This window comes from Topomyia yanbarensis, unplaced genomic scaffold (genome assembly GCF_030247195.1).
Source record: "Topomyia yanbarensis strain Yona2022 unplaced genomic scaffold, ASM3024719v1 HiC_scaffold_13, whole genome shotgun sequence".
In the NCBI taxonomy this organism is placed as follows: Eukaryota; Metazoa; Arthropoda; class Insecta; order Diptera; family Culicidae; genus Topomyia; species Topomyia yanbarensis.
Window position 1 is genome coordinate 83,983 of NW_026683305.1, and position 288,358 is coordinate 372,340.

A 288,358-nucleotide genomic window follows, 5' to 3' on the forward strand; every position below is an offset into this window, starting at 1 on the left:
TAATATTGAACTGAAAAACGCTTTTAATCCACCTAACAGTGTGATGAGACATTTCTTATAACTCTTATCACTCTCTTCGGATATTATATCGTTTGAGAACATTTAGAACTTGATGTTTCGCGATGTTTTTGATAACACATACTACATGGGATAGTGGCAGGACTCAGAGAATCGCTCAAATCAGCATAGGACAACATCAGTGCTAGAAATCTCAAACCAAATCAATGGGAAAGCGAAAAAATGGCCCATAAAATAGACATTCCAACGAATTATTGTTAATGCTCTGTTAATAAAATATCCAAATTGTGGTGGGAAAACTGAATTTTCCTAAAGGGGTTATTTATTTATCATTCGCATGTATGAAAAAAGCCTTATGTTTACATTTGTGAGTATCGCCCTTTTCACAAAAAAAGCGTTGAAATGAAATCGCAGCTCCTGATATCACGTTATCTCTGAAGTGCATGCGTGCATAGTTCCAAATTTTACTTCGACATCGACTTTTTCTAAAGGTGACTTCCCAGTAGTATCCTTGATTTGAATTATTACCGCTAATCCTAATGCCAAAGAACAAATAAAAACCTCTCGAAAACGAACCGTTTGGGAAAATCATCATCATTACTGGAATTTTCATTTTCACGAAACTTTTCGATAGCCTTCCGTCACATGCGTTAATGCACTTGGTGCACAGTGCTCCGAAAATCTAGCGAAATCGTCTTAGGGCTTAGGTCTAATTCAGAGCTATCTGCGCGGTGAGTTAAATCTGTAAAGAACACTAAAAATTATTTTCCATTCCATAATTTTCAGTTCAGCAATTCGAGAGATCGTACTCACCGCAAGCCATGAAAAATAGACTACGTTGTGAAGCGATGGTCACTATTTATTAAAAAATCACGGTTAAATAAAAAAATAAACTATTAAAAAATTTCAAATAGTTTATAATTTTCACAAACTTATTAGGAAAAATTTGTTTAATAAGCTTTCGTAATATTGTGTAGGAAAAAAGCTGAAAATTTCAGCATTTTCTCTATCTGCAACATATAAACCCTTAAGTATACCAATTAATTGGTATACGAATTGGAATAGGTTCGCCAAATTTTGGAAGAAGTCTATAAAATAACCTCTTGAAAGCTACCTAAAAATTGTTGTAGTTCGATGCAATAAAAAATCATATTTGGCAATTCATATTTGGCTGATACAATTGGGGTGTCAATGTATTATAATAGATATTCAGCATTCGAAGAAGTTTCTTGTGAACGAGTGTAGAACGACTTTGTTTCTACTTACTTGAAGTCAGCGGCGTAGCCAGAAATTCGGTTTGGCGGGGGTTTGGTGAAAATCGATCTTACTGTCTAAACGGCATAATTCCGAAACCATAATTTTTGAAGTTTTAAAATTATGCAGAATTATTTTCCAGAAAATAGTAACAAGGGTCGTGTCTTTAGCGAATTTGTTGCGACTTTATTGTAGTCATGAATATTAACCTGAGAAAATTCACAATAAATACTTCTTGGACGATATACCGTCAAAATTGTTTTATCAAATGATGCGCTGTTTAACGTTTGTAAAACTCATCGAAGTTATTAAACCTCCGAAATTGGCGGTTTCAAAATGATGTTATCTTGACCTTAAATTACTGTTTTTAAACATTTGACCTATACATACAATTGGTCATACAACAAAAATCAAATGCTCATCAAAATCGATCAGAACCTGCGAGAGTCGAATGGAAATCGTCATTTTTCATAAATTTCTCTCTACATTCGGATAGTGTTATCCTCGTTATTAATCATATTACGTTTTCGTTTCAACTCGACGCATTCCCAAAATAAAAACCTGTTTTAATCCACCTAGTGGTGCAATTGTGCTTGTCTCATTTGTCCAGACTACGATTCCATGGCTGGTTATGTTCAATACAATAGTGGGAATGAATATTACATGTTCAGTACGATTTGAACATACATACAACGGATCGACAGCCACGATCTTGAGATACTATGTGATACTGAAACACGCTTGAAACCAGCGGCGGATCATGGAGAAAGATCCGAGAGGTCTAGGTCCTGCCGAAAATTTTCAACTTGTTAAGAAATTTTAAGCTAGTTTTAATTTTAAAGTAGCAACCCCTCACTGCATACTCCCTCCGGGCCGGTATGATTGACGATTTTTAGAGTGATAGCATAACCTTTCTATATGAGAAAGGCAAAAATGTACCAAAGTCCAAAGAAGTCAATTTTTGTCAAACATCTCAATGTTTCATGCATTTTAAAGTCATTTGGCATCAAAAATACAAATTTGATTTTGAAAATTTTTCATTTCAGTTTATATGAGAATTTGCTGTGTGATTGCACTCTTCAACTCGTAACTCCGGAACCGGAAGTCCAATCAATAAAAAAATTCAATAGCAGCCGATGGGAAGGTTGTACTTTTCATTTGAGACTAACTTTGTGTAAATCGGTCCAGCCATCTCTGAGAAACTGAGGTCACATTTTTTTCCACATACACACATACATACACACACAGACATTTTCCGATCTCGACGAACTCAGTCGATTGGCATATGACACTCGGTCCTCCGGGTCGGGATTAGATTGACGAATTTTAGAGTGAATGAGAAAGGCAAAAACATTTTTGGCAAATGTTGAAAGTTATGCATTTTTTTGGTGAGCAGTTCTATGTTTCATAGACATCAAATCAATTTTAACTTCGCTTCCTATTAAATAAAGACCCTTATTACAATACATTTCTACAAAAACGAGATCAATTTGAAAATAAATCTGAGGATTATGATTGATTACAGAACTCTGGAATTTTCTATTGGAATGTTTTCAGGCAGGAATTTGATATTGATGCAATTAGACAACTGTGAAATCAAAACCAATAGATCAGTTACATATCAGGACCCCATTCCGACAATTTATCAAAAGTCCTAATGATGTTAACAACAACAGGTTATCAATCCACGGATCAGATAATTGTTATTGTAATATTGAATTAAATCAGTCTGCATCAATAAATTTTCAACTTCAATCCAATATTTTTTTTTGGTGTTGTGGGGGGGGGTGTTGTACGGTGTTAAACCCCAAAACCTTCTCTTGGCTACGCCGTTGCTTGGAGTTATTTTTTTCGCTTTTCATTTTCCGATATGTTTCAGATCGATCCGATGGTTATAAGTTAGAAAAATTGCAGTGAGAAGATTCGCACAAATGAACATTTTTGTACTGATAAGGTATCAAGTTCCTTCCAGACAACTTGGAAGTGTTCGGTGATTATTTCTAGCGGTTGTAGATAGTAAAATGAAATACAAAAGTCGTTTTATCGAAATAATGTTTAGCCTATTTCAATGGATTATTACTGTATTGAACAATAAATGGGCGACAAAGAGTAATCAACAAACAATAAGCCATAACTTTTAAAGTATTCAAAATAGATATTTAAAGTCTTTAGTAAAGTTATTCGCAAAAGTAAGAGCTACAAATTTGCTGAAGACATCATTTCGAAATAATCACTTCCAAGAAAATTTGTAAAAATATCTCACTCATAGGGGGATTAATCAGCAAAAGCACAATTCCAGAAGAAAGGCCATATTACCTCCATTAAATTTTCCGAAGATACTATTGACCTAAAATAAGCCGTTTTGGCGTTAATAATAGATTATATGTTTTTGGTCATATTTCTGGCAATGGGAAATGATAAAAATCTTTCGTCCGCATTTAATGTTAAATATCTCTTTTGATAATAGTCCGATTTCTACAATCTATAGCTTGTTCGAAAGGTATTCGTTGAAGCTGTCTAAAAATATATAAATTGTTAATCTATATTGTCAATTTCGGCAGATAATTTAAAAAAACTGCGAAAAACGCCATTTTTACGCATTCAAACATTCATATCTTGGAAACTAAACATCAGAATCAAAAACAAATTAATAGCGTTCATACTGTTTTTTAGTTATTTCATTTAAAATTGGTTTGGATAAGATCGGCTCAGCCATTGCTGAGAAACACGAATGAGAATTTGTCCGTTACATACACACACACACAGACACACACACACAGACATTGTGCCAAATCGTCGAGCTGAGTCGATTGGTATATAAGACTCGGCCCTCCGGGCCTCGGAAAAAATCTTGAAAGTTTGAGCGAATTCTATACATTTCTTTTATAAGAAATGTAAAACGGTGCGAAATCGGCAGTCCCAAAAAGTCGATTTTTACAAAAAAAATTTTTTTTCGAGATAACACAAAATCTCGACGTTTCATGCATTTTAAAGATGTATACGAATTCGATTTCTGAAATTTCATGGGGTCCCCCCTTTGAAAAAAAAATTTGAGTTCTGGCTTATATGGGAATTTCATATGTGACCGGACGATTTAGTCTATATTTCCGGACCCATATAAGCGATCCGTACGAAATTTTATAGACATCTGTGGGGATATTATAGCTATCATTTGGAACTAAGTTTGTGAAAATCGGCCCAACCATTTCAGGGAAACTGATGTGAGTTCGTAAATTTTGAAAGATGGCCGCTTTTCCCGGGCACTTCCGGAACCGTCTATGGTGGTCAATGTAGTCAACGAAAGTTTGGTTGGCCGTCGGTGACCTAGAACAGCAAATTTAAGTTGTTTGAGAGACATTTTAGCGAAATTTTTACCTTTTTTGCTTTCATCGGAGTATCGGTTTGAATCACAATTTGCTATGTGATCGCACGCCACAACCTGTAACTCCGGAACCGGAAGTCGGATCGGGATGAAATTAAATAGCCATTTACGGGGACGCAATACCTTTCATTTGAGGCCAAGTTTAGTCGAATCGGTCTAGCCATCTCCGAGAAACCGATGTGACTGTTATTCTGAATTTAGATTCTTCCGCCGGGGCTTCCGGAACCGAGGATGGTGGCCAATGTGGCCAAATAGACTTTGAATGGATGTTAGTGACCTAATACTACAAATCGAAGCAGTTGTGGTCATATTTTGGAAAATTTTTCACCTTTATACATTCATTGCAGAATTTATTAAAATCGACATTTTCTGCGTGTTCGTACTTATCACCCTGTAATTCCGGAACCGAAAGTCGGATCCATTAGAAATTCAATAGCAGCCTATGGGAACGTTGCACCTTTCATTTGAGACTAAGTTTGTCAAAATCGGTTCAGCAATCTCTGAGAAAAATGAGTGACATTTTTGGTCACATACACACATACATACACACACATACATACATACACACATACATACACACACAGACATTTGCCGAACTCGACGAACTGAATCGAATGGTATATGTCACTCGGCCCTCCGGGCCTCCGTTAAAAAGTCGGTTTTCAGAGCAATTGTAATACCTTTCTATTGAGAAAGGCAAAAAGGTGCGAAATCGGCAGTCCCAAAAAGCCGATTTTAAAAAAAAAAAAAATTTTTCGAGATAACATAAAATCTCGACGTTTCATGCATTTTAAAGATGTTTGGCATCAAAAATACGAATTCGATTTCTGAAATTTCATGGGGTCCCCCCTTTGAAAAAAAAATTTGAGTTCTGGCTTATATGGGAATTTCATATGTGACCGGACGATTTAGTCTATATTTCCGGACCCATATAAGCGATCCGTACGAAATTTTATAGACATCTGTGGGGATATTATAGCTATCATTTGGAACTAAGTTTGTGAAAATCGGCCCAACCATTTCAGGGAAACTGATGTGAGTTCGTAAATTTTGAAAGATGGCCGCTTTTCCCGGGCACTTCCGGAACCGTCTATGGTGGTCAATGTAGTCAACGAAAGTTTGGTTGGCCGTCGGTGACCTAGAACAGCAAATTTAAGTTGTTTGAGAGACATTTTAGCGAAATTTTTACCTTTTTTGCTTTCATCGGAGTATCGGTTTGAATCACAATTTGCTATGTGATCGCACGCCACAACCTGTAACTCCGGAACCGGAAGTCGGATCGGGATGAAATTAAATAGCCATTTACGGGGACGCAATACCTTTCATTTGAGGCCAAGTTTAGTCGAATCGGTCTAGCCATCTCCGAGAAACCGATGTGACTGTTATTCTGAATTTAGATACTTCCGCCGGGGCTTCCGGAACCGAGGATGGTGGCCAATGTGGCCAAATAGACTTTGAATGGATGTTAGTGACCTAATACTACAAATCGAAGCAGTTGTGGTCATATTTTGGAAAATTTTTCACCTTTATACATTCATTGCAGAATTTATTAAAATCGACATTTTCTGCGTGTTCGTACTTATCACCCTGTAATTCCGGAACCGAAAGTCGGATCCATTAGAAATTCAATAGCAGCCTATGGGAACGTTGCACCTTTCATTTGAGACTAAGTTTGTCAAAATCGGTTCAGCAATCTCTGAGAAAAATGAGTGACATTTTTGGTCACATACACACATACATACACACACATACATACATACACACATACATACACACACAGACATTTGCCGAACTCGACGAACTGAATCGAATGGTATATGTCACTCGGCCCTCCGGGCCTCCGTTAAAAAGTCGGTTTTCAGAGCAATTGCAATACCTTTCTATTGAGAAAGGCAAAAAAAGATTCTCGTAGACTATAGACTGTGCTCGTAATGTGTTCCTATATAACCAGTGTGGAAATGTTTTACCTCTTCACCATGTCATCGGAATTGTACACAGGGAACTATTGGTAGAGGTGCAAATAAATAGCTGAATTACATATTTGATTTTAGCAATGAATTTGACAGCTTCGTACAATTATGATAGCATACTGCGGCTATCATATTTCTTTTTCAAATTTTCTTAAATTCGCAGAGTTCAGACGAAAATAATGAATCTACTAATAACAGCTTATTGAAACTGGTTGCAATGAAAAATGTTATTTGGTAGTACGTTCATCTCTATAATATTTTTGTTGCAAATTTGATTCTGATGAATAGGCTGTTATGCTGGCCAAATTTGCTAGAAACATGTAGTATGTGATAAAAATGTTGGATTGATTAGTACCAGATAAATGCGAAATGTGTGTCAATAAAACGGTCATTATTATGTGTATTATAGAAACATATCTAAATATGACAAAGAAATTGGCTGCACTGCCAACCTCGCTAGCTGCATACACTCATCTGTCATCTGGCACAAGAAAGGCATGATAACCAAAAATACGAAGCCAGTTGTCTCTTTTTGTCTTAGGTTTACCCGGATCTCATTTGACTGGTGCTCACTGGGGAAATTGAAAGCTGATCTATTCATTTGAGAGGATCAAACGAAGGAGGTTGAATATGAATTGCGACTCATTTGAAAGCAGCGGTGAGTGAAGTGCCATGAACCCAGCTTCAGATTAACAACAACTGATGCGTTAAATGAATGTGAATGCTACTGCAGACGACTGATTGACTGCGTTCATTCAGTTTCGATTGAATGAAATGAAATTTTACTGCACTGCTCTTGACCATGACGGGCCGCCGTACCTGAGGATAGATACGGCAACGCCTGCCAGTAACCTACGTCTACTGGCGCACACCTTTGAGCTGTTGGACATCATTCTCGATAGTGCCGCAACAGCAGTCGACGCTCTCTTGCACGTATAGTCGACATGGCTGCCGAAGGTCAGCTTGTCGTCTATAATGACTCCGAGAGACTTCAGACTTCGCTGTGAAGTGATCGCGACTTCTCCCACATGGATAACTGCATGTTGTGCCGACTTGCGGTTGTTGACGATAACTACCTCCGTCTTATGATGAGCGAGCTCCAGGCCTCTCGCGCTCATCCATTCCTCCACCGTGCCAATCGCGTGTTCTGCGGTTAGTTCTACCTCAGGAATTGACTCCCCGTAGACCTCCAAGGTTACGTCGTCGGCAAAGCCGACGATCTTGACCCCAGGAGGGAACTTCAGTCTCAGAACCCCGTCATACATGAGGTTCCATAGCACCGGGCCTAGGATCGAGCCCTGCGGGACTCCGGCGGTAATCGGAACCCTTTTCTGACCGGCATCGGTCTCGTATAGCAGTTTTGGAAGTAACTTACCTTTCATTTGAGGCCAAGTTTAGTCGAATCGGTCTAGCCATCTCCGAGAAACCGATGTGACTGTTATTCTGAATTTAGATACTTCCGCCGGGGCTTCCGGAACCGAGGATGGTGGCCAATGTGGCCAAATAGACTTTGAATGGATGTTAGTGACCTAATACTACAAATCGAAGCAGTTGTGGTCATATTTTGGAAAATTTTTCACCTTTATACATTCATTGCAGAATTTATTAAAATCGACATTTTCTGCGTGTTCGTACTTATCACCCTGTAATTCCGGAACCGGAAGTCGGATCCATTAGAAATTTAATAGCAGCCTATGGGAACGTTGCACCTTTCATTTGAGACTAAGTTTGTCAAAATCGGTTCAGCCATCTCTGAGAAAAATGAGTGACATTTTTGGTCACATACACACACACATACACACACACACATACATACATACATACACACATACATACACACACACAGACATTTGCCGAACTCGACGAACTGAATCGAATGGTATATGTCACTCGGCCCTCCGGGCCTCCGTTAAAAAGTCGGTTTTCAGAGCAATTGTAATACCTTTCTATTGAGAAAGGCAAAAAGGTGCGAAATCGGCAGTCCCAAAAAGCCGATTTTAAAAAAAAAAAAAATTTTTCGAGATAACATAAAATCTCGACGTTTCATGCATTTTAAAGATGTTTGGCATCAAAAATACGAATTCGATTTCTGAAATTTCATGGGGTCCCCCCTTTGAAAAAAAAATTTGAGTTCTGGCTTATATGGGAATTTCATATGTGACCGGACGATTTAGTCTATATTTCCGGACCCATATAAGCGATCCGTACGAAATTTTATAGACATCTGTGGGGATATTATAGCTATCATTTGGAACTAAGTTTGTGAAAATCGGCCCAACCATTTCAGGGAAACTGATGTGAGTTCGTAAATTTTGAAAGATGGCCGCTTTTCCCGGGCACTTCCGGAACCGTCTATGGTGGTCAATGTAGTCAACGAAAGTTTGGTTGGCCGTCGGTGACCTAGAACAGCAAATTTAAGTTGTTTGAGAGACATTTTAGCGAAATTTTTACCTTTTTTGCTTTCATCGGAGTATCGGTTTGAATCACAATTTGCTATGTGATCGCACGCCACAACCTGTAACTCCGGAACCGGAAGTCGGATCGGGATGAAATTAAATAGCCATTTACGGGGACGCAATACCTTTCATTTGAGGCCAAGTTTAGTCGAATCGGTCTAGCCATCTCCGAGAAACCGATGTGACTGTTATTCTGAATTTAGATACTTCCGCCGGGGCTTCCGGAACCGAGGATGGTGGCCAATGTGGCCAAATAGACTTTGAATGGATGTTAGTGACCTAATACTACAAATCGAAGCAGTTGTGGTCATATTTTGGAAAATTTTTCACCTTTATACATTCATTGCAGAATTTATTAAAATCGACATTTTCTGCGTGTTCGTACTTATCACCCTGTAATTCCGGAACCGAAAGTCGGATCCATTAGAAATTCAATAGCAGCCTATGGGAACGTTGCACCTTTCATTTGAGACTAAGTTTGTCAAAATCGGTTCAGCAATCTCTGAGAAAAATGAGTGACATTTTTGGTCACATACACACATACACACACACACATACATACATACACACATACATACACACACAGACATTTGCCGAACTCGACGAACTGAATCGAATGGTATATGTCACTCGGCCCTCCGGGCCTCCGTTAAAAAGTCGGTTTTCAGAGCAATTGCAATACCTTTCTATTGAGAAAGGCAAAAAAAGATTCTCGTAGACTATAGACTGTGCTCGTAATGTGTTCCTATATAACCAGTGTGGAAATGTTTTACCTCTTCACCATGTCATCGGAATTGTACACAGGGAACTATTGGTAGAGGTGCAAATAAATAGCTGAATTACATATTTGATTTTAGCAATGAATTTGACAGCTTCGTACAATTATGATAGCATACTGCGGCTATCATATTTCTTTTTCAAATTTTCTTAAATTCGCAGAGTTCAGACGAAAATAATGAATCTACTAATAACAGCTTATTGAAACTGGTTGCAATGAAAAATGTTATTTGGTAGTACGTTCATCTCTATAATATTTTTGTTGCAAATTTGATTCTGATGAATAGGCTGTTATGCTGGCCAAATTTGCTAGAAACATGTAGTATGTGATAAAAATGTTGGATTGATTAGTACCAGATAAATGCGAAATGTGTGTCAATAAAACGGTCATTATTATGTGTATTATAGAAACATATCTAAATATGACAAAGAAATTGGCTGCACTGCCAACCTCGCTAGCTGCATACACTCATCTGTCATCTGGCACAAGAAAGGCATGATAACCAAAAATACGAAGCCAGTTGTCTCTTTTTGTCTTAGGTTTACCCGGATCTCATTTGACTGGTGCTCACTGGGGAAATTGAAAGCTGATCTATTCATTTGAGAGGATCAAACGAAGGAGGTTGAATATGAATTGCGACTCATTTGAAAGCAGCGGTGAGTGAAGTGCCATGAACCCAGCTTCAGATTAACAACAACTGATGCGTTAAATGAATGTGAATGCTACTGCAGACGACTGATTGACTGCGTTCATTCAGTTTCGATTGAATGAAATGAAATTTTACTGCACTGCTCTTGACCATGACGGGCCGCCGTACCTGAGGATAGATACGGCAACGCCTGCCAGTAACCTACGTCTACTGGCGCACACCTTTGAGCTGTTGGACATCATTCTCGATAGTGCCGCAACAGCAGTCGACGCTCTCTTGCACGTATAGTCGACATGGCTGCCGAAGGTCAGCTTGTCGTCTATAATGACTCCGAGAGACTTCAGACTTCGCTGTGAAGTGATCGCGACTTCTCCCACATGGATAACTGCATGTCGTGCCGACTTGCGGTTGTTGACGATAACTACCTCCGTCTTATGATGAGCGAGCTCCAGGCCTCTCGCGCTCATCCATTCCTCCACCGTGCTAATCGCGTGTTCTGCGGTTAGTTCTACCTCAGGAATTGACTCCCCGTAGACCTCCAAGGTTACGTCGTCGGCAAAGCCGACGATCTTGACCCCAGGAGGGAACTTCAGTCTCAGAACCCCGTCATACATGAGGTTCCATAGCACCGGGCCTAGGATCGAGCCCTGCGGGACTCCGGCGGTAATCGGAACCCTTTTCTGACCAGCATCGGTCTCGTATAGCAGTTTTGGAAGTAACTTACCTTTCATTTGAGGCCAAGTTTAGTCGAATCGGTCTAGCCATCTCCGAGAAACCGATGTGACTGTTATTCTGAATTTAGATACTTCCGCCGGGGCTTCCGGAACCGAGGATGGTGGCCAATGTGGCCAAATAGACTTTGAATGGATGTTAGTGACCTAATACTACAAATCGAAGCAGTTGTGGTCATATTTTGGAAAATTTTTCACCTTTATACATTCATTGCAGAATTTATTAAAATCGACATTTTCTGCGTGTTCGTACTTATCACCCTGTAATTCCGGAACCGAAAGTCGGATCCATTAGAAATTCAATAGCAGCCTATGGGAACGTTGCACCTTTCATTTGAGACTAAGTTTGTCAAAATCGGTTCAGCAATCTCTGAGAAAAATGAGTGACATTTTTGGTCACATACACACATACATACACACACACACATACATACATACACACATACATACACACACAGACATTTGCCGAACTCGACGAACTGAATCGAATGGTATATGTCACTCGGCCCTCCGGGCCTCCGTTAAAAAGTCGGTTTTCAGAGCAATTGCAATACCTTTCTATTGAGAAAGGCAAAAAAAGATTCTCGTAGACTATAGACTGTGCTCGTAATGTGTTCCTATATAACCAGTGTGGAAATGTTTTACCTCTTCACCATGTCATCGGAATTGTACACAGGGAACTATTGGTAGAGGTGCAAATAAATAGCTGAATTACATATTTGATTTTAGCAATGAATTTGACAGCTTCGTACAATTATGATAGCATACTGCGGCTATCATATTTCTTTTTCAAATTTTCTTAAATTCGCAGAGTTCAGACGAAAATAATGAATCTACTAATAACAGCTTATTGAAACTGGTTGCAATGAAAAATGTTATTTGGTAGTACGTTCATCTCTATAATATTTTTGTTGCAAATTTGATTCTGATGAATAGGCTGTTATGCTGGCCAAATTTGCTAGAAACATGTAGTATGTGATAAAAATGTTGGATTGATTAGTACCAGATAAATGCGAAATGTGTGTCAATAAAACGGTCATTATTATGTGTATTATAGAAACATATCTAAATATGACAAAGAAATTGGCTGCACTGCCAACCTCGCTAGCTGCATACACTCATCTGTCATCTGGCACAAGAAAGGCATGATAACCAAAAATACGAAGCCAGTTGTCTCTTTTTGTCTTAGGTTTACCCGGATCTCATTTGACTGGTGCTCACTGGGGAAATTGAAAGCTGATCTATTCATTTGAGAGGATCAAACGAAGGAGGTTGAATATGAATTGCGACTCATTTGAAAGCAGCGGTGAGTGAAGTGCCATGAACCCAGCTTCAGATTAACAACAACTGATGCGTTAAATGAATGTGAATGCTACTGCAGACGACTGATTGACTGCGTTCATTCAGTTTCGATTGAATGAAATGAAATTTTACTGCACTGCTCTTGACCATGACGGGCCGCCGTACCTGAGGATAGATACGGCAACGCCTGCCAGTAACCTACGTCTACTGGCGCACACCTTTGAGCTGTTGGACATCATTCTCGATAGTGCCGCAACAGCAGTCGACGCTCTCTTGCACGTATAGTCGACATGGCTGCCGAAGGTCAGCTTGTCGTCTATAATGACTCCGAGAGACTTCAGACTTCGCTGTGAAGTGATCGCGACTTCTCCCACATGGATAACTGCATGTTGTGCCGACTTGCGGTTGTTGACGATAACTACCTCCGTCTTATGATGAGCGAGCTCCAGGCCTCTCGCGCTCATCCATTCCTCCACCGTGCTAATCGCGTGTTCTGCGGTTAGTTCTACCTCAGGAATTGACTCCCCGTAGACCTCCAAGGTTACGTCGTCGGCAAAGCCGACGATCTTGACCCCAGGAGGGAACTTCAGTCTCAGAACCCCGTCATACATGAGGTTCCATAGCACCGGGCCTAGGATCGAGCCCTGCGGGACTCCGGCGGTAATCGGAACCCTTTTCTGACCGGCATCGGTCTCGTATAGCAGTTTTGGAAGTAACTTTCCAGGATCCGGTACAGACCCACCGGTAGGCTAAGCCGGTGTAACGAGAGCGCGATGGCATCCCAGCTTGCGCTGTTAAATGCGTTCTTCACGTCAAGTGTCACTAACGCACAGTATCGAATACCTCGCCTTTTTCGTTGGATCGCTATCTCGGCAGCATTTATCACTGAGTTGAGAGCGTCCACTGTGGACTTACCCTTCCGAAAGCCAAACTGGTTGCTTGACAGACCGTCCGTAACTTCCGCGTACGGGGTGAGCCTGTTGAGGATGATCCTCTCAAGCAGTTTGCCAGTCGTGTCTATCAGACAGATTGGTCTGTACGCCGATGGGTCGCCTGGCGGCTTCCCGGGCTTCGGCAACAGCACCAGTTTCTGCCTTTTCCATCTATCGGGGAAACGGCACTCGTCAAGGCATCTCTGCATAGCTAGCCTGAACATGTTCGGGTTCGCTATGATCGCTGCCTTGAGAGCGTTGTTTGGAACTCCATCCGGCCCTGGAGCTTTGTTCATTGCTAGGGATTTAGCCACTGCGAGTAGTTCTTCATTCGTCACTGGAGCCACCATTTCGACCGTGCCCGCACTGTCTAGTAGTGCAGGTGGCCAGGGGCTTGTGGCTCGAGACGGGAAGAGTACTTCGATAATCGTTGCCAACCGGTCCGGAGACCGTTCTGGGGGTGAGGAGCCCCCTTTGGTCTTAGCCATCACAATCCGGTAGGCGTCACCCCACGGATTCACGTTGGCACTCTCACACAGGTTGTCGAAACACGCTCTCTTGCTGCTCTTAATGGCCTTGTTAAGGGCCAATTTCGCAGCTCGAAACACTTCACGGCGGTTCTCTCTTGCATCCTCGGTGCGAGCTCTTTGCATCCTACGTCTAGCTCTGAGACAGGCTGACCGTAGAGCTGCAATCTCGGCACTCCACCAGTATACCGGGCATCTACCGTTTCTTGGCAGTGTTTTTCTCGGCATAGTGGTGTCGCACGCGCGTGATAGAACAGCTACCAGCGCATCCCCGCTTAGACTGTCGGTGTTGGCCTCCAGTCCCAGGGCCGCGGTGAAAGCTTCGCTGTCGAAGTGATTGGACTTCCACCCGCGTACCTGACAGGGATCTCCCGCCCTCGGATGCTGCACACCATAGTTGATCTTAAAGCGGATTGCTAAATGATCGCTATGGGTGTAGCCTTCGTCTACCCTCCATTCCATGCCTGGAGCCAGACTCGGGCTGGCAAAGGTCAAATCAATCCACGCCTCCACTCCGTTTCTACGGAATGTACTAGCGGAGCCATCATTAGCTAGCACAGTATCGAGTTTCGCAAACGCTTCCATTAGCGCTTGACCCCTGCTATTTGTACAGCGGCTGCCCCACTCCACTGCCCAAGCGTTAAAGTCTCCCGCTATTACTACCGGTTTCCGGCCCACGAGGTCCGACGAGAGCCTGTCGATCATCTGGTAGAACTGTTCTATTGGCCACCTTGGTGGGGCGTAGCAGCTGCAATAGAACACACCATTGATCTTGGCAATCGCCACACCCTCGGCGGAGGGGTGTATTACCTCTTAAACCGGGAACCTTCCCGTTGTACAGATTGCCACCATTCCAGACCCGTCCGAAACCCAATTGCCGTTGCCGGCAGGGATACTGTACGGGTCTGATAAGATGTGTGTATGTATGTATGTATGTATGTATGTATGTATGTATGTATGTATGCATGTATGTATGTATGTATGTATGTATGTATGTATGTATGTGTGTATGTATGTATGTATGTGTGTATGTGCGGATTTGTTAACAAAATGTCCACATCGGTTTCTTGGAGATGGCTGAACCGATTTTTACAAACTAAAATTCAAATGAAAGGTATAATATTCCCATAGGTTGCTATTGAATTTCATTTTCAACCGACATCTTGTTCCGGATTACGAGTTGAAGAGTATGGTTACAAAACAAAATTTGTTGATTTGTCCACATCGGTTTCTCGGAATTTTCTGAACCGATTTTGACAAACTTGATTTTAAATGAAAGGTCAATCAGCTGCTGTTGAATTTTGTGTGGATCCGAGCTCTGGTTCCTGAATTACAGGGTGATACGTACGATCACGCAGCAAATCCCGATTCTAACGAATTCTGCGATGAATTGGTGAGGTGATTTTTTTCCAAAATATAAACACAACTGTTGAATTTGTAGATCTAGGTCACCAACAGTCATTCAAAGTCTCTTTGGCCACACTGGCCACCATCGACGGATCCGGAAGCATCCAAATTCAGAATAACGGTTATATTGGTTTTTCGAAAATGGCTAGAACGATTTGATCAACTTAGTCTCAAATGAAAGGTGTTGCGTCCCCGGAAACTGATATTAAATTCCATCTCCATCCGACTTCCAGCTCCGGAGTTACGGGTTGTGGAGTGCGATCACATAGAAAACTCCGATTCAAACCGATACCTCGATGAATGCAAAAAGGTGCTCTTATATATACTTACCAAGTGTAATAAGAATGAAAGACATTTCCATAATGTTATATTGTACGAACCAGTTATTAAATCATAGTTTGCAAAAATGAGAAAGGCGCAATTGCACCTATAGGTGGATTAAAACAGGTTTTTTTTTAGAAATCGACTTTTTGGGACTTTGCCAATTTTGCACCTTTTTGCCTTTCTCAACAGAAAGGTATTGCAATTGCTCTGAAAACCGACTTTTTAACGGAGGCCCGGAGGGCCGAGTGACATATACCATTCGATTCAGTTCGTCGAGTTCGGCAAATGTCTGTGTGTGTATGTATGTGTGTGTGTATGTATGTGTGTGTGTATGTGCGTCTGTGTGTGTACGCGAACACAATCTCACTCACTTTTCTCAGAGATGGCTGAACCGATTTTTACAAACTTAGTCCCAAATGAAAGGTGCAACGTTCCCATAGGCTGCTATTGAATTTCTAATGGATCTGACTTCCGGTTCCGGAATTACAGGGTGATGAGTACGATCACGCAGAAAATGTCGATTTTAAGAAATTCTGCAATGAATGTATAATGGTGAAAATTTTTCCAAAATGTGACCACAACTGCTTCGATTTGTAGTACTAGGTCATTAACAGCCATTCAAAGTCTCTTTGGTCACATTGGCCACCATCATCGGTTCCGGAAGCCCCGGCGGAAGTATCCAAATTCAGACTAACAGTCACATCGGTTTCTCGGAGGTGGCTAGACCGAGTCAACCAAACTTAGTCTCAAATGAAAGATGTTGCGTCCCCGTAAATGGCTATTAAATTTTATCCCCAACCGACTTCCGGTTCCGGAGTTACGGGTTGTGGCGTGCGATCACATAGCAAATTGTGATTCAAACCGATACTCCGATGGAAGCAAAAAAGGTAAAAATTTCGCTAAAATGTCTCTCAAATAACTTAACTTTGCAGTTCTAGGTCACCGACGGCCAACCAAACTTTCGTTGACTACATTGACCACCATAGACGGTTCCGGAAGTGCCCGGGAAAAGCGGCCATCTTTCATAACTAGCAAACTCATATCAGTTTCTCGGAAATGGTTGGGCCGATTTTCACAAACTTAGTCCCAAATGATAGCTATATTATCCCCACAGATGTCTGTAAAATTTCGCACGGAACGCTTGTATGGTTCCGGAAATATAGACTGAACGGTCCGGTCACACATGAAATTCCCATATAAGCCGGAACTCAAAATTTTTTTCAAAGGGGGGACCCCATGAAATTTCAGAAATCGAATTCGTATTTTTGATGCCAAACATCTTTAAAATGCATGAAACGTCGAGATTTTATGTTATCACGAAATTTTTTTTTTTTAGAAATCGACTTTTTGGGACTGCCGATTTTGCACCTTTTTGCCTTTCTCAATAGAAAGATATTGCAATTGCTCTGAAAACCGACTTTTTAACGGAGGCCCGGAGGGCCGAGTGACATATACCATTCGATTCAGTTCGTCGAGTTCGGCAAATGTCTGTGTGTATGTATGTGTGTGTATGTATGTGTGTGTATGTGCGTCTGTGTGTGTGTACGCGAACACAATCTCACTCACTTTTATCAGAGATGGATGAACCGATTTTTACAAACTTAGTCCCAAATGAAAGGTGCAACGTTCCCATAGACTGCTATTGAATTTCTAATGGATCCGACTTCCGGTTCCGGAATTACAGGGTGATGAGTACGATCACGCAGAAAATGTCGATTTTAAGAAATTCTGCAATGAATGTATAATGGTGAAAATTTTTCCAAAATGTGACCACAACTGCTTCGATTTGTAGTACTAGGTCATTAACAGCCATTCAAAGTCTCTTTGGTCACATTGGCCACCATCATCGGTTCCGGAAGCCCCGGCGGAAGTATCCAAATTCAGACTAACAGTCACATCGGTTTCTCGGAGGTGGCTAGACCGAGTCAACCAAACTTAGTCTCAAATGAAAGATGTTGCGTCCCCGTAAATGGCTATTAAATTTTATCCCCAACCGACTTCCGGTTCCGGAGTTACGGGTTGTGGCGTGCGATCGCATAGCAAATTGTGATTCAAACCGATACTCCGATGGAAGCAAAAAAGGTAAAAATTTCGCTAAAATGTCTCTCAAATAACTTAACTTTGCAGTTCTAGGTCACCGACGGCCAAACAAACTTTCGTTGACTACATTGACCACCATAGACGGTTCCGGAAGTGCCCGGGAAAAGCGGCCATCTTTCAAAATTTACGAACTCACATCAGTTTCCCGAAATGGTTGGGCCGATTTTCACAAACTTAGTCCCAAATGATAGCTATAACATCCCCATAGATGTATATAAAATTTCGCACGGATCGCTTATATGGGTCCGGAAATATAGACTAAATCGTTCGGTCACATATGAAATTCCCATATAAGTCGGAACTCTAATTTTTTTCAAAAAATTTCAGAAATCGAATTCGTATTTTTGATGCCAAACATCTTTAAAATGCATGAAACGTCGAGAGTTTATGTTATCTCGAAAAAATTTTATTTATGAAAATCGACTTTTTGGGACTTTGCCGCTGTTTTTGCCGAACAGTGGTAGGTCCTGTGATACTTTGCGAAGGAAACTATAGTGCGTGACCTGGTACACTTTTGCTGGTGGACTGTATTTGTTCTGACCGAATTTGGAATATAAAGTGAGCCGGCCGTCTCGTGACAGCTGAACTGCGCGAAAACGAATGTAAAACTGACCCTGTTTGTTTGGCCTATACTGCTTTTAACCGTTCTGTTTCTATCTTCTTTCTATAATGGACTCGACGATATGCAGTGATACATTTTATAATGAACACAGTTTTGTGTAGTGCGCATATGGCTCACACTGTATGTGTATGCAACTCGAATGAGTGACCGAGAAACTATCTATCTGTATATAGAGATTATACTGACGGTAAAGATAGAGATGTACAAAACTGGATAATTTCAGTGGTACGCAAATCTGCTTATGTAGGAGACGGTTCTGATCTGGAAATGTACATTGAGCGTAAACAGCCGCTTTCGCACCTTTTTGCCTTTCTCAATAGAAAGGTATTGCAATTGCTCTGAAAACCGACTTTTTAACGGAGGCCCGGAGGGCCGAGTGACATATACCATTCGATTCAGTTCGTCGAGTTCGGCAAATGTCTGTGTGTGTATGTATGTGTGTGTGTATGTATGTGTGTGTATGTGCGTCTGTGTGTGTGTACGCGAACACAATCTCACTCACTTTTCTCAGAGATGGATGAACCGATTTTTACAAACTTAGTCCCAAATGAAAGGTGCAACGTTCCCATAGTCACCCGTTCAGAAGTTATACCTTGTTGAAAACTGTATATCTGACCCTCTTGAGATCGCGCGTATGGCTCACTGAACAAGTAGGCGCTGGTGCTCAAAGACGCTTTCGCTTGTTTTTCTGAGTGGCGCGCACTCTATGTACTAGTGCGTTTGCTGGAAGTTTAGCACCGATATTGAATGGTTTTCTAACAGGTGATGTATATTTCATCTCGGTCCGGTAAATCGAATGAATTTTAGTTTCAGGATATTGAAGAAGAGGTAAAAGATACACGTTTTCCATACAATTGCTACCTTATCCGGCTGAATATTTTCAAATATTTCATACTGTAGCGCGCACGACGTTGCTACGGATTGAATCTGCCCAATCGTCCCACCTTTCCGAACAAATGGCTTAAGCGCCACCTCTTTCGAGGACAACTTGTCGTGCTTTAGGGTTGCCCGACCAGAAACCCAGCCTCAGGTAGGGTCGATATAGTGAAGGTTTAGAGGAACGACCTAGCAGACGCAATTGAATCGAGAGGTACTCAGTTTCATGCATCAAATTGCCCGAATAAACCCAGAGAAGTTCGCTTTCCTATCCCAAAATACCTAAGAAGAACACCACTCGTATTGTCTCATCACTGGAAGAATGCCTCAAAAACCAAATAACTAAACCGTACAAGAGACTCGAGTGGTGGGGCTAAGATTCTCAAGTAGCCCAACTTGGAGTAAATATCACCAAAAAACTACAAAACTACACGACGCGAAACATTAGTTGTATTGATAATCATCATTCACTGTTCAAAGATGTTTGAACTTTTTTTAAACTGTTCGGAAAGATTTTTTGTAGTGCATGCTTGCTTGAAATAAATATCTTGTTCTGTCCCTTTCTGCATCACGGTATAAAGAAGGCGAGTCAAAAGAAGTCGCATGGAAGGGTAACCACCCTGGTTTATACCCTACATATTTTGGACGCTTTTCATATAGTTGCTCTCTTTACTATAAAATTCCTTCAAATTTGCAATGTAGTTGCTTGATACAGCAATTACATCGGACTCGTACGAAGTGATGCATGTAAAATTTGAATTTAAACGTTTTCTATTGATCCAATCAGGGCTGTAGCGAGAAATTACGGGCCGGGGGATCTAGTGCAAGGGCCCCTTCATCATTGTAGATTTCTCGAACATAGAAACGATTAGGCTCGAAATCTATTGGAAAAAAATAGTTCTCTGCTATTATATAAAGAAATTTTTGGGGAGAAATATAGCAGAATGCACTGAGTGGTGTCAATTCAAATGATTTTTTTCATTTCAAAGGGTGTTACGGTCAACTTTTTTCGTTTATTTTCTGTTAGTCTCTGTCCGCATCTATGCCTATCTTCAGTGGTGACTCCACAACCAGATATCGGTTCATCAACACATGGACCATGACCAACAGTTCTACTTCCCTTGTGACGGAAGACGTGATAAAAATCACAAAATGTTAACGACCACGACTGTGATTGAACCCAGATTCACTGGGCTGAGTGGCGGTTACGCTTACCACTCAACCACAGGTGCCGTCTTTGATATCAAAATTTGGTCAATCAAGAATTTTTTATCACAATTTGTTTTTACATAGCGTCAATTAATATAAAATACAGAAAATATTCAGCTAAGCTTTCATTGAAAGTCTATTAACTACTGCCATCAAATTCTGTACAGCCACCTCGTCCACTTTGTTCGCCACAGCCAGTTTATTTAAACAGCTTTGGTCTTCTTCAGGTTCCGCTTGACGATGCACAGTGGCTCTTAATTCATTGCAGTCAAAACTGTTCATATTAGCGATTTTACTTATTCTACAATGTTTGTGTGTGTTAAAAGTGCCATCTTTTGGCAACATTATTGCCTTAAAAAATGATCACAATAGCCTATAGCAAATTTAACTTTTGAACCGAAAGAGATAGCGCTTGGTCGTCTTAGACAAAGTTGTAGATGTTTTTTATGTCCTTCAATTTTTATTTTTACTTATAACTTTTTTGTTTCTGATTTTTCGCGTTAACAATGTTCGAAGGTATTTTTATTATTATAAAACACACAACTTTTTCGAAGAGACTAGAATGCTGTGAACGCTGTGTAAAGTGACTTATGGCTGATTTTGATTTTATTTTAGCCCCATTCCGAACCCGCGTAACATTCCTATCGGCAAAAATTTTAATTATGCTATCAATTAATCTAATAGGATTGGGTTTCACCTACAAAACGGTAAAACGGTAAACGGTAAAACCGTTTGTCCATAGTCACCCGTTCAGAAGTTATACCTTGTTGAAAACTGTATATCTGACCCTCTTGAGATCGCGCGTATGGCTCACTGAACAAGTAGGCGCTGGTGCTCAAAGACGCTTTCGCTTGTTTTTCTGAGTGGCGCGCACTCTGTGTACTAGTGCGTTTGCTGGAAGCTTAGCACCGATATTGAATGGTTTTCTAACAGGTGATGTATATTTCATCTCGGTCCGGTAAATCGAGTGAATTTTAGTTTCAGGATATTGAAGAAGAGGTAAAAGATACACGTTTTCCATACAATTGCTACCTTATCCGGCTGAATATTTTCAAATATTTCATACTGTAGCGCGCACGACGTTGCTACGGATTCAATCTGCCCAATCGTCCCACCTTTCCGAACAAATGGCTTAAGCGCCACCTCTTTCGAGGACCACTTGTCGTGCTTTAGGGTTGCCCGACCAGAAACCCAGCCTCAGGTAGGGTCGATATAGTGAAGGTTTAGAGGAACGACCTAGCAGACGCAATTGAATCGAGAGGTACTCAGTTTCATGCATCAAATTACCCGAATAAACCTAGAGAAGTTCGCTTTCCTATCCCAAAATACCTAAGAAGAACACCACTCGTATTGTCTCATCACTGGAAGAATGCCTCAAAAACCAAATAACTAAACCGTACAAGAGACTCGAGTGGTGGGGCTAAGATTCTCAAGTAGCCCAACTTGGAGTAAATATCACCAAAAAACTACAAAACTACACGACGCGAAACATGAGATACCTCTTCAAACTCGTAATTACTTGGGGAACATGGCTAATACTATTTCTTTAACACCAACACATTATTTAACAAACTACAATCAACATTTTAATTTATTCACTTAACCGGCATTTTCAAAAATTAACCTAGGATTTTTCTACGGTGTTGCCTATATTCTTTCTGTTCCCTACTGTGTGCGGGTGAGCGATCGCTATTTCCTGCCGGGCTAACGTGCCATAATGCGGCCGAACTTTAGTTTGCCGGGTGCGTGTATCGGCTAAACTTTAACGAACCATGCGCATGGATTTTATAGTGCTACTTACAGTCTTTTTCTCGTTGTTTGCCCATTCACATTCGCACTACTGCGATGACTGTCCTGATGCGGCGATGCGGTGGCGGCGATTAATCAGTACCGTCGGCGATGAATCTGCGCAGGCGATTAAGGCGATTAAGGATGTACCGGACGATTACAGATGTTCCTCTGCGTACAGGATGGATAACTGCTGACAATGTCGGAACGCCGGACAAGCTGCCAGCAACAAATTACGTGCACACCGGATGGTCGTGACGTTCAACTGCGCTGTGCAAACGTTTGATGAATCGTCGCACTTCTGGCTTTTCGGTTGCAGCGCCAGAATATCCCAAACTAGCGCGTGGGTCTAGAGCGCGTCGGCTGGCGAAGGGCGGTGTGGCGGGCCGATGAATAGTGCCGCTCTAAACGGTAGAATAAAAGCCGTCGCACGGCTATTGGATGCCGTGAACTCATTGTCTCTTTTTATAGAGTACAATTGTATGTTACCTTTATAATTTTCAGCTAACGCACACGAAAATTCCGCACTTCCTACTACTTGACTTGACGCAACACCTAATAACAAACTAATTACTGAATTTTAAAGACATCTCATATTTAAATTTGACAAACCTTCGACACACCGCGGGAAAAATTCAAACAACACGCACTCTAACCCCTTTCACGGTCCAGATTGAAATGGATGAGAAGCTATTCATAAAACCCTCAGATAAACGATTTTTGGTTCTAGATACCCGGAAGTACGTAATTTTACCGAAGTAAAACTCGTATTTCGAAAAACGAACTTCTTGGACAATTGATTCTGAATCGCTATCTCATTCCCTCTCGAAACATTTGCATCATACCATTACGCGCCAATACCCTCACTTGCGTTCACATAGTTTTTACTGGTCGGGCGGTTGATAAGACAACGACAACGAGGTCCGTTCGGCGACCGAAACTCAACCACTTGCTCTAGTTTGTGCAATCGTGAGACAGATTGGGAAAGAGAAAAACGTGCGTGCGCGAGCGGATAGTACGTTTTAGCCGCCTAGTGTTCATTCTTCCTCCTACGGAATGGAAGAAGTGAACACATATTTGCAACAGGGAGCTTGGGTTACCGAATTTGGAAGTTATTTTGACTTCTGATACACGTGATCGCTACAATACCGTGGTGAATGCAGCAATTTTCTGTATCTTCTTTATCCTAAAGCTAACATTCACACGGTAATTCGGACGGAAATGAACTTGTACATTACCCGTTAGAAAATCATTCAATATCGATGTTAACCTTCGAGTAGACGCGCTAGTGCACAGAGTGCACGCCACTCAGAAAGCGTCTTTGAACACCAGCGCCTACTCGTTCAGTGAGCCATACGCGCGATTTCAAGAGGGCCAGCTTTCAACAGGGTGTAACTTCTGAACGGGTGATTATGGTTTTACCTTCATTTTGTAGATGAAACCCAGTCCTATCAGAATAATGGATGGCATAATTACAATTTTTGCCGATCAAAAAGTTACATGGGTTCGAAAACAGGCTAAAATAAAATCAAAATCAGCCATAAGTTTATATACAGCATTCACAGTTGTTTAGTCTCTTCGAAAAAGTTGTGTGTTTTATAATCATTAAAAATACCTTCGAACATCGTTAACGCGAAAAATCAGAAACAAAAAGCTTATAAGTACAAATAAGAATTGCAGGACGTAGAAAACTTTTTATGACTCGATTACTGTGAGTGACAGAGACAACATGTCTTCTGAAAATTTATAAAAATACTTTCCTCTACAACTTTGTCGAAAACGACCAAACGCTATCTCTTTCGGTTCAAAAGTAAAATTTGCTATAGGCTACTGTGATCATTTTTTAAAGCAATAATGTTGCCAAAAGATGGTATTTTTTACACACACAAACATTGTAGAATATGTAAAATTGCTAATATCAACAGTTTTAATTCCAATGCATTAAGTACCTCAAAACCCTGTTTTGAGCCACTGTGCGGTGGACAAATATTCCTAGATGGGGGATGAGCTCTAGTGTCTTGGGAAGGTTCTTGCCCTTGGGCACCACCAAAACATGGACATGTGTTTTTTTCCGGAATGGCAGGATTCAAAATCCGGCCAAAATAGCAGGGAACAATCGTGTTGCTTATTTTCACGTGAATTTCCTTGTTGATGGTCTCGGCTGCATTTAAAATGTAGCTTTTCAAACCACAGGTACAGAAAGCCTGCCAAACCAGATATTTCTGTGTGAACCTCGACAGCTTCAGATGCGTCAAAATATCAGCCACTTTTCCCTTACGGTTGCCATTACGCTGGTGGCAATTGATTTGGCCACTTTTAACGGTTCCGCTAAATAGGTGTGCAGGTAGTTCGGATTCAGGCGATACGCGAGCAAAATTTCGCTGTGTTGGCAGCTTTCAGGCAAGTGAGGGTTTTGAAGACTTGAAGATGGCGTGTAAAGAAATGTGTCAAATAGGCCAAATTTTAAAACGAAAGCTATAAAAAAATTCTTTTAAGAAAAAGAGCGAAACCAGTAAATGAAAAATATGGAAAAGGAGCGGATAGAGAAAATACTAAAATAGATTTATTGAAAAAAAAAGAAAAAAATTAAAGGGTTGTGTACAGGACACGACCACGGTGACATTAAAAATGTAGCTTTTTTCAAGAGCGTACAAATGAATTTTATCTATCACATATATCGACTCACGTTCTTGTTCACTCGCCTGTTTTCATATGTTACAATTTGCTATATACCCTCCCCATCAAAACATAATTTATTGAAGGTCTTTAATTAATCAAGTATCTCACTAGGTGATTGGCATTATTTGGCTGATCCATCTAGTAAAAATAGGCTGGTCTGTCCAGAAAATATATTCAAAAGAAAAGTTCCATATTGAGCCCACGCCCGCCAACGGAAATATACAGATTCTCCATGAAATATGAAATTTCATTTTCCATTTAAATTTTCAATAATGTACTAATGAACTTAAGTAAACAATCTTAAGGTTAAGTATTTCTTGATCGATTAGTGGTTGAACAAATGAAATTATTTGATAAATTACATTGTTATACAACGTTCGCACTACCAGTTAAAACGGGTTTTTATGTTATCTTGGTGACATTTTTCTTGTTGCTAATTATTGAAACGTGTTATAACTCTGTAGTGTAAACATTGTATTATTAAACCAATTCTGCAGCGTTTTATGTTATATAGGTGTTTTATGTGGTAATAGGACTGACATAATTATATCTTCAGTACAGCGGTTTGTTTCATAATTTAAAACAGATTTATTTTAAAATTTAAATTAGTATACCCAACCGTTCTATTTGTTGTATACTTTAAAACGCAATTAGAACTGTGTTTTAAATACATAGGGTAGGAAGATATTCTGACTGGATAAACAGGGAAAACAATTTTAAGTCCAGTAACGCTTAAGACATGGCTTGAATTTGAATCGAAAAAGAACACCCGCTTAAACTGCTGCTGGGACGGTAAGTTCTGTTTTAAAATTTTCCGTTGTGTGCAGTACGAAACAAAAGTGTTTGAAGTTAGAAAACAAAAAGTTCTGCTGGGAATGTGATTGTTTCCGATGCAATTACACTCAGATTTTTCACGCAGGGGATACAGGCCGTGTAAATGAAAACTGCGTAAATTTCAAAATCCGCGTAAAAAAACCTGAGTGTACTCTCCTATATAAAATACTACGCTGCTGAACAGTGCAATAACTACAGAAGCACGTTGTTAGATTCCTTACTCATAAAAAACATATAACCGAAATATGAAACATGAAAACCAATAGGATCTTTACCCTACGCAGCTACAAAGCGCCGTAAACATGGATTAACAAGTTACAACGCACACGCATGCATAAAATAAATATATTTTTTTCAAACGCAACACTCTAAGCATCACACACCGTATTAAATTAAATCCAAACCACCCCACCCACCCACTTTGCAAATCATTCTGTGACACCGTGCTGGTACCCGAAAAATCCGCACACGGCCACCGCTGCCGAAAATGCATAGCGTCTACCGCTTAGGGACCGTTCATAAACCACGTAGACCGAAATTTGAGAATTTTTAACCCCCCCTCCCCCCTAGTAGACCTTAGTAGACTTTTACCAACTCCCCCCCTCCACCACAAGTCTACGTAGACTTTTAATTTTTTTTATTCGCGGGAAATGTGTAATTAGCAAGAAGCACATTATAATGTTCAATTAAAAATTAGCGTTCAGATTTATTTCAAGCTTTTTAAATATTAAAGAAAGGTGTTTCACATTGGTTTTTTGTCTATGATTGATCAAATCAATTAGTACTAATTCAAGGTGCTTTCCAACGTTTGTGTACTTCTTTCGTTCAACGTTCGGAATAGTTCTTTTCAAGGTTAGTCACTCAAATATATGTAAAAAGATATATTGCCATAACTAGCTTAAATTTTGGCCGAAGTGTGCGAACAATGCAGAATTGCTAGACACTTGTTGAGCCTTACTGGTGCATTCAAAATTGTTAAATTATAAGAAACATTTACGAAATAATACTGTCGATGTGTACTATCATCTAGACTAAAATAATAAACCAAACATGCACACAAATTTCACTTTTCGTGAACAAATTTCGATATATAGACGTAAAATTTAACGGGTGTTTAAAGATTTTGAAATCAGTGTAAATGATTGCAAGAGAAACTGATTAACTTGAGTAAACACTTTGTTGAAGAAGTTTAACTACACTACGGCTTTAACCACCAAAATCAATAAATAAAAAATAAAATTAATCCACTTATTGTTAAAAATCGAGTGTTTTGTTGTTACAATGCTTAACTTTGACCATTTTTTACGTTTTTAAGATTCATGCATTTAATGGTCCATGCATGTCTGCTAACTAGTGATGTCTCAGATGATTTCACAGTCAAAATCTTCCGACGAGAGGAATTTTGGGCGATCGTCTTTCTGTATTATTCCTAGATCAAAACTATATCGAAATATACGCAAGAAACAACACTGTGTGAGGTTGTCCAAAAAAAAAATCGTGGGTTCTGGGTTGAGTGGTCGCTTAACGAGTAGTTACCTCAACAGTGTACTAGCTTTGAAGTGTCTGGATAAATACTGAATAGACCGATATTTTGAATACAACTCTCTTTAAATCCCATTTATAATTAGTAATACGAGAATAACAAAAAATAAAAGTCTACGTAGACTTTTTCAAAGACCCCTCCTCCCCCCTCGTAGACAAACGTAGACTTTTGCCAGACCCCCCCGTCCCCCTTATGAGTCTACGTGGTTTATGAACGGCCCCTTAGTGTAGTGCCTAGACGCTGCAGCCATGGTCTTACCCGTTCGACATAAGAACAAAAACTGATTCAAAAATCAAACGGGTACGCGTCACTTCTATTTATAAACTAACCGTATATGGTTTAGTCACTTAGGTGCGAGTGTGTGCGAATGCCAACGTTGCCGAAAATCGATAGCGCTTATTGCATCGCCCGGAGACGATGTTGCTCGTATGGGATAAGAGCAACAACTGATTTAAACGGACATGCGTTGCTTCTATTTATGACTTTTCGTGTGTGATTGAGCCACTAACCTACCCTCTAATGACGGCTGTGTCTGAGAAATCTGCCTCACGAATGGTAATTTCCCCGTTTTTCGTGAACTTTTTAATTTTACCAATTTCCAAAAGTCTACTTTTATTGGGGAGATATTAAATTATTACCAATATTTAAGTTAGGTGTTGCTGAATCGGTTGGTGTATGAATGATTAAAATCCATCTAGTAATATCGGACTTATAAGCGTGCAAACCTTACATAGTTTCGTTACATGGGAGATAGTTTAGATTTTAGAATGACACCTAGCCCCAGATAGTGGAGTAAGACATTTTTAATGTCAAAAGAAAATAAAAGATTAGTGAAATCAACTCAGCAAAAGATGCAAATGCAAAAGAAACCAATCAAACGATAAATAAAATGAAAAACACGAAAAGATTAAACGATTTGAAAAAATGGGATAAATTTAAAAAAAAAGGCAAAAATGGGTAAAATAGAAAATATGGAGCAAAATATAGGGGAACCCGGAGTTTTTCGCCTTTTAAGGTAGGTAAAAAACCTCAGCTACATTTTGGAACCACAAAAATTAAGTTGCCTTTGATAATATTTGTTTTCCAACATGTTGCTTAGAAGGCGAATACTACGATGATTGTGGGATTTTTGGGTCGAAAATCTGTCATTACGTAGCACTAGTAGAGTTATTAAGTTTTACCTTATTAACTTGCCTAATTTCGACTGTCTAACGCTCTACAAAGGTTGTGTCTTCAGCAAAGTTGTCCATCAGGTCGTGACTACATGCATGACAATCATTTTAATTTTAAACTGTATCATTCCGTGGCGCTAATGTATATGTGAAATACTGCATTTCAGAAATAAAATTATGTTACATCGATACAGTCCACTCATGTTACGGACAGACCACCTGTATCGCAATGGAACATATGGCTAGACTCGCTGCACACCCTCGCATTACGATTTATTTGTTTCCTTGCGCTAACCTCTATCGCTCGCTCAATTCGAACCCACCCATGGGAGCTGTGTTTTCGGGATGCTCAGACCTCCGGTATACCCGCATACACTGTGGTAGTCAGAAATACAGATGGGCGAGTAAATCGCGAATCGATCAAAGGAATTGATTCTTGAAAAAAAAGTGAGTGAGCCACGATTATTTTTTACGAAGTTGCGTTTTTTTTTAATTACTTACCTGTTAAGCGACATCGGGAAATGTAGTATATTTATAACATTTAGAACGGATTTTTTTTGTAAAGGTTGCCTATTTGTGCGTGCATTTACCGAAGCCAGCATTCAGTTTCAACGCCTCCGTCATTTATACACTTCCAATCTTATTAAAGGTTCACAAAACAATCGAATGTCTTCAGTTTAGAGGAAATATAAAACAAAAGCATTTATTTGTTCTATGTGAAGGCAGATTGTGACACATTTAAAATTGTAGAGCACAAGTGAACTGCGTGATCTTGTCTGATACATTTTTGCTCGTTAATCCCACTCAGAGATAGCGCAAAATAAAGTTCAGTTTGAAATTGAAATTAAAAATAAACCAAAAAATAACTGAATGAAAACAGCAAAAATGAACGCCCACGTTAAGGCCGAAGTGGCCTGTGCCGTATACAAAAGATTCCTCCATTCCACTCGGTCCATGGCCGCGCGTCGCCAGCCACGCAGTCTGCGAAGGGTCCGCAAATCGTCTTTCACCTGGTCGATCCATCGTGCTTGCTGCGCGCCACGTCTTCTTGTACCGGTCGGATTGCAATTGAGAACCGTTTTCACCGGGCTATTGTCCGACATTCTGGCTATGTGCCCGGCCCACCGTAGTCATCCGATTTTCGCGGTATGACAGATAGGCGGTTCCCCCAACAGCTGATGCAACTCATGGTTCATTCGCCGTCTCCATGTGCCGTCTTCCATCTGCACTCCACCGTAGATGGTACGTAGCACTTTCCGTTCGAAGACACCAAGTGCGCGTTGGTCCTCCACGAGCATGGTCCAGGTCTCGTGCCCGTAGAGAACTACCGGTCTAATCAGCGTCTTGTAGATGGTCAACTTCGTACGACGGCGAACTCTGTTCGACCGAAGTGTCTTGCGGAGGCCAAAGTAAGCACGATTTCCTGCCACGATGTGTCTACGAATCTCTCTACTGGTATCATTGTCGGCGGTCACCAGTGAGCCCAAGTACACGAACTCTTCAACCACCTCGATTTCGTCGCCACCGATGCAAACTCGAAGCGGGCGGTTCTCATTCTCTTCTCGTGAACCTCTTCCTATCATGTACTTTGTCTTCGACGTGTTGATGGCAAGTCCGACGCGCTTGGCTTCTCTTTTCAGTCTGATGTAGGCTTCCTCCATCTTCTCAAAGTTTCGTGCAATAATATCAACGTCATCGGCGAAGCCAAGTAGCTGAACGGACTTTGTGAAAATCGTACCACTCGTGTCGATCCCTGCTCTTCTTATTACACCTTCCAGCGCGATGTTGAATAACAGACACGAGAGGCCATCACATTGCCGTAACCCTCTGCGTGATTCGAAGGGACTCGAGAGCGTCCCTGAGACACGTACTACGCACATCACCCGATGCATCGTCGCCTTCACTAATCGCGTCAGTTTGTCCGGGAATCCGTACTCGTGCATAATCTGCCATAGCTGATCTCGATCGATAGTGTCGTATGCGGCTTTGAAGTCGATGAACAAATGATGTGTGGGCACATTGTACTCGCGGCATTTCTGCAGTACTTGACGAAGAGCGAACACCTGGTCCGTGATAGATCTTTCGCGCATGAAACCCGCCTGGTACTGCCCCACGAACTCTCTTGCAATTGGTGATAGTCGACGGCATAGTATTTGGGAGAGTACCTTGTAGGCGGCGTTCAGCAGGGTGATTGCTCGGTAATTACAGCAATCCAGCTTGTCGCCCTTTTTGTAGATAGGACACACGACACCTTCCATCCACTCCTCCGGTAAAATCTCCTCCTCCCAAATCTTGGTAATCACCCAGTGCAGCGCTTTAGCCAGTGGCTCGCCACCGTGCTTTAGTAGCTCGCTTGGTATTTGGTCAACCCCAGCGGCTTTATTATTTTTGAGCCGGCTGATCTCCTCCTGAATTTCTTGGAGATCCGGAGCCGGTAGTGTAATGTCGTCCGCGCGTGCTCCCAGGTGCGTTACCGTGCCATCCTCGTCGTCTGCTGCATCGCCGTTCAGGTGTTCTTCGTAGTGCTGCCGCCACCTCTGGATCACCTCACACTGGTCCGTCCCGTTTGTATCTCTGCACATGTCGGCCTGTGGTACGTGGCCCCGGCGCGAGCGGCTCAACTTCTCGTAGAATTTCCGTGTGTCTTTAGCGCGGTACAGCTGCTCCATCGCTTCGCGATCTCGGTCTTCCTGCTGGCGCTTTTTGGTCCGGAAAACCGAGTTCTGCCTGTTCCGTGCCTGTTTATATCGCGCCTCGTTCGCCCTCGTGCGGTGTTGCAGCATTCTCGCCCATGCTGCATTCTTCTCTTCGACTAGCTGCTCGCATTCGCCGTCGTACCAGTCGCTTCTTCGGTCCGGGCCCACCGTACCTAGTGCAGTGGCTGCGGTGCTACCTATGGCGGATCGGATATCTCTCCAGCCATCTTCAAGGGCAACTGCGCCTAGCTGCTCTTCCGTTGGTAGTGCCACTTCCAGCTGCTGCGCGTATTCTTGAGCCACTCTGCCATCTTGTAGCCGCTCGATGTTTAGCCGCGGCGTTCGGCTTCGACGAGAGCTATGCACTGTCGAAAGTTTTGAGCGTAAGCATACTGCAACCAGGTGGTGGTCCGAATCTATATTCGCACTGCGATAAGTGCGGACGTTTGTGATGTCCGAGAAGAATCTACCGTCGATTAGAACGTGGTCGATTTGATTTTTTGTTACTTGGTCCGGTGATCTCCAGGTGACTTTGTGGATATCTTTGCGAGGGAAGAAGGTGCATCGGATTACCATTCCACGGGAGGCTGCGAAGTTCACACATCGTTGGCCGTTGTCATTTGATACGGGATACAGGCTGTTAGGCCCGATCACCGGTCTGTACATTGCCTCCCTTCCTACCTGTGCGTTCATGTCGCCGATGACAATTTTCACGTCTCGCAGAGGGCAACCGTCGTATGTCTGCTCCAGCTGCATGTAGAACGCTTCTTTCTCGTCGTCGGGTCTCCCTTCGTGTGGGCAGTGCACGTTGATGATGCTGTAGTTGAAGAAACGGCCTTTGATCCTCAACTTGCACATCCTTGCGTTGATCGACTGCCACCCGATCACACGTTGGCGCATCTTGCCCAGCACTATGAAGCCGGTTCCCAGCTCGTTGGTTGTACCACAGCTCTGGTAGAAGGTAGCCGCTCGATGCCCGCTTTTCTACACCTTCTGTCCCGTCCAGCAAAGTTCCTGCAGCGCCACGATATCGAAGTTGCGGAAGTGTAGCTCGTCGTAGATTATCCTGTCACATCCTGCGAAGCCGAGCGATCTGCAGTTCCATGTTCCGAGTTTCCAATCGTGATCCCATTTCGTATTAGGCGACTTAAAACTGGAGTCAAATCAACTTGTTTCTGCATTCCGAGGACTGAATGGCAGGCAGGACTAAAATATGCCAGTCGCGCACGGAGTGTCGTGGGTAAGGGTAAGCTGTGTTAAGCGAATCTTTGGCACAGTGGACGTTTGTTTCTTTGGAAATTGTGGTGACGTCCCTAATACCCATTTCGGGGTTCGCTATAGGTGATTAGAAGCCAACGTGTTTGGTATCTTCTAGCTGCTGTACAACAAATTCTGATAATGAAATGTGTAGTTCTGTCCTCGAGTATGGTAGAGCAGCACAAATTAATCTTCAGTATAAACGTACAGCAACTATGTATTCATCTTACCTTATGCAGATAGGAAAAGCTTCTATAGTTTTGGTTCAAGAACTGAATTTCCATGAAAGAAAATTCTATGTTGGAAAACTATTTAAACCCGTCTTCGTAGCTTTCAACAAAAATGGCATAACAAATCCATGTGAAATGCCTCGTGCATGTATTCTTGCAAATAGTGCTGTTGACGCATGTCTTATATTGCGATGTTTGTGCTGTCGCAGTCAACATGACTGTTGATAACATAAACAGAAAATACGTATATTATTCGGCATATTTGCCGAATAACGAACCATCACGTACTGATGATTTTAAAAAGGTTGTATCATACTGTGGAAGAAATGGGTTTCCCCTCATAATCGGCAGTGATGCAAATACCCACCACATAATTTGGGGCAGCTGAGATATCAATTTGAGGGGCACCAAATTGATGGAATATTTAAACAGTACAAATCTGTCCATACTTAATGTAGGAAATCGCCCAACATTTGCACGAGTTGGCAGAGAAGAGGTATTAGATGTAAATGTCTGCTCTGGCAGTATTACGCATGAGTTGGTAAACTGGCTCGTGCCGAACGAGTTGGAACCGTCATTATCTGATCATAAGTACATAGTTCTTGATCATTTAAGCGTCTCGCTAGATATTGTCACATATCGTAATCCTATATCCACGTACAGGTTACGATGAAGGCTTGGCAACTAAGTTTCAGGGGTATCTTCCGACGATTGAATCTCCACGTGACTTGAATGAGGTTGTGCATAAAACAAACACACTCAAAGTAGCAGCATACCAAGCGGCTTGCCCGCTTCGAGTTATGCACACTTAATTTTTTTTTGCTGAATGTCAGCATTTTTTGGCAATTTTTGCCGAGATTTGAACAGTGAAGAGATTTGAGACTTCAGTGAAAGCTCTAATTGTTTGCTGAGATTCTAAAAATAATTTACTGACAATCAGCAAACAAATCACACTTTTCAAAGATATAAGTAAAAACATTACTGATTACCCGGCTGTGCGGGAAATTTCCGAGCTCAACTAAGTGTGTGCTTCTAGAGCAACACCTTGGTAGATTACCAAACTTGTTCGACTCAAATTAGTAATCGCATGTCGAATTCAAGCCGACTACCTTCTATGAGTACCTGTTCATTCCGGTATTACTGGAAATGAATGGGTGGACGAATTGGCAAGAGCGGGCACTGTGACTGACTTCGTTGGTCCAGAACCAGTTTTACCACTTTCGATAAATTGGATAAAGCATAAGATTCGCTCTTGGGCTGCATCCGAACATGCCAACAATTGGCGTAGCTTGCAAACTTGCGTTCAAACAAATACTTTTCTGCCGGACGTGAGTCCGAAAATGTCAAAAAATTGCTGCATTTTTCTAAGCACAACTACAATATTCTAATCAGGGCAGTGACTGGACAATGCAAACTCAATTATCACATGGCTACTATTAAGCGTGCTGAGTATTATTCCTGTGATCTTTGTGAATCCGATTACGGAATTTCATTTCATTTGATATGTAACTGCCAGGTATTAATGCAATTCCATATCCGGATTTTTGGTTTCTCCACATGTAGATGAGCCTATGTACAGAGAGCTGAAACTCGAGGATATGCTATTATTCCTAACCCAGTGTGGCAAAGAGCTATAGTTTAAGCCATAGTTCTGTTATGTCAATATCTATCCGTGACCTGAGAGTATTGTTTGTCAGTAAACTTCCGACCATATCACTGCGACAACGGCTAAGGTTTTTGCAACATTGGGTTTTTCGAAACGAAATACTGCTGATTTCGAGGATTTCTACACTCTGAAATCTATATCCGAACCGGTCGGAGCATTTTGGAGTAGTAGCTCTATAAGTATGGGCGTCATACAACACCGTTCAAAGTAATCGATTGGAGCGTGTTCAGAGAAGCTTTGTACTGTTTGCTGTAACCCGGAAGTCGCGCTTGTGGCCCACTGAACGAGCAGTCGCTGGTGCCCTAAGACGATTTTGCTAGATTTTCATAGCAGCGTGTACTAAGTGCACTAGCATGACTGCCGAAAGGTTAAGAAAACTGCCGTGGGACGATGCTATCCGTCTACCACAGTACAATAATAGATGTATGCTGCTAAATTTACCAACGCTTGGGTCACGTCGTATCTTCTTGCAAAGAATGTTCATCTTCGATGTGTTGTCGAGCAAAATTGACTGTCTCGATATTCTTTTAAGGATTAATTTATTTGTTCCTCCTCGTGTTATAAGAAATCAAACACTTTTATGGATTCGTAGGCACCGTGCAGCATACGACCAGAATAATCTGGTAGATGGATGTTGTCGTAAATTTAACGAAACGTCCAAGCTCTTTGACTATCATATTACTAAATCTATATATAAGTCAGCGATTATAAACTTTTAACACTATAACAATATGTCATTTAACCCTCCAGCAGTCGCGCAAATGACTCACTGTCCGAGCAGCCGCAGCTGCTCTAAGACGATTTCGCTAGATTTTCAGAGGAGCGTGCACTCGTGCACTAGCGCGACCGCCGGAAGGTTAAACTCAGTACGGTATCTGCCGAAGATCGAATATATAAATAAATAAATAAACTTGGTGGGCATAGTGAGGAAATCTCAGAAATAATAAGCAATTGGGTCACTTGCCCCGGAATTATCCCAGATGGCAGATTTGATTAGAAATTTTGTAATCCATTATTTCCCATACTCATATTAGAATTTTCAATAAGATTGAATGCAATTTTATATATTTTTTTGTAAGTTGTAAATTTTGGTTCTTCCACACGGGATGTCAGATGGCTAATGCGTCCACAGACTTTTTTGATTTTCACTTGCATACTAGAGCTACCAATCCAACAATTTCTAAAATCATATTACTAATTCCTGTAACTTCTAATTCAATTTTATAAATATTTAGTTGCTTATAAATTTTTGCTACTCGCTCGAATTCCGGTTCATCCCAAATTGCCAATATGGCCAAAGGATCAATTTTTGGTTACTAATCTAGTAGCAATTGAAGTTTTATAGCACGCTACAAGTGTAATCTGTAATCTGAGCGGCTATAAAACTATCTATAGTAACTTAGGTTTGTCAATCCCAAAACTTGATAACTAACATTAGTCACGTTTAGTTGATAATAAATTTCGCCACTTTACCCGCAGATTCAAGACGGCTAATGTAACCACATAATCAATAAAATAACTAACATAATGAAAGTAATATAAACAATTTGTGAATCTAAAATGTTTTTATTAGTTTCATTTCGCTAGCAAAATTTTGCCAAAAGCAAAATTTTGCCAAAAAGTAAACCTTTTGTAACAATTATTTCGCTACTTTCCTCGTGGATTCCCGTGCTATACCGGATAGCTAATGTAGCTATAATTGTTATTCGGCCAACAGTAACCATCATTTGTATTTCTTTGTAATTTACATTAGTTTCATTCTTCGTTATCTTTCCTGGAATTCCAAATGGCCAACAAATCGATATTGAGATACCTAGAACCCTCCCCCCTCCCCCCCAGGGTTCATCGAACTCAACCAGTAACTTGTGTTTGTGAACCCTAAAACATGTATTAGTCTCGTTTAGTTGATGATAAATTTTTCCACTCACTCGCAGCTTCCCGATCCATCGCGGATATCCTATATGACCTATGAATGCATGGCTGACTCATTTCATTTGACTTTTGTTAGTGTTTATGAATTGTTCAGGAAGGTAAACATTAATCAGCTGAAGCTCAAAATAAGATAAGGGTTCTAAGATGTAAAGTTGCTCAGTTTTCTGTTTTTGAGCAACTTGTTGATTTTTTCGGGCAGCAATGAAACTGCCACATTAAGAGTGTTGCGTTTGAAAAAAATATATTTCTCGACAAACATATGATTACGGCCTAATCGCCAACTGTCAAAATCCAATTTTAATGGAAATTCCGGACAAACCGTTACTAGCTTAGAACAGTTCACAACAGTTTATGAAAGAGAAAACTTTTCTCTTTCGTTTACTACCAACATCTGAGATTGGCATGTAACGGTTTGTCCGGAATTTCCATTCAAAGTGGATTTTGACAGTTGGCTTTTAGGCCGTAATCATATGTTTGTCGAGAATTTATTTTTATGCATGTGTGTGCGTTGTAACTTGTTAATCCATGTTTACGGCGCTTTGTAGCTGCGTAGGGTAAAGAGCCTATTGGTTTTCATGTTTCATATTTCGGTTATGTGTTTTTTATCAGTAAGGCATCTGACAACATGCTTCTGTAGTTATTGCACTGCTCAGCAGCAGTTTATATAGGAGAGTACACTCAGGTTTTTTTACGCGGATTTTGAAATTTACGCGGTTTTCATTTATGCGTTTTTTTTTTTAAATTTACGTGGTTTTCATTTACACGGCCTGTATCCCCTGCGTAAAAAAACCTGAGTGTAATTGCATCGGAAACAATCACATTCCCAGCAGAACTTTTTGTTTTCTAATTTCAAACACTTTTGTTTCGTACTGCACACAACGGAAAATTTTAAAACAGAACTTACCGTCCCAGCAGCAGTTGAACCGGGTGTTCTTTTTCGATTCAAATTCAAGCCATGTCTTAAGCGTTACTGGACTTAAATTTTTTTTTTCCCAGTTCATCCAGTCAGAATATCTGTCCTACCCTATGTATTTAAAACACAGTTCTAATTGCGTTTTAAAGTATACAACAAATAGAACGGTTGGGTGTACTAATTTAAATTTTAAAATAAATCTGTTTTAAATTATGAAACAAACCGCTGTACTGAAGATATAATTATGTCAGTCCTATTACCACATAAAACACCTATATAACATAAAACGCTGCAGAATTGGTTTAATAATACAATGTTTACACTACAGAGTTATAACACGTTTTAATAATTAGCAATAAGAAAAATGTCACCAAGATAGCATAAAAACCCGTTTTAACTGGTAGTGCGAAGGTTGCATAACAATGTAATTTATCAAATAATTTCATTTTTTCCACCACTAATCGATCAAGAAATACTTAACCTTAAGATTGTTTACTTAAGTTCATTAGTACATTATTGAAAATTTAAATAGAAAATGAAATTTCATGTTTCATGGAGAATCTGTATATTTCCGTTGGCGGGCGTGGGCTTCCTCATCACAGCTCTCAATATGGAACTTTTCTTTTGAATATATTTTCTGGACAGACCAGTCTATTTTTACTAGATGGATCAGCCAAATAATGCCAATCACCTAGTGAGATACTTGATTAATTAAAGACCTTCAATAAATTATGTTTTGATGGGGAGGGTATATAGCAAATTGTAACATATGAAAACAGGCGAGTGAACAAGAACGTGAGTCGATATGTGTGATAGATAAAATTCATTTGTACGCTCTTGAAAAAAGCTACATTTTTAATGTCACCGTGGTCGTGTCCTGTACACAACCCTTTATTTTTTTTCTTTTGCAAAATTTTAGAACTCGAATAATGATTTCTTTTTTTATATACAGTTGTGAAGTCATGTATAATAAAATTGTAATGTATACATTTGAAAGCCTTTAATATCAGCTACTAAAAAATTCTCGTGTCATTATTGAGAAAGGCACAATTACACCGCTAGGTGGATTAAAACAGGTTTTTCCTATTTTAATTTCTTGGAATCTATTGTATGTTTTATCGTGAAACCATTTAATTAAAGTAATCCATTGTATAATAGAACAACTAAGGTCAGTTTAATGCATAATCTAACTTTAGACGCAAATCAAGATCGCACATGTAATGTAACAGTTTTTTAGTGTAACGTAACAGTCCGAACATTTTTGCTTTTACACAAGTCAAATAGAAATTTTTCAGGATTATCGACATTTTGTTTTAAGCTTTCATCCCAAGGCTTAAAAAATATGTAACATTTGTTAAAAATAGTTCACTAGGAGAGTAGACTTTTTGGACAATGTAAAGCAACTTTAAAAGCTGCTTAAAAAATTCGGTAACGTAACAGTCCATGCTTAGACGTTCTTAACTCACAAATAACAAAGCATACAAAAAATTGTATATTTAAAGAACATTTTACCAAATTAGCATACTTTCAGGTGGTTGTATAATTAATAACAGAAAGATGTATTATCAGGGAAATTCATGTCGAAATATCCATCTGAATGTAACGTAACCGTCTGCGATTTGGTCCACATATGAAATAAAGTGGGAAATAATCGAACTCTTTTGATACGATCGCATTAAACTTTCTGTCCCGAGCGGCAATAAACCTCGTGCCGCCACTGCGGTTCTAACGCTCTCATAAGCTGCTATTGTCTCGTTAAATCCCACGGTTGCAGTGTAATTTGAGATTGTCAAATAATAGTTGAACCTCTTTCCACACTCACATGTGATCCAACTATTTGATGGAAGGAAATAAAATTAGTTTACCCAACTCTTTTCGAAATTATGCTGAAACGCCTAGACATTCTCTAATAATATTCGAGAAACATAAAATTAATTGAGTCCATTACTTCCAATATGTGTAACACGAAAGCGTTTCTTAAAGCCTTGGATTTTTTCTCGTTTTATCTCAAACAATATTTTTTCAATGCACTTGTCACCGAATCGATCAAAAGAGTCGATTCATTTTAGTGAGTGAGTCGCATACGGTTCACTTTCCAAACTGAATCGGTTTGCCTATCTCTATTTGCATCAGGAATTTTCCTCCAATCGTAATATGTGCTATTAGTTCAAGAGGATCAGAAATTCTGGCGATCTGTGAGAGGATTTCTCTTTTTGATAGTGTATCGCTGGTTTGAAGAACTTTCTCTGATGTTGCAGTTTTGTCGTGACTAACGACTTGCCTTTCAATATAGGGGCCCGTTTTCAAAATGTCAAAAGAAAAAATCTGTAAGGTTCGGAACTTTTATATCTTTTGCTATACTACATAGATCTAATCAATTTCTTCGCCATTTTGTAGAAAATATGTTCAGTAAGATAACGAAAAGCTGTTTTGAAATATCATTCGATAACTACTTGAAATTGATGAAAATTTTCAGCTCATCTCATTTGCATGAATCCTTACGAAAAGTTCTGTACAAATTCCATTTCAGAACCATCCATAAAATTTTAATTTGCGTATATTTATCAAAAAAGATGAATTCTACAACGAGAAAAGTAAAATATCACTTCAGGATGAATTGATTCGAACAATTTTTCTTTCAGAACCCTCTAGAATTTTAAATAAATTATAAGTGTTTTGTTGAACATAATAACTTCAAAATAGTTTTGATCAGGTTTGGTGTATTGAACTGTACACATAAAAAGTTCAATTTCTTGAAAAACTTGACGCAATAAATTGTCAAATTTATATTGAACTTAACAAGTCATAAAATGATAGTTTGGATAAATAAGAAAGACACAATTGCTTCACTAGGTGGATTTTCTACGACTCACTGAAATAGTGATCTCGAAGCGAATTTGTTCTAAATGTTTAAAACTGATTTGGAGTCCCAAATGGAAGGTTCTAGTTCTAGGTTCTAGTTTAAATTATTTCTACGGTTACGACATAACAATATCAATAACCATCACGATGAACACACTCGTTAGTCTTTGTATATAGAAAAGAAAAAACTCTACGGTCAAAGAGATATATTTCAACCTTTCCAAATGAGTAACTGAACCGATTCAAAAAAGTTTATGAGTGAATTAGATTCGATTCTCAAGCAGAAATGAAAATGTTACTTTTGGGACTTACCCATACTTATGGTCATACAAACTTTATACGAGAAGCGCAGAACCACTTTCTATATTTTCAGTCATTTGAGACCGCAAGAGGAACCTAAAAAGCATTGTGCTGGAAAATGCATACATGAAGCAACCCTATTGCGTTCCTTAATCACCGAATTCATTAAAAGTTTATGTTCATCATCAGTATACTAACAGATAACAATCCTTTTTTCGTCTTCTCCACTAAACTATTTCGTCTTGCTGGCGGTTCATCTGATTTGGCTTTCAAAACAAAACCACCCCGTGCGTCGTCTATCCTATGGCTACGCTTTTCGGTTGGATCTGGTGTGGAAGTCTGATTGGTGAAGCCATCATTACTTCTAAGTGAAGTCATAGAAGCTCTGATATTTTTCGTTCGGAATCGGGCCGCCATCCCAAACGGTGCTGACGTTCGCACACCATACCCGTGCCGCATACCTCGTAGCCATTGGCCTTGGTAACTTCCTAGAAATAAATGAAATACTGAATATCATAAGAACAAGCTGTTAGAAGTTTATAATACCTCCATCCGCATACGTTTCAGATCCATATCCGTCCTGCAGGCCATTTGCCCAAGTACCTTCATATTTAGCAGTAGATGACACACTTTGCCTGACGCCATACCGTCCTTTGAAACCCTGCGTCCATTCTCCTCTATAGATCCATCTGCCTCTGGTTTCGACACCAAGACCATGTCTTTTTCCATTCTGCCAGTGCCCTTCGTACGAAGATCCGCTGGAATAAATTAAATGAGCATAAGAATGGTTGCAACTTTAAAAGCTTAGCTACAAGTACAACACTTCACGGAAAGCTTAAGCATGCGAACCTCCATGCGTTGCGTTTACATTGTGGGGAATGGTGTGATAAAACAACGCTAGGTTTAGCAGAATATGTATGCAGGGTGTTTGTATCATTATTAAGAACCTCTCGATGGGTGATAGAGGATCATATTTGAGGAAAAATCGTTCTGCACATGCCCTCAAATCGTTATAGAGTTATTGAACACCATGCGCCTCCATATCCAGGGCCGGCGGATAGCGTGTGTAGTATGGGTAGTACTACCCACTCGAAAATAACCGAGTGGGTAACTACCCACTCGAAATTTTGCACGTTTTCATAAATTTGAAATCCACCACGTATGTATCTCAGGCACTCATTTGAAAATTTCGATGCACGACAACTTCATTTGCACAATTACACTGCAATGTAATGCAAGCGTGTGTTTTGCGAAAATGAGACAAATCCCTATTCCATTACCCTCACCCAATGCTTACTACCCACTCGTGCTAAAAGTGTAACGCCGGCCCTGTCCATATCAGCAACAAAGCTTCAAAATCTCCTTAAACCTTTTTACGCACCTAGGCGCAGAACGAGATCATGATATTCGAAAAGTAGAGGGTATTTCCCACAGAATGTATACTATGTGATCGTTCCAAAATGATTCCGAAATTTGTACAGAATACATTAGTGAAAAAAGTATTTTTTGATCTGACCACCTCAAACATATTTAAACAAAAAAGTCATAGTTCCGAACAAATTTACCGAATGTATTTTAATCGCTGGGTCGTATTCTCTTCTGTATTGTTCGTTATGTGGGTTTTTTAAGGGGCGGCTTATAGGGCCTACGCCAACCACCTGTCTCGCCGGTGGGCCATCGTGCCAGGACTGCTTAAGGTCCCACCTGGACACCAGGACAGGTTTACACCTTCCGAAGAAGGGTAACCCCCCCCTTCCCTGCCAGCATACGACCAAAGTTCCCACCGGGGTTGGTTACCCGATCTTCACTAAGGTTACTCGTATCCCAGTCGACGCCACGAGGAGGCCAGGGCTAGGAGTTACTGGGCAGGAAGCTAAGGACCGCAAGTGGGGTCTATTTTATGCCTTCAGGTACAAGAGGCTTACGCACTGCCCAGTCATTGTCGACCACTTCGAGTTTGCATCGGTGGCGACGAAATCGAGGTGGTTGAAAAGTTCGTGTACTTGGGCTCACTGGTGACCGCCGACAATGATACCAGCAGAGAGATTCGTAGACGCATCGTGGCTGGAAATCGTGCTTACTATGGCCTCCGCAAGACACTTCGGCCGAACAGAGTTCGCCGTCGTACGAAGCTGACCATCTACAAGACGCTGATTAGACCGGTAGTTCTCTACGGGCACGAGACCTGGACCATGCTCGTGGAGGACCAACGCGCACTTGGTGTCTTCGAACGGAAAGTGCTGCGTACCATCTACGGTGGAGTGCAGATGGAAGATGGCACATGGAGACGGCGAATGAACCATGAGTTGCATCAGCTGTTGGGGAAACCGCCCATCTGTCATACCGCGAAAATCGGACGACTACCCGGTGAAAACGGTTCTCAATTGCAATCCGACCGGTACAAGAAGACGTGGCGCGCAGCGAGCACGATGGATCGACCAGGTGGAAGACGATTTGCGGACCCTTCGCAGGCTGCGTGGCTGGCGACGCGCGGCCATGGACCGAGTGGAATGGAGGAATCTTTTGTATACGGCACAGGCCACTTCGGCCTTAATCTGTTAATAAATAAATAAAATTTTAATCGCTAACCAAGTTCATTCGTTTCTCTACACAATGAAACAAGTTTTGCTAAAATCGGACCAAAATCAAAGGATCAATATGCATTTGAAGTGAACAGAGCAATTATGGTTTCGGAAATGAAAATCATTAAAAAGTCCGGACTTTGCTAAGTTTAAACTGATGCTAAAAATCGCGTTTTTATCCAATGATCATAAAATTTTGAATATACATCATTCAATACATGAGAAATTTAGGGAAAATGTAAAATATCAATATTTTAAAAATAAATTTTTGAGGTTTTGGCCAGCCTCCAGCATCTGTAAAGTCGGTAAAAACTTCTTTTTTATTCGCTTAATTGTTAGTATTGAATCTCTAGAATAGTCTCCCGAAATCTCGGTGACTGCTGAACTTCTTCTTAAAGAACGTTTAAAGTCATGCTTTCCTCTCGCGTGTTTGCTGTAACACACGCACATTTCAATCTATCGGCAGCTTTAATAGCGTTTTTCTCAAAACCGCTTTTTTTTCAAATTGATGTATACGATAACCCAAACACTATTCAACGGTTTGATTTGATTTTTTTAAGAGAATGCATAATATGGGTAGTCAGTATATGTGCCCCAAAAATTTATATTTTTTTCTCCCCATTATTTTGAAGAAAAGTGAGCAAGTTTTACATTAAAATATGAGATTGTTTGGTTTTTATTATGCCATTTTCGGAAATTAAAACTATTTCTTTTTTTTTTGTTCATCTAGTAAGAATAAGTCTAGGCTTTATTAATCTTACTGAATTTCTCAGACAAGTCTATCAAGAGTTATCATGTCCGCCGTGGCAGGCATGGGAAAAATCATTTCACGAAACGATCAATTTGAAATCATCCACCAACATGCTTTTACTGAAACCCGATCTCGACAACCCTTCTTGTGTAGAGTTACGCGTTCATGCGAAAGCGAGAAGCAAAACACTGAACTGAAAAAGTGACAGCGCACGGCAATGTTAGTGTTCACCCAATGATTCATTCTCCGTCACATATATAGTGTTTTGAATGAAAGCAGAAAGGATCGCAAATGAATGCATTCTTTCATTCACAAAGATTCATTTCAAAACATTCACATTTGAAAACATTATAAAAAAAACTTGTCGTTCTTGTTTATAGACCTATAAATTTTTTTGATCTCTTATTGTTAAGTAAGTAGTTTGCAATGTGCTGGTGAAAAAAAAACATTTTTAGAATGAAACGACGCTGTACTCAAAAAACCTGTTTTAATCCACCTAGCGGTGCAATTGTGCCTTTCTCATTTCTCTAAACTATGGCACGGAGACTTTTTATGTTCAACATAATTGTGGAAATGTCCATTACATTCTTAGTACACTTTGCACTTATACACAATGGCATGCCAGCCACGAACTTGATGAGCTACGTGTCGACGGTGAAACACTTGAAACAAAAAAATATCATACTCCATTAGCCTAATTAGCATTAGATCAATGTTATCTGCTTGCTAACTCATTTTGTCATGCGGGGGTGGGTGTGTAAGGAGGGCGAAAGTCCCATGAACGAACGACTCCCCAGCTTAAATTGGTATGCTTTATGATATAGTGGTGGTTTAAAGATGATGGGGTTGAAAGGGAGGGGTATGAGGGCTGGATGGGGTGGTGGTCTGAGGGGTGATTTAAGGAGATTTTTAAAGGGGGTGTAACCCCTCTCCGCAAACCATCAACTACGCCTCTGTTAAAATCCAGAAACATTATGCGAGTCGAAAATAAAATTTGGCCGTTTTTCAGAGTGATTGCATAACCTTTCTATATGAGAAAGGCAAAAATGTGCCAAAATCCAAAAAAGTGAATTGTCGTCAAATTCGAGTTTGCATCAAATCTCGACGTTTCATGCACCTTGAACACATTTAGCATCAAAAATAAAAATTCTATTTTTAATTTTTCCTATAGTTTATATGAGAAATTTCTGTGTGGCCGCACTCTGAAACCCGTAATTCCGGAACCAGAATTCCGATCGATCCAAAATTCAATAGCAGCCGATGGGAAGGTTGCACCTTTCATTTGAGACTAAGTTTGGGCAAATCGGTCCAGCCATCTCTGAGAAAAATGAGTGACATTATTTGACACATACGCACATACATACACACACATACACACACATATACATACACACATACACACACACACATACAGACTTTTTCCGATCTCGACGAACTGAGTCGAACGGAATATGACACTCGGCCCTCCGGGCCGGGATTAGGTTGACGTTTTTCAGAGTGATTGCATAACCTTTATATGAGAAAGGCAAAAAGGTGCAAAATCGGCAAAGTCCCAAAAAGTCGATTTTTACAAAAAAAAAAAAATTTCGAGATAACATAAAATCTCGACGTTAAAGATGTGTGGCATCAAAAATACGAATTCGATTTCTAAAATATCATGGGGTCCCCCCTTTAAAAAAAAATTTGAGTTCCGGCTTATATGGGAATTTCATATGTGACCGGACGATTTAGTCTATATTTCCGGAACAATATAAGCGATCCGTACGAAATTTTATAGACATCTATGGGGATATTATAACTATCATTTGGGACTAAGTTTGTGAAAATCGGCCCAACCATTTCCGGGAAACTGATGTGAGTTCGTAAATTTTGAAAGATGGCCGCTTTTCCCGGGCACTTTCGGAACCATCTATGGTGGTCAATGTAGTCAACGAAAGTTTGGTTGGCCGTGGGTGACCTAGAACAGCAAATTTAAGTTGTTTGAGAGACATTTTAGCGAAATTTTTACCTTTTTTGCTTTCATCGGAGTATCGGTTTGAATCACAATTTGCTATGTGATCGCACGCCACAACCTGTAACTCCGGAACCGGAAGTCGGATCGGGATGAAATTAAATAGCCAGTTACGGGGACGCAATACCTTTCATTTGAAGCCAAGTTTAGTCGAATCGGTCTAGCCATCTCCGAGAAACCGATGTAACTGTTAAGCTGAATTTAGATACTTCCGCCGGGGCTTCCGGAACCGAGGATGGTGGCCAATGTGGCCAAATAGACTTTGAATGGATGTTAGTGACCTAATACTACAAATCGAAGCAGTTGTGGTCATATTTTGGAAAAATTTTCACCTTTATGCATTCATTGCAGAATTTATTAAAATCGACATTTTCTGCGTGTTCGTACTTATCACCCTGTAATTCCGGAACCGGAAGTCGGATCCATTAGAAATTCAATAGCAGCCTATGGGAACGTTGCACCTTTCATTTGAGACTAAGTTTGTCAAAATCGGTTCAGCCATCTCTGAGAAAAATGAGTGACATTTTTGGTCACATACACACACACATACACACACATACATACATACACACATACATACACACATACATACACACACAGACATTTGCCGAACTCGACGAACTGAATCGAATGGTATATGTCACTCGGCCCTCCGGACCTCCTTTGAAAAGTCGCTTTTCAGAGCAATTGCAATACCTTTCTATTGAGAAAGGCAAAAACATCCCGTTGCAAGTTATCCATGAGGAGGGAGGAGGAGGAGGAGGGCAGAAAATTCCACTTCAAAGCAGATGAGAATTGCAAATATAAGCAAGCACCGCTGATGCTCGAAAATTTCAAAAGAAACATTTTTAAAATGCACCCTACTGTCTATGCAGTAATGAATTTACTTGCACCGCCAAACGGGAAAACCGAACCGCGGAGCTGTAACATGGATTGTTTGAAAAATACGGAATTGTTAATTGAACAATTTTCATGTATGCCAAATGCATGTGTACAAGCATGCATTTGCCCGGAAATAACTTCTTAAAACGATTCCGTGCATATCACAATATCAATTTCACGTGGATTCTAGTGCAATCTACTTTCCAATATTGATTATAGTGTACATTTGCACTATAAAGTTTACCTAACCCAACCGGAGAATACAATTTCACATTCATTTGTGAACTAAAAGTTGATTCACTTGTGAATGTTTACAGTACAATCTGCCGATTCAATCCGTCAATAAAGAACACCATCTTCTTCATTCAACATTGTATGTGTCATTCTTTTACCTGGCTCACATCTTCGGAAGTTCATGTCTACCTACGTTCAGTTGTGTTTATTTGGAGAGTTTTAGTCGGATCGTGAATGAACGACTGGCTGCTGTCAAAGCAATGAACGGATTCGCCAAGAATCATGCGAATGAATGATAATTCCAATCCCTGCGCCGTGGTGCTCTTTGACGTGGAAATGGTTCGACGTCTATCCTTGAAACGCTCGTGAATGTGGCTCTACGTGACTAAAAAATATTTTAGCATTGCAAATGCTTTACTCTACTATATGGGGCTGGGGCTAGGTGTAAAACCAAAATCTGGTTTCGAACTGCGTCACGAAAATGTGGCATAATTTTAAACGACTGTAGCGCTGTTAATTGGGTCATTAAATGAGAAAAAAACCTGTTTTAATCCACCTAGTGGTGCAATTGTGCCTTTCTCATTTCTTTAAACTATGAGTCTATGGCTGGTTATGTTCGTTTCAATTATGGAAACATCTACTACATTCTATACCTACACACAATAGTTTTCCAGCCACGAACCTGATGAACTATGTGTCGACGGTGAAACACTTGAAACAAAAAAAACATCATACTTTATTAGCCTAATCAGCATTAGTTCAATGTTGTCTTCCTGCTAACTACGAACGAACCACTCCCCAGCTTAATTCGGAATGCCTTGTGCTATAGCGGTAGTATAGAGATGATGGGGTTGAGAGGGGGAGGGGTATGAGTGATGGATGGGGTGGTGGCCGGAGGGGGGGGGGGTGCAATGAGGGGTGATATAAGGGGAATTTAAATTGGAGGTGACCGGTGAGGGAGAGGGGTGTGTAAATCTATCCCAGAAACCTTATGTCAATGCCGGATTCATGTTGACGATTTTTAGAGTGATTGCATATCCTTTCTATATGAGAAAGGCAAAAAGCTACGTTATTTGTGCATGACCTCCTAGCTGACAATTAGCTAACATATATATTTTCGAAATCTGGACGGATCTGATTTTTTCAGATTTGGATGAACCTGAAGCTGACAAGTCCATACAAGTTACAAATAGTGTTATAACTAGTGTATTAGGAAAAGATTGCAGATTTAAAATAACTCATTTGCTCCTTTTGTAAACTGGCTGTCCAGAAATGGACGAAAACAAACAGAACAAAATCTAATATGATTTTTAATTATTCGAATTGTTTGAAACACCCAAAGAACATCAATTTGAAAGAACAATGTGAACAATGGACTAGTTCGCTATGGACGTGTGGGACAAAGGACTATTTTGCGGAGAGTACAGTCGCAATGAGACGAGAATGTATTTATGGAACATTGTTGTCATGTTGTTGTACCATTACATTGTACGATTGATAGATTATAGTGAAGACCCGATTTTATCAGCTCATGATTTTGTCAGCCTCATATGAAAATTGATAGTTGGTAGTTTGATGAGCTCTAACAGACGAACCAAGTCCAATTCGAGTAAATTTTTTCTTAAGCATATTTTTCTTATCTTAGAGATCCTTAATATAAAAAAAATTTAATTTTATTTTCAATTTTGCGCTGTCTGACCCGAAATTTAAACTAAATGATCGGAAAGGATTATGAAGCTATATCTAGGGACTAAAGAAGAATATTTTAAGAACTTCGGTTGTTAAAAAGAGAGAAAAATATATGTCCCGATTTTGCAAATATCCCCATTTTAACAGCCTAAAACTCACCAAAGGAGGGGTGAGCGTAGCGTAGTTGGTAAATCGATTGCCTTTGTACGCAGCGCACCTGGGTTCGAGTCCCAACCCCGCACATAGGGTTAGAAATTTTTCATAAGAGATTTTTCTAACCCGAAGAGGCGAATGACCTTAAGGTTAAAACCTCTATAATCGAAATAAAAAAAAACACCAAAGGGCTGTTAAAAACGGATCTTCACTGTATTAAAATTGTCTAAAATTGATGCATGTTTTTATGAAAATTCTGCTAGTTAACTTGAGTGCTTATGCTACAGAATTTGCGAATTTGAAGGCTGATGAAGTACTATCTTTGATAGTCGACACTAAGCTAACGAGGCATCAATACTTATTAATTTGCGCATAAGTAGTAGAAAGGCGCCTTTTAATATTTGGCTAGATTATAACAGAAGCGCTTTTTCTAAAGATACTTGGAGTTTTCCGATCTGTATACTTCACATCCTTGCTCTCATTTGAGTACTATGGCTCTAAATTTTCATAACTTTTCCTACCCAAACCAGTAAACTTAAGCTAATTAAATGTCGCTAAAATGTAAAAAAGGGTTATACCTAAATCGAAAATACAGCTAAGAAATCAACCGAATTGAGGCTAGCCTAAACATACAATTAATAAAATTGTCGATTAAAACCAACAAACGATACCGAGTTGATAGCTGAAAGTCATAGTAAGAATGTCGATAGATTCTATCATCTTATATAAAATTTGTAGTAAAAAAAAGTTACAGTTCACTAAAGTACGTTGAAATCTAATCTGCAAGGACCGAATTGACGATAATGAAATCAGATAGTTTATTTATGTTCTCTTTCGTATTCATTACCAACTATTGGCAAAACTTATATCATAAAATGTGTGACAAAATCAATTTATCACTATAAGATGAATTGATCTGATCTTTTCGATATCAAATTTGAGCTGAGCGACTCCAAATTCACTTATAATATATGGCTATGGAACGAAATTCTCTAAAAAGGTATATGGCGGATGAAGAGAATGTAGGTCAAAGGGGAGGGAGGGGGGGGGGTGATGTAGAAATAGATGGTGTGAGGGGAAGCTGAGAGGGGGCTGATGGAATATGCAACACCCAACCGCATATTATACCCACCATTTGATATTTGGTTTATGAAAATCGGTTCAGTCATCACCGAGTAATCGATGTGACTAATTCTGGAATATGTCCAGAACCCGAAAATTCCGGAACTGACAATAGTGGACATTATATTCAAAGAATCATTGATTGGCCATCACTGTTATAGACCTGCAAATAGAAATGATGTAATCTAGACTTGCAAATAGAAATGGATTTTTATCCTTTGAAGTATTACGATTTTACCGGCTTATATGGGAAATTCCTTCGTGGTCGCAATAAACAACCTGTAACTCCGGAACCAAATGCCAGATACGAATGAAATTCAATAACAGTCCATCGGAGTATTGTATCTTTAATTTTTCCCTGAGAAAAAGGTGTGAGGTTAACTTACGAACTTGGAAAGTACTGGTGGAATCAAGAACCGCCATAGATGGCCAATGTGGTCAAAGCTGCTTAGAATGATCATTAGTGATCTAGACCCGCAGATTCAAGTTATTTTGCACCCTTTTTAATATGTATTACACCATTTGAACATCATGGTGTTACCATTTTATATGGGAATTTGCTAGGTGACCGCACTCTTCAACTCGTAACTCCGGAACCGGAAGTCCGATCGACAAAAAATCAATAGCAGCTTATTGGAGCGTTATACCTTTCATTTGAAATTAAGTTTGAGCGATTCGGTTCAGCCATCTCTGAGAAAAGTGAGTGAGTTTTGAATCACTCTGAAAACCGACTTTTTAACCGAAACCCGGAGGGCCGAGTCTCATATACCGACTCAGTTCGTCGAAATTGACAAATGTCTGTGTGTGTATGTATGTGTGTGTCATTTAAACTCACACAATTTTCTCAGAGATGGCTGAACCGATTTTCGCAAACTTAGTTTCATCTGAAAGGTATAACGTTCCCATAAGCTGCTATTGAATTTTTAGTTGATCCGACTTCCGGTTCCGGAGTTACGGTTTGAAGAGTGCGATCACACAGAAAATTCCCATATAAACTGGTACCACCATGATGTTCAAATGATCTAAAACATATTAAAATAGATGTAACATTACTCTAGTTTGCGGGTCTGGATCACTAATGATCAATCAAAGCGGCTTTGACCACATTGGCCACCTATGACGGTTCATGACGCCCCGGGGAACCCGCCAAGTTCTTAAGCTAATATCACACCCATTCCCCAACGATTTTTACAAACTTGATTTCAAATGAAAGATACAGTAATACCATTGACTGCTGCTGAATTTCATTCGGTTCTGACTCTTGCTTCCGGAGTTACAGGGGTGTTAGGATACACTGGAATTTCCCATATAAATCGGTACAATCGTAATACCTCAGAGGCTAAAAACTATTTAAATGGTTACCAAATTACTTTTAATCGCAGATCTAGATCACTGATTGCCAATCAAACATTCTTTGAATACATTGTCCACTACTTAAAGTCACATCGGTTCTTAGGAGATGACTGAACCGATTTTCTCAAACCAAATCTCAAATGGAAGGCAAAATATGCAGTTGAGCATTGCGTCGCCGCCCCTCCCCCCGCCTTGCCCTTACACCTTTCTCCTTCATCTCTAACCCCCTTCCCTTGGACCACCGTCACACCCGCGTTTCCTTCATCCACCCCGTATACCGAAATAAGATGAAGGATTTCTGACGCATCCTCCACTCCCACTCTACTAACCCCCCATTCCCTCCACTTTCAAACCCATGCCACCAACATTTCAAAATATAATCACATGAAGATAACATTGAACTCATGCTGATTAAGCTAATTAAACCTTTCTCATATAGAAAGGTTATGCAATTGCTCCAAAAACCGACTTTCTAACCGAGGCCCGGAAGGCCGAGTCTCATATAACATTCGACTCAGTTCGCCGAGATCGCAAAATATCAGTGTATGCATGTGTGTATGTATGTGTGTATGTATGTTTGTATGTATGTATGTTTTTTTTATAGTAAGGTTAAAAAAGCTTCAAAAGCCTGGCCTGTAGTGTATTGGCACTGTGTGGGACTCACGACTCACGTTTGTGCCTAACAACTAAAAACATTCCTTACTTTTTACGCCCTTCTTCCCCACGGAACTACGTCATCGTATTACTTCGAATTCTCCGGCGGCAGAGCGCTCCCGACACCGATGTACGTTTCTGTCTCACAGAAATGTATGTATGTATGTATGTATGTATGTGTGAATGTGTGGATTTGTTAACAAAATTTCCACATCGGTTTCCCGGAGATGGCTGAACCGATTTTTACAAACTAAGATTCAAATGAAAGGTATAATATTCCCATAGGTTGCTATTGAATTTCATTTTCAACCGACATCTTGTTCCGAATTACGAGTTGAAGAGTATGGTTACAAAACAAAATTGGTTGATTTGTCCACATCGGTATCTCAGAATTTTCTGAACCGATTTTGACAAACTTGATTTTAAATGAAAGGTCCATCAGCTGCTGTTGAATTTTGTGTGGATCCGAGTTCTGGTTCCTGAATTACAGGGTGATACGTACGATCACGCAGCAAATTCCGATTCTAACGAATTCTGCGACGAATGTAAAAAAGTGATTTTTTTTCCAAAATGTAAACACAATTGTTGAATGTGTAGATCTAGGTCACCAACAGTCATTCAAAGTCTCTTTGGCCACACTGGTTTGGTTTCTCGAAAATGGCTAGATCGATTTGATCAACTTAGTCTCAAATGAAAGGTGTTGCGTCCTCGGAAACTGATATTAAATTCCATCTCCATCCGACTTCCGGCTCCGGAGTTACGCGTTGTGGAGTGCGATCACATAGAAAACTCCGATTCAAACCGATACCGCGATTAATGCAGAAAGGTGCTCTTATATATACTTACCAAGTGTAATAAGAATGAAAGACATTTCCATTATGTTATATTGTACGAACCAGCTATTAAATCATAGTTTGTAGAAATGAGAAAGGCACAATTGCACCTCTAAGTGGATTAAAACAGGTTTTTTATTACTTACATCGATAAAGCTGATTTTCGTGATTGCAACAATGTTTTTTTCCAACTCAGGAAACGTGAAAATAAAATTAAAATTTAAAATAAAGAAATATGTTGACAGTCTGGAAACATCTACTACATTCTATACCTACACACAATAGTTTTCCAGCCACGAACCTGATGAACTATGTGTCGACGGTGAAACACTTGAAACAAAAAAAACATCATACTTTATTAGCCTAATCAGCATTAGTTCAATGTTGTCTTCCTGCTAACTACGAACGAACCACTCCCCAGCTTAATTCGGAATGCCTTGTGCTATAGCGGTAGTATAGAGATGATGGGGTTGAGAGGGGGAGGGGTATGAGTGATGGATGGGGTGGTGGCCGGAGGGGGGGGGGTGCAATGAGGGGTGATATAAGGGGAATTTAAATTGGAGGTGACCGGTGAGGGAGAGGGGTGTGTAAATCTATCCCAGAAACCTTATGTCAATGCCGGATTCATGTTGACGATTTTTAGAGTGATTGCATATCCTTTCTATATGAGAAAGGCAAAAAGCTACGTTATTTGTGCATGACCTCCTAGCTGACAATTAGCTAACATATATATTTTCGAAATCTGGACGGATCTGATTTTTTCAGATTTGGATGAACCTGAAGCTGACAAGTCCATACAAGTTACAAATAGTGTTATAACTAGTGTATTAGGAAAAGATTGCAGATTTAAAATAACTCATTTGCTCCTTTTGTAAACTGGCTGTCCAGAAATGGACGAAAACAAACAGAACAAAATCTAATATGATTTTTAATTATTCGAATTGTTTGAAACACCCAAAGAACATCAATTTGAAAGAACAATGTGAACAATGGACTAGTTCGCTATGGACGTGTGGGACAAAGGACTATTTTGCGGAGAGTACAGTCGCAATGAGACGAGAATGTATTTATGGAACATTGTTGTCATGTTGTTGTACCATTACATTGTACGATTGATAGATTATAGTGAAGACCCGATTTTATCAGCTCATGATTTTGTCAGCCTCATATGAAAATTGATAGTTGGTAGTTTGATGAGCTCTAACAGACGAACCAAGTCCAATTCGAGTAAATTTTTTCTTAAGCATATTTTTCTTATCTTAGAGATCCTTAATATAAAAAAAATTTAATTTTATTTTCAATTTTGCGCTGTCTGACCCGAAATTTAAACTAAATGATCGGAAAGGATTATGAAGCTATATCTAGGGACTAAAGAAGAATATTTTAAGAACTTCGGTTGTTAAAAAGAGAGAAAAATATATGTCCCGATTTTGCAAATATCCCCATTTTAACAGCCTAAAACTCACCAAAGGAGGGGTGAGCGTAGCGTAGTTGGTAAATCGATTGCCTTTGTACGCAGCGCACCTGGGTTCGAGTCCCAACCCCGCACATAGGGTTAGAAATTTTTCATAAGAGATTTTTCTAACCCGAAGAGGCGAATGACCTTAAGGTTAAAACCTCTATAATCGAAATAAAAAAAAACACCAAAGGGCTGTTAAAAACGGATCTTCACTGTATTAAAATTGTCTAAAATTGATGCATGTTTTTATGAAAATTCTGCTAGTTAACTTGAGTGCTTATGCTACAGAATTTGCGAATTTGAAGGCTGATGAAGTACTATCTTTGATAGTCGACACTAAGCTAACGAGGCATCAATACTTATTAATTTGCGCATAAGTAGTAGAAAGGCGCCTTTTAATATTTGGCTAGATTATAACAGAAGCGCTTTTTCTAAAGATACTTGGAGTTTTCCGATCTGTATACTTCACATCCTTGCTCTCATTTGAGTACTATGGCTCTAAATTTTCATAACTTTTCCTACCCAAACCAGTAAACTTAAGCTAATTAAATGTCGCTAAAATGTAAAAAAGGGTTATACCTAAATCGAAAATACAGCTAAGAAATCAACCGAATTGAGGCTAGCCTAAACATACAATTAATAAAATTGTCGATTAAAACCAACAAACGATACCGAGTTGATAGCTGAAAGTCATAGTAAGAATGTCGATAGATTCTATCATCTTATATAAAATTTGTAGTAAAAAAAAGTTACAGTTCACTAAAGTACGTTGAAATCTAATCTGCAAGGACCGAATTGACGATAATGAAATCAGATAGTTTATTTATGTTCTCTTTCGTATTCATTACCAACTATTGGCAAAACTTATATCATAAAATGTGTGACAAAATCAATTTATCACTATAAGATGAATTGATCTGATCTTTTCGATATCAAATTTGAGCTGAGCGACTCCAAATTCACTTATAATATATGGCTATGGAACGAAATTCTCTAAAAAGGTATATGGCGGATGAAGAGAATGTAGGTCAAAGGGGAGGGAGGGGGGGGGGGGGTGATGTAGAAATAGATGGTGTGAGGGGAAGCTGAGAGGGGGCTGATGGAATATGCAACACCCAACCGCATATTATACCCACCATTTGATATTTGGTTTATGAAAATCGGTTCAGTCATCACCGAGTAATCGATGTGACTAATTCTGGAATATGTCCAGAACCCGAAAATTCCGGAACTGACAATAGTGGACATTATATTCAAAGAATCATTGATTGGCCATCACTGTTATAGACCTGCAAATAGAAATGATGTAATCTAGACTTGCAAATAGAAATGGATTTTTATCCTTTGAAGTATTACGATTTTACCGGCTTATATGGGAAATTCCTTCGTGGTCGCAATAAACAACCTGTAACTCCGGAACCAAATGCCAGATACGAATGAAATTCAATAACAGTCCATCGGAGTATTGTATCTTTAATTTTTCCCTGAGAAAAAGGTGTGAGGTTAACTTACGAACTTGGAAAGTACTGGTGGAATCAAGAACCGCCATAGATGGCCAATGTGGTCAAAGCTGCTTAGAATGATCATTAGTGATCTAGACCCGCAGATTCAAGTTATTTTGCACCCTTTTTAATATGTATTACACCATTTGAACATCATGGTGTTACCATTTTATATGGGAATTTGCTAGGTGACCGCACTCTTCAACTCGTAACTCCGGAACCGGAAGTCCGATCGACAAAAAATCAATAGCAGCTTATTGGAGCGTTATACCTTTCATTTGAAATTAAGTTTGAGCGATTCGGTTCAGCCATCTCTGAGAAAAGTGAGTGAGTTTTGAATCACTCTGAAAACCGACTTTTTAACCGAAACCCGGAGGGCCGAGTCTCATATACCGACTCAGTTCGTCGAAATTGACAAATGTCTGTGTGTGTATGTATGTGTGTGTCATTTAAACTCACACAATTTTCTCAGAGATGGCTGAACCGATTTTCGCAAACTTAGTTTCATCTGAAAGGTATAACGCTCCCATAAGCTGCTATTGAATTTTTAGTTGATCCGACTTCCGGTTCCGGAGTTACGGTTTGAAGAGTGCGATCACACAGAAAATTCCCATATAAACTGGTACCACCATGATGTTCAAATGATCTAAAACATATTAAAATAGATGTAACATTACTCTAGTTTGCGGGTCTGGATCACTAATGATCAATCAAAGCGGCTTTGACCACATTGGCCACCTATGACGGTTCATGACGCCCCGGGGAACCCGCCAAGTTCTTAAGCTAATATCACACCCATTCCCCAACGATTTTTACAAACTTGATTTCAAATGAAAGATACAGTAATACCATTGACTGCTGCTGAATTTCATTCGGTTCTGACTCTTGCTTCCGGAGTTACAGGGGTGTTAGGATACACTGGAATTTCCCATATAAATCGGTACAATCGTAATACCTCAGAGGCTAAAAACTATTTAAATGGTTACCAAATTACTTTTAATCGCAGATCTAGATCACTGATTGCCAATCAAACATTCTTTGAATACATTGTCCACTACTTAAAGTCACATCGGTTCTTAGGAGATGACTGAACCGATTTTCTCAAACCAAATCTCAAATGGAAGGCAAAATATGCAGTTGAGCATTGCGTCGCCGCCCCTCCCCCCGCCTTGCCCTTACACCTTTCTCCTTCATCTCTAACCCCCTTCCCTTGGACCACCGTCACACCCGCGTTTCCTTCATCCACCCCGTATACCGAAATAAGATGAAGGATTTCTGACGCATCCTCCACTCCCACTCTACTAACCCCCCATTCCCTCCACTTTCAAACCCATGCCACCAACATTTCAAAATATAATCACATGAAGATAACATTGAACTCATGCTGATTAAGCTAATTAAACCTTTCTCATATAGAAAGGTTATGCAATTGCTCCAAAAACCGACTTTCTAACCGAGGCCCGGAAGGCCGAGTCTCATATAACATTCGACTCAGTTCGCCGAGATCGCAAAATATCAGTGTATGCATGTGTGTATGTATGTGTGTATGTATGTTTGTATGTATGTATGTTTTTTTTATAGTAAGGTTAAAAAAGCTTCAAAAGCCTGGCCTGTAGTGTATTGGCACTGTGTGGGACTCACGACTCACGTTTGTGCCTAACAACTAAAAACATTCCTTACTTTTTACGCCCTTCTTCCCCACGGAACTACGTCATCGTATTACTTCGAATTCTCCGGCGGCAGAGCGCTCCCGACACCGATGTACGTTTCTGTCTCACAGAAATGTATGTATGTATGTATGTATGTATGTGTGAATGTGTGGATTTGTTAACAAAATTTCCACATCGGTTTCCCGGAGATGGCTGAACCGATTTTTACAAACTAAGATTCAAATGAAAGGTATAATATTCCCATAGGTTGCTATTGAATTTCATTTTCAACCGACATCTTGTTCCGAATTACGAGTTGAAGAGTATGGTTACAAAACAAAATTGGTTGATTTGTCCACATCGGTATCTCAGAATTTTCTGAACCGATTTTGACAAACTTGATTTTAAATGAAAGGTCCATCAGCTGCTGTTGAATTTTGTGTGGATCCGAGTTCTGGTTCCTGAATTACAGGGTGATACGTACGATCACGCAGCAAATTCCGATTCTAACGAATTCTGCGACGAATGTAAAAAAGTGATTTTTTTTCCAAAATGTAAACACAATTGTTGAATGTGTAGATCTAGGTCACCAACAGTCATTCAAAGTCTCTTTGGCCACACTGGTTTGGTTTCTCGAAAATGGCTAGATCGATTTGATCAACTTAGTCTCAAATGAAAGGTGTTGCGTCCTCGGAAACTGATATTAAATTCCATCTCCATCCGACTTCCGGCTCCGGAGTTACGCGTTGTGGAGTGCGATCACATAGAAAACTCCGATTCAAACCGATACCGCGATTAATGCAGAAAGGTGCTCTTATATATACTTACCAAGTGTAATAAGAATGAAAGACATTTCCATTATGTTATATTGTACGAACCAGCTATTAAATCATAGTTTGTAGAAATGAGAAAGGCACAATTGCACCTCTAAGTGGATTAAAACAGGTTTTTTATTACTTACATCGATAAAGCTGATTTTCGTGATTGCAACAATGTTTTTTTCCAACTCAGGAAACGTGAAAATAAAATTAAAATTTAAAATAAAGAAATATGTTGACAGTCTGGATTTGACACTATAGGAAGGATTTGACATATCGAATTTCACGACAAATGATGCCCTGTAAGAAAAAATTAGGCAATCCATTAGACGTTTGTTTGACAATTCAACGGTGGGTTCTGTCAACAAGTCTACTCCTGCGAACAGAAAAACTTGTCCGACAAACAACTTTCGTTAGTCCGATTCGTTTGATGCTGAATCAAATCAACAATATTGTCGGACGTCGCACCCCTCGGAGTAACGTCAGAATAAGTAAACAAGAAATAATCAGCTGATCAGAAACGTCTCATGGATTGCCTAATAAGGGCATGTTTTCTCGGTTTTCCCGGAGGGTTATTTTTATTTGACATAAACACCATCCATTGCATATAGTTTTTTTTTTCATTTTGGGTGCCAGTAAAAAATTGTGATCAAATTTATCTGTGTATTGTATTAGCACTCTTTTGAAAAATCTGTAAATATGCAACAAATAGGGAAAGCATACACAATTTTCACAAATTTGCGCAAGACTTTCCCTAACACGCACTCATCTCGACATTCATAAGCGTCCTACACAAATCATCGCTTGATATAAAAGGTATGTTTTTGACCGAATTCCTTCATTGCCATGCCTGCTCTGCTGGATTATCGCTATTGTTGCTTGTAGGATAGCTGTTAGATCTTTCATTTGATCACGAGCTACGGAAGGGAAACGTTTGTCTGTGTGCTCTGGAAGGATTTTGTTCGCAGCTTCAAATGACGATGGTGAATGGATAATACATAATGGAAAAAGAATTCAATTAGAATTCCTTTTAGTAACTTGTATTAAGTTTGTGCTTGGCAATTCTTTACCTTTGCCAGTGAATCATAATATATGCTAATATTCTTCAAAATAATCTACCAACCCGATAGTTTTTCCAAACCTTCATGGAAATCAGTGAATGAGGCAACCCTAAAAAGAATAATGAAAATATTATTTGTCGCACAAAAGGATGGTCTTCCGTCTGCACCAAAGAGTTAAAAAGAGATCGCCTTGTGTTACATAGTGCTCATTTGACACGAGCTGCGAAAGAGGAATGTTCGTCTGTGTGTATGCAGCAGAAACGAATCGTCGGCGCGACAAGGTTCGAATTGATTCAAAGGATTCTCGTCCCGTATCCCAAAACATAGTTATTAGCAAACTGTCCTTATTAGAACGAATATGTAATGGCAAACAAATATTTGCGCCTTTAAGGGTTAATAATGCTGCATTTTCAATGTAACTGCGGTCGTTTCTTGTACACAACCCTTTAATTTTTTTTCGTGCGTGATGAATCTATAAATAAATATTCACATCACACAAGAGATTCATTGTTGTCTTGCCTTCAAAATCGTAAAACAAAATTACTTACGTTTTGAGCACTTTAGACCAGATGCTCCCTATAAGTGGATTTAGTATTCTTTTAGAAGTAAATTGATTTCTGGTTACAGATATTATTAGCACTTTCACAAATTTTCTTAAAAGTCAACGAAATAAGACATCTCGGCAAGTTCAAGAATTCTTTCTTTGACTCGATGCCATAATCTCTTTTCATTTCGACTAAAAATTATATTGCTCACATCATTTTATATTCAAAAACAACGATTTTTAACCGACTGCATTTGTGGTTATGTAGGGTGACCATACGTCCTGGTTTCCCAGGAAATGTCCTGGTTTTTCACTGACTGTCCTGGTGTCCTGGGAAGTCAAGGAAAACGCTTGATTTGTCCTGGTTTTTGCCCTGTAAGCCTAAAATATTTTTCTTTACTGAGTCTTCGCTTTATTTTCTCTGGTTCAAATCGCTGTTATGACCGATCGCAACCATAATTGCAACGTAAATTCACCCTCAAGCAAAATACGACAAACAAAATTTTAAATACTCGAATCCCTCAATTGTACAATCCGATGTCTTTTTTAATCTCTCAACTTTCTTCTCTTACGTGGAAAATGAAAATAAAAATATAAGGCCGTACATAACATGTGAATGACCTGTACTACCGTGATAAGCATAACAGTCCCATATGTATAGAAAATCGATAGTAAATAGGACTCTTATGCGTATCACGGTAGTGTGATCCGTTTTCAAGGAAATTTGGCAGCCGAATAAATCGAAATGGTTCCAGTTGTCTGAAACCAATCTCTGGCCGATGAAACAATGATAACTAGAGTTTCTTCCAGGCTTAAATTGCCTTTCAATCCAGGATCTCAAACTGATATTATTTACACCAACCAATCCGCTATTTTCATATAACAATTGATAAACAGGAGGAATTTCTAATCAATGGTAGTTTTTGCAGCTGTTTCGATCATAGTTCTCAGATCGAGAGATAATGATTGTCATTGGAGATTGATAGCTACTTAACTTAAAATCAAGAATGAAGTAGGGAAGTTACTTTGGACCGTTGATGTTTCTAATTTACTTCAATGACCCCTCGCCGGTGCTGCACAGATGATTTCAGAATATTTCGTATCATCCGCTAAATTGATGATAGCCGATGTATCCAACAACATCATGTTACATTTGCTGATGGTAATGGAACAAGAACTGCATCTGTGTAAATCCGAAAAAACAGCTCGGTGATCGAATTCTCAAGCAAGACTTTTTGGCTGAGCTTTGCCTGTAAGACCCCAGAACTGTTTTACTGCCGAATAGAACGTTTTAAGCTACCGAACACGTGGGGAGAAGGCACAATCGATTAAGATGTGATGGAGGGTGGTAGTCCTTTTTGGACTGTCCTGGTTTTTCACTCGCTTGATATGGTCACCCTAGGTTATGTCATCTTGTGTTTTCTATTAAAATGCAGCGACATACAAATAGATTGGGATAACAACAGACACTTTATACACAGACTAGCGAAGTGTCAAAAATTGCAGCGAAACGGACTGTCACAAAGGCAGCCAAACGAACATGATGGTTTGGGGGGAGGGGAGGAGGGAAGAAGTCCAAACAGTGATAATAAATATCTCAAACCTGAGCGCAGTCCACTGGACCAAAAAATTAAATAACGAGAGAGATTTGGCCCGATCGATGGAGAGGGAGAGGTGACAATCTGCTTATAGGAGACATTGGGGGTCGATAGGGCAATTAGTAGGTATTGGAGGCTGTAGCGGTGATCACGATTACTGTCGGGAATATGTAATGGCATCATCAATGTTGCTTGATGGCGGAGTAGTTAAAGCACCCTACTAGAGACTGGGAGATCGTATATTCGATTCCTGCTTGAGGACATTGAGGAAAAGATTCTCAGTTTTTCCAATAAAAAGGTGAATTTTCACCATTTCTTCATTCTCACCGTTCCGGTCATTCTTTTTCTGTCTATTTTCCAGTGAACCCGTTCCTAAAAATCCTAGTTTTAATGTTTTTTGTCTCCGCAAGTCTGTGTATAAAGTGTCTGTAGGGATAACGTGTTCAAAACCACTTGTAGATAATGTAAAAGGACATCAAACAAGCAATCGCAACGATAAAATTTGTTGATCGTTGATTAGAAAAATTGCAGAATTTTTCGATGAACACTAATATCGAACTATTTTACTAGTGAATGTTGGCTAAATACTAACGCTTAACTAAATGATATTTCTACTTAACTCGGTTGTAAATTTTCTCATCTTTTCTAAAAAACTATGGGAATAAGGATACACGTTCTTTTAAACACATACAAGTCGGCTACAGAAAAAGTTTAATAATTAATTCAGGCTTTATTCAATAGTAAATTCTCTCACCTTTCCCATTGAACTAAAAAAAATTAAATACAATGTATACTTTTTGAGTTAGGGGTATTATAAACCAGCAAGAAAAAGTTCAATAACCCTGTAACGGTTGAAATTTGAGGGTGTGTGTTGAACAGTTTTTGCCCCAAATATGATACTATATCACCTAAAGAGGTTCTTAACCATGAACCAAACACTGTATATAATTTTTACTATATTGATCAAAGAATCAAATTATTCTTTTATTACATATAACCATAGAGCTTTTTATTAAAGTAACCATATCTACACATGTGGTACCATCTTTGACAGTTAACCCAGCAAAATGATAGAGGTCAAGATGGCTGAACGGAAGGTATGACCCAATGAATTTAATTTCATATATTTCGATCTTCGTCGACTTCCTGGGAAAGGCTCGTCAAACCTGCCGAGCTACCGGGACCGCTTTCAACTTAGCGATTTTGATTTGCTCGGAGAGATTGTCGCGCTTATAATAAAATCTCACATTGCGGGCGTCTGAAAGGCGCATCAAATATAGCCACAGTTGCTCCGCGAGCAGATTTCAGTGGAGCTTTATTTTTCTGCCAGCTGTGTGCTTTTCGAAAGCTTCAAGGAAAAAGCTGCCTATACATTTATATAGGCGGCTGTCACGCGCCTATCTCAATTGAGCTTTCATATAATTGCATATCGAGCGATTATCCTGCCAGGCACAAGAATAGGGAGAAAGACGAACAGTGTGAAGCCAAAAATACCTTATTGAGCAAACAAATCTTACAATGAAAATAAACGCTACACAGAAAATATTCTTGTAAACATTACAATAAACCTGTGTTCAAATTTACTATACTACCAAAATGGTAAAAATAATGGAAAATTAAGTCAACGCAACCACTTAATAGGAAAAAGGACTATGCTTCAATTGAAATTCTATGGTGTTGCTGACTATATTAATTATTAAAACCATCTATTTATATATATATATATATATATATATATATATATATATATATATATATATATATATATATATATATATATATATATATATATATATATATATATATATATATATATATATATATATATATATATATATATATATATATATATATATATATATATATATATATATATATATATATATATATATATATATATATATATATATATATATATATATATTATTTTCTATTTGATTATATTGTTTTGTTTGCATTACATTTCTAATTTAGTATATTGGGTGTTCAGCCACAAGTGGTGACTTTTCATCCCTATTGTTTACATGATTCAGTTAATTATTATTAAGATATAATATGCTTTCGCAGTTAAGTATTTTTATTTTTCAGTAGAATGTTTAAAACCTACTTGTCTTGTGAATAAGGAGCTAAACAAATCTTATAAACTAACTTATAAACTATAAAGAGAGCCAGGCCCGACGAGAGGGGGGGTCAGGGGGGCAACTACCCTGGGGCCCGGGTCTGTTTTGGGGGCCCGCATTTTTAACTGAATTTAATTTATTTTAATTTAATTGTTGAAGTTTATTGTTTCTGTTGGTACTGCAAATATACCACCATCAACTACGTTCCAGTCGTTCCAATGGTTTTCTGAAGTACGTGAACGTGACCCTATTAGATTCATTGAACAGTGCAATTGAACCATTCTTGTTTCATTTATCGTAAATATTTTTGAAAGCGTTCGTAAAAAAAGTTTGAATACGCACAGTACAGTACAAAGTTGTATACAATTTAACATATTCTTAGCTAACTGGAAGAACGACCACTTTGTTTTCAACAGATGGAGATGGCTTTTGGTCACGGTTTTAGCCAATATTATTTTATTTGGTCTATCGCCTACGTTTCGAAGGTCTACGCCTTCATCTTCAGGGCAAAAAACGGTTACAATAATTTTGCCCTGAAGATGAAGGCGTAGACCTTCGAAACGTAGGCGATAGACCAAATAAAATAATATTGGCTAAAACCGTGACCAAAAGCCATCTCCATCTGTTCATATTCTTAGCTAACTGTTACTAATGAAAGTTGGATATTTTCGGAATGGGGTTGACGAGTAGATGACAAAAATCAATGTATGAAGCCATATTGAAAACCAAGATGGCGAATTCCAGTTAAGATATCTGTATAACATAAAATATTGACATTTTCGAAATAAGATAATCATAGAATAGATATAGATATAGTGATTTGTGATGCGGATGATATGATTATAGAAAACTTTTCTCAACCAGAAGACACTATCTTGGCCTCCAAAAGGGCATCGCTCATTTACTCGTCAAATCCGCTAAAAATACCCTCATAGTTTATACAGAAATCGTTAGAAATAGCTCCAAGCTACCATTTCTATCATTTACTCGTCAAGCCCATTTCAAAAATTCCCAATTTTTTTTTAACCCTATATGCTGGGGTCGGGACTCAAACCCAGGTGCGCTGCGTACAAGGCAATCGATGTACCAACTACGCTACGCCCACCCCAATTCCCAAATTGTTAGGGTTATCGAGATTATTGTTCAATCGGAAGTGTCCATCCTGGATTTCAAAAAGGTACCAAATATTAATTTTCATCATGTACTTGTCAAGCCCGTTTCGGAAATACCAATATTGTTAGGGTTAACGATAATGTTGCTCAAACAATGAATTTTAGTAAGAATGTAAAGCGAACTTTTTTACCCATGGCTTGGTTCGTAAATGGAGGTTCCAGTGTACACATTTTATGAAGAAAAATATGGGAATTTAACTGGATACTTTTTCTACCCATTAGTTTTCACCAAAAGCTGAAACTCTTTCTCTCACAACTCTGTGTCTCAGTCTTTTTAACAGCAGACTTCGCTGTAGGATCCCAGTCATCGTCACCCTCTGAATGTCAGCGCAAATGTAACAAGCGATTCCAAAACCGATTATACCATGTTCAGAAACCGGTAAAGAAAATTCGTTCAGGTCATAGTGACAAGTGCAATAGCTGCATCTAGTACCTCAAAATCAACAGCATATACCAACAACAAGAAACAAGCCAGCATCAGTGGTGCGAAATTTCACATTTATTTACTTATTTCTGATTAATTTGCTGAAAACAATATTCAGTTTCAACGCTCCCCTCATTCATTCACTTCCAAACTGACTGAAATTTTATGAAGAATAGAATGGTTGAGTGTACAGGAAATATAAATTCATTCACCAACCAAAGCATTCATTTGTTATTATGTGGACAGTTTGAAGGCAGAAGTTCTTTTACATTTTCGAGCATAGCTGAATTGTGTAATTTATATCTGGTGCACTTTGCTTGATAATCCCTCTCAGAGCTAGCATAGAAACAAGGTTCAGTTTGCTTCTGAAACCGAACATATGCGGACATAAATGCTTTGTACCGAAAAAGCGAAGGATGAGGGAAACAAACCAAACGTTTGATTCATCGCGGCGGGCATGAATTGAATTTTGTTTCTCTTTCAAGCTCACGCAGGGATGTCAATTTTTCTAAGCTCTGATTCTGAGCAGCATTAACGATGGTAGCATTAACGTGAGTCAAGGGAGCATGAGCGATGGCGATATGGACTGTATGGCAACGCCGCAAAAAAGGATTCCAATTGCAATGGCAAGTCGGACGTAAGTCATTCTGATGGCCAGCCACAAATATTCTTTTATAAATTTTTATTTTTTCCATCTATTATATGTTTAAAATCTATTACATGTTTGAGCTAACGCATTGAATCGTGTCAAATCAACAATTTTCATAAAAAAATAGTTTAATTGAAACAATTGCATCCGTATAATTTCTCTAATCGGTATTGAAATAAGATGACTATGATAGGGCCCGTCAGTACTTCAAACCCCGGGGCCCGGCGCGGCTCTCGACGGCCCTGAAGAGAGCTAATCGTTGCAAATGAAAATTGCAACGATTTTTGTCGGAAGTTGCTTATAATAGGGGAGACCGAGGAGGGTCGAAACAATTTTTTGTTATTTTAGATAAATCGACAAAAACTGTCATTCGATGATTGCTTATTTTTAAATTTCTTACTTCGGTTTATGCTTTATCAAATTACATTAGAAAAACTGGTACAAATCAATAACAAAGCATAAATATATTGATTTTTGCAACAGTGTTCTCTTTGTTTCAACTCTCCTCATACCGAGGTAAGTTGAAACAGCAATCAATGTGAGTTGAAACAAGTAACCAATTATTTTAAATATTATCAAAACGTTTTCTAAAGCATCAAATGTTGCAATTATGTCATTTTTATTCATTCACACTAAGATAATTCCTTAAAATGACATGCATTATTATCAATATTTTTCACAGTGTGTATCTACGTATAAACTAACACTTGTTTTGAAAATTTATATTAGAATTTGGTTACAAATGGAGGAATTTCTACACTGATATCAGCAGTAATAATAGTCAGATACTTTTCCTAACCACTAATTAACTATAACTGTAAAATCGATAAATTTGATATCCATTTTTCGTATATATTTAGCTTTGTATTATTGTCCAACCACTTTCCCTAGGACATTCTGCATTCATCAAAATGGTTGATATGACCAGCGATACTATTTATATTACGGGTTTATGAAAACAGATAATTTGGTATCCATATCGGTAGTATTTGGTATATTTTGAATTATGGTTACTTCGCTCCAAGCTTCAGAAACTGATAGGAGTAAACAATTAGAACAAATGCATATTCCGTGGTTATAAATGACCTAGAACTAATAAATTAAGAATGTTGATCACTGTTATCAATTCAGGAAAGAAGAATCTTGATTATTATTATTTATTAAGGAACGTTAATGTGATTATAACATTACCATAAGACTAGAAGTTCATTATCGAGGAGAGTTGAAACAAGGTGTTTCAACTCTCCTAGGTCGAGAAATAAGGTTTGTTACACAACTTACAATTTATACATGGAAAAGATAGAAAAAAAACGCATACAATTCATAAATGGTAACTGTAAGACAACATAATAATGATATTTTCTCGGTAAAACTTAATCACACAATATCCTATTAATTCCAATTTGAAGAATATAACGAATACTTACATTTGCTCGTTTTTGCCTTTCTCAATAGAAAGGTTTTGCAATTGCTCTGAAAACCGACTTTTTAACGGAGGCCCGGAGAGCCGAGTGACATATACAGTTCAGTTCGTTTTTTTTTATAAAAATCGACTTTTTGGGACTGCCGATTTCGCACCTTTTTGCCTTTCTCAATAGAAAGCTATTGCAATTGCTCTGAAAACCGACTTTTCAACGGAGGCCCGGAGGGCCGAGTGACATATACCATTCGATTCAGTTCGTCGAGTTCGGCAAATGTCTGTGCGTGTGTATGTGTGTGAATGTGCGTCTGTGTGTGTATGTGACAAAAAAATGTCACTCATTTTTCTCAGAGATGGATGAACCGATTTTGACAAACTTAGTCTCAAATAAAAGGTGCAACGTTCCCATAGGCTGCTATTGAATTTGTAATGGACCCGACTTCCGGTTCCGGAATTACAGGGTGATGAGTACGAACACGCAGAAAATGTCGATTTTAATAAATTCTGCAATGAATGTATAAAGGTGAAATTTTTTCCAAAATATGACCACAACTGCTTCGATTTGTAGTATTAGGTCACTAACAGCCATTCAAAGTCTATTTGACCACATTGGCCACCATCCTCGGTTCCGGAAGCCCCGGCGGAAGTATCTAAATTCAGAATAACAGTCACATCGGTTTCTCGGAGATGGCTAGACCGGTTCAACCAAACTTAGTCTCAAATGAAAGGTGTTGCGCCCCCGTTAATGATTAAATTTCATCCCGATCACTTCCGGTTCTGGAGTTACGGGTTGTGGCGTGCGATTACATAGCAAATTGTAATTCAAACCGATACTCCGATGAAAGCAAAAAAGGTTAAAACTTCGCTAAAATGTCTCTCAAACTACTTGAATTTGCAGTTCTAGATCACCAAAGGCCAACCAAACTTTCTTTAGCTACATTGACCATCGGACCAGATGATTTCGGAAGTGCCCGGGAAAAGCGGCCATCTTTCAAAATTAACGAACAAACATCAATTTCCCGGAAATGGTTGGGCCGATTTTCGCAAACTTAGCTGATGATAGCTATAATATCCTCACAGATGTCTATAAAATTTCGCGCGGATCGCTTATATGGTTCCGGAAATATAAACTGAACCGTCCGGTTACATATAAAATTAGGGGACCCATGAAATTTCAGAAATCGAATTCGTATTTTTGATGCCAAACATCTTTGAAATGCATGAAACATCGAGGTTTAACATAAATTTTTTTTTTTATGATAATCGACTTTTTGGAACTTAACCGATTTCGCTCCTTTTTTCAATTAAATATTACCGTGGCTGGTTTTTCTTTTGCAACATTTTAGAACTCGAATAATGATTTCTTTACTTGTATATAGTTGTCAAGTCATGTATAATAAAATTGCAATGTATACATTTGAAAGTTTTTAATAAATATAAACAACTTAAAATTCTCGTGTTCATTATTGAGAAAGGCACAATTGCACCACTAGGTGGATTAAAACAGGTTTTTGTAGTGTGTTTACCGTAAATACTTATTCACTCATTTAACGTAGTTAGCGTGTATTGGAGGATTTGTGGGCACGATATAAATAAAATAAATGCATTAGTGTTGAATCCCTGACGGTACGGTTTCGCTAGGCACTGCTTCAACTCTCCTCTGTTTCAAATCTCCTCGGTTTACCCTACTGTTCGTCATAATTTCTAATGTTTCTATGTTTGCGAGTCTGTGCAACTCATTTGTGTTAAACCAGGGAGGACGCTTCAAAATCATTTTCAGAATTTTATTCTGAATCCTTTGAAGCGTTTTCTTCCTAGTAGCACAACAACTTGCCCAGATTGGCACTGCATATAGCATTGCCGGTCTAAATATTTGTTTATAAATTAATAGTTTGTTCTTTAGGCAGAGCCTAGAATTCCTATTTATAATAGGGTATAAACATTTTATATATTTGTTGCATTTTGTTTGGATTCCTTTTAACTTGATCTGACCAAGTTAAATACAGACCATTAAATTTAATAATATGGCTATTATTTGGTTTAAGAGAAGAAGCTCTTGGCTTATGCGGAAACACAATCAATTGTGTTTTGCCGCATTAGTGGAAATTTTCCATTTTTTCAGGTAATCATTGAAAATATTCAAGCTTCGTTGCAGTCGACTGCAGATAATTCGAAGACTCCTACCAGTGGCTGAGATGCTAGTATCATCACAGAAAAGTGACTTTTTACAGCCTGTAGGTAGATTTGGAAGATCAGAGGTAAAAATGTTGTATAGGATTGGTGCGACGCTTGATCCTTGAGGGACGCCTGCTTTAACAGGTAGCTTATTAGATTTACAATTCTGATAAGAAACCTGTAAGGTACGGTTATCAAGATAATTTTTAATTATCTTTATTATGTAAATTGGAAAATTGAAATCCCACATTTTGGAAATTAATCCTTTGTGCCAAACACTGTCGAGAGCTTTTTCGATGTCTAGAAGAGCAACTCCAGTGGAATAGCCCTCTGAGATATTTGCCTTTATCATGTTAGTTACTCTCACAAGTTGATGAGTAGTTGAATGTCCAATACGAAATCCAAACTGCTCAGGAAGGAAAATAGAATTTTCATTGATATGTGACATCATTCTAGTTAGGATGATTTTTTCCAAATAATTTACTAATAGAAGAGAGTAAACTAATTGGTAGATAGCTAGATGCTTCTGCTGGGTTTTTATCTGCCTTCAGAATAAGAATAACCTTGGCATTTGTCCATCTTTCAGGGAAGTATGCTAATTCAAAACATTTGTTGAATATTTTGACCAAGTATCTCATGGTGATTTCGGGAAGGTTTTTAAGAATAATGTTAAAAATTCCATCATAACCTGGAGCTACCATATTTTTTAACTTTTTCATGATGGATTTGATCTCATCATAGTTTGTTTCAACAATATCGTCTAGAGACAATACTTGATTTGAAACGTTTTCATATTTTTGTAAGACTTCGGTTTCAATAGGACTCACAACGTTAAGATTAAAATTATGGACGCTTTCAAACTGCTGAGCAAGATTTTGAGCTTTTTCTTCGTTTGTAAGCAGTATGTCACCTTCCTTCAAAGCTGGTATAGGTTTCTGAGGTTTCTTAAGAACCTTAGAAAGTTTCCAGAAATGTTTAGAATTTGGCTTGATTTGTTTCATTTCATTTCATTTTATTGATTTTTTCAACGGACTTATTGAAATTACTTACAACTAATCAATATTAATTCAGATACAAACACACACATACGCTTTTTTCATAATAAGCAATATTACAATACATTAAAACATAAGTAGCAATACGTTAATCAACACAAAACAACTTTTTTTTACATTTCTCATGTTTCACATGCAAGCCTATGTATTTCCATGTTGAGGTGGGATCCAAGGAAGTGCGGAATTGTTATTTCGAAACTCTCGAAACCGTATACCACGAGGCCATGTTTTTGGAGATAACGCTTTTCCTTTTAAAGTTGAATCCAATTCAACTTTAAATGAAATGAAGTCGAGAGCCGAAATATCCTGCCACGCTGGTAGAAGCTTTTCACTAGTATTGGCATTTTAGCATCCAGACATGTGGTCACAAGATTTGACACCTGTTCTTCGCTAACGTCGCTACCGATATTTGTCAAGAATAGCTTGAATCTATCATCGGTACTCGAGAAACTCGATAGTGGAACTTCTTTCATGGTCGAGGACAGAAGATCAACTATATCTTGCGTAGAAACGTTGACAGCATGCTCATATTGTTGAGTAGGTTTCGTCACTTCTAAAAAGTTGCTTACAGACGCATTCAACAGATCGATACTGGTCCTTAAATTTTCGATCTCCTTATCGCGTTCCTTTTCACGACTAGCGTGCACGGCAACGAGCGAACTAATTGAGTTGCGAAATCTGGTGTTTTTCAACACATCAACGCTATCACACATCCAAAAAATGTTGGAGTTGGTGCAAGCGTGAAGCTCATTATCAGTTAAGCCAGTGCATTGCTTATAAAATACACGCCAGCCGTTGCAAAAACCGTCACAAATAACTGAATTTGCCTTTTCAACGATACGATTACATTTTCCGCATGCCATATCCATCTTTCAAGTGCGATCGTAGGTCAAAGCTGCGCGATGAGATAAAAGACGCTTTCAGCAGTTTGATATCAGGGCAAGCCGTGGAAACAAAAGAATACGTTGCCGGTGCTGTTGCTTCGAGGTGATAATTTCACACAAAAATCCTCGGGATCTCGATATTTAGGGATTAATACGGGTTAATACCGGGAATCGACAATCACGATGTACAGCTACAGTTCTATATCACAACCAATTCTTCACGGAATCGAAATCACGTATAGTAACGCGTTTTTAACAGAGCAGCGAAATAACACGGCAGCACAAAAACGACGTCATTTGCGAAATTTTCATTTGGTTGCACAGAGAACGCACAAAATTCGCAAACGAAAAAAGCAGTTTTTTTCCACATCGTATATCAGATCTTCATAAAAATCAATCAGCAGTACTGTAACAACATTCTACATACGCTGATTGATTTTTATGAAGATCTGACATACGGTGTGGAAAAAAACTGCTTTTTTCGTTTGTGAATTTTGCGCATTCTCTGTGCAACCTTAAGAGTGTGAATCTGTGCTTAATTTCTTTTTGTAGATCCTGATAGATACATTTCATAGCAGGATCACGAGAACGTTGATATTGACGTCGATGAAGATCGTCGTCAATAATAGGAGCATTAATTTTTTTACTGTTTTGTGGGTACTGATAAATTTCTAGCATCAACTATAGAATTACTTAAATTTTGTAATGCCGTATCAATGTCAGCTTTATTCAGTAAATCAAGGTCATGATTCAAATTATTCTCAATATAAGTTTCGTACCTTTCCCAATTTGTTTTGTGATAATTGAACACTGAGCTGATGGGATTGGAAACAACTTCTTGAGAAAGTGAAAAAATTACTGGAAGATGATCAGAATCAAAGTCAGTATGTGTAATCAACAATTGTAATTCGCTACAAAGGTGACTTTGGTCTGTCAAAACCAAATCAATTGTTGATGGATTCCTTACAGACGAATAGCACGTAGGACCATTCGGGAACAAAATTGAATAATAACCAGCAGAGCAATCATTAAAAAGTAGTTTACCGTTGGAATTGCTTTAAGTAGGGTGACCATACGTCCTGGTTTCCCAGGACATGGCCTGGTTTTGCATTGATTGTCCTGGTGTCCTGGGAAGTCGAGGAAAATGTTTGATTTGTCCTGGTTTTTCTCCTGGAAGCCTAATATATTTCTATTTATTCCTAGGGGCAGATCACTCTAAAAATATATAACAAATTTTCATCAAATTAGAAAAAATGCATTTAATTTCTATTTTTGCATCAACTTTGCACTCCCTCGCAAAAAATTTTGTTTAACAAACGTCCTACGCTGATTCACTTTGTTCGACGTTTTGTTGAATGTAGGGCTGATTTTTTGTAGGGTTTTGACGTCTTACACGCAACGCAAAATACATTGCACGCAACGCAAAATACATTACGAATTTCTATTTTAATGGAAAGAAATGCATTTAATTTAGCTGATTTTTAAAAATGCATCACAAGTGATCTGCCCCTAGATTTATTAAGTCTTCGCTTTTCACTATGCTCCAGATCGTAGTTACGACCGACCGCAACCATAACTACAACGTATACTCATCCTCCATCGGAATGCGACAAACAACTTAATACAGTCGAATCTCCCCATTGTACCTTCCGATGGTTTTTTTTATCTCTCAAGAGTGCCTCGTCAATATCGATGAAACAATGGTTACCAGCGCTTCTACTCGGCTCAAATCGCCTTCAATCCGGGACTCGAAGAATTCCCTTTGGTACCTCTGAAAAGACACATCGGAGTTTTGGTGCTTCTGCTTCTACTTGTGTTCACTGGCTAGTGGCTTTTTTTCATCTAACTGGAAAACCATTCCTTAAAAAGAAAAATATCAACCATCGTGGAAAAATTTCATTGAGTGCTCTCTCGAGCTGGGGATCATGGAATTACTACAGGGTTGATACCAGTACCTATTCAGTTGCTCTGCTTGTTAACAGTGCAGTAAATCAAACGAACGTTTCTACCTAAAGTCTGCTGTCTATGTATACCATGCCAGTATTATAAACAAGCAAAGCAATCGAATAATAAAATTCGTCCCAAGCCAGTGTGAACAATAAAGCACCGTTACTTTCATCGGTGCGATATCGATCATTCATTTTAAGATGTTTGAAACTCAACAGCAAAATTCAACAGCAAATTTGCAAATGCAGTTCAGACTAACGGAAGTCGTCGTTATACAAGCCCACCACACTCTCGTTACTGATAACGATTAAAACTTTGGCCATAACGAAAAGCTACGCTATGGAAGACAACATGCAATACGTCGTTGAGCATGATAATGTTATACTACGTTCACACTACGAGTTAAAACGTGTTTTAACGCTATCTTGATGACATTTTTCTTGTTGCTATTTATTATAACGTGTTTTAACTCTGCAGTGTGAGCATAGTATTAGGACCAAGATACCCGTATATGTTGACAATGATAAGATTGATATGCGTCTGCACGATTTACACCTTGGTACTATTAATAAATTTATTACAACCATCATGTCGGAATACGTAAGATTTAGGTTTGAAACCAGGAGAAAATTTTTCTAGGTATTTCCAACGTTGTTTCTTTTAGGGCTCATGTCTAAGTCCCCTGCTCTACAATTTTTACGTGAATGACATTGACGATTGTCTTGCCAATTCATGCACGCTAAGGCAACTTGCAGACGACGGGGTGGTCTCTGTTACAGGGCCCAAAGCTGCCGACTTGCAAGGACCATTACAAAATACCTTGGACAATTTGTCTGCTTGGGCTCTTCAGCTGGGTATTGAGTTCTCCACGGAGAAAACTGAGTTGGTTGTTTTTTCTAGGAAGCGTGAACCGGCGCAACTCCAGCTTCTATTAATGGGTGCAACGATCAACCAGGTTTTCACATTTAAATATCTCGGGGTCTGGTTCGACTCTAAAGGTACCTGGGGATGTCACATTAGGTATCTGAAACAGAAATGCCAACAAAGGATCAATTTTCTCCGAACAATAACTGGAACATGGTGGGGTGCTCACCCAGGAGACCTGATCAGGTTGTACAAAACAACGATATTGTCGGTGATGGAGTACGGGTGTTTCTGTTTCCGCTCCGCTGCGAACATACACTTCATCAAACTGGAGAGAATCCAGTATCGTTGCTTGCGCATTGCCTTGGGTTGCATGCATTCGACCCATACGATGAGTCTCGAAGTGCTGGCGGGCGTTCTTCCGCTAAAAAATCGATTTTGGGAACTCTCATATCGATTGCTCATCCGATGCGACATTCTGAACCCGTTGGTGATTGAAAACTTCGAGAGGCTCGTCGAGCTTAATTCTCAAACCCGATTTGTGTCCTTGTACTTCGACTACATGGCACAGAGCATTAATCCTTCTAGGTATACTCCCAACCGTGTCCGTTTCCTAGATACTTCTGATTCTACTGTATTCTTCGACACATCCATGAAGGAAGAGATTCGTGGAATCCCGGACCATATACGCCCTCAAGTGATCCCCAATATATTTTATAATAAATTCCGAGAAGTCGACTGTGACAAAATGTTCTACACTGACGGATCAAATCTCGATGGGTCCACTGGCTTCGGTATCTTCAACAATACTATCACCGCTTCATTCAAGCTCAATGATCCTGCTTCAGTTTACGTAGCAGAGTTAGCTGCAATTCAGTACACCCTTGGGATCATCGACACTCTGCCCACAGATCACTACTTCATCATTTCGGACAGCCTCAGCTCTATCGAGGCTCTTCGTGCGGTGAAGCCTAAAAAGCAATTCCCGTATTTTCTGGGGAAGATACAGGAGTCCTTGTGTACGTTATCTGAAAAATCTTATCAGATTACCTTTGTTTGGGTCCCCTCTCATTGTTCTATCCCGGGCAATGAAAAGGCCGACTCATTAGCAAAGGTGGGCGCATTAAATGGTGACATATACGAAAGACCAATCTGCTTCAACGAATTTTTTAGTATTTGTCGTCAGAGGACACTCAACAGTTGGCAAACCTCGTGGAGCAATGGTGAACTTGGACGATGGCTACATTCGATTATCCCAAAGGTATCAACGAAACCTTGGTTCAGGGGGATGGATGTGGGTCGGGATTTTATTCGTGTAATGTCCCGACTTATGTCCAACCACTACACCTTAGATGCACATTTGCGGCGTATTGGGCTTGCGGAGAGTAGTCTGTGCGCTTGTGACGAAGGCTATCATGACATCGAGCACGTTGTCTGGGTATGCGCCGGGTATTTGGACGCCAGGTCTCAGTTAATGGATTCCCTTCGGGCCCGAGGTAGACCACCCAATGTCCCAGTCCGAGATATGCTGGCAAATCGTGATTTCCCCTATATGTCCCTTATTTATACTTTCATAAAAACGATAAATATCCCAATTTAGCCCCTCTCTTTTTATTTCTCGTTTTTAGAAGTTTCCTCTTGCCGTGTGGAACCGATATGCTTCAGACTGCCACTATGTAACCGCCGTCGCCCTTATCACTACGGAATCTGAAGCGAGAGCGACTCGAGGTCCGAAGGATTCCCCGCGGGTCCGAAGAATACCATCCGCCAATCCGACCTACTAGACTGAGGCGCAAATTTGTTTCACTGATCTCCCGTTTGCCCGAAAGTTGCAAGTTTTGCTCTTCTCTACCGGTCACCATCTACGCCTTCTCTCCCCTGTCCTTGATACAACTATTTCTACAACCGATTTTGGAAATGACCAAGCATAAGTATCCGATAAAAAATCAAATTTGTATTCCGTATTCCTAGTTTTAAGATAGTTGTAATTTCTACTCTTTGTTAAAACTATTGTCCCCCATCTTGTAAATAGAATTGTATCTCTAGTTTTAAAACATCTGTGAAATTTTTCATAAATATTTGTTCCCCCTTTTGTGTACCAAACTATATTGTTAGTTTTAAGATAACTGTAAATATTTCCTAAAAAACTATTACTATTGAACTCCTTGTTTTAAAATTTTTCATAAAAAAAAATCTTTTGCCCCCTCTCTTATATATAGATTTTTTTTTCTAGTCTTAAGATAGCTGTAAATTTTTTCTCTTTTATAAAAAAAAATATTTCAATATTGTAACCTCCTAGTTTTAAGATATTCAAAATGTAAAAACAAAAGAATTCGGCACCGCCAAGCTAACGCATTTGTGCCTATCAAATAAACGAAATGAAAAAAAAACGTTGTTTCTTTCGTGAAAATGCGAGTGACGGAACCTATTCCGTCATATGTGAACTTTCAAATCAAAAAGCAAAACGCCTGACCAAATCTCAAATCACGCTGTGCACATATGGAGGACAGATCCCTGCGTGCCCTACGTTGTTACACAAGAAGACACACTACAAGAAACCATGTACACAAACCTCTAACGAAGCAATAAAAACTGCAAGTATACCCATCACACAGCCCTTCATCAACATCAACTAAATCACAAACCACCGGAGTTGCAGCTCAGGCATCAACGAATACTGCAACAACAGAACCTACGCACAGCGTGTCCGATCATTGTGATGCGCCTACTACTTTCCAATCAGCTGCTAGCACCACCGATAATACAGTAAATAACAAAGAACAGGGATACGCGATCGTGACCCGTAGGCCCCACAAACAACTCAAACCACGTAATCGTGAAAGCCCATAGCACATTAACAGCGAGGATAGCATGAACGAAAACGATAAACCGAGAGAAAGTGGACTAAGTGATCCATAAGCAACAAGAGGCAATGAAATAAATCGATCTTCAATAAGAAATAAGATCTTTACGCAAAGTAACAAAGCGTGTACACAAGATCCGATGGATACACAATAAAATTCGATTTTTTTTTTATTTCGAGGTTTTAACCTTAAGGTCATTCGCCTCTTCGGGTTAGAAAAATCTCTTATGAAAATTTCTAACCCTATGTGCGGGGTCGGGGCTCCAGGTGTGCTGCGTACAAGGCAATCGATTTACCAACTACGCTACCGCTTCGATTTATTTATTTTTATTTACATATTGATAATATTAAAAGATCCACGGCTCAGATGATGCATTGAGGCGTGGCAATGTCGATTGAGAGGTAGCGGGGGGAAGCAGTAATCTTTCGACTGTCCTGGTTTTTTACTCGTCTGATATGGTCACCCTAGCTTTGAGCATTATCCCAGGCTCGGTGTTTGGCGTTAAAATCGCCGATTATGAAGAATTTCGACCGATTTCTTGTAAGTTTTTGTAAGTCTCCTTTCAAGAAATTAATTTGCTCGCCAGTGCACTGAAAAGATAAATAGGCAGCAGCAATAAAGATGATACCAAGATCAGTTTCAACTTCGATACCCAAACTTTCGATCACCTTGGTGTCAAGAGACGGCGTAACGGAATGTTTGATCCTGCGATTAACCGCCATTGCGATTCCTCCGCCGAATCCAAAAATTCGATCAAATCGATGAATAACAAAATTAGAGTTACTCTTCAATTTAATATTTGGTTTTAAAAAAGTTTCGGTCACAACGGCTATATGCACATTATATATCCTCAATAAGTTAAAAAATTCGTCTTTGCGAGTTTTTAATGAACGAGCATTCCAATTCAATAAATTTAAATGATTATTTAAAGCCATTGTTAAACTTTAATTTCATTACAATTTTGTTAACACCCCCGCTTGAAAAGCTTCAAACATAGAGGTAGAATTTAACATAGCAGTCATCATAGGTAACATAGAGTCTTGCAGGTATTTTAATTTTTCTTCCGTTACGCTACCTAGATCCATTGGACTCAAGGAACCGTTGGGTGCAAACGAGTTTGTAGGCGTGGTAACGGTAGCCGTTATTTTGGCCTTGTTACCTGCCACTGAAGCATAAGATGACACACCATTGTAGGATGGTGTGACGGAGGTAAAAGAAGTTGTTAATCTATTTTGAATCGGATTAACGCGTTTGGACATGTTTTCTTGTAGTGTACCTGAAGAAGTAGGTACATTTTTGATTTGTGGCTTTTGTTGTCTAGAACGAGAATTTATAATTTTTTCTCGAACAGGACAACCCCAGAAATTCGATTTATGATTTTCGCAACAATTAGCGCATTTGAAACTTTTTGTGGTTTTTTTGACGTAGGACTACGTCTTTGTTTTCGATATAGGGGTGCACGTTGCAAATTATACAAAAATGGTATGTAACGAAAAGTGGTCCAATTTTAAACACATATAATTCAGCCATCTAACGATAAATTTTCAAATTGTTTGCGCATATCTCCCCGAAATACTTCTAAAAATAGATTCCAATAGATAAACCCAAAGATTTTTGATATCATGGCATTAAAAATTTAAATAATGAACAACCTAGTCAAAATATCGCGCATTCACACACAGAAGATAGCGCTTCCCTAGTCCAGCACGACAGATTTGTGTACCTAGCGCGCTACGCTTCTATGGATGACGTCATCATCGACTATTTAAACGGACCGATTTCGCCGAGCCAGCTCAGTTGCTTGTTGAACGGCAAAGCAGATCACTGCGCTGTGTGTTTTCACAGGCAGTGTAGCTGAGTTAGAAGTCCGTTACACTGGCTGTGGAGGTACGCTACCCTGTGCCGTCCAATAGGCAACCGCTCCAACTGCTTCCTAAATGCCGCTGTAATGTTGCCAGTAAATTTTTGGTTTAACTAGCACATGTATTTGCTATTTGCGCTTGAAATTAAGTAATGTAGTGGTAGTAACAAGCTTCCCATTTTGTTTAAACGCAAGGACAGTTTTTAAAACAGGATTTAATTAATTAGTTTAGCTTATTTAAGCAATTTTATCAATTCTGTAATTTAAAAGGAATTTTACGGAACTTGGTGAATTTGGCACCACTTGCAACTGCACTAAGTGTTGCATAACGCAGGGCTGTTTTTTGGAACAAAATGTGTTATCATTCAGCCCTTCGCTATGCAAAATCACGATATTATAACAGATGGGCTAAGCGCGGCGTTTCGGGAAAGGCCGCGTGGAATTGAAATGCGCTAATAGTGTCGTGGTGGTACTAGTTGTCTCTTTCGCTCTGCCCATCATCATTAGCATTGCCTCATTTTGCATTGTGCGCTTGGGATCAATGTTTGGGGCGAATGTGTTGGTAGGTTGGTTGGTAGGGGAACTGGCGGCAAAATGAACACGTTAAGCAAAGTCATTATTTTCTAACTAATAAGTGAATGAGATATTACGATCACCTTATATGTTTCTTGTTAGACATGTTTTGTACATATCTGGTAAAATACTTCGTCATAAACACATTTTTTCAAACATGATTCTTGATTTATAAACATGTCCAAAAATGAGACATGTTTACAGCGAGTGGGTGAAATGAACATGCGGCGGTGATAAAATTAACAGCTTTTGGTGACCTGCAAAATGTCATATATGTATGCAATGCGCAGCGTTGGAAAGCATTTTCCAATCAATGCTGATATCCCAGCAAATCATGAGCTTTACATACACACAGGGCATTTTGCATGCAAAAAAAAATGTCACGGAAGAATTGAATTTTCATGACGTAATATTAATCATTTTACAATCCTGTGCCATCGAAACACGTCTACAAACTTGGGGTTATCCATGGGTTTTTAAACTTTTAGGATCTGTTTGAAAGCAACTAGAAAGCTTGGTTTAACTGGCCTTGTTACATGAGATGTGATTATATTGTCTAAAATTTGATTTTTATTCACCGGTCCGGGTGTTTTTTCCCACAAACTAAGCACTAAGAAAATAAATATTTTACATTAAGTAGTATAGTCCTACGTCTACAGTTCGTGCAACCCCATAGGGCGGCCCCTTATAGTTTTCACAGGACAAGTATCTTTTGTGTGCGATTTATCACCACAGATCATACATTTGGAATCCAAATGACAAGTTTTTGTGCCCAAAGCCTCGGCATCTACGACACTGGGTCAGATTTTGAATTCTGCCCCCCCACCCCCCCCATGCACAATGCGAAGAAATTTAGAAATTTCATCAGCTTCACATTCGGATAAAACATCGAATGAGTTGCTGCAGTCAATTGAACTTTCAAGTGGAGAAGATACGCTTTTCCGTTTAGCTTTAATTTTTGGCACACGGCCTTCCTGGGAGGACCCAGGCATGTCGGAAGAATTAAATATTTCTTTAGGCTGAATTGTTCTTGAAAAATGTTTAGCCTTCAAAAGGACTGATTGAGTAGAAAAAGTAGGTAGTCTTGAGAAAGACTAATTGTCGAAAAAATATAGGTAGTCTTGAGAAAGACCGATCGAGCGAAAATATAGGTAGCCTTGAGAAAGACTGTTGCTGTTGAAAAACTCTAGGTAAACCAGGAGCTATCAAGATTTGTGACCGGTTCTAACGAAGGTTCAAGCCGGTATGAACCAACCAGAGCCTAAAATTCTCATAGCTATTCAATGAACGACGAAATTCAGAGAATTCATCTTCGTCCTTTCCTTGCCTCTTTCGTCGCTAAATGCATGAAAAAATAAAACAATAAAGGCGATGTCCCCTTCTCTCTCGATTCTACGAAAACGAGTAGCAGCAGCAGCGACTTTCGTTTTCCTATGACAATCCGAATTTCAATTCCGTTTTGATGCATGGTCAGTAATTTGCGATTATGATTCATTAAATGAAATTAATGCAATGTGCATCTAATAATGCAACTAGAACATAGTTAAAATGAGAAATATGCACACCGATCAGGCTTTCGTCTTACAATACCATCATTAGCTCGCAAATCTACAGAATCGAGCATCTACAAATAAATATCATTGCTAGTGTATTTTCGTTTCCCCAGCAGTAAGGTCAATATCGAAGTTACCAATCTCAAAGCGAAAACGAGTATGCGGAGAGAATAATGAAAACGCTCTGCTACATGCTTGCTTTGTCCTAGCCCGTTGTCTCATTTTCGATTTCGCAAAGTGCTAGTGGTATGGAAAGAAGCTTCGTTCTTTCGTCAGTTTCGCCTGATTTCGGCAAATGAAAAAAACATTTTCCGACTCTGGAACCAACTATACTTTTGTGTTAAAATTCACTTAATTTCCGATAGTATTTACTATGCGTGTTGTTACCGTCCCGTCATTTTCTTGTTATAAGGTCAAATTTTACCATGATTATGGTAAAATTAAATGTAATGTACCGACAATTTTCAGCTGACTATGATTGCCATTTAAATGTACTAGAAACATAGTATTTCTAAGTGTCAAGGGAATGTTGACGTGCGCCATTTCGATCCAATTAACATGTTTTTGTTTTTCGTCGCAACAAGTTTATTTGCATTGCTTATTTTGTGAGAACGAATTTTCTACAAAATAAATATAATTCAATATCCACAATGAAGGGCGTGGGCGTAGCGTATTGGTAAATCGATTGCCTTGTACGCAGCGCACCTGGGTTCGAGTCCCGACCCCGCACATAGGGTTAGAAATTTTTCCTAAGAGATTTTTCTAACCCGAAGAGGCGAATGACCTTAAGGTTAAAACCTCTATAATTGAAATAAAAAAAACTAGGAGTGGGTAATGTCCGGGACATAACCGCGGTGTTGACGTAGGACAAAAGGATGGACTTCCATCTGCACAAAAGGATGGACTTCCATCTGCACTAAGAAGTTTATAAAAGAGATCGCATTGCGATATACAATGCTCATTCGATGTGAGCTGCAAAAGGGGAATGTTCGTGTATGTACGCAGCAGAAGCGAATTCGGGCAAGGTTCGAGTTGTTAGAAAGGATTCTCGTCTGGTATCACCAAAAATAGTTATCTGAAAACCGTTCTTATTAGGATGAAAACATAATAGAGAAAGAATTGAATTAGAAAGTTCCATTTAATAACTTGGATTGAGTTTGCCCCTGTTAATTCTTCTGTACATGTACCAGTGATTCATATAAGCAAATGTTTATCAAATTAATCTACAAACCCGAAGGTTTTTGCAAGTCCTAGAAAATCAGTGAATGTGGCAATCTCATTCGACATGAAATTTCCAGTAAACATTCATTCAAAATTGGCATTGGCTTAAATTATCCATGAATGTCATATGATATGCAACTTGGGCATATCATATGACATTCATGGATAATTTAAGCCAATGCCAATTTTGAATGAATGTTTACTGGAAATTTCATGTCGAATGAGATTGCCACATTCACTGATTTTCTAGGACTTGCAAAAACCTTCGGGTTTGTAGATTAATTTGATAAACATTTGCTTATATGAATCACTGGTACATGTACAGAAGAATTAACAGGGGCAAACTCAATCCAAGTTATTAAATGGAACTTTCTAATTCAATTCTTTCTCTATTATGTTTTCATCCTAATAAGAACGGTTTTCAGATAACTATTTTTGGTGATACCAGACGAGAATCCTTTCTAACAACTCGAACCTTGCCCGAATTCGCTTCTGCTGCGTACATACACGAACATTCCCCTTTTGCAGCTCACATCGAATGAGCATTGTATATCGCAATGCGATCTCTTTTATAAACTTCTTAGTGCAGATGGAAGTCCATCCTTTTGTGCGACAAATGGAAATATTTTCATCATTCTTTTTGGTGTGGCTTTCGCTTAGTAGCAGGGTTGCCACATTCACTAATGTTCTTGAAAGATTTGCAAAAACCTACGGGTTTGTAGATTAATTCGATAAACATTGGTTTATATGTGTCACTGATAAAGTACAGCAGACTTGACAGGCGCAAACTCAATCCAAGTTATTAAATGGAACTTTCTAATTCAATTCTTTCTCTATTATGTTTTCATCCTAATAAGAACGGTTTTCAGATAACTATTTTTGGTGATACCAAACGAGAATCCTTTCTAACGATTCGAACCTTGCCCGAATTCGTTTCTGCTGCGTACATACACGAACATTCCCCTTTCGCAGCTCACATCGAATGAGCATTGTATATCGCAATGCGATCTCTTTTATAAACTTCTTAGTGCAAATGGAAGTCCATCCTTTTGTGCGCAAATGGAAATATTTTCATCATTCTTTTTGGTGTGGCTTTCGCTTAGTAGTTTGTAGATTAATTCGATAAACATTGGTTTATATGTGTCACTGATAAAGTACAGCAGACTTGACAGGCGCAAACTCAATCCAAGTTATTAAATGGAACTTTCTAATTCAATTCTTTCTCCATTATGTTTTCATCCTAAAAAGAACGGTTTGCAAATAACTATTTTTGGTGACACCAGACGAGAATCCTTTCTAACGATTCGAACCTTGCCCGAATTCGTTTCTGCTGCGTACATACACAAACATTCCCTTTTCGCAGCTCACATCGAATGAGCATTGTATATCGCAATGCGATCTCTTTTATAAACTTCTTAGTGCAAATGGAAGTCCATCCTTTTGTGCGACAAATGGAAATATTTTCATCATTCTTTTTGGTGTGGCTTTCGCTTAGTAGCAGGGTTGCCACATTCACTAATGTTCTTGAAAAATTTGCAAAAAAGACCAATCAAAGTAGGCTAATTAATGCTTTTACAAAATCTATCAAAATTTACGGTAAAATCTACGGAATCTACTACACAATTGTTTTGATTATTTCCCAACGAATCGCGCAAATATCTGTTTGTTCCGTACAGCACAGCGCAAATAATTGACGTTGGAAAACAAATCGGCAACTTCAGCTGCCAAACACTTAAACACGATCGAAGCATTTTTCCGTCAATGTCAATTTTCTGACTCAAATTTTTGTAGGTATTTTCTTGCTTCTGTCCAATTGGTCAGTTTATTAGTTTTATCATACATTTTTCGGATATTATTATAGAAAATAACTAACCCGATAAGAGGGAAGTTATTTTCCAAAGCACGAAATGGAAATTTCAATTGTAATTCTTCTGAGAACGATTTTGTGGTCCTAATAAGAACCGTTTGTTGTGAATATTATTTCTCCGTTTCCCGCTCGGCATGATGATTATTCGCTTGGTATGGATAGCGCACAGATTGGTATCTTCCAACAAACTAACCAGGCAGGCCTCGCTGGCTTCTTAGAGGGCCATTACGGCTGAGCTCCGGAAGAGTAGATCGGTTTTGAAATGCTGTGCAATCTCGCAGACCAGGCACTGGAAGAGCAGCTTGCGAATTAGTAACTCTGTCCACTTCTGAGAGCGATGAATTTCACGCAGGGCGACGACAGTTCTTGGTTGGCAGCGATAAGGCAGTAGCTATGATTTGGTTGGTGGTCAAAATGCAGCTTCTCGTTGAGCAGCACACGTACGTGCGTTCTGCTATGTGGCTTACACACGTCTGGCTTTAAGTAAAACTGTGACACCCATATTTATAGGTTCTAGCATTAATGTTGATTCGCATTAAAAGTAGTTTTTGAACTTTTTAAAGTCCTACGTAAAAAAAACATCCACAATCACATGTCCGGAAAACATTGCGGGAAAGTCTAGTGATAAGTTTAAAATGAAATTTTAATAGTGGTATGACAAACTATCGATGTAATTGATTCTTTTAGGATGACAATAAACCAGCCTAGTTGAATTCTGTCTGGAATTTGAGCTCAAGCTTCATCATAGTCATCCGTAAGTACTCGCAAATAAAGTATATTTTCAAAAAAAAACTAGACCCCTCAATGCATTCTGTGGAAGTTACGATCTAAGCCACGAGGAATCACCCAGTGCGACTTACCTCCAGAGAAGCTGCTAGTAAAATATGGGGATTCATATGGGTTTATCGCAGACGAGAATATTCATAAATGAATGTCATGGCACACTATGTTGGTTGCGTGACCGAGCGAAGTAGTGTTGCTATTTCCGATAGGTTGCTCGATTAGGCCCGTATCACACTATGATATTCTTATACCACACAATAACTATTAGCATAACGACGCAATTATTTGTGACATTATATTTGTTAGGTATATAGCAAAATCTTACAGTAAAAAGTATATCGTGTATGGTAAAATTTACTACTTTCAAAAACGAATACCGCGGTGAGATGAATATACTACAAACAAAGTGAAAACTACAGAAACCAAAGATATATTAATATGGTAGAAATGATTGTTTACGTGGTTGCAGCGAAATCATAATATTATCAGCTGAAACTTGTGGGTACAATGTAATTAATGTAACCCTCTAAAATAGTAATTTCAACCGAAACTTTTTTTGCGTGCTCTCATGCCTGCGTTTTTAGAGATACGTATTGTAGATCCATAAAAAATGAACTTACATTTTCGTCAGAATTTAGTTAAATCTTGAAAATAAGGTGCATTTTAGAGTAAATGTATTAGGAAAACCAGCTTTAGAATTATTTCATCTCTTCACATCATTTGCAGAAAATTAACAAAAACCACCTCACCAATCCATCGATCACCACGAGGTTTGTTTTCAAAATATAATAGAAGTCAAAGGGGAAGGGAGTTAATTTTGGGCAATTTTTGCATTAAGTAATTTATGAATGGTCCCTAAGCTGATTGATTTTTTAAGATATAATACACGATGTGGAAAAATCAGCGTTTACTGTTTTCGATTTTCGTACCATTACAGTGGTCCAGTATGTGAATTTAGCAGGAATTTTAACTTTTTGCTTAAATTAAATGACAGCCTTTCAACATGTTTGGCAAAGTTGTTGCAAGGCCCTTCTTTTTGTTTAAACAGATGCTAGGGTGGTTCTAAATTTAGCAATATTTAAAATTTAACTTTTTAACGGTTCGAAATAAAGCATTACTGTCTTCGATGAAGTTGTAGAGCACCACATTCTAGACAAATTCGCTAAAGACATGCAAGCGCTAGCTTTCATACTTTCCATTGCACGAAAAATCCAAATGTAAGCTATAGGGTGTTTCTTAAAAAACGGTTTTATTTCTATAACATTTGTAGCTTTTATTTTACACTATAGTACCATTTGGAAAACTTGAAAATTATTTTGGGGCGCATAATTTGCTTTAAAACACCAACTACTAAACTCTTTTCGTTTCAAAATTATAAGAACTTTTATATAATAAATATAACTTTTGACATTAAAAATGTCTTACTCCACTATCTGGAGCTAGGTGTCATTCTAAAATCTAAACTATATCCCATCTAACGAAACTATGTAAGGTTTGCACGCTTAGTTCACGAAAAACGGGAAAATTACCATTCGTGAGGCAGATTTCTCAGACACAGCCGTCATTAGAGGGCATCTTAGTGGCTCAATCAAACATGAAAAGTCATAAATAGAAGCGACGCATGTCCGTTTAAATCAGTTGTTGCTAATATCCCATACGAGCAACATCGTCTCCGGGCGATGCATTAAGCGCTATCGATTTTCGGCAATGTTGGCATTTGCACACACTCACACCTAAGTGACTAAACTATATACGGTTGGTTTATAAATAGAGGTGACGCGTACACGTTTGAATCAGTTTTTGTTCTTATCAGGGTTACCATATTCACAGATTTTTCTGTAATGTCACAGATTTTTTTCATAAATTTTTATCACAGATTCTTTTTCACAGATGACAGATTTTTGGCATTTTGATGAAAATTTCACAGATTTTCGCAGATTTTTGAAAATATTGTGATTTTTTGCAGATTTTTTGGAAATTTATCACAGATTTTCCCAGATTTTTTTCCTGTTTTTGTCATCACAGATGGTAAAATGATTTTTTTGACCGAAACGCAGATTTCAATGTGGCATCCCTGGTTCTTATGTCGAACGGGTAAGATCATGGCTGCAGCGTCTGGACGCTACACTAAGCGGTAGACGCTATGCATTTTCGGCAGCGGCTGTGTGCGGATTTTTCGGGTAACAGCACGGTGTCACAGAATGATTTGCAAAGTGGGTGGGTGGGGTGGTTTTAATTTTATTCAATACGCAGGATGCGACTTAGGGGAAGATGGGGTAAAACGCACCCCCTAAGGAAATATGATCATAACTAAGGTATAGAACATCAATTGGGAGAATTTAATTAATGATATCGCGTAGCCAACATTTTCATCTGTAATGAAAATCAAAACGCTTTGCAAAATATTCAAAAACATGAAAATAATTCAATTTTTCAAAATCATTAAAAATCACCTTTCGAAAAATAAGCGGGGCAAAACGCACCTGTGCGGGGGCAAAATGCACCACAACAACGGGGTAGAATGCACTACAACAACGGGGTAGAATGCACCGCAACAACGGGGCATAATGCTCGGCGAACAGGCAAGTAGTTTTGTTTTCTAACGAGATTCCATAAAAGTGTGCCATTAAATAGCCTTATGTTATGCAATTGGTAGGTCTTCAGAACGATTTTTCTGTTTTCGATTAAAAATCAGCAAAATCAGAAAAGAGGGCATTTTGCCCCCGATGGAGCAGAGATATAAATTTAGCAAAAAGTAAATTATTTAGTAGATTTTTCATATGTAGTGTGACAGAATAATGAGCAACGGTATAAATAGAACTGGGATGCTCTAATATGATAGTAAAACAGTATTTATAAGAGCTGAAAATACTTGTTGCACGAGCCAAAATAATTACATGAGAAGAGCACGTTATTGTTTTTTGTTTATTTCTCGAGCTGCAATTGATCTACACACTTAATTTAAATTACTGGATACAGTAAACTTTTGCTGGCGTTTTGAACAGCAAACCGTTCGGTAATCAATTCAGTAAAACAATTTGGTAACGAACTCTCCGCAATCCGTTCTATCCAAACGTCAAAAAACACTGGTCAGTCAGCAGTTTCCTCTGAAAATGGCGACTTGACAGATGATTTGCTGTACCTGTTTTGTAAGTTTTTGACGAGGTTCGATAACGTTGGTACAATTTTGCCAAACAATCAGTCAGTATTTTACTGGATAATGTTTATGTACCGAAAAAAACAGAAGAGCTGATAAATTCAGTGAAAAATATTGCGGGTTTCAGTAAATTATTCGAAAAATTACTGAAAATCGCTAAAAAATGAAAACTATTCTGCAAATTTTTAAACAATTTGCTGACAGCTCCTTAAAAAAATCACTTTACTGAGCAAGTCGTCAAAAGAAATTACTGAACAAATTTGGGCTGGGTTGGTGTGTACAATTATCAAACATTGACAGTGTATGTTTACTATGGCGGACTTCCGATTGGTGTTACTGTTTTTTAGAAACTTTCAGCTGTTTTCGATATAAGCAAGAGGTGCATTTTGCCCCGGGGGCGCGTTTTACCCCATCTTCCCCTATGTGTGCTGCTTGAGAGTGTTGCGTTGAAAAAAAAATATTAATTTTTATGCATGCGTGTGCGTTATAACTTGTTAATCCATGTTTACGGTGCTTTGTAGCTGCGTAGGGTAAAGAGCCTATTGGCTTTCATATGTTTCATATTTCGGTTATATGTGATACATATTTCGGTTATATGTTTTTTATCAGTAAGGCATCTGCCAACGTGCTTCTGTAGTTATTGCACTGTTCAGCAGCGTAGTATTTTACATAAGAGAGTACACTCAGGTTTTTTTACGCGGTATTTTTTACGCGGATTTTGAAATTTACGCGGTTTTCATTTACGCGGCCTGTATCCCTCGCGTAAAAAAACCTGAGTGTAATTGCATCGGAAACAATCACATTCCCAGCAGAACTTTTTGTTTTCTAATTTCAAACTCTTTTGTTTCGTATTGCCCAACGGAAAATTTTAAAACATAACTTACCGTCCCAGCAGCAGTTTAAGCGAGTGTTCTTTTTCGATTAAAATTCAAGCCATGTCTTAAGCGTTACTGGACTTAAAATTGTTTTCCCAGTTTATGCAGTCAGAGTATCTACCCTGCCCTATGTATTTAAAACACAGTTCTAATCGCATTTTAAAGTATACAACAAATAGAACGGTTGGGTATACCAATTTAAATTTTAAAATAAATCTGTTTTGAATTATGAAACAAACTTCTGTGCTGAAGATATAATTATGTCAGTCATAATTATATCTTCACATAAAACACCTATATAACATAAAACGCTGCAGAATTGGTTTAATACTATGTTCACACTACAGAATTAAAACATGTTATAATAATTAGCAACAAGAAAAATTTCATCAAGATAGCGTTAAAACATGTTTTAACTCGTAGTGTGAACGTACTATAATACTACAATGTTTACATTACAGAGTTATAACACGTTTTAATAATTAGCAACATGAAAAATGTCACCAAGATAGCATAAAAACCCATTTTAACTGGTAGTGCGAACGTTGTATAACAATGTAATTTATCAAATAATTTCATTTGTTCAACCACTAATTGATCAAGAAATACTTAACCTTAAGTTTACTTCAGTTCATTAGTACATTATTGAAAATTTAAATGGAAAATGAAATTTCATATTTCATGGAGAATCTGTATATTTCCGTTGGCGGGCGTGGGCTTCCTCATCACAGTTCTCAATATGGAACTTTTCTTTTGAATATATTTTCTGGACAGACCAGCCAGTTTTTACTATATGGATCCACCAAATAATGCCAATCAATTAGTGAGGTACTTGATTAATTGTAATAATAGATTACCGTTAAATGACCTTCAATAAATCATGTTTTAATGGGGAGGGTATATAGCAAATTGTAACATATGAAAACAGGCGAGTGAGCAAGAACGTGAGTCGATATGTGTGATGGATAAAATTCATTTAAATGCTTTTAAAAAAAGCTACATTTTTAATGTCACCGTGGTCGTGTCCTGTACACAATCCTTTAATTTTTTCAAACAGCATTATCTTCGATTAGGGCACTTAACATTAAATTCCGTTGATGTCATATGAAATAGCATGCTTTGCAGTATAGATCCTCAAAAAAATGTCAAATGCGATATTTTTTGACGTAGGACTACGTCTTTGTTTTCGCTATAGGGGTGAACGTTGCAAATTCTACAAAAATGGTATGTAACGAAAAGTGGTCCAATTTTAAACGCATATAATTCAGCCACCTCATGATAAATCTTCAAATTTTTTGCGCATGTCGCCCCGAAATACTTCTAAGAATAGATTCCAATAGATAAAACCAAAGATTTTTGATATCATGGCATTGAAAATTTAAATAATGAACAACCTAGTCAAAATATCGCACATTTACACACAGAAGATAGCGCTTCCCTAGTCCAGCACAACGATGACGTCATCATCGACTATTTAAACGGACGGATTTCGCCAGAGCAGCTCAGTTGCCTGTTGAACAGCAGGCGAAGCAGATTACTGCGCTGTGTGTTTTCAGAGCCAGTGTAGCTGAGTTAGAAGTCCGTTACACTGCCTGTGGAGGTACGCTACCCAGTGAATGCGACTGAGCTTCTCCGTTCAAACACTATGCTATCTTTTGTGTTGTTCTCGTTTCCAGCACACTTTGATGTATAATTATTCGTACACAAAATAGTTTGTACATGCGAGCTCCATTTGCAAACACGGTTAACATAGTGTGGTATTAGTTGTCTCTTTGATTCTACCCATCATCATTAGCGTTCATTCATTTTGTGCGCTTGGGTTTAATGTTTGAGGCGAATGTGTAGGTAGGTAGATCTAATTTGTTACTAAATTGCACAACGAAAGTTTATTATTTACGTTCGATCAATTCATTGATTCATTTCCCCATCACGTGATTCATTTCCACTCAGCCTATAGTATTTTGATTCTACTAATAGGTACATTAGACTGCCCAGGAAAATAATGAATTTTTGAAAACGCTATCGGCCCACCCCTGATTCGATTCCTAGTCCCATCAGGAGTACTTGCACTAAATTTGCATAGTTTGTGGGAATCGATTACAGATACACAACCATGCACTGCTAGGCCCCTTGCAAAACTGACTCAGACATCACTTCGTTAAAAGTTTAATAACTTCTTTTAACAAAGCCGGATTGACTAGCAGTCTTTGGCAAAGTTGTTGACAATTAAATTATCTTTCTTATTTTCACTTACAGTGATAATACGATACATGCACTGCCACCTAGCGGCTAAAATGCGAGTTAGTGGGTTTTCTCCATGTAAATTGTCGAAAATCCCATACAAACTTCAGGCACGTTGGTCCGGTAACTAGACTTGTCCGATTTGCTTCAAATTTAGTGCAAGTTCTCCTGGTGGGACTAGGAATCGAATCAGGGGTGGGCCGATAGGAGTCATTTTTTCCTGTCACTCTAAGGTACATACTACAAAGCCTATTTAAGATTGAATACACTGCCACTTAAAAAACCGTTGCAAAAACGCATCTTGTCCATATATAAAATTGTTTTCGATTCTTGTATATTTATAGTTTCGATTTACGATTAAGACCACTGCATTCACTATATATGTATGCGTACTTTAGGAAAGTTACAATAATAGCAAAATATAACTAGAATGCTTGGCCTATACATGAAATGTAATTATATTGTCTAAAATTTGATTTTTCTGTTTGATTCATTATTTTTCACTGGTCCGGGTTTTTTACCACACGCAATCGAAAAGTTTTTACAAGCTAATCTTATGCTATAAAGATCTAGTTCCAGATATTAGTTCGGTCACAGTTTTCTGCCTTCTTTCTTCAGATCTTCTTAAATAAGTTTAATCGAATTCGATCACCTACTACAAATGAAATGACCTGATAACCAAGAAGTTTTGGTTCAATATGTAATATTCGATGTTGATTGGTTGTGATTAAACCATACGTAAGAAATATGTTTGATTTATTATTACTATAAATATACTAAGGTAATAAATATTTGACACTAATAAGTATAGTCCTACGTCTACAGCTCCTGCAACCCCATAGGGCTGCCCCTTGTAGTTTTTTATATCTTGCAATATTTACTTAATAACAGTTCATTTTTAGTAAAAAGTATATATAACTTTCTAACGAGAGAAGCTAGAGGTCCGGTATATAGCGACAAATTGTTCTCCTTCAAAATATCTGAAAGTATTTCTAAAGAAAACCATTTTTTTAAGCAGCACTCTATTTTTTTGGTAATTTTCTTAAAAATGAAAAGTACACGACATACAGGTTCAAGGTTTTCTACAACGTTTTCTAAAATTTTATTTTCTTCAATTTTCTGAAAGATAGCGAAATTCTATCTCGAACCATTAAAAAGTTAATTTCTTGATTTAAAAAAATAGAACCACCCTACCCACTATTCTATTTAAAATAAGAGAAAAGTATTGTAAAGTGTAATACTTTATCATGAAAAAGAAACTATATTTTTTATTATGTCCACCGTAAAAGTAATTTAAACATATTACAAACGGTCAATTTTTTAATATAACTTTTTCAGTTTATATTTTTCCAAACTACCCTTCTGATGTTTTTCGAAGCGAACATTTTCTTTTAACACATCAAAATTTTATCTTCTATCCTTCAAAAGACATAAGCACTTAATATATCAAAAATAGATTATTTTAACTCAATTTTGTGAAATTAAAAAAGAATTGTTTTCGCCATTATAACTCTAATCATAACCTTATTTATAGTTGAAAAATAATTATCTTTTGTTTGCTCAAGTGAGTTATATTGTTATTCCAAAAAAAAAACCATTTTTGGCAAAAAAGTGCTCATAACTTTTCAACGAAAATAGTAAAATATGTGGTGCCATGAAACAAATGATTTGCCTTAAAGTAATCTTAAAGTTGTCCGAAGACTATTTCTGTTTTAAATCAATACCGCAAAAGTTATTTGAATAAACAGTTTTTATAAGAAACACCCTAACCTTCGATTTAAAATTTGTTGAAAAAATGAAAAGTATGACAGCTAGAACTTACATGTCTTCAGCAAACTTTTCCAAAATTTATCGTTTGAAAGTATTCTTGAAGAACACCACGCGGCTAGCTCACCTTTTTTCGATCTCAGGGTCGGCTACCGTTCTCGGGAGAACTCACTGTACTTACGGCTTTTAAACAATTTTTCAACTCAGGCGAATCCATATAGAAACCATCCAACAAAGAAAAGGCTCTCGTAGGAACAAAAAGAAAAGGTTTACAATTTTACAATTTATTTTTGAACGGAGTTTTGGGCGCCTAATTATTAACGTTGGGGCCCTTCGCTGATCCGACACGTGGGTGGGAGAGAGGAGGAATTGAACGTACCTGAGCCCGTTTGGCGGGCCGTCGTTGCTGTCGATGCTACTTGGCGAACGAGACAGTGGTTTTGGCGTCAATACTAGCGTAGCACCGGTGCTTCCAACGTGGGTAGAACTGATGCGCGTGGCCTTTTAGCAAACTGTGCACGCGTCTGAGATGTTACCATCACTTGGTGCTTTCGTTGCTCCACAACGGAGTGGCGTACCGTTGTCTAACCCAGGAGCGATTCTCGTCGGCCGTGCTAGGGTGCGGCGGCGGACTTCGGCGGACGTACCGTGGGTTGATAATTTCACGATGTAGTGGCGGGTTGCCGTCTTAATGGAAACGGACTTCCGAAAAATCGTAGCGGCCAACGGTGGGACACAAGCCGAATTGTGACCGGAAAATCACTTCGAGCGGACTCGTGAGATCAGGTCCGTACTGATGTAGGTTGGAAACTTCTCGCAGGATTTTATACTTTGCGAACTATACCGTTTTATAATTTCACTGAACTTACTCGCCTTAGGCGTGCATCCAAACTGACCTACCTCACTCATCATCATTTCCCAAAAACCCTACAATATCCAATTCCTCTTATTCTCTCTCTCGTCCTCCTTATCTCTCTCCCTTAGCTTTTCCGGAAACAGTGGTTCTGCGGCTAAATTACTGGAACCTGACTCAACTCCACTGCGGTGCCAATCAGTCATGCAGCAACAGATTCGGCGTTAGTAAATTTTGCATTATACAGTTTGCACATGATTAGTGCGGACTATTTTGCCGTTGCGGTTTTTCCAGTACAGTCAGTAGCTTCAGATTGGTAACGGTTGCGGGATTATAGGTGCCTTGAGGGGTTATGACTGGTCCAGAGGAGAACACGTCCTAGGCCCCAACGCCTGGTCTGGACGTTCCGGGGTGGGTACGAAAGACCTCTTTTCAGCCCTCGAGCAATACAGGCAGAATTCCCAAATTTCCCCCAACCGCTATCATTTACAATGTTTTTTTCGCAAATTATCGACGCCTAATTATTGGTTTGAATTTTACGGAGTTAGTGCTTAGCACAAAAACTTATCTTATGTTAAACAAAAATAACAACAAATATATTTTTTCAAATCAATTAACAAACTAACAACAATAATAATAGAGAGCCAATAACGAAAAACTATCAAAAAAGAACAAAATCATAACTTACATACTATAATTGAATTAATGGTGTATGGAATTATATTGTTACGAAACAGCTAAAACTTAGATCGGTAACAATTCTCCCCGTGGTAGGGTAGAAAAATTATGTAATAATTTTTCGTCTATTCTGAAACCCTCGCGTATAAATTGTCCTCTGTGTCAGACCTGTGTGCACAGCAGAGCTGGATCAATAGAAATAAATTTAATTGTCTTTTGGCCGCCCCGATCAGACCTGCTACTAAATCGAATTATTGCATTCTTTTCCTTTTTTCATCTTTCCCATTATTTCCTCCCTTTTAAACTACTCCTTTCCATTCCCTTTTCTTAGCGGAAACATCTATGTTTCTTCCTCACCAATTTTATTTTTTTTTATTTTCACCTGTAAGTTTACTAAAGGGAACCTACTCCGAAAATGTTTTACCTCAGTCATCCGTATTCATACACTCTTCCCATTCAATGGACGCGTCCTCCATCATCATTCATACCGTCGTCATTCATTCACTTTCATTCGCTTCTAATTCTAGCTATTCCTAACGCATATTCCCTTTTAGAGACAAAACGTATAACTGTCTCTCAAAATCCATTACGAAGCATCTGAAAGGCACAGCGTGATCACTGCCTTTGGTGGCATATAACAAAGGTCATATTGATACGAATACCTTGGTATTAGGGGTTACAAAGTATACTCCTGGAGCTATGTTTAACTATCACATCGAAGTAATTCGAATCGCGAATTCGAATTATGAGTGTTTAGTAAACCTACTATATCGACTTTTATAGCAAAAACCTCCTAACCTGACAGAGAGATGTGAGCAGCTCAACAGTTAGGTGGAAATTACCTGTCAGACGGAGTCAGCACATGGCCGTTTGTGTTGCTGTACTGTGTGAATATTTTTGATTTCAACAGCCAGTGAAATTGGCTTTCCATGTATCAGCTTATTTTTCTATACTCTAAGAGTCGAGTTTAAAGGAGCAGAATGGTAAATCACCGAAGGATGTCACAGATAGGGCGCACTGCGAGAGCAGCCAGAGATGGTGATTCTGAGGCTCCAAAGAGGCATTCATATGGGCGGCCGTTTTGAGCCCGCGGATGGATAGACGTTAACTGTGTGAATTTCCCGAAAGTAACACATGTTTTTGTTTCAGGTTTGGTTGGACTACCCATCTGCCATAGCGATCGCGATGTTTGATGCAAGATGTGGTGACAAATATTAGATGTCATTTTGTTTTGTGGTGAAAATAGAGAACTAATAAATTACCCTGGTTTCAGATGGGCTGCCAGCAACATCCCCAGGTTCTTACCGTACATATCCTCCAGCGCATATGACGAGGTTCCTATTCTTGCAATGATTTTCGCAGGAAGGTACATAGGACCGTATTTTGCATTATACCGTTCTGCGGCGTTGGATTGCTTCATGTTGCGCCGATATACAAGCTGACCAACTTGAAGAGGGGTTGCGTACTGTTTATGTCGCAAGTTGTATGGTTTTTCTCCTGAGGAATGGGCTTTTTTTAGATTGGTTTGGACTAAATCATAAAATAGAGCGAAAAGTTGTTGTTTGGATAACACCTGATCCTCAGTGGTGGGCCCATCTTCTCTGGAAAACCACTTATGGTCAGTGCCCTTCGTGAACGCTTCGTGACCATGCACTACGAAATAAGGAGTGCAATCCGTGGCGGAATGTACCGATGTATTGAGAATGATTTCGATTTCCGCAATTTGACTGTCCCAAAGACGCTGGTCTTCTCGCACGTAGGTTCGAATTGTAGCGTTAATCGTTTGATTGACCCTCTCCACCGGGTTGGCTTCAGAGTGGTACTTCGTATTAAGCCAATGCCTAATGTTAAATCGTTCTAAAAGTGATTTGAACTGTCGAGATAGAAACACGGATCCGTTATCCGTGATGATTGTCTCCGGCGTAGAATAGCGTAAAAATCAATGGTTTTTTAATTTTTTTTCCAATTTGTTTATTTGATAAGGCACGTATGCGTTAGCTTAAAGGTGCCATTTTTTCATTGTTTTACATTTTGAATTTCTTAAAACTAGGGGGTTACACATTTCAATATTATTTTGTTTTATATAATGAAACTAAAAAAAAAAAAAACTTTACAGCTAACTTATACATATAAAAGAGGGTATAATATAATATTCGTAAGATTTGGCGGACGGGTCATTTTGTGTGTTCTTTGTATAGTAATTCACTTTATGATTTTTAGAAGGGAGATTGTACGAGAAATTAATTATTAACTAAGCGGAACATTTTACAAGCTTATTAACTAGAAATAACTAGAGAGAGTGGTTCAAGATTAAGGGGAATTAATTAGGGCTATTTTAAAGTAGTGGTACTGTTGGGCATTTCTTAACGAGATTAAATATTGATCAACTAAAACTAAGCACTTAAGTTTTGGGAATATATTCAAGGAGAGAAGGGGGTGAAGTCATACATCCGTGTATCAGAGACATGGGAGGGAGCGCGGACAAGGCTGAAGGGGGGGGGGGGGGGGGTGAGAAATAAACTTTCAGTTTCCGGCATCAGGAATTAACGGCCAGGATTACAGATTTGAACGGATTGATCAACTAACACTAGAAGATAGGGGGCACATAAGTTTTGGGAAGATATTCAAGGGGAGAAGGGGTGAAGTCATACATCTGTGTATCAGAGACATGGGAGAGAGGGTGGACAAGGCTGATCGGGGGGGGGATATAAACTTTCAGTTTCCGGCATCAGGAATCAACGGCCAGGATTACAGATTCGAGCGGATGCATCAAGTATTGGGACGCCGGGCGGTTTTCCTCGAGCCGGCAGGGGTTCCTCCAGACGATTTCGTAGTACGGCTCAGATACGGATCGGAAACACACCGCGTTGCGCGTGTGATGTTGTACTGTAGATCTCGTGTTGTTGGTTCATTCGACAGATGTTTTGTCTCGTCTTGGAGTCGTATCAAACCATCGTTGGGGTACGGTAGGCGGAAGAGGGCACTTCTGGGAATGATAAGAGAAAAGATAGGGGCATTTAAATTTGGATATTGATGGTTTTGAGCAGGGATGCCAACGGTACCGATAAACTACATTTTTTTCGATATATTTACATTTGCACAAGCCGTACAGCCCGCTACAGCGACGCATCACTACAGCTCTTGCCAGAACAGTAGTCAAACCGAGTACATTTTGCCGTACAGCAGTAGAATACATTTTTGTTTTGCTGCTGTACTCCGACTGCTCGGTGAGAGTGTGGCGTAGTAAAGTTTGTTCTCTCGCTTTGTACATTTTTCTCTGCATAGTCAAAGGGAGAGTCCCGCACACGAAAGCGTTGATGCCGGCCGTGGCGTAAATGAGCCGCATTCATTGTAGTCATTTTTGAATAAAAATATTAAAAAGATTGCAAATATTAAAAAATGTAAAATAAGGAAAGCGAAGCTGTACCGCTCGCGTCTGGTGGCTGTACTGGGGACAGTAGTTTTGTGTCATGTTACTGCTTTACACACAGGCAGCCGTACAGCGCTGGGCGTCCTGTACTAGCGAATGACAGCAGCATCGAGAGAGAAATGAGAATGTAGGCAGAAAAATTACAGCCGTGGAAAAGGTAGGCATTTTGCATCCTTGGTTTTGAGGAACGTGTATATAAGGGACATGTAGAGAATATCGCGGCTTGCTAGTACATCTCGGACCGGGACATTGGGTGATCTTCCTCGGGCCCGAAGGGAATCGAATAGTTGAGATCTGGCAGAACAGTACTCGGCGCATGCCCAGACAACATGTTCGATTTCGTGATAACCGTTGCCACAAGCGCAGATACCGCTATCCACGAGCCCAATACGCCGGAGGTGTGCGTCCAGCGTGTAGTGATTGGACATGAGCCGAGACATCACGCGAATGAAATCCCGACCCACATCCATCCCTCTGAACCAAGGTTTCGTCGATACCTTAGGGATTATCCAGGCACGTAGCCAGAGGGGGGGCTAGGGGGCTAAAGCCCCCCCCGAAATTTTTCAAAAATAAATTTAAAAAACCGGTGACTTTTAACAAAACTTGTTGCTTATTTGGTTTGAACAAATTATTGAGAAAAAGTTAAAGAAGGCTATTTCTAACCACCGAAGGCAATGGTTACGAAATTCAGTGTGCTTTATGCTTTTGCTCGAGCCAGTGCGAAGCGAACAACAAAAAAGTAACTTTTATATTGTGTGCCTTGTCTGAAGAATACAAGAGACTGTTACTTTAATTGTAGCTGTAATAATCTGTCGAGATTAGTGATTAGCAGTAGCAAGAATTGGTGCTCCAGCCAAATGCGGTGATTATAAAATTATTGATCATTCGCATCCTGAAGGTGTAAATAGAGATTAGACTTTCGGAAACCGGCTCTATCCAGTTCTATCATGGCAGGCATTTAGCGCTCAACAAATTAGTGCAGACGAAACCATTCATTTCGCACAACTTAAAGCACAAGGTTGTGTGTGACAATGCTATAATTAAGATCCTTCTGTATATGGACTATGAGAAAATGAATGTTCCGCTACAAGATCGGATACCGCTTACTCGCAGATTAATGTCACATTTGGGAGAAATGGAATCTATTTGGAAGGGCAATTATTGAGGGCGAAAAGCAAGGAAGATATTCGCGAACATAAAGGCAGCACTACGATGATGACACGGAAATGTACAATAGCGAGATAGAAATGAACTACTCCCCCCCAAGACATAGTTGGTGAGGAAAAAAATATTTCCTCGCCTCGTAAACAGGTTTCCACGTGCAATGGCTAAGCGCTTGCGCGAGATCTGTAGGACAACCACATAAACTCGTTATATTATTTTTATTGTTTACATAAGGAAATATATAAAAGACCCACGACCCAGTTTGTTATTTTTAAATGATAAGTTTTTGAATTGCGCACAATTTTGAATTTCTGTATTAGGTCAGTGCACACTGTACACTCTGTTCTCTGTACACTACTCTGCGCTACACAAAAAGTATTTCAATTTATCTGAGAACGATTGAGCCGAGAATAGAATTTTCATTTCGCGTCATTTTAACGCAATACCATTTTTATTAACGCTTCATTTCATTGTTACGAGTAATTCGTTCCGTACTAATACACTGTTAATCCGTAAATCCGTGATATCTTCGACAAACGTGCAAAAAATATTCTTTTAAAAGTGGACCGGGCAAAAAGTGGTAAAATAATAGGCAATCACGAAGAGGGACTAAAATGTTGGGACTGATTGAATCTATAAGTCAATAAGTTGGGATAACAGTTTCGATTGCTTGTCTTAAGTATGTGACAGTCTTTCGTTCCGTTTTTGCTCGTCTTGGAATAAAATTAGAGAGATAATCTTAAATAAGAGAGCAAAGATATTGTGGGTGGGGAAAGGGTCTTCCAAGCCGCCTTTCTCGGCAAGTATAATAAAAATTGTAACGATACAACGGTTGAACCGATTCACGCTTCTAGCTCATCGTACGAATCTCGCCGCAAGCTGCTACCACCCCGTTCCTGCTCTCCGCATTCCGCCATCGGGTTCCAACGCATACTGGGACGCACCGCAGTTGGCAGTATGGAAGCCCTCGATCCCCCCGCCACAGTCGAGCACTTGCAGCCAGCGATCATCAGTCGTCCCGGTCCTGTGTGTGGGATGGGTGAAAGGGTCTTCCAACCTGCCGCAAACGGCAAGTATACATCTGTTCCGAACACTTCAAGCGCTGATGTATTCTTCGCTTCCAGCTTTTTGCCTTTTGCTCCGACATCTTGTTATCAGATGCCAACCATTTCTCTCGACGACGACGATAGTCGTATTTTGGGGCGCGACGCAGTTGATTCGGGATGCCTCGAATCCCTCACCACAGTCGACCAGGCGACCGTGAACCGTTCCGATACTGTTCGTGAGATTGACGAAAGGATCTTCCTACACGGCAACATGGCTTCGCTCTCTGCTGTACCTGATCCGTCCTCCAACAACATCGAGGTTTACTACCAGAATGTTGGTGGCCTAAATTCATCAACGGACAGCTATTTGCTCGCGACCACGGGTTGCTGTTACGACGTTATCGCCTTGACCGAGACGTGGCTCGACAACCGTACTCTGTCTCGCCAGGTCTTTGGTTCAACATTCGATGTCTACCGCTGTGACCGTAATGCCCTCAACAGCCACAAGACATCAGGCGGTGGTGTGCTTATCGCCGTTCGGCGTGGTATAAAAGCCCGAGTGATCAACGATGACCGGTGGGCGAGCTCCGAGCAAGTGTGGATATCAGTGAAACTTGCCGATCGCAATCTGTTCCTGTGTGTTGTGTATTTTCCACCTGACAGAATTCGTGATTCCAGCCTGATCGATGTACATCTTTCCTCCGTTTCTTTTATCGCCTCGATCGCCGCCCCGTCTGATGATATCGTTATACTGGGCGACTTCAACTTACCTGGCTTGACGTGGTGCCAAGCAAGTAATGGTTTTCTACGATTGGATATCGAAAAATCTGCGCTTATTAACAATGCCAGTTGTATTTTGGACAACTACAGCAGCGCAACTCTTCGGCAAATTAATAATGTCACCAACGAGAATGGACGTACATTGGACCTCTGCTTTGTAAGTGCCCGGGACTGCGCTCCGTACTGCTGCACTGCACCGATTCCTTTAGTCAAGCAGGTGCGTCATCATCCCCCACTACATCTTGTATTCGCTGGTAACTTAGGAGTGAATTTTGAAGACGTCTCAAGCTCTATCGTCTACGATTTTAAAAACGCTGACTACGACAGCATCGTTAGCACGCTGTTGGATATAAACTGGGACGAAAATATTAACAATGACGACGCGAACGAAGCAGCGATGACGTTTTCTAGTATTCTAACTACCTTATCGACCGCCATGTACCAAAACGAACAATTAGTACCGATGAACACCCTCCCTGGCAATCAACCGTCCTAAGACGTTTAAAATCTGCCAAACGAGCTGCATTTAAAAAATTCTCGAAGCATAAGACACTTGCATTACGAAATCACTACTTTCAACTCAACCACGAATACAAACAACAAAGCAGACGCGCCTTTTTTAGACACCAGCGAAACGTCGAGCGTCAACTGAAATCCAAGCCCAAGTCGTTCTGGAAGTATGTTAACGAGCAGCGAAAGGAATCCGGTTTGCCATCTTGTATGTCGTTTAATGGAGTTTTAAGCACCGACACTAAGGAAATTTGCCAACTGTTCTCCGACAAATTTTCAAGCGTTTTTTCCAACGAGCGCTTGCCACCACAACAAGTCGCTGCCGCCGCTAATTTAACTCCTTCTCTAGGACGAACCATCAACCGAATTTGTGTCGATAATGCTGCCATTCTTGCAGCAAATGCCAAACTGAAAGCATCTTGTTCCCCAGGTCCAGATGGTGTTCCCTCGATTTTTGTCAAAAAGTGCATCAGCGGGCTTCTTGAACCACTTCGGCGAGTCTTCGAGCTATCACTCACTACTGGTACATTCCCTTTCTGCTGGAAAGCAGCGCACATGTTTCCAGTTCATAAAAAAGGAAACAAATCGAACATTGACAATTATCGGGGAATCTCGTGTTTAAGTGCTGTATCAAAACTGTTCGAGCTGGTTGTGTTAGATCCTATTTTCTTTCACTGCAAACACTACATTGCAGATGACCAACACGGTTTCATGCCTAAACGATCGACAACGACAAACCTGCTCTCGTTCACAACATATGTAATGGATGGATTCGCTGACGGATTGCAAACCGATGCTATTTATATGGATCTATCTGCGGCCTTCGACAAAATCAACCATGATATCGCAATAGCGAAGCTGGACAAACTCGGCATTCATGGACAACTTCTGCGCTGGTTTCGTTCCTACCTCGATGGAAGGCAACTCCAAATCAGCATTAAGGACTGTCTATCTGCACCATTCTTCGCTACATCCGGCATACCACAAGGAAGCCATCTCGGTCCAGTAATATTCCTCCTCTACTTTAATGACGTCAATTTCACATTACAAGGACCCCGCCTTTCTTTCGCCGACGACATGAAAATTTTTCAACAAATACGGGATAAAACCGATGCCGAGCTTCTTCAAAGGGATCTGGACAGCTTTAGCACGTGGTGTGATCAAAACAAAATGGTTTTAAACCCGAGCAAATGCTCAATCGTTACGTTCACGCGGAAACGCCAACCGACTCAGTTTAACTACCATTTCTTCGGCTCGAGCATTCCAAGACACTCTCACATCAAAGATCTCGGAGTCATCATGGATTCGGCATTAACATTCAAACCACATACGTCATACATCGTGGATAAGGCATCACGACAGCTTGGGTTCATCTTCCGAATAGCGAAAAACTTCAGGGACGTATATTGTCTTAAATCGCTTTACTGCACGTTGGTCCGCTCAACGTTAGAATATTGTTCAGCTGTTTGGAATCCGTACTACCAGAACGGGATTGACAGAATCGAGGCTGTCCAACGCAGGTTCATACGCTTCGCCCTTCGTCATCTCCCATGGCGAAACAGATTTCAGCTGCCGAGCTATGAAAACCGTTGCCAGCTTATACACCTCGATACACTCAGCATTCGGAGGGACTGCTCTCGAGCCCTGTTCGTCTCGGACTTACTCTCTGCCAGAGTGGATTGCCCTACAATCCTCGGACGTCTGGATCTTCAAGCCCGCGTTCGAGCTCTACGTAATAACTCCCTTCTGCGAGTTCCATTCAGGAGAACCAACTATGGTTGCCAGAGCGCTGTAACCGGACTCCAACGAATTTTTAACAGTGTGGCGACGGCCTTCGACTTCAACCGGACGCGGAATGCTATAAAAGCGAAAATGTTGTCAATTTTAAAATGTAATTAGTTTAAGCAACCACCATTGGGGCCAAGGGGCTTGTTGGTGAAGGTAATAAACATAAACATAAACATAAAGAGAGGAAAAAATCAACCAATCTAAATCGACTCAAGATCACTCTTCTATCTTTACTATACACTCAACACGAGTTCTTTCCGAATTGCGCTCTGATCTTCTCATTTCGTCTTCGTTGCGTTAGGTGCAACAACTTTAATTGAAACTTTTTCCCAAATAGTGATAAAACAAACATGTAATCAGACAAACATTACAACTTTCTTCAAGAAATCATACATCTCTTCCAATCTTGATGATGATTGAAAAAAATCAAGAGCTAATTATTTTTATTCACAAACAAACCTATTACTAAACAGATTAGTGTTCATATTTGTTTAATGAATTGGCAAAGAGTTTTGCAAAAGTTTTACAGGAAACGGATAATTTGCTGTAATTTAAAACAGACAACTCTAAAAGAAAGCCTCGGCAAATTAGGTGCAAGTGCGATGTGTTCTCTTCCATGTGTCGGAAGCAAGTGATGCTGAAATTATTATCTATGTTTATAGTCTCTAGTTATATTGGTGTCATCAATGATATATTTACCAAATTTTATGTAAATTAGAAGCATTGAGTGATCAGTGCTAAGTAATTTTCTTTCGATTTGTGAATAGATTCTGAGCAGTTTCGCTCAGTAGATTAAATTCTGGGTAGTTTCCATTAGTAGATTAAATCATTGAAATATATATTTGACATTGTCCAAAACCCCATGAATTCCGAAATAAAACCTTCAAATAAATAAATAAAACCAAAATGTTCAAATATAATATTTACTTAATCTAGGTAATCTTCTCAAGTTACAACGGTTTTGCAAGATTGTCAAAAGTCAATAGAGCTAAGGCATTCTTGCTTTGTAGTGAAATCAGTAGTTTTTGCACTCACTTTACATTTTGACTTTTACTATAGTTTTAGGGATCTAGGAAAATCAGTCTACGATATTTTTAATTCATAAGTACAATGATATAAAAAGTACCTAAAAAGAATCAACTTAAATAGATAAAAAGAGAGTTATTCTGAGTTGCCTGATAATGTTGTCGAAGATAGTCTTTAACCCATTACCTATGAGAGTCAAATGAAAAAAAAACATGTGTTTTTTTCAGGATTGTTTTGATTACGACATGATCAGTATCATTTAAATTGAAAATTTCATAAAGTCGAGTTAACGCAAACTTCGGATGAAGTCAAAGAGCTAGTAATAGTAGAAAGAAACCTGATCATGAAAATAGGAGTTGAACCTATTTTCTGCATCTACAAATCGCCTGCCTTATCAGAAGATTTGAAGCAAATTTCGACATTCACTTTGTTCGGACATTCTTTGCAACGGTAAACTTTGATTTCACACTGATATATTCCTATTCATGGGGACAACCTTGACGTTGGTTTCGTTCTTCTGATTAGCAAATGCGTGTAAAGTTTCATGAGACGGGTTTTTGGATATTTTTCTACTCATTCCAATTTAGCGTCTTCTACAAATTGTAAAGGTGTATCGAATGTGTAGCATTTTCAAGCAGCGTAGCATGCAGCGTAGCATTTTCAAGCAGCCCTTAATACTTTGAGCTCTTGACTATTCATTTTTGTAACTAGAGAAATTTCTAACTTGTAAATCAAAAATAATCAAATTTAATTCGTCGATGCACTATAGCCTTTCTTGTAACAGGCAACATATTATTAGAGTTTTTAGTGTCTATTGTCTTATTTTTGGAATTGTTTTCACTAAGAACTTTTCATAATTACGTTCAGTTTCCAGTGATTGTTTCAAGTCATCAGAATTAATACATTTATTCAATAATTTTTAAGCCCCTCCCGAAACAAAATCCTGGCTACGGGCCTGGGATTATCGAATGTAGCCACCTTCCCAGTTCACCATTGCTCCATGAAGTTTGCCAACTTTCGAGGATTCTCTGATGAGTGATACTGAAAAATTCACTGAAGCTAATTGGTCTTTCATATATGTCACCTTGTAAAGCGCCCGCCTTAGCTAAAGAGTCCGCTTCTTCATTACCTGGAATGGAGCAATGCGAGGGAACCCAAACTAAGGTAATCTTGTACGATCTTACAGACAAAGCACGCAGGCGCTCCCAGATTTTCCCCAGAAAATATGGAATGTGCTTTCTAGGTTTCATTGAACGGAGAGCCTCGATTGAGCTGAGGCTATCCGAGACAATAAAGTAATGATCGGTGGGCAAAGTATCAATGATCCCAAGGGTATACTGAATAGCAGCAAGTTCTGCGACGTAAACTGAAGCAGGATCATTGAGTTTGAATGAGGCGGTGAGGTTTTGATTGAATATACCGAAGCCAGTGGAGCCGTCGAGGCTTGACCCGTCGGTGTAAACATCTTGTTGCAGTCGACTTCTCGAAATTTACTATGAAAGATGCTTGGGATCACTTGCGGACGTATGTGATCCGGGATTCCACGAATCTCGTCTTTCATGGATGTGTCGAAGAATACAGTTGAATCAGAAGCATGAAAGAGATTGACACGGTTGGGATAGTATGAAGAAGGATTGATATTTTATGCCATGTAATCGAAGTACAAGGACATAAATCGGGTTTGAGAATTGAGCTCGACAAGTCTTTCGAAATTTGCAATTACTAACGGGTTCAAGATATCGCATCGGATGAGCAATCGATATGAGAGTTCCCAAAATCGATTTTTCTGCGGAAGGACGCCCGCCAGCACTTCTAAACTCATCGTATGTGTCGAGTGCATGCAACCCAAAGCAATACGCAAGCAACAATATTGGATTCGCTCTAGTTTGATGAAATGTATGTTCGCAGCGGAGCGGAAACAGAAACTCCCGTACTCCATCACCGACAATATTGTTGTTTGGTACAGCCTGATCAGGTCTCCTGGGTGGGCACCCCACCATGTTCCGGTTATTGTACGGAGAAAGTTGATCCTTTGCTGGCACTTCTGTTTCAGATACCTAATGTGACATCCCCAGGTTCCTTTAGAGTCGAACCAGACCCCGAGATATTTGAAAGTTGAAACCTGAGCAATAGTTTGACCCATTAATTCAAGCTGTAGTTGCGCTGGTTCACGCTTCCTTGAAAATACGACTAGCTCAGTTTTCTCCGTGGAGAACTCGATACCTAGCTGGAGGGCCCAAGCAGACAAATTGTCCAAGGTATCTTGCAATGGTCCTTGCAGATCGACGGCTTTGGGACCTGTAATAGAGACCACACCGTCATCTGCAAGCTGCCTTAGCGTGCAGGAATTGACAAGACATTCATCAATGTCATTCACGTAAAAGTTATAGAGAAGGGGGCTTAGACATGAGCCCTGGGGAAGACCCATGTAGTTAATTCGTGATGTCGATAAATCACCATGCGAAAAATGCATATGTTTTTCAGACAGCAAGTTTAGCAAAAAGTTGTTTAGAGTCGGTGAAAGACCATGCTGGTGCAGCTTCTCAGAAAGAATTGTGATAGAAACTGAATCAAAAGCCCCCTTTATATCTAGGAAAACTGATGCCATCTGCTCTTTGCTAGCATAAGCCATTTGAATTTCTGTTGAGAGCAACGCAAGACAATCGTTCGTCCCTTTGCCTTTGCGGAAACCAAATTGTGTATCTGACAGTAAGCCATTTGCTTCAACCCAATTATCGAGGCGAAACAAGATCATTTTCTCGAACAACTTTCGGATACAGGACAGCATTGCAATCGGTCGATACGAGTTGTGGTCGGAGGCTGGTTTTCCTGGTTTTTGAATGGCGATGACCTTCACTTGCCTCCAGTCATGAGGGACAATATTACCCTCAAGAAACTTATTAAATAAATTCAACAAGCGTCTCTTGGCAGAGTCTGACAGATTCTTTAACAAGTTAAATTTGATTCTGTCTGGCCCTGGGGCTTTATTGTTACATGATAAGAGAGCAAGTGAGAACTCCACCATCGAAAACGGTGTTTCGTTCGCGTTATTGTGAGGGGACGCGGCGCGGTAGATCTTCTGTGCCGGGGCGGCATCCGGACAAACCTTCTTGGCAAAATCGAATATCCAACGGTTTGAATATTCCACGCTCTCATTGGAACTGTTTCGGTTTCGTAAGCGCCGGGCCGTACTCCAAAGAGTGCTCATCGATGTTTCTCTCGTTAGTCCGTCGACGAACCGGCGCCAGTAGCTACGTTTTTTGGCTTTTATCAAACTCTTCATGCGCGTTTCCGCCATCGCGTACTATCGGTAGCTAGCTGGCAGCCCGTCGTCCCGGAAGGTCTTATACGCAGCAGCCTTCTCCGCGTATACGTCTGAGCACTCTTTGTCCCACCATGGATTGGGAGGACGCCCGCGCGAATTCGCGTCTGGTACGCGTTTAGTCTGAGCTTGAATCGCGGTATCGAGAATCAAGCCAGCCAGGAACCCGTACTCTTCCTCCGGAGGAAGATCTTGTGTCGATTCTACTTTTTCGGATATCGCGGACGCGTAGCTCTTCCAATCAATATTTCGTGTGAGGTCATACGAAACATTGATTGTATTCGGTGGCCCTGAACCGTTAGCAATATTAATTACGATTGGCAGATGGTCGCTGCCGTGGGGATCAGAGACTACCTTCCACATGCAATCTAACCGCAGCGATGTCGAGCAGAGGGACAGGTCTAAGGCGCTCGGACGCGCTGGAGGGGCAGGAATCCGTGTCATTTCACCCGTATTCAAAATGGTCATATTGAAGTTGCCGCAAAGCTCATGGAGTAGGGTAGATCGATTATCGTCATGAAGGCAACCCCATACCGTACCGTGGGAGTTGAAGTCACCTAAAACTAGCCTCGGTGCGGGGAGGAGTTCCGCAATATCGCAAAGCCGTCGGTGGCTAACTGAGGCTCTAGGGGGGATGTAGGTGGAAGCAATGCAAAGGTCTTTGCCTTTAATTCTGGTTTGGCAAGCGACAACTTCAATGCCTGGTGTCGAGGGGAGGTCGATCCGATTGAAAGAATAGCACTTTTTGATCCCCAAAAGTACTCCTCCGTAAGAGTCTTCTCGATCCAAGCGAATAATATTAAAATCGTGAAAGTGTAGGGCTATTTCTGAAGTGAGCCATGTCTCGCATAGGGCAAATGCATCGCATTTCAAATTATTTAGTAAGATTTTAAACGAATCGATTTTCGGGATAATACTTCTGCAATTCCACTGTAGAACAGTGATTAAATCCTTGACCTCGTTCGATGAATTAGCCATCGAAGGATACAATCGCTGAAAGGAGGGGCCATTTCGCAGTGAACTGCATCAAGAATGTTTTTACTGCGGGGAGAAAGCTTATCAAGATACTTTTAAGGGGGTCAGAAATGTTCAACGCTGTAAGAATACGGTCCACAATGTCAGAGAAATTTATTAAGCCAGCACTGTTTTCTTTCTCTGGCTGAGATATGGGAACACTTGGGGTTTTTGATGTTCCTGAAAGTGCTGGGAACTACATTTCTGAGCTCAGGTTACTGAGACCGGGAGCGACTTGCTTCGGTTTTACAACAGTACTTCCTTGAGTAGTTATTTTAGGGGGACCATGAAGAGACACCTTCTGGCCTTTACGACGAAGCTTGGAAGAGGAAATGTTCTTCCTTTTTCTACTACTTCTAGGCACAGCAGAAGATGTTCCCTCCTGGGGTTCATCACAGTCGCCTTCGTCAGTAGACAAGTTGGTAAAGATGTTCGTAGAGACAGGTGGCGTAGCTATCTTAAGCATTTCTGCAAAAGATCGCTTAGAGCGTCCCTGAAGGGAACGCTTAAGATTTTCCTCGCGCTGTTTGTACGCGGGACATGAAGGGAGATCATGTGGGTTTCCCCCACAGTAGAGACACTTTTCGACATCTCTACCACAGGAATCATCCGCATGATTCCCACCGCATTTCCCACAGCGGGCTTTATTGCTACAATGGGAGGCTGTGTGTCCCAATTGTTTGCAATTAGTACAGTTCATGACCCGCGGCACAAAGAGGCGAACAGGTAGACGAACCTTGTCAAAGAGGAGGCAATTGGGCAGGGCAGAGCCGGCGAAGATCACCCGATAAGAGTCTGAGTTGACGTATGTTTTCTTGCCGTCAGCTGCGACTGATGCTGAATGCAAACTTTTGCATTCCAGTATCTTCACTGGCTTAAGCATGGGGTCTTTGAAACAGCCAGTCCCATATTTTAGCAGGTCCTCGCAATTCAGACTCGAATCGGAAACGACCCCACTGACTTCAACCCTGCTAGCTGGAATATACACCCTGTACTCCCTCGTAAAGGGCTCGTAGCCAGCAATATCATTTGCCTGAGTTGAACTGTTAACAACCACCCGAAGCTTATCAGGGCGAATTTTCGATATTTCTGTCACGGTCGAATACCGGTCTGTCAGAACGCGAGAAATTTGCAACAGATTCAAACACTTTTTTTCTTTTGTCCGAAAGAAGATCACAAATGGCCCGATGGCCGAGCTCGGATATACTTTGAGCCGGGGAGCCGATTTTGTTTCGACGTCCATCTCACCTTGAGACGAACCGCCGTCAGGAGAAGTCATTTTTGCACGGGCCTATTGCCCAGTGCACGTTATTAAGACAACCAAGAAGGGGAAACGAAAACTAATACTTAGCTTGTGTAGGTAACGGTATCGAGACGGCTTACTAGATGAACACTGCTTCACTTCACTGACCGGCTAACGGTACAGAAACAGAAACACAAAAGAAGGGAAAAAATACTGAAACCTCAACTAGGCGTAGAGTGTGTAAATAACCTTGAACGCGGATTAACACTATTTGTCGCTATAGAGTGTACGGACCGATGACAAAAGACTTCTATCTCGACTGAGTGCTCGATGGTGGTTTTTTAATGTGTTGCAAAGCGATTCGCTTTCAACCCTGCGTACTGGGGTAAGCATAACCCATTTACTAAAAAGGTCTAACACAACCAGCACATGTTGATTTCCTTTCTTACTTCTTGGAAGAGGACCTATATAATCGGCCACGATGATTTGCCAGGGGTGGGTGGTTATTCGGGGCTCACCCATAGGAGGAACTACGGCTACATTGGCTGCCTTTACTTCCTTACAAATAGTGCATCGTTACACATGGTCCTTTTCCTCCCGGGCCATACCTGGCCAATAATATTTTTGTCGTATTCTTGCCAACGTTTTTTCAATGCCCATGTGCATTGACTGATCGTGGCAGTCTTTTACGATAGTCTCTCTGTTCTCAGGTGGGACTACCTGTTTCCACTCAAACCGGTGATCATAAGGGTGGTTTGGGGTGGAGACAAATTTGTATAGGGCGCCATCAAATATTTGAAAGCCAACGTACTCATCGGGTTGATCGGTGACTTTTTGTTTTAGGTCGTTATACCAAGCCGACCTGGCTCGGGTTGAGGCTACAGCCACACAAAGAGACAACGCATCCGGAACCACATTCTCTTTACCTTTCCGGTGGATAATGGTAATATCGTAGTGCTGCAGTGTCAGACTCCAGCGGCTACATCGTGAAGAGGTCTTCCAATTTGTACGTAATATGTGGGTCAGGGCTGAGGAGTCCGTAATTAGAGTGAAGTGTGATCCTTCAATGTAACCCCTGAAGGCCTCGATGGACAACAGGGCAGCCAAAGCTTCTTTCTTACAAGCATGATAATTCCTTTGCGGTGTTGTTAGCTTGTGTGAGAAGAAGGCTATGACTCTCTCCTGTCCATCCAGGTCTTGGGAGAGAACCCCAGCGACAGCTACATCGCTAGCATCCGTCTGGACTATGAACTCCTTCGTAAAATCGGGACTCACTAGGATGGGCGAGGTGATTGGCTTCTCTTTAATAAAACAAAAAGCTTCTTCCGCCTGCTCATTCCAACCTAGCAATTTACTTTTAGTTTTAAGGAGTTCGGTTAGGGGAGCCGTCGTACCGCTTAAATCGCTAATGAACCGACGGTAGTAATTAGCCATTCCTAGGAACCTACGAAGTTTGGTTATGGTGTTGGGTCTTTCGTATTCAACTATGGGCCGCACTTTTTCTGGATCTGCACGGAGTCCGTCCGTCGACAGCAGGCACCCTAGGAATGGCAACTCGTTTACGCCAAACCGCGATTTCTCTAAGTTTATGGAAAGGTTGGCGGCTGTCAAGCGTCGTGCTACTTCCCGTAGTAACCGTAAGTGCTCTTCGAACGATTCGCTGACGATGATAATGTCATCTAAATAAACAAATACGTTCGGCTCCAACTCACCGTGACCTAAGATCTGGTCCATTAGCCGGGATAGAGTCGCGGGGCTATTGACCAATCCGAATGGAAGCCTTGTAAATTGGAACATCCCTTTGCCCTGAATGCTGAAGGCCGTCCTGGACCGTCTATCCAAAGGAATTTGAAGAAATGCCTCCGACAAATCTATGGTACTCAAATACTTTGCTCGAGGCAACTGCCCTAAAATGCGGCCAGGATGGGGCAAAGGGTATGCATCTCTCACGGTGCATTCAATAATTTTACGCGCGTCGAGGCAGAGGCGAACTTTGCCAGAGGGTTTTATTACTGGTACAACATTTAATAACCAGTCCGAGGAACAACGCTCAATTATCCCTACTCGAAGCAAGCGATCAAGCTCTTCAGCAACTTTTTCTCTAATTTTTGGCGACATGGTGTAGGGGTATTGTCGAACGGGAGGTTTGGATTTCCACTCATCAACAATCTCAATACCATGCTCGATCAAGTGAGTCGTCGGTAAACACTCAGGCACTGCACATTTGAACAATTGCTTAACTTGAGTGAGTGCGTGAATCTCCTCCGGTGAGAGGGGTGTGGATGATTCATCTATTACTAGTTTATATTCATCGGTATGTATAAAGGCACATTGTTCAATGTGTGGGTAAATATGGAAACGAGACCAGAAAGTCATACCTAGTAAGCAATCTACCACAAGTTCGTCGATTACCAGCACCGGTACGACTTTTATTTTCCCATCAAATCTAAAGGGAATATAAACTTCTCCTAAGATATTTAGAATACTCCCGTCTGCAGATCGTAGCTCTAAGTGATCCGTTGGTGTTTTTAATCTAATGTTGGACAGGCGCAGAAATAGTTTATTACTTATAAGCGTTCGATTACTACCGGAATCGAGTAACCCTTTTATTTTAAGGTGGTGAATATTTACCCACGCATAGGGTCGATTATCATCAAAATTGGATACAGTAATTTGGAGAATCTGAGGGGTCAGTTCCGAATACAGGTCAGATTTGACAGATTCCCAGCCCTCTGACGCAGAGTCAGAAGACGGATAACTTACGCTGATTTTTCGGATGACCGGCGATTTTCGGTCATCTGATGTACGTTTTTTCGACAATAAGGACAGTTTTGTGTGTCGAACCCTTTAAAACCGCAGATGTAGCAGATTAATCCTTTAACGACCGGCACTGTTCAATCTGATGGCTGGGTTGGCGACAATTCAAACAAACGTTCGCTGGTGGTGGGGTAAAGCCAGCTATTAAAAATTCGAGGGTTCTATGCGGCTTCGAGGGTCCCTCTTTCGGGTCTTCAACTTCTGTTTTTTCTAGTCCAATAGACGTTTTCCTTGGTCGATAACCTGTCTGGAAGGTTGAGAGTTCCCAAAAGTATCAGGTTTGGCCCTAGCTGACTTTTCTGATTCATTTTTATTTTGATATTGATGCTGATGTTTCCCGTTACTAGTGCTGGATGTTTACTGATTTTTCAGTACCAAATACCTTCTGGTACATAGAGAAATTTGACGCATCAATGAGATGTCCTGCTTCAACCAGCTGAGGAAGATCTGCCACTGGTTTCCTCAAAAGTGCTTTTTTGTAATCCGTACGTAAATTTCTTCTTAGAATGTCTAATTTTTCTTGGTCATTCATCGGGGTAATCATGGACCGAAATATTTTCTCTAAGTCAAAAACTACAAGGGGCAGCCCTATGGGGTTGCACGACCTGTAGACGTAGGACTATACTACTCAATGTAAAATATTTATTTTCTTAGTACATTGATAGTAATAATAAATCAAACATATTTCTTACGTATGGTTTAATCACAACCAATCAACATCGAATATAACATATTGAACCAAACCTTCTTGGTTATCAGGTCATTTCATTTGTAGTAGGTGACCGAATCCGATTAAACTTATTTAAGAAGATCTAAAGAAAGATGACATAAAACTGTGGCCGAACTAATATCTGGAACTAAATCTTTATAGCATAAGATTAGCTTGTAAAAACTTGTCGATTGTGTGTGGTAAAAAACCTGGACCAGTGAAGAAAATCAAATTTTAGACAATACAATCGCATTTCATGTATATATATATATATATATATATATATATATATATATATATATATATATATATATATATATATATATATATATATATATATATATATATATATATATATATATATATATATATATATATATATATATATATATATATATATATATATATATATATATATATATATATATATATATATATATATATATATATATATATATATATATATATTTATATGTCTATAGACCAAGCATTCTAGTTATATTTTGCCATTATATTAACTTTCCTAAAGTACGCATACACATATAGAGAAGGCAGTGGTCTTAATTATATATCGAAACTATAAATGTACAAGAATCGAAAACAATTTTGTATATGGACAAGATGCGTTTTTTCAACGGTTTTTCAAGTTGCACTGTATGCATTCAGAAATAGGCTTTGTAGTATGTTCCTATTAGTAGGCTATAGGCTAAGTGGAAATGAATCACGTGATGGAGGGAATGAATCTATGAATTGATCGAACGTAAATAATAAACTTTTGTTGCGCAACTTAGTCACAAATTAGATCTACCTATCTACGCATTCGCCTCAAACATTAGCACAAAGCAAAATGAATCAACGCTGATGATGATGGGTAGAGCGAAAGAGACAACTAATACCACGACACTATGTTAACCGTGTTTGCAAATGGAGCTCGCATGTATAAACTATTTTGTGTACGAATAATTATACATAAAAGTGTGCTGTGGCACAACACAAAAGATAGCATACGGACAAGCTCATTCGCATTCACTGGGTAGCGTACCTGGCCAGCCTAACGAACTTCCGAGGTAGGTAAGTGGGTGGTTTATGCGCCACTCTCAGTTGAGAGACCACCCACCTGTTATAGAGCTGCCCGGCCTAGTGAGACCCCTAGGGAGAAGGTTCTGGTTTACCTCTCATTAGGAAGGAAGCAAGCTAGCTGGAGACACAGTCCGTCCGCGTCGATGATCCGCGTGCTATACGCGCCAAAGATAATCCGAAACGGCTAATGCGAATTTATTCCGAAACGAAGATTACACTCGCGGGTTGTTATCATCACTGGCAAAGTCCAAACCGCCAATTCGATCAACCAGAGTTCGACTAGAGAGTGATTCCGGATGGTATCGGGGCCAACCTCCCCAGTAAAAAACAAAACAACCAAAAAACTAACACGACCAGATTTAACTAGAACTGAAAAACTTCACCAAGACGACAATCAGTACATTTACCCTACGGGATGCATTTTTCTGCTATATCGCAAACAGCACATTTTCGCTACATCAATACCTTTATTTATACTATCCTCCTTCAGTTTCTCATTCCGATATTCGTTTCAACCTAGCTAGGCAGTTTTCCCTTCCCTTCAATCATCCTCTCTCCTATCTAGTGCGACGCAATACTACCCATTGTGCGTCCTCTCGAGGTGTGCTTTGTTCAGTGCTGTGCTAATTGAACGGCAATCTATATGGGCGAGCCACGGATGGTAAAACTGGACGGTAGGGTACGGCCGTCTATGGTGACCCCATGCGCATGGACATCACAAACATAAAATCACTCTACTCACGACCTAGGTTTTACGTGACGATGTTGGGCGGGAGACGACGATTCCTTCTACTGCTGCTACTGCTGATGCGACGTGCGATTACTCCTGATCGCGCCTAATGTACGACGATAATCTTCACCGCCGATTCGTGGACTGCTGGCGGGGTAGTGCTGCCAAATCTCCCGGTCGTCACCGGAAAATGTACTGGGTGTGCTGGTACTGCGTTTCGGTAGTCGAATGGTCCTGCCAAGGCGCGGTTTGACGGATGCTGCCTTCTTCCGGCCACGTGTACCACCGGGACCAACCTTGAGACAAACTGTGGGGTCAAGAGTGGTTACCAACGAGGAGATGTGATGCTTTGGACGTTCGAAGGCTGCCACGAACCTGTGAAATAGATTGCCGTTGCACGGGAACAAATAAGCACAAGCACATTTTTTTGGTAACCAAAACTACGGGTTTACCTTAAAATCTTCTTCGGCGCGCACACAAGAATCGCCAAGCTAATTGGGTTGCACTATCAATTGCTATTCTGTTAGGGAAGGGAAACTGATTATTGAACTGGGTGAAACTTTTAAGGCCGAATTTAATTACCACGCTGAACACATCACGGCGCGAACAAATGACGAACCACTCTTGCCTCTTCCACTGATTAGTTCAAAGTGGTTTATTGGGCTTTGAAAATCCTCAGATTAACCGCGGTTTGAAGGTCTTCGTTAGCGGATCTGACGTATTTTCCACGAAGTGGACAATAGCGACATTCTCGAATTCGCATTAACAGTCCCGAGTTTCCCCAGCTGCATAACAGCATCTCATTTCTACGGGTGGCTTCAAGTGTGCCAGCCCGTCGCTTGCCAGCCATCAGAGTGAAACAGACTCTTCACCGATGGATGCAAGGGTTCGTGAACTCTTGATAAGGTCGATAGCCTCTTTCGGTAGCCAAATTACACTCCCATCGGTAGCGACGCTAGGCAAAGCAAACTACAAATTGGCGCGTGCGAAGAACGGTGGTAACTCAAGTGGATTATAGCAAGTCTATTTTAAAGAAGTCTCTCTCGCGCTACCGTAGCAGCTCGATTTTATGAGCGCGGTAAACATGAATAACGAAAATTAAATATTAATAATATTAAACAAAACTAAGTTAAATTATAACTACAGAACTATATACATTTACATATTTACAATAATGTACTCGTTACATCATTCCCTACTAAATTTACGAAAATTTGATTGGAAAGAATACACCAATCAAATTTTCGTAGGTCACAACAAGTCGCATTCAAAAATCATGTTCAACTTTTAGGGTCATATATGGTCATCACCAACGAAGTTGGCTCATTCTCTATTTACAGCACCTTATCCATCACAGATAAGGCCTGTCACTGACTATCATCGACATTCGTCTCCAGTCTCCAGCAAAAGTTGGACTAATAACATCTGAAATATAACTTTAGGCCACACCAACTATAGCTATAACGTGTAAAGTGCTTGACAAAAGAAACAAATCTCACAAAAAAGTTAATTAACGCCCTTTCTCGATGACTATTGCAACCGTTTGCACTGCGCATTCATACCTCCCATTCAAACCCACATTCAAACAAAATACAAAAATTTAGCTTCAACTGAAAGGTGTCGACAAACCTTGAGCAAGCTCACAGAAATAATGACCGGAATATTATCTTCTACACCAGGACGTACCGATTCGCGAAGACAATGCTCTCGAAATATTTCACCTACGTGAAACACTGGGACTAGTGAGTCCAGTTTGTAACCCTGCCCCAGCATGCAGCGAGATTATAGGGTACAAACTTTCCTCACAAAATAAACCTGTTCCAAACCGCAATTCACCACACAGAGAAGCATCTCTGCAATTAATGTGAAGTACGACCTCGAAACGAAAAACTATCTTAAAAGAATTTTTAAACACCAGAACTTGTCCGATAACAAAATTCTTCAAGAAAAATATTCACATGAAAACAAACTCATTCACGCACCCCTCACATACAATGCGCATCAGAATCCATCTACGTTACGAATTCCGACACGCGAGTTGTACCGGTCTACCTAGCATACAAGTTCAACAGCATCTTTAGAAGAAACGTCAAATAGAAAAAAGTGTAAAGTGTGATTGGAAGTGAATCGTGTGTGCGATGTTGTTCCGACGGAAAACTCGATCTGAATCGCGAAAAAAAAATTTGATCCAGAGAAAAAAAAGGCATCATGTACGAGAAGGAAATAGTGGACCGACCACTGCGGACAAACGGATAGTACAATCAGGTATGCGTTCCAAATCGGGTGTAAAGTTTGGTTTCATTTTTAGGTTGGGATCGACCCCGCCTGGGGGAGAACGTTACTCTGCTAGCGGAAAGGAAACGGATGGATAAGGATGGAAGGGACTGGCTGAGGAAATTATGCGATTGGGATGAAGGATAAGGGATGGAAATTTAATGAAGGACGGATGGACTGGTTAAGGAAAATCTGAGATTGGAATGACGAGTGATGAAAATCTAAGGACAAATTGATGAAAGGCATACTATGAAGATCATAAAAAAAAGAAGTTGGATGAAAGAGAAACTAAGTTGCGATTGAAAAAAACTACATGGATGTGAACAGGAATGGATATTTCAATATATGGCAAGAGGAAGGATTTGAGGATATGTGACAGCAGGACAGGATATTTCGGTGTATGGAAGTGGAAATGGATAGGATATGTAAACACCAGGATGTAAAAAGGAAATTGTTGATGTATGGGAACCAGGAAGGAAAGGATGCGGTATAGGATACGATGGAAAATGAGCGAGAAAAGGTTTGGCTACTTAAACCCGAATATGTTCCTACAAGGGATAAATCGCGCACTATAGAGAGAAGCTCTTAAGGTATGTGTTTTGAAACAAATCTAATATACATTTCATCTACGTAGGAAGACGAATCATCAGCAAAAATCAACAACAAAACCAATATATACAACGGGCAAATGTCCCTTCGGATGGAAAGGAGTATGCAGCTTATTTACATTCTGGATGGCCAATATTCCCTCAAGGAAGGAAGGATGCCGAATGGGTTTCAACCATCGTTGTATAATCGCGAGTATATTAGAGTATAAAACTAACAGTTATTACTAAACATTAATATTAGAAAGTTTACGCTACGGAAGAAATATATTAATAAACTAATCTACTATATACAAACTATTTACATTCGTCCTTCGAAACGCTTCGCGACTCTTTGTTATCTGGTCGTTACTTCTACATTGAAGGCTGATGTGCTGGTTACCCATTCATTTTTTTTTAAATAAATCGTGATTTGATCAATGGTCTTCGTGGAAGCATATTCGTAGCTGGTAAACAACCTTAGCTAATTAAGGTCAATCTTGGTATCTACAAGAACAGGTCTGTCCTGAGACGTTCCTGTACGAGTTCTTCAAGATTGTCCTAAGATGCTAGTTACCCTTAACGGTGTTTTCTTGCTCATCGTAATTTGTGGTCGCTCCATTCGGAGGTACATAGCTCGGAATTGTTCTACTTAATGGCTTGGATGAGAAGAGTGCAGGTGTGGGATCCAAGGACTTTGCGGACTACCGCTGGTTCGTATTTTGGAGCTAGCTTTTTGCAAAATCCCTTCCTCTTATCCGACAGGTCAAACGTTTGCTTGAGCACTTTCTCCCCCACCGTATGAGTTACACATTGTGGGTTGGACCGAAGGTTGTACGTTTTGGCATGTCTTTGGTACGCCGTAGCCAGGTTGGTCTTTACTTCCTCGAACAGTGCCTTCCTCCTTTCTGACACTGCTTTCCCCTCTTCTTCGTTTTGCTGGTAACTGTCGCGTAGGTGGCTGTATTCCCGTCCGTCAGAAATTTTATTCCGGCCAAACACAACGAAGTACGTGTTGTATTTAGTCGAGTTATGTACTGCATTCCGTATTGCATCTGCGATATCGTGTATATCGTCCGCCCAGTGATTGTGGCTCATTTTCAATGTGGCCCGAATAGCAGTTGTTATAACTCGGTTGACTCTCTCCTTGTTATTTACCTGTGGGTGGTAGGCGGGCGTCAACCAGTGTGAAACGTGATAGGATTCCAACAGGTCTTTGACGCCTTTGATACGAACTGGGAGCCATTGTCTGTCAAAACGATCTCCGGTGTCCCGAACAGTCGGAAGATCATGTTTTCGACGAAATCTACCAGGGAATTAGCCTTCGCTTCTCGAAACGGTTGAACCAGGATAAATTTGCTGAACACGTCGGTGGCTACAAGAAGTCAGGTGTTTCGATTTCGTCCAGACGGCGGTAATGGTCCAATGTAGTCCAATGTCACGAACTGCCACGGATACTCGACTGGCTTCTGTGCTCCCATCGGCGGTGTGACATCGTAGGCATGCTTGGCAGTATTTACGGACGTCGTCGCTCATTTTCGGCCAATGGAAGTGCTCCTTCTCGGAAGCCAAGGTCTTGTCAAAACCGAAATGCGCTTTTTTTGTGTTCCTTCTGCACAATCTCTTCCCGTTTGTCCTTCGGGGGTAGTACTTCCAAGCAAACCGTGGATCGCTCTGTCGACAGCCGGTCTTTACATACTGAAATACCTTCCCGTCGAGTACTTTCCGGTCGCTGTGTTTCCCTGGCTCACCTCGTATTTCCTCGACCAAATCCTCATAGTCGGGGTCGACCTGCATCAAAGTGATCGTGTCTACTGCTATCGACCGAGATAGGCAATCTGCCAGGATATTCGCCTTGCCTTTTCGATATTCTAGGTCGAAATCGTACGCTTGTATGCGCAATGCCCATCGCAGCAACTTAGCGTTTCCGGTCTCTGTACCGAGGTTGAACAGCCACAGCAAGCTTCTGGCGTCAGTGACGACCCGGAATTTCGTTCCTTCTACATAATGTCGGAAATGGTGAATGGCCGACAATACTCCAAGGCATTCTTTTTCCACTGCGGAGTAGCGACGTTGTGCCCGGTTAAGCTTTTTGCTGAAGTAGCTTATCACGCGGTTTACTCCCTCTTGTTCTTGAAACAAAGCGGCGCCTATCGCTCGATCAGACGCGTCTGACTCAATAGTGAACATTTTAGAAAAATCTGGATTTCCGAGGATTGGTGCTGAAGTTAGAACCGATTTCAACTCGTTGAACCCATCTTCGGCTTTCTTTGTCCAGGTAAACCTCTTATTTTCTTTGGTCAGCAAGTCTGAGATCGGAGCGGTCATTCTGCTGTAGTCCTTAATGAACCGTTGGTAGAAACCTGCCAACCCCATCAGCCTCCGGATATCTTGTTGAGTCTTGGGTCGAGAATAGTCAAGAATTGGTTGAATTCGAGTACTGTCTATTGCCACGCCGTTTTCACTTAACAGGTACCCTAGGTACATTACCTGTTTACGGCAGAATCTGGACTTATCAAGCGATATGGTAAAACCTGCTTTCCGAAGACGTTCCGCGACGATTCGTAGCAGCTTTAAATGTTCCTCGAACGTTTCTGCTGCAATAACTATGTCGTCTAGATACACGAAGACTCTAGGTTCTAGATCAAATCCTATCGCTTTCGCCATTAGACGGGACATAGTGAATGGAGCATTAATTAGTCCAAAAGGTAACAGCTTGAATCGAAAAACCCCCTCTGCTGTGCAGAAAGCTGTGAGATTTCGACTTTCCTCTTTCAGTGGGATCTGAAAGTAGGCGTCTTTGAGGTCGATTACAGAAAAATATTTTGCCTTTCCCAATTGTCGGAATATGTCTTGCATATTCCGCATTGGGTAAGTGTCTTTAATCGTCAGTTTGTTGATCTTCCTCGAATCTAAACACACCCTAACTTTACCGTTTTTCTTACGCACGGGTACCAGGGGATTGGTCCACTCGGAGTAGCATTCCTCGACGGCATCTAATTCCTTGAAGCGCTGCACTTCAAGATTCACCGCTTCTTGGACATACGGCGAGCATCGGTAAATCGGTGGGTTGCGCGGCACGGCTCCTTCTCTTAGTGTTATTTCATGTTCTATCAAGTGTGTTCTTCCGAGTTTTCCGGTGGACGTCAGCTCGAAGCTTTTGATCACTTCCGTCAGTTGTTTTCGTTGCTCCGTCGTGAGAGTGTGCTCCGTTTCGATGCTGTCCGGATCTGGAGTTGAATCGATAGAGCCTTCGTATACCGGTATGTCCAGAGTTTCGTCGTATTCCTCGTTGATTACTTCCTCTGGTGGGATCTCAGAAGGTTCAATCGTGAAGCACAGTAGCGATTCATTCTTCGAGTTAACGGTCTCTAGTTCTTCCGGTCCCATTCCCAAATCAATCATGGGTTTTATCTTAAAGGTTTCCCAAAAATCCGCTCCCAGTATCAGTTCCCTAGAAATTTCCGAGACCATAATGGTTGGTATTACCCTAGTCAGCCCCTTGTATGTGAACGGTATATTCAGAAAACCCAGACACTTGTAATTTGTGCCGTCTGCGGTGGAGACACGGATCGATGCCGGCTGAATCTTCAAGCCGTATCGCTCAACTAAATCAAGAGAGTTTAATACGCTTATCCCTGCCCCAGAATCTAAAAGGGCCTCTATCTCTGTTTCAAATATTTTCACTCTAAGATGTGGGCATCTACTCACTCGTATTTTTATATGATACACTTGCAGTAATGGATCGTATGTCATATTTTGTCGCATCAAATCGGGAATTTCATTATCAGTCGGGGTGCTCGAATTCCCTGACTGCCACCCCTTTATTCGTTTCCCTGGCGCGATTGATTGGTTCTGGAACCGGAAGTGCTCGAGCACCGCTCACAACTGCGGATTGTTCTCCCCAAATTTCCGCAGCCGTAGCAAAAAATCAACCTTGGTTTAGTGCACTGCCTCCAACCATGCCCTTCGTCCTGGCAGTTCCAACATTTCATTGGTACCTGCTGCTGATTCGATTGATCTATTCTCACCGGTAGATCGCGGGATTGGCGAGAGGTTGATCTCGTGCCGGAGGATGATGCGGGTTCCCTGCTAGGTCGACTTCTCATCATGTTCAGAGGCGCGGAATGCTCACTATCATAGTCGCTGGAATCTGCATCGATCTGATTGATCGGGTGGCGTGCTTGATTATCCATCGTTGTCTGTTGCATTTGCATCTGCTGCATCGATACGATAGTTAAGCCGAATGAGATGCTGCAAATCGTTTATTTCGACGATCGAGATTTTTGATCTGTAATGCTGCCGCATATTATCCCAAATCACTTCGAATTTTTTTCGCCTCGAAAGTGGTTTGGATAACATTCGGTTCAGCTTCTCGATCTCTGTCACGAAAGCGATAAACGATTGCTTGCGCTCTTGGATTTTGGACCGAATCCCCTGGTCCTTGTTCGGGTTCCCGAACCGGTAGGTGATGTTCGTTTCGAATACCTCCCATGTGTCCAGGTCGTCCACGTATGTAAAAAACCAGTCCGACTCAGCCCCCTCGAGTAGCATATGGATGTCTCTCAGTAAGATTTGCTTGGATACACCCTCCCGTTCTGCTAACTTTCTCGCCTTGTATAGAAAGTTTTCTACTGTTAGGGACCTTGACTCTCCCGTGAATCGCAACTTCCATTTATCCACACGTCCATACCCTTCATCTCGTCTACCATGTCTCGTTCTGCGTTGTGGGATTTCGGGTTGCCAACCCAACTGTCTTGTCGATCGATAGCTTCCGTGACTGGACCACTCGTCTTCTACGCTGTTTCTGTTCCACTGACGTCGTCGCCTTCCATCTTCGTTGTCGCTCGATTCAGTATCCTGGTTCTGTCCCGAGAAACCTGGCAATTGGTCGGGCGGGGGTTGAACTCTATCCTGGCCGCTTCTTCTCTGGTCGATGCCGCGCATCTCTTCTCTTTCGTGGCGTTGTGTTTCCCAATTTGTAGCTTCATGAAACCCACTTCTTATGTTCTGCACGTTGTTGGTTTTGACCTGTTCCATCAGCTCTACCAGTGTCTTTTTCATATTCGTCCATTCTTCCTGTGAAACCGTGATCATCGAGCCATCAATCACTGGAGTTTGTTTTTGGACTGCCCCCTTCGACGTGTCTGGAGGATTTTGGAGGATGAATTCCTGAGTCCCCTGGTTTGTCGGTAGTGTAAACCCGCCTACCTGATTTGACATGGCTGTACCCCCTTCGGCCCCTTGGATAATGTTGTTAATTTGGTCCTTATACGGGGACAGCGGTGGTCCAAACTGAAAATCTACCATAACCTTCTCAATTCGTCGTGTTAGCTCCCTCCTCTCTTTCTTTTCTTCTTCACGGGAAGCCAAACACCGTTTCACCTGATACCAGTAATGCAGTACTCTAGATTCTAATTTCGGTTCCACCTTTCTCGACAATGCCTTCTCTAAATTCACGATTCTTCCTTCTATATACGGGCCCTCGTCCCTGATATTCAGAGATGACCGATAGTTTCGACATTCCTGTTGATCTTCCCTGAATAAACTTCTTAGCTGCCTTTGTTTCCCTGGTAAGTTAAGTTTAAATACCTCTTCTGGTTGCCCACGAATCATTAATTCATAGTCAACTTCTTCTTGATTGAGATCTTCTGCGTGTGGGAAAAGTCGATTCATTTTGTAGCATTCACCTCGTTATAGCAAGTAATAAGGTGATGTAGGCGTATGTATAATGTAATTATAAATGCGAAAAAGCTTAGATTATATTAGGAGAACCAATAAATAACGAAGAAAATATAATGTAATGATTGGAAAAAATAAATTAACATGCAAATAACAAATATATAATATGGATTAACTAATTAATGGAAATGATATGTACAATTGAGAAAAGTCCCCTTTTCAGAGGAGAAGTTACCACACAAAAAAACTTCTTTCTTCGCCCACCTGTATTGCACAGAAATTTTCGTTTTCTTTGAACACCAATCGAAATTGGTAAGAAAACTAAAAAAAAAACCTAGTTTTGTTGGGTGCCAATGTAACTTGGCTGAAACGAAACTAAAAGCCTGGCATTGTTGGGCGCCAATGTAACTGGCCAGCCTAACGAACTTCCGAGGTAGGTAAGTGGGTGGTTTATGCGCCACTCTCAGTTGAGAGACCACCCACCTGTTATAGAGCTGCCCGGCCTAGTGAGACCCCTAGGGAGAAGGTTCTGGTTTACCTCTCATTAGGAAGGAAGCAAGCTAGCTGGAGACACAGTCCGTCCGCGTCGATGATCCGCGTGCTATACGCGCCAAAGATAATCCGAAACGGCTAATGCGAATTTATTCCGAAACGAAGATTACACTCGCGGGTTGTTATCATCACTGGCAAAGTCCAAACCGCCAATTCGATCAACCAGAGTTCGACTAGAGAGTGATTCCGGATGGTATCGGGGCCAACCTCCCCAGTAAAAAACAAAACAACCAAAAAACTAACACGACCAGATTTAACTAGAACTGAAAAACTTCACCAAGACGACAATCAGTACATTTACCCTACGGGATGCATTTTTCTGCTATATCGCAAACAGCACATTTTCGCTACATCAATACCTTTATTTATACTATCCTCCTTCAGTTTCTCATTCCGATATTCGTTTCAACCTAGCTAGGCAGTTTTCCCTTCCCTTCAATCATCCTCTCTCCTATCTAGTGCGACGCAATACTACCCATTGTGCGTCCTCTCGAGGTGTGCTTTGTTCAGTGCTGTGCTAATTGAACGGCAATCTATATGGGCGAGCCACGGATGGTAAAACTGGACGGTAGGGTACGGCCGTCTATGGTGACCCCATGGGCATGGACATCACAAACATAAAATCACTATACTCACGACCTAGGTTTTACGTGACGATGTTGGGCGGGAGACGACGATTCCTTCTACTGCTGCTACTACTGATGCGACGTGCGATTACTCCTGATCGCGCCTAATGTACGACGATAATCTTCACCGCCGATTCGTGGACTGCTGGCGGGGTAGTGCCGCCAAATCTCCCGGTCGTCACCGGAAAATGTACTGGGTGTGCTGGTACTGCGTTTCGGTAGTCGAATGGTCCTGCCAAGGCGCGGTTTGACGGATGCTGCCTTCTTCCGGCCACGTGTACCACCGGGACCAACGAGGAGATGTGATGCTTTGGACGTTCGAAGGCTGCCACGAACCTGTGAAATAGATTGCCGTTGCACGGGAACAAATAAGCACAAGCACATTTTTTTGGTAACCAAAACTACGGGTTTACCTTAAAATCTTCTTCGGCGCGCACACAAGAATCGCCAAGCTAATTGGGTTGCACTATCAATTGCTATTCTGTTAGGGAAGGGAAACTGATTATTGAACTGGGTGAAACTTTTAAGGCCGAATTTAATTACCACGCTGAACACATTACGGCGCGAACAAATGACGAACCACTCTTGCCTCTTCCACTGATTAGTTCAAAGTGGTTTATTGGGCTTTGAAAATCCTCAGATTAACCGCGGTTTGAAGGTCTTCGTTAGCGGATCTGACGTATTTTCCACGAAGTGGACAATAGCGACATTCTCGAATTCGCATTAACAGTCCCGAGTTTCCCCAGCTGCATAACAGCATCTCGTTTCTACGGGTGGCTTCAAGTGTGCCAGCCCGTCGCTTGCCAGCCATCAGAGTGAAACAGATTCTTCACCGAAGGATGCAAGGGTTCGTGAACTCTTGATAAGGTCGATAGCCTCTTTCGGTAGCCAAATTACACTCCCATCGGTAGCGACGCTAGGCAAAACAAACTACAAATTGGCGCGTGCGAAGAACGGTGGTAACTCAAGTGGATTATAGCAAGTCTATTTTAAAGAAATCTCTCTCGCGCTACCGTAGCAGCTCAATTTTATGTACGCGGTAAACATGAATAACGAAAATTAAACATTAATAATATTAAACAAAACTAAGTTAAATTATAACTACAGAACTATATACATTTACATATCTACAATAATGTACTCGTTACAACCTCCACAGGCAGTGTAACGGACTTCTAACTCAGCTACACTGGCTGTGGAAACACACAGCGCAGTGATCTGCTTCGCCTGCTGTTCAACAGGCAACTGAGCTGCTTTGGCGAAATCCGTTCGTTTAAATAGTCGATGATGACGACATTCATAGAAGCGTAGCGCGCTAGGTACACCAATCTGTCGTACTAGACTAGGGAAGCGCTATCTTCTGTGTGTAAATGCGCGATATTTTGACTAGTTTGTTCATTATTTAAATTTTTAATGGCATGATATCAAAAATCTTTGGGTTTATCTATTGGAATCTATTCTTAGAATTATTTCGAGGCGATATGCGCAAAAAAATTGAAAATTTATCGTGAGATGGCTGAATTATATGCGTTTAAAATTGGACCACTTTTCGTTACATACCATTTTTGTAGAATTTGCAACGTGCACCCCTATATCGAAAACAAAGACGTAGTCCTGCGTCAAAAAATATTCTTGGAACGTCTCGTTCCGTTGTTGACGTCTCTGATATATTCGAGACCTCACCAACGTGTCCAGTTCCGGGTGAACAAATGTCTTCCGCAGCTCATGTACTAAATGACGCCAGTTAAGCAACCGATACCCCGAGCGCATGGACATGTACCAGTTGGATGCCGGCCCTTTAAAAAGATGAAAAGCAGAATCGAATAGTTCATCTTCAGAAACCCGCTCAGAGAGTGCGAGTTGTTCAACCATTGATAGAAATTCGTTCAGTTTCATTTCTTGATCAGTACCCGAATACTTCTCAATATTCCATTGAGAAACTGGTAAAGTACGATGGGATGTGCGGGTTGTTTTATTAGTGGGTGCATTGTTCGACGGTACTGGGAGCGGAGCTGGTGGAAACTCTGGAGAAGAATGTGGTGGGTAGAAAGAGCTGCTTGTTGAGATAAGATTGGCTGCTCCGGTGTGTTTTGGAGCGGGGTGCAATCCTGTCAAATACTGTAGTGAATATGGTGGTTGAAACTGGGAATTTGTCACTGGAAATGGGTTCGGTACACCAGTGTGTGATGGTGCTAGAGCTGGGTGGGGTGCTGGCGGAAACTCAAATGAAGAGAACGGTGGATAAACTGAGCTCATTGTTGGATTCAGGCTTGGGGCGCCAGTGCACAGTGGTCCAAAACGCGAAAAACGTGATCGTTTTGAATAACTTCAAAATGGTTAGTTATAGCGATATACTATCTTCGGAAAAATTTATGAGAATGAAACGCCCCATCTTTATAAGTCAAAAGTTTGATGATTAATCCTCCTATAAGTGAGATTCAAAATTTCTTTCTAATATAATTAGAGATATCAAATTGATGTATTCTGCAAAGTTGTAGTAAATTCTTCTGCAAGAAACTTTACTGAAGGTGGTAAAAGTCTATCTTTAATAGTCTTTGAGATATAGAGCATTCTTAGAGGAAATACCGAAAAAATCAATTTTTTCGTTATAACTTCATTCCAAGATTTTTTGAAAGTTCAAAATGTTCTCCAAAACTATCAAAATTAATGAAATACAAAATTTCGGTGAAGGAAGCAACTTAATATGTTGAGCAGATTCTGAGATATTCACGATTTTTATTCGAAAAATGGCCTACTTTGCACTCAAATAATTCATGAACGGGCAAAAACGGGCAGACCACTCAATATTCATTTGAAAGTACGAGAAAGATGCTACAATATTCTGTGTTATTCACTTGTATCTCGTTGTATCCATGGCTCTGATAGCTAGATTTAAAGAATATCATTTATTAGTCTAATATCTTGATTCGAAACATATTCGGTAAACTGAAGAGATAAAGTGGGACTATGTTCGGCATTCTATGTGGAATGTTCTCACAAGAAACATTGTCGAAGACAGCAGCCTTCTGTCTTGACCGGTTTTTAGATACAGTGCATTGTTCGGTGGTACAGAGAGTAATGCGCTGTCTTATGAGCCATATAGTCGAATCCTAACAAGGCACGATTTTAAGTATAAGTAGGCTGTGTATTCGCTCTGAAATCGGTTGCAAAGTTTGTCAACACAGAAGGTCAAGTTCCACAATAGAATGTAGTACCAGGGCTTGGAACATTAATATAAGCATACCGTTCACGTTTGCTATGAACGACTTGACAGTTGAATTTATATTGTTATATGAAAGAAAGCCTTTTAAAAATTTGTTTATTGTCCACCATCGCGATTACTGCAAATACAAATCATTTGATCCAATAAACTAGTTTTGTTGCTTACGGAGTCTGACGTAACGCTATGCAGTGACAATTCTAAACAAGTAATCAAAGCATGCGCGATTACCAAATGAATCGCTATTAGTAGGCTTTCCATAAATATTGCACCGTATCTAAGAAACTAGTAAAGATGGCAAACTGGTGTCTTCGGCAATGTTTCTAAGAAGAATATTCCCCGACACTTTGCCGAAGGTACTACCAATTTATCTCAACAGCTTTACCGAATATGTTTCGTATCAACATTTTAGACTAATAAATGATATTCTTTAAATCCAGCTACCAGAGCCATGGATACAACCGGATACAAATGATTCATACAGAATCTTGCAGCATCTTTCTTGTACTTTCAAATACATATAGAGTGGTCTGCCCGTTTTTGCCCGTTCATGAATTATTTGAGTGCAAAGTAGGCCATTTTTCGAATAAAAATCGTGAATATCTCAGAATCTGCTCAACATATTAAGTTGCTTCCTTCACCGAAATTTCGTATTTCATTAATTTTGATAGTTTTGGAGAACATTTTGAACTTCCCAAAAATCTTGGAAAGAAGTTATAATGAAAAAAATGATTTTTTCGGTATTTCCTCTAAGAATGCTCTATATCTCAAAGACTATTAAATATAGACTTTTACCACCTTCAGTAAAGTTTATTGTAGAAGAATTTACTACAACTTTGCAGAATACACCAATTTGCTATCTTTAATTATATGAGAAATAAATTTTGAATCTCACTTATAGGAGGATTAATCATCAAACTTTTGACTTATAAAGATGGGGCGTTTCATTCTCATAAATTCTTCCGAAGATAGTATATCGCTATAACTAACCATTTCGAAGTTATTCAAAACGATCACGTTTTTCGCGTTTTAAACCACTGTGCAGTGTATGCTGGCTCTGGGACGAATAGACGTCTATTCTGCTGGGTTGCCAAAAGCTCGTACTCAGTTTGGGTATCGAAAGAATGTTCTATTGGCACTGATGGCTGGTTAATGGACGATAAGCTCACGGTAGTATGGTTTTGTTTTGGACGGGGATCTGGCAGAGAGAACATCGGCTGTGTGACATTGGTATAAACGCATGCACTCGATCTCACGACCGGTGTGACAATCGGTCTCGAGTATTGATTAATTAACGTTGTACTAGTGACATTATTTGGAAATATTTTAGGCATAGTTCCCGTGTGCACATCTGTCCGGGGAACAACCAATGGGTTCTCTGGATATTTTACTAACTGGTTTTGGGAAGTTTGAATGCTGGGGGTCGGTTGTCGGTAGCTGGTTCACTTTGAGCGAAATGTCCCCTGGCCAGATTATATTCTGCCCTAAGATTTCTTAAAAGTCTAAGCTCCTTTCCGAGATCCAATATTGAGTCTCGAAGTTCGCTTAAATTCGAGGGACCGGTACTATTATTTAAGATTCCTAACCGTCTAAGGGAGTCGACCAATTCAAGCGCGATGGGATCGTTGGGCGTTGGATCTACTTCCTTATCATTTCCCTTCGTTTTGGCAGCAGGTTCTACGTTATCAGGCGCCGGTAAGTTGTCATCTTCCTCAGTTGGATTCCCCATGTCAGTTATACCAGAGACAGTCTGCCCGTAAACACGGTTAAGGTACTCTATTACTTTTATCAATAGCTCCTCGGCTTGCATGCTTTCTGGATCTATGTTCACTTCTATCACCAGCATCAATCGATTGGCTACATGTAGTAGTGAAGTTTGTCCCTTCGGCGCGGGGTTAGGGCTTGTAAGAACGGATAATTCGAATTTATCTACCTTGTCTTGACAAACTTCCAATTCTATGGTTGATTGGTACACTAACTGTTTTTTCATCCTCCCGTGCTCTTTTTCATGTTTTATTGCCTCCCGCAGTATGCGACGACGGCGGGACATGGTCTTATCGCCCGTAACTACCACGTTTCGCAAAGCAAGCTCTACATCTAAATCATCTCCATCTAAAAAATCAACTCTCGTATCTAAATATCTTCTTCCAATATTCTCTCTGGTAAACCTCTTTTCTGTAAGCATCTCTATAAAGCAACTATCAACTATTCAAACTAAGAGGATTGGCAATTACTTGCCGCGTGAAAAGGAATGGAAAGAAAACGTGGGTTATATATATTGTTCCCCTAGCTAACAAATCAACCCAAAAAAATGCAAAAAAAATTCTGAAAAACTAACAAGCATCACACGGTTTCCAAAAGACAATCACTATTGTGTGTATGCCGGAATGATTCTAACACTCTACTGCGCGCCAAATCATTTAGGAGAGCAAGTTAACAGCCACGATATCAAGCACGTGACGAATTGTACACGAGTCTCCCCGATGGTGATTGGGATATTTTTGTTTAACGAGGATCGCCAATTGAAAGTATTCTTGAAGAACACCACGCGGCTAGCTCACCTTTTTTCGATCTCAGGGTCGGCTACCGTTCTCGGGAGGACTCACTGTACTTACCGCTTTTAAACAATTTTTCAACTCAGGCGAATCAATATAGAAACCATCCAACAAAGAAAAGGTTCTCGTAGGAACAAAAAGAAAAGGTTTACAATTTTACAATTTATTTTTGAACGGAGTTTTGGGCGCCTAATTATTAACGTTGGGGCCCTTCGCTAATCCGACACGTGAGTGTGAGAGAGGAGGAATTGAACGTACCTGAGCCCGTTTGGCAGGCCGTCGTTGCTGTCGATGCTGCTTTGCGAACGAGGCTGTGGTTTTGGCGTCAATACTAGCGTAGCACCGGTGCTTCCAACGTGGGTAGAACTGATGCGCGTGGCCTTTTAGCAAACTGCGCACGCGTCCGAGATGGAGTGGCGTACCGTTGTCTAACCCAGGAGCGATTCTCGTCGGCCGTGCTAGGGTGCGGCGGCGGACTTCGGCGGACGTACCGTGGGTTGATAATTTCACGATGTAGTGACGGGTTGCCGTCTTAATGGAAACGGACTTCCGAAAAATCGTGGCGGCCAACGGTGAGACACAAGCCGAATTTTGACCGGAAAATCACTTCGAGCGGACTCGTGATATCAGGTCCGTACTGATGTAGGTTGGAAACTTCTCGCAGGATTTTATACTTTGCGAACTATACCGTTTTATAATTTCACTGAACTTACTCGCCTTAGGCTTGCATCCAAACTGACCTACCTCACTCATCATCATTTCCCAAAAACCCTACGATATCCAATTCCTCTTATTCTCTCTGGTCCTCCTTATCTCTCTCTCCCTTAGCTTTTCCGGAAACAGTGGTTCTGCGGCTAAATTACTGGAACCTGACTCAACTCCACTGCGGTGCCAATCAGTCATGCAGCAACAGATTCGGCGTTAGTAAATTTTGCATTATACAGTTTGCATATGATTAGTGCGGACTATTTTGCCGTCTTTTGCCGTTGCGTTTTTTCCGGTACAGTCAATAGCTTCAGATTGGTAACGGTTGCGGGATTATAGGTGCCTTGAGGGGTTATGACTGGTCCAGAGGGGAACACGTCCTAGGCCCCAACGCCTGGTCTGGACGTTCCGGAGTGGGTACGAAAGACCTCTTTTCAGCCCTCGAGCAATACAGGCAGAATTCCCAAATTTCCCCCAACCGCTATCATTTACAATGTTTTTTTTTCGCAAATTATCGACGCCTAATTATTCGTTTGAATTTTACGGGGTTAGTGGTTAGTACAAAAACTTATCCAAAAATATCAACAAATATATTTTTTCAAATCAATCAACAAACTAACAACAATAATAATAGAGAGCCAATAACAAAAAAACTAACAAAAAAAAACAAAATCATAACTTATAGGGTTTTCGATTGATGGCACTGACACCGCGCCGGTGTTTTGCACTGGCACGGTGCCAATGGAACATGCCAGTGCAAATCGAGTGCAGACTTGAATGTGTGCGTGTAGATGCCCGAGCTGTCAATTAACAGCTGATGTTTGTTTATTTACCAAATGAAGCAATTTATTAAATAACTAAAATTATTGTTTTGTTCTAAACCGAATTTGTGCTATAAATATGAATAGTACGGAAATAATTATATTAAGTAGAGCGATTAAAGTCATTTAATACATTGAAATGTGTAGATGTTTTGATATGGCGCACTCGAACCGCGTACAATCGATGTGGTTTTGAATATTTTTTCAATCATTGTGGTACCAGCTCATACGGAATAATTTCCCAATTAATCAAATTTCGCACTGAACTACATGTACAGTTGTGTCTCTTACTGCACAGTTAACTGGGGGCGCTTGAAAGCAATCCGACAATAAGGATTTCCGTAGATTATATAATTATCGCAACGTTGCGATGGTGACCAATTAGTTTGGAACTCTCTCTTTATGCCGCACTAGTGAGCACAAACAACACATAGAATATAATGATTTATCTCAATATTCTGTTGATTGAAGAAGATGATACTTGCGGAAATTTTTTGTGTAGGTCAAGATCAACCCGAATACCTAGGGATTATTTTTGAAATTAACTCGTCAGGCAGCGCTAGTGTTCCAATTTGACAATATACACCAGCAGATCAAATGCTGCGCGTCAATGAATAAATTATTTCTGGATTCGTCCACTAGGCACTATAATAGCGTAGCATAGCATATGGAAGATTATGTTCTATCTCAAAGGTCTTATAGTTTAGGTAGATGTTGTTCTCGGTTAAGTTCTTGGGGATGAAAGGTTGTTCGATGGTATGAAGATTCATTTGGATTTCAACTGCTAGCCGGCACTAGTAAATATGCCAATCTTTCAATTTTCTGATTTCAATTTGATAATTAAGAATGCATTGCACTTAATATGTTTTCTGTAATTATCAATTTTTAATTTTTGAAGCACTTTTTAAATAATTAATTAAGTGCTCACCCCTCGTGTCCATTGAAAGAAAAATTATTTTGGAATTTAGTCGGTAAGTGACACTAAAGAGTACAAATTTAATATTGAGTTACTGTACCAAGATCATCCTAATTAAGAAAAGCAGTATTTTGGACATTGTTCAGCACCAGGTCAAATGCTACCGGAGATGCATAGATTAGGTTGCATACCGGTGGGTCTGCACCGGATCCTGGAAAGCTACTTCCAGAACCGCGTACTGCTATACGAGACCGATGCCGGTCAGAAAAGGGTTCCTATTACCGCCGGAATCCCGCAGGGCTCGATCCTAGGCCCGATGCTATGGCGATGTATGACGAGGCTCTGAGACTGAAGTTCCCTCCTGGAGTCAAGATCGTCGCCGACGACCTAACCTTGGAGGTCTATGTGGAGTCAATCCCTGAAGTAGAACTAACTGCAGAACACGCAATCAACACGGTGGAGGAATGGATGAGCGCGAGAGGCCTGGAGCTCGCTCAGCATAAGACGGAGGTAGTTATCGTCAACAACCGCAAGTCGGAGAAGTCGTGATCGCCTCACAGCGGAGTCTGAAGTCTCTCGGAGTCATTATAGACGACAAGCTGACCTTCGGCAGCCACGTCGACTATATATGCAAGAGAGCGTCGACTGCTGTTGCGGCACTATCGAGGATGATGTCCAACAGCTCAAAGATGTGCGCCAGTAGACGTAGGCTACTGGCAGGCGTTGCCGTATCTATCCACAGGTAAAGCGGCCCGTCATGGTCAAGAGCACTGAGGGTAACCAGTTACCTACAGAAACTGCAATGCTTGACGTCTGCGGCTGGGACACAACCCCTGATACCCTTATTCAGCGGATGTGTCAATCGGTGGAGAAGTGGAACGCAGTCTCGACTGCAACCACCCAGATTGCCTGTAGGCTACAGGGAATTTGGCGCACCGAGCAACAGACGAAGGGCACGACTAACTAGTGATTTGATAGTTGGAGCGAAAAAGGCCGAGCGCAGAAAAGTGAGTGAATGGTCTGTTCATGCTGAGGCAGGTTTGGCGCACCGACTGACAACCGCGTAAGGGGTAAACCCAGCCACCCCGAAGTAAGGCAGAAGAGCGAGTGTATAGGCGTATATGTGGACTGCCTTATGCCAAGATGGGATGGTCGTAGCGTAGTATGTTGGGACTTAGCTATCGATGCCTCGTGGCGTGGCAGAGGAGCGAAAGGGTGAGCATCCAAGTCAGTCTCACACGGTATGTTAAGGGTGAGCACAAAAGTCACCCTCACATAATATGTTAGAGGATAGCACAAAAGTCAGCCTCACAAGGTATGAAAACGATGAGCACCCAAATAAGCCTCACATGGTATGTCAGAAGTGGGGCCTAAGAAAAATGTCCCACATGGGATGCCAGGGGGAGCGACAGGGTCCTAGTCAAAAAGGGCAAGTTGCTGGCTAGCGGGGGGCTATTTGTCAACTCGGATGCGCTAATTGCCCTTCAATTTGCCAGCAAATTGCTGGCAATTAGGGGGCTATTTCAAATGCAACATTTGGGCGATTTGCCACCGTCATTTTTTTGCCGCCCAACCCGCCCTTAAATCGCCCCCAAATCACCCACGGAACGCGCCATTTAATCGCCCTTAATTGCCTAATATGAAAATTAAAAATAATACTCATTTTCGGATTCATTATCTACTCACATATACTTTACCAGTATACTAGGTAATCACCAGCAAATTATAGGAAGAATCAATGGTGAAATTGGTATTGCACTTACCACAATCTGACGTTCATTAAGGCTCCAGGTCAGAGATTATGTTCCACTATACTTACACACGATTCCACAATCTCCCACATTCTTTGGCTAAATGAAGTGGACTAGACAAACAAAGTACAATGGAGAACACACCAATTGTTCAAAAAAAAATTTTAAGTTTAAGCCAAACATGAACCGCCATGTTTGAAAAACGCGAAAAACAACCAAGTCCATTTCAGCCGCCAGAAAATTTGTCAAAGTATTTAAATTGCCTTTAAATCGCATTGGCAAATTGCATTTGTTCCGAGGGGCAATTAGCACAGGCGAGTTGAGTCAAACGTCAAACTTTTTAAATCGCCTGACCATGTTCGTCCGCATTTTTTTGACAGGGATGATTGAGAGTGAATCAGGTGATAGGGTGAGCATCCAAGTCAGCCTCACACGGTATGTTAGAGGCGAGCACAAAAGTAAGCCTAGCAAGGAATGAGTAAGATGAGCACACAAGTCAGCCTCGCAAGGAACGAAAAAGGTGAGCACAAAAGTCAGCCTCGTGTGGGAGTGTTTGAGAGTGAATCAAGGTGCGATAGAGAGAGCACCCAAGTAAGCCTCATACAGAACGTATGAACGCGTGAGTGAGAGTGAATGAGTACATTATGTACAGCCATCCCCCAGAAGTCGGTGTTAATGGCAGCGTCACCATTCGAGCCCGACACGCCCCCAGTGCACCCCGTGTGGTAGATTGGACCCTACCAATAGCACGTGTACTGGGCTAGGATGTAAAGGTCTTCTCCATTGTAAAAAAAACACCCCTAGTACACCCTGTGTGGTAGCTTGGCATCTACTAATAGCACGTGTACTGGGTTAGTACGTAAATTGTATTCTCCATTGTAAAAAAATGCATAGATTAGGTTAGAATGGTCCTACTAGATGGCTATATGGTTAATAATACTCTTCCAAAAATGAGGAGGTTGGTTGAATACTTCCATTATGTTACATACACATTCCTAAAATATGTACTATTTCAAAAGTCGGATGACTTAGGTAGATGGGTTTTTATTGTATAATACTTGAGAGGGCATGGACTGCTAGATGATGGAACGATGAAATTCGACCGTTAGATGTATGTCTGTGTGTGCGTGTATTTTCTGAGGGTAGAAAAAATGTTCAAAAACGTCCTGAGCACTCAAGGAACGGGTTTGGGGAGCCACCTGACCCTCTAAAACAACTACTCTTGCCCGGAACCTGATTCCTTCTCGGCACTTCTTTACGGCATTACTTCGGGAGCGAGGGGTTATGTGCATAGCACACACTCTTATCCAACTACTTAGTACATTCAGGTTTTTTTTTTGCGCGGGGGATACAGGCCGCGTAAATGGAAACCGCGTAGATTTCAAAGTCCACGTAAATGAAAACAGACTCGTACGGCCATCAGCCGGAACGTTGTAATATTTAAAACTAGCTCATACTTAAGACACTAACCAAAACGTGAAGGCAAAATATTAAATCTCATGTTGTGAATATTGTGAGCACATTCTCGCTTATGGTCTAATCTCATCTATGCTGACCTGTCATGCAGAGCTTAGGGACTAAATTTCACAAGTGGTGTCACTCTTAATTGCTACCTACTCACGGCCCTTTTCTAACCGCGTGTGGCACTGCGCGTACCCCTTCGATTGTTGACACTTAACGTGCTCCTCACACGCTCAACTCCGTTCGTGAGATCGAACTTCCGATCGGCATCATGCAGCCAATATGATACGTCGACTGGTGTGACGCATGTTTCTTCTTGCAGATGGTATCTGGTCGAAGAGTGCAGCATTCCCTGCTCTCCAGTTCCCCGCGTGTGCGACGTCCTAACTAAAGCCAATCCGGAACCGATTTGCTTGGTCTCACCGTGGAGGGTCTGCTCCGGAACCGAGTTGCCTCGTTCCGCCGTCCTAGCTCTACTCCGTGCACGGCAACGTCCTGTTTAGCTTTTCGCGGTTCCGCTTGGTTTTCAGCGGAACGCTATATATAACAAAATACAGTACATCAGTGCATGCTTCGATGTAATCACGTGCCCTCTGACGTCGAACTGAACCTCCGCGGAACAGTTTTGCAGTTTCTGAACAACAACACTTCCGTCTTGTGGTGAGCTATCTGCAGCTTGACTCCATTCAACCAGTTCTCAATCGCGTCTATTGTCTCCGTCACAGACACCTCCACTGCTTCAAGTGTCTCACCCATCAACGTTAGTGGCACGTCGTCCGTGAAACCCACGATTTTCAGTTTCCTGACCAGCCGCAGTGTCAAGACCCCAGCGTACATCCCGTTCCAAACAGTTGAACTGAGAATGGAACCATGAGGAACAGTCGCTGTGACTCTCATGGACTTCTACCGTTCGTTCGTCTCGTACAGCAGCATTCTGCTTTGGAAGTAGTTCAGGATCCGGCATAGATAGTCGGGTACCCTCATTCTGTGCAGCGGCGATGGCTCCCCAGCTGGTGCTGTTAAATGCCTTATACACATCAGTAAAACCAGGGCAAAAGTCAAATGATTGCAGCGGCTACAGATTAAACAGAAAACGATACGGTGCCGGTCATGATTGACGTCAGGGATGGGAATCTGTAGACAAATGGTACAGGAGTGGCTGCCAGGCGGAAGGAGCTTTTTGAGTTGCTATCGGATAAACGGGTAGAGAACGCACAAACAGAATGAAAATTGTAAATGATGCACAAGCTGTAGATCTACCCATGCTAGACGAAGTACGAAAGGCTATTCGAGAGCTGAAAGGGAAGGACGGAGTCCCGGCCGAACTTTTTAAAGTCGGGAGAGACCTGCTGTACGAAGCAATCCACTGCGTGATCGGGATGATCTAGGGGAAGAAAAATGCCTTTGGTTGCATGGTCTCATAAGCCCTATCTTCAATAAGAACCACTAACTCAAGTATAATAACTAACGAGGCATAACGATCTTAAATATCGTCTATATGGTAATCTCACGTGTTCTGTTTATTAGACTGCATAATACTCATAATCTGTTTGTGGATTTCAGGTGGTGTACGATTCAGTGAGTCGAAACAAATTGTGGCAGATAATGCTTGAACATGGCTTTCCTACAAAATTGTATGTACTGCTTCGTATGATGTTGGATGGGTCGAATTAATACAATAGAATAGCCGGAGAGACATTCGACTCGTTTGAGACATTAGATGATGATGTTTACCATAGAACAGTAGAAGAAGCTGCAAGCATCGCACGGACTATAAAATTGGACAAGACAAAGTACATAGTAGCTAATAGAGTGCAAGGTAGTTCGAACGGTTGGTTCCGCTGTGGAATCCGATAGGGTACGGTACGAAGTTGTCGATGATTTCATAAATCTTAGAATAATATAGTGACATGTTATAACGATGTTAGCCCCCATTGTGAATAGACGCGTTGCAGCTATAGGACTTTCTTTAGTTTGCAGCCTACAGACGTGTACAAAACTTGCTCTATACAAATCACTAATACTCCCTGTAATTTTGTATGCCATGAGGCATGGGTGTTGAAGGAAGCAGACCATCAAGTGCTTGGTGTATTAGGGTGAAAAATTCTGCGTTCAATACTTGGCAGTACAGTAGAAAATGGAGAATGATGCAGACGCCTGAACCATGAGCTGTGCCAAGTATACGAACGTGGTGACATTGGAAGATTCGCAAAATATGGCAGACCAGAGTGGGCTGGACATGTAGTGCGAATGCTGCAACAGTCTAGCTAACGTTATACTCGGAAGAGAGCCTTAAATATGTCGTCAAATTCGAGGTTGGTCCTGCACTCGCTGGTATTCCAGTAACTTAGAAATCTAAAAATGAATTTCAAACGGTGTCACACAGGCCAGGATTTTTAAACCTTACTAGAAAAAATACACTCTCGAGCACAGGAATTGTCCCAATTCGTCGAACTGAGTCCATTGGTATATAAGACTCAGGCTTCGGAAAAACTCTAGAAAAATGGAGCGAATTGTTATATAAAAAATATAATATATTATGAAATCTACATTGTATGGTTTATATATTTTTACGAATATGTTTTTACAGTGTCAACTAAATTAGCTTTATCTTGATTTCAGTAGATTAGCGTTCAGAATCGATTGCTGGAAATTCTGGAATAAGATGTCTTGCTGGTAGGAGGATGGGTAGTTTCTGATGGCTCTGCACATCATTCGTATGCTAGATTGTTCTCGCTGAAAATATGATAATGTAAACAATGATTAGTGCAATGGTTGTATACAGTTTGATATAGTCGTTTGGTATAAGCTCATTTGTCATAATAGTTGCAGTGATTGAGACTGGTAGTTTTTTTATTGCGTAAACTGCACGTTTGTTCCATATTGAAAATACAATCAATTAACAGTTGACCCAGTTCATCTAAATCTAGTTGAAGTGATTTAAGCAGTTTGGAGTTTACTAGTTTACACGCAGTGATTATAGTTTTTGGTCAGTTTCAGAGCGAGCTTTCAAAAATGCAAAAGGGTATTGGGATTATTAGTTAACCAAAAAAATACGCTAAACCACTTGTCCTAAGCAACCTTCATGCCAAACGAACGACCACCAATACAATTGTCATTGATTAGAAAATCAACCACACGTTCTTTCATGCCGTTTTTACTTGACCATGAAACTGTTAGATCTAAACTGGATATAGGGTGATGAGCCTATTTTCACCATACTAAGCAAGGTGCCTCACTAATTCGGTAATTTCTTGCCTTACAATCAATGGAATGCGTAAAAATTTACATCAACCGCTTTGCTTCGTTGTTAAGAACCAATATAATAACATAAATGCGTTGAAAACAGTCAAATTCTCGTGTTTGAGCACAATGAAAACTCGAATCGAGTGCCCCTATTGTTACGCTACCATTTGACTCTATGCGTTGAACAAAGATGGCAGACACTGCTCTAACCAACGGCTTCAAATGGGTAGGGTGATAATAGAAACATGGCACAAATAGGCTCATCACCCTAATACAATATTTGTCTAAACAAGTAACTATTGCGATTTTAAGACACTCTTCAAGCCCCTTTAAAAACTTAGATTTCACTTGATGCGTGCTATAAAACATTAAATACTACTTGAGAAGTAACTCCAAAAAAACTCATCTGTGGTTATGCTGACGTTTGTGCTGATCAGGTGAATGAATGCTTTGGTATACACATCATAGTCGTATTAACACACCTCCGTATGAAAGGACACACCCAATAAATGTCTTATCACATGCTTCACAACTGAAGAACCGTTCACCGCGATGTGACCGGATGTGTTCGACAAGGCGCTTTTCATGTAGGAATCGTGTGCATTCGTGTGGAAATATTCCATCGATAGTTGAGACGAAAAATTCTATCTTCAATTTTTTGGGTGGATTCCGATTGTCCTGCATATCTTCCCGTGCGTGAGATTCAACGTGTTTTTCACTAAAATATGAGTTCGTGAAAAACTGTGTCAACTTACATTCCGTTAGAAAAACGTACTTACCTCTGCGGTGGCTCAGTAGCTTGTGTAGAACGCACTACACATATGCTCCTTCAAGAGGACAATAATTCAATCCTTTATCATACACATTATTTGTCTACTTTATGAATATACATCTACGCGACCAGAAAATTTTTCAAATCAAAATCTTCGCCGCACACGGTGCTTGTGTACCTGGCACAATGTACAACAACGCACCGCTGAGTGAATTCCGATGGTTTCATAAGCCAACGCTCCCGGATAAATCCTTACTTCAGACAGTTCTTCTTACGAAGGAATCCATGATTTACACGGGAAATGCTGGATCCAGTCTGTTGGGCTAATATTCACCTTATTTGCAGGCATTCTCTCGTAAACTAAACACTAAACTGCATAAAATATATTGGATATATTTTTATGCACTAAACTGCATAAAATATATAGCCATTATAAGTTGTTTTGACGTTTGTGTTGTTGGTGTTAGTGCGTGCACTGGCTCCACCGACAAAATTTTCGGTGCCAAATATCTGCCCCGAAATTGCACTGGAATTGCACTTTTTTATTGCAGTTCCAATCAATGGAACATGGTGTCGGTGTTTTGACAATACTTCTGCAAGAAAAGTGCAATTTCAGTGCAAAGAACTACACCGCACTATGGGGCGGCATGTGGCCAAAAATTGAAAAATGCATCAACTCCAATTTAATTAAAGTTTATACTGAGTATTTCTATATACTCTAGTTAAGAAAACTCCTAAGTATCTCAGAAAAATATTCGACATGACTAGGTAATATGGATGTTTGAAGATAAAAATTATGAAAAAGACATACTACGCGCGTTTTCTCAACTGTTCGTATCTCTGCTAAAATTTGCATGAAGCATATGTTCATATATGTCAATTGAAAGCTAACAATACCAGCTTTGTGATAAAACTATTGAAAATGCATATATATTGTATCGGTATAGAGTTTTATGAAAAAAAAAACCTTACAATGTACTAAAATATCCCTAAATTGGACCCGAGAAAAAAGTCCCCCAATGTCCCCCTGAACTCTCGATTGGGGATGCAAGTATGATGTATCTTTTAACTTATAGCGAAGGTTTCAGTTGCCTATATTTGCCCTAAGCTGAGAACGCTTCAATCGAAATTTCGATGACAGTCACAATTAGTAGACGTAACAACATAACACAGGTCAAAATGGTTTAGTAGTTGGAAAGCTAAGGGTTATTTCCGAAGTAATTTGCTGCGATGAATCCGAATTCGGTGTCAAAATGTCAGGATTTTGTGATATTGGAGGTTGTGTACTCGAAAAACTGCGTTTTTCCTACTTTTGAGGTCAAAGTACATGATGAATGAAAATTTGTATTCTGGCTCTTCAGTTACACCATTTAGTACCACTGTGATCCATTAATTTGAGTAGTCAAGATGTCAAGACATGTTTAACTTAAGATTTCAATAGATCAATTACGATTTTTTTTGCAAATTTATGGTTATATGAAGTTACGAAATATATCCCATCGACGTCTTTTGATTCACCGTTTTGAATACGCCGTATTGGAAAAGCAATTTATATTTTTTGACTTCATTTTCGTTCTCAGCGACTTTCAAAACTCCCATGTGAAAATGTTCAAGGAAAATCATACAGTAAAAAGTACTTAATACAAATTCTAATGAATTCGAAGGGATACAAATGCTAATAAGGTGAAGGGCGCCGGAAACTGCCATTCCATTTATCGTATCAACGATGAATTAATTGTCAAAACAGCCTTCTATTAACTTATATTCAAATACATACGTGAAAATATCTATCTGTCACATTCGCGACTTGCATTTTGTCTCTGTCACTCTCTATGTGAAGAGTTAAAAGACACATCCCGGATAGAATTTTACAATAGCATTTACCCTACAAACAATCATAAAACAATAAATATTATAGTTATTACTGTTTCAACATTGTTCGATGCCAAGTTCTCACAGTAGATTTACAATAAAATTTTATGTAACAATAAATTTCACTGTTCAGTGAAAAACTGATACAGTGCATTCACATTAAATTTTACTGTTTTCGAGAAAAAAATGTATGGAGAAAAATTGATTTTTTTAATGTTAATGTTTTTCACTGTGAAAGTCTATTTTACATTGAAATTTACTGTAAAAACCGATTTAATCCACCTAGCAGTGAGATGAGACATTTCTTACACATATCACTGTTGGATCATTCATTAGTTTGCAGAACTCATGCGAAGTAGTAAATCAAAATTATCAAATACACGAATCAAATTATATTAGCTTAATTAATGAAAATTTAGACTATATTTAGAAATAAGTATAAGATTAATAGAATGAATTGACTCAAACTAACAAATTGAATTAAATGAATAAAATGAATCAATTTAATCAAATTAATCAAATGAATCAAGTGAAGCAAATGAATCAAAAGAATTAAATGAATCAATTTAATTAAAGGGTTCAAATGAATAAAATGAATGGAATGAACTAAGAAACTAAAATGAATAAAGAATAAATTAAATGAATAAATGAAACAAACGAACCAAATAAATAAAATGAAGTGAATTGACAAAATGAATAAAAAAGAAGAAAATGCATTGATTGAAATGATAAATTAATCGATGTTGTAAGGTTATAAATTTATAGAAAAAATAAATTGTGTCAGAAGCATTATTTGGATGAAATGAATAAAACTGAAAAAATAGTCAGGTTAATAAAATGTTCTTCATTTTAAACAAAATGTATGAAATGAATGAAAACAGGGAATAAAATAAGTGAAATGAATGATATGACTAAAATGCACGAAATGAATAAACTGATCAGAGTGAATCCAAATGATAAAACGAATAAAGTATATTAAGTGAACGCTGATTAACAAAATTAATAAAAAGATGCTGCATGAAACAATTAATTAAAATGCAATAATCATTTATAGTTAAAGTTAAAAAACATTTTTGAATAAAATAAGAAAATATATAATCCAGATTGTACGAATTTGAGAACCATTACATCAGAAAGTTATGAAATGATTTTGAAAATTGTATCTTCCGAGGAAAGGCTAATTAATATACCATGGGATCTCTAGGGCTTCTATCCTTTTTTGTTTTAGTATTTTCGTTTTTACGCTTCTTTACTTGACGGCGTCGTTTTAAGATTATTTAGTGTTTCAACATTATTGATAGACCTTAATTAGTTATCAGGAACCTGGAATGTTCAATTTGCTTTGGAAATCAAAGTTTACTTTTTGGTCATATATTCCCGAAAAATATTGTGCAGAATAGAATTTGCTGGTCCAGTAATTTAACGCGCAGTTGAATATAGTAAAGTGAGACAAGGTCACATGACACATTCTTTCGTGACGTTTACAACGATTTGACGAATCATCATTCGACAAATATGTCATAACTTTATCAAATTAACGCCTGCATCAAAACTTATTACAGATTCGGAAAGTAGACAAAATCTCACGAAAGCCCTTTGAACAGAGAGCAAAAGATGGAGAATGCGATTTGTAAAAGAGACAAGTAGATATTTCAAAGTTTTCATTTGAATTAAAATAAATAGTGTGAAGTGTCTAGGCTATGTCGATAGCATAAAAGGCGTGCATTCAGTTGATTATAATGCAGTCTCTTTCCAGTCATCCTTATAGCTTGCATATTGTTTCGTTCGGAATTCTCGTTCAGGAAATATGGATAAATAAGCCCTGTACAATCCAATACTGTGAAAAAGAAATGGTTCAAACTGTCAGGATGGCAAAAATGTAGTCAGATCAACTATCTGTCCAATGCATAAACTCTGATTGCAATCCTCGCTAATTTACTTGTACAATATGGAAAACTCGAACGAAACGTGTGCTGAATTATCCAATGCCTCACTACTAATTGTGACTTCCATTGAAACTTCAATTGAAGTGTACTCAGTATAGAGCAGATATGGACGAGGATAAGTTAGAAGACACCTTGTACTTGCATCCCCCATTGAGAGTGGGGACTTTAGGAGACTTCTTTTCCCGGATCTAATTCGTGGATATTTTTGGGCTTTGATCCGTTATTTTTCATGAAAGCTCATACCAATATAAAGTATGTGCATTTTCAATAATATCATCACAAAAAGGTGTTCTCAGTTTTCACATGACATATTTGAGCATATGTTTTATTCAAAATTCAATAGAGATACGAAGAGTTGAAATATCGCACGTGGAATGTCCCACCTCCCAGTTAAGCCACATATTTTTCTGAGATAGCTATGAATTTCCTTTATTATAGTGTTTATACAAGCTTTGAATGAAACAGAAATAAATTTGAGTTGATGTAGTTTTCGATGGTCACCTGTCTACCCATAGTGCAACGTTTCGAAATACCAATTCCACCTTGAAAATAGTCATAGTTTTCCCATAAGGCAAATATTTTGCAAATTTTCTCGGACTACAAATATTTTATTTGACATGTAGGATGTATTATTAAACTTGTTTCCGCGAGTCTCTTGTACACTAAAATGCAAAGAAAATAATAGGGCAACAGACAAAAAATAGTTTTGTTTTCTCAAACCTTCACAATTACATCGCACACATGAAATTAGCTTGAATATTAATAAAGATTAGCAGAGAATCTTATCACACAACTTAGAAATGGATAGAGAAATAGCAAGATAGATGTGAGTCGTGACAGTTGTTACCAACATGAAGAAAGAGAGAGAGTGAGATAGATATGGGGAGGGCATGTGAGGCCATGCCAGACCTTATTTTTAAAGATATATTATGCGATATATTGATTCCTTACATCCTTATTATAAATAATGTAAGTAGTAATTTTTGCGCCATAACCAATATAATCTAAATTTTGCAAAGAGCTAAATTTTTGCTAGAGTTTTGGGATTCAAAAATACAGTTTCTTTCGGTGATGCCACGAGTATAATTGTATGAGAAGTCTTATCTCACTACTAGGTGAATTACTTGATGATCTGTATAGTTATATACCATCCAATATTTACTTCACGATTGAACGCAACGCCTAATCCAAGGGATAAATACATGAACTCTAGAAAAAAAATCACTATGAACGCATTATTTTGTTTTTGTAGTGAACTTACATATTGATTTTTGAGAAATAGTTCAATTATTATATAGGTAATTCACAAAATGTTTTCAAAATCGAATTCCTTGAATCACGTAGATGTGTTTTCATACCCTGATGTTCAAAATCGGTTTAGTTTTGCCCCTAAAACATCAGTAAAGCAATACTCTATATGAAACGGTCTCCTTTTTAATTAGTGAAAATTGGTGAGCGAAGAATACAAATACAAAATGTTTAATATCTCCGTCGCTCGTGAGCGGATTTTGACAATATGTAGCTTGATAGAAAGGTATTTTTACAAGGTTTCTAATTATGTGCAGTTTGTTGGACAACGTTGCTTTGTTTGAAAGTTATTTACTAAAAACCTGCAATGTTTTGACAAAATGACCTATATCTCAGAAAGTAAACAACATATCGAAAAACAAGAATAATAGTGTCAAATGGCAACGTTAGGCCTTTCATTTGAAACTAGTTTCATTAAGATCGGTTAAGCCATTGCTGAGATAATTACATGACATTTTGTACATACATACATACACACATACACACACACACACACACACATACAGACATTGTCTCAATTTGTCGAGCTGAGTCGATTGGTATATGAAACTCGGCCCTCCGGGCCTCGGAAAAAGTTTTCAAAGTTTGAGCGAATCCTATACATTTCTTTTGTAAGAAATGTAAAACGTTAAAGTTTATTGTTTTTTTCTATTGTAGCATAACACTAAAACTTACTGTAAATTATTGTAAAATTACTGTACTGTCACAGTGAAAATCATGGTTTTGTTACTGTACATTTCTAATCGGAATGTGATCTTGTCCATGTCGATTATTTTCAATGTTGTGTTATACTGTACCTGAAAATTCAAAAATACTGTTCAGAAGTTCTAAACAGAGGGATTTACTAATTCAGTCGAGGTTTTTAAACTCTTCACGAGTGTTGTACATTATTAGCAACTCAAATAAGCTTTTTACGAAAGAATAACAGACAAAATATTTTGGCCACCTGTTTGTATGAGACCTTCCCATAGTGCACCGGTTTCTTCAATCGAAAACTCTATTACATACTATAATTGAAGTAATGGTGGATGGAATTATATTGCTACGAAACAGCTAAAACTTAGATCGGTAACACGTTCTACAACTTTGCTGAAGGTTGTTTGGCTCTAGCTGGAACGATTAAAAAGTTAATTTTTTGATCTTGATAAAATTAGAATCACCCTGACTGTTGTTTTACCAAAAAGAAGGGGCTCACAAACTACGAAAACTTCTCCAAAGACTTAATGAGGCTAAATTGTTTAGTATTAATAAAATTTCAAAATTTCTGCTAAATTTGCATTTTGGACCACTGTGCATTGTTCGTTCGTCCTTAAGTTAACTGCAGAATTTTAAAAAAATCGAAATTTTTAATTGGTCTAAAATGTACTTTAGAGACTTGAAAATGATATGTCAAAAAGTCGAAGGCGACATTGATTGTTAAGTGTACACATTTCTAATTCTGCCGCAATGTCTCATATGTATACTATATGCGTGCTGAAAACTTTAACCGCGTTTATCTCGAAACCACATTGTTTGAGCTGACCGGAACAACTCGAACAAACAATGATTTTTGATGTTTTGAAATTTTCACCACATTTTCAAAATTGATTTCCCCCGCGACGTGCGCAGTATTTTATTTTTTTATTGGTTATTTTTTTAATCAACAATCTTGTGTCGATTTTTATGATATTTTCAGCGTTTTATCACTAAAAAGAGCGCCATTTCGCGAAAAATCAAGATATCGAAAAAATCCTACGCACGTCGCTTGCTCTTGTTATGAGAAATCGAAAAAACTTTAGTTTTGAGCTCTAGATTACAAATTACGGGAGATAGGTTTCCCGCCGTTCCCGGTTTCTTCAATCGAAAACTCTATTACATACTATAATTTAATTAATGGTGGATGGAATTATATTGTTACGAAACAGCTAAAACTTAGATCGGTAACACGTTCTACAACTTTGCTGAAGGTTGTTTGGCTCTAGCTGGAATGATTAAAAAGTTAATTTTTTGATCTTGATAAAATTAGAATCACCCTGACTGTTGTTTTACCAAAAAGAAGGGGCTCACAAACTACGAAAACTTCTCCAAAGACTTAATGAGGCTAAATTTTTTTTTTTTTTTTTTTTTTTTTTTTAGGCCCAAATGCTGTAGCTTAACGAGGCCGATAATTCATTTTTTTTATATTACATGTCACATGTTAGTGGGGGAAGGGAAAGCCGTATTTAGGGGCGGCTTGCTCCCCTCTTATGTAAGTAAAGGACAAAGGTAGGAAGTGGGATACATATTGTGTAATTGACATCGTCGTTTGCTGATTGATCATTGTGGCGGATATGCACACTTTGTTGTAGTGTTGTAGTTTCCAGCCTGTAATCGCAGGGGCGAGGGGAGGGTCGATATTTCGGATAATTATTGGCACTCTATATCATCTGCATGTGCGGTATGTCATGATGTTCTGGATAGACGGTTATCAAGAAGAGTGTGCACCGAAGACTCGTGAAGCAATGCCATATTGTAGATACAGGGATAGGTTGGTGAGATTCTACTGTGAATGAGAGAGGGTAAAATGTATTAAACTTGGACATCAATGGTTTTCAAAAAGATATAGATAAGAAAAATATAGGGGTGGTCACGGCTTGCCAGGACGTCCCGGACTGGCACATAGGGTGATCTACCTCGGGCCCGAAGGGAATCTATTAGTTGGGACCTGGCAACACAGTACTCTGCGCACAGCCAAACAACATGCTCGATGTCGTGATAGCCGTTCTCACAAACACAATGATTATTTTCAGCAAGCCCTATACGACGGAGATGCGCGTCAAACGAGTAATGGTTGGACATGATCCTTGACATCGTACGAATAAAGTCCCGGTTCACGTCCAACCCCTTAAACCAAGCATTCGTTGATACCTTCGGGATAATGGAATGTAGCCACCGTCCCAGATGCCCATTGCTCCATGAGGTTTGCCAACTATCGAGCGTCCTCTGACGAGAGATACTGAAAAATTCGTTGAAGCAAATTGGTCTTTCGTAAGTGTCGCCTTCTAATGCGCCCACCTTGGCTAAAGAGTCCGCCTTCTCATTGCCCGCAATAGAACAATGTGACGGGACCCAAACCAAGGTAATCTGGTAAGATTTTTCAGATAAAGCACTCAGATATTCCCGTATTTTCCCCAGGAAATACGGTGAGTGCTTTCCAGGCTTCGCCGCACGGATGGCCTCAATGGAGCTGAGACTATCCGAAACGATGAAGTAATGGTCTGAGGGCAGGGTGTCAATGATCCCGAGAGTATACTGAATGGCAGCTAATTCTGCGACGTAAATTGAAGCAGGATCATTGAGTTTGAATGAGGCAGCAAGATTTTCGTTGAAGATACCGAAGCCTGTGGACCCGTCGAGAATTGATCCGTCAGTGTAGAACATTTTGGCGCAGTCGACTTGATGGTATTTGTTATAGAAAATATTTGGGACCACTTGTGGGCGAATATGATCCGGAATTCCACAAATCTCTTCCTTCATGGATGTATCGAAAAATACAGTTGGATCAGAAGTATCTAAGAGATGAGCACGGTTGACGTTATATGTAGATGAATTGATGTTCTGTGCCATGTAATCGAAGTACAAGGACATGAATCGGGTCTGAGAATTAAGCTCGACAAGCCTTTCGCAATTTGCAATCACCAATGGGTTCAGAATATCGCATCGAATGAGCAATCGATATGAGAGGTCCCAGAATCGATTTTTCAGCGGAAGAACGCCCGCCAGCACTTCGAGACTCATCGTATGGGTCGAGTGCATGCAACCCAAGGCAATACGCAAGCAACGATACTGGATTCGCTCCAGTTTGATGAAGTGTATGTTCGCAGCGGAGCGAAAGCAGAAACATCCGTACTCCAACACTGATTAGGTCTCCTGGATGGGCACCCCACCATGTTCCAGTTATTGTACGGAAAAAGTTGATCCTTTGTTGGCACTTCTGTTTCAGATACCTAATGTGACATCCCCAGGTACCTTTAGAGTCGAACCATACCCCGAGATATTTGAATGTTGAAGCCTGAGCAATAGTTTGATCCATTAATTGAAGCTGTAGTTGCGCTGGTTCACGCTTTCTAGAAAATACGACTAGCTCAGTTTTCTCCGTGGAGAACTCGATACCCAGTTGGAGAGCCCATGCAGACAAATTGTCCAAGGTATCTTGCAGTGGTCCTTGCAAGTCGACGGCTTTAGGACCTGTAATAGAGACCACACCGTCATCTGCAAGCTGCCTTAGCGTGCAGGAATTGACAAGACATTCGTCAATGTCATTCACGTAAAAATTGTAGAGGAGAGGGCTTAGACATGAGCCCTGGGGAAGGCCCATGTAGCTAAATCGTGATGTCGATAAATCGCCATGCGAGAAATGCATTTGTTTTTCAGACAACAGGTTTAGCAAAAAGTTATTTAAAATTGGCGAAAGACCATGCTGGTGCAACTTCTCATAAAGAATGTTGATCGAAACTGAATCGAAAGCCCCCTTAATATCCAAGAATACTGATGCCATCTGCTCTTTGTTAGCATATGCCATTTGAATTTCTGTTGAGAGCAACGCAAGGCAATCGTTCGTCCCTTTGCCTTTGCGGAAGCCAAATTGTGTATCTGACAGTAAGCCATTTGTTTCGACCCAATTGTCGAGCCGAAACAGGATCATTTTCTCGAACAACTTCCGGATACAGGACAGCATTGCGATCGGACGATACGAATTGTGGTCGGAGGCTGGTTTTCCTGGTTTTTGGATGGCGATGACCCTCACCTGTCTCCAGTCATGTGGGACAATGTTACCCTCAAGAAACCTATTAAATAAATTCAACAAGCGTCTTTTGGCAGAGTCTGGCAGATTCTTCAATAAGTTGAATTTAATTCTATCTGGCCCCGGGGCTTTATTGTTACATGATAAGAGAGCAAGTGAGAACTCCACCATCGTAAACGGTGTTTCGTTCGCGGTATTGTAAGGCGACGCGGCGCGGTAGATTTTCTGTGCCGGGGCGGAATCCGGACAAACCTTCTTGGCGAAATCGAATATCCAACGGTTTGAATATTCCACGCTCTCGTTAGTACTGTTTCGGTTTCGCATACGTCGGGCCGTGCCCCAAAGAGTGCTCATCGATGTTTCTCTTGTTAACCCGTCGACAAACCGGCGCCAGTAACTGCGTTTCTTAGCTTTCATTAAATTTTTCATTCGCTTTTCTAATATCGCGTACACTCGATAACTAGCAACTAACCCGTCGTTCCGGAAAGTTTTATACGCGGCAGCTTTCTCCGCGTACACGTCTGAGCACTCTTTGTCCCACCACGGGTTGGGAGAACGTTTTTGGGTGTTCACGTCGGGTACTCGTTTCGTCTGAGTTTGAATCGCGCTATCGAGAATCGAGTTGGACAAAAACTTATATTCTTCCTCCGGGGGAAGTATCTGTGTTGAATCGATAGTTTTGGATATCTCAGCAGCGTAGCTCTTCCAATCAATGTTTCGTGTGAGGTCATAGGGAACATTGATTGGTGTCGATGGTCTTGAACCAGTGGTGATTGCAATTACAATTGGTAAGTGGTCACTACCGTGGGGATCAGATATTACCTTCCACTTGCAATCTAACCGTAGTGATGTCGAGCATAAAGATATGTCCAGTGCACTTGCTTGCGCAGGTGGTCTAGGAATTCGTGTCATTTCCCCTGTGTTCAGAATTGTCATATTGAAGTTGTCACAAAGGTCTTGAATTGTCGAAGATCGATTATCGTCGTATAGACAGCCCCACCCCGTACCGTGAGAGTTAAAGTCTCCAAGAAGCAGGCGGGGCGAGGGAAGGTGTTCAATCACGTTGGAGAATCTTCGATATCCCATCATGGCCCTAGGAGGAATGTAAATAGAAGCAATGCAAAGATCTTTGCCTTTGATTGTTGTTTGACAAGCGACAACTTCAATGCCTGGCGTCGAAGGGAGGTTGATTCGATTGAAGGAGTAGCACTTTTTGATCCCTAAAAGTACCCCCCCATATGAGTCTTCTCGATCCAAGCGGATAATGTTAAAATCGTGGAAGTTGAGGTTTATATTAGAAGTTAGCCATGTTTCACATAGGGAAAATGCATCACAATGATTGTAATTTAGCAAGTGTTTTAATGAATCAATTTTGGGGATAATACTTCTGCAGTTCCACTGTAAAACAGTGATCAGATCCCTGATTCCGTCTAATAAGTTAGCCATCGAAGGATACGATCGCTGTAAGGAGGGGCCATTGTTCAGTCAACTGTTTTAAAAATGTTCTTACTGTTGGTAGAATAGCAACCAGCAAGCTTTTCATAGGATCGGTAATGTTGAAAGCTGTGAATATCCAGTCCACAATGTCAGAAAATTTAAGGAATCCCGTTTTAGGTTGAGTTTCTGACTGTAAAATTGGAGCACTTGGGATTTTTGGTGCCCCGGGGAGTGCTGGGAACTCCTGGTTGTATCTCAATTTCCCAAAACCAGGAGGTATTATCTTCGGATTTGTACCAGCCCTTCCAGTTGATGAATTATTTTTATTTTGTACCCTTGTTTGGGACAACCTAGGACCCTTACGAGGAAGTTCAGGTGAGTTTTGATTAGGTCTTTTCCTAGAGTTTCCAAGCGGAGCCAAAGAATGCCCCTCGCAAGGGTCGTTAGAGGCGTTATCGTCAGTTGGCAAGAGAGCGAATGGGTTTTCGGAGATAAGTGGAACAGCTCTTTTAAGCATTTCTGCGTAAGAGCGTCTGGAGCGATCTTTGGCGGATCGCTTCAGTTTATCCGCGCGAAGTTTGTACGTTGGGCATGTCAAAAGTGCATGCGGATTCTCCCCACAGTAAACACACTTCTCAGCAGGGCTACTGCAAGTATCATCCGCATGGCGTTCCCCACATTTACCGCACCGTTGCTTGTTGCTACAGTAGGTGGCCGTGTGACCTAGCTGCTTGCAATTGGAACAATTCATGACCCGCGGTACAAACAGGCGTACAGGTAGACGAGCTCCTCCCACTTCAACGTAGCTCGGAAGTGCAGATCCGGCGAAGGTTACGCGAAACGAGTCTGATGGATAGTAATTACCATCTTCGATGGACTTTGAGTGCAATTGCTTGCACTCCAAAATCTTAACCGATTGAAGGTTAGGGTCCTTAAAGCGGCCAGCCCCATCATTCATCAGATCATCGACAGTTAGACCCGCATCACTTACCACACCGTCGATCTCCACATCACGAGAAGGGATGTAGACGCGATACTCCAGCGTAAAGAGGCTATTTCTAACGATATCATTGGCCTGTTTCAAGTCAGTAACGACTACGCGCAGTTTGTCTGACTGAACCTTTTTAATCTCGGTTACGGCCGAGTAACGTTTTGTCAGCTCCCGTGCAACAGTTATGCTGTTTAACGGTTTATTTTTGGGCCGAAAGTATACCACCCAAGGACCAGCGGATCCATCCTGGTAAACCTTGACTCGGGGGGGCTGTGAGACATTGGGGGAAAGTGGGGGAAGTGGATCGACCATAACATTATCTGTCTCAGTATCAGATATACGTTCTTCTTCTTCATAATATTCCTCTTCGGAGGGTGATCCTTCTGTTTGTTCCATTTTGTTGCGGGAGCAACACGCTCGACCGCACTGTTTAACTTAAATCAAAATAAAAAATCAAAAGCAATAAAAAGAAAAAAATCGATAAGAAAAGTAAAAAACGAAACACTTCACCAGTTGGTTCCTGACGAGCTGGTAGGTGAATTGATCCTTCGTTTGTTTTATTCGTCACCCGCGTGACCTTCACACATTAGAGCTGATATAGCTCGTCTAAACAAAGCCGTCTTTCAGGCAAGAAAAATGTTTAGTAACGCACTTCACTGCACTACTTTAACTGATATCGCAGGTAACAATTATCACTCGCGGGACTGTTTATTAGTAATGCTTTACTGCAGCCTCTGCCACAGCAAGCACCTTCGTACCACCGAAAAAACTAAACCACACCGGAGAGAACAAAAAGCACTTGTTTCCCGGTACAAAGTTGGGTTACGAATGAGGCTAAATTGTTTAGTATTAATAAAATTTCAAAATTTCTGCTAAATTTGCATTTTGGACCACTGTGCATTGTTCGTTCGTCCTTAAGTTAACTGCAGAATTTTAAAAAAATCGAAATTTTTAATTGGTCTAAAATGTACTTTAGAGACTTGAAAATGATATGTCAAAAAGTCGAAGGCGACATTGATTGTTAAGTGTACACATTTCTAATTCTGCCGCAATGTCTCATATGTATACTATATGCGTGCTGAAAACTTTAACCGCGTTTATCTCGAAACCACATTGTTTGAGCTGACCGGAACAACTCGAACAAACAATGATTTTTGATGTTTTGAAATTTTCACCACATTTTCAAAATTGATTTCCCCCGCGACGTGCGCAGTATTTTATTTTTTTATTGGTTATTTTTTTAATCAACAATCTTGTGTCGATTTTTATGATATTTTCAGCGTTTTATCACTAAAAAGAGCGCCATTTCGCGAAAAATCAAAAAATCCTACGCACGTCGCTTGCTCTTGTTATGAGAAATCGAAAAAACTTTAGTTTTGAGCTCTAGATTACAAATTACGGGAGATAGGTTTCCCGCCGTGGTCCCTTTCCAAAAAGAGGCGTTTACGGGAAAAGGCTGCACGGCCGCCATCTATACTATATAAATCCCATTTTACAAGATCTCGATTCACCTCTTTATTGCGCCCAGAAAAATTCCTGATTAATGCCTAATTCTTTGTGTTCTACAGTGATACCTTAAAAACTAACCTAACATTTCGTCAACAGAGCGGAAGAAAAAATTAGAGACTCAATTTTGAAACCATAGTAATCGCTCAAATTAAAAATGAACGATTTATTTCAATAAATTACACTACTTTACAAATAAAAATAAAGAACTTCAACATTCGAACACCATTTCTGATATAAAATTGTGTGCTGAATCGGAAAATGAAGTCCAAAAAATTTACAGTAGAACAGTTTTCGAGTAAAAAATGAATTTCGCCTTTAAAATTAAAAGTACGTTCAGTAAAATCCAAATATCGTTGGTTTTGTGCATCGATATGAAATATCATCATGTTGAATTAGAGGTAATTGAACACACTTTCAGTCTTTGCAACATTTTGTTTCAGTGCGACGTTATTTACGAGTTTATTAAACTTTTTCAAAAAAATTTCTCATTTTTTGAAGACAAATGAGCGTTTGGTCAAGATTTTGGGCAAGCTAAGGCAATCCAAAAAAATATATTTTTATTGGAAATTAAACTTGCTAATAACCAATGAAAATAAGCCCTGATTAGTTTAAATCGGATGGAAATTTTGAAAGTTATTCAATTTTTTGTACAATTGGATTTTTGAGATTTTCTGGGTCAACTTATTGAACCGTACTATGCTATATTTCACCCTAAGGAGAAAAAAATTCTCATCAGGGCGAAATTTTTTGGTAAAACCAGTCTTTATACATGAAGGGCATAAATCCTAACTTTTTAGTCATGGGTACGATTCCAATAAAAAGTTAGTGTCTACTTCGCATAGGCCTGCTAAGCCAAGACAATTTCCGGCTTTACTGTGTCTTATCGGCATAAACAGAACTTCTGCTTGGACGGGACATCACGTTTGACCAGTTGTTCGATTAAAACACAATGTGTGTTTTAGTTTTAGGAATTTAGCGTCAAACCGGCGCTAATCTATGCCGATAAAAAGTTTGTGTCGGTTTCTGATGAGACGAAGTCGAAACGCACCCATGACTAAAAATTATTGAACCGTCTCGCCACGCGATCCCATTTTTTTCTTGGGTTTGTTTCGCATTATATGAGGTATTCTCTATTTGAACTCTGTTAAACAAATAAAATAAAGAACTTTGAGCGAATTTAATTCGGAATAATATTTAGCCAAATCATTCTCGACTTCTGATAACAGTAATTTCAGGTTCAATGGAGTGTATTACATAAAAGAACACCCTTATGCTACAAAATTCATATTATTATCCCATTCGAGAAAAACTTATAAATTCAAGTTTAAAGCAACAAAAACAAATAAAAAATGTACCTACTTCTTCAGACACACTTCAGAAAGTCAAGTCCGCTTCAAAATAGAAAAACAAGTTCTATATATATATATATATATATATATATATATATATATATATATATATATATATATATATATATATATATATATATATATATATATATATATATATATATATATATATATATATATATATATATATATATATATATATATATATATATATATATATATATATATATATATATATATATATATATATATATATATATATATATATATATATATATATATATATATATATATATATATATATATATATATATATATATATATATATATATATATATATATATATATATATATATATATATATATATATATATATATATATATATATATATATATATATATATATATATATATATATATATATATATATATATATATATATATATATATATATATATATATATATATATATATATTAACCACACACTGGAGTATTCCGGAAATCTGGTTGCCCGGCAAATAGGACACTTTTCAACCGATTATAAAAACCTGTCTTGCAAGGTGTCAAACTTCATAATTTTGCGCAACCAGTGAACTGGAGAACATTTTAGGGTTTTTGGTCAAACTGGATACACCCCGGAATATTCCGGAAATCTGGTCCCTCCGGCGAAGAGGACAAGTTTCGACCAGTTTTAAAACCTGTCATGAAATATGTCATACTACAAGATTTGTTTGCATTACATTTCTAATTTAGTATATTGGGTGTTCAGCCACAAGTGATGACTTTTCATCCCTATAGTATACATGATTCGGTTAATTAATATTAAGATGCTTTCACAGTTAACCCTCTAGCGTCCAAATTTTTTTTGGCTTCAAAAAACTTTCGTAGGTGAGCTTCGTGATGAGAAAAACGAAAATAATGTTAATAACTTTTGTAAGTAATGAATTTTTCATTAAAGCATTAAAATAAGTAGGCCGCCTAGAGGCGGTGTTGGGCACCTGGGCGAATAAAAAACAAAAACTTTTTTTCTTCTAGTTACTTCAACATAAGCGAATACAGATGGTTGCTTATATTTTGGGCTTCATCAGAACGCAAATTGCCTAAACTGTAAGGAGTATTTCTCCAGATATTGACTTCTTATTTATCCAGGGTCCAGGGCCTGTCCTGGTTCATGTGTTATCTTTTTAAACTAGGAAGATCGTGTAAAAGAGAATACGTTGCATAAAAAGAGCAGACTGTGGGCTAGAGTGACAGGAAAAAAATGACCCCTATCGGCCCATGCCTGAGTCGATTCCTAGTCCCACCAGGAGTACTTGCTCCAAATTTGAAGCAAATCGGACAAGTCTAGCTACCGGACCAACGTGCCTGAAGTTTGTATGGGATTTTTCGACAATTTACATGGGGAAAACCCACTAACTCGCATTTTCGCCGCTAGGTGACACTATATGCATCATATTATCACTGAAAGTGAAAATAAGAAAGTTAATTTAATTGCCTACAAATTTGTTGAAGACCGCTAGTAAAAGGCTTTGGTAAAAGAAGTTATTAAACTTTTAACGAAGTGATGTCTGAGTCAGTTTTGCATGGGGCCTAGCAGTACATGATTGTGGATCAGTACTTGATTCGCACGAACAAAACATTTTTTTGAAATAATGGTTAGGTTTAGGTCAATAGTATGTGCGGAAGATTTATAGTAAGTAATACGAGTCATGTTTTGGTTAGAAAATTTTACTTCCACATTTTACCGCATAGATGGCGCCAACACTAACTTTTTAACGGAAAGAGATAGACATTAGGTGTCTTCCACAAAGTTGTAGAGCAAGCATTTAAATAATCCTTCCGAACATCTCGATATTCTATCTCACTTCTATGAGAAGTTAGTGTTGGCGCCCTCTGTGCGGTTACAGGTGGAACTAAAATTTTCTAACCAAAATATAACTCGTATTATATACTACAATTCTTGTGAATATACTATTCAGCTAAATGTAACCATTATCTCACAAAAATGTATAGTTGGTGGTAATCGAGTACCGATCCACAACTATGCGCTGCTAGGCTCCATGCAAAACTGACTCAGACATCACTTCGTTAAAAGTTTAATAACTTCTTTTACCAAAGCCGGATTGACTAACAGTCTTCGACAAAGTTGTAGGCAATTAAATCATTTTTCTTATTTTTACCTACAGTGATAATACGATGCATATAGTGCCACCTTGCGGCGAAAATGCGAGTTAGTGGGTTTTCTCCATGTAAATTATTGAAAAATCCCATACAAACTTCAGGCACGTTGGTCCGGTAGCTAGACTTGTCCGATTTGCTCCAAATTTGGAGCAAGTACTCTTGGTGGGACTAGAAATCGACTCAGGGGTGGGCCGATTGAGTTTTCAAAAATTCGTTATTTTTCTGAGCACTCTACTGTGGGCTGCATCTCTAAATTTTAAATATGTGACCCGGAAATCTCGCCAAGACTATACGCGTGAGATGTCTTTTCAATAAAACTGCAAATCAAACGTTACTTGTTATTATTTTGCAGCCTCACCCTTCCGGCATTTTAAATTCGGCGCACACTTCGTATCCAAAAGCGAATTTTCGAAATTCTTCAGGTGAAAGTCCGAACTAAAAACCTGGTTTAATCCACCTAGTGGTGCAATTGTGTCTTTCTCATTTGTCCAAACTACGATTCCATGGCTGTTTATTTTCAATACAACGGTGGAAATGAATATTACATATTCAGTACGATTTGCACATACAGTCGGGTCTCCTACAACGCGAATTCCTACAACGCGGCTTCCTACTGCGCGGATTCCTACTGCGCGGTACCCGCGTTGTAGGATACCCATAGCTTATGGGATTTCGACTAATTGGGACTGTGGCCGATTATTTCGTCCGTGTCAACATGTAGTGCCATACTTTCTTTGGCAAAGTTGTTGTACTCACTTGGGCCTACAACTTAGTGTAATTGGGTATCCAATTAGTTGAGAACTATGCCGCCAGGGGTGTTATGAAGAGAGAGTAAATAAATCGAAATTCTCGTCGTAATTTCGACTATCATCAAATGGATTCAATGTCAAATATATCAAGACCCTGATTATTTTGAAAGGTGGTGTCTTCGGGAAATTTATAAAAGAAGTCCAGAGCTTCTGGATGGTAGAAAGTATAACTCGCAATTACCCCACCAGGCGGCGCTAGTGCCAATGCAAATATTCAACACATTTTAAAATAATTCTATATCTCAACAACGTGATTAGATAGACTAGTACTGTCCTCAACAAAGTTGCTCGAGAGGTCGAGGACTACCCAACGGTGACAGATTAGTTTGGAATATTCTCACTATGCGGCGCTAGTGAGCGTAGAAGCTTTCAACATATGGTAGATTATGATGTATCTCAAAAGTCCAATAACTTGGAAAAATGATGTTTTCGGCGAAGTTCTCGAGGAGGTCAAAGGCTACTGGATTATGGATAGATTAAACTGGAATGGACCCGTCAGGCGGCGCTAGTAAGCATTTTCTTTCAAAGCATGTATCTCGAGATCATGATCATTTGGAAGGGTGGTGTCTTCGGCAATATTTATAGGCAGGTCGAGCTCTGCCCTACGGCGACCAAATTAGTTCAGAACTCGCCCACTAGATGGCGCTAAAGAGAATGAAACTTTCTCAACATTATAGATATATTTCTAAAGTCTGATAATTTTGGAAAACGCTGTTTTTGGTAAAGTTCTCCAGGGAGACAAGTGCTGTTTGACAATGTATAGGAAAATTTCGATTTTACCCACTAGGTGACGCTAGTGAGCACGAATTTTTTCTTTAAATTTCTGCATCTCAATATAAAGGCAGTTTAGAAGGGTGGTGTTTTCAACAAAGTTTCTAGAGAGGTCGAGGACTACCCAACGGTAACAGATTAGTTTAGAATACTCTCACTATGAGGCGCTAGTGAGCGTAGATGCGTTCAGCATGGAGTAGATAATGATATATCTCAAAAGTCTAATAACTTAGAATGATGGTGTTTTCGGCAGAGTTCTTGAGGAGGTCAAAAGCTACTCGATTATGAATAGATTAAAGTTGAATGGACCCGCCGGTTGGCGCTAGTGAGCATTATTTTTCATATCCTGTATCTCGAGATCATGATCATTTGGAAGGGTGGTAATATTCATAGACTGGTCGAGCTCTGTCCTAAGACGAACACATTAGTTCTGAACTTGCCCACTAGGTGTCGCTAATGAAAATAAAACTTTCTCAACATTATATATTTCTAATGTCTGATAATTTAGGAAAACGCTGTTTTTGGTAAAGTTCTCCAGGGGGACAAGTGCTGTTTGACAATGTAAATAATATTTTGAATTAACCCGCTAGGTGACACTAATAAATACGCATTTCTTCTTTCAATTTCTGCATCTCTATATAAAGGCAGTTTGGAAGGGTGGTATCTTCGACAAAGTTGCTTGAGAGGTCCAGAACTACCCAACGATTAGTTTAGAATACTCTTACTATGCAGCGCTAGTGTGCGCAGACTTTTAAGACCTGGTAAATTATGATACATCTCAAGAGTGTAACTTAGAAAGATGGTGTTTTCGGCAAAGTTCTTGAGGAAGTCAAGGGCTGCTCGATTATAGACAGACTGAATTGGAATGGACCCGCCAGGTGGCGCTAGTGAGCAAGATTTTTTCAATTTTTATTTCTCGGGATCAGGATAATTGGGATGAGTGGTATCTTTGGCAAAATACATCGACAGGTTGAGTTTTATCTTACTGTGATCAGATTAGTTCAGAACTCACTCATTGCTAGGGAAAATACAACTTCTACTACGTAGTAGCTTAAGTCTATAGTTTGATAATTCATGAAAATGGTGTTATCAGATTAACGTGGATTTCAGTTACTGGGTGGCATTAGAAAGAAAAAAATAATTTACGTATTTTAGCACCTCAAAATCATGACAGTTTAGAAGAAGGCTTTCTTCAGTGAAATTCATCGGTAGTTCTAGAGCTGTTTGATGATGGCAGATTGGTTTTGAATACTCTCACAATGCGCCAGAGAATGGGTTGATGAATTTATCCTCTTATTCGTTTTGAGGCTACTTCAGAAATTTGAATAATATTAACAAGAATCAGAGCAGTAAATAATCTATTCATAATCGAGTAGCCATTATTCTTCCTCAAAAACTTTTCCGAAAACAATTTTCTAATTTAGTTGACTTGTATTTGTATTTGTATAAAATGTCCAACTAACAATTTGTCTAAAAGAACTAAACTAAACTAAGTTGAACTAAACACAATTAAACTAGTGACAATACACGACGACGAAACTGCAAAGAATTCATGACGAAGTCGAAAATTTCAGCAAACTCGTTGAAGCGACGACTCATTGCCACACAATTGGACAATTGCAGCGTAGTTAGTGCTGCGCATTTCAGAATGCAGCAGGGCTCGTGGGCGAAGAGAACGGGTAGGCGCGTAGAGGCTGATTTGCGCTAGTAGCTCCGGATCATCATATTCAGCCAGCAGAATCTTTGACACGAAGGTAGCCTGGACTGCATATATCCGATGTGTTAATGTATTAAGTACTAAAAGACGACAACGGTCCTCGTACGGTGACAGATTTAATGGATCGTTCCACGGTAATTCACGTAACGCATATCGTATGAATTTACGCTGGACTGCTTCGATCCTAAGGCTCCACGTTGCTTGATAGGGGCACCAAACGACATTTGCAAATTCCAACTGCGGGCGCACCAATGAGCAATAAATCTGCCTTGCAACACAGAGGATCCCGAAATTCACTGGAAATTTTGAAAATAAATCCCAGTAATTGATTGCCTTTGTCGATGGGCGCAGAGACGTGATGAGTATACGTTAGCTTTTCATTAAGAATGGCTCCTAGATCCTTCACGTGGTCAACGCGTTGCAGCTGAGTTGCTGCGATGTTATAGTTGAAGGTAAGCATATTTCTCGTACAAAAATAGCTGATGACAAAACATTTTGCAACACTAAGGACCATCTTGTTTCTTACACACCAGCTATAAAAGGTGTCGATAAGATGCTGTAGCTCACGGCAATCGGCTTCATTTCGTATAACAAGAAAAAAATTTAAATCGTCGGCAAAAAACAGCTTTCCTCCACGCCTTAGAACGAAAACTGCATCGTTCACGAACAGTGAAAAAAGCAGTGGACCCAGCGTACTACCTTGAGGAACTCCGGAAGTGTTGATAAAGGATTCTGAAACAATATATCCAATTTGAACAACGACTTCACGGTGTACAAGGTAGGATCGAAGCCGATGGCAGAATCTAGTAGAACACCCTAGCTTATCAAGCTTTGTTATCAGTATCTCATGATTAACTCTATCAAAAGCTGCCTTTAGATCACTGTAAATAGTATCCACCTGCAATTTCTTAGACAATTGTTCCGTGAAAAATGACGTGAAGCAGACGAGATTCGTCTCGACCGAACGTCCGGGGAAAAATCCGTGCTGAGATGTACTGATGTAGTGTCGACAAGCAGAAAATAACGCTTCGTTGATGATTGATTCAAATACTTTAGATTCGACTCCAAGCGAATTGACTCCGCGGTAGCTCACCATGTTGCATCTGTCACCCTTCTTGAATACCGGGAACATTACTGAGCGTTTCCAATCCTCAGGAAACGTTTGCTGCTGAAGCGATAGGTTAAAAATATATGCAAGTCCGAACTTTTTTTTCAATACAGTTGAAGGTAACATTTTAAAGTTACATGAAAACAACCAAGATATGATTCAGCTATATAGTTTAATCAACAGACCCTATGGTTGAAATATATTTTAGTTGCTTTCATGTAACTTTCAAATGGTTTACAATATCGCCTTGATGTCAAAGAGAAAGTTACAGGAAAGTTTATGGGCCTTTTGAAAAACCTATTATTGTTGATGGACTAACTTATGAAAAGGTCGTAATAAAACAAAATAATTGTGCTGTTAAAACAAAAGTTAAACTATCTCGAGAACTACTACATTTCAGAAAAATTTTGTGAGAAGCATTTCGATTTAAAATGGCGTTTAGAATCATATTCAAAAAGAAAATTGTATTTTTGACTGCAAATAGTAAGAATTATTAAAAAAAATGTCAAAAGTTGTTGTTAGGAAAACTTTTTTATTGAAAGCTTCTCCAGGATCCAAATACACTAAAAAAGTTGCTTTTATGTCTTTAAAACGATAAACATTAAATTTTTGACATTTTTTGATGGGGTAACGCGAATAACCTTTAAAAAGAGCATAATTACACGAATTAATTGTTTTTGAAGTAGAAAAATTTCAAATATCTCGAAAACTATCGCATTTTGGAAGATTTTTGTTAAATGCATTTTGATTTTAAATGGTGCTTAGAATTATATTCTGTAATAAAATTACAATTTTGTATGTCAATTAGTATGAAATTTAAAAACATGTACGAAGCTATTGTTAGAAAAACTTTTTTACCGATTTTTTCTCCATCATGCAATCACAATCAAAATGTTTCTTTTCTCTTTAGGTTTTTGGTAACAAAATATAAAAAATTTAAAAAAATGGGTTTTTTCGCAATTTAAATTTTTATCATAAATTTTTGTTTTTTTGAAAAATGACAACATTTTTTTCATTGTATATTTTTTTCGGACAGAAGTATTCATTCCCTGTAACTTGTTCTCAGATAGTTTTGCTGTATAAAATACAGTAATCGAACAAAAAAAATTTGAAATTCATGCACGTAGAAACGTTTACGCCCTTTTGAAAAATTACTCTTGTATCAAAATATTGCAATTGCCAGAGAATATCATGGAGATTCATACAGCGAACACACCTGCAAGGTTTCGTTCGAATCGACGATGGTCATATTTTGCGGTCGGCCGGTTTCTAATGGAATCCCTCTAATGTCACCAAGAACACGTGCTTACTCGCGTAACCTAGCAATTACCAGACTTTAAAAAAGATCTATAATATTCTGAAAATTTCATCATCGTTAGCGCCGCCTAATAGGTGAGTTCTAAACTAATCTGTTCACCGTATGGCAGAACTCGACCTGCCGATGAATATTACCAAAGACATCACCGTTGCAAATTATCATGATCTCGAAATACAGAATATAATATATACTTGCTCACTATCGTAACCTTGCGGGTCCATTCCAAGTTAATCTATCCATGATCGAGTAGTCCTTGAGCTCTTCAAGAACATTGCCAAAAGCGCAACCATTAGACATTTGAGATATATCACAATCTACCACATGCTGAGAGCATGAACGCTCACTAGCGCAGCATAATGAGAGTATTCTAAACCACCCTTCTAAACTACCTTTATGTTGAGATGCAGAAATTGAAAGGAAAAATGCGTACTCACTAGTGTCACCTAGCGGGTAAAATCGATATTTTTCTATACATTGTCAAACAGCACTTGTTCCCCTGGAGAACTTTACCAAAACAGCGTTTTCCTAAATTATCAGACATTAGAAATATATAATGTTGAGAAAGTTTCATTTTCATTAGCGACGCCTAGTGGACAAGTTCAGAACTAATGTGTTCGCCTTAGGACAGAGCTCGACCTGTCTATGAATATTGCCAAAGACACCACCCTTCCAAATGATCATGATCTCGAGATACAGGATATGAAAAATAATGCTCACTAGCGCCAACTGGCGGGTCCATTCAACTTTAATCTATCCATAATCGAGTAGCTTTTGACCTCCTCAAGAACACCATCTTTCTAAGTTATTAGACTTTTGAGATATATCATTATCTACTCCATGCTGAAAGCATCTACGCTCACTAGCGCCTCATAGTGAGAGTATTCTAAACTAATCTGTTACCGTTGGGTAGTCCTCGACCTCTCTAGAAACTTTGTTGAAAACACCACCCTTCTAAACTGCCTTTATATTGAGATGCAGAAATTTAAAGGAAAAATTCGTGCTCACTAGCGTCACCTAGTGGGTAAAATCGAAATTTTCCTATACATTGTCAAACAGCACTTGTCTCCCTGGAGAACTTTACCAAAAACAGCGTTTTCCAAAATTATCAGACTTTAGAAATATATCTATAATGTTGAGAAAATTTCATTCTCTTTAGCGCCATCTAATGGGCGAGTTCCGAACTAATTTGTTCGCCGTAGGACAGAGCTCGACCTGCTTATCAATATTGCCAAAGACACCACCCTTCCAAATGATCATGATCTCGAGATACATGCTTTGAAAGAAAATGCTCTCTAGCGCCGCCTGGTGGGTCCATTCCAGTTTAATCTATCCATAATCCAGTAGCCTTTGACCTCCTCGAGAACTTCGCCGAAAACACCATTTTTCCAAGTTATTAGACTTTTGAGATACAGCATAATCTACCATATGTTGAAAGCTTCTACGCTCACTAGCGCCGCATAGTGAGAATATTCCAAACTAATCTATCACCGTTAGGTAGTCCTCGACCTCTCGAGCAACTTTGCTGAAGGCAGTACTAGTCTATCTAATCACGTTGTTGAGATATAGAATTATTTTAACATGTGTTGAATATTAGCATTAGCACTAGCGCCGCCTGGTGGGGTAATTACGAGTTATACTTTCTACCATCCAGAAGCTCTGGACTTCTTTTATAAATTCCCCGAAGACACCACCTTTCAAAATAATCAGGGTCTTGATATATTTGACATTGAATCCATTTGATGATAGTCGAAATTACGATTAGAATTTCGATTTATTTACTCTTTCTTCATAGCACCCCTGGCGGCATAGTTCTCAACTAATTGGATACCCAATTACACTAAGTTGTAGGCCCAAGTGAGTACAACGACTTTGCCAGAAAAAAGTATGGCGCTACATGTTGACACGGACGAAATAATCGGCCACAGCCCCAATTAGTCGAAATCCCATAAGCTATGGGTATCCTACAACGCGGATTCCTTTTTCACGCCCCCAGTTAATCGAGTAGAAGGAGACCCGACTGTACATACAATGAATCGACAGCCACGATCTTGAGATGCTATGTGTCGACACTGAAACATCGCTTAAAACCAGCGGCGGATCAAGAAAGAGGATCCGGGGGTCCGGACACTGCCGAAAATTTTCAACTTGTTGCGAAATTTAAACTAGTTTCAATTTTAAAGTAGCAACCCCTCACTGGATACTCCTACCTACGCCTAAAAAGTCGAAAAAAAATCGCCGGGATTAGGTCGACGACTTTTAGAGTGATTGCATAACCTTTCTATATGAGAAAGGCAAAAAGCAAAAAATAACAAATTTTGTGTGTGGTTACGTATATTACATGTACGGCTAGGGATATCCCGATCAGAACGACATAACAGAAAGCTATCAAATTTATATCTCATGTTGATTTTTATTACTCACTGTGTTATTTTTGTGATATCCCTATCAGCAAGGCAAGCAAACTTATATCAAGATTATATCTTCTGGTGATATCATTGAACTACTAATATGACATTAATGTACGCATATAACGATGATGTTATAATATATTACATATTCTTTCACAATTATCTATGAACGATAAATAACTGTAAACTGTAAAGCGGGCAAATGACCAGTTGGTTAAAGCCCCAATAAACAAATCAATCGATCAACTGTGAATGATTGTTATATTACACAAATGATCGTCTATTTGCTAATACGCTGAACTATTTGTTATGGTTTAGTCAAATGATTCTATAAATAGACTGTACAATAAAATTAATCTCATATCCGTAGGTCCTTGCTGCTTTCGTTAGATACTTGTTCCTGAGTCCTTTTAATAACTGTGCTCTTACAAAACGTTCTTGATCCGCCATGCTATAACCGCACAATCTAACTTTTTCCAACAATCTAGCATGGAAGAAAACGGCTGATTCCTCAGTCTCCTGCTTCATATTAGAGAACGCTACATGTTCCGCAGATTTGTCCGTCATAACATAACGTCGTTCTTTACGAATATCTTATAGCAGTTTGGCTCACTTAATTTCGGGCGTAACTTAGCAGCTCGGACAATGCCTTGAAGTTAGTCTCCCATCGTCAAAAACAGTAGCTGCGAGCATTGAACTGGATCGTTAGCATTTCCTAGCGAAGCCGCTATCTCTTTTCCATGTACTTATTCCAGGATTCCTACATCTTATTCGATACTATTCCACTGGGAAATGGTTTAATGTGATCCCATCTGATAATCGAAGAGGGCCCAACAGCACGACTAACATGTTCTTGAGTATTATTCCAATCTTTGTCAACATCATTCTGCGCAACAGTATCTGGAGCAATCGTTGATGTCCCTGGACGATCATACTTGCTTAAAGCCGGGGTCAACGCTGCCAAGCTTTTTTCCATGCGCTCGATTCTCTCCAGCGTTTCCAATTTGTCACCTGGTCCACAATTGGTTGTCCCCGTCTGAATCTATCGATAATGATGAGGGGCCTTCACTTGACAGGCTGGAATCGAAGCTGTCGTTCAGAACATCGCCCTCGAGACTTCCGTTGTTGAGTGTTTGTTCGACGCGTTCGTTTGAGCTCACTGACTCCTGTTCTATAACGTCACCGTCTTCGGCAACCCGGACATATCTTCCTTCACTTGCCATTGATTTTCGCTTTGTATGTCGTTTATTCGAAAAAAAGAAAGCGAAATCACCTGCAATTTAATTGCATTGAAAAATCAAAATCATTTTACGGCGATTATCACACAACTTAATTTTTAATGATACCAGCTGTTATCCGAACAGTACATATTCACAGCCGAGCCAGCACGTTTTTTCGATTTTCTTTTTGATCAGTTCAATTTTAGTATTCCTTGTATTTCGATACTAATTAAAACCACTTCGTCCCGAAGCGTTTCGTCTGGAGTCGTCCCGCAACATCCAGTTAAATTACTCATTACGAATGTTCCATTCGTTTTTTTAAGGCTCTAAATCAAGCATGCTTCTGCACCGGTAAAACTATCAATCGTCTCGAACCGATAGTTTATCACTTAAAGGCTATCATTCTGAGGTCGTCCAGCATTCAGGAATGATTCATTTTTACAAAACGTCCCGTTTCGTAACTTTTGCGAATAATTTTCTCTTTATCGAAAAGGAAAAAGAACGGCTGACCCAGCTCGCGCATTACTCGTCACCTTGGAAACCGCACAAAAAGAAAATAACTGCTTTTCAGTAGCACGTGTTGGGAATAACACTTTTTTGCAGTTAATAACGAATGCTGGGTGATTCCTGCTTGTATCATTGAAAGTACTTCGGTTTAATCCAGATTCCATGTTCGTAGTAAAATATTACGATACTGGCAGGATCGCCAATGTTGGGACTTCGAATACTTGCAGGGAATCACTCAGCAAACCACTGAAGTAAACCTGGAGTGCGTGTTACCTGCTACGCAGCAAATTGTCGAAAGAGGCCGAGTGATTTGCGGAACCGCTCACTTGCCAGCGTGTAACCGAAAAGTCTCCACTCAAGTCTACCGACAAGTAGGCTGTGAAATCTTCATAATCTGTATCGCTTTATTCGTTCACCGCCGCCGCGCTTCTAAATAAATCGAGGAAGGTATTCAACTACCCCACATGATATATTGTAAATATCATCACGGAAAACATTGAGAATTCAAAGCATGACCCCCGACGACAGCAGTTATGTGTAAAGCAATCTAAATTGAAGAGATTGGTTGTTGATTTCATTGCGCTTTGTTACGATCTCTTCCAATGGAATTGCACTTCGCATTGCAATTCTATAGAAAACAACTTTTTAATGTACAAAAACCAAGTATCACAATTATTAAATGGTGTACTTATCGATGCTATACAATATACAATAAAGGCGATACCAATAAGCTGCTTAAAATTATTCCATGAAGTAATTTGCCATTTCAAAAAATCATTCATTTGTATGAGTATGATAGAAAAACTTACCTTGGCCAAATGTAAACTCCTGAAACTTCAAAGCCGTAATGCCAAGCACCGAAGTAGGCACCTTGATTTTTTGGACCCGTGCAAACACCATGACCATGTGCTTTATTATCTTCCCATCCACCACAGAATGTACCGCCATCCTCAAAGTCATAACGGCCCCCGCTTATTTTTTGATTGCTATTAAATCCAGCGGGATTTGCTACAACTTGTTGTGGAGTGCTACTGGCCATATTTGCATTATTTTTTTAGTAACACTGGTGTATAGGCCAAACAATATCACAAAACGACAAACAAACAGTAACGTAGTGGTTGATTTTTCTGGTCTTGTAACGAACTCGATGATGATAATGACGATACTTCGACTTCATGTGATGTATATTGCATGTTTCCATCAAATCATTCACACAAAATATCGACTATGTGCATTTTTGAAACACCACAAACTTATACAGTAAATATCAATCAGTCGCTAATTTCGAATTTGCTTCAAAGCACACTTTCTTTTATTCTAACCTATTTCACGAATTGAAATAATACCACAACATACCACAACAAATGTTGTCGAGTTTAGTTTTCTAATTCACTCGGCTAAGGTGAATGACCAAATGGTTAAAGTCCCAATGAACAAAACAATCAAACAATTCACTCGGTCAGCGTTCATGATACATCAAACGCGTTGAACTCATGTAGAAGCTGCTATTTTCAATTTCGCCAGTATTCATTAACTGATACTGGATTAATTATGTATGCATGTCAATCAATTCTCATCCGCGTTTCGCCTTTGTGATATTACATGAGCAAAATCTACATTTTTATCCGAATGCATGGGAACGCGTATTTGTTGGCTTGCCAATCTGTGTCGAGTACACGATTACTATTATGTTTCCCGGTATACATGTGTGAATGTACATACGAGGTGCAATTGTACAGATTACCCGAATAGTACACTCAGTATTAAAAATAACTTTGTCTCAACAAAATTTTAACTCACTACCACTATCAACACAACAACTGTAATATATTTCTTTTCGTTTTCCCGTTCAAGACACGTCCGTCTCTCTAAGCACCTTTCTCTAGCATATAGGTAGATCCGTTGAGTGTTACCTACATCATTCTAATCATAACACATTTTTATATGATTAACACAACAAGAATATTTTATCTGTCCAGGTTTACTGAAAGTTTATATGTACTAGGAAGAAACACTCTACTCAATAGCAAAATCCGTTTTACTACAATGAATAACATTGGACAACATTTTTGTTTATCAGTATGTACGATAGATTACCCACGTTTTACATTTCTTATACGTGAAATGTATAGGACTCGCTCAAACCTAGAAAACTGCATTCATGAATGTGTTAGGATTTCTATCATTCCCACTAGACGCGACTACAGTTCCAAATTCTAACGGTGAAATGAGACAATTCTTACACATATCAGTGTTGGATAATTCATTACAGTGAAAACAGTGAAATTCTCATGTTTGAGCGCAACGAAAACACGAATCGAGTGCCCCTATTGTTACGCTACCATTTGACTCAATGCGTTAAACAAAGATGGCAGACACTGCTCTAACCAACGGCTTCAAATGGGTAGCGTGATAATAGAAACATAGCAATAATGGGCCCATCACCCTAGTTGACGAAATTCGAAATGCTGCATCCTCAGAAATCTATCCGGTGATAACGGAAGTCAAATGATACACATAAGTAGAATGCCGCAGTATAAGTAATCACAAATCGCGACAGTAAAGTTGTTGTTATTAGTCTCCAATTCTCCAATCTACTCTGGGCAGTCAAAAGTATTTGTGGGCAGCAGAGATGATGCTTATAGAGATGCGCGAAGACTGCATCCAAAAGTTCCAATCGAACCCAAAGGAATGGTTCCAAACGAGCAATGTAAACAGGAGCGGATCCAGAAAAAAAAATTCGGAGGGGGTCCAATATTTCGACTTTGAAATGTTCATTGTACAATACGTTTAATACCTTTAATACATTTCATTAAAATCGGTTTTGGTAATCGAATATGGTTTGGAAAGATTTTGAACTTGGAATTAAAATTTCTATTTTAAAATTTCTCAAGAAGTTAAAAATTTGGGGGGGGGCTCTGTACCCCCTGGATTCGCCACAGAATGTAATCAAATATGGCGGATTAAGGAAGCAACGCGTGGGGAGTATTGAGATAGAAATAAGAAATATATGCAATCATGTTTACCTACGAAGAGTGTAAACTTTATATACATACATACTAAATAACTTTTATGATACAAATAGAATACGAGTAAATTTAAACACATTAAAAATTACAAAGCCATTGATCGACTGTCTAACCCCTCATTTTATAAAGCTGGTAGATGCAAAGCCAGAACATAATAAACCTATCGACTAGTATTCTCCTAATATCGTGACATTCGTCATCAATTTTACTTTTGAATGGTATTAGCAAAGTAGCCATCTCTGCAGAAATATTGCTATTACTCATCAACTGCATTTTCGATATATCCTCTCTAGTGCAACGAAAAACATGTACACAGCCTCAGTAACGTAAATCACGTTACCGAGTTGCATAATGGAGTATTCAGCGAAAAATTTAAAAAAAAGGAATTCATTAAAACTACAAGTCACTCGCTGTTTGCACAAAACTCCTGGTTACTAAAACTAGCAGATAAAATCCGTGCAGCCAAATTCACGGTTTTTCTCACCGCGGGCCTTTGGTGGACAGGGCAGTCGGGTGCATGACAAAAAGTTTATGGGTTAGGGGAGCCCGGGGCTAGTTGGCGGTTGGGGTAAGTTGGCGGAACCCCCTTTTCTCCGTTTCTATTAGACATAAAGCACTGTCTCTCGTTGTGTACCTCAAGTAATGTGAAACGCATTATCCAATGTGTTTTTGTTGCGAAACATTATGTTTTGTAGAAGCTGTGGGCAATATTGTGTTTTTGAGCATACTTTGTAAATTTTGATAATTTTAAACATTTTGGATTATTTAAGGTGGTTTTCAATCTATTCCCCGAACGAATATATTTTTCGATAGTGCGTGAAAATAGCTTTCAGCATCCGTATAGATAATATACCTATTAAAACCCAAAAATAATTTTATAAATCCTTTTTTATAAAATATGCGGTTGGGGTAAGTTGGCGGTAACGCACACGGGGCAAGTTGGCGGTACTACTTATAGTGCAAAAATAGTCATCATATATTTTTATTTCTGGAATTCACTCCAAAGTAAGAGAAACCTTTTTTTGTATCTCTCGTCAATGCAGGGGACAATTATTTCAGTCAATCGCCTGAAGAATTTCGAAAATTTGCTTTTGAATATGGAGTACGTGTCGAAGTCAAAGTGACGGGGTATTGAGACTGAAATATAATGAAAAGTGTCGAATACTATACAGTTTTAATGAAAAGACACTCGGTACTTTTCATATGGACCACTTATGTAATTGTATTTCCATTGGATTGCTTATTTACTGGCAGTCCGCCAACATACCCCATACATACCGCCAACTTACCCCGAGGCAGGGGTAAGTTGGCGGGGTCTCCGCGTCACATATTTTTGTCTCTAGAAATGAAGACAACGTATCAAACATTTTAATAAAATTCAAAGATGTTGCCAACAGTCTACCCTTTCATGTAACGTGTTCTATTTTGCAAGATCTACAAAATTCAAAGCGGTAAAAAAGGAAAACTGAAAACACCGCCAACTAACCCCGGTCTCCCCTATATTGAAACGGGAGCGCAAGTTTGAAAAGTAAATACAGAACACTAGATTAGAATTGCCGCTGGTGTTCCTATTGTTTTCGCTTCGAAGCATGTTTATTTTGTTTTCGGTACATGTGTGTCAAAATATCGCACGTCTCTCTGGTAAAAGTCTTTGGTCCACATTCTTGGTACACGCAGAAAAATTTCGCTTGTTTGTAACAACAAACTGTTTTGTTGAGGTTCAAATTTGTAAAATGCAGAGTTTGCACATTTTTCATTTCTGTCTCTTTTATACTGCTGTGATGTTAATGCATTCAAGACCGAAAATGTCCGATGCATAACATGATGTAAAATTTGCTATGAATCAAATTTCTAAGTGGCATACTATTGTGAAGTTGATGTAAGCCGAATGAATTTCAATAGATTTCAATAGATATTTATGCATGACAGATAATTTTTATGTGCTGTTCAAAATTGCAAAATATCATGCGTGAAATCGATATATTCAATATAGCGATTTTTCTCGGTGTAAATTTTCGACTGTTATTGTTATGAAATGAAAGAGTTTGTATATGCATTCGTGATTCGCTGGTTGGGCCACAGCCTTGTCCAACTAAGGGCATGTTCAGGAGCGTTTTATTTTGTATAGGAGTTTCAAAGTAGAACTGGAACTGAAACATTCACATCCCCAGCAGAGCGTAAAAAAGGAAAACTGAAAACATCGCCAACTAACCCCGGTCTCCCCTATATTGAAACGGGAGCGCAAATTCGAAAAGTAAAGTTTTATAATTTCGAACAGTTTTGTTTCAAAATTTAAAACTGTTATACGACTCCGTTCTATTTGTTGCTGATTTTAAAACACGTTTAGAACTGTGTTTTAAATACATGCAAAGTTTTTAGCACAGACACTTAGACCCGATAGGCTGGGGGGAAATGTATTTGAATGCAGTAACGCTGAATGAATGGCGAGACATGAATTTTAAACTGAATAGAACATCCGGTAAAACTGCTGCTGGGGACAGCAAGTTCTAGTTTTAAAATTTTCAGTTTCATATAGTAGAACTGTTAAAATTATGAATCTAGAACTGAAACACTGCTGTGCATGCTCTAACGAATTTGATTCGCTAGTTGGACCGACTGACAAATGCCAAAAATAGTGATGTCTGATTTTTGCAAATAACCGATTTTACCCGTTAATCGAATAATTCTTGAGAGCTTGAATTTTTTATTTATTTTATTTGTTAACGACATTTCCTTCATTCTAAAAAATGTAAAAGTTCTTATATATGCTAATGATATGAAACTATTTCTAGAAATAAGAAATGGTGAAGACTTTCAGACATTTCAAAACGAAGTAAATATATTTTATAGATGGTGTAATAAAAGCCTTCTGAAACTGAATGTAAAAAAATGTAATTCCATAGCATTGAGTAGAAAGAATAATATACAGAACAATAGAATCTTATTGCGAAATCAACAAGTAGAAAAGTGTAACAGAATAAGAGATCTAGGAGTTATTATAGATTCCAAAATAACATTCATAGATTATTATAACACAATAATTAACAAAGCTAACAGCACACTAGGTTTTATTAAACGCTTCAGCTATAATTTCCAAGATCCCTACACAATAAAAACATTATATGTAGCCTATGTGCGTTCAACACTAGAATATTGTAGTATAGTTTGTGTCGCCTTTTTCAGCAACGCATGCAAACCGGATAGAATCAGTACAAAAGCAGTTTTTGATGTTCGCTCTTCGTAAACTAGGTTGGACTGGACTACATTTGCCATCTTATGAAGCATGGTGCATGCTAATTTACATTCAAACCTTGAAAGATTTACATTCAAACCTTGAAAGATTTACATTCAAACCTTGAAAGATTTACATTCAAACCTTGAAAGATCTATGGTATCATTTGTAAACGACATTGTACACATCGTATTGATTCAATCGAACTATTATCGAAACTAAATTTTTATGCTCCTTCTCGACAGCTACGTAACCGCAGCATCTTTTGTACAATTCATCATCGCACTAATTATGCCAAGTTTGGCCCTTTAAACCAAATAATGAATATTTACAACAAGCATGGCGAAAGCATTGACTTCACTATGTCGAAAACAAAACTTAATCAGCAGTTTAAAGTAAACCAAAAATTTAACTAGTGTTAAGTTAGTTTAATAATTATTGTAAGAAACCGGTCTACATCTGATTGACGACTTGAAATAAATAAATAAATAGATTAATTCATTCGATTAATCGACCAAGATAATCGATTAAAATCAATAATCGATTATTTGGTAAATCATAGTTTGTCACCCAATAAACCTGTTTAAATCCACCTAGCGGTGTAATTGTGCCTTTCTCATTTATCCAAACTAAGATTTAATGCCTGGTTACGTTCAATATAACATTGTGGAAAGGTCTATTACATTCTTATCACACTTGATATGCATATATAAGTGCACGATCCTGATAAGCGACATGTCGATACTGACATACTTGAAACAAACAAAAATATAATATTTATATAGCATAATCAGCGTGAGTTCAATGTTGTCTTCATGTTATCGTCATGTTGAAGAAGGGAAGGGATCAGGCATTGTAATTCTCTCTCACTCACGCGAGAAGAAGCTTATCCGAGGTCCAACTTTTCCGAGATAAGATGAGTCGCAAAATTCTCCGTCTCCACAAATAGCGTGAGAATGATATTCCGGATAAAATTTATTTGACTTTTTCCTTCTCACCGGAGAAGGTGATAAAATTTTAATTTTGTGGAAATCAATTAAAACTTCAAAAAAATACACTTAATTACAAAGAAAAGCGGCGAAGAAATATGGACGACAGGAAAGCAGTGAGCGAATGAAGAATACCGTGACAAACTCATTCTCTCATTCTTCGGCTGTTTTATTTATCCGGAGAAATAACACGTTGAATTTATCCGGAGAAGTTGTGTGAGTGCCAATAACTTTTCGTGTGAAAATGTGAGTTTTTATTGTCGCAGTAGCAAGCTATCCGGGCGCATTTACTCATATGAGCGATAAATGCAATGCCTGGAAGGGATATAATTAGTGGTAGGGGGAGGATGCGTCGGGAATCATCTAACTTATTTTAGTATACGGGCTGGATGAGGGGAATGCAGAAGGAAGGTTGGTCTGAGAGAGAGAGGGTGGGTTGGTTAGAGAAGGGATGGTGAGAGGTAGGAAGTGGAGGAGTAGATGGAGGGTTCAACACCGAATTTCATATTATACCTTCCATTTGAGACTAGATTAGTGAAAATTGGTTCAGTCATCACCGAAGTGGCTTTAGATCTAAAATATGCCCGGAACCCCGAGACTTCCGGAATTATCGATAGTGGATAATATATTCTAATAATCTTTGATTCGCCATTAGTGATCTAGGCCTGCGAATCGAAGTAATTTGATGTTTATTTCAATAGATTTTAAATCTATGAGGTATTACGATTGTACCGGTTTATATGAGAAATTCCTATGTGACCGCAATAACCAACCTGAAACTCAGGAACTAAAAGTCAAAAATGAATGAAATTCAATAGCAGTCATTGGGAGTACTATATCTTTCATTTGAAATCAAGTTTGTAAACATCGGTTAAGAGTTTGCTGGAAAATAGGTGTGACATTTGCTCAGGAACATGGCGAGTTCCCAGGGGGCATCAAGATCCGTCTTAAATAACCAATTTGGTCAAAACTACTTTAATTGGTCATTAGCGATCTAGACCCGCAAATGCTAGTAATGTTGAACGTATTTGAATAAGTATTACATCATTCGGACATCATAGGGTTACCAGTTTCTATGGGAATTTGCTGTGTGACCACACCCTTCAACCCGTAACTCCGGGACCAGAAGTCCGCAACTGAGTTTGTGCAAATCGGTTCAGCCATCTCTTATGAAATTGAGTGACATTATTTGACACACACATACATACACACAGACATTTTGCGATCTCGACGAACTGAATCGAATGGGATATGACACTCGGCCATCCGGGCCTCTGTTGGAAAATCGATTTTTGGAGTGATTGCATAGCCTTTCTTTACATGAGAAAGGCAAAAATATAACTTTTTCAAATAGCATTATCTTCGATTAGAGCAGATAAAATTAAATAAGGTTGCTGTCATATGAAACAGTGTGCTTTGTAGTATAGATTACCAAAAAGTGGTAAATAAGATATACTTTTTACGTCTTGCAATATTTATTCAAAAAACCTGTTTTAATCCACCTAACGGTGCAATTATGCCTTTCTCATTTCTCTAAAGTATGGCACGGAGGCTTTTTATATTCAACATAATTGTGGAAATATCCATTACATTCTTAGTACACTTTGCACTTATACACAAGATGATGGGGTTGAAAGGGAGGGGTATGAGGGCTGGATGGGGTGGTGGTCTGAGGGGTGATTTAAGAAGATTTTTAAGGGAGGGGAGTGAACAGTAGAGGAGGGGTGTAACCCCTCTCCGTAAACCATCAACTACGCCCCTGATAAAATCCAGAAACCGGGATTAGGTTGACGTTTTTCAGAGTGATTGCATAACCTTTCTATATGAGAAAGGCAAAAATATGCCAAAATCCAAAAAAGTGAATCGTCGTCAATTTTTTTTTTCGAGTTTGCATCAAATCTCGACGTTTCATGCACCTTGAACACATTTAGCATCAAAAATAAAAATTCTATTTTTAATTTTTCCTTTAGTATATATTAGAAATTTCTGTGTGGCCGCACTCTGAAACCCTTAATTCCGGAATCAGAATTCCGACCGATCCAAAATTCAATATCAGCCGATGGGAAAGTTGCACCTTTCATTTGAGACTAAGTTTGGGCAAATCGGTCCAGCCATCTCTGAGAAAAATGGGTGACATTATTTGACACATACGCACATACATACACACACATACAGACTTTTTCCGATCTCGACGAACTGAGTCGAATGGGATATGACACTCGGCCCTCCAGGTCGGGATTAGGTTGACGTTTTTCAGAGTGATTGCATAACCTTTCTATATGAGAAAGGCAAAAATATGCCAAAATCCAAAAAAGTGAATCGTCGTCAAATTTTTTTTTCGAATTTGCATCAAATCTCGACGTTTCATGCACCTTGAACACATTTAGCATCAAAAATAAAAATTCTATTTTTAATTTTTCCTATAGTTTATATGAGAAATTTCTGTGTGGCCGCACTCTGAAACCCGTAATTCCGGAACCAGAATTCCGACCGATCCAAAATTCAATAGCAGCCGATGGGAAGGTTGCACCTTTCATTTGAGACTAAGTTTGGGCAAATCGGTCCAGCCATCTCTGAGAAAAATGAGTGACATTATTTGACACATACGTACACACATACAGACTTTTTCCGATCTCAACGAACTGAGTCGAATGGGATATGACACTCGGCCCTCCGGGCCGGGTTTAGGTTGACGTTTTTCAGAGTGATTACATAACCTTTCTATATGAGAAAGGCAAAAATATCCCAAAATCCAAAAAAGTGAATCGTCGTCAAATTTTTTTTTCGAGTTTGCATCAAATCTCGACGTTTCATGCACCTTGAACACATTTAGCATCAAAAATAAAAATTCTATTTTTAATTTTTCCTATAGTTTATATGAGAAATTTCTGTGTGGCCGCACTCTGAAACTCGTAATTCCGGAACCAGAATTCCGATCGATCCAAAATTCAATAGCAGCCGATGGGAAGGTTGCACCTTTCATTTGAGACTAAGTTTGGGCAAATCGGTCCAGCCATCTCTGAGAAAAATGAGTGACATTATTTGACACATACGCACATACATACACACACACATACACAGGGGGCAGCAGGGACAGGAGGACAGAAGTTCAGGGGTTTAACGAACCCCCCCCCCCCCCCCCCCCCGAGCTACTGTGAGTTGGAGAGTCTTGCTAGGATATGGTGGGGCAAGGCAATGTTGGGCTCAGCCAAACCTCTAGAAAAAGCCATATAAATCCGAATGCAGCTCCGACGAAGCGAGTCGGTGCCGCTTCCGCTAAGGTTTTACCCAAGACTTTAGCATAAAGCACCCTTACCCAACGGGAGTGCCAACCGGCACATTAGGATCGACACCAGTAAGATCCTAATTACGGCATACTGGCGGCAGAACACGGATGTGAATAAGGATTTCATCGAAATTATCTACGGACCGACAGCCACGCCATTCCACCAGGGTTGTTAACGTTGAATTCAACTTTACCGCCGATAACGATGAATTTAGCGCCAATATCGGCGATGATTTTTACGTTAATTTCATCGTCAACGCACTTCGTTGAATTCAACATTAGCGTTATCGGAAATTTTTGCGTTGAATTCTGTGGAAAGTATTTTTTTCGCCGGAGAAATTGTATAATTTATTCACACGAAGTTTAAATTAATATTTTAAAATATTTCTGTAAGAATTTTAATTTTATTTAAAGTACAGATTCTGTGGTTAGTTGTAGGAGCATTCTTAACGTAGGCATAGACCCAATGAATATGAAACAAATCCAAATCGCGCGATCTTGGTGGTCAGTAGATGTCTCCTTTGTGCAAGTCCACATGCAATGGCAATCGATCATCAGCTGAATAGCAGGTGGCGTCATGCTATTGAGAATATATATCGGCCAGTGCCGTGTTAAAACTACTCAGCGCCTCTGGGCACTATTAAACTGAGGGCCCTCATAACTGAACAGCTGTGAAACTGCTCAATACATTCAATGAAAATGGAATTACGTATCATTTTGCGGAAACGAATAATTTCAGCAAACCATTTTTAACCCTCAAAAAGGCAAGCTAAAATTGTGACTTCAAGAAGCATCGCTCCTAAGACCCAATGAAATCTAAAGCTTCTTTTTTGTCGCGTTATCAGTGAGAGAATCGAAAGCCCAAAAACGCTCGATCATTTGTATTTCAAATTGCAAGTTCATTGAAAGAAGAGAACTGTAACTAGCCGGGCCTCTGAGACCGCTTGCCTTTTTGAGGGTTAACCGAATGTTTCTAAAATGAAACATATTTTAATGACAATTGAGATGGTAACAAAACATTTGAAGATTATAAATATCGTAAATATCGGAGCGAATTTCTCTTAGCTGCATCCGCATAATATAATTCGCCTTTATTTTTTAACCTTCCGGAAGTCGCGCTCTGAAAATCTAGCGAAATCGTCCTAGGGCACCAGCGGCTGCTCGTTCAGTGAGCCATAAGCGCGATTTCCGGAGGGTTAAGAGATTTTTCCAATCCTCGCATTTCTTGTGCAGGATACAAATAATGATTCTTTGTTGTACTGTATCCTTCTGTACGAATTATGATAGCATAGAAAAAACGACCGCACTAATCATGGGTGGCTGAAACAATGATTTTTTTGTTCATTGCACAACTGTACAATTTCCTTACGCTTTGTACGAATTGTGATTGTTACATATTTCGAATTACTTTCAATGTGGTCAAGGAAGATATATAAAGCAAACTTAGCTGTGCACACTTAAAAATAATAATCCATACATAACTATTCTACATTTTCATAAATCGCAAAAAGTAATTTCAAAGCTTTTCCTGTTAAAAGTTTGCTTAAAATTTCTTTCAAAGTGAAACATGAACATTTCGCGAATCTATAAATATAAACGGGACAGCCTATTTCAAGACCAATCGTGTATGAAAAATAATCGAATATAAAATTCTGTGGCCCATTATTTGCCTTAGCGATTGTCGTTTATCCGTAAATTGAGGTTATGAATTGAATATGGGTGAATTGAGTACCATTTGTAATTTTTTTGAGGTTTTGAATTGAATATGGTTGTATTGAATACTTTTAACGACATTCAATTATCAAGGGATTGGAAAGTGAAGTAAATTTTTCAATATCAAGAGCCATAGTACTCAAGAGAGAGCAAGAAGGTGAAAGAAGAAAGTTTAGAAAAGTGCTCTCCCTTGAGTACTATGGCTCTTAATTTTGAAAAATGTACTCCAATTTCCAGTCCCTTGCTAATTTAATGTCGTTAAAAACATAAAAAAGAAAATTGACTCACTCTTAGTCATTAATAAAAAAAGAAAAAGAAATTCTTTATTTCGCAACATAAAAACGCTATTCATGGTAAATTTCCCATAATTCAAAAATTCTCACGAAGAGCCTATCTTGGGAAGAGCTGTCAATATGCAGCATAATTTGAAATTCAAAGTTTTGTTCATTTCTAATATAGTCAATTATTAAGCTTATTAAATATTTGCTGCTACCAAAATTCTAAACAATCTGTTTAAAAGCGACGAAGATTCTGCTTCAGGAGTGTAGACAAGCTAGATTGATTGCTGTTAAAATGTTGATTTCAACACCTTTGTATCGTTCCGTGACTATGGCAGACCACATATGTAATGCATTTTCTTTCCAATTTAAAAAAAATCAGACAGAAGTGACGCTATTTTCAGGTGACAATTCGAATGGTATAGAGGAGTTTAGGTCTACTTGATAAAATTATTTCGTCGTGCAAACCTCACCCATATTCATTTCGTTACTGATATGGCGTCTTTAATTAGATTTCTTTAGAAATATTTTAGTTGTACTCGTGTTAGGATCCTTTTGGTAGTCTGGTAGTCCAATGAAAATCAAATATCAATTATTTTATACCTAACATAAGTGTGGCCAGGTGTGTCCATGCGTTAAGGCGGTTCACCTTTTCGACTTTAATATAAGTAGAAAAATGCTTGAATTAAAATAGGTTTAAGTTGGCGTAGCATCTTAGTCAGTACGAAACATTATTTATTCAAAGACAATATGTATTATACATATATAAAAGTACATCTACTAGATAGCATAAGCACCATTCTATACGTGCTCAAAATAGAAATCAACGCAAAATTTTCGTTAACGTTAACGTTACATTCATCGAAGTGCGTTGACGATGAACGATGCAATTAACGCCAAAATCAACGCCGTTGAATGCAACGGAAAAATTATCGATTCAACGATATTGCGTTGAAACGATAATGTTGAATCCATCGCATTAACAACCCTGCATCCCACTACCCTAGTAAGGATGGGTGACACTTCCCCGAAACGGCGAGTGGGCTAATGGTGCTGGCTGCCACCCGTCCCAGTAAAACTTTGGTAGGTCTCCAAGTACGTTCGAAACCCGCCACCTTAGCTGGTGCAAGTAGGCTCAGTTGAAGGCTCCTGACTAGCGCCGATCCGGCTCTGAACGCGGTACCCTATGAAGGACCGCTTCAACCCTTGCATGCGACCTCACTGCTCGCAAAGGTAACCATGGGATCATGTGAGGCGACTACTTATTACGGGCGTAGATAGCGGCTTGGAGTTGGGACCCAAAAAGCATGCAAGAAGACAAAATCAAAAAAAATTCTAACGGAGCAACTGTGGTGAACCCGTTCGCTAAAGGTGGGCTAGCGAGGTCACCGACCCAGCATAACGAACAAGTGCAACAGCAAGTGCAACCACAACAGCACCAGCAGCGAGAGCAGCCTAGCGAGTCCATACAGAGCACGAGCGGCAACAAACCAACTGGACGCCAAGGAAAGCTAGGATTTCAGGTGCGCACACCGAAACCAAGTGTTACCCAAGAAGATCAGCAGCCTGGGTTACCTAAAGTGACGAAGTTGAGGCAAAAAATTGATGAACTCTACGAATTCGTCAAAAGCAAGGGCAACGTGCACGGACATATCAAGGATCTAGTGATTACCATCAAATCCGCCGTAGCAGCAGCCGAATGCGAACATATGGCGTTACTAGAGCGAGCTGAAAACGCCGAAAATGCGCCGAAGTCCACAGCGATAGAAGAAGCAGAAGCCTATGAGACACCGAAGGGCGGCCGGGATTCTCGTTCTGTGAAAAGAATAAGGGAAACGCCAGGAGAGGAGGAACCGAAGAAGCCCAGGAAGGTCGGTGAAGGACAGCGAAAAAGCCGACAATCGCAGAGTGAATGGCGTACCGTAGAAACCGCAGAAGAGAGGAAGAAAAAACAGAAAGAAAAGGAGGAAAAGAAAAAAAAAGAAGAAAGAAGACCATTTGTCACGCCAGCAGAAGCAGAGGGGAGACGCTCTAGTCGTCAAAGTAAACGAAGGCGTGACGTACGCTGCGATCCTCAAAAGGTTGAAAAAAGTTGAAGGAGCTGGGGGAGAACGTTATAAGAACCAGGCGTACTCAGAAAGGCGAAATGCTGTTCGAGCTGAAGAAAGATCCATTGATCAAGAGCTCGGCCTACCGGGAACTTGTGGCAGAAGCAGTGGGAGGAGAAGCGAGAGTGTGAGAGCATTAGTTCAGAAAGCAGTGGTCGAGTGCAGGAACCTGGACGAGATCGCAACGGAAGACGAAGTGAGAAGCGCGCTAATAGAGAAAGGAAACCTGGAGAGGGAGCAGATATCAATAAGCTTGAGGAAGGCGTACAGTGGCACACAGACAGCAGTGATACGCTTATCGTCAACCACAGCCAACAAGCTTATGTCGACCGGTAAGATCAAAATCGGGTGGTAGGTGTGCTCATTGCGATTGATCCCTAGAGCCACTAAACAAATGGAGAGGTGTTTCAGATGCCTGGGTTTTGGCCATCAGGCAAGAAACTGTAGAGGCCCCGACAGATCTGATCTGTGCAGAAAATGTGGGGAGAAGGGACACATTGCTAGAGACTGCACAAAGCAACCGAAGTGCTTACTCTGCACAAATGAGGTCGAAAAAGACCACATGACGGGAGGCTTCTTATGCCCAGAGTACAAAAAGGCGAAGGCAGGCCAATAATGATGGAGGTTACCCAGCTCAATCTCAATCATTGTGACATTGCACAGCAACTGTTGTGGCAGTCAACAACAGAAATGAAGTGCGACGTTGCAATTATTGCAGAGCCGTATCGTGTCCCTCCCGATAACGGTAATTGGGTGGTGGATAGTGCAGGGATGGCGGCAATCCAAGTGATGGGCGGTTTCCCTGTTCAAGAAGTGGTGGATAGCACACACGAAGGTTTCGTGATCGCCAGGATAAACGGCGTATTCGTGTGTAGCTGTTATGCTCCTCCACGGTGGACACCAGAGCAATACAACCGGATGCTGGACGCATTAACCGACTCGTTAGTCGGGTGAACGCCGGTTGTTTCAACGGAGATTTCAACGCTTGGGCCGTGGAGTGGGGTAGCAGGCTGACCAACGCACGAGGTTACAGCCTATTGGAAGCACTGGCGAAACTGGTCGATTAGGGTAACGGCGGGAGTACCCCAGGGCTCCATACTCGGCCCAACGCTCCGGAATATTATGTACAACGGAGTGTTAACACTGGAACTGCCCAGGGGAGTAGAGATCGTCGGCTATGCAGATGATGTTGTCCTGACGATAACGGGCGAGACCCTTGAGGAGGTGGAGATGCTGACGGCAGAGACAATAGGCATCGTGGAAACCTGGATGGTTAACGTCAGGTTGCAGCTGGCTCACCACAAGACTGAGGTAGTGCTGGTTAGCAATCGTAAGCAAATCCAGCGTCTCCAGATCAGCATCGGGGGACAATCCATTCCATCGATGCGCGCGCTGAAGCACCTGGGTGTGATGGTTGACGATCAGTTGAATTACAACTGCCATGTCGACTATGTATGTGAGAAGGCTGCGAGGACAACTAGCGCATTGGCAAGGATCATGCCGAATTACGGAGGGGCAAGAAGCAGCACGAGACGTCTCCTGGCGAATGTCTCATCCTCAATCCTGAGATATGGTGAACCAGCATGGGCTGCTGCGCTGAACTCAAAGCGGAACCGGACGAAGTTGACAAGCACTTTTCGCCTAATGGCTGTTCGTGTCGCAAGTGCGTACAGAACGATATCGTCGGAGGCGGTATGCGAAATTGTCGGGATGATTCCCATCTGCATCACTCTGGCTGAGGACGTAGAATGCTACCAGCGGAGAAATGAACGTAATGCAAGGAGACTGGTTCGAGCGGACTCGTTGGCTAAGTGGCAGCAAGAGTGGGATTACGCGGAGAAAGGAAGGTGGACCCACCGACTCATCCCAAATGTGTCTACTTGGGTACATAGGAAGCATGGAGAGGTGAACTTCCATCTGACGCAGTTTTTGTCCGGGCATGGATGCTTCCGGAAATACCTACATCGGTTTAGACACGCTTCGTAACCCCCTTGCCCGGAGTGTGTGAACGTGCAAGAGACACCGGAACACGTGGTCTTCGAATGCCCCAGATTCGAAGAAGTCCGAAGGGGTATGCCTGATAAAACAATGGATAATATCGTCGAAGAGATGTGCCGCAACGAGCATATCTGGGACGCTGTCAACAGAGTTCTTACGAGTATACTCTCCGAGCTGCAAAGGAAGTGGCGAAGGGACTAACAAAGTAACGACATTGGTTAGAACGCCGCAGTGGAACCACAAATAGGGTTTTGGGAGAAATTCCGCCGCCGGGAATCTCACCGACGGTGTAGACTGGGTCCACCGCCGGGGACCAGTTGAGTAGTACGCGATGTAGCACCGGGCTCGGGTCGTCGGGGCGCCAGAGAACCGGAAGTCAGGCTCCACCGGAATCGCCGGACCGACCTCGACACTCTACCGGATAGCTCGTGAGTAGGCTAGATCCACCGTCGGGGATCAGACCGAGTAGACCGCGTCGAATAGCCAGAAGTGGGTCGTTGGGGCGCCAGTGAACCGGAAGCTACGCTCTACCCGGAATCGCTGGATGGACTTCAGCATCTGCTGGCTGGCCGTTGAGTAGGCTAGGTCCACCGCCGGGGACTAGACCGAGTAGACGAGGCGGGGAGCTTAATGGCTCACATAAACGTACATCGGTATCGGGAGCGGTGTGCCGCCGGGGAATTCACGATAGGGCTGATTCGGCGCCGTGGACTGCCCGACAGAATAGTGACGAAAAGGGGAGCTAATTGGCTCATGAAACAAACACCGGTAACGAAAGAAATTCCGTTGTCGGGGAACTCTCAATCGGAGCAGGATAAGCGGTAAAGCTGGAAGATTTTAGTAGAGCTAAATGGCTCAAAAATGCGGGTATCGGTTTCGGGGGAAATTCCTCCGTCGGGGAACCATAGGTCGGAGTTAACCGTTGAGCACTATCCAAGCGGATCGTGATGAGGCCGGGAGCTGAATGACTCACGGAAACATGAGCTGAATGGCTCAGGGAATCAGCACCTAAACGGCTCACCACAGGAACGAGAAATAAACGGCGACGTAATGGATGGAGAGAAGAGGCAGGAGAGGAACCCAGAGTTAAATCAAAGCTCATAGATCGTGCCACTCCATGAACCAAGCGAGGCTCCGAGATAGAGCAGCAGAAAGAGGTGCGACGAAAGCGCAACGAACCCCCCCACGAAGTAATACGATGACGTAGTTCGGTGGGGAAGAAGGGCGTAAAAAGTAAGGAATGTTTTTAGTGGTTAGGCACGAATGTGAGTCGTGAGTCCCACACAGTGCCAATACACTACAGGCCAGGCTTTTGAAACTTTTTTAACCTTACTATAAAAAAACACACACACACACATACACACATACATACACACACACATACAAACTTTTTCCGATCTCGACGAACTGAGTCGAATGGGATGTGACACTCGGCCCTCCGGGCCGGGATTATGTTAACGTTTTTCAGAGTGATTGCATAACCTTACTATATGGGAAAGGCAAAAATATGCCAAAATCCAAAAAAGTGAATCGTAATGAAAAACATGATTTCTTGCGAATGTTTCTTTAGCGAAGTTATGATTAGAACCCATTATTCATCTTGTGCCAACACAAGTAGCTTATGACGCCACGTTTGTTGTTGCTAAAAAGTAATTGAATCTAGAAGCGCGCGAAATCTCGGAATCAAAGAAGTAGCCGCCCCAAAAAATAACTTCAACTGAAAGTAAGTGTTGGTTCACGCAAAACTTTTGGCCCCACTGCGTGAGAAGTTTCGTTCTCACGCAAAGATTGGTGCTACCGGGCACCAATTATACCGGTTTTTCTAGCCCTTCTGGCAACCGGGTAATGTTCAGAAGTAGTGAGCCAACATTAGCTCACTCTATGAGCGTGACTAGCATTTCAGTCTAGAATAAACCTTCATCGAAAGTGGATCACTTTTTCGATCCTGAAAACTAGTGTATGTTTAATAAAATAAAGTTACCGTGTGCAAGGTGTAAGCCGTATGTAGGCGATTAAAGGCAGTGTTTAGTACAGTGAAAAAGTGCAGTTTAACTAGCCCGAAAACTCCTGCACTAAGTTCTTCGCTGTGTGTTCGGTGCATCTGATAGCAGTCACCGTAAGTTTTCGCTGCTTCTCGTGCAGTTCTGTTTTATGCTCGCCTTAATTGCGAGCTGCTATTCGGTGGTCGTCGTTTTGCTGCTGCTCGGCGGTAATTTTGGATACCTGCACCAGGTAACATTGCATGCTGCAAGTAGGGTACGTGTACCTGTAGGTTCATCCTACCGGAAAATTCTGGTGACATCGAACAAAATCACAACGTAGGGGTAAACGACATCAGTAAGTGACATATTAAACATTCTTTGTTGATCATGAAACTTGTTAAGCATACAAAACCTGATCAATAAAATCATGCTTTGTATGCTCATGCATGCTTTGCAGCCTTTTTGAAAAAAAAATAACCGGGTACCGGTATTTTCCCGGTACTACCGGTACTGGGACTGTCAGTACCGTGGAACTGGTTATCGCCAAAAAGGGTTATCGCCAAAATGAAACCCCCCCCCCCCCACGAAGTAATACGATGACGTAGTTCGGTGGAGAAGAAGGGCGTAAAAAGTAAGGAATGTTTTTAGTGGTTAGGCACGAACGTGAGTCGTGAGTCCCACACAGTGCCAATACACTACAGGCCAGGCTTTTGAAGCTTTTTTAACCTTACCATAAAAAACACACACACACACATACACACACATACAGACTTTTTCCGATCTCGACGAACTGAGTCGAATGGGATATGGCACTCGGCCCTCCGGGCCGGGATTAGGTTGACCACATACGCACATACATACACACACACGTACATACACACATACACACACATACACAAACTCCGCTGGCGAATGCCGGATCTCAATAGTGGCATGTCTGTAATAATATACGTACATGGAACTATTGAGAACCAGAGCTACAGGTCCAAAGCCCTGGCAAAGGAGGATGGTTGTGATGTTCTGGGCCGAGGTCACCACGTAAAGCAAGGTAGGTCATAACCCCAATTCCAAGGCGTGAAGCGACCCGTGCCGAGGGATGAATGATCGAGGGGGTGAAAAAGATGCTCGATCGTTAACGGAGCCTGTGGGGTACCTGGGCAACCCCCACAGTAAGCGTCCCTTACCACGCTAATGCGGAGCTCTGGCGTGGCGGACATTTATTTCTCGCGCGACTCGTGGGATTTGATATGGAGAGCAAAAATAAAAACAACAAACAATCGGAGGTGCCAAACCCCTTCGCTAAAGGTGGTTTGGCGAGGTCTCCCCCCGTGGGGAGAGTAGTGGAGCGATGAGTGCTGCATCTGAAAGCACCAGTGACCCCCCAGCAGCGGTAGGAAATAGCCCTACCAACGCACCGGACGGGCCATTATCGGCGATGCGCAAAGTGGTGGAGCAGCTCGATGCAATAATCGAGTACACTAGCGCAAAGCAAAATGTAAGCAAGGAGTTAAAACAGAGTCTCCTGGAACTCCGAAAAACTGTTCGTGTCGCAAGACAGAAACAGCAGGCTTATGCCAAGAGGGTGGAATGTCGGGAGAAGACCGACAGAGAAACCCAGACTGTGGCCTCCAAGAGGGAGGGAAAAGAGAAGGTCGATACGGGCACTCAGACAGTGGTCTTCACCTTCTATGGAGCAGCCACGTCGCTCGAAGCGGCGGCCGAGTTCCCCTCGAAGGGAAAAGGCAAGAGCAAGGGCAATCGCAAGACGGCGTCGAACGCGAAGCGCCCTAGGAAGTCGCCAGACGAGGGTGCAAAAAGCGACACCACACGGCGTACAACCGTTAAGGTCAAACGCCGTCTGGGCGAGGTAAGCGAGGGCGAGAGTGACCTCGCTGAGCAGAGCGTTGGTACCAGCAACCCGGGGCAACTGGGGCAGGGGGGCTCAAACCCCTGGACGCTGGTCACCAAGAAGAAGCCGGCACCGACACCGGAGGTACCGCGGCCCGCGAAGAAGGCCAAGGACAGAGGCGAAGCCTTGTGGTTGAAAACCGACAAGGACAAATATGCCGATGTCCTAAAGTCGATGAAGGCGGCCGAAAGCCTTTCGGCCCTAGGGCAAGATGTGCGTAGCGTGAGACGCACCAACACGGGAGAAATGCTTCTGGTGCTGAAGCGAGGCGCACAATCTAGTGCGGTATACAAGGCCTTGGCTCAAGATGTCCTTGGTGAGGGCGCCCAAGTCAGGTCGCTAGGGGCGGAAATGACTCTCCAGTGCAAGCACTTGGACGAGTTCACGACCGCAGAAGACGTCGTCGCAGTCGTTAAGGAGCATTGCGACGTCACAATCGAGCGGGCCTCTGTGCGATTGAGAGATGGACCCTCTGGCACCCAAGTAGCCTACCTCAGGCTACTGAAGGCGGATGCCAAAAAGGTAACCGAGAAAGGGAAGCTGAAGATCGGCTGGTCGGTATGCCCAGACTTGTTATAAACACTTCAACACACGATGAGGGCTAATATCCCTCCCTCAGGATGAGGTAGAAAAGAATGAAGCAACGGGAGCATCTCTACCGTTGTGTGTGAGGAACCGAAAAATGAGAGAATTCCTCTCTTGCTCAACGAAATGATGTAGATAAATATTTTCTTACGCATGGGATATTTGCTCCGTGGAGGAGAGTGTGCTACACCTCATGATGATTCAAGAGGAGTTTGTGATGTCCTCACACGCCTTGTGAGGAGGTAATGATTAGTTGCTATGAGGTTTTGTTATATGGGTTTGATGCGTGTGTAAAGTTTATTTCTGATGTATATTTTTGTATTTGAAATGAATGTATAGTTAAGCATTGCATGAAGCAATGCAACTATCTAAATATATACATAGTTTTCAAATATGTATAGAGTCATGAGCCTCTTTTCACCTTATTACAATTAGCACCTTACCCATTTGAAACCATTGGTTAGAGTTGTGTCTGCCATATATTTGTACTATCTTTTGACTTAAATGGTAGTGCGATATTTTGGGCATCCGATTAGAGTTTTAGTTGCACTCAAACAGAAGTATTCCACCATTCTCGGGCCATTTATTATTTTACTAGTGGTTCTTAGGAACGAAGCAAACGTGTTGGTGCCAATTTATAGAAATTTCATCGATTGTAGGCCTTGTAAGTGATACAATAGTCCAGTACCCTCCTTAAAGGGCCAAAATTTGCCAAGCGATCTGTTATTAAAATATAATACTCGTTGAGGAAGAAGTAGTTAGGTATCAAAGATTGCGACCTTTTTTGACGTTTGGCACCCATAGCTAAGCTAAAACGTGACACACATGTTTATATTGAAGCAAATCGTTTATTCGTTACGCACTGTCCAGGTGGATAACCGGATGACATCATAACTCTTTTCACGGCGCTATAGTGATTTTTTTTAACTTTTCAAGTGAACTAGCATAGGTTATAGTGCAACACAAAAAGTTTTGAAAAATGTTGCATGCCCCCAAATTGATTTATAGCAGAATTAAATGCTCTTCCGAATTATTATTACATAGAACCATGACGTGCCCTTGGAAGAATGTTGAACCATTTGCATATTTGTCATGAAAAAAATGCAAAAAATGACAATTTTCTTATTATTGTCGCAATTTAGCACAATATTTATAACAGAATAATACAGCATACCTTTGGAAAGGTGTATTTTTTCTCTTTCTAGAACTTGCTAGAAATCGGCGCTAAGACTGGACAACGTAATTAATGTTTTGGTGCCAAAGGTCCCAGAAAATGTTTTTGCTATAAGTGAAGATGGTAAGGAGTAATGAGAGCAGCCTTAATTTTTTCGAATTTTTCATAGCACGTTGATGCCAATACATTCGTTAAAAAATCGGTTAAAATGTTACTTGAAAAATAATAATGATGTTGTAAAGCGCTCCCATAGGAACCTGGGCAATGATGTGAGAAAGAACTCTGCGAAATTTCTAAACGATTCGTATAGGAGGTTTTAGGTTAGTGTGTACACCGCATTTTTTCGATTTTCCTTTAATGTCACTCACAAAATTTTAATATTTTGCAATGAAAATTTAAGAAAATATTGTACAAATGTTCTTGTAATGGAATTGATTGAATTGGTAAAGGCTAACGTATATCCTACATAATTCATGAACTCATCTTTTCATTATATTTGCTAAACAATCTGTTCAAAAAATTATTTCACTTGTAGGGGATTATTTAGTGAAATCAGCATCAAAATAAGAAGCTTCGTGTTCTCCTCCGAATATAGGGTAAAGAGGTAAGCCCCTTTACATAAAATAAACCCTATTATGGCGGGTGTACCACTAATTTCTAGGCCTACAATTGATACAATGCGTATACATTGGCATCAGTAGCTTTACTTTGCTCTTAAGAACCAATATAATAACACAATTGGCATTATGCTATATTTATCCGTAGTGGAGAAAAATTTTAATTAAAAACTATTTTCCTTCACTAACGAGAAAATGGTTTGAAACCACATTTGCGCATAAAGGACACAAAACCTATAACTAAACTATTTATGGAGATGCGTTTCGAGTTCGAAAACAAAATTTGTGCTTCTGATTGAGTTGGTATGAAAGCTGTAAAATGTTCGTATTTAAGCGTAACGAAAACTCGATTCGAGTGTTCCAATTATTGCCTTACCTTGTAAACCAACGCGTTGAACAAAGATGGGAAAAGCTGCTCTAACCAGCGGCTACAAATTAGTAGGGTGATAATAGAAACAAGACTAAAATAGGCTTATTACCCTAGCGTTGAAAGTAGATAATCAGGATAGTATACAATTTTCTACTATGTATAATTTTAAATATCGCTGTCGATAATTATCTCATTTTAAAAATGTATTGCCCATTGGAAATTTATCCGCATAAACTTTCTACTTTGACATTTAGTAACAAATAAACACAAACAATTTTTTTTTAAACTTCATTGTCCATATCTTGGAAACTAACCAGCCAAAACAATCTATAATAGAGATAGAAACGAAACTATTTGATAACAACATTTTTTAAAAATTTTATTGAGAAAGAACACTAGAATAGAATCGAATATTATGCACCCATTTTACTTGGAAGCGATGTCATGTTGTATTAGATATCAAAATTAAAATATTTCTAGAGAAAATTTTCAATAGGATGTAACATCGAGAGCCTCTCTTTGTTTACTTTCTTACGACGTCATTACAACACTTTGCACTAATTTTCCAGTACATATCGAAAGCCGACGGTTTTTACTAGAATATTATGCAAAGAGCAGAGTAGTAAATGTTGAAATGGCCAAGTAATGAACAGATGAAAAAGTTACTTACGTCCTACACACCAAAAAATAATGAAATTTAAACGACATGTAAATCAATACGAATGTAATGTACAACAATTGAATCTAAAATTTGATTGAAAATTACGTTAACATCAATTGAAGCATCAAACAGCATACAATTTTACACTTTCATTCGTGTAATATTACATGTCAATCATTTTACAACAGTATTCGAGTAAAAATACATTGAAGTGCATGTGTTTTCTGTTTAAAGAAACTGTAATTTTCAACCCACGTGTAAAATTATAATAAAATTCGTTGAAGAAAGCGCGACAAGTCGTGTGTATTTGTGGTGGAGCTTAATTTGACATTTATATTCATGCTCCAAATATGTGCATGAAAATAATATTAAAATTACAAAATATTTTTATCTGTGTATTCTAAATTTTCTCTAGATTTATCTTCTATTATGATGTTATTAAGTTTGACGAATAGGATTGATTTTAAATTTTCCGAGCTGAGGTTTATCTGATCGTTAGTTAGTATTTTCCCAAGGCCACTGAATCCTCGCTCAATTGAAACCCGTGTACAAGAAGTGCTCAAGCCTCAAGGTCGTTTGGCACAGTAGAGTCAAGTCTGGGTCCTCCAGTCTCTTGGATTCCCACCACATGATGATATCCGTATTCCACGAAGCACTGATCTACACCACGAAAATTGTACTTATATCCGCATCCTACGCAGCAGACAAAATCCCATTAAAACAAGAGAGGGAAACAATCACTCTCGCGCTCCACACTCTCAGCATTTTTGAAGAGGAATTCCAACCCATTTTCAATCAGTTTTGCGCTCTCGCCTTTCCTGTGTGATGCACATAACATCCTCTAATCATTGAACAAGTCATCACCTCTGATGATGAGTTTGCTTGTTGAGTGGGAGAAGAGTTTTTTTTCTGCTATTGGCGAGGTGTGTGAAGTCCTCCTCAGAATGTTGATACCTCACCTCATTTTAGCATCATGAGTGATGCTCCAGCAAGCCTGGGTATGCCCTATTAGCATACCCCAGCCGCCTTCAGTGGATAGGTGCTATCGGTGCCTTGAGTCCGGCCACAAAGCCTACGAGTGCAAGGGCATAGATAGGAGCAAACTATGTCGTCGCTGCGGCGAAGAGGGACATAAAGAGCGGGGTTGCACTAAGGCACATAAGTGCCTTATCTGCACCGCTAAGAAGCAAGCCCATAAACATACTATGGGCGGACCTTCGTGTCCCTTCGGTGAGTTAAATAAGAAGCCGTGAACGTCACACAGCTAAATCTTAACCATCGTGCAGCAGCCTAACAGGTGCTGTGGCAGTCGGTCTCGGAGTCGAGGACAGATGTCGTCCTCTTATCAGACCCGTACCGCATCCGTGCCGGCAACGGCAATTGGGTGTCGGACGGGTCTGGAATGGTGGCAATCTGTAGAGCGGGACGGTTCCCGGTTCAAGAGGAAATACACCCCTCCGCCGAGGGTGTGGCGATTGCCAAGATCAATGGTGTGTTTTATTGCAGCTGCTACGCCCCACCAAGGTGGCCAATAGAACAGTTCTACCAGATGATCGACAGGCTTTCGTCGGACCTAGTGGGCCGGAAACCGGTAGTCATAGCGGGAGACTTTAACGCTTGGGCAGTGGAGTGGGGCAGCCGCTGTACAAATAGCAGGGGTCAAGCGCTAATGGAAGCGCTTGCGAAACTCGATACTGTGCTAGCTAATAACGGCTCCGCTAGTACATTCCGTAGAAACGGAGTGGAGGCGTGGATTGACCTAACATTTGCCAGCCCGAGTCTGGCTCCAGGCATGGAATGGAGGGTAGACGAAGGCTACACCCATAGCGATCATTTAGCAATCCGCTTTAAGATCAACTATGGTGTGCAGCATCCGAGGGCGGGAGATCCCTGTCAGGTACGCGGGTGGAAGTCCAATCACTTCGACAGCGAAGCTTTCACCGCGGCCCTGGGACTGGAGGCCAACACCGACAGTCTAAGCGAGGATGCGCTGGTAGCTGTTCTATCACGCGCGTGCGACGCCACTATGCCGAGAAAAACAGTGCCAAGAAACGGTAGATGCCCGGTATACTGGTGGAGTGCCGAGATTGCAGCTCTACGGTCAGCCTGCCTCAGAGCTAGACGTAGGATGCAAAGAGCTCGCACCGAGGATGCAAGTGAGAACCGCCGTGAAGTGTTTCGAGCTGCGAAATTGGCCCTTAACAAGGCTATTAAAAGCAGCAAGAGAGCGTGTTTCGACAACCTGTGTGAGAGTGCCAACGCGAATCCGTGGGGTGACGCCTACAGGATTGTGATGGCCAAGACCAAAGGGGGCTCCTCACCCCCAGAACGGTCTCCGGACCGGTTGACAACGATTATCGAAGTACTCTTCCCGTCTCGAGCCACAAGCCCCTGGCCACCTGCACTACGAGACAGTGCGGGCACGGTCGAAATGGTGGCTCCAGTGACGAATGAAGAACTACTCGCAGTGGCTAAATCCCTAGCAATGAACAAAGCTCCAGGGCCGGATGGAGTTCCAAACAACGCTCTCAAGGCAGCGATCATAGCGAACCCGAACATGTTCAGGCTAGCTATGCAGAGATGCTTTGACGAGTGCCGTTTCCCCGATAGATGGAAGAGGCAGAAATTGGTGCTGTTGCCGAAGCCCGGGAAGCCGCCAGGCGACCCATCGGCGTACAGACCAATCTGTCTGATCGACACGACTGGCAAACTGCTTGAGAGGATCATCCTCAACAGGCTCACCCCGTACGCGGAAGGTACGGACGGTCTGTCAAGCAACCAGTTTGGCTTTCGGAAGGGTAAGTCCACAGTGGACGCTCTCAACCCAGTGATAAATACTGCCGAGATAGCGATCCAACGAAAAAGCCGAGGTATTCGATACTGTGCGTTAGTGACACTCAACGCGAAGAACGCATTCAACAGCGCAAGCTGGGATGCCATCGCGCTCTCGTTACACCGGCTTAGCCTACCGGTGGGTCTGTACCGGATCTTGGAAAGTTACTTCCAGAACCGCGTACTGCTATACGAGACCGATGCCGGTCAGAAAAGGGTTCCGATTACCGCCGGAGTCCCGCAGGGCTCGATCCTAGGCCCGGTGCTATGGAACCTCATGTATGACGGGGTTCTGAGACTGAAGTTCCCTCCTGGAGTCAAGATCGTCGGCTTTGCTGACGACGTAACCTTGGAGGTCTACGGGGAGTCAATTCCTGAGGTGGAACTAACCGCAGAACACGCGATCAGCACGGTGGAGGAATGGATGAGCGCGAGAGGCCTGGAGCTCGCTCATCATAAGACGGAGGTAGTTATCGTCAACAACCGCAAGTCGGCACAACATGCAGTTATCCACGTGGGAGAAGTCGCGATCGCTTCACAGCGAAGTCTGTAGTCTCTCGGAGTCATTATAGACGACAAGCTGACCTTCGGCAGCCATGTCGACTATACATGCAAGAGAGCCTCGACTGCTGTTGCGGCACTATCGAGAATGATGTCCAACAGCTCAAAGGTGTGCGCCAGTAGACGTAGGTTACTGGCAGGCGTTGCCGTATCTATCCTCAGGTACGGCGGCCCGTCATGGTCAAGAGCACTGAGGGTAACCAGTTACCTACAGAAACTGGAGAGCACCTACCGCGTGATGTGCCTCAGAGTGATATCTGCCTACCGCACGGTATCACACGATGCATCCTGCGTGATAGCGAGCATGATGCTAGTCGGGCTGGTCATTCGGGAAGATGAGGAGTGCTTTGAGCTACGTGGAAATAAGGAAGCCCGCGAGCGCACCAGGGTGACCTCGGTCGCCAGATGGCAGCGTGAGTGGGACAACTCCTCGCAAGGTAGGTGGACCCACCGGCTGATACCTAGCATATCGAGCTGGGTGGGAAGACCCCATGGGGAAGTTCACTTCCACCTCACACAATTCCTGTCAGGCCATGGCTGTTTCCGACAGTACCTTCACAGGTTCGGGCACGCGGAGGTCCCAGTCTGCCCGGACTGTCCTGGTGTAGACGAAACTGCCGAACACATACTGTTCGTATGTCCTCGGTTCGACGTCGAAAGAAGAGCAATGCTTGACGTCTGTGGCTGGGACACAACCCCTGATACCCTTATTCAGCGGATGTGTTAATCGGTGGAGAAGTGAAACGCAGTCTCGGCTGCTACCATCCAGATTGCCTGTAGGCTACAGGTAATCTGGCGAACCGAGCAACAGACGACGGGCACGGCTAACTAGTGATTGGTTAGCTGGAGCGAAAAAGGCCAAGCGCAAAAAAGGGAGTGAATGGTCTGTTCATGCCGAGGCAGGTTTGGCGCAGCGAATGGCAACCGCGTAAGGGGTAAACCCAGCCACCCCGAAGCAAGACAGAAGAGTGAGTGTATAGGCGTATAAGTGGACTACCTCATGCCAAGACGGGAGGGTCGTAGCGTAGTATGTTGGGACTTAGCTATCGATACCTCATGGCGTGGCAGAGGAGTGAAAGGGTGAGCATCCAAGTCAGTCTCACACGGCATGTTAAGGGTGAGCACAAAAGTCAGCCTCACATGGTATGGTAGAGGCTAGCACAAAAGTCAGCCTAGCAAGGAATGAAAAAGGTGAGCACACAAGTCAGCCTCGCATGGTATGTCAGAAGTGGGGCCCGTAGAAAAATGTCCCACATGGGATGCCAGGGGGAGTGACAAAGGTACAATAGAGTGGCACGATTAAGAGTGAATCAGGTGATAGGGTGAGCACCCAAGTCAGCCTCACATGGTATGGGTAGGGCGAGCACAAAAGTAAGCCTAGCAAGGAATGAGTAAGGTGAGCACACAAGTCAGCCTCGCATGGAACGTAAAAGGTGAGCACAAAAGTCAGCCTCATGTGGGAGTGTTTGAGAGTGAATCAAAGTGCGATTGAGAGAGCACCCAAGTAAGCCTCATACAGGATGTATGATCGCGTGAGTGAGAGTGAATGAGTACATTTAGTACAGCCATCCCCCCAGAAGTAATACCGAGAGGTAGTTCCTGGGAGGAATGATGGCGGAGCCCAATGGAGTTTAGTCGGTATTAATGGCTGGTCACCATTCGAGCCCGACACGCCCCCAGTGCACCCCGTGTGGTAGATTGGACCCTACCGTTAGCACGTGTACTGGGCTAGGACATAAAGGTCTTCTCCATTGTAAAAAAAAACACACATACACACACATACAGACTTTTTCCGATCTCGACGAACTGAGTCGAATGGAATATGACACTCGGCCCTCCGGGCCGGGATTAGGTTGACGTTTTTCAGAGTGATTACATAACCTTTCTATATGAGAAAGGCAAAAATATGGCAAAATCCAAAAAAGTGAATCGTCGTCAATTTTTTTTTCGAGATTGCATCAAATCTCGACGTTTCATGCACCTTGAACACATTTAGCATCAAAAATAAAAAATCTATTTTTAATTTTTCCTATAGTTTATATGAGAAATTTCTGTGTGGCCGCACTCTGAAACCCGTAATTCCGGAACCAGAATTCCGACCGATCCAAAATTCAATAGCAGCCGATGGGAAGGTTGCACCTTTCATTTGAGACTAAGTTTGGGCAAATCGGTCCAGCCACCTCTGAGAAAAATGAGGGACATTATTTGAAACATACGCACATACATACACACACATACACACACATACACAGGGGGCAGCAGGGACAGGAAGACAGAAGTTCAGGGGCTTAACGAACCCCCCCCCCCCCGGAGCTACTGCGAGTTGGGGAGTCTTGCTAGGATATGGTGGGGCAAGGCAATGTTGGGCTCAGCCAAACCTCTAGAAAAAGCCATATAAATCCGAATGCAGCTCCGACGAAGCGAGTCGGTGCCGCTTCCGCTAAGGTTTTACCCAAGACTTTAGCATAAAGCACTGTTACGACTCGTGTCAACGAACACTTATTTTGTATTGTTTATCGTTTCTAATAAACGTCAGCATAATCAAGAGCAAATGAAAAGGTGTAAATATTGCGGTGATCTGGGTCAGTGGAAGCGTTCCTTTATATTGTGATAGGTGAAATATTTCATGATTTAAATTTCCTTAGCACCAAATTGATTTTCGTTGTACATATAGTTTCTAAGATGTAGATATATTTTGTTTCTATTGCATTTCGACCTCGAGTAGGCAGGATGCCTCTCGGGAGTTTTAAGCGTTGTAGTATTTTTGTAAAGTATGTTGAATAAAGGAAATTTGTTGTGTTAAATAGTTGCATCGAACATTCGGACCGAAATACATTCGAGGTACACAACGTAGGACCTGGCGCTGGCGCGATCAAGCACCCTTACCCAACAGGAGTGCCAACCGGCACATTAGGATCGACACCAGTAAGATCCTAATTACGGCATACTGGCGGCAGAACACGGATATGAATAAGGATTTCATCGAAATTATCTACGGACCGACAGCCACGCCATTCCACTACCCTAGTGAGGATGGGTGACACTTCCCCGAAACGGCGAGTGGGCTAATGGTACTGGCTGCCACCCGTCCCAGTAAAACTTTGGTAGGTCTCCAAGTACGTTCGAAACCCGCCACCTTAGCTGGTGCAAGTAGGCTCAGTTGAAGGCTCCTGACTAGCGCCGATCCGGCTCTGAACGCGGTACCCTATGAAGGACCGCGTCAACCCTTGCATGCGACCTCACTGCTCGCAAAGGTAACCATAGGATCATGTGAGGCGACTACTTATTACGGGCGTAGATAGCGGCTTGGAGTTGGGACCCAAAAAGCATGCAAGAAGACAAAATCAACAAAAATTCTAACGGAGCAACTGTGGTGAACCCGTTCGCCAAAGGTGGGCTAGCGAGGTCACCGACCCAGCATAACGAACAAGTGCAACAGCAAGTGCAACCACAACAGCACCAGCAGCGAGAGCAGCCTAGTGAGTCCATACAGAGCACGAGCGGCAACAAACCAGCTGGACGCCAAGGAAAGCTAGGATTTCGGGTGCGCACACCGAAACCAAGTGTTACCCAAGAAGATCAGCAGTCTGGGTTACCTAAAGTGACGAAGTTGAGGCAAAAAATTGATGAACCCTACGAATTCGTCAAAAGCAAGGGCAACGTGCACGGACATATCAAGGATCTAGTGATTACCATCAAATCCGCCGTAGCAGCAGCCGAATGCGAACATATGGCGTTACTAGAGCGAGCTGAAAACGCCGAAAATGCGCCGAAGTCCACAGCGATAGAAGAAGCAGAAGCCTATGAGACACCGAAGGGCGGCCGGGATTCTCGTTCTGTGAAAAGAATAAGGGAAACGCCAGGAGAGGAGGAACCGAAGAAGCCCAGGAAGGTCGGTGAAGGACAGCGAAAAAGCCGACAATCGCAGAGTAAATGGCGTACCGTAGAAACCGCAGAAGAGAGGAAGAAAAAACAGAAAGAAAAGGAGGAAAAGAAAAAAAAGAAGAAAGAAGACCATTTGCCACGCCAGCAGAAGCAGAGGGGAGACGCTCTAGTCGTCAAAGTAAACGAAGGCGTGACGTACGCTGCGATCCTCAAAAGGTTGAAAAAAGTTGAAGGAGCTGGGGGAGAACGTTATAAGAACCAGGCGTACTCAGAAAGGCGAAATGCTGTTCGAGCTGAAGAAAGATCCATTGATCAAGAGCTCGGCCTACCGGGAACTTGTGGCAGAAGCGGTGGGAGGAGAAGCGAATGTGAGAGCATTAGTTCAGAAAGCAGTGGTCGAGTGCAGGAATCTGGACGAGATCGCAACGGAAGACGAAGTGAGAAGCGCGCTAATAGAGCAAGGAAACCTGGAGTACAGTACAGTACAGTGGCACACAGACAGCAGTGAAACGCTTATCGCCAACCGCAGCCAGCAAGCTTATGTCGACCGGTAAGATCAAAATCGGGTGGTCGGTGTGCTCGTTGCGATTGATCCCTAGAGCCACTAAACAAATGGAGAGGTGTTTCAGATGCCTGGGTTTTGGCCATCAGGCAAGAAACTGTAGAGGCCCCGACAGATCTGATCTGTACAGAATATGTGGGGAGAAGGGACACATTGCTAGAGACTGCACAAAGCAACCGAAGTGCTTTCTCTGCATAAATGAGGTCGAAAAAGACCACATGACAGGAGGCTTCTTATGCCCAGAGTACAAAAAGGCGAAGGCAGGCCAATAATGATGGAGGTTACCCAGCTCAATCTCAATCATTGTGACATTGCACAGCAACTGTTGTGGCAGTCAACAACAGAAATGAAGTGCGACGTTGCAATTATTGCAGAGCCGTATCGTGTCCCTCCCGATAACGGTAACTGGGCGGTTGATAGTGCAGGGATGGCGGCAATCCAAGTGATGGGCGGTTTCCCTGTTCAAGAAGTGGTGGATAGCACACACGAAGGCTTCGTGATCGCCAGGATAAACGGCGTATTCGTGTGTAGCTGTTATGCTCCTCCACGGTGGACACCAGAGCAATACAAATGGATGCTGGACGCATTAACCGACTCGTTAGTCGGGCGAACGCCGGTTGTTATAGGAGGAGATTTCAACGTTTGGGCCGTGGAGTGGGGTAGCAGGCGGACCAACGCACGAGGTTACAGCCTATTGGAAGCAGGGCCTAAAATTCTCATACCCATTCAATGAACGATGAAATTCACTGAATTAACCTTCGTCTTTTCGCTGCCTCCTTCGTTGCTAAATTCACACAAAGCGAAACAATACAGACAATGCCCCTTCTTCTTTCGATTCTATGGATGCGAGTAGCAGAAGGAGTGACTTTCGTTTTCCTATGACAATTCGAAAATTCAATCTCGTTTTAATTTCAAATCAGTAATTTTGATTTTTATTTTAATTTTCATTAAATGAAATTATAGCAATGTGCATCATACAATGCAACTAGAACGCCGCAAACACAGGAAATACGCACACCACTGCCCCTTTAGTCGTCCAATATCATCGCTAGCTTGTTATTCTCCCAAATAGAACAACGGCAAATAAATATCGTTACTAGTTTCTTTTCGTTTGGCCAGCGCTATGTGCAATATCGAAGAGACTAATGTCGTTCTCAATTTCGAAGCGAAAACGAATGTGTGGAGGAAATAATGAACTTGAATTTACCCGCTTGCTTTGTCGTAGGCCGCTGTCTCATTTTCGGTTTCGTAATATTCTAGTGGTTTAGAAAGTAGCGTCGCTCGCTCGTCATTTTCGTCGGATTTTGGTAAACGAAAAAAACATTTTTCGACTCTGATTGGAAGCACTGGCGAAGCTGGACGTAAAGCTGTGCAATGAAGGTTCCGCTAGCATATTCCGTAAAGACGGTCGGGAATCCATCATCGACGTAACATTCTGCAGCGCGTCGCTGATGGATGACATGAATTGGCGAGTTAGTGAGCAGTACACACATAGTGATCACCAAGCCATCCACTACACCATTGGTCGGCGAAATCGTACGGTGACGCAGAGAGTGAGGACAGGCGAGCGGAAGTGGAAAATAAAGGAATTCGACAAGGACCTTTTGTGGAAACACTTCGTGCTGACAGCGCCACTCCAATTCCGAGTGCCTATGAGCTGTCGGAAACAATAGCTAGGGCATGCGATATAACAATGCCGAGGAAAATGGAGCCGAGGAACTACCGGCGTCCGGCGTACTGGTGCAACGAAAGGCTAAGCATCCTCCGGGCTACTTGCTTAAAAGCCAGAAGACGCGTTCAGAGAGCAAGATCTGAGGCAGTCAGAGAAGAGTGTAAGGTAACATTCCGGGCGGCTAGGGCCGCTTTTAAACGTGAGATAGTGCTAAGCAAGTCCACCTGCTACAAGGAGCTGTGCAGAGAAGTAGACTCAAGGGCCCAATGACGCCAGCCGAAATGTGCGGCGACAAGCTGAAAATTATCGTGAAGGGCCTTTTCCCGAAGCACGACCCAACCGCATGGCCGCCTACACCGTAAGTTGATGCAGATGGTGGAAATGCAGGTGACAATCGGGTTTCCAACGACGAGCTCCTTATAGTGGCAAAAGGGCTGAAAGCGAAGAAAGCTCCCGGACCGGATGGTATCCCCAACGTGGCACTGAAGACTGCGATCCTGGCGTTTCCGCACATGTTCAGGATAGTCCAACAGAAATGCCTGGACGATGGCTACTTCCCGGATAGTTGGAAGATCCAGAAGCTGGTGTTACTGCCAAAACCAGGGAAACCACCTGGAGATCTAGCATCGTATCGGCCTATGTGCCTGCTGGATACTCTCGGTAAACTCCTGGAAAGAGATCCTCAACAGGCTGACGACCTACGCTGAAAGTGAGAACGGACTATCGCAGAGACAGTTCGGGTTCCGGAAAGGAATATCGACGGTGGACGCCATCCGCATCGTCATCGCGAACGCGGAGAAAGCATTGAAGCAAAAGAGAAGGGGTAATCGCTACTGCGCCGTGGTAACGATAGAATGCGGGTTCCGGATTATCTGTGCAAGGTTCTGAAAAGTTACTTTCAGAACCGAGTACTGGTCTACGAAACGAACACGGGGCAGAGGTCGATTAGGGTAACGGCGGGAGTACCTCAGGGCTCCATATTCGGCCCAACTCTCTGGAATATTATGTACAACGGAGTGTTAACACTGGAACTGCCCAGGGGAGTGAAGATCGTCGGCTTTGCAGATGATGTTGTCCTGACGATAACGAGCGAGACCCTTGAGGAGGTGGAGATGCTGACAGCAGAGACAATAGGCATCGTGGAAACCTGGATGGTTAACGTCAGCTTGCAGCTGGCTCACCACAAGACTGAGGTAGTGCTGGTTAGCAATCGTAAGCCAATCCAGCGTCTCGAGATCAGCATCGGGGGACAATCCATTCCATCGATGCGTGCGCTGAAGCACCTGGGTGTGATGGTTGACGATCAGTTGAATTACAACTGCCATGTCGACTATGTATGTGAGAAGGCTGCGAGGACAACTAGCGCATTGGCAAGGATCATGCCGAACCACGGAGGGGCAAGAAGCAGCACGAGACGTCTCCTGGCGAATGTCTCATCCTCAATCCTGAGATATGGTGAACCGGCATGGGCTGCTGCGCTGAACTCAAAGCGGAACCGGACGAAGTTGACAAGCACTTTTCGCCTAATGGCTGTTCGTGTCGCAAGTGCGTACAGAACGATATCGTCGGAGGCGGTATGCGTAATTGCCGGGATGATTCCCATCTGCATCACTCTGGCTGAGGACGTAGAATGCTACCAGCGGAGAAATGAACGTAATGCAAGGAGACTAGACTAGAAGTCCGAAGGGGTATGCCTGATAATATCGTCGAAGAGATGTGCCGCAACGAGCATATCTGGGACGCTGTCAACAGAGTTGTTACGAGTATACTCTCCGAGCTGCAAAGGAAGTGGCGAAGTAAAGTAACAACATTGGTTAGAACGCCGCAGTGGAACCACAAATAGGGTTTCGGGAGAAATTCCGCCGCCGGGAAACTCACTGACGGTGTAGACCGGGTCCACCGCCGGGGACCAGTTGAGTAGTACGCGATGTAGCACCGGGCTCGGGTTGTCGGGGCGCCAGCGAACCGGACGTCAGGCTCCACCGGAATCGCCGGACCGACCTCGACACTCTACCGGGTAGCTCATGAGTAGGTTAGATCCACCGTCGGGGATTAGACCGAGTAGACCGCGTCGAATAGCCAAAAGTGGGTCGTTGAGGCGCCAGTGAACCGGAAGCTACGCTCTACCCGGAATCGCTGGATGGACCTCAGCATCTGCTGGCTGGCCGTTGAATAGGCTAGGTCCACCGCCGGGGACTAGACCGAGTAGACGAGGCGGGGAGCTTAATAGCTCACAGAAACGTACATCGGTATCGGGAGCGGTCTGCCGCCGGGGAATTCACGATAGGGCTGATTCGGCGCCGTGGACTACCCGACAGAATCGTGACGAAAAGGGGAGCTAATTGGCTCACGAAACAAACACCGGTAACGAAAGAAATTCCGTTGTCGGGGAACTCTCAGTCGGAGTAGGACAAACGGTAAAGCTGGAAGATTTTAGTAGAGCTAAAAGGCTCAAGAAAGCGGGTATCGGTGTCGGGGGAAATTCCTCCGTCGGGGAACCATAGGTCGGAGTAGGGTGAGTTCACCGTTGAGCGCTATCCAAGCGGATCCTGATGAGGCTGGGAGCTGAATGACTCACGGAAACATGAGCTGAATGGCTCAGGGAATCAGCACCTAAACGGCTCACCACAGGGACGAGAAATAAACGGCGACGTAATGGATGGAGACAAGAAGCAGGAGAGGAACCGAGAGTTAAATCAAAGCTCATAGGTCGTGTCACTCCATGAACCAAGCGAGGCTCCGAGATAGAGCAGCAGAAAGAGGTGCGACGAAAGCGCAACGAACCCCCCACGAAGTAATACGATGACGTAGTTCCGTGGGGAAGAAGGGCGTAAAAAGTAAGGAATGTTTTTAGTGGTTAGGCACGAACGTGAGTCGTGAGTCCCACACAGTGTCAATACACTACAGGCCAGGCTTTTGAAGCTTTTTTAACCTTACTATAAAAAAACACACACATACAAACTTTTTCCGATCTCGACGAACTGAGTCGAATGGGATATGACACTCGGCCCGGGATTAGGTTGACGTTTTTCAGAGTGATTGCATAACCTTTTTATATGAGAAAGGCAAAAATATGCCAAAATCAAAAAAAGTGAATCGTCGTCAAATTTTTTTTTTCGAGTTTGCATCAAATCTCGACGTTTCATGCACCTTGAACACATTTAGCATCAAAAATAAAAATTCTATTTTTAATTTTTCCTATAGTTTATATGAGAAATTTCTGTGTGGCCGCACTCTGAAACCCGTAATTCCGGAACCAGAATTCCGACCGATCCAAAATTCAATATCATCCGATGGGAAGGTTCATTTGAGACTAAGTTTGGGCAAATCGGTCCAGCCATCTCTGAGAAAAATGAGTGACATTATTTGACACATACGCACATACATACACACACACATACACACACAGAGTTTTTCCGATCTCAACGAACTGAGTCGAATGGGATATGACACTCGGCCCTCCGGGCCGGGATTAGGTTGACGTTTTTCAGAGTGATTGCATAACCTTTCTATATGAGAAAGACAAAAAAGGTCGCTCGACACATTTTCAAAAACTGGGAGAAGTCTGGTCATATTTTTTTTTGCTCTGTGACTTTCATTTTCAATGCCACCCTTCATTAATTGTGCTCTCGATTAATTGATAGCAGCTACTCGATTTGCTCGATTATACCGAAAGCTTATATTCGATTATTGATTTTTCGATTATTTTAGAATTTAATCGATTATTTGCGTTAATCGAGTAAAAAAGACATCACTAGTCAAAAACTCTCCAAAGGAGATGTTGGCAGTGTAAATGCATCTGTTCACATCTCTAAATATTGTCAGATTGATTGTCAAAGTAAAATTGACATGAGATTTAGGCATTCAGATGCTTTTTAGTTGGACAATGGTCCAACTAGCGGAGGTCCAACTAAAAAGCGGTCCAGTTAAAAAGTGTCCAACTAGCGAATCAAGACTGTACCACACAAAGAAATAAAAACTTATTAAATCAGTACAGGTTTAGACAATTTGTACATTCTAATTAATGAAAATACACTAGTCAAGAATGACCATTGTTTTGCTGGCTAAAAGACATAAAAAAGATTAGTTACTATGAAACGACGATAGAGGATTTTTTTGCTTTTTTCTATTTGGCTCATTTTACAGGTATATACCGGAATCAAAACAATGATGTTCCTACCACTGATGCCAGCGACAATCCTAATCTAGTGTTCTGTATCTACTATTTGAAAGGATAACGAATTAATGAACAGCAAATGTACTAATTGCTTCGCCTATGAAACACTGTTTGAATTTAAAAGGAAAGCTTAGTTATACGTGCTGTCAGATAAGTAATGGAGGCCTTTGCTGTGTGGAGTTTGAAACTTGAACGTTATAAACTGGAGACTATCCCAGCCTACAATTTGATAAGGACATATTGCATCCCTGATAAAACCTATCAAACAGCAAGGTGGTATTTTAAGTTTATCGATTATTTATAAATTCCGTCGCACTGATCGGAATATTATAAATATTTGGTCGAAAATAAATACAACGATCTTGTATTAGATCTTAAAGTTTTTCCAACAAACGGAAAATAATGAAAAACATGATTTCTTGAGAATGTTTCTTTAGCGAAGTTATGATTAGAACCCATTATTCATCTTGTGCCAACATAAGTAGCTTATGACGCCACGTTTGTTGTCGCTAAAAAGTAATTGAATCTAGAAGCGCGCGAAATCTCGGAATCAAAGAAGTAGCCGCCCCAAAAAATAACTTCAACTGAAAGTAAGTGTTGGTTCACGCAAAACTTTTGGCCCCACTGCGTGAGAAGTTTCGTTCTCACGCAAAGATTGGTGCTACCGGGCACCAGTTATACCGGTTTTTCTAGCCCTTCTGGCAACCGGGTAATGATCAGAAGTAGTGAGCCAACATTAGCACACTCTATGAGCGTGACTAGCATTTCAGTCTAGAATAAGAGGAATTCCACGAAGATCCGTCCGAAAATCTTTAAAATCGTGACCGACTATCTTAGATTCCAATGAAACTTTACACGTTTCACCGTCATGCGAGACTAAATATTTTCCACAGGTAATAAGATTATTTTGACTCAAGAGCAACTTTTCAAAAGGGCGTAAACGTTTCTACGTGTATGAATTTCAAAATTTTTTGTTCGATTACTGTATTTTATACAGCAAAACTATCTGAGAACGAGTTACAGGGAATGAATACTTCTGTCTGAAAAAAATATACACTGAAAAAAATTGTCTTTTTTCAAAAAAAAAACAAAAATTTATGATAAAAATTTAAATTGCGAAAAAACCCATTTTTTTAAATTTTTTATATTTTGTTACCAAAAATCAATAACAATAACTTCGTACATGTTTTTAAATTTCATACTAATAGACATACAAAATTGTAATTCTATTACAGAATATAATTCTAAGCACCATTTAAAATGAAAATGCATTTAACAAAAATCTTCCAAAATGCGATAGTTTTCGAGATATTTGAAATTTTGCTCCTTCAAAAACAATTAATTCGTGTAATTATGCTCTTTTTAAAAGTTATTACCCCATCAAAAAATGTCAAAAATTTAATGTTTATCGTGTTAAAGACGTAAAAGCAACTTTTTAGTGTATTTGGATCCTGGAGAAGCTTTCAATAAAAAAGTTTTCCTAACAATAACTTTTGACATTTTTTATAATTCTTACTATTTGCAGTCAAAAATACAATTTTCTTTTTGAATATGATTCTAAACGCCATTTTAAATCGAAATGCGCTTAACAAAAATTTTCTAAAATGTAGTAGTTCTCGAGATATTTTAACTGTTGTTTTAACAACGCAATTATTTTGTTTTATTACGCCCTTTTCATAAGTTAGTCGCGTTTCTCTATCATCAATAATAGGTTTTTCAAAAGGCCCGTAAACTTTCCTGCAACTTTCTCTTTGACATCAAGGCGATATTGTGAAACATTTTAAAGTTACATGAAAACAACCAACATATGATTCAGCTATATAGTTTAATCAACAGACCCTATGGTTGAAATATATTTTGGTTGCTTTCATGTAACTTTCAAATGGTTTATATTATCGCCTTGATGTCAAAGAGAAAGTTGCACGAAAGTTTACGGGCCTTTTGAAAAACTTATTATTGTTGATGGAGAAACGCGACTAACTTATGAAAAGGTCGTAATAAAACAAAATAACTATGTTGTTAAAACAAAAGTTAAAATATCTCGAGAACTACTAAATTTTAGAAATTCTTTGTTAAGAGCATTTCGATTTAAAATGGCGTTTAGAATCATATTCAAAAAGAAAATTGTATTTTTGACTGCAAATGTTAAGAATTATAAAAAATGTCAAAAGTTGTTGTTAGGAAAACTTTTTTATTGAAAGCTTCTCCATGATCCAAATACACTAAAAAGGTTGCTTCTACGTCTTTAAAACGATAAACATTAAATTTTTGACATTTTTTGATGGGGTAACGCGAATAACTTTTAAAAAGAGCATAATTACACGAATTAATTGTTTTTGAAGTAGCAAAATTTCAAATATCTCGAAAACTATCGCATTTTGGAAGATTTTTGTTAAATGCATTTTGATTTTAAATGGTGCTTAGAATTATATTCTGTAACAAAATTACAATTTTGTATGTCTATTAGTATGAAATTTAAAAACATGTACGAAGTCATTGTTAGAAAAAAATTTTACCGATTTTTTCATGCAATCACAATCAAAATGTTTCTTTTCTCTTTAGGTTTTTAGTAACAAAATATAAATTTTTTTTAAAAAATGGGTTTTTTCGCAATTTAAATTTTTATCATAAATTTTTGTTTTTTTGAAAAATGACACAACATGTTTTTCAGTGTATATTTTTTCGGACAGAAGTATTCATTCCCTGTAACTTGTTCTCAGATAGTTTTGCTGTATAAAATACAGTAACCGAACAAAAATTTTTTGAAATTCATACACGTAGAAACGTTTACGCCCTTTTGAAAAATTACTCTTGTATCAAAATATTCTAATTGCCAGAGAATATCATGGAGATTCATACAGCGAACACACCTGCAAAGTTTCGTTCGAATCGACGATGGTCATATTTTGCGGTCGGCCGGTTTCTCATGGAATCCCTCATAAACCTTCATCGAAAGTGGATCACTTTTTCGATCCTGAAAACGTTTAATAAAATAAAGTTACTGAGTGCAAGGTGTAAGCCGTATGTAGGCGATTAAAGGCAGTGTTTAGTACAGTGAAAAAGTGCAGTTTAACTAGCCCGAAAACTCCTGCGCTAAGTTCTTCGCTGTGTGTTCGGTGCATCTAATAGCAGTCACCGTAAGTTTTCGCTGCTTCTCGTGCAGTTCTGTTTTATGCTCGCCTTAATTGCGAGCTGCTATTCGGTGGTCGTCGTTTTGCTGCTGCTCGGCGGTAATTTTGGATACCTGCACCAGGTAACATTGCATGCTGCAAGTAGGGTACGTGTACCTGTAGGGGCCTTCATCCTACCGGAAAATTCTGGTGACATCGAATAAAATCACAACGTAGGGGTAAGCGACATCAGTAAGTGACATATTAAACACGCTTTGTTGATCATGAAACTTGTTAAGCATACAAAACATGATCAATAAAATCATGCTTTGAATGCTCATGCATGCTTTGCAGCTTTTTTGAAAAAAAAATAACCGGGTACCGGTATTTTCCCGGTACTACCGGTACTGAGACTGTCAGTACCGTGGAACTGGTTATCGCCAAAAAGGGTTGGTACTACGAACCCTAATGAACACAGTTTCAAGTTCTACATGAATAAAAATACGAATAAACTGAATAAATTATAAAAAATCAATAAAACAAATAAAATAAAGAATTACAGCAAAACAATGATAAAAAGTTCTCAACTTAATGAAAAGAGTAGAAAGATTAATATAAATCAATTTAATAGAATTTGTAAGGGGGATTCTGGTAGGGCCTCTAAATACCCGGCTTATGCGCCAGACGACGAAGTCGTCTGCCGGGATTACAGATCAGTTTGCCCTGGCTAGCTTTAATTCCTAACCCTACCGCAGAATCCACCTCCAGTTCCTCTCCAACTCCAAAGCTCCCAATACCTATTCCTACCAGTCTTTACGAATATTCCCAAAAACTTTCCACAATAATGAAATTCAAATTATCTTGCTTTTAAACAGTCTAGAGAAACTTTTTATTTAAACCCTTTTATTTTTGATTGCAAATTTCGTCTACTTTAATATCGTTTCAGAGTTTATTTTCCTATTTCTTTCCTATCGCTATCCTACCTTCGTGACGTCATCTAACCTTGGTTTCTTAATTTCTCCCGAACTGTGCGGGGCCTAATCTCTCTCTCTCTCTCTCTCTCTCTCTCTCTCTCTCTCGCTTCTTCCCCTACTTTACAATTTCCAATTCCCTACTCTCAACGCGCACTATGAAAGTTCGTATGTATGGTTGTGGTTGGTCGTACTTACAGACACTAGAACGGTTACCTGGTTCGAGTGGTGAATAATCCAATGGTTTCGGCTCACCGTCGGGTGCTGATGGGTTCGCTGCCCACCGGCGATGCTGGTTCGATGCTACGAGGTGCGACGAGGCGTTCGTTGTAGGCCACCCGGTGGGTGGGTGGTAAATTGCACCGTATCGATGCTCGACGGACGATGCTGTGTTCACTGTGGGCCACCAGTGGGTGGTGGCAAGGCGTGCTGCTTCGGTTCGCCCACTGACGATTTGTACGGTGGTCGATGCAGGCCACCAATGGATAGTAGCGAAGCGTACTGCTTTGGTTTCACTGTTGCTGATGCTGCGGTTGGATGATTTCGAGCAGTGCGAAGCGGAACTGATGCTGTTCGCTGCGGCGGGGTCGGCGTTTGACAGCCGGTGCACTGCGGGCGGTGATGGCGTGCACCAAGGGTTGCACACGTGGTCGCACGACGAAGACGCAGTGCAGGGTCGCTTCTGGGCTGTTAGCTGCGTGAGTAGCAGGCGAATCTCTCTGGCGTTGGAGAAAATCTTTCCCTTTGAACACGACTCGCTTTCGTGGCAACCGGTAATGGCGGGTGGTGCCGCGAGTCCGAGATTTTTATTGCAGCCAACGCACTCCAGATGTGCCAATAGTAGCACGCAGCCACGAGGCGATTGTCACATCCGGGGGATTGCCAAGAATATCCGAGGTCACTGCACTCACCAGAAATAGCAGAATTAGTCCATCGCCGCCCTGCTGGGTGAAGTTGCGTTGCACTCCTGTACTTAGTAGGTCCTTATACCAGCGAATAAACAAACGGAAAACCCAACGATGTTGACCACCAACGTGGCCGCTGTGGAACAACCAAAATTTAAGAATACGAACTTTCAAATATTTTCTCCCACTTTACCTGAGTATTCTCGATTCCTAAACACTTTTTTTTATTCTTCTTTATTTTCAACTCACTCTCTACCTAAACTTTCCTAAAGCAATTAATAACAAATTATATTTTTTTTATTTCAGAAATTAAATTACTCACATCTCAAATATATATTGTGTTTTAAACTCACTCACGACTTTTTAAAAGATTGATCACGAAAAGAAACTCTGAAATTATTAAATATAAACTATCAAAGAGAAGACTTTTTTAATAAATGATTATCTCTTACTTCGGGCTAAATAACTAGCTTCTCTCACTGCACTTTTTTCAGCACAAAAAATTACTGTTGTTCACTCGGCGGTTCGCAAGGGAAAGAGCCGATCTTCCGTGAACGACGATCTACCAGCTACATTTCTCTTCGATTTTCCCCCTAAACAGATTTCCGGTTTGATTGTGTTTCCGGTTGCTTGATTTTATTCCTCTACTTGATATTTTGTTGTAAAAACAAGGTTTCCGGTACAACTGGTTAATATTAGTTTTCCCCCCTTTCTCCCACATTACACATACGCGAAAATTTATATTTGCGATTCGAGCACTGTCCTCCACGTTGCATACGTGTAGGCTAAATCTACTTCAAACTGTTTCTTCTTTGAAACGACTATGAACTCGTTTCATCACTCCCCACTTATCCCAAAAAAAATTATCCTATAATTTTTTTTTATTATTTACAACCCAACTTAGAACTACTTAAAAATCTATACTTAGCTACTCATCGCATACATGATTTATTTCGATTCCAGTATTTTAAGCTCCCCGAGAAATTGGCTGGAAATTCTACTAAATTACTTGCTTCGCTCTCAGAAATCAGAAAGAATCGAAACTCCAGTTGACTAACTGGACAAAACTCTCCCAACTTCCAAATTTAAACTCACTCCAATACACTTATTGGAAAACATAACATAGAAATTTTCCATTCTAATATATTTCAATGCTCGAAAAATGCTGTCAGTCATTGAGCTTGCATATTCGAGTTGAAAAAATACTAATGGTCATCTACCAATACTAATAATCACTCCATATCACTATATGGACACGAATGTGAACTCTACACAAAGCCGATTATCTTTCTCATTTCTCATGCTCCTCTCTCGGGTTACTATTAACGGATTTTGATCTATAGGGCTATTGTAATTGAAATTGTGAAACGAATAACGAAGATTAGTGTCAGCTTCGGACATTGGTAGTCCGTGCTGATAAGCTATCGAAAATTGATGCGTGAAAAAAAAGTTGAAACCAGACTAGACTGATGCTGAGTGAAATCTGTTTAAGGGATAAACTGTGAAATATACCAAAACGTGAGTACCGATTTTCCTTATTCTACTATTTACACCTTAGTTCTAATTGCTGATTTTCCTCTTATCCTATTGAGATTCCTAAATTTTAAATTCACTTTCTATTGTATTATCCCATAACCAAATTCAATACCCATTGTTCTCCTTGTCTTTTAACCCCTATGCTACTACTACTATATACATACTATTATATACACAGTGCTTCGTTTGGGACCATCCATAAATGACGTAGCATTATATGGGGGAGGGGGAGTTTTGTATTTTGTGATGATGTGTGACGACAGGGGGTAGGGGGTCATGTCATGCTACGTAGCTTTTTTAAAGGGGAATAGGGGTTGACTTGAAGTCACGACAATCTTACCAGTTTCATCTATTTAACATCGTTTTAGATTTTTTTAATTTTTTACGGGGACAGGGAGGGGGGTGAGGGTTACCATCAAGCTACGTAATTACCATGGGGGGTATATAGAAGTTTGTGACGAAATGCTACGATGGGGGAGGGGGGGGGGGTGTTAAAAATCACTCAAAAAATGCTACGTCATTTATGGATCGTCCCTTTCACTTATTTCTTTCGTACACTGAAAGAAAAAGTAATTTATATGCACTATTGGTTAAAACTTTTGAAGTCTTTTAGATAAAAGATTAAAAGCTTATTTTAAATACTACTATATTTACATTTATATACATTTGTTATTATTAATGTTGTTTTCTTTTTAGCACAAAAAGCTTGGATGCAAGTCCAGAGGAATCCGTAGTGCTGTACCTAAAAGTGAGTCCGGAGTAATCCGTAGCGCAGTTAATAGAACGAAGCTAGAGGTTTACGTAATCGGTAAAATTTGCAGCCAGCGCAAAAAAAAATTCAAATCATCATAGCAAGCGTTGGTTATTGATGCGCAGTGAAAACGATTTTAAGAGAGTAGCAAGTAGATATTCTGAACCGAATCTACTCCTTTTGGCAGTGATAGCAAAAAAAGGGAAATAATCTATGTGGGTTATGTTTTGTGATTATGCAAATGAGTTAAAAATTGGAATGACATAAAATTAAAATTATATTCTGTCTCTGAATTTGCGTTCCAGATGAACGACGATGGAAAATACAGTATGGTGTTGGGTCCTTTTAACGACAAAGTGGATGCGCAGGATTTCCGCCGAGAATGGGAGGAGTGGCATCGTGCTTTCGAACTGATTATTCAGTTGTGAAACATTGAGTCCCAACACGAAAAGTTGGTGACCATGCTAGCGATGGGAGGACGCGGACTGCAGCGAATTTTCTATAATTTACGCCCAGCAGCTGAAGAAATAATTCCGAATCCAGTTAGGGTACCTCTGATGCCGCTTGAAGTTTCGAAATATAACAACGCTATCAAAAGATTGGAGAAATTCTTCGTGGGCAAGCGCAACGAACGAGTGGAGTTGAAGGTTTTTCGGTCCCTCAAACAAGCGAGTGAGGAGTCTTTTAATAATTTCATTGTCCGATTGTGTGCCCAGGCTGCTAGATGTGAGTTTTTAGAACGCGAAGACATAGAACTCATGCAGCAAATCACCATGGGGGCCCGTGACGAGAAAGTACGTGACAAAGGATTGGAGAACGTAATGGACTTGGATGAAGTAGTCACCTACGCTATAAATCGTGAAATTCTTTTGAAACAAAGGGAAAAACAGAAGCCTTTTCGGGCCGAAACGGATTTAAACAGCGTATACTCCAGCTATTCAAACGTGCGAAACAGAAGTCCGAAGCCTTATACAGGAGACAACCAGCGATTTAAAAGACAGTCAACTGTCCGGCGAGTCGGCGAATCCACGCCAGGTGGCAACAATTCGAAAAGCGAATGTAACCGATGCGGTTCGTTCCGACATTCCAGAGACTCCCAGGAATGTTTTACTAGAGAGGCGACCTGTAACAACTGCGGACAGCGAGGACACTACGCTAGAAAGTGTGGAAATCGTAGCGTAAAGCGTGGAAATCGTTTAGCGAGACACGATCCAAAGCGTCGCGGTTATGGTGAAGCAAACTCGGTAAACGCATCGGAATCCTGGAAAGAAGATGTTCCTCATCGCCCTTCCACTGATGACATCGTCAAGGTGGAGAATTTTTATTAATTATTTTTGATTCAAACCATGTAAACAAAAGGCTCATTGAATTTCATAAATTAAAAAAAAAATAGTTTAAAAAAAATATTTCTACATTAGGTGACAACGAATACCTTAAACAGGGATTCCATATTATGCCAAATCGATAATATACCGGTGGAATTTGTTATTGATCCCGGATCTTCTACCAACGCCGTTACAGAAAATGTATGGAATGAATTGATTACTAAGAAAGCAAAAATCTTCAAGAAGAAGCACGAATGTGACCGAAAGTTTTATGCTTATGCAAATCATGAACCATTGAATGTGACTATTATTTTTGAAGCGTGGATATCTGTGAATCCATCGAAAGCCAAGAGTTAATTCTTTGTGATCAATGGAGCACGAAAATCTCTTTTAAGCAAGCGCACATCAGAAGATCTGAGGGTTTTAAAAATTGGGCTCGATGTTCTTCACGTCCACCGAGATGTCGATATAGAAACTATCCCTTCGATCAAACCGTTTCCGAAATTTCCAGGCGTTCAAGTGAAGTTATCAATAAATCATACCGTGCCTCCAAAGAAGATCGCATACTTAAGAATACCTGCTGCTATGGAACAAAAGGTAATAATAATATCCATTTGAAATATCGAGTTAAATAGTTCTATGGCCGTAGGTTCACAATAAAATCCTAGCAATGGCGTACCATCATGTCGAGCTTCATCCCGATTCAAGGGGAATCACAACCTTTATGTCCGGAATGGGTTTGATGCGGTTCAAACGGCTAATAGTCGGGATGTGCACCCGAAATTTTTCAAAGGATAATGACGGAGATGCTAGCCGGTATTGAGGGCGTAATTGTGTATATCGATGATATTGTCGTATCGGGTAGGAACAAAGAAGAGCACGATAGGCCTAGTTCTAGCGATTTTGGAAACAAACAATGCCACGTTGAACACGAGAAAGTGCGTGTATGGAGTAGATATACTAGAGATCTTGGGATTCGAAGTGAGTTCGCTAGGTATATGCCCGTCTGAAGAAAAAATCTCAGCCATTAAAAATTTTCGGCCGCCTACCTCCAAGAAAGCAGTTCGCAGCTTTCTGGGACTTGTCAATTTTGTTGGTCAATTTATTCCAACCCTACGAGAACAGAGCCTTTGAGGAAGTTTATTCGGGAGGAAGCAGAGTCATTCGGCGAGGGACAAATTAAATCTTTCGACGATTTGCGGCACGAGTTATGCAATAACGTGCGTAGACTAGGTTTTTTTGATCCAAATGACATAACCGAGGTATACGTCGACGCCTCCCCCGTTGGTTTGGGGGCTGTACTGGTTCAAAGAGATTGTAACAATATACCAACTATTATATGTTTCGCCTCGAAGGGTTTGACAACAACAGATAGAGTGTATCCGCAAACACAGCGTGAAGCGTTGGCCGTTGTGTGGGCGGTGGAAAAGTTATATTTGTACCTCTTCGGTCTGCATTTCACAGTCTCCACGGATCGTAAAAGTCTAGAGTATATCTACGGGGGAAAACATCGCGATGGAAGACGTGCCTGCTCAAGAGCAGAAGGTTGGGCACTTCGTTTGCAGCCGTATGATTTCAAAATTAAGTACATTCCAGGATCGACAAACATTTCAGATATATTATCTCGTCTAGTAACTGAGTCTGACAAACCATTAGATGAACATGCGGAACACTTCTTATTTGCGATAAAAGAAGCACACTGCGCGATCACGCTGGATGAAATAAGGCAAGCAACAATTAAGGACGAAACGTTAGCATCTATGATGAAAGCTTTGAACACGCAATGTTGGCCACCGGAACTCTTTAGGTACCAAGCCATTGAGAAGGAACTCGGTATGATCGACGGTATTGTGGTAAGAGACGACAGGATTGTTCTCCCAACGAAGCTACGTCAACGGGCATTGCAGATTGCCCACAGAGGTCATCCGGGTGTGGTTGCGAGGAGACGAAACATACGAGAGAACATTTGGTGGCCATGCCTGGACCGAGACGTGGCAGATACTGTGCAGGAATATGCTGGCTGTGCAACCGTTAGCAGACAGCATCCACCCGAGCCAATGATTCGCAAAGAGATGCCAGAACGAGCATGGCAGGCGATCGGTATTGCTTTTTTTCTGCCAGAGACTGTGCCACATTTTTAGTGCTCGTCGACTACTACAGTCGATTCCTGAAGGTGATTGAAATGAAGTCCACAAACGCCACTAACACGATCCAGGCACTAGAAGGAGTTTTTCGCGGGCAAACTTATCCGGAAACCATCCCTTGTGATAATGGCCCTCCATTCGCAAGTGATGAGTTTGCCGGTTATTGTGAGAGTAAAAATATAAGGCTGGTACGCACCATTCCCTACTGGCCATAAATGAACGGCTTAGTAGAGAGGCAAAACCTAGGAATCTTGCGTGCGTTGCGTATTGGGAAGGCTACCAATTGCGATTGGAGGAAATCGGTTCATGTACTACACCACACTCGGAAACCGATAAAGCTACGTTGGAGTTAATGACTGGAGTCTGGTTAAGGATCTCTTACCTTCTTTGAGAACGGATCCACATTGGCGCAGAGATGAAGAGGTGCGAGAAAAAGATGCTATAAAGAAGATGCAAGGAAAACATTACGCTGATGGGCGCAGGCAGGCTAAACCTTGTGATTGTGCTATGCTGCGCAACTATGAAACGGGTAAGCTTGAACCTAAATTTCGACTTGAGAAATTAACGGTTTTAAAGAAAAATGAAACTGTTACTATCGTGGCCAATAAAGAAGGGATGTATCGTCGAGCAGTAACACACTTACGTAAATTCCAATCGTCCCCTGAAAAGGATACGTTTGATCCAGACACCGAGATAGACGACACGAGTATGGAAGTACCGATAACTCATACATTGAAGCGGCAACAAGATAACAAGGTTAATGATGAGCAAGAGCCTACATTGAAACGTTCAACAAGAGACAAGAAGGTTCCGACACGTTATGGTCAGTGATTTTTTTGTCTGTCATTTCCGTACATCTACTTTTTTTCTGAATAAATAAATGTAATGATTATTTACTGTTCTTATTTCGAAGAAGGAAAAAGATGTAGAGTTCTAACTAATAAATATTGAGGTGATGATTTGATTCAGTGTTCGTTTGTGTAGAGTGTGCTCAGTGAATAGTCGGCTTGAACCGTCGGGGCTCCAGTGAACCGGACGCATCCGGAATCGCCGGACACAGCTCGGCATTCTGCCGGACTACATCGAAGCAAGAATAACGCGTCCGCAAACTGTTGCGGGAAACATTCTTTCGTCGGGGAACTCTTCGCCGAGGTATGCTAGCTTCACCGTCGGGACTATGCCGAGTAGCACCGTACGCGACAAACCACCAGTATAGTATCGTCGGAGTACCAGTGAACCGGAAGCCATCCTACAATCAGAATCGCTGTATCGACCACGGCATCCAACTGGTCAACACTGAACAGAGCGCATGAAGAATATCATGCCGTACAGGACTGATATTGCGGTTAAGATACCAGCGAACTAGCACGACCAGCCAGACCTGAAATCCAGCAAAGTACATGAGCACAACCTCCCCCGAAGTAGTCATTTCAAACGGAATCAGGGGGATCAGGCAAACGTCGGACTCCTTGGTGGAGATTAGAGGAGTAGGGTTCAGAGTTCTTTTCTGTTTAGAATCCGTCGCTCTGACACACAATGGACGAAATCGGTAGTATGGTCTAATTATTGAAAGTGTTCTGGGTCGGCGCAAGAGCTTTACCACCAAGTAAAAAAATATACAAAGACACAACTGGACCCCATTGTCGACTATTGAGGCAAGACCTTGCTGTTATGATAGCTGGCTAAATTTGACCATAACGTAATTGGCCCATTTTTGGTTTGCTGATACTAATTTTCTTGCCACAGGAACAGTTCCTTTGCCAAACCATTTATTTCTAAAACAAATTTTAATCTACTAGAAACCGTGAGCAGTAGCCTTGCCTAATTCGAGCCCCTGGATTTATTTGAAATTGGTTTATGCATATATTATAACGTCTATGTATCTTGATCCATTAAATTCCGTCAGCACCTGGCCGTAAAGTTAAGGGGCTCTGGTTCTGACCGGTTTCTGTTGTTTGGGGCTACTGTTAGGTTATTTGCTCGGTGACATTTGTAGCCTCCTCGAAGACGGATTCGCCGCACAGTTCAGTGTTCAGTTTTTCGCCATAATGGCATAGATTTTTAACGAATAAACTAAAAATCAATTGTCCTAAGTCTGTGTGAAACCTCTGAGATTGAGTCCGAGGTACTCTAACCTTTAAAGGCTGCATTAAAATATTGGATTTCAATCAATTATGGTCAACGAGTGAGAAACGACGCTTACGGAAATCTGCTTTTTGTGGAACGAGGAATTCGCCTAAATCAGTGAAATGGAAAGGATGCCAATTTAAAGGATGACTTCGGCCGAATAGACATCCACTGACTGACAATCACTTTATTTGTTTAAAAAATTGTACCTAGATATTCGTGTTCCTTTTCAATTTAGCAACAAATCAGGAGTCACACAAGGAAGAAATATGAGCACATTACTGTATATGCTGTTCTTCAAGGATGCAGAATTTATACATGTTGGGTCAGAAAAATTGCCCTATGACATCAAACAGAATTTTTCTTAGTGTAACCAGTGGAAGTAAATTGAAAATTCATTGAGATGTTGAAAGTGTTTATCAATAACAAAGCAAGTATTCAATTTGATGTTTTGTCGAAGAAAAATATGCAAACAAAAAAGCCCAAAAAAATGAGAACAAACTTTGATATCCTATTTGTCAATCATAACCTAAAATTAAATTAATATTTAAATTTGAAGCTAACATTATTAAATTATTATTTCGTTTTTCTGTAAATGCTTTCTGAGTTTGTATCCCTAACAGGCTTGCTATAGTGCTTCACCCCATTGTATCGTGATCGATTGCGCAGAATTGGGCTTTATTACCTGGAAAACAAAAACCTGCACCACGTGTTGTTTATATTAAAAAAATCAATAGAGAAATTGACTCCCCGACGAATTGAAGAGAAAAAGAATAGCATTCAAAGATGATGCGATTTGCCTAATTATTCGCATATCTCTAAATACGAGCCGTGTTAAGCAATAAGTTTACAAAATTCAACACTATTTTGGCAGAAAGGTGTCCCCCCCCCCTTTGCCAGCCGGCGGGATCCGCCAATGATTACTTGTATTCGTGTTGTTGTAGAAGAAAACCATTATTCAAATATCGAACTCTCCAAGTTTAATTCAAAAGTTAGTCAACATTGAAGCGAACAATCTTGTTTGAAACATTCAAAAGTATCAAAGTTCCCTTATTTAACGGTTTCCCACAATCATGTTTCACTACAACACACAACAGTGCTCGTTTTTCTCAAAGTAGATGAGAGCACATTGGCACCTATATATAAATAAATATCAGCTACTCTGGTCGATCAGCAAACGTGTTTTAAAATCACTGACAAATCCGCCAGAGTGTATGAAAAGCTACGTTGAACCGAAAAAGCTTTTTGACTAATTTGGACATTATTGCGTACTTTTTAAGCATGATAAACTAAAACTCAACAGGCTTCTCAGATTTCAGCATTTTTGTACATATTATTCGGCATTATGCCCCTTGTATCACAGAACCCCTAAGTTCGACATAATCTTCCGCAAGTAACGAAGTAACTTTCACACAGTAGGTAGTTATTTCAATCAGGAAATTTACTCATATTACACTTCGCAACCAACAATTTTCTCTGCACGTACACACTGCAGCTACCATATTTCAATCACTATAGACACATTTCCAAACCTTCTTTCGTAATTTTATCGTGAAAACCCGTGAAAGTTGTCAGAACACTACACTATTATAAGATTCATGTATCTATGATTGAAGCAAAATGTTTGAGCTCATTCGGTAAATTAGAACGCATCCTGATTCAGAAGATTTTTCATATGCATGTTTTTTCGCACAGTCACGTATGAAGACTTTTCTTTTTATTGCATCATTAAACGACGATGAGTTCAAATTTACACCACACCAAACACACATGTGAACTATGCACAAAAAATAGTCATGAAATCAAGCAACCACGATATTTAGTCTATTCTGTTTCTTCTTAGAACTATGATTCGCGTCATAAAGCAACATGAGCAGAAAAAGCCCAGATTCCTTCACAAGGTAAACTTATTTCTTTCTACATTTCAATAGCGTATACTTATATCACTGCGAATGGTAGAAATTCGTGAACATAGTCTAGTGTTTTACGAGGGAAAGGTATTTTTACGTTTAAATCAAAATATTTGACAATACATGTGAAAATCATTATTAGCTTTACGTATAGGTATTTTCCTACTTCATTCATTGGACATAAAATACTACAGAATAACGCACACACTCGTAACTGACAATAGGATTTTCCGCGTCGAAATTTCCCTTCCACTTCCAACGAAAGTCGCCTGTTTTTGACATTAGCCTGCACTCACTCGCGCTAGCTCTTTTGTTCTCATATATGCAGCATTTTGCCGATTCTCGCGGAAAATAACGTGGATCTGCCTGACCAAACAGAGAAACATAAGTAGAAGGAAAATTTCATTCTCGATAAGTTTCCTCCTCTCACTTAAAGCATTTTCGCTTTTCCTGGTGCTACACCGATCTAGTGCAAAAAAGAGATAGGTTGATTACACCCAAGTTTGAATAAGTGTATCACCGACTTCATCGGTGTAGTTTAAGTCAGAAACAAAAATGGCATTAGATAGTAACACCAAACTCTTTCTAAAGACACCGATATGCTCGATAGACATACAGTGATTCAAATTCGAATTCGTACACCGCGCACAGTAGCGGGTCCTCGCACAACAGTCGAACAAAACCAAAACTGTTGCTTAAACTGGCTGAAAGTCACATGTTAAGCTAATTTTGGGGTACTAAGTTCATATTTATTATCAAAAGCAGGGCCACCGAGAGGGGGGGGGGCGGTATGTTTCCCCCCGGGCCCGGAGTTCTGAAGGGGGCCCGGATTTTTACACAAAACTAAAATTTTGACAAATACTTTTTCAACAAAAATTTATTGGAGAATGCAATTACAAATTCAATATCTTGTGTATGAGGTAACTAGAATAGCGAAAATTCTAAACTACTGCATATTTGGTATCAACTATGTTTATACCAACCTAATTCTCGCATAGAAACAAGATCATACTCCAGCGGGCATAGCGGAATTTGTACATTGAATGTGATGTACGGAGCTCACCTGGGTTCGAATTCCGCACATAGGGATAGATTTTTTATAGGAAAATTCCTAACCTGAATGAAGACCACAATAGATCTCAATACTGGTCGCAGTGGTTCGTCTCCAACAAAAAAAAACTGAATGAAGAAGCGAATGACCTTAAGGTTAAAATGTCTATAATCGAAACAAAAATATGGTCAGACTTGTAAGGGTTAAACAATTATGATTATGATTAGAATTCATAAGGTTGTCTTCAAATTTTGCCAACATGAAATGAAATTTTTTTTATCTCTTGATTTTCCAATCTTCGAAAGCGAATTATTGAAAGAAAAAAACCCTGCTTCGGTTTCCCACATCGGTTTTTGAAGGCGACTTTCGTGTCTTCATTCAGGTAAATCCGAATTCACCTAGAAGAATCCATTAAATTATTTTACAATTTTGCGTTGCCCTTTTCTTTACCAGGAATCGTCCAGCAGCCAGTCCTCATAAACATCATCCTCGGGTTACAGGCCCTAATTGTTAAGGAGGGCCCCTCTTGGCGTTGACAAATATTATTTTAAAAGTGCCATTTGGGTTTACTTTATTTCATTGAACGTTCGCTTCAATGGATTAATGTTCCTCACAAAGATTCTCGAAAGAAACTGAAGTGTGATTTCACACCCCGTGTTTGTTTGCTGTGGAGCAGAGCAAAGCTCGCTCGGGTTATCCTTCACAGCGAGAATGGCTGGTGCTTTTCGATTCATTATGAATATCCGAGGAAGCGAAGTACTACACCCAACAAAACTGTTAACAAATGCAAAAACATGCAACTTAATGTGAACGGCACAGAAAGGTGGAGTGCTTTACCAAAACATTACACTCTACGGTGAATATGATGAAAATAAGATATTTTTCCTCCTAATGCTACGAGCTACATAAGAAATAAAACAGTGCATAGTTATTTGTTTTTAAGCGTTTTATACAATAAAAAGCAATGGAAGCGCTCCAAAATTCAGTCGAGTGATCACTTTAATTCGAAATTCTAATTGTTTTCAACGCATATCCATGTGTCTCTTGAAGTTTATCCCCCGCTCAGTAAAACTCTGCTGGTCAAAGTACCACTAGAGGTGGTAAATCTACCTCTATTTGAGGGCTCAATTGGTCAAATGAGTCATCAAAAACTCTTGATATACCAAAAGAATTCGAAATTAATCCCAAAATTTAAATTTAAAATTTAATATATTTAGTTTGCCGTTCATTGTTACAAAATCTATAAAAATCATATTCAGATACGAGATGACACCGACAAATTTTTGTAAAGGGGTCATACTCAAATGACGTAGCTTTTTTCGACGATTTTCGACTACCAATTCCCCCTTGCAAAGAGGCCAGCGATGGAAAATCTGTTTTGATTATAACAGCAAATTGCGTACACAACAAGCCCCTTTCATGACGAGTAGAGTGGTACTAGTTTTGTTTTGAATTTTATATGTCATGGAGCATGAAGAGAAGATTCACAATCCTGCAGCTGCCAATGATTCTAAAAAGCATGCGTTCATTAAATTGCTAAATTGTGTTTGATTGATTTCCAAGAGAAAATTTAACTCTGCTACCAAACCAAATCAATTAGTTAGCAAGATTAGCTAACTAATGTAGCAAGTTAAATCCGCATACAAAATCTTTTCGTTTTGGAGGAGTGAGCGTGAGATTTTGAACGTTGCTTCCTGGACGTAACGATTTTATTATTATTTTTGAACTATTTACAAGAAATCAGTTACAACATTCTTGAAAAATATTTTAAGGTGTGCTGACACAACAACACAAATAAAAGAATCATTCACGTTTTTATAGGATTATGAATGTTTTCGAAACCAGCATAGCGTAAAATCCAACCACAACCCTTGTTTGCAATTTGATCCATGTTTCTCATTTTTTTCCATTTTTTATGCCTACATGGATTTTTTTTATTTTGTTAACATTTCATTGATCTATTTTTGCCTTTCTCATATAGAAAGGTTATGCAATCACTCTGAAAAAAGTCAACCTAATCCCGGCCCGGAGGGCCGAGTGTCATATCCCATTCGACTCAGTTCGTCGAGATCGGAAAAAGTCTGTATGTGTGTGTGTGTGTGTATGTGTGTGTATGTATGTGCGTATGTTTCAAATAATTTCACTCATATTTCTCAGAGATGGCTGGACCGATTTGCCCAAACTTAGTCTCAAGTGAAAGGTGCAACCTTCCCATCGGCTGCTATTGAATTTTGGATCGATCGGAATTCTGGTTCCGGAATTACGGGTTTCAGAGTGCGGCCACACAAAAATTTCTCATATAAACTATAGGAAAAATTAAAAATAGAATTTTTATTTTTGATGCTAAATGTGTTCAAGGTGCATGAAACGTCGAGATTTGATGCAAACTCGAGAAAAAATTTGACGACAATTCAATTTTTTGGATTTTGGCACATTTTTGCCTTTCTCATATAGAAAGGTTATGCAATCACTCTGAAAAACGTCAACCTAATCCCGGCCAGGAGGGCCGAGTGTCATATCCCATTCGACTCAGTTCGTCGAAATCGGAAAAAGTCTGTATGTGTGTGTGTATGTATGTGTGTGTATGTGTGTGTGTATGTGTGTGTATGTATGTGCGTATGTGTCAAATAATGTCACCCATTTTTCTCAGAGATGGCTGGACCGATTTGCCCAAACTTAGTCTCAAATGAAAGGTGCAACCTTCCCATCGGATACTATTGAATTTTGGATTGATCGGAATTCTGGTTCCGGAATTACGGGTTTCAGAGTGCGGCCACACAGAAATTAGGACTATAGGAAAAATTAAAAATAGAATTTTTATTTTTGATGCTAAATGTGTTCAAGGTGCATGAAACGTCGAGATTTGATGCAAACTCGAAAAAAAATTTGACGACAATTCATTTTTTTTGGATTTTGGCACATTTTTGCCTTTCTCATATAGAAAGGTTATGCAATCACTCTGAAAAACGTCAACCTAATTCCGGCCCGGAGGGGCGAGTGTCATATCCCATTCGACTCAGTTCGTCGAGATCGGAAAAAGTCTGTATGTGTGTGTATGTATGTGTGTGTATGTGTATGTGTTTGTATGTGCGTGTATGTGTGTGTATGTATGTGCGTATGTGTCAAATAATGTCACTCATTTTTCTCAGAGATGGCTGGACCGATTTGCCCAAACTTAGTCTCAAATGAAAGGTGCAACCTTCCCATCGGCTGCTATTGAATTTTGGATCGATCGGAATTCTGGTTCCGGAATTACGGGTTTCAGAGTGCGGCCACACAGAAATTTCTCATATGAACTATAGGAAAAATTAAAAATAGAATTTTTATTTTTGATGCTAAATGTGTTCAAGGTGCATGAAACGTCGAGATTTGATGCAAAGTCGAAAAAAAATTTGACGACAATTCATATTTCTCATATAGAAAGGTTATGCAATCACTCTGAAAAACGTCAACCTAAGTCTTGGTGACTTTGAAAAGCGCCATTTTTGTCAATAGTATTTATAAAAGTAAGGAAATGGAAAGATTAAAAATGTAGTAATAACAAAAATTAAAAATATCTAAATGGCGATTAACGGCAAAAGATAAAAAAAACAATAGGAAAACTAAATATTCTTCTTCTTCTTCTTCTTCGCTTCTGTCGAAGAGGTATTAAAAACACCCAAAGTATAAAAAACTCTACATTTTTCTTTCTTCATTGGCACTACAAACAACTAGAGCTAAAAACTGGCACATAAATATAAAAGTATACTATACATACTAACAGTGAACTCCAATGGATTTCAAACATTAACTTTTTTATACTCAGGCAATACCTAGTGGTGGGGGCCCGTACGTTGGACCCCCCGGGCCCGTATTTTCTCTCTGCGGCCCTGATCAAAAGTTATAAAAAAGAGATCATTATTTTCATACAGTGTTACCCAACATGTATTATTAGTATAATGCCATTTTTATGACAATTCTGTTTTACTGATTAGTTATATCAATGACATCGTAATAATTGGATAAGACTTCTTAAAATCTCTATACAAAGTGTTTGTTTACGTCTGAATAACTTGTTATTTGGCGGTTATCACCATGTACATCCATACCAGCAAAACCTATTTTAATCCACCTAGCGGTGCAATTGTGCCTTTCTCAATCATGAATCACGAGAATGTGTGCGTTGTTTATATTCATTAAAAGCTTTTAAATGCATATATTACATTTTATTATTGTACATCACATGACAACTATATACAGGAAAATAAATCACGCTACGCAATACTCAACTGCATATTTTGCCTTCCATTTGAGACTTGGTTTGAGAAAATCGGTTCAGTCATCACCGATGAACCGACGTGACTTTAATTGTAGAATATGCCCGGAATTCCGGACTTCCGGAATCGTCGATAGTGGACAATATATTCAAAGAATGTTTGATTGGCAATCAGTGATCTAGATCTACGATTAGAAGTAATTTGGTGACCATTTCAATAGTTTTTAGCCTCTGAGGTATTACGATTGTACCGATTTATATGGGAAATTCCAGTGTATCCTTACTAACACCCCTGTAACTCCGGAAGCAAGAGTCAGAACCGAATGAAATTCAGCAGCAGTCAATGGCATTACTGTATCTTTCATTTGAAATTAAGTTCGTAAAAATCGGTAGAAAATTCGTTGTGGAATGGGTGTGATATTAGCTTAGGAACTTGGCGGGTTCCCCGAGGGCGTCATGAACCGTCATAGGTGGCCAATGTGCTCAAAGCTGCTTTGATTGATCATTAGTGATCCAGACCCGCAAACTAGAGTAATGTTACATCAATTTTAATATGTTTTACATCATTTGAACATCATGGTGGTACCAGTTTATATGGGAATTTGCTGTGTGACCGCACTCTTCAACCCGTAACTCCGGAACCGGAAGTCGGATCAACTAAAAATTCAATAGCAGCTTATGCATTATACCTTTCAGATGAAACTAAGTTTGCGAAAATCGGTTCAGCCATCTCTGAGAAAATTGTGTGAGTTTAAATGACACACACACACACACATACACACACACATACACACACACATACATACACACACAGATATTTGCCGTTCTCGACGAACTGAATCGAATGGTGTATGATACTCGGCCCTCCGGGCCTCGGTTAAAAAGTCGATTTTTACAGTGATTGCATAGCCTTTCTTTATATGAGAAAGGCAAAAAGGTGCGAAATCGGCAAAGTCCCAAAAAGTCGATCTTTATAAAAAAAATTTTTTCGAGATAACATAAAATCTCGACGTTTCATGCATTTTAAAGATGTTTGGCATCAAAAATACGAATTCGATTTCTGAAATTTAATGGGGTCCCCCCTTTGAAAAAAAATTAGAGTTCCGACTTATATGGGAATTTCATATGTGACCGGACGATTTAGTCTATATTTCCGGACCCATATAAGCGATCCGTACGAAATTTTATAGACATCTGTGGGGATATTATAGCTATCATTTGGGACTAAGTTTGTGAAAATCGGCCCAACCATTTTCGGGAAACTGATGTGAGTTCGTAAATTTTGAAAGATGGCCGCTTTTCCCGGGCACTTCCGGAACCGTCTATGGTGGTCAATGTAGTCAACGAAAGTTTGGTTGGCCGTCGGTGACCTAGAACAGCAAATTTAAGTTGTTTGAGAGACATTTTAGCGAAATTTTTACCTTTTTTGCTTTCATCGGAGTATCGGTTTGAATCACAATTTGCTATGTGATCGCACGCCATAACCTGTAACTCCGGAACCGGAAGTCGGATCGGGATGAAATTAAATAGCCATTTACGGGGACGCAATACCTTTCATTTGAGGCCAAGTTTAATCGAATCGGTCTAGCCATCTCCGAGAAACCGAAGTGACTGTTATTCTGAATTTAGATACTTCCGCCGGGGCTTCCGGAACCGATGATGGTGGCCAATGTGGCCAAAGAGACTTTGAATGGATGTTAGTGACCTAATACTACAAATCGAAGCAGTTGTGGTCATATTTTGGAAAAAAAATCACCTTTATACATTCATTGCAGAATTTATTAAAATCGACATTTTCTGCGTGTTCGTACTCATGACCTTGTAATTCCGGAACCGGAAGTCGGATCCATTAGAAATTCAATAGCAGCCTATGGGAACGTTGCACCTTTCATTTGAGACTAAGTTTGTCAAAATCGGTTCAGCCATCTCTGAGAAAAATGAGTGACATTTTTGGTCACATACACACACACATACGCACATACACACACATACATACATACACACATACATACACACACAGACATTTGCCGAACTCGACGAACTGAATCGAATGGTATATGTCACTCGGCCCTCCGGGCCTCCGTTAAAAAGTCGGTTTTCAGAGCAATTGCAATACCTTTCTATTGAGAAAGGCAAAAAGGTGCGAAATCGGCAAAGTCCCAAAAAGGCGATTTTCATAAATAAAATTTTTTCGAGATAACATAAAATCTCGACGTTTCATGCATTTTGAAGATGTTTGGCATCAAAAATACGAATTCGATTTCTGAAATTTTTTGAAAAAAATTAGAGTTCCGACTTATATGGGAATTTCATATGTGACCGAACGATTTAGTCTATATTTCCGGACCCATATAAGCGATCCGTACGAAATTTTATATACATCTATAGGGATGTTATAGCTATCATTTGGGACTAAGTTTGTGAAAATCGGCCCAACCATTTCGGGAAACTGATGTGAGTTCGTAAATTTTGAAAGATGGCCGCTTTTCCCGGGCACTTCCGGAACCGTCTATGGTGGTCAATGTAGCCAACGAAAGTTTGTTTGGCCGTCGGTGACCTAGAACTGCAAAGTTAAGTTATTTGAGAACATTTTACCGAAATTTTTACCTTTTTTGCTTCCATCGGAGTATCGGTTTGAATCACAATTTGCTATGTGATCGCACGCCACAACCCGTAACTCCGGAACCAGAAGTCGGTTGGGGATAAAATTTAATAGCCATTTACGGGGACGCAACATCTTTCATTTGAAACTAAGTTTGGTTGATTCGGTCTAGCCATCTCCGAGAAACCGATGTGATTGTTAGTCTGAATTTGGATACTTCCGCCGGGGCTTCCGGAACCGATGATGGTGGCCAATGTGACCAAAGAGACTTTCAATGGCTGTTAATGACCTAGTACTACAGATCGAAGCAGTTGTGGTCACATTTTGGAAAAATTTTCACCATTATACATTCATTGCAGAATTTCTTAAAATCGATATTTTCTGCGTGATCGTACTCATCACCCTGTAATTCCGGAACCGGAAGTCGGATCCATTAGAAATTCAATAGCAGCCTATGGGAACGTTGCACCTTTCATTTGGGACTAAGTTTGTAAAAATCGGTTCATCCATCTCTGAGAAAAGTGAGTGAGATTGTGTTCGCGTACACACACACACAGACGCACATACACACACATACATACATACACACACAGACATTTGCCGAACTCGACGAACTGAATCGAATGGTTTATGTCACTCGGCCCTCCGGGCCTCCGTTAAACAGTAGGTTTTCAGAGTAATTGCAATACCTTTCTATTGAGAAAGGCAAAAAAAAATTTTGTAATAACATAAAATCTCGACGTTTCATGCATTTTAAAGATGTTTGGCATCAAAAATACGAATTCGATTTCTGAAATTTCATGGGGTCCCCCCTTTAAAAAAAATTTGAGTTCCGGCTTATATGGGAATTTCATGTGTGACCGGACCGTTCAGTCTATATTTCCGGAACCATACAAACGGTCCGTGCGAAATTTTACAGACAGTGAGTGAGATTGTGTTCGCGTACACACACACAGACGCACATACACACACATACATACACACACACACACATACATACACACACAGACATTTTCCGAACTCGACGAACTGAATCGAATGGTATATGTCACTCGGCTCTCCGGGCCTCCCACAGTGGTTTTTTTGCCAAAAAACACGCGATTAATTATTTACACAAAAACGGTCAAGTTTAGATCAATAATGTCTTCAGAAAGTTTTATCAGTATTCAAAGACCTTTCTTCTGGTTTAGTACATTGAGTGATTAATCTCCCTAAAAGTGAGATATTTTTCTTATTTTTTTAAAATATATAGATAATGAGATCATATGTTCTGCAATATTGTAGAGCTACTTTTTGCGAACAACTTTGCTTAAGAGTCCAAAACTGTATAGTCAATACTTGTGAAGTTATAGTGCCTTGTTTGTGGATAACCTCTTAAAATCATTTTTTTAATATAACTTTTTTGGTAAGTTATAAACATTAGTACAACAAATGAACTACAAAATCCAATTTATTTCATTTGTCTACTGTTGTCTCCGGTGCTGTTATGGACGGTTTAGGAAGTGCTTTCCGCTACTCAGTATGCATTTTTCATTAAGTGGAATTGTTCATCTGTTCCTCGCTGGATTCTCTTTTTACGTATGCGTGTGCAGGAAAGAAATTGAGAGAGAGAGAGAAAGAGAAACAGAGAGAGAACAAGAGAGAGCGAAAGAAAGAGAGAGAAAAAAAGAGAGATTGGAGAGGACCGCTAAGCGCATAACTTCTACGAAATCGCCTTTAAGAAAATCAATGTTACACAGCTACGAGATGTAGCAATCCTTGACTGTTACTAAGGGTAACGCTGAAAACTAGAAGATTACCGAACTTCGACACGGTCACGTGTGCGGGAGAGTGTCTGTACACTTTTTTCGTACATTCAATGATACGAAACGTTTTAAGCGATACTAGTTTAAAGGGATTTTCATCAAAATGTGCACAATTGGAATGCAAGGTAATTGATTGAAACATAATTTCTTTATATACTTAGTATTCTTGTTTATTGAAAGGTACACTCGTTATACTATTTAGGTTCCCTTGATAAACGTCACTTGAAAATAGGTTCTGTAGCTCAACAAGTCTTTCAATATTATAACGTTGACGAACATAATATGCCCGATGTTGCCGCTGGAATAATGCAAATAGTCAAGAAGTCTTGTATTTATTTCAAAATACTGTGGATCAAGCATAATCGCACAGTAACTAATGTTTTTAGGCTCTTAGAGTCGTCTGATCCATACATATCAAGTATAAGAGCCTGGCCGCGGAAAAAGAAGACTCCATTATCAGATGAAGCTGTGCAGCTTATGGTTTTTGACGATGACACTAGCATGCATGTGCAATGCAATGCATTTAACTTAAATGTGTTTTTTATAGAAAAAAATATAAGAAATATAAAAAATGCATAAAATATTTCTTTCTGGTGACTTATAATAAAACTTTGGGTGCTCATAACTCAAGTACACAGAATTTTCTTAAAGGCGATTTTTGCGCGATTTCGTAGAAGTTATGCGCTTAGCGGTCCTCTCCAATCTCTCTTTTTCTCTCTCTCTCTTTCTCTCTCTCTCTTGTTCTCTCTCTCTCTTTTTCTCTCTCTCTCAATTTCTTTCCTGCACACGCATACGTAAAAAGAAAATCCAGCGAGGAACAGATGAACAATTCCACTTAAGGCTCAAGTTACCGTTTTTAAGCATGTGTTAGAATTGAACGCAAGGTAGTATGCGTAGGAAAAATTATATTCAGCTTTGTCACCAGATTATCCATTTAAACCTTTTCAAAACTCTAAAAGAAGAATATCAGTCGATTCATTAGATCATCACGATTCAATTCATGCAAAATATCTGCTGGAAAAATCATTGGATTAGCTAAACGGTGCTTTTGAAAAAGTGGCTGTGGTTTTTTTATTGCGCAGCTGTGTTGCTTACCCCAGCACGGTGTGGTAGTGTGACAAAAAATCACAGCCACTTTTTCAAATGCACCGTTTAGCTAAGCCAATGGTTTTTCCAGCAGGTATTTTGCATGAATTGATTCGTGATGATCTAATGAATCGACTGATATTCTTCTTTTAGAGTTTTGAAAAGGTTTTGTATGGATAATCCGGTGGCAAAGCTGAACACATTTTTTCCAACACATACTATCAAGCGTTCAATTCTCATAGACACTCACCGAAAGTTATTTGAACCTTAATGAAAAATGCATACTATGCAGCGGAAAGCACTTCCTAAACCGTCCATAACAGCTCCGGAGACAACAGTAGACAAATGGAATAAATTGGATTTTGTAGTTCATTTGTTGTACTAATGTTTATAACTTTAGCTGGTTGCCCGTTTTTGCCCGTTCAAAAGTTATTGCTATTGGAAATAGCACTATTTTTTTCAAAAATTGCTAAATAACTTCGAAGATAGAAGAGCTAGAACAAAACGTTCTTCTAAAGAGTTACGGGTGGCATTGACGCAAATAACTTTGTAGAACATTCTAAATTCATAGGTACGATACCAAAAAAGTTATATTAAAAAAATGATTTTAAGGGGTCATCCACAAACAAGGCACTATAACTTCACAAGTATTAAAAATACAGTTTTGGACTCTTAAGCAAAGTTGTTTGCAAAAAGTAGCTCTACAACATTGCAGAACATATGATCTCATTATCTAAACATTTTAAAAAAATAAGAAAAATATCTCACTTTTAGGGAGATTAATCACTCAATGTACTAAACCAGAAGAGAGGTCTTTAAATACTGATAGAACTTTCAAGTGACATTATTGATCTAAACTTGACCGTTTATGTGTAAATAATTAATCGCGTGTTTTTGGCAAAAAAAACCACTGTGCAGCGGAAAGCACTTCCTAAACCGTCCATAACAGCACCGGAGACAACAGTAGACAAATGAAATAAATTGGATTTTGTAGTTCATTTGTTGTACTAATGTTTATAACTTTAGCTGGTTGCCCGTTTTTGCCCGTTCAAAAGTTATTGCTATTGGAAATAGCACTATTTTTTTCAAAAATTGCTAAATAACTTCGAAGACAGAAGAGCTAGAACAAAACGTTCTTCTAAAGAGTTACGGGTAGCATTGACGCAAATAACTTTGTAGAACATTCTAAATTCATAGGTACGATACCAAAAAAGTTATATTAAAAAAATGATTTTAAGGGGTCATCCACAAACAAGGCACTATAACTTCACAAGTATTGAAAATACAGTTTTGGACTCTTAAGCAAAGTTGTTTGCAAAAAGTAGCTCTACAACATTGCAGAACATATGATCTCATTATCTATACATTTTAAAAAAATAAGAAAAATATCTCACTTTTAGGGAGAGTAATCACTCATGTACTAAACCAGAAGAAAGGTCTTTAAATACTGATAAAACTTTCAGGAGACATCATTGAATCTAAACTCTAAGACCGTTTATGTGTAAATAATTAATCGCGTGTTTTTGGCAAAAAAAACCACTGTGCCTCCGTTAAAAAGTCGGTTTTAAGAACAATTGCAATACCTTTCTATTGAGAAAGGCAAAAGGTGCGAAATCGGCAAAGTCCCAAAAAGTCGATTTAAAAAAAAAATCGTGATAACATAAAATCTCGACGTTTCATGCACTTTAAAGATGTTTGGCATCAAAAATACGAATTCGATTTCTGAAATTTCATGGGGTCCCCCCTTTGAAAAAAAAAATTTGAGTTCCGGCTTATATGGGAATTTCATGTGTGACCGGACCGTTCAGTCTATATTTCCGGAACCATACAAGCGGACCGTGCGAAATTTTACAGACATCTGTGGGGATAATATAGCTATCATTTGGGACTAAGTTTGTGAAAATCGGCCCAACCATTTCCGAGAAACTGATATGAGTTTGCTAGTTATGAAAGATGGCCGCTTTTCCCGGGCACTTCCGGAACCGTCTATGGTGGTCAATGTAGTCAACGAAAGTTTGTTTGGCCGTCGGTGACCTAGAACTGCAAAGTTAAGTTATTTGAGAGACATTTTAGCGAAATTTTTACCTTTTTTGCTTCCATCGGGGTATCGGTTTGAATCACAATTTGCTATGTGATCGCACGCTACAACCCGTAACTCCGGAACCGGAAGTCGGTTGGGGATAAAATTTAATAGCCATTTACGGGGACGCAACATCTTTCATTTGAGACTAAGTTTGGTTGATTCGGTCTAGCCACCTCCGAGAAACCGATGTGACTGTTAGTCTGAATTTGGATACTTCCGCCGGGGCTTCCGGAACCGATGATGGTGGCCAATGTGACCAAAGAGACTTTGAATGGCTGTTAATGACCTAGTACTACAAATCGAAGCAGTTGTGGTCTTCCATTGTTAAAGCGAAATCAATGATTTGCTTAGGAATTTCCGCTGATAACCTATATATTTTGTCCGCATTGACTGAAACGACTGGCATAAGCGAGAGGGATTTGATCATTATTTTCCGGAAAATTAGGTTGAATGAACCATTTGAAATTTTGTGTGATTCCGTAGGATTGACAAACGCTCGTGTATGTCAAATTTTCCGCCACTGTATTCCTATTATAGCGAACCTAGTGATATTAAAAAGTTTTTGTCCGTTTCTTTTTTGAACAAATATTTTACGATACAAATAATACTTTCGTTGACTACATTGACCACCATAGACGGTTCCGGAAGTGCCCGGGAAAAGCGGCCATCTTTCAAAATTTACGAACTCACATCAGTTTCCCGAAATGGTTGGGCCGATTTTCACAAACTTAGTCCCAAATGATAGCTATAACATCCCCATAGATGTATATAAAATTTCGCACGGATCGCTTATATGGGTCCGGAAATATAGACTAAATCGTTCGGTCACATATGAAATTCCCATATAAGTCGGAACTCTATTTTTTTTTCAAAAAATTTCAGAAATCGAATTCGTATTTTTGATGCCAAACATCTTTAAAATGCATGAAACGTCGAGATTTTATGTTATCTCGAAAAAATTTTATTTATGAAAATCGACTTTTTGGGACTTTGCCGATTTCGCATCTTTTTGCCTTTCTCAATAGAAAGGTATTGCAATTGCTCTGAAAACCGACTTTTTAACGGAGGCCCGGAGGGCCGAGTGACATATACCATTCGATTCAGTTCGTCGAGTTCGGCAAATGTCTGTGTGTGTGTATGTATGTGTGTGTGTATGTGTTTCAGGTCAATATTACCGTGGCTGTTTTTTCTTTTACAAAATTTTAGAACTCGAATAATGATTTATTTTCCTGTATATGGTTGTCATGTGATGTATAATAATAAAATGTAATATATGCATTTAAAAGTTTTTAATGAATATAAACAACGCACACATTCTCGTGATTCATGATTGAGAAAGGCACAATTGCACCGCTAGGTGGATTAAAATAGGTTTTTGCTTCCATCGGGGTATCGGTTTGAATCACAATTTGCTATGTGATCGCACGCCACAACCCGTAACTCCGGAACCGGAAGTCGGTTGGGGATAAAATTTAATAGCCATTTACGGGGACGCATCTTTCATTTGAGACTAAGTTTGGTTGATTCGGTCTAGCCACCTCCGAGAAACCGATGTGACTGTTAGTCTGAATTTGGATACTTCCGCCGGGGCTTCCGGAACCGATGATGGTGGCCAATGTGACCAAAGAGACTTTGAATGGCTGTTAATGGCCTAGTACTACAAATCAAAGCAGTTGTGGTCACATTTTGGAAAAATTTTCACCATTATACATTCATTGCAGAATTTTTTAAAATCGACATTTTCTGCGTGATCGTACTCATCACCCTGTAATTCCGGAACCGGAAGTCGGATCCATTAGAAATTCAATAGCAGCCTATGGGAACGTTGCACCTTTCATTTGGGACTAAGTTTGTAAAAATCGGTTCATCCATCTCTGAGAAAAGTGAGTGAGATTGTGTTCGCGTACACACACAGACGCACATACACACACACATACACACACACATACATACACACACAGACATTTGCCGAACTCGACAAACTGAATCGAATGGTATATGTCACTCGGCCCTCCGGGCCTCCGTTAAAAAGTCGGTTTTCAGAGCAATTGCAATACCTTTCTATTGAGAAAGGCAAAAAGGTGCGAAATCGGCAAAGTCCCAAAAAGTCGATTTTTATAAAAAAAAAATTTTTCGAGATAACATAAAATCTCGACGTTTCATGCATTTTAAAGATGTTTGGCATCAAAAATACGAATTCGATTTCTGATATTTAATGGGGCCCCCCTTTGAAAAAAAATTTGAGTTCCGACTTATATGGGAATTTCATATGTGACCGGACGATTTAGTCTATATTTCCGGACCCATATAAGCGATCCGTACGAAATTTTATAGACATCTGTGGAGATTATAGCTATCATTTGGGACTAAGTTTGTGAAAATCGGCCCAACCATTTTCGGGAAACTGATGTGAGTTCGTAAATTTTGAAAGATGGCCGCTTTTCCCGGGCACTTCCGGAACCGTCTATGGTGGTCAATGTAGTCAACGAAAGTTTGATTGGCCGTCGGTGACCTAGAACAGCAAATTTAAGTTGTTTGAGAGACATTTTAGCGAAATTTTTACCTTTTTGCTTTCACCGGAGTATCGGTTTGAATCACAATTTGCTATGTGATCGCACGCCACAACCTGTAACTCCGGAACCGGAAGTCGGATCGAGATGAAATTAAATAGCCATTTACGGGGACGCAATACCTTTCATTTGAGGCCAAGTTTAGTCGAATCGGTCTAGCCATCTCCGAGAAACCGATGTGACTGTTATTCTGAATTTAGATACTTCCGCCGGGGCTTCCGGAACCGATGATGGTGGCCAATGTGGCCAAAGAGACTTTGAATGGATGTTAGTGACCTAATGCTACAAATCGAAGCAGTTGTGGTCATATTTTGGAAAAAAAAATCACCTTTATACATTCATTGCAGAATTTATTAAAATCGACATTTTCTGCGTGTTCGTACTCATGACCCTGTAATTCCGGAACCGGAAGTCGGATCCATTAGAAATTCAATAGCAGCCTATGGGAACGTTGCACCTTTCATTTGAGACTAAGTTTGTCAAAATCGGTTCAGCCATCTCTGAGAAAAATGAGTGACATTTTTGGTCACATACACACACTCATACGCACATACACACACATACATACATACACACACACAGACATTTGCCGAACTCGACGAACTGAATCGAATGGTATATGTCACTCGGCCCTCCGGGCCTCCGTTAAAAAGTCGGTTTTCAGAGCAATTGCAATACCTTTCTATTGAGAAAGGCAAAAAGGTGCGAAATCGGCAAAGTCCCAAAAAGTCGATTTTCATAAATAAAATTTTTTCGAGATAACATAAAATCTCGACGTTTCATGCATTTTAAAGATGTTTGGCATCAAAAATACGAATTCGATTTCTGAAATTTTTTGAAAAAAATTAGAGTTCCGACTTATATGGGAATTTCATATGTGACCGAACGATTTAGTCTATATTTCCGGACCCATATAAGCGATCCGTACGAAATTTTATATACATCTATGGGGATGTTATAGCTATCATTTGGGACTAAGTTTGTGAAAATCGGCCCAACCATTTCGGGAAACTGATGTGAGTTCGTAAATTTTGAAAGATGGCCGCTTTTCCCGGGCACTTCCGGAACCGTCTATGGTGGTCAATGTAGTCAACGAAAGTTTGTTTGGCCGTCGGTGACCTAGAACTGCAAAGTTAAGTTATTTGAGAACATTTTACCGAAATTTTTACCTTTTTTGCTTCCATCGGAGTATCGGTTTGAATCACAATTTGCTATGTGATCGCACGCCACAACCCGTAACTCCGGAACCGGAAGTCGGTTGGGGATAAAATTTAATAGCCATTTACGGGGACGTAACATCTTTCATTTGAAACTAAGTTTGGTTGATTCGGTCTAGCCATCTCCGAGAAACCGATGTGATTGTTAGTCTGAATTTGGATACTTCCGCCGGGGCTTCCGGAACCGATGATGGTGGCCAATGTGACCAAAGAGACTTTCAATGGCTGTTAATGACCTAGTACTACAGATCGAAGCAGTTGTGGTCACATTTTGGAAAATTTTTCACCATTATACATTCATTGCAGAATTTCTTAAAATCGACATTTTCTGCGTGATCGTACTCATCACCCTGTAATTCCGGAACCGGAAGTCCGATCCATTAGAAATTCAATAGCAGCCTATGGGAACGTTGCACCTTTCATTTGGAACTAAGTTTGTAAAAATCGGTTCATCCATCTCTGAGAAAAGTGAGTGAGATTGTGTTCGCGTACACACACAGACGCACATACACACACACACATACATACACACACATACATACACACACAGACATTTGCCGAACTCGACGAACTGAATCGAATGGTATATGTCACTCGGCCCTCCGGGCCTCCGTTAAAAAGTCGGTTTTCAGAGCAATTGCAATACCTTTCTATTGAGAAAGGCAAAAAAATTTCGTGATAACATAAAATCTCGACGTTTCATGCATTTTAAAGATGTTTGGCATCAAAAATACGAATTCGATTTCTGAAATTTCATGGGGTCCCCCCCTTGAAAAAAAAATTTGAGTTCCGGCTTATATGGGAATTTCATGTGTGACCGGACCGTTCAGTCTAGATTTCTGGAACCATACAAGCGGTCCGTGCGAAATTTTACAGACATCTGTGGGGATAATATAGCTATCATTTGGGACTAAGTTTGTGAAAATCGGCCCAACCATTTCCGAGAAACTGATATGAGTTTGCTAGTTATTAAAGATGGCCGCTTTTCCCGGGCACTTCCGGAACCGTCTATGGTGGTCAATGTAGTCAACGAAAGTTTGTTTGGCCGTCGGTGACCTAGAACTGCAAAGTTAAGTTATTTTAGAGACATTTTAGCGAAATTTTTACCTTTTTTGCTTCCATCGGGGTATCGGTTTGAATCACAATTTGCTATGTGATCGCACGCCACAACCCGTAACTCCGGAACCGGAAGTCGGTTGGGGATAAAATTTAATAGCCATTTACGGGGACGCAACATCTTTCATTTGAGACTAAGTTTGGTTGATTCGGTCTAGCCACCTCCGAGAAACCGATGTGACTGTTAGTCTGAATTTGGATACTTCCGCCGGGGCTTCCGGAACCGATGATGGTGGCCAATGTGACCAAAGAGACTTTGAATGGCTGTTAATGACCTAGTACTACAAATCGAAGCAGTTGTGGTCACATTTTGGAAAAATTTTCACCATTATACATTCATTGCAGAATTTCTTAAAATCGACATTTTCTGCGTGATCGTACTCATCACCCTGTAATTCCGGAACCGGAAGTCGGATCCATTAGAAATTCAATAGCAGCCTATGGGAACGTTGCACCTTTCATTTGGGACTAAGTTTGTAAAAATCGGTTCATCCATCTCTGAGAAAAGTGAGTGAAATTATGTTCGCGTACACACACACAGACGCACATACATACACACACACATACACACACAGACATTTGCCGAACTCAACGAACTGAATCGAATGGTATATGTCACTCGGCTCTCCGGGCCTCCCACAGTGGTTTTTTTGCCAAAAAACACGCGATTAATTATTTACACAAAAACGGTCAAGTTTAGATCAATAATGTCTTCTGAAAGTTTTATCAGTATTCAAAGACCTTTCTTCTGGTTTAGTACATTGAGTGATTAATCTCCCTAAAAGTGAGATATTTTTCTTATTTTTTTAAAATGTATAGATAATGTAAAATGTAAAATGTATATGTTCTGCAATATTGTAGAGCTACTTTTTGCAAACAACTTTGCTTAAGAGTCCAAAATTGTATTTTCAATACTTGTGAAGTTATAGTGCCTTGTTTGTGGATGACCCCTTAAAATCATTTTTTTAATATAACTTTTTTGGTATCGTACCTATGAATTTAGAATGTTTTACAAAGTTATTTGCGTCAATGCCACCCGCAACTCTTTTGAAGAACGTTTTGTTCTAGCTCTTCTATCTTCGAAGTTATTTAGCAATTTTTGAAAAAAATAGTGCTATTTCCAATAGCAATAACTTTTGAACGGGCAAAAACGGGCAACCAGCTAAAGTTATAAACATTAGTACAACAAATGAACTACAAAATCCAATTTATTTCATTTGTCTACTGTTGTCTCCGGTGCTGTTATGGACGGTTTAGCAAGTGCTTTCCGCTGCTCAGTATGCATTTTTCATTAAGTGGAATTGTTCATCTGTTCCTCGCTGGATTCTCTTTTTACGTATGCGTGTGCAGGAAAGAAATTGAGAGAGAGAGAAAGAGAAAGAGAGAGAGAACAAGAGAGAGCGAAAGAAAGAGAGAGAAAAAATCCCACATTATCTCGGAGTATCAACACGGGTTTGTCACAAAACGATCAACAACTTCTAACCTGATAGCCTACACTTCTAAGTTGTTTCCCGCCGTCGAGAAGCGTCATCAAGTGGACGCAATTTACGTCGATTTCTCAAAAGCTTTTGACAAAGTACCGCACAACATCGCAATCTTGAAATTAAAGCGTTTGGGATTTCCCACCTGGTTGACTAACTGGTTGCAGTCGTATCTTTCCGATCGCTCGGCATTCGTGAGTATAAAAAACACGCGTTCAAGCACATTCAGAACACCAACAGGTGCCCCGCAAGGAAGTCATCTGGGCCCGCTTATTTTTATTCTGTTTATTAACGATATCTGTAGTCGGATCAAGTCTGGGAAATTGCTGTACGCGGACGATCTCAAAATCTTCCGAACTATCGCTTCTGCACTTGACGCCGTAGTGCTTCAAGAAGATATCTGTACTATTCAAGAATGGTGCACGCTTAACGGAATGGAAGTCAACGTTAATAAATGCAAAGTAATCAGTTTCGGACGCTTGCTTACTCCAGGACGTTATGAATACAGCCTAAAAGGTAGAACAATTGAAAGCGTCGACTCGATCCGTGACTTGGGAGTGCTCTTCGATAGGAAGTTGAGCTTTTCCGACCATATCACCGCGACAACTGCTAAGGCTTTCGGAATGCTGGGCTTCTTAAAGCGGAACACGGCGGACTTCGATGATCTCTACGCACTAAAAGCACTCTACTGTGCCCTGATCAGAAGTGTTCTGGAGTATGCTGTGCAAGTGTGGGCACCATACCATGCCGTTCAAATTGACCGACTAGAGCTTATACAAAGATGTTTTGTGCGATTCGCCCTCAGGAAACTTCCATGGAATGATGCAGTTGTGTTGCCTCCTTATGCCGATAGATGTATGCTACTCGGTCTGCAGACTCTGGCGACTCGCCGTATCTTCCTGCAAAGAGTTTTTGTTTTCGACTTGCTGTCAGGTAATATCGATAGTCCCGATCTTCTCTCGGACGTTAATTTGTATGCGCCTCCTCGTGTTCTCCGTAACCCCACTCTGTTGTGGATCCCTAGACACCGTACTTCATATGGACAAAATAATCCACTGGAAAGATGTTGCCGCAGATTTAACGAAGCTTCTTCAGTGTATGATTATAACATTTCCAAGCATAGATATAAGATATTAATAAGAAATATATAGTTTTAAAATGCGTCTGTACGGTGTATACCGAAGATAAGGAAATAAATAAATAAAAAAGTAGCTCTACAACATTGCAGAACATATGATCTCATTATCTATACATTTTAAAAAAATAAGAAAAATATCTCACTTTTAGGGAGATTAATCACTCAATGTACTAAACCAGAAGAAAGGTCTTTAAATACTGATAAAACTTTCAGGAGACATTATTGAATCTAAACTCTAAGACCGTTTATGTGTAAATAATTAATCGCGTGTTTTTGGCAAAAAAACCACTGTGCCTCCGTTAAAAAGTCGGTTTTCAGAGCAATTGCAATACCTTTCTATTGAGAAAGGCAAAAGGTGCGAAATCGGCAAAGTCCCAAAAAGTCGATTTAAAAAAAAAAATCGTGATAACATAAAATCTCGACGTTTCATGCATTTTAAAGATGTTTGGCATCAAAAATACGAATTCGATTTCTGAAATTTCATGGGGTCCCCCCCTTGAAAAAAAAAATTGAGTTCCGGCTTATATGGGAATTTCATGTGTGACCGGACCGTTCAGTCTATATTTCCGGAACCATACAAGCGGTCCGTGCGAAATTTTACAGACATCTGTGGGGATAATATAGCTATCATTTGGGACTAAGTTTGTGAAAATCGGCTCAACCATTTCCGAGAAACTGATTTGGGTTTGCTAGTTATGAAAGATGGCCGCTTTTCCCGGGCACTTCCGGAACCGTCTATGGTGGTCAATGTAGTCAACGCAAGTTTGTTTGGCCGTCGGTGACCTAGAACTGCAAAGTTAAGTTATTTTAGAGACATTTTAGCGAAATTTTTACCTTTTTTGCTTCCATCGGGGTATCGGTTTGAATCACAATTTGCTATGTGATCGCACGCCACAACCCGTACCTCCGGAACCGGAAGTCGGTTGGGGATAAAATTTAATAGCCATTTACGGGGACTCAACATCTTTTATTTGAGACTAAGTTTGGTTGATTCGGTCTAGCCACCTCCGAGAAACCGATGTGACTGTTAGTCTGAATTTGGATACTTCCACCGGGGCTTCCGGAACCGATGATGGTGGCCAATGTGACCAAAGAGACTTTCAATGGCTGTTAATGACCTAGTACTACAAATCGAAGCAGTTGTGATAACATTTTGGAAAAATTTTCACCATTATACATTTATTGCAGAATTTCTTAAAATCGACATTTTCTGCGTGATCGTACTCATCACCCTGTAATTCCGGAACCGGAAGTCGGATCCATTAGAAATTCAATAGCAGCCTATGGGAACGTTGCACCTTTCATTTGGGACTAAGTTTGTAAAAATCGGTTCATCCATCTCTGAGAAAAATGAGTGAGATTGTGTTCGCGTACTCGGCTCTCCGGGCCTCCGTTAAAAAGTCGGTTTTCAGAGCAATTGCAGTACCTTTCTATTTAGAAAGGCAAAAGGTGCGAAATCTGCAAAGTCCCAAAAAGTCGATTTAAAAAAAAAATCGTGATAACATAAAATCTCGACGTTTCATGCATTTTAAAGATGTTTGGCATCAAAACATTTTCTGCGTGATCGTACTCATCACCCTGTAATTCCGGAACCGGAAGTCGGATCCATTAGAAATTCAATAGCAGCCTATGGGAACGTTGCACCTTTCATTTGGGACTAAGTTTGTAAAAATCGGTTCATCCATCTCTGAGAAAAATGAGTGAGATTGTGTTCGCGTACTCGGCTCTCCGGGCCTCCGTTAAAAAGTCGGTTTTCAGAGCAATTGCAGTACCTTTCTATTTAGAAAGGCAAAAGGTGCGAAATCTGCAAAGTCCCAAAAAGTCGATTTAAAAAAAAATCGTGATAACATAAAATCTCGACGTTTCATGCATTTTAAAGATGTTTGGCATCAAAAATACGAATTCGATTTCTGAAATTTCATGGGGTCCCCCCCTTGAAAAAAAAAATTGAGTTCCGGCTTATATGGGAATTTCATGTGTGACCGGACCGTTCAGTCTATATTTCCGGAACCATACAAACGGTCCGTGCGAAATTTTACAGACATCTGTGGGGATAATATAGCTATCATTTGGGACTAAGTTTGTGAAAATCGGCCCAACCATTTCCGAGAAACTGATGAGAGTTAGCTAGTTATGAAAGATGGCCGCTTTTCCCGGGCACTTCCGGAACCGTCTATGGTGGTCAATGTAGTCAACGAAAGTTTGTTTGGCCGTCGGTGACCTAGAACTGCAAAGTTAAGTTATTTGAGAGACATTTTAGCGAAATTTTTACCTTTTTTGCTTCCATCGGTGTATCGGTTTGAATCACAATTTGCTATGTGATCGCACGCCACAACCCGTAACTCCGGAACCGGAAGTCGGTTGGGGATAAAATTTAATAGGCATTTACGGGGACGCAACATCTTTCATTTGAGACTAAGTTTGGTTGATTCGGTCTAGCCACCTCCGAGAAACCGATGTGATTGTTAGTCTGAATTTGGATACTTCCGCCGGGGCTTCCGGAACCGATGATGGTGGCCAATGTGACCAAAGAGACTTTGAATGGCTGTTAATGACCTAGTACTACAAATCGAAGCAGTTGTGGTCACATTTTGGAAAAATTTTCACCATTATACATTCATTGCAGAATTTCTTAAAATCGACATTTTCTGCCTGATCGTACTCATCACCCTGTAATTCCGGAACCGGAAGTCGGGTCCATTAGAAATTCAATAGCAGCCTATGGGAACGTTGCACCTTTCATTTGGGACTAAGTTTGTAAAAATCGGTTCATCCATCTCTGAGAAAAGTGAGTGAGATTGTGTTCGCGTACACACACACAGACGCACATACACACACATACATACACACACACATACATACACACACACAGACATTTGCCGAACTCGACGAACTGAATCGAATGGTATATGTCACTCGGCTCTCCGGGCCTCCCACAGTGGTTTTTTTGCCAAAAAACACGCGATTAATTATTTACACAAAAACGGTCAAGTTTAGATCAATAATGTCTTCTGAAAGTTTTATCAGTATTCAAAGACCTTTCTTCTGGTTTAGTACATTGAGTGATTAATCTCCCTAAAAGTGAGATATTTTTCTTATTTTTTTAAAATGTATAGATAATGAGATCATATGTTCTGCAATATTGTAGAGCTACTTTTTGCAAACAACTTTGCTTAAGAGTCCAAAACTGTATTTTCAATACTTGTGAAGTTATAGTGCCTTGTTTGTGGATGACCCCTTAAAATCATTTTTTTAATATAACTTTTTTGGTATCGTACCTATGAATTTAGAATGTTCTACAAAGTTATTTGCGTCAATGCCACCCGCAACTCTTTAGAAGAACGTTTTGTTCTAGCTCTTCTATCTTCGAAGTTATTTAGCAATTTTTGAAAAAAATAGTGCTATTTCCAATAGCAATAACTTTTGAACGGGCAAAAACGGGCAACCAGCTAAAGTTATAAACATCAGTACAACAAATGAACTACAAAATCCAATTTATTTCATTTGTCTACTGTTGTCTCCAGTGCTGTTATGGACGGTTTAGCAAGTGCTTTCCGCTGCTCAGTATGCATTTTTCATTAAGTGGAATTGTTCATCTGTTCCTCGCTGGATTCTCTTTTTACGTATGCGTGTGCAGGAAAGAAATTGAGAGAGAGAGAGAGAGAGAGAGAGAGAAAGAGAAAGAGAGAGAGAGAACAAGAGAGAGCGAAAGAAAGAGAGAGAAAAAATCCCACATTATCTCGGAGTATCAACACGGGTTTGTCACAAAACGATCAACAACTTCTAACCTGATAGCCTACACTTCTAAGTTGTTTCCCGCCGTCGAGAAGCGTCATCAAGTGGACGCAATTTACGTCGATTTCTCAAAAGCTTTTGACAAAGTACCGCACAACATCGCAATCTTGAAATTAAAGCGTTTGGGATTTCCCACCTGGTTGACTAACTGGTTGCAGTCGTATCTTTCCGATCGCTCGGCATTCGTGAGTATAAAAAACACGCGTTCAAGCACATTCAGAACACCCACAGGTGTCCCGCAAGGAAGTCATCTGGGCCCGCTTATTTTTATTCTGTTTATTAACGATATCTGTAGTCGGATCAAGTCTGGGAAATTGCTGTACGCGGACGATCTCAAAATCTTCCGAACTATCGCTTCTGCACTTGACGCCGTAGTGCTTCAAGAAGATATCTGTACTATTCAAGAATGGTGCACGCTTAACGGAATGGAAGTCAACGTTAATAAATGCAAAGTAATCAGTTTCGGACGCTTGCTTACTCCAGGACGTTATGAATACAGCCTAAAAGGTAGAACAATTGAAAGCGTCGACTCGATCCGTGACTTGGGAGTGCTCTTCGATAGGAAGTTGAGCTTTTCCGACCATATCACCGCGACAACTGCTAAGGCTTTCGGAATGCTGGGCTTCTTAAAGCGGAACACGGCGGACTTCGATGATTTCTACGCACTAAAAGCACTCTACTGTGCCCTGATCAGAAGTGTTCTGGAGTATGCTGTGCAAGTGTGGGCACCATACCATGCCGTTCAAATTGACCGACTAGAGCGTATACAAAGATGTTTTGTGCGATTCGCCCTCAGGAAACTTCCATGGAATGATCCAGTTGTGTTGCCTCCTTATGCCGATAGATGTATGCTACTCGGTCTGCAGACTCTGGCGACTCGCCGTATCTTCCTGCAAAGAGTTTTTGTTTTCGACTTGCTGTCAGGTAATATCGATAGTCCCGATCTTCTCTCGGACGTTAATTTGTATGCGCCTCCTCGTGTTCTCCGTAACCCCACTCTGTTGTGGATCCCTAGACACCGTACTTCATATGGACAAAATAATCCACTGGAAAGATGTTGCCGCAGATTTAACGAAGCTTCTTCAGTGTATGATTATAACATTTCCAAGCATAGATATAAGATATTAATAAGAAATATATAGTTTTAAAATGCGTCTGTACGGTGTATACCGAAGATAAGGAAATAAATAAATAAAAAAGTAGCTCTACAACATTGCAGAACATATGATCTCATTATCTATACATTTTAAAAAAAATAAGAAAAATATCTCACTTTTAGGGAGATTAATCACTCAATGTACTAAACCAGAAGAAAGGTCTTTAAATACTGATAAAACTTTCAGGAGACATTATTGAATCTAAACTCTAAGACCGTTTATGTGTAAATAATTAATCGCGTGTTTTTGGCAAAAAAAACCACTGTGCCTCCGTTAAAAAGTCGGTTTTCAGAGCAATTGCAATACCTTTCTATTGAGAAAGGCAAAAGGTGCGAAATCGGCAAAGTCCCAAAAAGTCGATTTAAAAAAAAAAAAAATCGTGATAACATAAAATCTCGACGTTTCATGCATTTTAAAGATGTTTGGCATCAAAAATACGAATTCGATTTCTGAAATTTCATGGGGTCCCCCCCTTGAAAAAAAAAAATTTAGTTCCGGCTTATATGGGAATTTCATGTGTGACCGGACCGTTCAGTCTATATTTCCGGAACCATACAAGCGGTCCGTGCGAAATTTTACAGACATCTGTGGGGATAATATAGCTATCATTTGGGACTAAGTTTGTGAAAATCGGCTCAACCATTTCCGAGAAACTGATATGGGTTTGCTAGTTATGAAAGATGGCCGCTTTTCCCGGGCACTTCCGGAACCGTCTATGGTGGTCAATGTAGTCAACGAAAGTTTGTTTGGCCGTCGGTGACCTAGAACTGCAAAGTTAAGTTATTTGAGAGACATTTTAGCGAAATTTTTACCTTTTTTGCTTCCATCGGGGTATCGGTTTGAATCACAATTTGCTATGTGATCGCACGCCACAACCCGTACCTCCGGAACCGGAAGTCGGTTGGGGATAAAATTTAATAGCCATTTACGGGGACTCAACATCTTTTATTTGAGACTAAGTTTGGTTGATTCGGTCTAGCCACCTCCGAGAAACCGATGTGACTGTTAGTCTGAATTTGGATACTTCCGCCGGGGCTTCCGGAACCGATGATGGTGGCCAATGTGACCAAAGAGACTTTCAATGGCTGTTAATGACCTAGTACTACAAATCGAAGCAGTTGTGGTCACATTTTGGAAAAAATTTCACCATTATACATTTATTGCAGAATTTCTTAAAATCGACATTTTCTGCGTGATCGTACTCATCACCCTGTAATTCCGGAACCGGAAGTCGGATCCATTAGAAATTCAATAGCAGCCTATGGGAACGTTGCACCTTTCATTTGGGACTAAGTTTGTAAAAATCGGTTCATCCATCTCTGAGAAAAGTGAGTGAGATTGTGTTCGCGTACACGCACAGACGCACATACACACACACACATACATACACAAACACATACATACACACACAGACATTTGCCGAACTCGACGAACTGAATCGAATGGTATATGTCACTCGGCTCTCCGGGCCTCCGTTAAAAAGTCGGTTTTCAGAGCAATTGCAATACCTTTCTATTTAGAAAGGTAAAAGGTGCGAAATCGGCAAAGTCCCAAAAAGTCGATTTAAAAAAAAAAATCGTGATAACATAAAATCTCGACGTTTCATGCATTTTAAAGATGTTTGGCATCAAAAATACGAATTCGATTTCTGAAATTTCATGGGGTCCCCCCTTTGAAAAAAAAAATTTGAGTTCCGGCTTATATGGGAATTTCATGTGTGACCGGACCGTTCAGTCTATATTTCCGGAACCATACAAGCGGTCCGTGCGAAATTTTACAGACATCTGTGGGGATAATATAGCTATCATTTGGGACTAAGTTTGTGAAAATCGGCCCAACCATTTCCGAGAAACTGATATGAGTTTGCTAGTTATGAAAGATGGCCGCTTTTCCCGGGCACTTCCGGAACCGTCTATGGTGGTCAATGTAGTCAACGAAAGTTTGTTTGGCCGTCGGTGACCTAGAACTGCAAAGTTAAGTTATTTGAGAGACATTTTATCGAAATTTTTACCTTTTTTGCTTCCATCGGGGTATCGGTTTGAATCACAATTTGCTATGTGATCGCACGCCACAACCCGTAACTCCGGAACCGGAAGTCGGTTGGGGATAAAATTTAATAGCCATTTACGGGGACGCAACATCTTTCATTTGAGACTAAGTTTGGTTGATTCGGTCTAGCCACCTCCGAGAAACCGATGTGACTGTTAGTCTGAATTTGGATGCTTCCGCCGGGGCTTCCGGAACCGATGATGGTGGCCAATGTGACCAAAGAGACTTTGAATGGCTGTTAATGACCTAGTACTACAAATCGAAGCAGTTGTGGTCACATTTTGGAAAAATTTTCACCATTATACATTCATTGCAGAATTTCTTAAAATCGACATTTTCTGCGTGATCGTACTCATCACCCTGTAATTCCGGAACCGGAAGTCGGATCCATTAGAAATTCAATAGCAGCCTATGGGAACGTTGCACCTTTCATTTGGGACTAAGTTTGTAAAAATCGGTTCATCCATCTCTGAGAAAAGTGTGTTCGCGTACACACACACAGACGCACATACACACACACATACATACACACACACACATACATACACACACACAGACATTTGCCGAACTCGACGAACTGAATCGAATGGTATATGTCACTCGGCTCTCCGGGCCTCCCACAGTGGTTTTTTTGCCAAAAAACACGCGATTAATTATTTACACAAAAACGGTCAAGTTTAGATCAATAATGTCTTCTGAAAGTTTTATCAGTATTCAAAGACCTTTCTTCTGGTTTAGTACATTGAGTGATTAATCTCCCTAAAAGTGAGATATTTTTCTTATTTTTTTAAAATATATAGATAATGAGATCATATGTTCTGCAATATTGTAGAGCTACTTTTTGCGAACAACTTTGCTTAAGAGTCCAAAACTGTATAGTCAATACTTGTGAAGTTATAGTGCCTTGTTTGTGGATAACCTCTTAAAATCATTTTTTTAATATAACTTTTTTGGTATCGTACATATGAATTTAGAATGTTCTACAAAGTTATTTGCGTCAATGCCACCCGCAACTCTTTAGAAGAACGTTTTGTTCTAGCTCTTCTATCTTCGAAGTTATTTAGCAATTTTTGAAAAAAAATAGTGCTATTTCCAATAGCAATAACTTTTGAACGGGCAAAAACGGGCAACCAGCTAAAGTTATAAACATTAGTACAACAAATGAACTACAAAATCCAATTTTTTTCATTTATCTACTGTTGTCTCCGGTGCTGTTATGGACGGTCTAGGAAGTGCTTTCCGCTGCTCAGTATGCATTTTTCATTAAGTGGAATTGTTCATCTGTTCCTCGCTGGATTCTCTTTTTACGTATGCGTGTGCAGGAAAGAAATTGAGAGAGAGAGAGAGAGAGAGAGAGAGAGAAAGAGAGAGAGAACAAGAGAGAGCGAAAGAAAGAGAGAGAAAAAAAGAGAGATTGGAGAGGACCGCTAAGCGCATAACTTCTACGAAATCGCCTTTAAGAAAATCAATGTTACACAGCTACGAGATGTAGCAATCCTTGACTGTTACTAAGGTAACGCTGAAAACTAGAAGATTCCCGAACTTCGACACGGTCACGTGTGCGGGAGAGTGTCTGTACACTTTTTTCGTACATTCAATGATACGAAACGTTTTAAGCGATACTAGTTTAAAGGGATTTTCATCAAAATGTGCACAATTGGAATGCAAGGTAATTGATTGAAACATAATTTCTTTATATACTTAGTATTCTTGTTTATTGAAAGGTACACTCGTTATACTATTTAGGTTCCCTTGATAAACGTCACTTGAAAATAGGTTCTGTAGCTCAACAAGTCTTTCAATATTATAACGTTGACGAACATAATATGCCCGATGTTGCCGCTGGAATAATGCAAATAGTCAAGAAGTCTTGTATTTATTTCAAAATACTGTGGATCAAGCATAATCGCACAGTAACTAATGTTTTTAGGCTCTTAGAGTCGTCTGATCCATACATATCAAGTATAAGAGCCTGGCCGCGGAAAAAGAAGACTCCATTATCAGATGAAGCTGTGCAGCTTAAGGTTTTTGACGATGACACTAGCATGCATGTGCAATGCAATGCATTTAACTTAAATATGTTTTTTATAGAAAAAACCTATTTTAATCCACCTAGCGGTGCAATTGTGCCTTTCTCAATCATGAATCACGAGAATGTGTGCGTTGTTTATATTCATTAAAAGCTTTCAAATGCATATATTACATTTTATTATTGTACATCACATGACAACTATATACAGGAAAATAAATCATTATTCGAGTTCTAAAATTTTGAAGAAGAAAAAACAGCCACGGTAATATTTAACTGAAAAACCTATTTTAATCCACCTAGCGGTGCAATTGTGCCTTTCTCAATCATGAATCACGAGAATGTGTGCGTTGTTTATATTCATTAAAAGCTTTTAAATGCATATATTACATTTTATTATTGTACATCACATGACAACTATATACAGGAAAATAAATCATTATTCGAGTTCTAAAATTTTGAAGAAGAAAAAACAGCCACGGTAATATTTAACTGAAAAACCTATTTTAATCCACCTAGCGGTGCAATTGTGCCTTTCTCAATCATGAATCACGAGAATGTGTGCGTTGTTTATATTCATTAAAAGCTTTTAAATGCATATATTACATTTTATTATTGTACATCACATGACAACTATATACAGGAAAATAAATCATTATTCGAGTTCTAAAATTTTGAAGAAGAAAAAACAGCCACGGTAATATTGAACTGAAAAACCTGTTTTAATCCACCTAGAGGTGCAATTGTGCCTTTCTCATTTCTCCAAACTATGATTTAATAGCTGGTTCGTACAATATAACTTTATGGAAATGTCTTTCATTCTTATTACACTTGGTAAGTATATATAAGAGCACCTTTTTTCATTCATCGCGGTATCGGTTTGAATCGGAGTTTTCTATGTGATCGACCTCCACAACCCGTAACTCCGGTACTGGAAGTCGGATGGAGATGGAATTTAATATCAGTTTCTGGGGACGCAACAACTTTCATTTGAGACTAAGTTGAGCAAATCTAGCCATTTTCGAGAAACCAATATAACCGTTATTCTGACTTTGGATGCTTCCGGATCCGTCGATGGTGGCCAGTGTGGCCAAAGAGACTTTGAATGACTGTTGGGGACCTAGATCTACAAATTCAACAGTTGTGTTTACATTTTGGAAAAAAATCACCTTTTTACATTCATCGCAGAATTCGTTAGAATCGGGATTTGCTGCGTGATCGTACGTATCACCCTGTAATTCAGGAACCAGAACTCGGATCCACACAAAATTCAACAGCAGCTGATGGACCTTTCATTTAAAATTAAGTTTGTCAAAATCGGTTCAGAAAATTCCGAGAAACCGATTTGGAAAAATCAACAAATTTTGTTTTGTAACCATACTCTTCAACTCGTAATTCGGAACAAGATGTCGGTTGAAAATGAAATTCAATAGCAACCTATGGGAATATTATACCTTTCATTTGAATCTTAGTTTGTAAAAATCGGTTCAGCCATCTCCGAGTAACCGATGTGGACATTTTGTTAACAAATCCGCACATACACACACATACATACGCACATACACATACACACATACATACATACACACAGATATTTTGCGATCTCGGCGAACTGAGTCGAATGTTATATGAGACTCGGCCCTGCGGGCCTCGGTTAGAAAGTCGGTTTTTGGAGCAATTGCATAACCTTTCTATATGAGAAAGGCAAAAGAATAATATTTAATTAGCTTAATAAGCATGAGTTCAATGTTATCTTCATGTGATTATAATTTGCAAAGGTTGGTGGAATGCGTTTGAACGTGTAGGGAATGGGGGTTTAGTAGAGTGGGTGTGGAGGATGCGTCAGAAATCTTTCATCTTATTTCGGTATACGGGGTGGATGAAGGAAATCTGGGCGTGAGGGTGATCCAAGAAGAGGGGAGTGATGAAGGAGGGAGGTGTAAGGGCAAGGTGGGGAGGGGGGGGGGAAGGGGCGGCTACGCAATACTCAACTGCATATTTTGCCTTCCATTTGAGACTTGGTTTGAGAAAATCGGTTCAGTCATCACCGATGAACCGACGTGACTTTAATTGTAGAATATGCCCGGAATTCCGGACTTCCGGAATCGTCGATAGTGGACAATATATTCAAAGAATGTTTGATTGGCAATCAGTGATCTAGATCTACGATTAGAAGTAATTTGGTGACAATTTCAATAGTTTTTAGCCTCTGAGGTATTACGATTGTACCGATTTATATGGGAAATTCCAGTGTATCCTTACTAACACCCCTGTAACTCCGGAAGCAAGAGTCAGAACCGAATGAAATTCAGCAGCAGTCAATGGCATTACTGTATCTTTCATTTGAAATTAAGTTCGTAAAAATCGGTAGAGAATTCGTTGTGGAATGGGTGTGATATTAGCTTAGGAACTTGGCGGGTTCCCCGAGGGCGTCATGAACCGTCATAGGTGGCCAATGTGCTCAAAGCTGCTTTGATTGATCATTAGTGATCCAGACCCGCAAACTAGAGTAATGTTGCATCAATTTTAATATGTTTTACATCATTTGAACATCATGGTGGTACCAGTTTATATGGGAATTTGCTGTGTGACCGCACTCTTCAACCCGTAACTCCGGAACCGGAAGTCGGATCAACTAAAAATTCAATAGCAGCTTATGCATTATACCTTTCAGATGAAACTAAGTTTGCGAAAATCGGTTCAGCCATCTCTGAGAAAATTGTGTGAGTTTAAATGACACACACACATACACACATACACATACACACACACATACATACACACACAGACATTTGCCGATCTCGACAAACTGAATCGAATGGTGTATGATACTCGGCCCTCCGGGCTTCGGTTAAAAAGTCGATTTTTACAGTGATTGCATAGCCTTTCTTTATATGAGAAAGGCAAAAAGGTGCGAAATCGGCAAAGTCCCAAAAAGTCGATTTTTATAAAAAAAAATTTTTCGAGATAACATAAAATCTCGACGTTTCATGCATTTTAAAGATGTTTGGCATCAAAAATACGAATTCGATTTCTGAAATTTAATGGGGTCCCCCCTTTGAAAAAAAATTAGAGTTCCGACTTATATGGGAATTTCATATGTGACCGGACGATTTAGTCTATATTTCCGGACCCATATAAGCGATCCGTACGAAATTTTATAGACATCTGTGGGGATATTATAGCTATCATTTGGGACTAAGTTTGTGAAAATCGGCCCAACCATTTCGGGAAACTGATGTGAGTTCGTAAATTTTGAAAGATGGCCGCTTTTCCCGGGCACTTCCGGAACCGTCTATGGTGGTCAATGTAGTCAACGATAGTTTGTTTGGCCGTCGGTGACCTAGAACTGCAAAGTTAAGTTATTTGAGAACATTTTACCGAAATTTTTACCTTTTTTGCTTCCATCGGAGTATCGGTTTGAATCACAATTTGCTATGTGATCGCACGCCACAACCCGTAACTCCGGAACCGGAAGTCGGTTGGGGATAAAATTTAATAGCCATTTACGGGGACGTAACATCTTTCATTTGAAACTAAGTTTGGTTGATTCGGTCTAGCCATCTCCGAGAAACCGATGTGATTGTTAGTCTGAATTTGGATACTTCCGCCGGGGCTTCCGGAACCGATGATGGTGGCCAATGTGACCAAAGAGACTTTCAATGGCTGTTAATGACCTAGTACTACAGATCGAAGCAGTTGTGGTCACATTTTGGAAAAATTTTCACCATTATACATTCATTGCAGAATTTCTTAAAATCGACATTTTCTGCGTGATCGTACTCATCACCCTGTAATTCCGGAACCGGAAGTCGGATCCATTAGAAATTCAATAGCAGCCTATGGGAACGTTGCACCTTTCATTTGGAACTAAGTTTGTAAAAATCGGTTCATCCATCTCTGAGAAAAGTGAGTGAGATTGTGTTCGCGTACACACACAGACGCACATACACACACACACATACATACACACACATACATACACACACAGACATTTGCCGAACTCGACGAACTGAATCGAATGGTATATGTCACTCGGCCCTCCGGGCCTCCGTTAAAAAGTCGGTTTTCAGAGCAATTGCAATACCTTTCTATTGAGAAAGGCAAAAAAATTTCGTGATAACATAAAATCTCGACGTTTCATGCATTTTAAAGATGTTTGGCATCAAAAATACGAATTCGATTTCTGAAATTTCATGGGGTCCCCCCCTTGAAAAAAAAATTTGAGTTCCGGCTTATATGGGAATTTCATGTGTGACCGGACCGTTCAGTCTAGATTTCCGGAACCATACAAGCGGTCCGTGCGAAATTTTACAGACATCTGTGGGGATAATATAGCTATCATTTGGGACTAAGTTTGTGAAAATCGGCCCAACCATTTCCGAGAAACTGATATGAGTTTGCTAGTTATTAAAGATGGCCGCTTTTCCCGGGCACTTCCGGAACCGTCTATGGTGGTCAATGTAGTCAACGAAAGTTTGTTTGGCCGTCGGTGACCTAGAACTGCAAAGTTAAGTTATTTTAGATTTTTTTTTTGCCGGTTGTCACGGTAAAGATAGATACGTCTACCTTTATCAAGGACACATGATAGTGAACTCGGGTGATTCGTAGTTATTCTGCCTAAGCTCGACCCTCATTATCAGAAGGCAAAAATTAAGCCCGCACGATATTAAGCCTGTTCTAATGACCCTGCCACTTCTAGTTTTCCGATCTGTTTACTTCACATCCTTGCTCTCACTTGAGTACTATGGCTCTAAGTTTCATAACTTTCCCTACCCAGTAATCTCTAGCTAATTGAATGTCGTTAAAACGTAAAAAATTTTAGAGACATTTTAGCGAAATTTTTACCTTTTTTGCTTCCATCGGGGTATCGGTTTGAATCACAATTTGCTATGTGATCGCACGCCACAACCCGTAACTCCGGAACCGGAAGTCGGTTGGGGATAAAATTTAATAGCCATTTACGGGGACGCAACATCTTTCATTTGAGACTAAGTTTGGTTGATTCGGTCTAGCCACCTCCGAGAAACCGATGTGACTGTTAGTCTGAATTTGGATACTTCCGCCGGGGCTTCCGGAACCGATGATGGTGGCCAATGTGACCAAAGAGACTTTGAATGGCTGTTAATGACCTAGTACTACAAATCGAAGCAGTTGTGGTCACATTTTGGAAAAATTTTCACCATTATACATTCATTGCAGAATTTCTTAAAATCGACATTTTCTGCGTGATCGTACTCATCACCCTGTAATTCCGGAACCGGAAGTCGGATCCATTAGAAATTCAATAGCAGCCTATGGGAACGTTGCACCTTTCATTTGGGACTAAGTTTGTAAAAATCGGTTCATCCATCTCTGAGAAAAGTGAGTGAAATTATGTTCGCGTACACACACACAGACGCACATACATACACACACACACATACACACACAGACATTTGCCGAACTCAACGAACTGAATCGAATGGTATATGTCACTCGGCTCTCCGGGCCTCCCACAGTGGTTTTTTTGCCAAAAAACACGCGATTAATTATTTACACAAAAACGGTCAAGTTTAGATCAATAATGTCTTCTGAAAGTTTTATCAGTATTCAAAGACCTTTCTTCTGGTTTAGTACATTGAGTGATTAATCTCCCTAAAAGTGAGATATTTTTCTTATTTTTTTAAAATGTATAGATAATGTAAAATGTAAAATGTATATGTTCTGCAATATTGTAGAGCTACTTTTTGCAAACAACTTTGCTTAAGAGTCCAAAACTGTATTTTCAATACTTGTGAAGTTATAGTGCCTTGTTTGTGGATGACCCCTTAAAATCATTTTTTTAATATAACTTTTTTGGTATCGTACCTATGAATTTAGAATGTTTTACAAAGTTATTTGCGTCAATGCCACCCGCAACTCTTTTGAAGAACGTTTTGTTCTAGCTCTTCTATCTTCGAAGTTATTTAGCAATTTTTGAAAAAAATAGTGCTATTTCCAATAGCAATAACTTTTGAACGGGCAAAAACGGGCAACCAGCTAAAGTTATAAACATTAGTACAACAAATGAACTACAAAATCCAATTTATTTCATTTGTCTACTGTTGTCTCCGGTGCTGTTATGGACGGTTTAGCAAGTGCTTTCCGCTGCTCAGTATGCATTTTTCATTAAGTGGAATTGTTCATCTGTTCCTCGCTGGATTCTCTTTTTACGTATGCGTGTGCAGGAAAGAAATTGAGAGAGAGAGAGAAAGAGAAAGAGAGAGAGAACAAGAGAGAGCGAAAGAAAGAGAGAGAAAAAATCCCACATTATCTCGGAGTATCAACACGGGTTTGTCACAAAACGATCAACAACTTCTAACCTGATAGCCTACACTTCTAAGTTGTTTCCCGCCGTCGAGAAGCGTCATCAAGTGGACGCAATTTACGTCGATTTCTCAAAAGCTTTTGACAAAGTACCGCACAACATCGCAATCTTGAAATTAAAGCGTTTGGGATTTCCCACCTGGTTGACTAACTGGTTGCAGTCGTATCTTTCCGATCGCTCGGCATTCGTGAGTATAAAAAACACGCGTTCAAGCACATTCAGAACACCCACAGGTGCCCCGCAAGGAAGTCATCTGGGCCCGCTTATTTTTATTCTGTTTATTAACGATATCTGTAGTCGGATCAAGTCTGGGAAATTGCTATACGCGGACGATCTCAAAATCTTCCGAACTATCGCTTCTGCACTTGACGCCGTAGTGCTTCAAGAAGATATCTGTACTATTCAAGAATGGTGCACGCTTAACGGAATGGAAGTCAACGTTAATAAATGCAAAGTAATCAGTTTCGGACGCTTGCTTACTCCAGGACGTTATGAATACAGCCTAAAAGGTAGAACAATTGAAAGCGTCGACTCGATCCGTGACTTGGGAGTGCTCTTCGATAGGAAGTTGAGCTTTTCCGACCATATCACCGCGACAACTGCTAAGGCTTTCGGAATGCTGGGCTTCTTAAAGCGGAACACGGCGGACTTCGATGATTTCTACGCACTAAAAGCACTCTACTGTGCCCTGATCAGAAGTGTTCTGGAGTATGCTGTGCAAGTGTGGGCACCATACCATGCCGTTCAAATTGACCGACTAGAGCGTATACAAAGATGTTTTGTGCGATTCGCCCTCAGGAAACTTCCATGGAATGATCCAGTTGTGTTGCCTCCTTATGCCGATAGATGTATGCTACTCGGTCTGCAGACTCTGGCGACTCGCCGTATCTTCCTGCAAAGAGTTTTTGTTTTCGACTTGCTGTCAGGTAATATCGATAGTCCCGATCTTCTCTCGGACGTTAATTTGTATGCGCCTCCTCGTGTTCTCCGTAACCCCACTCTGTTGTGGATCCCTAGACACCGTACTTCATATGGACAAAATAATCCACTGGAAAGATGTTGCCGCAGATTTAACGAAGCTTCTTCAGTGTATGATTATAACATTTCCAAGCATAGATATAAGATATTAATAAGAAATATATAGTTTTAAAATGCGTCTGTACGGTGTATACCGAAGATAAGGAAATAAATAAATAAAAAAGTAGCTCTACAACATTGCAGAACATATGATCTCATTATCTATACATTTTAAAAAAATAAGAAAAATATCTCACTTTTAGGGAGATTAATCACTCAATGTACTAAACCAGAAGAAAGGTCTTTAAATACTGATAAAACTTTCAGGAGACATTATTGAATCTAAACTCTAAGACCGTTTATGTGTAAATAATTAATCGCGTGTTTTTGGCAAAAAAAACCACTGTGCCTCCGTTAAAAAGTCGGTTTTCAGAGCAATTGCAATACCTTTCTATTGAGAAAGGCAAAAGGTGCGAAATCGGCAAAGTCCCAAAAAGTCGATTTAAAAAAAAAAAAATCGTGATAACATAAAATCTCGACGTTTCATGCATTTTAAAGATGTTTGGCATCAAAAATACGAATTCGATTTCTGAAATTTCATGGGGTCCCCCCCTTGAAAAAAAAAATTGAGTTCCGGCTTATATGGGAATTTCATGTGTGACCGGACCGTTCAGTCTATATTTCCGGAACCATACAAGCGGTCCGTGCGAAATTTTACAGACATCTGTGGGGATAATATAGCTATCATTTGGGACTAAGTTTGTGAAAATCGGCTCAACCATTTCCGAGAAACTGATATGGGTTTGCTAGTTATGAAAGATGGCCGCTTTTCCCGGGCACTTCCGGAACCGTCTATGGTGGTCAATGTAGTCAACGAAAGTTTGTTTGGCCGTCGGTGACCTAGAACTGCAAAGTTAAGTTATTTGAGAGACATTTTAGCGAAATTTTTACCTTTTTTGCTTCCATCGGGGTATCGGTTTGAATCACAATTTGCTATGTGATCGCACGCCACAACCCGTACCTCCGGAACCGGAAGTCGGTTGGGGATAAAATTTAATAGCCATTTACGGGGACTCAACATCTTTTATTTGAGACTAAGTTTGGTTGATTCGGTCTAGCCACCTCCGAGAAACCGATGTGACTGTTAGTCTGAATTTGGATACTTCCGCCGGGGCTTCCGGAACCGATGATGGTGGCCAATGTGACCAAAGAGACTTTCAATGGCTGTTAATGACCTAGTACTACAAATCGAAGCAGTTGTGGTCACATTTTGGAAAAAATTTCACCATTATACATTTATTGCAGAATTTCTTAAAATCGACATTTTCTGCGTGATCGTACTCATCACCCTGTAATTCCGGAACCGGAAGTCGGATCCATTAGAAATTCAATAGCAGCCTATGGGAACGTTGCACCTTTCATTTGGGACTAAGTTTGTAAAAATCGGTTCATCCATCTCTGAGAAAAGTGAGTGAGATTGTGTTCGCGTACACGCACAGACGCACATACACACACACATACATACACACACACACATACATACACACACAGACATTTGCCGAACTCGACGAACTGAATCGAATGGTATATGTCACTCGGCTCTCCGGGCCTCCGTTAAAAAGTCGGTTTTCAGAGCAATTGCAATACCTTTCTATTTAGAAAGGTAAAAGGTGCGAAATCGGCAAAGTCCCAAAAAGTCGATTTAAAAAAAAAATCGTGATAACATAAAATCTCGACGTTTCATGCATTTTAAAGATGTTTGGCATCAAAAATACGAATTCGATTTCTGAAATTTCATGGGGTCCCCCCTTTGAAAAAAAAAATTTGAGTTCCAGCTTATATGGGAATTTCATGTGTGACCGGACCGTTCAGTCTATATTTCCGGAACCATACAAGCGGTCCGTGCGAAATTTTACAGACATCTGTGGGGATAATATAGCTATCATTTGGGACTAAGTTTGTGAAAATCGGCCCAACCATTTCCGAGAAACTGATATGAGTTTGCTAGTTATGAAAGATGGCCGCTTTTCCCGGGCACTTCCGGAACCGTCTATGGTGGTCAATGTAGTCAACGAAAGTTTGTTTGGCCGTCGGTGACCTAGAACTGCAAAGTTAAGTTATTTGAGAGACATTTTATCGAAATTTTTACCTTTTTTGCTTCCATCGGGGTATCGGTTTGAATCACAATTTGCTATGTGATCGCACGCCACAACCCGTAACTCCGGAACCGGAAGTCGGTTGGGGATAAAATTTAATAGCCATTTACGGGGACGCAACATCTTTCATTTGAGACTAAGTTTGGTTGATTCGGTCTAGCCACCTCCGAGAAACCGATGTGACTGTTAGTCTGAATTTGGATGCTTCCGCCGGGGCTTCCGGAACCGATGATGGTGGCCAATGTGACCAAAGAGACTTTGAATGGCTGTTAATGACCTAGTACTACAAATCGAAGCAGTTGTGGTCACATTTTGGAAAAATTTTCACCATTATACATTCATTGCAGAATTTCTTAAAATCGACATTTTCTGCGTGATCGTACTCATCACCCTGTAATTCCGGAACCGGAAGTCGGATCCATTAGAAATTCAATAGCAGCCTATGGGAACGTTGCACCTTTCATTTGGGACTAAGTTTGTAAAAATCGGTTCATCCATCTCTGAGAAAAGTGAGTGAGATTGTGTTCGCGTACACACACACAGACGCACATACACACACACATACATACACACACAGACATTTGCCGAACTCGACGAACTGAATCGAATGGTATATGTCACTCGGCTCTCCGGGCCTCCCACAGTGGTTTTTTTGCCAAAAAACACGCGATTAATTATTTACACAACAACGGTCAAGTTTAGATCAATAATGTCTTCTGAAAGTTTTATCAGTATTCAAAGACCTTTCTTCTGGTTTAGTACATTGAGTGATTAATCTCCCTAAAAGTGAGATATTTTTCTTATTTTTTTAAAATATATAGATAATGAGATCATATGTTCTGCAATATTGTAGAGCTACTTTTTGCGAACAACTTTGCTTAAGAGTCCAAAACTGTATAGTCAATACTTGTGAAGTTATAGTGCCTTGTTTGTGGATAACCTCTTAAAATCATTTTTTTAATATAACTTTTTTGGTAAGTTATAAACATTAGTACAACAAATGAACTACAAAATCCAATTTATTTCATTTGTCTACTGTTGTCTCCGGTGCTGTTATGGACGGTTTAGGAAGTGCTTTCCGCTACTCAGTATGCATTTTTCATTAAGTGGAATTGTTCATCTGTTCCTCGCTGGATTCTCTTTTTACGTATGCGTGTGCAGGAAAGAAATTGAGAGAGAGAGAGAGAGAGAAAGAGAGAGAGAGAACAAGAGAGAGCGAAAGAAAGAGAGAGAAAAAAAGAGAGATTGGAGAGGACCGCTAAGCGCATAACTTCTACGAAATCGCCTTTAAGAAAATCAATGTTACACAGCTACGAGATGTAGCAATCCTTGACTGTTACTAAGGTAACGCTGAAAACTAGAAGATTCCCGAACTTCGACACGGTCACGTGTGCGGGAGAGTGTCTGTACACTTTTTTCGTACATTCAATGATACGAAACGTTTTAAGCGATACTAGTTTAAAGGGATTTTCATCAAAATGTGCACAATTGGAATGCAAGGTAATTGATTGAAACATAATTTCTTTATATACTTAGTATTCTTGTTTATTGAAAGGTACACTCGTTATACTATTTAGGTTCCCTTGATAAACGTCACTTGAAAATAGGTTCTGTAGCTCAACAAGTCTTTCAATATTATAACGTTGACGAACATAATATGCCCGATGTTGCCGCTGGAATAATGCAAATAGTCAAGAAGTCTTGTATTTATTTCAAAATACTGTGGATCAAGCATAATCGCACAGTAACTAATGTTTTTAGGCTCTTAGAGTCGTCTGATCCATACATATCAAGTATAAGAGCCTGGCCGCGGAAAAAGAAGACTCCATTATCAGATGAAGCTGTGCAGCTTAAGGTTTTTGACGATGACACTAGCATGCATGTGCAATGCAATGCATTTAACTTAAATATGTTTTTTATAGAAAAAACCTATTTTAATCCACCTAGCGGTGCAATTGTGCCTTTCTCAATCATGAATCACGAGAATGTGTGCGTTGTTTATATTCATTAAAAGCTTTCAAATGCATATATTACATTTTATTATTGTACATCACATGACAACTATATACAGGAAAATAAATCATTATTCGAGTTCTAAAATTTTGAAGAAGAAAAAACAGCCACGGTAATATTTAACTGAAAAACCTATTTTAATCCACCTAGCGGTGCAATTGTGCCTTTCTCAATCATGAATCACGAGAATGTGTGCGTTGTTTATATTCATTAAAAGCTTTTAAATGCATATATTACATTTTATTATTGTACATCACATGACAACTATATACAGGAAAATAAATCATTATTCGAGTTCTAAAATTTTGAAAAAGAAAAAACAGCCACGGTAATATTTAACTGAAAAACCTATTTTAATCCACCTAGCGGTGCAATTGTGCCTTTCTCAATCATGAATCACGAGAATGTGTGCGTTGTTTATATTCATTAAAAGCTTTTAAATGCATATATTACATTTTATTATTGTACATCACATGACAACTATATACAGGAAAATAAATCATTATTCGAGTTCTAAAATTTTGAAGAAGAAAAAACAGCCACGGTAATATTGAACTGAAAAACCTGTTTTAATCCACCTAGAGGTGCAATTGTGCCTTTCTCATTTCTCCAAACTATGATTTAATAGCTGGTTCGTACAATATAACTTTATGGAAATGTCTTTCATTCTTATTACACTTGGTAAGTATATATAAGAGCACCTTTTTTCATTCATCGCGGTATCGGTTTGAATCGGAGTTTTCTATGTGATCGACCTCCACAACCCGTAACTCCGGTACTGGAAGTCGGATGGAGATGGAATTTAATATCAGTTTCTGGGGACACAACAACTTTCATTTGAGACTAAGTTGAGCAAATCTAGCCATTTTCGAGAAACCAATATAACCGTTATTCTGACTTTGGATGCTTCCGGATCCGTCGATGGTGGCCAGTGTGGCCAAAGAGACTTTGAATGACTGTTGGGGACCTAGATCTACAAATTCAACAGTTGTGTTTACATTTTGGAAAAAAATCACCTTTTTACATTCATCGCAGAATTCGTTAGAATCGGGATTTGCTGCGTGATCGTACGTATCACCCTGTAATTCAGGAACCATAACTCGGATCCACACAAAATTCAACAGCAGCTGATGGACCTTTCATTTAAAATTAAGTTTGTCAAAATCGGTTCAGAAAATTCCGAGAAACCGATTTGGAAAAATCAACAAATTTTGTTTTGTAACCATACTCTTCAACTCGTAATTCGGAACAAGATGTCGGTTGAAAATGAAATTCAATAGCAACCTATGGGAATATTATACCTTTCATTTGAATCTTAGTTTGTAAAAATCGGTTCAGCCATCTCCGAGTAACCGATGTGGACATTTTGTTAACAAATCCGCACATACACACACATACATACACACATACACATACACACATACATACATACACACAGATATTTTGCGATCTCGGCGAACTGAGTCGAATGTTATATGAGACTCGGCCCTGCGGGCCTCGGTTAGAAAGTCGGTTTTTGGAGCAATTGCATAACCTTTCTATATGAGAAAGGCAAAAGAATAATATTTAATTAGCTTAATAAGCATGAGTTCAATGTTATCTTCATGTGATTATAATTTGCAAAGGTTGGTGGAATGCGTTTGAACGTGTAGGGAATGGGGGTTTAGTAGAGTGGGTGTGGAGGATGCGTCAGAAATCTTTCATCTTATTTCGGTATACGGGGTGGATGAAGGAAATCTGGGCGTGAGGGTGATCCAAGAAGAGGGGAGTGATGAAGGAGGGAGGTGTAAGGGCAAGGTGGGGAGGGGGGGGGGAAGGGGCGGCTACGCAATACTCAACTGCATATTTTGCCTTCCATTTGAGACTTGGTTTGAGAAAATCGGTTCAGTCATCACCGATGAACCGACGTGACTTTAATTGTAGAATATGCCCGGAATTCCGGACTTCCGGAATCGTCGATAGTGGACAATATATTCAAAGAATGTTTGATTGGCAATCAGTGATCTAGATCTACGATTAGAAGTAATTTGGTGACAATTTCAATAGTTTTTAGCCTCTGAGGTATTACGATTGTACCGATTTATATGGGAAATTCCAGTGTATCCTTACTAACACCCCTGTAACTCCGGAAGCAAGAGTCAGAACCGAATGAAATTCAGCAGCAGTCAATGGCATTACTGTATCTTTCATTTGAAATTAAGTTCGTAAAAATCGGTAGAGAATTCGTTGTGGAATGGGTGTGATATTAGCTTAGGAACTTGGCGGGTTCCCCGAGGGCGTCATGAACCGTCATAGGTGGCCAATGTGCTCAAAGCTGCTTTGATTGATCATTAGTGATCCAGACCCGCAAACTAGAGTAATGTTGCATCAATTTTAATATGTTTTACATCATTTGAACATCATGGTGGTACCAGTTTATATGGGAATTTGCTGTGTGACCGCACTCTTCAACCCGTAACTCCGGAACCGGAAGTCGGATCAACTAAAAATTCAATAGCAGCTTATGCATTATACCTTTCAGATGAAACTAAGTTTGCGAAAATCGGTTCAGCCATCTCTGAGAAAATTGTGTGAGTTTAAATGACACACACACATACACACATACACATACACACACACACATACATACACACACAGACATTTGCCGATCTCGACAAACTGAATCGAATGGTGTATGATACTCGGCCCTCCGGGCTTCGGTTAAAAAGTCGATTTTTACAGTGATTGCATAGCCTTTCTTTATATGAGAAAGGCAAAAAGGTGCGAAATCGGCAAAGTCCCAAAAAGTCGATTTTTATAAAAAAAATTTTTTCGAGATAACATAAAATCTCGACGTTTCATGCATTTTAAAGATGTTTGGCATCAAAAATACGAATTCGATTTCTGAAATTTAATGGGGTCCCCCCTTTGAAAAAAAATTAGAGTTCCGACTTATATGGGAATTTCATATGTGACCGGACGATTTAGTCTATATTTCCGGACCCATATAAGCGATCCGTACGAAATTTTATAGACATCTGTGGGGATATTATAGCTATCATTTGGGACTAAGTTTGTGAAAATCGGCCCAACCATTTTCGGGAAACTGATGTGAGTTCGTAAATTTTGAAAGATGGCCGCTTTTCCCGGGCACTTCCGGAACCGTCTATGGTGGTCAATGTAGTCAACGAAAGTTTGGTTGGCCGTCGGTGACCTAGAACAGCAAATTTAAGTTGCTTGAGAGACATTTTAGCGAAATTTTTACCTTTTTTGCTTTCATCGGAGTATCGGTTTGAATCACAATTTGCTATGTGATCGCACGCCATAACCCGTAACTCCGGAACCGGAAGTCGGATCGGGATGAAATTAAATAGCCATTTACGGGGACGCAATACCTTTTATTTGAGGCCAAGTTTAGTCGAATCGGTCTAGCCATCTCCGAGAAACCGATGTGACTGTTATTCTGAATTTAGATACTTCCGCCGGGGCTTCCGGAACCGATGATGGTGGCCAATGTGGCCAAAGAGACTTTGAATGGATGTTAGTGACCTAATACTACAAATCGAAGCAGTTGTGGTCATATTTTGGAAAAAAAAATCACCTTTATACATTCATTGCAGAATCGACATTTTCTGCGTGTTCGTACTCATGACCTTGTAATTCCGGAACCGGAAGTCGGATCCATTAGAAATTCAATAGCAGCCTATGGGAACGTTGCACCTTTCATTTGAGACTAAGTTTGTCAAAATCGATTCAGCCAGCTCTGAGAAAAATGAGTGACATTTTTGGTCACATACACACACACATACGCACATACACACACATACATACATACACACATACATACACACACACATACATACACACACAGACATTTGCCGAACTCGACGAACTGAATCGAATGGTATATGTCACTCGGCCCTCCGGGCCTCCGTTAAAAAGTCGGTTTTCGGAGCAATTGCAATACCTTTCTATTGAGAAAGGGAAAAAGGTGCGAAATCGGCAAAGTCCCAAAAAGTCGATTTTCATAAATAAAATTTTTTCGAGATAACATAAAATCTCGACGTTTCATGCATTTTAAAGATGTTTGGCATCAAAAATACGAATTCGATTTCTGAATTTTTTTGAAAAAAATTAGAGTTCCGACTTATATGGGAATTTCATATGTGACCGAACGATTTAGTCTATATTTCCGGACCCATATAAGCGATCCGTACGAAATTTTATATACATCTATGGGGATGTTATAGCTATCATTTGGGACTAAGTTTGTGAAAATCGGCCCAACCATTTCGGGAAACTGATGTGAGTTCGTAAATTTTGAAAGATGGCCGCTTTTCCCGGGCACTTCCGGAACCGTCTATGGTGGTCAATGTAGTCAACGAAAGTTTGTTTGGCCGACGGTGACCTAGAACTGCAAAGTTAAGTTATTTGAAAACATTTTAGCGAAATTTTTACCTTTTTTACTTCCATCGGAGTATTGGTTTGAATCACAATTTGCTATGTGATCGCACGCCACAACCCGTAACTCCGGAACCGGAAGTCGGTTGGGGATAAAATTTAATAGCCATTTACGGGGACGCAACATCTTTCATTTGAAACTAAGTTTGGTTGATTCGGTCTAGCCATCTCCGAGAAACCGATGTGTTAGTCTGAATTTGGATACTTCCGCCGGGGCTTCCGGAACCGATGATGGTGGCCAATGTGACCAAAGAGACTTTCAATGGCTGTTAATGACCTAGTACTACAAATCGAAGCAGTTGTGGTCACATTTTGGAAAAATTTTCACCATTATACATTCATTGCAGAATTTCTTAAAATCGACATTTTCTGCGTGATCGTACTCATCACCCTGTAATTCCGGAACCGGAAGTCGGATCCATTAGAAATTCAATAGCAGCTTATGGGAACGTTGCACCTTTCATTTGGGACTAAGTTTGTAAAAATCGGTTCATCCATCTCTGAGAAAAGTGAGTGAGATTGTGTTCGCGTACACACACACAGACGCACATACACACACACATACATACACACACACATACTTACACACACACACACAGACATTTGCCGAACTCGACGAACTGAATCGAATGGTATATGTCACTCGGCCCTCCGGGCCTCCGTTAAAAAGTCGTTTTTCAGAGCAATTGCAATACCTTTCTATTGAGAAAGGCAAAAACCTGCTTTAATCCACCTAGCGGTGCAATTGTGCCTTTCTCAATCATGAACACGAGAATGTTTGCGTTGTTTATATTCATTAAAAGCTTTCAAATGCATATATAACATTTTATTATTATACATGACATGACAAATATACAAGAAAAGAAATCATTATTCGAGTTCTAAAATTTTGTAAAAGAAAAAAAACAGCCACGGTAATATTGAACTGAAAAACCTATTTTAATCCACCTAGCGGTGCAATTGTGCCTTTCTCAATCATGAATCACGAGAATGTGTGCGTTGTTTATATTCATTAAAAACTTTTAAATGGATATATTACATTTTATTATTATACATCACATGACAACTATATACAGAAAAATAAATCATTATTCGAGTTTTAAAATTTTGAAAAAGAAAAAACAGCCACGGTAATATTGAACTGAAAAATCAGCAGTTGTAAGTATATAAAACCTGTTTTAATCCACCTAGCGGTGCAATTGTGCCTTTCTCATTTCTCTAAACTATGGCACGGAGGCTTTTTATGTTCAACATAATTGTGGAAATGTCCATTACATTCTTAGTACACTTTGCACTTATACACAATGGCATGCCAGCCACGAACTTGATAAGCTACGTGTCGACAGAGAAACACTTGAAACAAAAAAATATCATACTCCATTAGCCTAATCATCATTAGATCAATGTTATCTGCTTGCTAACTCATTTTGTCATGCGGGGCTGGGTATGTGAAGATGGCGAAAGTCCCATGAACGAACGACTCCCCAGCTTAAATTGGTATGCTTTGTGATACAGTGGTGGTTTAAAGATGATGGGGTTGGAAGGGAGGGGTATGAGGGCTGGATGGGGTGGTGGTCTGAGGGGTGATTTAAGGAGATTTTTAAAGGAGGGGCGCGAACAGTAGAGGGGGGGGTGTAACCCCTCTCCGTAAACCATCAACTACGCCCCTGTTAAAATCCAGAAACCCTAAACGAGTCGAAAAAAAAATTTGGCCCTCCTGGCCGGGATTAGGTTGACGTTTTTCAGAGTGATTGCATAACCTTTCTATATGAGAAAGGCAAAAATGTGCCAAAATCCAAAAAAGTGAATCGTAGTCAAATTTTTTTTTCGAGTTTGCATCAAATCTCGACGTTTCATGCACCTTGAACACATTTAGCATCAAAAATAAAAATTCTATTTTTAATTTTTCCTATAGTTTATATGAGAAATTTCTGTGTGGCCGCACTCTGAAACCCGTAATTCCGGAACCAGAATTCCGATCGATCCAAAATTCAATAGCAGCCGATGGGAAGGTTGCACCTTTCATTTGAGACTAAGTTTGGGCAAATCGGTCCAGCCATCTCTGAGAAAAATGAGTGACATTATTTGACACATACGCACATACATACACACACACACATACACACACACATACATACATACATACACACACATACAGACTTTTTCCGATCTCGACGAACTGAGTCGAATGGGATATGACACTCGGCCCTCCGGGCCGGGATTAGGTTGACGTTTTTCAGAGTGATTGCATAACCTTTCTATATGAGAAAGGCAAAAATGTGCCAAAATCCAAAAAAGTGAATCGTAGTCAAATTTTTTTTTCGAGTTTGCATCAAATCTCGACGTTTCATGCACCTTGAACACATTTAGCATCAAAAATAAAAATTCTATTTTTAATTTTTCCTATAGTTTATATGAGAAATTTCTGTGTGGCCGCACTCTGAAACCCGTAATTCCGGAACCAGAATTCCGATCGATCCAAAATTCAATAGCAGCCGATGGGAAGGTTGCACCTTTCATTTGAGACTAAGTTTGGGCAAATCGGTCCAGCCATCTCTGAGAAAAATGAGTGACATTATTTGACACATACGCACATACATACACACACACACATACACACACACATACATACATACACACACACATACAGACTTTTTCCGATCTCGACGAACTGAGTCGAATGGGATATGACACTCGGCCCTCCGGGCCGGGATTAGGTTGACGTTTTTCAGAGTGATTGCATAACCTTTCTATATGAGAAAGGCAAAAATGTGCCAAAATCCAAAAAAGTGAATCGTAGTCAAATTTTTTTTTCGAGTTTGCATCAAATCTCGACGTTTCATGCACCTTGAACACATTTAGCATCAAAAATAAAAATTCTATTTTTTTAATTTTTCCTATAGTTTATATGAGAAATTTCTGTGTGGCCGCACTCTGAAACCCGTAATTCCGGAACCAGAATTCCGATCGATCCAAAATTCAATAGCAGCCGATGGGAAGGTTGCACCTTTCATTTGAGACTAAGTTTGGGCAAATCGGTCCAGCCATCTCTGAGAAAAATGAGTGACATTATTTGACACATACGCACATACATACACACACACATACACACACACATACATACATACACACACACATACAGACTTTTTCCGATCTCGACGAACTGAGTCGAATGGGATATGACACTCGGCCCTCCGGGCCGGGATTAGGTTGACGTTTTTCAGAGTGATTGCATAACCTTTCTATATGAGAAAGGCAAAAATGTGCCAAAATCCAAAAAAGTGAATCGTAGTCAAATTTTTTTTTCGAGTTTGCATCAAATCTCGACGTTTCATGCACCTTGAACACATTTAGCATCAAAAATAAAAATTCTATTTTTAATTTTTCCTATAGTTTATATGAGAAATTTCTGTGTGGCCGCACTCTGAAACCCGTAATTCCGGAACCAGAATTCCGATCGATCCAAAATTCAATAGCAGCCGATGGGAAGGTTGCACCTTTCATTTGAGACTAAGTTTGGGCAAATCGGTCCAGCCATCTCTGAGAAAAATGAGTGACATTATTTGACACATACGCACATACATACACACACACACATACACACACACACATACATACATACACACACACATACAGACTTTTTCCGATCTCGACGAACTGAGTCGAATGGGATATGACACTCGGCCCTCCGGGCCGGGATTAGGTTGACGTTTTTCAGAGTGATTGCATAACCTTTCTATATGAGAAAGGCAAAAAAGGTGCGAAATCGGCAAAGTCCCAAAAAGTCGATTTTAATAAAAAAAAAAATTTTCGAGATAACATAAAATCTCGACGTTTCATGCATTTTAAAGATGTTTGGCATCAAAAATACGAATTCGATTTCTGAAATTTCATGAGGTCCCCCCTTTGAAAAAAAAATTGAGTTCCGGCTTATATGGGAATTTCATATGTGACCGGACAATTTAGTCTATATTTCCGGACCCATATAAGCGATCCGTACGAAATTGACATCTATGGGGATATTATAGCTATCATTTGGGACTAAGTTTGTGAAAATCGGCCCAACCATTTTCGGGAAACTGATGTGAGTTCGTAAATTTTGAAAGATGGCCGCTTTTCCCAGGCACATCCGGAACCGTCTATGGTGGTCAATGTAGTCAACGAAAGTTTGGTTGGCCGTCGGTGACCTAGAACAGCAAATTTAAGTTGTTTGAGAGACATTTTAGCGAAATTTTTACCTGTTTTGCTTTCATCGGAGTATCGGTTTGAATCACAATTTGCTATGTGATCGCACGCCATAACCTGTAACTCCGGAACCGGAAGTCGGATCGGGATGAAAATAAATAGCCATTTACTGGGACGCAATACCTTTCATTTGAGGCCAAGTTTAGTCGAATCGGTCTAGCCATCTCCGAGAAACCGATGTGACTGTTATTCTGAATTTAGATACTTCCGCCGGGGCTTCCGGAACCGATGATGGTGGCCAATGTGGCCAAATAGACTTTAAATGGATGTTAGTGACCTAATACTACAAATCGAAGCAGTTGTGGTCATATTTTGGAAAAATTTTCACCTTTATACATTCATTGCAGAATTTATTAAAATCGACATTTTCTGCGTGATCGTACTCATCACCCTGTAATTCCGGAACCGGAAGTCGGATCCATTAGAAATTCAATAGCAGCCTATGGGAACGTTGCCCCTTTCATTTGGGACTAAGTTTGTAAAAATCGGTTCATCCATCTCTGAGAAAAGTGAGTGAGATTGTGTTCGCGTACACACACACAGACGCACATACACACACATACATACACACACAGACATTTGCCGAACTCGACGAACTGAATCGAATGGTATATGTCACTCGGCCCTCCGGGCCTCCGTTAAAAAGTCGGTTTTCAGAGCAATTGCAATTCTATTTAGAAAGGCAAAAGGTGCGAAATCGGCAAAGTCCCAAAAAGTCGATTTAAAAAAAAAAATCGTGATAACATAAAATCTCGACGTTTCATGCATTTTAAAGATGTTTGGCATCAAAAATACGAATTCGATTTCTGAAATTTCATGGGGTCCCCCCCTTGAAAAAAAAAATTGAGTTCCGGCTTATATGGGAATTTCATGTGTGACCGGACCGTTCAGTCTATATTTCCGGAACCATACAAGCGGTCCGTGCGAAATTTTACAGACATCTGTGGGGATAATATAGCTATCATTTGGGACTAAGTTTGTGAAAATCGGCCCAACCATTTCCGAGAAACTGATATGAGTTTGCTAGTTATGAAAGATGGCCGCTTTTCCCGGGCACTTCCGGAACCGTCTATGGTGGTCAATGTAGTCAACGAAAGTTTGTTTGGCCGTCGGTGACCTAGAACTGCAAAGTTAAGTTATTTGAGAGACATTTTAGCGAAATTTTTACCTTTTTTGCTTTCATCGGAGTATCGGTTTGAATCACAATTTGCTATGTGATCGCACGCCACAACCCGTAACTCCGGAACCGGAAGTCGGTTGGGGATAAAATTTAATAGCCATTTACGGAGACGCAACATCTTTCATTTGAGACTAAGTTTGATTCATTCGGTCTAGCCACCTCCGAGAAACCGATGTGACTGTTAGTCTGAATTTGGATACTTCCGCCGGGGCTTCCGGAACCGATGATGGTGGTAAATGTGACCAAAGAGACTTTGAATGGCTGTTAATGACCTAGTACTACAAATCAAAGCAGTTGTGGTCACATTTTGGAAAAATTTTCACCATTATACATTCATTGCAGAATTTCTTAAAATCGACATTTTCTGCGTGATCGTACTCATCACCCTGTAATTCCGGAACCGGAAGTCGGATCCATTAGAAATTCAATAGCAGCCTATGGGAACGTTGCACCTTTCATTTGGGACTAAGTTTGTAAAAATCGGTTCATCCATCTCTGAGAAAAGTGAGTGAGATTGTGTTCGCGTACACACACACAGACGCACATACACACACACATACCTACACACACACATACATACACACACACAGCTTTTGCCGAACTCGACGAACTGAATCGAATGGTATATGTCACTCGGCCCTCCGGGCCTCCGTTAAAAAGTCGGTTTTCAGAGCAATTGCAATACCTTTCTATTGAGAAAGGCAAAAAGGTGCAAAATCGGCAAAGTCCCAAAAAAGCGATTTAAAAAAAAAAATTCGTGATAACATAAAATCTCGACGTTTCGTGCATTTTAAAGATGTTTGGCATCAAAAATGCGAATTTGATTTCTGAAATTTCATGGGGCCCCCCTTTGAAAAAAAAATTGAGTTCCGGTTTATATGGGAATTTCATATGTGACCGGACGGTTCAGTCTATATTTTCGGAACCATATAAGCGATCCGTGCGAAATTTTATAGACATCTGTGAGGATAATATAACTATGGGACTAAGTTTGTGAAAATCGGCCCAACCATTTCCGAGAAACTGATATGAGTTTGCTAGTTTTGAAAGATGGCCGCTTTTCCCGGGCACTTCCGGAACCGTCTATGGTGGTCAATGTAGTCAACGAAAGTTTGTTTGGCCGTCGGTGACCTAGAACTGCAAATTTAAGTTGCTTGAGAGACATTTTAGCGAAATTTTTACCTTTTTTGCTTTCATCGGAGTATCGGTTTGAATCACAATTTGCTATGTGATCGCACACCACAACCCGTAACTCCGGAACCGGAAGTCGGTTCGGGATAAAATTTAATAGCCATTTACGGGGACGCCGCATCTTTCATTTCAGACTAAGTTTGGTTGATTCGGTCTAGCCATCTCCTAAAACCGATGTGACTGTTATTCTGAATTTGGATACTTCCGCCGGGGCTTCCGGAACCGATGATGGTGGCCAATGTGACCAAAGAGACTTTGAATGGCTGTTAGTGACCTAGTACTACAAATTGATGCAATTGTGGTCACATTTTGGAAAAATTTTCTCCATTATACATTCATTGCAGAATTTATTAAAATCGACATTTTCTACGTGATCGTATTCATCATCCTGTAATTCCGGAACCGGAAGTCGGATTCATTAGAAATTCAATAGCAGTCTATGGGAACGTTGCACCTTTCATATGGGACAAAGTTTGTGAAAATCAGTTCAGCCATCTCTGAGAAAAGTGAGTGAGATTGTGTTCGCGTACACACACAGACGCACATACACACACATACATACACACACAGACATTTGCCGAACTCGACGAACTGAATCGAATGGTATATGTCACTGGGCCCTCCGGGACTCCGGTTTTCAGAGCAATTGCAATACCTTTCTATTGAGAAAGGCAAAAATGAAAATAAATGGACGTCTGCTATTTGTGTCTAAATTGATATTGCTTCTCAGTTTTGCACGACCCAGGGGGAACTTGGCCTTGATCCCAATGCTCTGTCGCCGATGTTACGTGATATATTCGTTATGGAATATTCTTTGTTTGGGGGCCATTCATAAACAATGTTGTTCGTTTTTTTATCCCTAATCCGCTGATACCTCTAAAATTCATTTTTAGTTTTTATCTCGTTACGCGACGCTCTTCCCCTATTGTCAATATCCGATATCATTTACGAATGGTCCCCTGGTGATATATTTAGAGCAGACAATTTAATGAAAAATAGGATTGACAGGATTTTGGTGCGCTCTTGGCGCCTTGTGCCACATCTTCATGTTTGTTATACATACTAAGAATACCAAAGCATGTGATGTGATGACCGGAAGATTAGAGAAGCAACTCCTCCCCTTCCCCACAACTTTTATAAATTATAAAATAAAAGAAATCCCTCTCGTCTAAACATAGCCAACGTGACTATGACTATAAAAAAATATGAGTTTTCTGATTACAGATTACCCAATTTGCCAAAACTTTACTTAAGCGGGACTCATGCAGTTTCAACATCGATGTCATCAATGAATTTTCAAGGTCGCGAGATTTTTCTTTTCGTCTCCAAATGTTAAATTGAAAAGTCGTTTTGACTTGTATCTTGTATGTATCTTCAAAATAAAAAAAAAGTTTCAAAATCCATTGAGTAGAAGCTTTACAATTTATTCACAAAAAGTGCTCAATTTTAGGCCTCGCGAGTGGAGGACCTCCTTAAATGCCACATTGGCTGACCAGTCAAAAAGTTTCGATTTTGCAAAGTCTTTTCGGCAGACATACAATGAGTGTTTAACTTCGTTTTCGCCGAATTTTATCAGGATTTGCCAGATGGTTCACAGCCCAGCCCTTTTTTGAAATAGAATACTTCTAACGTTTCAATATAGGGGTCCCGTTTCAAAATATCGGCTGTGGCAGTCGCGTCAGATTTTGAACGTTTATAACTTCCATCATACTTAATAGAATGATTTGAGGTTTAAGGCAATTTTATCAAAAATATGTTCCGCTGTGTAGTATTACAATTTGGAGTATGTATAACATGTATTAATACCGAAAATACTGCGTTTTTAAAAAAAATCCAAAAACTACCGAAAATAGTGAAAATTTTCAGCTCATCTCGGTCAGAGCCGTCAATATGGTGCACCAACCGAACACTTAAATGATGAAAAGTTTTAAATATAGGTCCGCTACAGATTTGTTTCTATCAACATTTGTATTTGGTTGTTCTGCGCGAACGGATGACTGTACAATACCGAGAAATATTTGTGATCTGTACACGACTAGTGGATGAATCAGTTTGTGTCGATAACGTGCTACTAGCAGAAGCCATCATTTTCATTTCTGATGGATGTAAGCCGAACCGATTTCAAATCATCTGTCTGAAGCTCGTTCCTGATTGTTTCCCGCTGATTTCATGAACCAAGCCGCAAATCTTGATCAAAAAGAATTGTCATTTCGGTAGGTTTCAGCAAGTCCACTTATCAGATGTCCACTGACTGTATGTCAGCCCCGGGGGAGAAGGTGATTATTAGGATTCATCTCCGTGGATAAATTTGAGCAGCTCCGTGTTAGAAAGCAGAAACAATTGGAACAGAAATCTCCCACCCGGAGAATATTTTCTTCGGCAAACAAATTAGCCGTTATCAGCTCTATCATTCCACTCGAAAGAATTAAATTTGAAAATCTTTTCTTTCGCCAACTATTAATGTGACTACGACTAACGTATCAAAATTTCGGAAAAAACCGAAGGTAGCGTTTTAAAAGTTTGTAAATTTGTTTGTACTTAACCAAAATACACAATGTTTGATCCAATCAGTAAGAAAAATAATCAGGAATCTTTTATAAGATTTGGAAGTATGTATAGCTTACATGAATAAAGAAAGATTGATTTTCCGAAATCAATTATTATCTGTCCCAACAGTCTGTGGCCAGTACTATTCGACTCACGTATGTTAGTATTTCATTTCATAGTTTGCCACGCCTTTTTTGCGACGTTAAACCATGCAACGATTATAAGATATAAGGTTTGTTTGATTTTTTCGTCATTCGTTTACATGATCCGGCGGCAGCAGAAGCAGTACAACAGGAGCAGCATCGCAAGTCCAACTACATGTGTGTGACATTGCCAGGCTGGCAGGATATTAATACGGTTGCTGTAAAGGAAAAACACCACGACTACTGGCGCTTCCGGATCATTTAAGGTGATGGTCGAAGATAAGAAACCGGCTGGTGATAAGGTTGCAGCGAAAAAACCCGAAGAAATCGACACCACAGGAGAGAAGAAAACCGATGGTGGTGGAGGTAATGAGAAGGCCAAAAACAGTCTGCGAAGAAGGCCAACACTGTCGCTGCAAAGGCGGTAGCAGCTGGCAATAAACAGAAAGCCAAACCAACGAAGGCTGCAAGCCAAAGAAGGCTGCCTCACCTGCCAAGAAAGCTGCCCCGAAGATCTCCGCCACCAAGAAGTAAACTCGCGCGTCCGCAATGTTGCCAAAACAGTCCTTTTCACGACTGACAAAATCTACTTGTGAAGAATTATTAGTGCAAAATTTCCGTTGATGCTATTTCTCATGTTTCTAGTCTGAGCAGCGCTCACCTATTCAAATTGTGATAATAATTAGCGGATTTTTCTCATCGGCAAACAAATTATGTACTTTTCAGTTCCAATAAAAAAAGACGAGCATGTAATGTCTGACAACCGAAGTGTTATAAAGTTTCAATTAAAAATTCTTGCAATATAATTAATTTGGTCCTGAAAAGGACCATTGGATTGTTTATCGTGGGAGGAAAATTCCATTCATTTCCGATAGCGGAGAACACAATGTTACAATTCCTGTTCCATAGCATTTGACTCCTCAACGTCGCGAAAATGTCTGCTATTCTGGTGTACGACGAATGATGAGAAAAACGACCGAACAATTTTTAGTATAGTAGCGCGAATCCGCACTACTATCACTATCTTGCTCGATCGTTTTCGTTCCTTTTCATTCCTTTCTGTTACTAATACTAGCATAACCTAAACGAATACGCGTCTTTTCCCCACCATCCATTTAGTGGGCAGTGTTGTCAAACGCATTTTCAGCATTTCATTAATAAAATTTCAACAATATTTTCAAAGAATGTTGCAGATTTAAAAAGAAAAAAAAAATAGTTGACGATGTAAATATTAATTTTTAATTTCTTGACCATAATTATAATAAGGAATCATTAAAAAATTTCCCATTCAAATGTGATTACGTTCAATAGCATTAGATTTGAATTAACGCCCCGAAATGTAGTCACGACACTCTGATTATGTCGCAGACATTACCCACCCATAATTTTTAACTAACTCGAAAAATAATTTCAAATTTTACCACTCTACACATCACTAGCAGACTGAGCAATGTGTGCGGGACCGTCTGAGATAGATCAGTGCGTTGCGTCTTCCCGTGACCAAACGCCATCTTTATTTTTGATCCAGCAATTTAATATGTTCATTATACAATGCAGAAAGAAATCATAAACGGTTTATAACGCTACAGCTACACCAATCATGTTAGTATCGCACCCCTGGACAACAGTTAAATCCGGAAATAGAGAGCAGAAGTCAGCAGCATCCAACGAGAATCGAATCCAGCGCATCATTTGCCAAAGCGAACATAAACGGTTCTTTTCAGTACCATTATTATTTTAATGAAGAATTAATTAGAAGTATTTCCGTTTTCTGAAAAATCCAGTTGATAACCTACATATTCATTTAAATAATCCTAAGTGTATTCTACTTCACTCCGGTTATGTCCGGTTGATGCTTTTTCATTCACCAACCAAAGTTGTCATCTGCTCTGTAGAGGCCAGTTTAGGTTAAATGTTCACATGTTTTGCGTTTTTAAGCTTACATGAAAAATAAGAAGTATGTTCAGAGTAGTTTTGCTTGAAAAATTTAGTCAATACCATTCACAGGGTCAATGAAATTGAAAATGAATGGAAAATAATTGAGCAGCTCGGCTGTTTGAATGAATTATGCAAACGAACAAATGCGAATTGAGCATAGTGGGGCCTGATTTGAGATTTGTTCCTCCTTCAAATTCAAAACAACCTGTTGAAAATTTGCAGCTCTGCACATTACCCACCCATCTTTTTTTGAAATAGTCATAAATCACGTTCTCCAAAAGCTGGCAGATAAAAAATGGCGTCTGATCTTCAGCATTCCAACGGTATGTTGGAATCATCGATATCTTTATTCTGTAACAGGTTACAGACCCATTTCACAACTTAGCTCTCTCCTTTACTATTTTCCCAAAGTTTGCTTAAAAATTTCTTTAAAGATATTAGCTTAGCTAAGCCAGCTTAGCTTAGGTAGACTGCCCGTAGTTGCACTTCGTGATTGACCGATGGGTAAAAATGCACAATGAACCAACATAATGTTACTTGGGAGGAGTAAAGCATTCTCACTGTGCATGTTTACTGATTCAACACTTTAATGAACTGGTCAATAACGACGCCGGCCACGACCAAGGCTGTTCTACCGGGGAAGGGAAGGAATGTTAGTTCGACACTCGCTTTGGCCAGAGACCGAGACTACCTCTGCATCTCTACGAGAATCATGGGAAAAGAATTGTGTTAGTAAGCAAGGAAAAAGATCAGGATATGTCTTGGTAGACAATACGATCTGAGTAGTACGCCCTATAATCATTATCAATCAATTTTCAAAACGTCAATCACTCAAAACTCAAAAACGTCGACCATCTGATTTCTGGGATTTTTATGATTGCATATTGTTAGAACGTAGACCTAATATTTCAGTATTTTTGCATATGTGCATTGAAAAGGTTTTAAATAGTGCGGAGTGAATGTTTTATCTCTGTATTTTATTTTATTAAAAAAATAAAAAGAAAAAACATTGTTCCGACCCCTCCACGTGAGAACCCTGTGTCAAAAAACAAACGGTCCAAGAGACTACAATACATATCCATTCACTCACTCTTTTCGTCATTGTTAATCAAGCCCCGAAAACACAAGCACCACCCATCGTGTACAAATTCTGGTACTATTATTAATGACAACCATGTATTGGTCTCTCTCCCTGCGGACGATTGACTCCCATGTTATAACTACTCGCGCGCGCTGTCATACCATTCGAGGCGCACCCCAAACGGCACAAAACAAGCACCACCGAAACATTTAAAACGACCGTCCCTGCATGCCGATGTTCTTCACGCTAATCACCAGAACAAGACTGAAAACAACAAGATCGAAGAGAAATAACCTGTCACCTTTTGCGTCGATAGTCAAGCTATACCCTTACACTCATGAAGAAACATGGTAAACAAGACAATAACACAGTGCATGTACCACTCCAAATCACATGAAAGCACTCAACACAATGAGAACGCTCAAATATTACTGATTGATGATTACACCAATGAACATGACAATAAAACATCGACCGCCGGAAATTGGTAACAGAGGGGGAACAACCTGTTTCCGAATTGAAAATTCTTACCCTCATACATAACCCAACAGTCATCATTTACTCAGACAAGACCACGCTCACACCCAAAACGCGAACCGTATGAATTACATGCGAATAAGCATGATTCTAATGAGAATTTTGCATTGTAACTGGTATAATGCATAGAAAGCGAAATTGGTCCGGGACAAAAATGCATGCAGAAACTTACACAAACCCACAGTTGGGAATGTATTAGTGAATTTAACGATATCGGAGTATTAGTATTAAAATGACTCCGAACTAATACACATGTAAAGGACATCTCCACTCGGATACATGTGCGCTCTGAAAATACTAATACACGCTCAAGGATCTGTTTCCATTTCGCTTATCTGCTGATCACATGCTGCATATTGGAGAGAACAGTTTATAGCATCATCAAATTGGTGGAGCGTGTTGATATTATGTTGAGCTTTCGACGTTCTCTCAACCCTAAATTTACCAGCAATATGCGAGTTCTAGCCACTAGATAGGTTCATAAATGTTAATATTGATTATTTAAGCGCACTATACGCAGGAGAAAGTTACCTGTATGGGAACATTGGGCAAACAAGTTAATTCAACATTTGTCTGATAGAAGCCGTCCGCCAATCATTTCTGGCATTCTTCATATAAACAGTACTTTCAGGTGATATTATATCAGTATTTCGCAGCAAAAATATCTAAGTTTAAAGTATCATAAACTATAAAGGCAGTGATGACATGGTTTTGGTCTTTTGAACAGCAGTGGCAGTTACTCATTTCAGTTTGTATTATTTCCCGAACATGCGAATCCAGCGCACATCATCGCCCTGGTCAATGATCATCGCAAATCAATCTGAGCACAAATCATTTTCTTCCACTCTTCTCTGAAGCGTAGAATGAGAGAGCGATGATTTTACTGCAAAAACCATTCGCTATGGGAAAATAACAACGCGTATATCACACACTCTCGTGAACGTAAACTGTTGACGCGTTTAGTGTGGTTGGAATCGAGCTGTTCGCAGACAAAAAGCGTAACTGTGTATGAAGACAGAAGTTCTTACAAACACCACAAAGGTATTCATGTATAGAATACACAACCTTTTTGGCAGACTCAGCAAGCAAAACCAACTAATACTTTTACATGCGGGCAGATAATATGGTAGCGTGTTTCTTAATCAATTTATATCCTCATGAATCAAGCTGTGTTGGTATAATGTCGTAGCTATGCATGGTCTACAATGCGAAGAAGGCATGATTCTAATTCGGAATATGCACGAAAGGATGTAATACCTTTTTTGCATTGGGAAATTGTTTTGGGTGCACCAAATACCCAGTGAACCAACTTTCCAACTGGTCAAACAAACATCCACTATTCCCACCAGAACACGCTGCATTCTGAAGAGCGACTCTTCAACCAACCCCACACTCTGCAAATCACGTGAGCCCAACGATGCCAACCTTCCAGTTTAAACTGGATTCTTCCAGTTTTTTTACAACATCCCGTCAAACAATCGGAAAAATTTTCCAGGTTTTTGAAATTTTAGCCAGTTTTATCCTGTTTTTTTTAATATTCATTCATTTAGTTTTCTTTCTCACAAATTGTAACTTGATTCACATAATTTTCAAGCAAGCGATGGGATGATGCAGAGTGCCGCAGAATAAGATTTTAATCCACCATGACCTAAACTCAGAGATGCCAGATTTGCAGACAAGTCTGCAAATGCGCAGACTTTTAATTTAAGCTGCAGATTTTTTCGATGACGCAGATATTTGCAGATTTTTTAGTTTGGTTGCAGATATTTGCAGGTTTTTGAATATAAAGGCTTTTGGTTACACTAGCTTTCCTGACATTTTTTGTTCTTCCCAGACATTTAAAATTATTATTGCAGACATTTGAGAAAAGTACCCGGCATCTCTGCCTGAACTCTTTTTATACCACTTGTGAGTAAAACGGTACAGGAATGTACATTTTAATTCGATTTCAAATGAATTTTATTCAAACATAAAGGTGGCAGTACATTGTGTCAAATATTTTGATGAACATTTGTTGAATTCTCAGCTAGTAGCTATAGTATCATAAGAAAGGATTAAGGTGAAGCGATGCCAAAAGCACAACAAAGGTTCGGTTATGTTCGGCTATGTTCAGGTTACGTTCAGCAGCTGTGTGCGGCTAGAAAGTACTATACCGATATGAGATGGCACGCACACAAGCGTATCGTTCAGCAATCAGCTGACTGGTTTTTGCACCACGTGTTTCATTTGTTTTGAAAAATAAAGAGGTACAAATTTCCCAAACGAATCAAAATTCCGTGAAGAGAACCTATTCATCAGCTTGTGCTAACATGCCTGCATACAGTGATACAATTTCTAAGTAATATGAGATAAGACACTCAAGTTACAAAAGATTTTGTCATGCGCGCCAATGCTATGTTTTGATTTTGACGATGAAATAAAAAGAAGAAGCAGAAATGACGGTAGCCATTTTAGCTGCCACCTTGTGGCTCTATTCAGCATGTCCTTAAGCGCATCCTCAAGTTTAGCAAATGGTCTTAAATTTAGGATTATGTGGATGTGTTGATTGAAAACCTTCAAAACAGTAAAATTCGACTGTAACTATTAGAATTACATTCAAATTCAAATGTTTTAATATTTTTTTTTAATTTGGACAACAATATCAAAAAAACGCTTTTTATCCACCTAACAGTGTGATGAGACATTTCTTATAACTCTTATCACTCTCTTCGGATATTATATCGTTTGAGAACATTTAGAACATGATGCTTCGCGATGTTTTTGATAACACATACTACATGGGATAGTGGCAGGACTCAGAGAATCGCTCAAATTAGCATAGGACAACATCAGTGCTAGAAATCTCAAACCAAATCAATGGGAAAGCGAAAAAATTGTCCATAAAATAGACATACAAACGAATTATTGCTAATGCTCTGTTAATAAAACATCTAAATTCCTCAATCAATGCATTGTGGTGGGAAAACTGAATTTTCCTAAAGGGGTTATGTATATTGTACTGAGCCAAAAAATCGATTTTTTTTAATCGATTTGAAGTTTATACTTTACTCAAATTTCCAACGCGACTGAGAACCAAGAAATCAACCCTTTTTCTTGAAAACGGCGATACTAGCAGTGATACCATTCAAAGAAAATCAACAGTGAATATTTCCAGACTTGGTTTTATTTCCTATTTAAGAACTATTGTGTTTTTTACATCCTAGATTGCATGATTCAGTGATCGAAACCCAAAACTTCATGAAGTATTTGAAAATATTAAACTAAAATTTGTGTTTGCTATTCAAATTGAGAAAACGATAGTATATATATATATATATATATATATATATATATATATATATATATATATATATATATATATATATATATATATATATATATATATATATATATATATATATATATATATATATATATATATATATATATATATATATATATATATATATATATATATATAGTCCCTTTTGCGATTGTTTACTTTTTCGGCCCCACCTATCACCATTGAAGTATCGCCCTTAAGTTTTTTTTACAATACCAATTTTACAATTGGTGGGGGTTTGGAGAAAATAGATCTTACTGTCCAAACGGCATAATTCCGAAACCGTAATTTTTGAGGTTTTAAATTTATACAGAATTAATTTTTCAGAAAATAGTAGCAGAGTTCGTGTCTTTAGCGAATTTGTTGAGGCTTTATTGTAGACATGAATATTAACCTGAGTAAAGTCGCCATAAATACTTCTTGGACGATATAACGTCAAAAGTATTTTACCAAATGATGCGCTGTTTAACGTTTGTAAAACTCATCGAAGATACTAAACCTCCGAAATTGGCGGTTTCAAAATGATGCTATCTTGACCTTAAATTACTGTTTTTGAACATTTGACCTATACATATAATTGGTCATACAACAAAAATCAAATTCTCATCAAAATCGATCAGGACCTGCTAGAGTCGAATGGAAATCGTCATTTTTCATAAATTTCTCTCTTCATTCGGAAAGTGTTATCCTCGTTATTAATCATATTACGTTTTCGTCTCAACTCGACGCATTACCAAAATAAAAACCTGTTTTAATCCACCTAGTGGTGCAATTGTGCTTTTCTCATTTGTCTAGACTACGATTCCATGTTCAATACAATGGTGGAAATGAATATTAAATGTCAAAAATCTAATGCTTATCGTTTTAAAGACGTAAAAGAAACCTTTTCAGTGTATTTGGATCATGGATAAGCTTTCAAAAAAAAATTCCTAGCTACAACTTTTGACATATTTCCATGATTCATACTATGTGCATTCAAAAATACAATTTTCTTTTTGAATATGATTCTAAACACCATTTTAAATCAAAATGCTCATAACAAAATTTTTCTGAAATGTAGTAGTTCTAGAAATGTTTCAAATTTTGTTTTAACTTCACAATTATTTGATTTCATTGAGACCATTTCGCGTTTGTCCATCAACTACAATAGGTTTTTCAAATGGCCCATAATATTTCCTGTAACTTCTCCTTTGAATTCAAGGCGATATTGTAACTCATTTGAAAGCTACATGAAAAAACATGATCGTATGATCGAACTATTTAGTTTAATCATTAGATCCTTTAATTGAATAGAATTTTGATTGTTTTCGTATAGCTTTCAAATGGTTTACAATATCGCCTTGATGTCAAAAAGAAAGTTACAGGAAATGTTATGCACCTTTTGAAAAACCGATTGTTGTTGATGGAGATACGCGAATAACTTCTGAAAAGGTAGTAATATAACAAAAGAATTGTGTTTTTAAGACAAAATTTAAAATATCTCGAGAACTACTACATCTACATTACAGAATTTTTTTGTTGTTAGCATTTTGATTTAAAATTGCGTTAAGAATTATATTCAAAAAAATGTATTTTTGACTGCAAATAGTAGTAATTTTGAAAATATGTCAAAAGTTGTTGTAAGAAAAACTTTTTTATTGAAAGCTTCTCCATGATCCAAATACACTGAAAAAATTTCCTCCTTATAAAAAAATAGCAAAAATGTTTTTTTGTACTTTAAATTTAAAAATAAATTTTTGTTTTTGTGAAAAATTACACTTTTTTCAGTGCATTTTTTTGTACAGAAGTATTCATTCCCTGTAACTCGTTCTTAGAAAGTTTTGCTGCATAAAATACAGAAATCGAACAAAAAATTGAAATTTATGCACATAGAAATGTCTACGCCCTTTTGAAAAATTGCTTTTGTATCAAAATATTGCAATTGTCAAAGAAAATCATAGAGATTCATAAACCGAACACAACTTCAAAGTTTCATTCGAATCAACGATGGTCACACGAAAATAATCCGTTCATAAATTCATGAACAAAAGGTCACGATTTCATGAACTGGACGATTTACGAAAACCGTGACAAAGTTCCTGAAATTATGAATAATAAACCTCGTATTCATGAAACTATTTGTATTTTCTAAAAACAAGCTCGCCCCGAATATATACATGGCGTTACATTAGAATGTTTGGGTGGGTTACTGTTGTTGTTTACTTTTTATTGTGATTCTTGTTCATGATTTGGGAATACACAGTCGACAGTCAAACGTTGTTCATGATTTCAAGAGCTTATTCGCGATTCTTGTGCATTCTCATGACGTTAGCGGGATTAAAGTTCATGATTTCAAGATCTTAGTCGCGATGTTCGTAATTTTCATCCACGTTATCGTGATATTTTAGTCATAAATAGAGTGATTCATGTTCACGAGTTCATGATCTTTGTCACGATTTTAAATATTTTTGTCACGAGTTGTGTAATTTGTGCTCATGATTTCAGGATCTTAGTAGCGATTTTTGTAACTTCTGTTCATGTCATCGTGATATTTTAGTCATGAATAGAGCAATTCATGTTCATGATTTCAGGATCTTGGTCACGATTTTAGATATTTTTGTCACTAGTTGTGTGATTTGTGTTCATGATTTCAGCATCTTAGTCACGATTTTTGTAATTTCTGTTCATGTTATCATGATAATTTGTTTTAGAGCTTACTTTCAAAGAGTAATGTAACTAATGTTCATGATATCAGCAGTTTTATCATTGTAGTCGTAAATTCCCTTCGCCTTATCGTGATCTATTATTTTTTGGTTACTACTGGTTTTTTTACGCGGAATAATGTGACAATATGAACTGGATCATTAAAATAAGACTCATTCGTGATATCTGGTTTTGTGAATTATATCACGCACACTATTTGAGGTTCTCAGTGCAGTTTTCGTTTTCTGTCCGGACATCACAATGAACCTTATCAAATGAATAACGATGTTATAGGTTTTAATATTTTTTTATATCTACTGCTCGTACCTATTACTGGTCGCTAGCAACTGGGTATTTCATTAAAAAGTGTATGGAACAAAAATGATTGCACGAATAATACTCCAACTTTTGTGATAGAGTTCATGTAAAAATTTCATTACCATGTTGCATGAAATTGTAAATGATTAGGGATATCTTCTAAATATCACAAGCACGCAAGTAAATGCTAGATAGTTCGTAAATCATGTACTAAGAATCATGAACCAGTTCAGGAACACATGAATATTTTATGATTTCGTGAACTTTTTCACGAAAACGAATGATAAGTTGTGACTATTATACTAGGTATCATGAACCGGTTTACGAAAACATGAATAATATTTCATGATGTCGTGAACTATTTTACGAGCACGGATATTGAATCGTAACTAATATATTAGGAAACATGAACCAGTTCACAAATGCATGAATAATATTTGATGATTTTGTGAACCATTTCACGAGCACGGATATTGGATTGGGACTAATATACTAGGAATCATGAATTAGTTCACGAGAACTGAATGGGTTCATGAATAAAATTCCGAATTTCGTGAAATAGTTCACGAAAAAATAGCCAGAATATTTCGATGTTGTGAACTATTGTTCCTATAACTATGAAAAAAATCATGAGTCAACCTTTGGTTTTATGAATAATGTTCATAAAGTTGTGAACTAGTTCCTGGCGGAAACTGTGACCGAAGTTCACAAAACAAAGTCAAATATTTCCACAAATAAAAGCGTTATGCGGGCGTTACTGAAGGGAAATTGAACATAACCCAAGTAACCATAAGCATTAAGCCATTGCATTATATTGGCTATACATTTGCACTAATGTTGCATTGAAACTCCATTACAGCATTAACAATGCAATAAAACTCTATATTAGCATCAATAATGCATAACTGCACAGCCGACATATAGCATTATCGCTTGCTATGCGTATATAAAGCTGATATAACGCGTACATGCTTCAAGGATCTTTAAAGCATGTAAGCTTTACAAGTGCATTTAATGCCATTATAGAGCAAATAAAAAGCCAATATAATGCTATTGTAATGCTGTGGGTTTATTTGTTATGCAACTTTTCTTGAAGATTATATTCGGCATATTTCATTTCAATCGAACATATGAAATATAGTCCTGGGACCAAACGCAGCGCACTTACCGTGAAGGACGAGGTAAGGTACCTCAGTTGGAGACTTATTAAAGGTAATTTTCATAAAATTGTCATATCTTGTCAGAACGAAAACCCATTAAGGATATTCATTACAATGCTTTAGAAGAGAGACAATTACGGTTTTAAACAGAACATTTTATTTTAATTTTTTCCTTTTTTGCTCATCATACCGAAAGGAAATATAAGAAACGGTTTTAAAACCATGGCGGACAATGACAGCCAGCTGAAGCCTTTTAATAGCATTAGAAATGCTAATATAAGGCTTTAAAATTTGACATTTGTGCGCTGGCATAATAGCATTAGTACTGCAGAAACGAGTTGTCAATCTCTGCACAGTAATAGCACTATATTTCGCCTTTTTGGCATAATACCAGCATTATATAAGTATTTAGGGCTTCACAGCTATATAAGACTGCATTATATGTGGATCTAAAGCAGTTATTAGGCTACGTTATAATGCTTATTGGTTACTTGGGAATTACAAAAGCCATGACTTTTAGTCAAGGTCCTGTTTTCGTAACGTAAACAATTCAATTCACGACTTTGGGAACAATTTTTTTCCGTATATATTTTTTGGTCGGCCGGTTTCTCATGGAATCCTTCAATACAATCAGGCCACTTGGATAAGCACCCCACCAAGATCCAGTTATTGTTCGAAGTAAATTTATCCTTTGTTAGCACTTCGTTTAGCCTTATGAATCAAACTAAATTTTGAGATATTTGAAGGCAAGGACTTAGGCTACCGTTCTATCAGCCAGCTGAAGCTGAAGCTGAGTTGAATTACGCTTCATTGAAAAAACTACCAGCTCTGTTTTCCCCGTAGATAAATCGATTCCCCTTCTTTAAAGCCCTTCTTGAAAAATTATTCAAGCTGTCTTGCAGTGGTTGTTGTAATTTTAGAGTACATGGGTTGACAATACAATCAATTACATTATCAATGTCAATAACATGTGTGTGATTTTCTGGCAGTAAATTGTATAATTAATTATTTAATTTTGGTGAAAGACCACATTGATGTAGATTCAACGAGATTGTAAATCAATGTAAACTGAGTTGAACTTTCCTTTACCTAAGCACACGGACCCCATTTGATCTTTTTTAGCAGACAATTATTCGTTTCCTTGACCCTCCGAAAACCAAGCTATCTGATAGCAAGCCATTCGCGTCAATTCAATTTTCGAGACGTCGTGCAATTTTCTGATGCAGGATAGCATTTCAATCGGTCGATACGAGTTATGATCGGAGTGTGGATTTACCGGATTTGGAATGGCGATAATTCTCACTTATCTCTTGTCACGCGGGACAATGTTCTGCTCAAGAAACTTGTTGAATAAATCTAGCAAGCGTCTTTGAGCTTGAGCTTGTCTTTGAGCTTGAGCTTGAGTACCCCTGGCTGCTACTCCGTTATCGATCGGGACTAGCTGAAGTTGCACAGGGAATCAGTAGATAATTATGCTTGGGATTAGCGAAACATCTTTCAATGTGCAACACCTGGTAATCTTAAAGTGTTTCTGATCAATACCGACGTAGATCGCAGAAGGAAAGGGAAGGAATGGTTAGTCCGATACTTGCTTTTGCTAGAGGCCGTATATACTACTGCGCACTCCACAAGTATCACGGAAGGAGGATATTTTTGTTAGTGGAGTATAGAGGTTGGATATACTTCTTCTTTACCGACGCCAGAGAGGTGATTCCACTACTTGGACTAGATATCTATCCACCAATTTCATGGACCGAGGACCAACGGCTTTACTTTTCTTCCGAAGGAAGACGTGACCACAGATTTTTTCACCTCAGAAAAATCTCAATGACCTCGGCTAGAATTGAACCCAGGCCAATTGGAATGAGTGGCGGTCATGCTTACCACTCAACCACCGGCGCCGTCTTAAATCCAGCAAGCGACAAAATCAAAAAGACTCTTCCCCAAGTTGAATTTAATTCAGTTGTATGAGAGGAGCGCAATTGAAAATTCCATCATTATCAAGGGCTAATCAATAGATTCGTTACTTGTGGGAGCATCACAAATGTTATTCTACGCAGGAGTAGAATCTAAACAAACTTTGATGGCAAAATTAAATATACAACGCTTCCTAAAAACTTCGTTTTCACTAGTCTCGTTTCGATCTCTCTTTCTTCTGGTTGTGATCCAAAGAGTACTCAGTGATGTTTCTCTAGACAAATCATCAACGAAGCGGCTCAAATAACTAAACTTCTTGGCTCGAAGTAGACTGACATATCTTTTTTGCAATATCGCATATTTTTCAAAATTCATGCGTCTACCCCCTTGTTTCAAAAATTCTTTGTAAGCAATATGTCTAACTTCATACGCATCAGAGCACTCCTTGTTCCACCAAGAATTAGGAGCAAGGAGCATATATTCTCAGGTAACACGATTATCAAAAAACGTCGATCAGCAATATTGGTTTTAAAAACAATTTTTCTTGGATTCCAGTTAGCATGCAAAGTTGTTCGCTGTCACTTTTCCCGTAGCCTGTTGCACGTTTAACTCACCTTCTCACCTACACGGAAACAAATCCTTTATCGTTTTTATGAATTAAAAATCATGAAACCAAAACTTTTATCATCTTTAGAAATCATGATAATGGTTCATCATATCATGATGAAGAAGGCGCACATCATGAACTATAACAAGCACTCCCATGATTACTGATCATGGCTGCTACATGCGTAACACATACCGGCAATTTTGCCACGTGAGAGCCTGGTTGCCGTTATTTAGGGGCAATCATTTACCTGTTTTCCTACAGGACATCATATTGGATGAGTCGAATTGAACAAATGCAGTCCGAGTCTAATAACTATAATTGGTTTCTGGTATTT

The 288,358-nt window shown here is 39.9% G+C and overlaps 1 protein-coding gene across 10 annotated transcripts; it reads right to left on the reverse strand.

Moving 5' to 3' along the window:
- Nucleotides 1-39,575: 39,575 nt before the first annotated feature.
- LOC131694739 (junctophilin-3-like) lies at nt 39,576-219,885 on the reverse strand. 10 transcript variants are annotated; one of them, XM_058983223.1, is made up of 4 exons: nt 219,868-219,885; nt 168,155-169,268; nt 40,956-41,167; nt 39,576-40,897 (listed from the first exon to the last, which is right to left on the reverse strand). In XM_058983223.1, the coding sequence occupies exons 2-4, from the start codon at nt 168,382-168,384 to the stop codon at nt 40,575-40,577; spliced, it is 765 nt and encodes a 254-aa protein (XP_058839206.1). In that variant the 5' UTR covers nt 168,385-169,268; nt 219,868-219,885; the 3' UTR covers nt 39,576-40,574. The 10 variants fall into 10 exon arrangements, with proteins under 10 accessions (XP_058839206.1, XP_058839203.1, XP_058839211.1 ...); XM_058983220.1 differs by having other exon boundaries at nt 219,773-219,881; XM_058983228.1 differs by having other exon boundaries at nt 168,155-168,667; nt 219,773-219,872.
- Between the last annotated feature and the right edge of the window lie 68,473 nt (nt 219,886-288,358).

What these genes read in the sequence shown, in the direction of transcription:
- LOC131694739 (XM_058983223.1), bottom strand. Translation starts at nt 168,384, where the DNA reads ATGGCCAGTAGCACTCCACAACAAGTTGTAGCAAATCCCGCTGGATTT. An exon ending in GGAGTTTACATTTGGCCAAG is followed by an intron (nt 41,168 to 168,154) that starts GTAAGTTTTTCT and finishes AATTTATTCCAG; the next exon opens with CGGATCTTCGTACGAAGGGC. An exon ending in TGAAACGTATGCGGATGGAG is followed by an intron (nt 40,898 to 40,955) that starts GTATTATAAACT and finishes ATTTATTTCTAG; the next exon opens with GAAGTTACCAAGGCCAATGG.